Source organism: Lepisosteus platostomus, chromosome 11, assembly GCF_059453375.1.
Source record: "Lepisosteus platostomus isolate fLepPlt1 chromosome 11, fLepPlt1.hap1, whole genome shotgun sequence".
Lineage (NCBI taxonomy): Eukaryota > Metazoa > Chordata > Actinopteri > Semionotiformes > Lepisosteidae > Lepisosteus > Lepisosteus platostomus.
The window spans coordinates 17614957-17903314 of record NC_142621.1 but is presented as its reverse complement, the minus strand read 5'-3'; positions in this window follow the sequence as shown (position 1 = coordinate 17903314).

Here is a 288358-nt window from a genome sequence, read left to right as displayed (position 1 = left end):
TGTGGGCTCTTCAGAACCTTGCTGTTACATGGGGATTCAGTTGTCTGAAAAAACGCGTTTATTTCGGGCTGAAAAACACGTTTTGAAAAGTGTGTTGTTACTGCCCCATAACTTACATGGGGTTGACCAAACTTGCAGAAACATGTTTATTTCAGCTGAAAAACACGTTTTGACCCTTTCTGCACACTGGGGTTAAGAGGTGAGTGTGTGGGCTCTTCTGAGCCTTGCTGTTACATGGGGATTCAGTTGTCTGAAAAAACGCGTTTATTTCGGGCTGAAAAACACGTTTTGAAAAGTGTGTTGTTACTGCCCCATAACTTACATGGGGTTGACCAAACTTGCAGAAACATGTTTATTTCTGCTGAAAAACACGTTTTGACCCTTTCTGCACACTGGGGTTAAGATCTGAGTGTGTGGGCTCTTCTGAACCTTGCTGTTACATGGGGATTCAGTTGTCTGAAAAAACGCGTTTATTTCGGGCTGAAAAACACGTTTTGAAAAGTGTGTTGTTACTGCCCCATAACTTACATGGGGTTGACCAAACTTGCAGAAACATGTTTATTTCTGCTGAAAAACACGTTTTGACCCTTTCTGCACACTGGGGTTAACAGCTGAGTGTGTGGGCTCTTCTGAACCTTGCTGTTACATGGGGATTCAGTTGTCTGAAAAAACGCGTTTATTTCGGGCTGAAAAACACGTTTTGAAAAGTGTGTTGTTACTGCCCCATAACTTACATAGGGTTGACCAAACTTGCAGAAACATGTTTATTTCTGCTGAAAAACACGTTTTGACCCTTTCTGCACACTGGGGTTAAGAGCTGAGTGTGTGGGCTCTTCTGAACCTTGCTGTTACATGGGGATTCAGTTGTCTGAAAAAACGCGTTTATTTCGGGCTGAAAAACACGTTTTGAAAAGTGTGCTGTTACTGTCCCATAACTTACATGGGGTTGACCAAACTTGCAGAAACATGTTTATTTCTGCTGAAAAACACGTTTTGACCCTTTCTGCACACTGGGGTTAAGAGCTGAGTGTGTGGGCTCTTCTGAGCCTTGCTGTTACATGGGGATTCAGTTGTCTGAAAAAACGCGTTTATTTCGGGCTGAAAAACACGTTTTGAAAAGTGTGCTGTTACTGCCCCATAACTTACATGGGGTTGACCAAACTTGCAGAAACATGTTTATTTCTGCTGAAAAACACGTTTTGACCCTTTCTGCACACTGGGGTTAAGAGCTGAGTGTGTGGGCTCTTCTGAGCCTTGCTGTTACATAGGGATTCAGTTGTCTGAAAAAACGCGTTTATTTCGGGCTGAAAAACACGTTTTGAAAAGTGTGTTGTTACTGCCCCATAACTTACATGGGGTTGACCAAACTTGCAGAAACATGTTTATTTCTGCTGAAAAACACGTTTTGACCCTTTCTGCACACTGGGGTTAAGATCTGAGTGTGTGGGCTCTTCTGAACCTTGCTGTTACATGGGGATTCAGTTGTCTGAAAAAACGCGTTTATTTCGGGCTGAAAAACACGTTTTGAAAAGTGTGTTGTTACTGCCCCATAACTTACATGGGGTTGACCAAACTTGCAGAAACATGTTTATTTCTGCTGAAAAACACGTTTTGACCCTTTCTGCACACTGGGGTTAAGAGCTGAGTGTGTGGGCTCTTCTGAACCTTGCTGTTACATGGGGATTCAGTTGTCTGAAAAAACGCGTTTATTTCGGGCTGAAAAACACGTTTTGAAAAGTGTGTTGTTACTGCACCATAACTTACATGGGGTTGACCAAACTTGCAGAAACATGTTTATTTCTGCTGAAAAACACGTTTTGACCCTTTCTGCACACTGGGGTTAAGAGCTGAGTGTGTGGGCTCTTCTGAGCCTTGCTGTTACATGGGGATTCAGTTGTCTGAAAAAACGTGTTTATTTCGGGCTGAAAAACACGTTTTGAAAAGTGTGTTGTTACTGCCCCATAACTTACATGGGGTTGACCAAACTTGCAGAAACATGTTTATTTCTGCTGAAAAACACGTTTTGACCCTTTCTGCACACTGGGGTTAAGAGCTGAGTGTGTGGGCTCTTCTGAACCTTGCTGTTACATGGGGATTCAGTTGTCTGAAAAAACGCGTTTATTTCGGGCTGAAAAACACGTTTTGAAAAGTGTGTTGTTACTGCCCCATAACTTACATGGGGTTGACCAAACTTGCAGAAACATGTTTATTTCTGCTGAAAAACACGTTTTGACCCTTTCTGCACACTGGGGTTAAGATCTGAGTGTGTGGGCTCTTCTGAACCTTGCTGTTACATGGGGATTCAGTTGTCTGAAAAAACGCGTTTATTTCGGGCTGAAAAACACGTTTTGAAAAGTGTGTTGTTACTGCCCCATAACTTACATGGGGTTGACCAAACTTGCAGAAACATGTTTATTTCTGCTGAAAAACACGTTTTGACCCTTTCTGCACACTGGGGTTAAGAGCTGAGTGTGTGGGCTCTTCTGAGCCTTGCTGTTACATGGGGATTCAGTTGTCTGAAAAAACGTGTTTATTTCGGGCTGAAAAACACGTTTTGAAAAGTGTGTTGTTACTGCCCCATAACTTACATGGGGTTGACCAAACTTTCAGAAACATGTTTATTTCTGCTGAAAAACACGTTTTGACCCTTTCTGCACACTGGGGTTAAGAGCTGAGTGTGTGGGCTCTTCTGAGCCTTGCTGTTACATGGGGATTCAGTTGTCTGAAAAAACGCGTTTATTTCGGGCTGAAAAACACGTTTTGAAAAGCGTGTTGTTACTGCCCCATAACTTACATGGGGTTGACCAAACTTGCAGAAACATGTTTATTTCTGCTGAAAAACACGTTTTGACCCTTTCTGCACACTGGGGTTAAGATCTGAGTGTGTGGGCTCTTCTGAACCTTGCTGTTACATGGGGATTCAGTTGTCTGAAAAAACGCGTTTATTTCGGGCTGAAAAACACGTTTTGAAAAGTGTGTTGTTACTGCCCCATAACTTACATGGGGTTGACCAAACTTGCAGAAACATGTTTATTTCTGCTGAAAAACACGTTTTGACCCTTTCTGCACACTGGGGTTAAGAGCTGAGTGTGTGGGCTCTTCTGAACCTTGCTGTTACATGGGGATTCAGTTGTCTGAAAAAACGCGTTTATTTCGGGCTGAAAAACACGTTTTGAAAAGTGTGTTGTTACTGCCCCATAACTTACATGGGGTTGACCAAACTTGCAGAAACATGTTTATTTCTGCTGAAAAACACGTTTTGACCCTTTCTGCACACTGGGGTTAAGAGCTGAGTGTGTGGGCTCTTCTGAGCCTTGCTGTTACATGGGGATTCAGTTGTCTGAAAAAACGCGTTTATTTTGGGCTGAAAAACACGTTTTGAAAAGTGTGTTGTTACTGCCCCATAACTTACATGGGGTTGACCAAACTTGCAGAAACATGTTTATTTCTGCTGAAAAACACGTTTTGACCCTTTCTGCACACTGGGGTTAAGATCTGAGTGTGTGGGCTCTTCTGAACCTTGCTGTTACATGGGGATTCAGTTGTCTGAAAAAACGCGTTTATTTCGGGCTGAAAAACACGTTTTGAAAAGTGTGTTGTTACTGCCCCATAACTTACATGGGGTTGACCAAACTTGCAGAAACATGTTTATTTCTGCTGAAAAACACGTTTTGACCCTTTCTGCACACTGGGGTTAACAGCTGAGTGTGTGGGCTCTTCTGAACCTTGCTGTTACATGGGGATTCAGTTGTCTGAAAAAACGCGTTTATTTCGGGCTGAAAAACACGTTTTGAAAAGTGTGCTGTTACTGTCCCATAACTTACATGGGGTTGACCAAACTTGCAGAAACATGTTTATTTCTGCTGAAAAACACGTTTTGACCCTTTCTGCACACTGGGGTTAAGAGCTGAGTGTGTGGGCTCTTCTGAACCTTGCTGTTACATGGGGATTCAGTTGTCTGAAAAAACGCGTTTATTTCGGGCTGAAAAACACGTTTTGAAAAGTGTGTTGTTACTGCCCCATAACTTACATGGGGTTGACCAAACTTGCAGAAACATGTTTATTTCTGCTGAAAAACACGTTTTGACCCTTTCTGCACACTGGGGTTAAGAGCTGAGTGAGTGGGCTCTTCTGAGCCTTGCTGTTACATGGGGATTCAGTTGTCTGAAAAAACGCGTTTATTTCGGGCTGAAAAACACGTTTTGAAAAGTGTGCTGTTACTGCCCCATAACTTACATGGGGTTGACCAAACTTGCAGAAACATGTTTATTTCTGCTGAAAAACACGTTTTGACCCTTTCTGCACACTGGGGTTAAGAGCTGAGTGTGTGGGCTCTTCTGAGCCTTGCTGTTACATAGGGATTCAGTTGTCTGAAAAAACGCGTTTATTTCGGGCTGAAAAACACGTTTTGAAAAGTGTGTTGTTACTGCCCCATAACTTACATGGGGTTGACCAAACTTGCAGAAACATGTTTATTTCTGCTGAAAAACACGTTTTGACCCTTTCTGCACACTGGGGTTAAGATCTGAGTGTGTGGGCTCTTCTGAACCTTGCTGTTACATGGGGATTCAGTTGTCTGAAAAAACGCGTTTATTTCGGGCTGAAAAACACGTTTTGAAAAGTGTGTTGTTACTGCCCCATAACTTACATGGGGTTGACCAAACTTGCAGAAACATGTTTATTTCTGCTGAAAAACACGTTTTGACCCTTTCTGCACACTGGGGTTAACAGCTGAGTGTGTGGGCTCTTCTGAACCTTGCTGTTACATGGGGATTCAGTTGTCTGAAAAAACGCGTTTATTTCGGGCTGAAAAACACGTTTTGAAAAGTGTGTTGTTACTGCACCATAACTTACATGGGGTTGACCAAACTTGCAGAAACATGTTTATTTCTGCTGAAAAACACGTTTTGACCCTTTCTGCACACTGGGGTTAAGAGCTGAGTGTGTGGGCTCTTCTGAGCCTTGCTGTTACATGGGGATTCAGTTGTCTGAAAAAACGTGTTTATTTCGGGCTGAAAAACACGTTTTGAAAAGTGTGTTGTTACTGCCCCATAACTTACATGGGGTTGACCAAACTTGCAGAAACATGTTTATTTCTGCTGAAAAACACGTTTTGACCCTTTCTGCACACTGGGGTTAAGAGCTGAGTGTGTGGGCTCTTCTGAACCTTGCTGTTACATGGGGATTCAGTTGTCTGAAAAAACGCGTTTATTTCGGGCTGAAAAACACGTTTTGAAAAGTGTGTTGTTACTGCCCCATAACTTACATGGGGTTGACCAAACTTGCAGAAACATGTTTATTTCTGCTGAAAAACACGTTTTGACCCTTTCTGCACACTGGGGTTAAGAGCTGAGTGTGTGGGCTCTTCTGAGCCTTGCTGTTACATGGGGATTCAGTTGTCTGAAAAAACGCGTTTATTTCGGGCTGAAAAACACGTTTTGAAAAGTGTGTTGTTACTGCCCCATAACTTACATGGGGTTGACCAAACTTGCAGAAACATGTTTATTTCTGCTGAAAAACACGTTTTGACCCTTTCTGCACACTGGGGTTAAGAGCTGAGTGTGTGGGCTCTTCTGAACCTTGCTGTTACATGGGGATTCAGTTGTCTGAAAAAACGCGTTTATTTCGGGCTGAAAAACACGTTTTGAAAAGTGTGTTGTTACTGCCCCATAACTTACATGGGGTTGACCAAACTTGCAGAAACATGTTTATTTCTGCTGAAAAACACGTTTTGACCCTTTCTGCACACTGGGGTTAAGAGCTGAGTGTGTGGGCTCTTCTGAGCCTTGCTGTTACATGGGGATTCAGTTGTCTGAAAAAACGCGTTTATTTCGGGCTGAAAAACACGTTTTGAAAAGTGTGCTGTTACTGCCCCATAACTTACATGGGGTTGACCAAACTTGCAGAAACATGTTTATTTCTGCTGAAAAACACGTTTTGACCCTTTCTGCACACTGGGGTTAAGAGCTGAGTGTGTGGGCTCTTCTGAGCCTTGCTGTTACATAGGGATTCAGTTGTCTGAAAAAACGCGTTTATTTCGGGCTGAAAAACACGTTTTGAAAAGTGTGTTGTTACTGCCCCATAACTTACATGGGGTTGACCAAACTTGCAGAAACATGTTTATTTCTGCTGAAAAACACGTTTTGACCCTTTCTGCACACTGGGGTTAAGATCTGAGTGTGTGGGCTCTTCTGAACCTTGCTGTTACATGGGGATTCAGTTGTCTGAAAAAACGCGTTTATTTCGGGCTGAAAAACACGTTTTGAAAAGTGTGTTGTTACTGCCCCATAACTTACATGGGGTTGACCAAACTTGCAGAAACATGTTTATTTCTGCTGAAAAACACGTTTTGACCCTTTCTGCACACTGGGGTTAAGAGCTGAGTGTGTGGGCTCTTCTGAACCTTGCTGTTACATGGGGATTCAGTTGTCTGAAAAAACGCGTTTATTTCGGGCTGAAAAACACGTTTTGAAAAGTGTGTTGTTACTGCACCATAACTTACATGGGGTTGACCAAACTTGCAGAAACATGTTTATTTCTGCTGAAAAACACGTTTTGACCCTTTCTGCACACTGGGGTTAAGAGCTGAGTGTGTGGGCTCTTCTGAGCCTTGCTGTTACATGGGGATTCAGTTGTCTGAAAAAACGTGTTTATTTCGGGCTGAAAAACACGTTTTGAAAAGTGTGTTGTTACTGCCCCATAACTTACATGGGGTTGACCAAACTTGCAGAAACATGTTTATTTCTGCTGAAAAACACGTTTTGACCCTTTCTGCACACTGGGGTTAAGAGCTGAGTGTGTGGGCTCTTCTGAACCTTGCTGTTACATGGGGATTCAGTTGTCTGAAAAAACGCGTTTATTTCGGGCTGAAAAACACGTTTTGAAAAGTGTGTTGTTACTGCCCCATAACTTACATGGGGTTGACCAAACTTGCAGAAACATGTTTATTTCTGCTGAAAAACACGTTTTGACCCTTTCTGCACACTGGGGTTAAGAGCTGAGTGTGTGGGCTCTTCTGAGCCTTGCTGTTACATGGGGATTCAGTTGTCTGAAAAAACGCGTTTATTTTGGGCTGAAAAACACGTTTTGAAAAGTGTGTTGTTACTGCCCCATAACTTACATGGGGTTGACCAAACTTGCAGAAACATGTTTATTTCTGCTGAAAAACACGTTTTGACCCTTTCTGCACACTGGGGTTAAGAGCTGAGTGTGTGGGCTCTTCTGAGCCTTGCTGTTACATGGGGATTCAGTTGTCTGAAAAAACGTGTTTATTTCGGGCTGAAAAACACGTTTTGAAAAGTGTGTTGTTACTGCCCCATAACTTACATGGGGTTGACCAAACTTGCAGAAACATGTTTATTTCTGCTGAAAAACACGTTTTGACCCTTTCTGCACACTGGGGTTAAGAGCTGAGTGTGTGGGCTCTTCTGAACCTTGCTGTTACATGGGGATTCAGTTGTCTGAAAAAACGCGTTTATTTCGGGCTGAAAAACACGTTTTGAAAAGTGTGTTGTTACTGCCCCATAACTTACATGGGGTTGACCAAACTTGCAGAAACATGTTTATTTCTGCTGAAAAACACGTTTTGACCCTTTCTGCACACTGGGGTTAACAGCTGAGTGTGTGGGCTCTTCTGAACCTTGCTGTTACATGGGGATTCAGTTGTCTGAAAAAACGCGTTTATTTCGGGCTGAAAAACACGTTTTGAAAAGTGTGTTGTTACTGCCCCATAACTTACATAGGGTTGACCAAACTTGCAGAAACATGTTTATTTCTGCTGAAAAACACGTTTTGACCCTTTCTGCACACTGGGGTTAAGAGCTGAGTGTGTGGGCTCTTCTGAACCTTGCTGTTACATGGGGATTCAGTTGTCTGAAAAAACGCGTTTATTTCGGGCTGAAAAACACGTTTTGAAAAGTGTGCTGTTACTGTCCCATAACTTACATGGGGTTGACCAAACTTGCAGAAACATGTTTATTTCTGCTGAAAAACACGTTTTGACCCTTTCTGCACACTGGGGTTAAGAGCTGAGTGTGTGGGCTCTTCTGAACCTTGCTGTTACATGGGGATTCAGTTGTCTGAAAAAACGCGTTTATTTCGGGCTGAAAAACACGTTTTGAAAAGTGTGTTGTTACTGCCCCATAACTTACATGGGGTTGACCAAACTTGCAGAAACATGTTTATTTCTGCTGAAAAACACGTTTTGACCCTTTCTGCACACTGGGGTTAAGAGCTGAGTGAGTGGGCTCTTCTGAGCCTTGCTGTTACATGGGGATTCAGTTGTCTGAAAAAACGCGTTTATTTCGGGCTGAAAAACACGTTTTGAAAAGTGTGCTGTTACTGCCCCATAACTTACATGGGGTTGACCAAACTTGCAGAAACATGTTTATTTCTGCTGAAAAACACGTTTTGACCCTTTCTGCACACTGGGGTTAAGATCTGAGTGTGTGGGCTCTTCTGAACCTTGCTGTTACATGGGGATTCAGTTGTCTGAAAAAACGCGTTTATTTCGGGCTGAAAAACACGTTTTGAAAAGTGTGTTGTTACTGCCCCATAACTTACATGGGGTTGACCAAACTTGCAGAAACATGTTTATTTCTGCTGAAAAACACGTTTTGACCCTTTCTGCACACTGGGGTTAACAGCTGAGTGTGTGGGCTCTTCTGAACCTTGCTGTTACATGGGGATTCAGTTGTCTGAAAAAACGCGTTTATTTCGGGCTGAAAAACACGTTTTGAAAAGTGTGCTGTTACTGTCCCATAACTTACATGGGGTTGACCAAACTTGCAGAAACATGTTTATTTCTGCTGAAAAACACGTTTTGACCCTTTCTGCACACTGGGGTTAAGAGCTGAGTGTGTGGGCTCTTCTGAACCTTGCTGTTACATGGGGATTCAGTTGTCTGAAAAAACGCGTTTATTTCGGGCTGAAAAACACGTTTTGAAAAGTGTGTTGTTACTGCCCCATAACTTACATGGGGTTGACCAAACTTGCAGAAACATGTTTATTTCTGCTGAAAAACACGTTTTGACCCTTTCTGCACACTGGGGTTAAGAGCTGAGTGAGTGGGCTCTTCTGAGCCTTGCTGTTACATGGGGATTCAGTTGTCTGAAAAAACGCGTTTATTTCGGGCTGAAAAACACGTTTTGAAAAGTGTGCTGTTACTGCCCCATAACTTACATGGGGTTGACCAAACTTGCAGAAACATGTTTATTTCTGCTGAAAAACACGTTTTGACCCTTTCTGCACACTGGGGTTAAGATCTGAGTGTGTGGGCTCTTCTGAACCTTGCTGTTACATGGGGATTCAGTTGTCTGAAAAAACGCGTTTATTTCGGGCTGAAAAACACGTTTTGAAAAGTGTGTTGTTACTGCCCCATAACTTACATGGGGTTGACCAAACTTGCAGAAACATGTTTATTTCTGCTGAAAAACACGTTTTGACCCTTTCTGCACACTGGGGTTAACAGCTGAGTGTGTGGGCTCTTCTGAACCTTGCTGTTACATGGGGATTCAGTTGTCTGAAAAAACGCGTTTATTTCGGGCTGAAAAACACGTTTTGAAAAGTGTGTTGTTACTGCCCCATAACTTACATGGGGTTGACCAAACTTGCAGAAACATGTTTATTTCTGCTGAAAAACACGTTTTGACCCTTTCTGCACACTGGGGTTAACAGCTGAGTGTGTGGGCTCTTCTGAACCTTGCTGTTACATGGGGATTCAGTTGTCTGAAAAAACGCGTTTATTTCGGGCTGAAAAACACGTTTTGAAAAGTGTGCTGTTACTGTCCCATAACTTACATGGGGTTGACCAAACTTGCAGAAACATGTTTATTTCTGCTGAAAAACACGTTTTGACCCTTTCTGCACACTGGGGTTAAGAGCTGAGTGTGTGGGCTCTTCTGAACCTTGCTGTTACATGGGGATTCAGTTGTCTGAAAAAACGCGTTTATTTCGGGCTGAAAAACACGTTTTGAAAAGTGTGTTGTTACTGCCCCATAACTTACATGGGGTTGACCAAACTTGCAGAAACATGTTTATTTCTGCTGAAAAACACGTTTTGACCCTTTCTGCACACTGGGGTTAAGAGCTGAGTGAGTGGGCTCTTCTGAGCCTTGCTGTTACATGGGGATTCAGTTGTCTGAAAAAACGCGTTTATTTCGGGCTGAAAAACACGTTTTGAAAAGTGTGCTGTTACTGCCCCATAACTTACATGGGGTTGACCAAACTTGCAGAAACATGTTTATTTCTGCTGAAAAACACGTTTTGACCCTTTCTGCACACTGGGGTTAAGATCTGAGTGTGTGGGCTCTTCTGAACCTTGCTGTTACATGGGGATTCAGTTGTCTGAAAAAACGCGTTTATTTCGGGCTGAAAAACACGTTTTGAAAAGTGTGTTGTTACTGCCCCATAACTTACATGGGGTTGACCAAACTTGCAGAAACATGTTTATTTCTGCTGAAAAACACGTTTTGACCCTTTCTGCACACTGGGGTTAACAGCTGAGTGTGTGGGCTCTTCTGAACCTTGCTGTTACATGGGGATTCAGTTGTCTGAAAAAACGCGTTTATTTCGGGCTGAAAAACACGTTTTGAAAAGTGTGTTGTTACTGCCCCATAACTTACATGGGGTTGACCAAACTTGCAGAAACATGTTTATTTCTGCTGAAAAACACGTTTTGACCCTTTCTGCACACTGGGGTTAAGAGCTGAGTGTGTGGGCTCTTCTGAACCTTGCTGTTACATGGGGATTCAGTTGTCTGAAAAAACGCGTTTATTTCGGGCTGAAAAACACGTTTTGAAAAGTGTGTTGTTACTGCCCCATAACTTACATGGGGTTGACCAAACTTGCAGAAACATGTTTATTTCTGCTGAAAAACACGTTTTGACCCTTTCTGCACACTGGGGTTAAGAGCTGAGTGTGTGGGCTCTTCTGAGCCTTGCTGTTACATGGGGATTCAGTTGTCTGAAAAAACGCGTTTATTTCGGGCTGAAAAACACGTTTTGAAAAGTGTGCTGTTACTGCCCCATAACTTACATGGGGTTGACCAAACTTGCAGAAACATGTTTATTTCTGCTGAAAAACACGTTTTGACCCTTTCTGCACACTGGGGTTAAGAGCTGAGTGTGTGGGCTCTTCTGAGCCTTGCTGTTACATAGGGATTCAGTTGTCTGAAAAAACGCGTTTATTTCGGGCTGAAAAACACGTTTTGAAAAGTGTGTTGTTACTGCCCCATAACTTACATGGGGTTGACCAAACTTGCAGAAACATGTTTATTTCTGCTGAAAAACACGTTTTGACCCTTTCTGCACACTGGGGTTAAGATCTGAGTGTGTGGGCTCTTCTGAACCTTGCTGTTACATGGGGATTCAGTTGTCTGAAAAAACGCGTTTATTTCGGGCTGAAAAACACGTTTTGAAAAGTGTGTTGTTACTGCCCCATAACTTACATGGGGTTGACCAAACTTGCAGAAACATGTTTATTTCTGCTGAAAAACACGTTTTGACCCTTTCTGCACACTGGGGTTAAGAGCTGAGTGTGTGGGCTCTTCTGAGCCTTGCTGTTACATGGGGATTCAGTTGTCTGAAAAAACGCGTTTATTTTGGGCTGAAAAACACGTTTTGAAAAGTGTGTTGTTACTGCCCCATAACTTACATGGGGTTGACCAAACTTGCAGAAACATGTTTATTTCTGCTGAAAAACACGTTTTGACCCTTTCTGCACACTGGGGTTAAGAGCTGAGTGTGTGGGCTCTTCTGAGCCTTGCTGTTACATGGGGATTCAGTTGTCTGAAAAAACGTGTTTATTTCGGGCTGAAAAACACGTTTTGAAAAGTGTGTTGTTACTGCCCCATAACTTACATGGGGTTGACCAAACTTGCAGAAACATGTTTATTTCTGCTGAAAAACACGTTTTGACCCTTTCTGCACACTGGGGTTAAGAGCTGAGTGTGTGGGCTCTTCTGAACCTTGCTGTTACATGGGGATTCAGTTGTCTGAAAAAACGCGTTTATTTCGGGCTGAAAAACACGTTTTGAAAAGTGTGTTGTTACTGCCCCATAACTTACATGGGGTTGACCAAACTTGCAGAAACATGTTTATTTCTGCTGAAAAACACGTTTTGACCCTTTCTGCACACTGGGGTTAACAGCTGAGTGTGTGGGCTCTTCTGAACCTTGCTGTTACATGGGGATTCAGTTGTCTGAAAAAACGCGTTTATTTCGGGCTGAAAAACACGTTTTGAAAAGTGTGTTGTTACTGCCCCATAACTTACATAGGGTTGACCAAACTTGCAGAAACATGTTTATTTCTGCTGAAAAACACGTTTTGACCCTTTCTGCACACTGGGGTTAAGAGCTGAGTGTGTGGGCTCTTCTGAACCTTGCTGTTACATGGGGATTCAGTTGTCTGAAAAAACGCGTTTATTTCGGGCTGAAAAACACGTTTTGAAAAGTGTGCTGTTACTGTCCCATAACTTACATGGGGTTGACCAAACTTGCAGAAACATGTTTATTTCTGCTGAAAAACACGTTTTGACCCTTTCTGCACACTGGGGTTAAGAGCTGAGTGTGTGGGCTCTTCTGAACCTTGCTGTTACATGGGGATTCAGTTGTCTGAAAAAACGCGTTTATTTCGGGCTGAAAAACACGTTTTGAAAAGTGTGTTGTTACTGCCCCATAACTTACATGGGGTTGACCAAACTTGCAGAAACATGTTTATTTCTGCTGAAAAACACGTTTTGACCCTTTCTGCACACTGGGGTTAAGAGCTGAGTGAGTGGGCTCTTCTGAGCCTTGCTGTTACATGGGGATTCAGTTGTCTGAAAAAACGCGTTTATTTCGGGCTGAAAAACACGTTTTGAAAAGTGTGCTGTTACTGCCCCATAACTTACATGGGGTTGACCAAACTTGCAGAAACATGTTTATTTCTGCTGAAAAACACGTTTTGACCCTTTCTGCACACTGGGGTTAAGAGCTGAGTGTGTGGGCTCTTCTGAGCCTTGCTGTTACATAGGGATTCAGTTGTCTGAAAAAACGCGTTTATTTCGGGCTGAAAAACACGTTTTGAAAAGTGTGTTGTTACTGCCCCATAACTTACATGGGGTTGACCAAACTTGCAGAAACATGTTTATTTCTGCTGAAAAACACGTTTTGACCCTTTCTGCACACTGGGGTTAAGATCTGAGTGTGTGGGCTCTTCTGAACCTTGCTGTTACATGGGGATTCAGTTGTCTGAAAAAACGCGTTTATTTCGGGCTGAAAAACACGTTTTGAAAAGTGTGTTGTTACTGCCCCATAACTTACATGGGGTTGACCAAACTTGCAGAAACATGTTTATTTCTGCTGAAAAACACGTTTTGACCCTTTCTGCACACTGGGGTTAACAGCTGAGTGTGTGGGCTCTTCTGAACCTTGCTGTTACATGGGGATTCAGTTGTCTGAAAAAACGCGTTTATTTCGGGCTGAAAAACACGTTTTGAAAAGTGTGTTGTTACTGCCCCATAACTTACATGGGGTTGACCAAACTTGCAGAAACATGTTTATTTCTGCTGAAAAACACGTTTTGACCCTTTCTGCACACTGGGGTTAAGAGCTGAGTGTGTGGGCTCTTCTGAACCTTGCTGTTACATGGGGATTCAGTTGTCTGAAAAAACGCGTTTATTTCGGGCTGAAAAACACGTTTTGAAAAGTGTGTTGTTACTGCCCCATAACTTACATGGGGTTGACCAAACTTGCAGAAACATGTTTATTTCTGCTGAAAAACACGTTTTGACCCTTTCTGCACACTGGGGTTAAGAGCTGAGTGTGTGGGCTCTTCTGAACCTTGCTGTTACATGGGGATTCAGTTGTCTGAAAAAACGCGTTTATTTCGGGCTGAAAAACACGTTTTGAAAAGTGTGCTGTTACTGCCCCATAACTTACATGGGGTTGACCAAACTTGCAGAAACATGTTTATTTCTGCTGAAAAACACGTTTTGACCCTTTCTGCACACTGGGGTTAAGAGCTGAGTGTGTGGGCTCTTCTGAGCCTTGCTGTTACATAGGGATTCAGTTGTCTGAAAAAACGCGTTTATTTCGGGCTGAAAAACACGTTTTGAAAAGTGTGTTGTTACTGCCCCATAACTTACATGGGGTTGACCAAACTTGCAGAAACATGTTTATTTCTGCTGAAAAACACGTTTTGACCCTTTCTGCACACTGGGGTTAAGATCTGAGTGTGTGGGCTCTTCTGAACCTTGCTGTTACATGGGGATTCAGTTGTCTGAAAAAACGCGTTTATTTCGGGCTGAAAAACACGTTTTGAAAAGTGTGTTGTTACTGCCCCATAACTTACATGGGGTTGACCAAACTTGCAGAAACATGTTTATTTCTGCTGAAAAACACGTTTTGACCCTTTCTGCACACTGGGGTTAAGAGCTGAGTGTGTGGGCTCTTCTGAACCTTGCTGTTACATGGGGATTCAGTTGTCTGAAAAAACGCGTTTATTTCGGGCTGAAAAACACGTTTTGAAAAGTGTGTTGTTACTGCACCATAACTTACATGGGGTTGACCAAACTTGCAGAAACATGTTTATTTCTGCTGAAAAACACGTTTTGACCCTTTCTGCACACTGGGGTTAAGAGCTGAGTGTGTGGGCTCTTCTGAGCCTTGCTGTTACATGGGGATTCAGTTGTCTGAAAAAACGTGTTTATTTCGGGCTGAAAAACACGTTTTGAAAAGTGTGTTGTTACTGCCCCATAACTTACATGGGGTTGACCAAACTTGCAGAAACATGTTTATTTCTGCTGAAAAACACGTTTTGACCCTTTCTGCACACTGGGGTTAAGAGCTGAGTGTGTGGGCTCTTCTGAACCTTGCTGTTACATGGGGATTCAGTTGTCTGAAAAAACGCGTTTATTTCGGGCTGAAAAACACGTTTTGAAAAGTGTGTTGTTACTGCCCCATAACTTACATGGGGTTGACCAAACTTGCAGAAACATGTTTATTTCTGCTGAAAAACACGTTTTGACCCTTTCTGCACACTGGGGTTAAGAGCTGAGTGTGTGGGCTCTTCTGAGCCTTGCTGTTACATGGGGATTCAGTTGTCTGAAAAAACGCGTTTATTTTGGGCTGAAAAACACGTTTTGAAAAGTGTGTTGTTACTGCCCCATAACTTACATGGGGTTGACCAAACTTGCAGAAACATGTTTATTTCTGCTGAAAAACACGTTTTGACCCTTTCTGCACACTGGGGTTAAGATCTGAGTGTGTGGGCTCTTCTGAACCTTGCTGTTACATGGGGATTCAGTTGTCTGAAAAAACGCGTTTATTTCGGGCTGAAAAACACGTTTTGAAAAGTGTGTTGTTACTGCCCCATAACTTACATGGGGTTGACCAAACTTGCAGAAACATGTTTATTTCTGCTGAAAAACACGTTTTGACCCTTTCTGCACACTGGGGTTAACAGCTGAGTGTGTGGGCTCTTCTGAACCTTGCTGTTACATGGGGATTCAGTTGTCTGAAAAAACGCGTTTATTTCGGGCTGAAAAACACGTTTTGAAAAGTGTGTTGTTACTGCCCCATAACTTACATGGGGTTGACCAAACTTGCAGAAACATGTTTATTTCTGCTGAAAAACACGTTTTGACCCTTTCTGCACACTGGGGTTAAGAGCTGAGTGTGTGGGCTCTTCTGAACCTTGCTGTTACATGGGGATTCAGTTGTCTGAAAAAACGCGTTTATTTCGGGCTGAAAAACACGTTTTGAAAAGTGTGTTGTTACTGCCCCATAACTTACATGGGGTTGACCAAACTTGCAGAAACATGTTTATTTCTGCTGAAAAACACGTTTTGACCCTTTCTGCACACTGGGGTTAAGAGCTGAGTGTGTGGGCTCTTCTGAGCCTTGCTGTTACATGGGGATTCAGTTGTCTGAAAAAACGCGTTTATTTCGGGCTGAAAAACACGTTTTGAAAAGTGTGCTGTTACTGCCCCATAACTTACATGGGGTTGACCAAACTTGCAGAAACATGTTTATTTCTGCTGAAAAACACGTTTTGACCCTTTCTGCACACTGGGGTTAAGAGCTGAGTGTGTGGGCTCTTCTGAGCCTTGCTGTTACATAGGGATTCAGTTGTCTGAAAAAACGCGTTTATTTCGGGCTGAAAAACACGTTTTGAAAAGTGTGTTGTTACTGCCCCATAACTTACATGGGGTTGACCAAACTTGCAGAAACATGTTTATTTCTGCTGAAAAACACGTTTTGACCCTTTCTGCACACTGGGGTTAAGATCTGAGTGTGTGGGCTCTTCTGAACCTTGCTGTTACATGGGGATTCAGTTGTCTGAAAAAACGCGTTTATTTCGGGCTGAAAAACACGTTTTGAAAAGTGTGTTGTTACTGCCCCATAACTTACATGGGGTTGACCAAACTTGCAGAAACATGTTTATTTCTGCTGAAAAACACGTTTTGACCCTTTCTGCACACTGGGGTTAAGAGCTGAGTGTGTGGGCTCTTCTGAACCTTGCTGTTACATGGGGATTCAGTTGTCTGAAAAAACGCGTTTATTTCGGGCTGAAAAACACGTTTTGAAAAGTGTGTTGTTACTGCACCATAACTTACATGGGGTTGACCAAACTTGCAGAAACATGTTTATTTCTGCTGAAAAACACGTTTTGACCCTTTCTGCACACTGGGGTTAAGAGCTGAGTGTGTGGGCTCTTCTGAGCCTTGCTGTTACATGGGGATTCAGTTGTCTGAAAAAACGTGTTTATTTCGGGCTGAAAAACACGTTTTGAAAAGTGTGTTGTTACTGCCCCATAACTTACATGGGGTTGACCAAACTTGCAGAAACATGTTTATTTCTGCTGAAAAACACGTTTTGACCCTTTCTGCACACTGGGGTTAAGAGCTGAGTGTGTGGGCTCTTCTGAACCTTGCTGTTACATGGGGATTCAGTTGTCTGAAAAAACGCGTTTATTTCGGGCTGAAAAACACGTTTTGAAAAGTGTGTTGTTACTGCCCCATAACTTACATGGGGTTGACCAAACTTGCAGAAACATGTTTATTTCTGCTGAAAAACACGTTTTGACCCTTTCTGCACACTGGGGTTAAGAGCTGAGTGTGTGGGCTCTTCTGAGCCTTGCTGTTACATGGGGATTCAGTTGTCTGAAAAAACGCGTTTATTTTGGGCTGAAAAACACGTTTTGAAAAGTGTGTTGTTACTGCCCCATAACTTACATGGGGTTGACCAAACTTGCAGAAACATGTTTATTTCTGCTGAAAAACACGTTTTGACCCTTTCTGCACACTGGGGTTAAGATCTGAGTGTGTGGGCTCTTCTGAACCTTGCTGTTACATGGGGATTCAGTTGTCTGAAAAAACGCGTTTATTTCGGGCTGAAAAACACGTTTTGAAAAGTGTGTTGTTACTGCCCCATAACTTACATGGGGTTGACCAAACTTGCAGAAACATGTTTATTTCTGCTGAAAAACACGTTTTGACCCTTTCTGCACACTGGGGTTAAGAGCTGAGTGTGTGGGCTCTTCTGAGCCTTGCTGTTACATGGGGATTCAGTTGTCTGAAAAAACGCGTTTATTTCGGGCTGAAAAACACGTTTTGAAAAGTGTGTTGTTACTGCCCCATAACTTACATGGGGTTGACCAAACTTGCAGAAACATGTTTATTTCTGCTGAAAAACACGTTTTGACCCTTTCTGCACACTGGGGTTAAGAGCTGAGTGTGTGGGCTCTTCTGAACCTTGCTGTTACATGGGGATTCAGTTGTCTGAAAAAACGCGTTTATTTCGGGCTGAAAAACACGTTTTGAAAAGTGTGTTGTTACTGCCCCATAACTTACATGGGGTTGACCAAACTTGCAGAAACATGTTTATTTCTGCTGAAAAACACGTTTTGACCCTTTCTGCACACTGGGGTTAAGAGCTGAGTGTGTGGGCTCTTCTGAGCCTTGCTGTTACATGGGGATTCAGTTGTCTGAAAAAACGCGTTTATTTCGGGCTGAAAAACACGTTTTGAAAAGTGTGCTGTTACTGCCCCATAACTTACATGGGGTTGACCAAACTTGCAGAAACATGTTTATTTCTGCTGAAAAACACGTTTTGACCCTTTCTGCACACTGGGGTTAAGAGCTGAGTGTGTGGGCTCTTCTGAGCCTTGCTGTTACATAGCGATTCAGTTGTCTGAAAAAACGCGTTTATTTCGGGCTGAAAAACACGTTTTGAAAAGTGTGTTGTTACTGCCCCATAACTTACATGGGGTTGACCAAACTTGCAGAAACATGTTTATTTCTGCTGAAAAACACGTTTTGACCCTTTCTGCACACTGGGGTTAAGATCTGAGTGTGTGGGCTCTTCTGAACCTTGCTGTTACATGGGGATTCAGTTGTCTGAAAAAACGCGTTTATTTCGGGCTGAAAAACACGTTTTGAAAAGTGTGTTGTTACTGCCCCATAACTTACATGGGGTTGACCAAACTTGCAGAAACATGTTTATTTCTGCTGAAAAACTCGTTTTGACCCTTTCTGCACACTGGGGTTAAGAGCTGAGTGTGTGGGCTCTTCTGAACCTTGCTGTTACATGGGGATTCAGTTGTCTGAAAAAACGCGTTTATTTCGGGCTGAAAAACACGTTTTGAAAAGTGTGTTGTTACTGCACCATAACTTACATGGGGTTGACCAAACTTGCAGAAACATGTTTATTTCTGCTGAAAAACACGTTTTGACCCTTTCTGCACACTGGGGTTAAGAGCTGAGTGTGTGGGCTCTTCTGAGCCTTGCTGTTACATGGGGATTCAGTTGTCTGAAAAAACGTGTTTATTTCGGGCTGAAAAACACGTTTTGAAAAGTGTGTTGTTACTGCCCCATAACTTACATGGGGTTGACCAAACTTGCAGAAACATGTTTATTTCTGCTGAAAAACACGTTTTGACCCTTTCTGCACACTGGGGTTAAGAGCTGAGTGTGTGGGCTCTTCTGAACCTTGCTGTTACATGGGGATTCAGTTGTCTGAAAAAACGCGTTTATTTCGGGCTGAAAAACACGTTTTGAAAAGTGTGTTGTTACTGCCCCATAACTTACATGGGGTTGACCAAACTTGCAGAAACATGTTTATTTCTGCTGAAAAACACGTTTTGACCCTTTCTGCACACTGGGGTTAAGAGCTGAGTGTGTGGGCTCTTCTGAGCCTTGCTGTTACATGGGGATTCAGTTGTCTGAAAAAACGCGTTTATTTTGGGCTGAAAAACACGTTTTGAAAAGTGTGTTGTTACTGCCCCATAACTTACATGGGGTTGACCAAACTTGCAGAAACATGTTTATTTCTGCTGAAAAACACGTTTTGACCCTTTCTGCACACTGGGGTTAAGATCTGAGTGTGTGGGCTCTTCTGAACCTTGCTGTTACATGGGGATTCAGTTGTCTGAAAAAACGCGTTTATTTCGGGCTGAAAAACACGTTTTGAAAAGTGTGTTGTTACTGCCCCATAACTTACATGGGGTTGACCAAACTTGCAGAAACATGTTTATTTCTGCTGAAAAACACGTTTTGACCCTTTCTGCACACTGGGGTTAACAGCTGAGTGTGTGGGCTCTTCTGAACCTTGCTGTTACATGGGGATTCAGTTGTCTGAAAAAACGCGTTTATTTCGGGCTGAAAAACACGTTTTGAAAAGTGTGCTGTTACTGTCCCATAACTTACATGGGGTTGACCAAACTTGCAGAAACATGTTTATTTCTGCTGAAAAACACGTTTTGACCCTTTCTGCACACTGGGGTTAAGAGCTGAGTGTGTGGGCTCTTCTGAACCTTGCTGTTACATGGGGATTCAGTTGTCTGAAAAAACGCGTTTATTTCGGGCTGAAAAACACGTTTTGAAAAGTGTGTTGTTACTGCCCCATAACTTACATGGGGTTGACCAAACTTGCAGAAACATGTTTATTTCTGCTGAAAAACACGTTTTGACCCTTTCTGCACACTGGGGTTAAGAGCTGAGTGAGTGGGCTCTTCTGAGCCTTGCTGTTACATGGGGATTCAGTTGTCTGAAAAAACGCGTTTATTTCGGGCTGAAAAACACGTTTTGAAAAGTGTGCTGTTACTGCCCCATAACTTACATGGGGTTGACCAAACTTGCAGAAACATGTTTATTTCTGCTGAAAAACACGTTTTGACCCTTTCTGCACACTGGGGTTAAGAGCTGAGTGTGTGGGCTCTTCTGAGCCTTGCTGTTACATAGGGATTCAGTTGTCTGAAAAAACGCGTTTATTTCGGGCTGAAAAACACGTTTTGAAAAGTGTGTTGTTACTGCCCCATAACTTACATGGGGTTGACCAAACTTGCAGAAACATGTTTATTTCTGCTGAAAAACACGTTTTGACCCTTTCTGCACACTGGGGTTAAGATCTGAGTGTGTGGGCTCTTCTGAACCTTGCTGTTACATGGGGATTCAGTTGTCTGAAAAAACGCGTTTATTTCGGGCTGAAAAACACGTTTTGAAAAGTGTGTTGTTACTGCCCCATAACTTACATGGGGTTGACCAAACTTGCAGAAACATGTTTATTTCTGCTGAAAAACACGTTTTGACCCTTTCTGCACACTGGGGTTAACAGCTGAGTGTGTGGGCTCTTCTGAACCTTGCTGTTACATGGGGATTCAGTTGTCTGAAAAAACGCGTTTATTTCGGGCTGAAAAACACGTTTTGAAAAGTGTGTTGTTACTGCCCCATTACTTACATGGGGTTGACCAAACTTGCAGAAACATGTTTATTTCTGCTGAAAAACACGTTTTGACCCTTTCTGCACACTGGGGTTAAGAGCTGAGTGTGTGGGCTCTTCTGAACCTTGCTGTTACATGGGGATTCAGTTGTCTGAAAAAACGCGTTTATTTCGGGCTGAAAAACACGTTTTGAAAAGTGTGTTGTTACTGCCCCATAACTTACATGGGGTTGACCAAACTTGCAGAAACATGTTTATTTCTGCTGAAAAACACGTTTTGACCCTTTCTGCACACTGGGGTTAAGAGCTGAGTGTGTGGGCTCTTCTGAGCCTTGCTGTTACATGGGGATTCAGTTGTCTGAAAAAACGCGTTTATTTCGGGCTGAAAAACACGTTTTGAAAAGTGTGCTGTTACTGCCCCATAACTTACATGGGGTTGACCAAACTTGCAGAAACATGTTTATTTCTGCTGAAAAACACGTTTTGACCCTTTCTGCACACTGGGGTTAAGAGCTGAGTGTGTGGGCTCTTCTGAGCCTTGCTGTTACATAGGGATTCAGTTGTCTGAAAAAACGCGTTTATTTCGGGCTGAAAAACACGTTTTGAAAAGTGTGTTGTTACTGCCCCATAACTTACATGGGGTTGACCAAACTTGCAGAAACATGTTTATTTCTGCTGAAAAACACGTTTTGACCCTTTCTGCACACTGGGGTTAAGATCTGAGTGTGTGGGCTCTTCTGAACCTTGCTGTTACATGGGGATTCAGTTGTCTGAAAAAACGCGTTTATTTCGGGCTGAAAAACACGTTTTGAAAAGTGTGTTGTTACTGCCCCATAACTTACATGGGGTTGACCAAACTTGCAGAAACATGTTTATTTCTGCTGAAAAACACGTTTTGACCCTTTCTGCACACTGGGGTTAAGAGCTGAGTGTGTGGGCTCTTCTGAACCTTGCTGTTACATGGGGATTCAGTTGTCTGAAAAAACGCGTTTATTTCGGGCTGAAAAACACGTTTTGAAAAGTGTGTTGTTACTGCACCATAACTTACATGGGGTTGACCAAACTTGCAGAAACATGTTTATTTCTGCTGAAAAACACGTTTTGACCCTTTCTGCACACTGGGGTTAAGAGCTGAGTGTGTGGGCTCTTCTGAGCCTTGCTGTTACATGGGGATTCAGTTGTCTGAAAAAACGTGTTTATTTCGGGCTGAAAAACACGTTTTGAAAAGTGTGTTGTTACTGCCCCATAACTTACATGGGGTTGACCAAACTTGCAGAAACATGTTTATTTCTGCTGAAAAACACGTTTTGACCCTTTCTGCACACTGGGGTTAAGAGCTGAGTGTGTGGGCTCTTCTGAACCTTGCTGTTACATGGGGATTCAGTTGTCTGAAAAAACGCGTTTATTTCGGGCTGAAAAACACGTTTTGAAAAGTGTGTTGTTACTGCCCCATAACTTACATGGGGTTGACCAAACTTGCAGAAACATGTTTATTTCTGCTGAAAAACACGTTTTGACCCTTTCTGCACACTGGGGTTAAGAGCTGAGTGTGTGGGCTCTTCTGAGCCTTGCTGTTACATGGGGATTCAGTTGTCTGAAAAAACGCGTTTATTTTGGGCTGAAAAACACGTTTTGAAAAGTGTGTTGTTACTGCCCCATAACTTACATGGGGTTGACCAAACTTGCAGAAACATGTTTATTTCTGCTGAAAAACACGTTTTGACCCTTTCTGCACACTGGGGTTAAGATCTGAGTGTGTGGGCTCTTCTGAACCTTGCTGTTACATGGGGATTCAGTTGTCTGAAAAAACGCGTTTATTTCGGGCTGAAAAACACGTTTTGAAAAGTGTGTTGTTACTGCCCCATAACTTACATGGGGTTGACCAAACTTGCAGAAACATGTTTATTTCTGCTGAAAAACACGTTTTGACCCTTTCTGCACACTGGGGTTAAGAGCTGAGTGTGTGGGCTCTTCTGAGCCTTGCTGTTACATGGGGATTCAGTTGTCTGAAAAAACGCGTTTATTTCGGGCTGAAAAACACGTTTTGAAAAGTGTGTTGTTACTGCCCCATAACTTACATGGGGTTGACCAAACTTTCAGAAACATGTTTATTTCTGCTGAAAAACACGTTTTGACCCTTTCTGCACACTGGGGTTAAGAGGTGAGTGTGTGGGCTTTTCTGAGCCTTGCTGTTACATGGGGATTCAGTTGTCTGAAAAAACGCGTTTATTTCGGGCTGAAAAACACGTTTTGAAAAGTGTGTTGTTACTGCCCCATAACTTACATGGGGTTGACCAAACTTGCAGAAACATGTTTATTTCTGCTGAAAAACACGTTTTGACCCTTTCTGCACACTGGGGTTAAGAGCTGAGTGTGTGGGCTCTTCTGAGCCTTGCTGTTACATGGGGATTCAGTTGCCTGAAAAAACGCGTTTATTTCGGGCTGAAAAACACGTTTTGAAAAGTGTGTTGTTACTGCCCCATAACTTACATGGGGTTGAACCAACTTGCAGAAACATGTTTATTTCTGCTGAAAAACACGTTTTGACCCTTTCTGCACACTGGGGTTAAGATCTGAGTGTGTGGGCTCTTCTGAACCTTGCTGTTACATGGGGATTCAGTTGTCTGAAAAAACGCGTTTATTTCGGGCTGAAAAACACGTTTTGAAAAGTGTGTTGTTACTGCCCCATAACTTACATGGGGTTGACCAAACTTTCAGAAACATGTTTATTTCTGCTGAAAAACACGTTTTGACCCTTTCTGCACACTGGGGTTAAGAGCTGAGTGTGTGGGCTCTTCTGAGCCTTGCTGTTACATGGGGATTCAGTTGTCTGCAAAAACGCGTTTATTTCGGGCTGAAAAACACGTTTTGAAAAGTGTGTTGTTACTGCCCCATAACTTACATGGGGTTGACCAAACTTGCAGAAACATGTTTATTTCTGCTGAAAAACACGTTTTGACCCTTTCTGCACACTGGGGTTAAGAGCTGAGTGTGTGGGCTCTTCTGAACCTTGCTGTTACATGGGAATTCAGTTGTCTGAAAAAACGCGTTTATTTCGGGCTGAAAAACACGTTTTGAAAAGTGTGTTGTTACTGCCCCATAACTTACATGGGGTTGACCAAACTTGCAGAAACATGTTTATTTCTGCTGAAAAACACGTTTTGACCCTTTCTGCACACTGGGGTTAAGAGCTGAGTGTGTGGGCTCTTCTGAGCCTTGCTGTTACATGGGGATTCAGTTGTCTGAAAAAACGCGTTTATTTCGGGCTGAAAAACATGTTTTGAAAAGTGTGTTGTTACTGCCCCATAACTTACATAGGGTTGACCAAACTTGCAGAAACATGTTTATTTCTGCTGAAAAACACGTTTTGACCCTTTCTGCACACTGGGGTTAAGAGCTGAGTGTGTGGGCTCTTCAGAACCTTGCTGTTACATGGGGATTCAGTTGTCTGAAAAAACGCGTTTATTTCGGGCTGAAAAACACGTTTTGAAAAGTGTGTTGTTACTGCCCCATAACTTACATGGGGTTGACCAAACTTGCAGAAACATGTTTATTTCAGCTGAAAAACACGTTTTGACCCTTTCTGCACACTGGGGTTAAGAGCTGAGTGTGTGGGCTCTTCTGAGCCTTGCTGTTACATAGGGATTCAGTTGTCTGAAAAAACGCGTTTATTTCGGGCTGAAAAACACGTTTTGAAAAGTGTGCTGTTACTGCCCCATAACTTACATGGGGTTGACCAAACTTGCAGAAACATGTTTATTTCTGCTGAAAAACACGTTTTGACCCTTTCTGCACACTGGGGTTAAGAACTGAGTGTGTGGGCTCTTCTGAGCCTTGCTGTTACATAGGGATTCAGTTGTCTGAAAAAACGCGTTTATTTCGGGCTGAAAAACACGTTTTGAAAAGTGTGCTGTTACTGCCCCATAACTTACATGGGGTTGACCAAACTTGCAGAAACATGTTTAGTTCTGCTGAAAAACACGTTTTGACCCTTTCTGCACACTGGGGTTAAGATCTGAGTGTGTGGGCTCTTCTGAACCTTGCTGTTACATGGGGATTCAGTTGTCTGAAAAAACGCGTTTATTTCGGGCTGAAAAACACGTTTTGAAAAGTGTGTTGTTACTGCCCCATAACTTACATGGGGTTGACCAAACTTGCAGAAACATGTTTATTTCTGCTGAAAAACACGTTTTGACCCTTTCTGCACACTGGGGTTAAGAGCTGAGTGTGTGGGCTCTTCTGAACCTTGCTGTTACATGGGGATTCAGTTGTCTGAAAAAACGCATTTATTTCGGGCTGAAAAACACGTTTTGAAAAGTGTGTTGTTACTGCACCATAACTTACATGGGGTTGACCAAACTTGCAGAAACATGTTTATTTCTGCTGAAAAACACGTTTTGACCCTTTCTGCACACTGGGGTTAAGAGCTGAGTGTGTGGGCTCTTCTGAACCTTGCTGTTACATGGGGATTCAGTTGTCTGAAAAAACGCGTTTATTTCGGGCTGAAAAACACGTTTTGAAAAGTGTGTTGTTACTGCACCATAACTTACATGGGGTTGACCAAACTTGCAGAAACATGTTTATTTCTGCTGAAAAACACGTTTTGACCCTTTCTGCACACTGGGGTTAAGAGCTGAGTGTGTGGGCTCTTCTGAGCCTTGCTGTTACATGGGGATTCAGTTGTCTGAAAAAACGTGTTTATTTCGGGCTGAAAAACACGTTTTGAAAAGTGTGTTGTTACTGCCCCATAACTTACATGGGGTTGACCAAACTTGCAGAAACATGTTTATTTCTGCTGAAAAACACGTTTTGACCCTTTCTGCACACTGGGGTTAAGAGCTGAGTGTGTGGGCTCTTCTGAACCTTGCTGTTACATGGGGATTCAGTTGTCTGAAAAAACGCGTTTATTTCGGGCTGAAAAACACGTTTTGAAAAGTGTGTTGTTACTGCCCCATAACTTACATGGGGTTGACCAAACTTGCAGAAACATGTTTATTTCTGCTGAAAAACACGTTTTGACCCTTTCTGCACACTGGGGTTAAGATCTGAGTGTGTGGGCTCTTCTGAACCTTGCTGTTACATGGGGATTCAGTTGTCTGAAAAAACGCGTTTATTTCGGGCTGAAAAACACGTTTTGAAAAGTGTGTTGTTACTGCCCCATAACTTACATGGGGTTGACCAAACTTGCAGAAACATGTTTATTTCTGCTGAAAAACACGTTTTGACCCTTTCTGCACACTGGGGTTAACAGCTGAGTGTGTGGGCTCTTCTGAACCTTGCTGTTACATGGGGATTCAGTTGTCTGAAAAAACGCGTTTATTTCGGGCTGAAAAACACGTTTTGAAAAGTGTGCTGTTACTGTCCCATAACTTACATGGGGTTGACCAAACTTGCAGAAACATGTTTATTTCTGCTGAAAAACACGTTTTGACCCTTTCTGCACACTGGGGTTAAGAGCTGAGTGTGTGGGCTCTTCTGAACCTTGCTGTTACATGGGGATTCAGTTGTCTGAAAAAACGCGTTTATTTCGGGCTGAAAAACACGTTTTGAAAAGTGTGTTGTTACTGCCCCATAACTTACATGGGGTTGACCAAACTTGCAGAAACATGTTTATTTCTGCTGAAAAACACGTTTTGACCCTTTCTGCACACTGGGGTTAAGAGCTGAGTGAGTGGGCTCTTCTGAGCCTTGCTGTTACATGGGGATTCAGTTGTCTGAAAAAACGCGTTTATTTCGGGCTGAAAAACACGTTTTGAAAAGTGTGCTGTTACTGCCCCATAACTTACATGGGGTTGACCAAACTTGCAGAAACATGTTTATTTCTGCTGAAAAACACGTTTTGACCCTTTCTGCACACTGGGGTTAAGAGCTGAGTGTGTGGGCTCTTCTGAGCCTTGCTGTTACATAGGGATTCAGTTGTCTGAAAAAACGCGTTTATTTCGGGCTGAAAAACACGTTTTGAAAAGTGTGTTGTTACTGCCCCATAACTTACATGGGGTTGACCAAACTTGCAGAAACATGTTTATTTCTGCTGAAAAACACGTTTTGACCCTTTCTGCACACTGGGGTTAAGATCTGAGTGTGTGGGCTCTTCTGAACCTTGCTGTTACATGGGGATTCAGTTGTCTGAAAAAACGCGTTTATTTCGGGCTGAAAAACACGTTTTGAAAAGTGTGTTGTTACTGCCCCATAACTTACATGGGGTTGACCAAACTTGCAGAAACATGTTTATTTCTGCTGAAAAACACGTTTTGACCCTTTCTGCACACTGGGGTTAACAGCTGAGTGTGTGGGCTCTTCTGAACCTTGCTGTTACATGGGGATTCAGTTGTCTGAAAAAACGCGTTTATTTCGGGCTGAAAAACACGTTTTGAAAAGTGTGTTGTTACTGCCCCATAACTTACATGGGGTTGACCAAACTTGCAGAAACATGTTTATTTCTGCTGAAAAACACGTTTTGACCCTTTCTGCACACTGGGGTTAAGAGCTGAGTGTGTGGGCTCTTCTGAACCTTGCTGTTACATGGGGATTCAGTTGTCTGAAAAAACGCGTTTATTTCGGGCTGAAAAACACGTTTTGAAAAGTGTGTTGTTACTGCCCCATAACTTACATGGGGTTGACCAAACTTGCAGAAACATGTTTATTTCTGCTGAAAAACACGTTTTGACCCTTTCTGCACACTGGGGTTAAGAGCTGAGTGTGTGGGCTCTTCTGAGCCTTGCTGTTACATGGGGATTCAGTTGTCTGAAAAAACGCGTTTATTTCGGGCTGAAAAACACGTTTTGAAAAGTGTGCTGTTACTGCCCCATAACTTACATGGGGTTGACCAAACTTGCAGAAACATGTTTATTTCTGCTGAAAAACACGTTTTGACCCTTTCTGCACACTGGGGTTAAGAGCTGAGTGTGTGGGCTCTTCTGAGCCTTGCTGTTACATAGGGATTCAGTTGTCTGAAAAAACGCGTTTATTTCGGGCTGAAAAACACGTTTTGAAAAGTGTGTTGTTACTGCCCCATAACTTACATGGGGTTGATCAAACTTGCAGAAACATGTTTATTTCTGCTGAAAAACACGTTTTGACCCTTTCTGCACACTGGGGTTAAGATCTGAGTGTGTGGGCTCTTCTGAACCTTGCTGTTACATGGGGATTCAGTTGTCTGAAAAAACGCGTTTATTTCGGGCTGAAAAACACGTTTTGAAAAGTGTGTTGTTACTGCCCCATAACTTACATGGGGTTGACCAAACTTGCAGAAACATGTTTATTTCTGCTGAAAAACACGTTTTGACCCTTTCTGCACACTGGGGTTAAGAGCTGAGTGTGTGGGCTCTTCTGAACCTTGCTGTTACATGGGGATTCAGTTGTCTGAAAAAACGCGTTTATTTCGGGCTGAAAAACACGTTTTGAAAAGTGTGTTGTTACTGCACCATAACTTACATGGGGTTGACCAAACTTGCAGAAACATGTTTATTTCTGCTGAAAAACACGTTTTGACCCTTTCTGCACACTGGGGTTAAGAGCTGAGTGTGTGGGCTCTTCTGAGCCTTGCTGTTACATGGGGATTCAGTTGTCTGAAAAAACGTGTTTATTTCGGGCTGAAAAACACGTTTTGAAAAGTGTGTTGTTACTGCCCCATAACCTACATGGGGTTGACCAAACTTGCAGAAACATGTTTATTTCTGCTGAAAAACACGTTTTGACCCTTTCTGCACACTGGGGTTAAGAGCTGAGTGTGTGGGCTCTTCTGAACCTTGCTGTTACATGGGGATTCAGTTGTCTGAAAAAACGCGTTTATTTCGGGCTGAAAAACACGTTTTGAAAAGTGTGTTGTTACTGCCCCATAACTTACATGGGGTTGACCAAACTTGCAGAAACATGTTTATTTCTGCTGAAAAACACGTTTTGACCCTTTCTGCACACTGGGGTTAAGAGCTGAGTGTGTGGGCTCTTCTGAGCCTTGCTGTTACATGGGGATTCAGTTGTCTGAAAAAACGCGTTTATTTTGGGCTGAAAAACACGTTTTGAAAAGTGTGTTGTTACTGCCCCATAACTTACATGGGGTTGACCAAACTTGCAGAAACATGTTTATTTCTGCTGAAAAACACGTTTTGACCCTTTCTGCACACTGGGGTTAAGATCTGAGTGTGTGGGCTCTTCTGAACCTTGCTGTTACATGGGGATTCAGTTGTCTGAAAAAACGCGTTTATTTCGGGCTGAAAAACACGTTTTGAAAAGTGTGTTGTTACTGCCCCATAACTTACATGGGGTTGACCAAACTTGCAGAAACATGTTTATTTCTGCTGAAAAACACGTTTTGACCCTTTCTGCACACTGGGGTTAAGAGCTGAGTGTGTGGGCTCTTCTGAGCCTTGCTGTTACATGGGGATTCAGTTGTCTGAAAAAACGCGTTTATTTCGGGCTGAAAAACACGTTTTGAAAAGTGTGTTGTTACTGCCCCATAACTTACATGGGGTTGACCAAACTTTCAGAAACATGTTTATTTCTGCTGAAAAACACGTTTTGACCCTTTCTGCACACTGGGGTTAAGAGGTGAGTGTGTGGGCTTTTCTGAGCCTTGCTGTTACATGGGGATTCAGTTGTCTGAAAAAACGCGTTTATTTCGGGCTGAAAAACACGTTTTGAAAAGTGTGTTGTTACTGCCCCATAACTTACATGGGGTTGACCAAACTTGCAGAAACATGTTTATTTCTGCTGAAAAACACGTTTTGACCCTTTCTGCACACTGGGGTTAAGAGCTGAGTGTGTGGGCTCTTCTGAGCCTTGCTGTTACATGGGGATTCAGTTGCCTGAAAAAACGCGTTTATTTCGGGCTGAAAAACACGTTTTGAAAAGTGTGTTGTTACTGCCCCATAACTTACATGGGGTTGAACCAACTTGCAGAAACATGTTTATTTCTGCTGAAAAACACGTTTTGACCCTTTCTGCACACTGGGGTTAAGATCTGAGTGTGTGGGCTCTTCTGAACCTTGCTGTTACATGGGGATTCAGTTGTCTGAAAAAACGCGTTTATTTCGGGCTGAAAAACACGTTTTGAAAAGTGTGTTGTTACTGCCCCATAACTTACATGGGGTTGACCAAACTTTCAGAAACATGTTTATTTCTGCTGAAAAACACGTTTTGACCCTTTCTGCACACTGGGGTTAAGAGCTGAGTGTGTGGGCTCTTCTGAGCCTTGCTGTTACATGGGGATTCAGTTGTCTGCAAAAACGCGTTTATTTCGGGCTGAAAAACACGTTTTGAAAAGTGTGTTGTTACTGCCCCATAACTTACATGGGGTTGACCAAACTTGCAGAAACATGTTTATTTCTGCTGAAAAACACGTTTTGACCCTTTCTGCACACTGGGGTTAAGAGCTGAGTGTGTGGGCTCTTCTGAACCTTGCTGTTACATGGGAATTCAGTTGTCTGAAAAAACGCGTTTATTTCGGGCTGAAAAACACGTTTTGAAAAGTGTGTTGTTACTGCCCCATAACTTACATGGGGTTGACCAAACTTGCAGAAACATATTTATTTCTGCTGAAAAACACGTTTTGACCCTTTCTGCACACTGGGGTTAAGAGCTGAGTGTGTGGGCTCTTCTGAGCCTTGCTGTTACATGGGGATTCAGTTGTCTGAAAAAACGCGTTTATTTCGGGCTGAAAAACATGTTTTGAAAAGTGTGTTGTTACTGCCCCATAACTTACATAGGGTTGACCAAACTTGCAGAAACATGTTTATTTCTGCTGAAAAACACGTTTTGACCCTTTCTGCACACTGGGGTTAAGAGCTGAGTGTGTGGGCTCTTCAGAACCTTGCTGTTACATGGGGATTCAGTTGTCTGAAAAAACGCGTTTATTTCGGGCTGAAAAACACGTTTTGAAAAGTGTGTTGTTACTGCCCCATAACTTACATGGGGTTGACCAAACTTGCAGAAACATGTTTATTTCAGCTGAAAAACACGTTTTGACCCTTTCTGCACACTGGGGTTAAGAGCTGAGTGTGTGGGCTCTTCTGAGCCTTGCTGTTACATAGGGATTCAGTTGTCTGAAAAAACGCGTTTATTTCGGGCTGAAAAACACGTTTTGAAAAGTGTGCTGTTACTGCCCCATAACTTACATGGGGTTGACCAAACTTGCAGAAACATGTTTATTTCTGCTGAAAAACACGTTTTGACCCTTTCTGCACACTGGGGTTAAGAACTGAGTGTGTGGGCTCTTCTGAGCCTTGCTGTTACATAGGGATTCAGTTGTCTGAAAAAACGCGTTTATTTCGGGCTGAAAAACACGTTTTGAAAAGTGTGCTGTTACTGCCCCATAACTTACATGGGGTTGACCAAACTTGCAGAAACATGTTTAGTTCTGCTGAAAAACACGTTTTGACCCTTTCTGCACACTGGGGTTAAGATCTGAGTGTGTGGGCTCTTCTGAACCTTGCTGTTACATGGGGATTCAGTTGTCTGAAAAAACGCGTTTATTTCGGGCTGAAAAACACGTTTTGAAAAGTGTGTTGTTACTGCCCCATAACTTACATGGGGTTGACCAAACTTGCAGAAACATGTTTATTTCTGCTGAAAAACACGTTTTGACCCTTTCTGCACACTGGGGTTAAGAGCTGAGTGTGTGGGCTCTTCTGAACCTTGCTGTTACATGGGGATTCAGTTGTCTGAAAAAACGCGTTTATTTCGGGCTGAAAAACACGTTTTGAAAAGTGTGTTGTTACTGCACCATAACTTACATGGGGTTGACCAAACTTGCAGAAACATGTTTATTTCTGCTGAAAAACACGTTTTGACCCTTTCTGCACACTGGGGTTAAGAGCTGAGTGTGTGGGCTCTTCTGAGCCTTGCTGTTACATGGGGATTCAGTTGTCTGAAAAAACGTGTTTATTTCGGGCTGAAAAACACGTTTTGAAAAGTGTGTTGTTACTGCCCCATAACTTACATGGGGTTGACCAAACTTGCAGAAACATGTTTATTTCTGCTGAAAAACACGTTTTGACCCTTTCTGCACACTGGGGTTAAGAGCTGAGTGTGTGGGCTCTTCTGAACCTTGCTGTTACATGGGGATTCAGTTGTCTGAAAAAACGCGTTTATTTCGGGCTGAAAAACACGTTTTGAAAAGTGTGTTGTTACTGCCCCATAACTTACATGGGGTTGACCAAACTTGCAGAAACATGTTTATTTCTGCTGAAAAACACGTTTTGACCCTTTCTGCACACTGGGGTTAAGATCTGAGTGTGTGGGCTCTTCTGAACCTTGCTGTTACATGGGGATTCAGTTGTCTGAAAAAACGCGTTTATTTCGGGCTGAAAAACACGTTTTGAAAAGTGTGTTGTTACTGCCCCATAACTTACATGGGGTTGACCAAACTTGCAGAAACATGTTTATTTCTGCTGAAAAACACGTTTTGACCCTTTCTGCACACTGGGGTTAAGAGCTGAGTGTGTGGGCTCTTCTGAGCCTTGCTGTTACATGGGGATTCAGTTGTCTGAAAAAACGCGTTTATTTCGGGCTGAAAAACATGTTTTGAAAAGTGTGTTGTTACTGCCCCATAACTTACATAGGGTTGACCAAACTTGCAGAAACATGTTTATTTCTGCTGAAAAACACGTTTTGACCCTTTCTGCACACTGGGGTTAAGAGCTGAGTGTGTGGGCTCTTCAGAACCTTGCTGTTACATGGGGATTCAGTTGTCTGAAAAAACGCGTTTATTTCGGGCTGAAAAACACGTTTTGAAAAGTGTGTTGTTACTGCCCCATAACTTACATGGGGTTGACAAAACTTGCAGAAACATGTTTATTTCAGCTGAAAAACACGTTTTGACCCTTTCTGCACACTGGGGTTAAGAGCTGAGTGTGTGGGCTCTTCTGAGCCTTGCTGTTACATGGGGATTCAGTTGTCTGAAAAAACGCGTTTATTTCGGGCTGAAAAACACGTTTTGAAAAGTGTGTTGTTACTGCCCCATAACTTACATGGGGTTGACCAAACTTTCAGAAACATGTTTATTTCTGCTGAAAAACACGTTTTGACCCTTTCTGCACACTGGGGTTAAGAGGTGAGTGTGTGGGCTTTTCTGAGCCTTGCTGTTACATGGGGATTCAGTTGTCTGAAAAAACGCGTTTATTTCGGGCTGAAAAACACGTTTTGAAAAGTGTGTTGTTACTGCCCCATAACTTACATGGGGTTGACCAAACTTGCAGAAACATGTTTATTTCTGCTGAAAAACACGTTTTGACCCTTTCTGCACACTGGGGTTAAGAGCTGAGTGTGTGGGCTCTTCTGAGCCTTGCTGTTACATGGGGATTCAGTTGCCTGAAAAAACGCGTTTATTTCGGGCTGAAAAACACGTTTTGAAAAGTGTGTTGTTACTGCCCCATAACTTACATGGGGTTGAACCAACTTGCAGAAACATGTTTATTTCTGCTGAAAAACACGTTTTGACCCTTTCTGCACACTGGGGTTAAGATCTGAGTGTGTGGGCTCTTCTGAACCTTGCTGTTACATGGGGATTCAGTTGTCTGAAAAAACGCGTTTATTTCGGGCTGAAAAACACGTTTTGAAAAGTGTGTTGTTACTGCCCCATAACTTACATGGGGTTGACCAAACTTTCAGAAACATGTTTATTTCTGCTGAAAAACACGTTTTGACCCTTTCTGCACACTGGGGTTAAGAGCTGAGTGTGTGGGCTCTTCTGAGCCTTGCTGTTACATGGGGATTCAGTTGTCTGCAAAAACGCGTTTATTTCGGGCTGAAAAACACGTTTTGAAAAGTGTGTTGTTACTGCCCCATAACTTACATGGGGTTGACCAAACTTGCAGAAACATGTTTATTTCTGCTGAAAAACACGTTTTGACCCTTTCTGCACACTGGGGTTAAGAGCTGAGTGTGTGGGCTCTTCTGAACCTTGCTGTTACATGGGAATTCAGTTGTCTGAAAAAACGCGTTTATTTCGGGCTGAAAAACACGTTTTGAAAAGTGTGTTGTTACTGCCCCATAACTTACATGGGGTTGACCAAACTTGCAGAAACATATTTATTTCTGCTGAAAAACACGTTTTGACCCTTTCTGCACACTGGGGTTAAGAGCTGAGTGTGTGGGCTCTTCTGAGCCTTGCTGTTACATGGGGATTCAGTTGTCTGAAAAAACGCGTTTATTTCGGGCTGAAAAACATGTTTTGAAAAGTGTGTTGTTACTGCCCCATAACTTACATAGGGTTGACCAAACTTGCAGAAACATGTTTATTTCTGCTGAAAAACACGTTTTGACCCTTTCTGCACACTGGGGTTAAGAGCTGAGTGTGTGGGCTCTTCAGAACCTTGCTGTTACATGGGGATTCAGTTGTCTGAAAAAACGCGTTTATTTCGGGCTGAAAAACACGTTTTGAAAAGTGTGTTGTTACTGCCCCATAACTTACATGGGGTTGACCAAACTTGCAGAAACATGTTTATTTCAGCTGAAAAACACGTTTTGACCCTTTCTGCACACTGGGGTTAAGAGCTGAGTGTGTGGGCTCTTCTGAGCCTTGCTGTTACATAGGGATTCAGTTGTCTGAAAAAACGCGTTTATTTCGGGCTGAAAAACACGTTTTGAAAAGTGTGCTGTTACTGCCCCATAACTTACATGGGGTTGACCAAACTTGCAGAAACATGTTTATTTCTGCTGAAAAACACGTTTTGACCCTTTCTGCACACTGGGGTTAAGAACTGAGTGTGTGGGCTCTTCTGAGCCTTGCTGTTACATAGGGATTCAGTTGTCTGAAAAAACGCGTTTATTTCGGGCTGAAAAACACGTTTTGAAAAGTGTGCTGTTACTGCCCCATAACTTACATGGGGTTGACCAAACTTGCAGAAACATGTTTAGTTCTGCTGAAAAACACGTTTTGACCCTTTCTGCACACTGGGGTTAAGATCTGAGTGTGTGGGCTCTTCTGAACCTTGCTGTTACATGGGGATTCAGTTGTCTGAAAAAACGCGTTTATTTCGGGCTGAAAAACACGTTTTGAAAAGTGTGTTGTTACTGCCCCATAACTTACATGGGGTTGACCAAACTTGCAGAAACATGTTTATTTCTGCTGAAAAACACGTTTTGACCCTTTCTGCACACTGGGGTTAAGAGCTGAGTGTGTGGGCTCTTCTGAACCTTGCTGTTACATGGGGATTCAGTTGTCTGAAAAAACGCGTTTATTTCGGGCTGAAAAACACGTTTTGAAAAGTGTGTTGTTACTGCACCATAACTTACATGGGGTTGACCAAACTTGCAGAAACATGTTTATTTCTGCTGAAAAACACGTTTTGACCCTTTCTGCACACTGGGGTTAAGAGCTGAGTGTGTGGGCTCTTCTGAGCCTTGCTGTTACATGGGGATTCAGTTGTCTGAAAAAACGTGTTTATTTCGGGCTGAAAAACACGTTTTGAAAAGTGTGTTGTTACTGCCCCATAACTTACATGGGGTTGACCAAACTTGCAGAAACATGTTTATTTCTGCTGAAAAACACGTTTTGACCCTTTCTGCACACTGGGGTTAAGAGCTGAGTGTGTGGGCTCTTCTGAACCTTGCTGTTACATGGGGATTCAGTTGTCTGAAAAAACGCGTTTATTTCGGGCTGAAAAACACGTTTTGAAAAGTGTGTTGTTACTGCCCCATAACTTACATGGGGTTGACCAAACTTGCAGAAACATGTTTATTTCTGCTGAAAAACACGTTTTGACCCTTTCTGCACACTGGGGTTAAGATCTGAGTGTGTGGGCTCTTCTGAACCTTGCTGTTACATGGGGATTCAGTTGTCTGAAAAAACGCGTTTATTTCGGGCTGAAAAACACGTTTTGAAAAGTGTGTTGTTACTGCCCCATAACTTACATGGGGTTGACCAAACTTGCAGAAACATGTTTATTTCTGCTGAAAAACACGTTTTGACCCTTTCTGCACACTGGGGTTAAGAGCTGAGTGTGTGGGCTCTTCTGAGCCTTGCTGTTACATGGGGATTCAGTTGTCTGAAAAAACGCGTTTATTTCGGGCTGAAAAACATGTTTTGAAAAGTGTGTTGTTACTGCCCCATAACTTACATAGGGTTGACCAAACTTGCAGAAACATGTTTATTTCTGCTGAAAAACACGTTTTGACCCTTTCTGCACACTGGGGTTAAGAGCTGAGTGTGTGGGCTCTTCAGAACCTTGCTGTTACATGGGGATTCAGTTGTCTGAAAAAACGCGTTTATTTCGGGCTGAAAAACACGTTTTGAAAAGTGTGTTGTTACTGCCCCATAACTTACATGGGGTTGACAAAACTTGCAGAAACATGTTTATTTCAGCTGAAAAACACGTTTTGACCCTTTCTGCACACTGGGGTTAAGAGCTGAGTGTGTGGGCTCTTCTGAGCCTTGCTGTTACATAGGGATTCAGTTGTCTGAAAAAACGCGTTTATTTCGGGCTGAAAAACACGTTTTGAAAAGTGTGCTGTTACTGCCCCATAACTTACATGGGGTTGACCAAACTTGCAGAAACATGTTTATTTCTGCTGAAAAACACGTTTTGACCCTTTCAGCACACTGGGGTTAAGAACTGAGTGTGTGGGCTCTTCTGAGCCTTGCTGTTACATAGGGATTCAGTTGTCTGAAAAAACGCGTTTATTTCGGGCTGAAAAACACGTTTTGAAAAGTGTGCTGTTACTGCCCCATAACTTACATGGGGTTGACCAAACTTGCAGAAACATGTTTAGTTCTGCTGAAAAACACGTTTTGACCCTTTCTGCACACTGGGGTTAAGATCTGAGTGTGTGGGCTCTTCTGAACCTTGCTGTTACATGGGGATTCAGTTGTCTGAAAAAACGCGTTTATTTCGGGCTGAAAAACACGTTTTGAAAAGTGTGTTGTTACTGCCCCATAACTTACATGGGGTTGACCAAACTTGCAGAAACATGTTTATTTCTGCTGAAAAACACGTTTTGACCCTTTCTGCACACTGGGGTTAAGAGCTGAGTGTGTGGGCTCTTCTGAACCTTGCTGTTACATGGGGATTCAGTTGTCTGAAAAAACGCGTTTATTTCGGGCTGAAAAACACGTTTTGAAAAGTGTGTTGTTACTGCACCATAACTTACATGGGGTTGACCAAACTTGCAGAAACATGTTTATTTCTGCTGAAAAACACGTTTTGACCCTTTCTGCACACTGGGGTTAAGAGCTGAGTGTGTGGGCTCTTCTGAGCCTTGCTGTTACATGGGGATTCAGTTGTCTGAAAAAACGTGTTTATTTCGGGCTGAAAAACACGTTTTGAAAAGTGTGTTGTTACTGCCCCATAACTTACATGGGGTTGACCAAACTTGCAGAAACATGTTTATTTCTGCTGAAAAACACGTTTTGACCCTTTCTGCACACTGGGGTTAAGAGCTGAGTGTGTGGGCTCTTCTGAACCTTGCTGTTACATGGGGATTCAGTTGTCTGAAAAAACGCGTTTATTTCGGGCTGAAAAACACGTTTTGAAAAGTGTGTTGTTACTGCCCCATAACTTACATGGGGTTGACCAAACTTGCAGAAACATGTTTATTTCTGCTGAAAAACACGTTTTGACCCTTTCTGCACACTGGGGTTAAGATCTGAGTGTGTGGGCTCTTCTGAACCTTGCTGTTACATGGGGATTCAGTTGTCTGAAAAAACGCGTTTATTTCGGGCTGAAAAACACGTTTTGAAAAGTGTGTTGTTACTGCCCCATAACTTACATGGGGTTGACCAAACTTGCAGAAACATGTTTATTTCTGCTGAAAAACACGTTTTGACCCTTTCTGCACACTGGGGTTAAGAGCTGAGTGTGTGGGCTCTTCTGAGCCTTGCTGTTACATGGGGATTCAGTTGTCTGAAAAAACGTGTTTATTTCGGGCTGAAAAACACGTTTTGAAAAGTGTGTTGTTACTGCCCCATAACTTACATGGGGTTGACCAAACTTTCAGAAACATGTTTATTTCTGCTGAAAAACACGTTTTGACCCTTTCTGCACACTGGGGTTAAGAGCTGAGTGTGTGGGCTCTTCTGAGCCTTGCTGTTACATGGGGATTCAGTTGTCTGAAAAAACGCGTTTATTTCGGGCTGAAAAACACGTTTTGAAAAGTGTGTTGTTACTGCCCCATAACTTACATGGGGTTGACCAAACTTGCAGAAACATGTTTATTTCAGCTGAAAAACACGTTTTGACCCTTTCTGCACACTGGGGTTAAGAGGTGAGTGTGTGGGCTCTTCTGAGCCGTGCTGTTACATGGGGATTCAGTTGTCTGAAAAAACGCGTTTATTTCGGGCTGAAAAACACGTTTTGAAAAGCGTGTTGTTACTGCCCCATAACTTACATGGGGTTGACCAAACTTGCAGAAACATGTTTATTTCTGCTGAAAAACACGTTTTGACCCTTTCTGCACACTGGGGTTAAGATCTGAGTGTGTGGGCTCTTCTGAACCTTGCTGTTACATGGGGATTCAGTTGTCTGAAAAAACGCGTTTATTTCGGGCTGAAAAACACGTTTTGAAAAGTGTGTTGTTACTGCCCCATAACTTACATGGGGTTGACCAAACTTGCAGAAACATGTTTATTTCTGCTGAAAAACACGTTTTGACCCTTTCTGCACACTGGGGTTAACAGCTGAGTGTGTGGGCTCTTCTGAACCTTGCTGTTACATGGGGATTCAGTTGTCTGAAAAAACGCGTTTATTTCGGGCTGAAAAACACGTTTTGAAAAGTGTGTTGTTACTGCCCCATAACTTACATAGGGTTGACCAAACTTGCAGAAACATGTTTATTTCTGCTGAAAAACACGTTTTGACCCTTTCTGCACACTGGGGTTAAGAGCTGAGTGTGTGGGCTCTTCTGAACCTTGCTGTTACATGGGGATTCAGTTGTCTGAAAAAACGCGTTTATTTCGGGCTGAAAAACACGTTTTGAAAAGTGTGCTGTTACTGTCCCATAACTTACATGGGGTTGACCAAACTTGCAGAAACATGTTTATTTCTGCTGAAAAACACGTTTTGACCCTTTCTGCACACTGGGGTTAAGAGCTGAGTGTGTGGGCTCTTCTGAACCTTGCTGTTACATGGGGATTCAGTTGTCTGAAAAAACGCGTTTATTTCGGGCTGAAAAACACGTTTTGAAAAGTGTGTTGTTACTGCCCCATAACTTACATGGGGTTGACCAAACTTGCAGAAACATGTTTATTTCTGCTGAAAAACACGTTTTGACCCTTTCTGCACACTGGGGTTAAGAGCTGAGTGAGTGGGCTCTTCTGAGCCTTGCTGTTACATGGGGATTCAGTTGTCTGAAAAAACGCGTTTATTTCGGGCTGAAAAACACGTTTTGAAAAGTGTGCTGTTACTGCCCCATAACTTACATGGGGTTGACCAAACTTGCAGAAACATGTTTATTTCTGCTGAAAAACACGTTTTGACCCTTTCTGCACACTGGGGTTAAGAGCTGAGTGTGTGGGCTCTTCTGAGCCTTGCTGTTACATAGGGATTCAGTTGTCTGAAAAAACGCGTTTATTTCGGGCTGAAAAACACGTTTTGAAAAGTGTGTTGTTACTGCCCCATAACTTACATGGGGTTGACCAAACTTGCAGAAACATGTTTATTTCTGCTGAAAAACACGTTTTGACCCTTTCTGCACACTGGGGTTAAGATCTGAGTGTGTGGGCTCTTCTGAACCTTGCTGTTACATGGGGATTCAGTTGTCTGAAAAAACGCGTTTATTTCGGGCTGAAAAACACGTTTTGAAAAGTGTGTTGTTACTGCCCCATAACTTACATGGGGTTGACCAAACTTGCAGAAACATGTTTATTTCTGCTGAAAAACACGTTTTGACCCTTTCTGCACACTGGGGTTAACAGCTGAGTGTGTGGGCTCTTCTGAACCTTGCTGTTACATGGGGATTCAGTTGTCTGAAAAAACGCGTTTATTTCGGGCTGAAAAACACGTTTTGAAAAGTGTGTTGTTACTGCCCCATAACTTACATGGGGTTGACCAAACTTGCAGAAACATGTTTATTTCTGCTGAAAAACACGTTTTGACCCTTTCTGCACACTGGGGTTAAGAGCTGAGTGTGTGGGCTCTTCTGAGCCTTGCTGTTACATGGGGATTCAGTTGTCTGAAAAAACGCGTTTATTTCGGGCTGAAAAACACGTTTTGAAAAGTGTGTTGTTACTGCCCCATAACTTACATGGGGTTGACCAAACTTTCAGAAACATGTTTATTTCTGCTGAAAAACACGTTTTGACCCTTTCTGCACACTGGGGTTAAGAGGTGAGTGTGTGGGCTTTTCTGAGCCTTGCTGTTACATGGGGATTCAGTTGTCTGAAAAAACGCGTTTATTTCGGGCTGAAAAACACGTTTTGAAAAGTGTGTTGTTACTGCCCCATAACTTACATGGGGTTGACCAAACTTGCAGAAACATGTTTATTTCTGCTGAAAAACACGTTTTGACCCTTTCTGCACACTGGGGTTAAGATCTGAGTGTGTGGGCTCTTCTGAACCTTGCTGTTACATGGGGATTCAGTTGTCTGAAAAAACGCGTTTATTTCGGGCTGAAAAACACGTTTTGAAAAGTGTGTTGTTACTGCCCCATAACTTACATGGGGTTGACCAAACTTGCAGAAACATGTTTATTTCTGCTGAAAAACACGTTTTGACCCTTTCTGCACACTGGGGTTAAGAGCTGAGTGTGTGGGCTCTTCTGAACCTTGCTGTTACATGGGGATTCAGTTGTCTGAAAAAACGCGTTTATTTCGGGCTGAAAAACACGTTTTGAAAAGTGTGTTGTTACTGCACCATAACTTACATGGGGTTGACCAAACTTGCAGAAACATGTTTATTTCTGCTGAAAAACACGTTTTGACCCTTTCTGCACACTGGGGTTAAGAGCTGAGTGTGTGGGCTCTTCTGAGCCTTGCTGTTACATGGGGATTCAGTTGTCTGAAAAAACGTGTTTATTTCGGGCTGAAAAACACGTTTTGAAAAGTGTGTTGTTACTGCCCCATAACTTACATGGGGTTGACCAAACTTGCAGAAACATGTTTATTTCTGCTGAAAAACACGTTTTGACCCTTTCTGCACACTGGGGTTAAGAGCTGAGTGTGTGGGCTCTTCTGAACCTTGCTGTTACATGGGGATTCAGTTGTCTGAAAAAACGCGTTTATTTCGGGCTGAAAAACACGTTTTGAAAAGTGTGTTGTTACTGCCCCATAACTTACATGGGGTTGACCAAACTTGCAGAAACATGTTTATTTCTGCTGAAAAACACGTTTTGACCCTTTCTGCACACTGGGGTTAAGAGCTGAGTGTGTGGGCTCTTCTGAGCCTTGCTGTTACATGGGGATTCAGTTGTCTGAAAAAACGCGTTTATTTTGGGCTGAAAAACACGTTTTGAAAAGTGTGTTGTTACTGCCCCATAACTTACATGGGGTTGACCAAACTTGCAGAAACATGTTTATTTCTGCTGAAAAACACGTTTTGACCCTTTCTGCACACTGGGGTTAAGATCTGAGTGTGTGGGCTCTTCTGAACCTTGCTGTTACATGGGGATTCAGTTGTCTGAAAAAACGCGTTTATTTCGGGCTGAAAAACACGTTTTGAAAAGTGTGTTGTTACTGCCCCATAACTTACATGGGGTTGACCAAACTTGCAGAAACATGTTTATTTCTGCTGAAAAACACGTTTTGACCCTTTCTGCACACTGGGGTTAAGAGCTGAGTGTGTGGGCTCTTCTGAGCCTTGCTGTTACATGGGGATTCAGTTGTCTGAAAAAACGCGTTTATTTCGGGCTGAAAAACACGTTTTGAAAAGTGTGTTGTTACTGCCCCATAACTTACATGGGGTTGACCAAACTTTCAGAAACATGTTTATTTCTGCTGAAAAACACGTTTTGACCCTTTCTGCACACTGGGGTTAAGAGGTGAGTGTGTGGGCTTTTCTGAGCCTTGCTGTTACATGGGGATTCAGTTGTCTGAAAAAACGCGTTTATTTCGGGCTGAAAAACACGTTTTGAAAAGTGTGTTGTTACTGCCCCATAACTTACATGGGGTTGACCAAACTTGCAGAAACATGTTTATTTCTGCTGAAAAACACGTTTTGACCCTTTCTGCACACTGGGGTTAAGAGCTGAGTGTGTGGGCTCTTCTGAGCCTTGCTGTTACATGGGGATTCAGTTGCCTGAAAAAACGCGTTTATTTCGGGCTGAAAAACACGTTTTGAAAAGTGTGTTGTTACTGCCCCATAACTTACATGGGGTTGAACCAACTTGCAGAAACATGTTTATTTCTGCTGAAAAACACGTTTTGACCCTTTCTGCACACTGGGGTTAAGATCTGAGTGTGTGGGCTCTTCTGAACCTTGCTGTTACATGGGGATTCAGTTGTCTGAAAAAACGCGTTTATTTCGGGCTGAAAAACACGTTTTGAAAAGTGTGTTGTTACTGCCCCATAACTTACATGGGGTTGACCAAACTTTCAGAAACATGTTTATTTCTGCTGAAAAACACGTTTTGACCCTTTCTGCACACTGGGGTTAAGAGCTGAGTGTGTGGGCTCTTCTGAGCCTTGCTGTTACATGGGGATTCAGTTGTCTGCAAAAACGCGTTTATTTCGGGCTGAAAAACACGTTTTGAAAAGTGTGTTGTTACTGCCCCATAACTTACATGGGGTTGACCAAACTTGCAGAAACATGTTTATTTCTGCTGAAAAACACGTTTTGACCCTTTCTGCACACTGGGGTTAAGAGCTGAGTGTGTGGGCTCTTCTGAACCTTGCTGTTACATGGGAATTCAGTTGTCTGAAAAAACGCGTTTATTTCGGGCTGAAAAACACGTTTTGAAAAGTGTGTTGTTACTGCCCCATAACTTACATGGGGTTGACCAAACTTGCAGAAACATGTTTATTTCTGCTGAAAAACACGTTTTGACCCTTTCTGCACACTGGGGTTAAGAGCTGAGTGTGTGGGCTCTTCTGAGCCTTGCTGTTACATGGGGATTCAGTTGTCTGAAAAAACGCGTTTATTTCGGGCTGAAAAACATGTTTTGAAAAGTGTGTTGTTACTGCCCCATAACTTACATAGGGTTGACCAAACTTGCAGAAACATGTTTATTTCTGCTGAAAAACACGTTTTGACCCTTTCTGCACACTGGGGTTAAGAGCTGAGTGTGTGGGCTCTTCAGAACCTTGCTGTTACATGGGGATTCAGTTGTCTGAAAAAACGCGTTTATTTCGGGCTGAAAAACACGTTTTGAAAAGTGTGTTGTTACTGCCCCATAACTTACATGGGGTTGACCAAACTTGCAGAAACATGTTTATTTCAGCTGAAAAACACGTTTTGACCCTTTCTGCACACTGGGGTTAAGAGCTGAGTGTGTGGGCTCTTCTGAGCCTTGCTGTTACATAGGGATTCAGTTGTCTGAAAAAACGCGTTTATTTCGGGCTGAAAAACACGTTTTGAAAAGTGTGCTGTTACTGCCCCATAACTTACATGGGGTTGACCAAACTTGCAGAAACATGTTTATTTCTGCTGAAAAACACGTTTTGACCCTTTCTGCACACTGGGGTTAAGAACTGAGTGTGTGGGCTCTTCTGAGCCTTGCTGTTACATAGGGATTCAGTTGTCTGAAAAAACGCGTTTATTTCGGGCTGAAAAACACGTTTTGAAAAGTGTGCTGTTACTGCCCCATAACTTACATGGGGTTGACCAAACTTGCAGAAACATGTTTAGTTCTGCTGAAAAACACGTTTTGACCCTTTCTGCACACTGGGGTTAAGATCTGAGTGTGTGGGCTCTTCTGAACCTTGCTGTTACATGGGGATTCAGTTGTCTGAAAAAACGCGTTTATTTCGGGCTGAAAAACACGTTTTGAAAAGTGTGTTGTTACTGCCCCATAACTTACATGGGGTTGACCAAACTTGCAGAAACATGTTTATTTCTGCTGAAAAACACGTTTTGACCCTTTCTGCACACTGGGGTTAAGAGCTGAGTGTGTGGGCTCTTCTGAACCTTGCTGTTACATGGGGATTCAGTTGTCTGAAAAAACGCGTTTATTTCGGGCTGAAAAACACGTTTTGAAAAGTGTGTTGTTACTGCACCATAACTTACATGGGGTTGACCAAACTTGCAGAAACATGTTTATTTCTGCTGAAAAACACGTTTTGACCCTTTCTGCACACTGGGGTTAAGAGCTGAGTGTGTGGGCTCTTCTGAGCCTTGCTGTTACATGGGGATTCAGTTGTCTGAAAAAACGTGTTTATTTCGGGCTGAAAAACACGTTTTGAAAAGTGTGTTGTTACTGCCCCATAACTTACATGGGGTTGACCAAACTTGCAGAAACATGTTTATTTCTGCTGAAAAACACGTTTTGACCCTTTCTGCACACTGGGGTTAAGAGCTGAGTGTGTGGGCTCTTCTGAACCTTGCTGTTACATGGGGATTCAGTTGTCTGAAAAAACGCGTTTATTTCGGGCTGAAAAACACGTTTTGAAAAGTGTGTTGTTACTGCCCCATAACTTACATGGGGTTGACCAAACTTGCAGAAACATGTTTATTTCTGCTGAAAAACACGTTTTGACCCTTTCTGCACACTGGGGTTAAGATCTGAGTGTGTGGGCTCTTCTGAACCTTGCTGTTACATGGGGATTCAGTTGTCTGAAAAAACGCGTTTATTTCGGGCTGAAAAACACGTTTTGAAAAGTGTGTTGTTACTGCCCCATAACTTACATGGGGTTGACCAAACTTGCAGAAACATGTTTATTTCTGCTGAAAAACACGTTTTGACCCTTTCTGCACACTGGGGTTAAGAGCTGAGTGTGTGGGCTCTTCTGAGCCTTGCTGTTACATGGGGATTCAGTTGTCTGAAAAAACGCGTTTATTTCGGGCTGAAAAACATGTTTTGAAAAGTGTGTTGTTACTGCCCCATAACTTACATAGGGTTGACCAAACTTGCAGAAACATGTTTATTTCTGCTGAAAAACACGTTTTGACCCTTTCTGCACACTGGGGTTAAGAGCTGAGTGTGTGGGCTCTTCAGAACCTTGCTGTTACATGGGGATTCAGTTGTCTGAAAAAACGCGTTTATTTCGGGCTGAAAAACACGTTTTGAAAAGTGTGTTGTTACTGCCCCATAACTTACATGGGGTTGACCAAACTTGCAGAAACATGTTTATTTCAGCTGAAAAACACGTTTTGACCCTTTCTGCACACTGGGGTTAAGAGCTGAGTGTGTGGGCTCTTCTGAGCCTTGCTGTTACATAGGGATTCAGTTGTCTGAAAAAACGCGTTTATTTCGGGCTGAAAAACACGTTTTGAAAAGTGTGCTGTTACTGCCCCATAACTTACATGGGGTTGACCAAACTTGCAGAAACATGTTTATTTCTGCTGAAAAACACGTTTTGACCCTTTCTGCACACTGGGGTTAAGAACTGAGTGTGTGGGCTCTTCTGAGCCTTGCTGTTACATAGGGATTCAGTTGTCTGAAAAAACGCGTTTATTTCGGGCTGAAAAACACGTTTTGAAAAGTGTGCTGTTACTGCCCCATAACTTACATGGGGTTGACCAATCTTGCAGAAACATGTTTAGTTCTGCTGAAAAACACGTTTTGACCCTTTCTGCACACTGGGGTTAAGATCTGAGTGTGTGGGCTCTTCTGAACCTTGCTGTTACATGGGGATTCAGTTGTCTGAAAAAACGCGTTTATTTCGGGCTGAAAAACACGTTTTGAAAAGTGTGTTGTTACTGCCCCATAACTTACATGGGGTTGACCAAACTTGCAGAAACATGTTTATTTCTGCTGAAAAACACGTTTTGACCCTTTCTGCACACTGGGGTTAAGAGCTGAGTGTGTGGGCTCTTCTGAACCTTGCTGTTACATGGGGATTCAGTTGTCTGAAAAAACGCGTTTATTTCGGGCTGAAAAACACGTTTTGAAAAGTGTGTTGTTACTGCACCATAACTTACATGGGGTTGACCAAACTTGCAGAAACATGTTTATTTCTGCTGAAAAACACGTTTTGACCCTTTCTGCACACTGGGGTTAAGAGCTGAGTGTGTGGGCTCTTCTGAGCCTTGCTGTTACATGGGGATTCAGTTGTCTGAAAAAACGTGTTTATTTCGGGCTGAAAAACACGTTTTGAAAAGTGTGTTGTTACTGCCCCATAACTTACATGGGGTTGACCAAACTTGCAGAAACATGTTTATTTCTGCTGAAAAACACGTTTTGACCCTTTCTGCACACTGGGGTTAAGAGCTGAGTGTGTGGGCTCTTCTGAACCTTGCTGTTACATGGGGATTCAGTTGTCTGAAAAAACGCGTTTATTTCGGGCTGAAAAACACGTTTTGAAAAGTGTGTTGTTACTGCCCCATAACTTACATGGGGTTGACCAAACTTGCAGAAACATGTTTATTTCTGCTGAAAAACACGTTTTGACCCTTTCTGCACACTGGGGTTAAGATCTGAGTGTGTGGGCTCTTCTGAACCTTGCTGTTACATGGGGATTCAGTTGTCTGAAAAAACGCGTTTATTTCGGGCTGAAAAACACGTTTTGAAAAGTGTGTTGTTACTGCCCCATAACTTACATGGGGTTGACCAAACTTGCAGAAACATGTTTATTTCTGCTGAAAAACACGTTTTGACCCTTTCTGCACACTGGGGTTAAGAGCTGAGTGTGTGGGCTCTTCTGAGCCTTGCTGTTACATGGGGATTCAGTTGTCTGAAAAAACGCGTTTATTTCGGGCTGAAAAACACGTTTTGAAAAGTGTGTTGTTACTGCCCCATAACTTACATGGGGTTGACCAAACTTGCAGAAACATGTTTATTTCAGCTGAAAAACACGTTTTGACCCTTTCTGCACACTGGGGTTAAGAGGTGAGTGTGTGGGCTCTTCTGAGCCTTGCTGTTACATGGGGATTCAGTTGTCTGAAAAAACGCGTTTATTTCGGGCTGAAAAACACGTTTTGAAAAGCGTGTTGTTACTGCCCCATAACTTACATGGGGTTGACCAAACTTGCAGAAACATGTTTATTTCTGCTGAAAAACACGTTTTGACCCTTTCTGCACACTGGGGTTAAGAACTGAGTGTGTGGGCTCTTCTGAGCCTTGCTGTTACATAGGGATTCAGTTGTCTGAAAAAACGCGTTTATTTCGGGCTGAAAAACACGTTTTGAAAAGTGTGCTGTTACTGCCCCATAACTTACATGGGGTTGACCAAACTTGCAGAAACATGTTTAGTTCTGCTGAAAAACACGTTTTGACCCTTTCTGCACACTGGGGTTAAGATCTGAGTGTGTGGGCTCTTCTGAACCTTGCTGTTACATGGGGATTCAGTTGTCTGAAAAAACGCGTTTATTTCGGGCTGAAAAACACGTTTTGAAAAGTGTGTTGTTACTGCCCCATAACTTACATGGGGTTGACCAAACTTGCAGAAACATGTTTATTTCTGCTGAAAAACACGTTTTGACCCTTTCTGCACACTGGGGTTAAGAGCTGAGTGTGTGGGCTCTTCTGAACCTTGCTGTTACATGGGGATTCAGTTGTCTGAAAAAACGCGTTTATTTCGGGCTGAAAAACACGTTTTGAAAAGTGTGTTGTTACTGCACCATAACTTACATGGGGTTGACCAAACTTGCAGAAACATGTTTATTTCTGCTGAAAAACACGTTTTGACCCTTTCTGCACACTGGGGTTAAGAGCTGAGTGTGTGGGCTCTTCTGAGCCTTGCTGTTACATGGGGATTCAGTTGTCTGAAAAAACGTGTTTATTTCGGGCTGAAAAACACGTTTTGAAAAGTGTGTTGTTACTGCCCCATAACTTACATGGGGTTGACCAAACTTGCAGAAACATGTTTATTTCTGCTGAAAAACACGTTTTGACCCTTTCTGCACACTGGGGTTAAGAGCTGAGTGTGTGGGCTCTTCTGAACCTTGCTGTTACATGGGGATTCAGTTGTCTGAAAAAACGCGTTTATTTCGGGCTGAAAAACACGTTTTGAAAAGTGTGTTGTTACTGCCCCATAACTTACATGGGGTTGACCAAACTTGCAGAAACATGTTTATTTCTGCTGAAAAACACGTTTTGACCCTTTCTGCACACTGGGGTTAAGATCTGAGTGTGTGGGCTCTTCTGAACCTTGCTGTTACATGGGGATTCAGTTGTCTGAAAAAACGCGTTTATTTCGGGCTGAAAAACACGTTTTGAAAAGTGTGTTGTTACTGCCCCATAACTTACATGGGGTTGACCAAACTTGCAGAAACATGTTTATTTCTGCTGAAAAACACGTTTTGACCCTTTCTGCACACTGGGGTTAAGAGCTGAGTGTGTGGGCTCTTCTGAGCCTTGCTGTTACATGGGGATTCAGTTGTCTGAAAAAACGTGTTTATTTCGGGCTGAAAAACACGTTTTGAAAAGTGTGTTGTTACTGCCCCATAACTTACATGGGGTTGACCAAACTTTCAGAAACATGTTTATTTCTGCTGAAAAACACGTTTTGACCCTTTCTGCACACTGGGGTTAAGAGCTGAGTGTGTGGGCTCTTCTGAGCCTTGCTGTTACATGGGGATTCAGTTGTCTGAAAAAACGCGTTTATTTCGGGCTGAAAAACACGTTTTGAAAAGTGTGTTGTTACTGCCCCATAACTTACATGGGGTTGACCAAACTTGCAGAAACATGTTTATTTCAGCTGAAAAACACGTTTTGACCCTTTCTGCACACTGGGGTTAAGAGGTGAGTGTGTGGGCTCTTCTGAGCCTTGCTGTTACATGGGGATTCAGTTGTCTGAAAAAACGCGTTTATTTCGGGCTGAAAAACACGTTTTGAAAAGCGTGTTGTTACTGCCCCATAACTTACATGGGGTTGACCAAACTTGCAGAAACATGTTTATTTCTGCTGAAAAACACGTTTTGACCCTTTCTGCACACTGGGGTTAAGATCTGAGTGTGTGGGCTCTTCTGAACCTTGCTGTTACATGGGGATTCAGTTGTCTGAAAAAACGCGTTTATTTCGGGCTGAAAAACACGTTTTGAAAAGTGTGTTGTTACTGCCCCATAACTTACATGGGGTTGACCAAACTTGCAGAAACATGTTTATTTCTGCTGAAAAACACGTTTTGACCCTTTCTGCACACTGGGGTTAACAGCTGAGTGTGTGGGCTCTTCTGAACCTTGCTGTTACATGGGGATTCAGTTGTCTGAAAAAACGCGTTTATTTCGGGCTGAAAAACACGTTTTGAAAAGTGTGTTGTTACTGCCCCATAACTTACATAGGGTTGACCAAACTTGCAGAAACATGTTTATTTCTGCTGAAAAACACGTTTTGACCCTTTCTGCACACTGGGGTTATGAGCTGAGTGTGTGGGCTCTTCTGAACCTTGCTGTTACATGGGGATTCAGTTGTCTGAAAAAACGCGTTTATTTCGGGCTGAAAAACACGTTTTGAAAAGTGTGCTGTTACTGTCCCATAACTTACATGGGGTTGACCAAACTTGCAGAAACATGTTTATTTCTGCTGAAAAACACGTTTTGACCCTTTCTGCACACTGGGGTTAAGAGCTGAGTGTGTGGGCTCTTCTGAACCTTGCTGTTACATGGGGATTCAGTTGTCTGAAAAAACGCGTTTATTTCGGGCTGAAAAACACGTTTTGAAAAGTGTGTTGTTACTGCCCCATAACTTACATGGGGTTGACCAAACTTGCAGAAACATGTTTATTTCTGCTGAAAAACACGTTTTGACCCTTTCTGCACACTGGGGTTAAGAGCTGAGTGAGTGGGCTCTTCTGAGCCTTGCTGTTACATGGGGATTCAGTTGTCTGAAAAAACGCGTTTATTTCGGGCTGAAAAACACGTTTTGAAAAGTGTGCTGTTACTGCCCCATAACTTACATGGGGTTGACCAAACTTGCAGAAACATGTTTATTTCTGCTGAAAAACACGTTTTGACCCTTTCTGCACACTGGGGTTAAGAGCTGAGTGTGTGGGCTCTTCTGAGCCTTGCTGTTACATAGGGATTCAGTTGTCTGAAAAAACGCGTTTATTTCGGGCTGAAAAACACGTTTTGAAAAGTGTGTTGTTACTGCCCCATAACTTACATGGGGTTGACCAAACTTGCAGAAACATGTTTATTTCTGCTGAAAAACACGTTTTGACCCTTTCTGCACACTGGGGTTAAGAACTGAGTGTGTGGGCTCTTCTGAGCCTTGCTGTTACATAGGGATTCAGTTGTCTGAAAAAACGCGTTTATTTCGGGCTGAAAAACACGTTTTGAAAAGTGTGCTGTTACTGCCCCATAACTTACATGGGGTTGACCAAACTTGCAGAAACATGTTTAGTTCTGCTGAAAAACACGTTTTGACCCTTTCTGCACACTGGGGTTAAGATCTGAGTGTGTGGGCTCTTCTGAACCTTGCTGTTACATGGGGATTCAGTTGTCTGAAAAAACGCGTTTATTTCGGGCTGAAAAACACGTTTTGAAAAGTGTGTTGTTACTGCCCCATAACTTACATGGGGTTGACCAATCTTGCAGAAACATGTTTATTTCTGCTGAAAAACACGTTTTGACCCTTTCTGCACACTGGGGTTAAGAGCTGAGTGTGTGGGCTCTTCTGAGCCTTGCTGTTACATGGGGATTCAGTTGTCTGAAAAAACGTGTTTATTTCGGGCTGAAAAACACGTTTTGAAAAGTGTGTTGTTACTGCCCCATAACTTACATGGGGTTGACCAAACTTTCAGAAACATGTTTATTTCTGCTGAAAAACACGTTTTGACCCTTTCTGCACACTGGGGTTAAGAGCTGAGTGTGTGGGCTCTTCAGAACCTTGCTGTTACATGGGGATTCAGTTGTCTGAAAAAACGCGTTTATTTCGGGCTGAAAAACACGTTTTGAAAAGTGTGTTGTTACTGCCCCATAACTTACATGGGGTTGACCAAACTTGCAGAAACATGTTTATTTCAGCTGAAAAACACGTTTTGACCCTTTCTGCACACTGGGGTTAAGAGCTGAGTGTGTGGGCTCTTCTGAGCCTTGCTGTTACATGGGGATTCAGTTGTCTGAAAAAACGTGTTTATTTCGGGCTGAAAAACACGTTTTGAAAAGTGTGTTGTTACTGCCCCATAACTTACATGGGGTTGACCAAACTTTCAGAAACATGTTTATTTCTGCTGAAAAACACGTTTTGACCCTTTCTGCACACTGGGGTTAAGAGCTGAGTGTGTGGGCTCTTCTGAGCCTTGCTGTTACATGGGGATTCAGTTGTCTGAAAAAACGCGTTTATTTCGGGCTGAAAAACACGTTTTGAAAAGTGTGTTGTTACTGCCCCATAACTTACATGGGGTTGACCAAACTTGCAGAAACATGTTTATTTCTGCTGAAAAACACGTTTTGACCCTTTCTGCACACTGGGGTTAAGAGCTGAGTGTGTGGGCTCTTCTGAACCTTGCTGTTACATGGGGATTCAGTTGTCTGAAAAAACGTGTTTATTTCGGGCTGAAAAACACGTTTTGAAAAGTGTGTTGTTACTGCCCCATAACTTACATGGGGTTGACCAAACTTGCAGAAACATGTTTATTTCTGCTGAAAAACACGTTTTGACCCTTTCTGCACACTGGGGTTAAGAGCTGAGTGTGTGGGCTCTTCTGAACCTTGCTGTTACATGGGGATTCAGTTGTCTGAAAAAACGCGTTTATTTCGGGCTGAAAAACACGTTTTGAAAAGTGTGTTGTTACTGCCCCATAACTTACATGGGGTTGACCAAACTTGCAGAAACATGTTTATTTCTGCTGAAAAACACGTTTTGACCCTTTCTGCACACTGGGGTTAAGAGCTGAGTGTGTGGGCTCTTCAGAACCTTGCTGTTACATGGGGATTCAGTTGTCTGAAAAAACGCGTTTATTTCGGGCTGAAAAACACGTTTTGAAAAGTGTGTTGTTACTGCCCCATAACTTACATGGGGTTGACCAAACTTGCAGAAACATGTTTATTTCAGCTGAAAAACACGTTTTGACCCTTTCTGCACACTGGGGTTAAGAGCTGAGTGTGTGGGCTCTTCTGAGCCTTGCTGTTACATGGGGATTCAGTTGTCTGAAAAAACGTGTTTATTTCGGGCTGAAAAACACGTTTTGAAAAGTGTGTTGTTACTGCCCCATAACTTACATGGGGTTGACCAAACTTTCAGAAACATGTTTATTTCTGCTGAAAAACACGTTTTGACCCTTTCTGCACACTGGGGTTAAGAGCTGAGTGTGTGGGCTCTTCTGAGCCTTGCTGTTACATAGGGATTCAGTTGTCTGAAAAAACGCGTTTATTTCGGGCTGAAAAACACGTTTTGAAAAGTGTGTTGTTACTGCCCCATAACTTACATGGGGTTGACCAAACTTGCAGAAACATGTTTATTTCTGCTGAAAAACACGTTTTGACCCTTTCTGCACACTGGGGTTAAGAGCTGAGTGTGTGGGCTCTTCTGATCCTTGCTGTTACATGGGGATTCAGTTGTCTGAAAAAACGCGTTTATTTCGGGCTGAAAAACACGTTTTGAAAAGTGTGTTGTTACTGCCCCATAACTTACATGGGGTTGACCAAACTTGCAGAAACATGTTTATTTCTGCTGAAAAACACGTTTTGACCCTTTCTGCACACTGGGGTTAAGATCTGAGTGTGTGGGCTCTTCTGAACCTTGCTGTTACATGGGGATTCAGTTGTCTGAAAAAACGCGTTTATTTCGGGCTGAAAAACACGTTTTGAAAAGTGTGTTGTTACTGCCCCATAACTTACATGGGGTTGACCAAACTTGCAGAAACATGTTTATTTCTGCTGAAAAACACGTTTTGACCCTTTCTGCACACTGGGGTTAAGAGCTGAGTGTGTGGGCTCTTCTGAGCCTTGCTGTTACATGGGGATTCAGTTGTCTGAAAAAACGTGTTTATTTCGGGCTGAAAAACACGTTTTGAAAAGTGTGTTGTTACTGCCCCATAACTTACATGGGGTTGACCAAACTTGCAGAAACATGTTTATTTCAGCTGAAAAACACGTTTTGACCCTTTCTGCACACTGGGGTTAAGAGGTGAGTGTGTGGGCTCTTCTGAGCCTTGCTGTTACATGGGGATTCAGTTGTCTGAAAAACGCGTTTATTTCGGGCTGAAAAACACGTTTTGAAAAGCGTGTTGTTACTGCCCCATAACTTACATGGGGTTGACCAAACTTGCAGAAACATGTTTATTTCTGCTGAAAAACACGTTTTGACCCTTTCTGCACACTGGGGTTAAGATCTGAGTGTGTGGGCTCTTCTGAACCTTGCTGTTACATGGGGATTCAGTTGTCTGAAAAAACGCGTTTATTTCGGGCTGAAAAACACGTTTTGAAAAGTGTGTTGTTACTGCCCCATAACTTACATGGGGTTGACCAAACTTGCAGAAACATGTTTATTTCTGCTGAAAAACACGTTTTGACCCTTTCTGCACACTGGGGTTAACAGCTGAGTGTGTGGGCTCTTCTGAACCTTGCTGTTACATGGGGATTCAGTTGTCTGAAAAAACGCGTTTATTTCGGGCTGAAAAACACGTTTTGAAAAGTGTGTTGTTACTGCCCCATAACTTACATAGGGTTGACCAAACTTGCAGAAACATGTTTATTTCTGCTGAAAAACACGTTTTGACCCTTTCTGCACACTGGGGTTAAGAGCTGAGTGTGTGGGCTCTTCTGAACCTTGCTGTTACATGGGGATTCAGTTGTCTGAAAAAACGCGTTTATTTCGGGCTGAAAAACACGTTTTGAAAAGTGTGCTGTTACTGTCCCATAACTTACATGGGGTTGACCAAACTTGCAGAAACATGTTTATTTCTGCTGAAAAACACGTTTTGACCCTTTCTGCACACTGGGGTTAAGAGCTGAGTGTGTGGGCTCTTCTGAACCTTGCTGTTACATGGGGATTCAGTTGTCTGAAAAAACGCGTTTATTTCGGGCTGAAAAACACGTTTTGAAAAGTGTGTTGTTACTGCCCCATAACTTACATGGGGTTGACCAAACTTGCAGAAACATGTTTATTTCTGCTGAAAAACACGTTTTGACCCTTTCTGCACACTGGGGTTAAGAGCTGAGTGTGTGGGCTCTTCTGAGCCTTGCTGTTACATGGGGATTCAGTTGTCTGAAAAAACGCGTTTATTTCGGGCTGAAAAACACGTTTTGAAAAGTGTGCTGTTACTGCCCCATAACTTACATGGGGTTGACCAAACTTGCAGAAACATGTTTATTTCTGCTGAAAAACACGTTTTGACCCTTTCTGCACACTGGGGTTAAGAGCTGAGTGTGTGGGCTCTTCTGAGCCTTGCTGTTACATAGGGATTCAGTTGTCTGAAAAAACGCGTTTATTTCGGGCTGAAAAACACGTTTTGAAAAGTGTGTTGTTACTGCCCCATAACTTACATGGGGTTGACCAAACTTGCAGAAACATGTTTATTTCTGCTGAAAAACACGTTTTGACCCTTTCTGCACACTGGGGTTAAGATCTGAGTGTGTGGGCTCTTCTGAACCTTGCTGTTACATGGGGATTCAGTTGTCTGAAAAAACGCGTTTATTTCGGGCTGAAAAACACGTTTTGAAAAGTGTGTTGTTACTGCCCCATAACTTACATGGGGTTGACCAAACTTGCAGAAACATGTTTATTTCTGCTGAAAAACACGTTTTGACCCTTTCTGCACACTGGGGTTAAGAGCTGAGTGTGTGGGCTCTTCTGAACCTTGCTGTTACATGGGGATTCAGTTGTCTGAAAAAACGCGTTTATTTCGGGCTGAAAAACACGTTTTGAAAAGTGTGTTGTTACTGCACCATAACTTACATGGGGTTGACCAAACTTGCAGAAACATGTTTATTTCTGCTGAAAAACACGTTTTGACCCTTTCTGCACACTGGGGTTAAGAGCTGAGTGTGTGGGCTCTTCTGAGCCTTGCTGTTACATGGGGATTCAGTTGTCTGAAAAAACGTGTTTATTTCGGGCTGAAAAACACGTTTTGAAAAGTGTGTTGTTACTGCCCCATAACTTACATGGGGTTGACCAAACTTGCAGAAACATGTTTATTTCTGCTGAAAAACACGTTTTGACCCTTTCTGCACACTGGGGTTAAGAGCTGAGTGTGTGGGCTCTTCTGAACCTTGCTGTTACATGGGGATTCAGTTGTCTGAAAAAACGCGTTTATTTCGGGCTGAAAAACACGTTTTGAAAAGTGTGTTGTTACTGCCCCATAACTTACATGGGGTTGACCAAACTTGCAGAAACATGTTTATTTCTGCTGAAAAACACGTTTTGACCCTTTCTGCACACTGGGGTTAAGAGCTGAGTGTGTGGGCTCTTCTGAGCCTTGCTGTTACATGGGGATTCAGTTGTCTGAAAAAACGCGTTTATTTTGGGCTGAAAAACACGTTTTGAAAAGTGTGTTGTTACTGCCCCATAACTTACATGGGGTTGACCAAACTTGCAGAAACATGTTTATTTCTGCTGAAAAACACGTTTTGACCCTTTCTGCACACTGGGGTTAAGATCTGAGTGTGTGGGCTCTTCTGAACCTTGCTGTTACATGGGGATTCAGTTGTCTGAAAAAACGCGTTTATTTCGGGCTGAAAAACACGTTTTGAAAAGTGTGTTGTTACTGCCCCATAACTTACATGGGGTTGACCAAACTTGCAGAAACATGTTTATTTCTGCTGAAAAACACGTTTTGACCCTTTCTGCACACTGGGGTTAAGAGCTGAGTGTGTGGGCTCTTCTGAGCCTTGCTGTTACATGGGGATTCAGTTGTCTGAAAAAACGCGTTTATTTCGGGCTGAAAAACACGTTTTGAAAAGTGTGCTGTTACTGCCCCATAACTTACATGGGGTTGACCAAACTTGCAGAAACATGTTTATTTCTGCTGAAAAACACGTTTTGACCCTTTCTGCACACTGGGGTTAAGAGCTGAGTGTGTGGGCTCTTCTGAACCTTGCTGTTACATGGGGATTCAGTTGTCTGAAAAAACGCGTTTATTTCGGGCTGAAAAACACGTTTTGAAAAGTGTGTTGTTACTGCCCCATAACTTACATGGGGTTGACCAAACTTGCAGAAACATGTTTATTTCTGCTGAAAAACACGTTTTGACCCTTTCTGCACACTGGGGTTAAGAGCTGAGTGTGTGGGCTCTTCTGAGCCTTGCTGTTACATGGGGATTCAGTTGTCTGAAAAAACGCGTTTATTTTGGGCTGAAAAACACGTTTTGAAAAGTGTGTTGTTACTGCCCCATAACTTACATGGGGTTGACCAAACTTGCAGAAACATGTTTATTTCTGCTGAAAAACACGTTTTGACCCTTTCTGCACACTGGGGTTAAGATCTGAGTGTGTGGGCTCTTCTGAACCTTGCTGTTACATGGGGATTCAGTTGTCTGAAAAAACGCGTTTATTTCGGGCTGAAAAACACGTTTTGAAAAGTGTGTTGTTACTGCCCCATAACTTACATGGGGTTGACCAAACTTGCAGAAACATGTTTATTTCTGCTGAAAAACACGTTTTGACCCTTTCTGCACACTGGGGTTAAGAGCTGAGTGTGTGGGCTCTTCTGAGCCTTGCTGTTACATGGGGATTCAGTTGTCTGAAAAAACGCGTTTATTTCGGGCTGAAAAACACGTTTTGAAAAGTGTGTTGTTACTGCCCCATAACTTACATGGGGTTGACCAAACTTTCAGAAACATGTTTATTTCTGCTGAAAAACACGTTTTGACCCTTTCTGCACACTGGGGTTAAGAGGTGAGTGTGTGGGCTTTTCTGAGCCTTGCTGTTACATGGGGATTCAGTTGTCTGAAAAAACGCGTTTATTTCGGGCTGAAAAACACGTTTTGAAAAGTGTGTTGTTACTGCCCCATAACTTACATGGGGTTGACCAAACTTGCAGAAACATGTTTATTTCTGCTGAAAAACACGTTTTGACCCTTTCTGCACACTGGGGTTAAGAGCTGAGTGTGTGGGCTCTTCTGAGCCTTGCTGTTACATGGGGATTCAGTTGCCTGAAAAAACGCGTTTATTTCGGGCTGAAAAACACGTTTTGAAAAGTGTGTTGTTACTGCCCCATAACTTACATGGGGTTGAACCAACTTGCAGAAACGTTTATTTCTGCTGAAAAACACGTTTTGACCCTTTCTGCACACTGGGGTTAAGAGCTGAGTGTGTGGGCTTTTCTGAGCCTTGCTGTTACATGGGGATTCAGTTGTCTGAAAAAATGCGTTTATTTCGGGCTGAAAAACACGTTTTGAAAAGTGTGTTGTCACTGCCCCATAACTTACATGGGGTTGACCAAACTTTCAGAAACATGTTTATTTCTGCTGAAAAACACGTTTTGACCCTTTCTGCACACTGGGGTTAAGAGCTGAGTGTGTGGGCTCTTCTGAGCCTTGCTGTTACATGGGGATTCAGTTGTCTGCAAAAACGCGTTTATTTCGGGCTGAAAAACACGTTTTGAAAAGTGTGTTGTTACTGCCCCATAACTTACATGGGGTTGACCAAACTTGCAGAAACATGTTTATTTCTGCTGAAAAACACGTTTTGACCCTTTCTGCACACTGGGGTTAAGATCTGAGTGTGTGGGCTCTTCTGAACCTTGCTGTTACATGGGGATTCAGTTGTCTGAAAAAACGCGTTTATTTCGGGCTGAAAAACACGTTTTGAAAAGTGTGTTGTTACTGCCCCATAACTTACATGGGGTTGACCAAACTTGCAGAAACATGTTTATTTCTGCTGAAAAACACGTTTTGACCCTTTCTGCACACTGGGTTTAAGAGCTGAGTGTGTGGGCTCTTCTGAGCCTTGCTGTTACATGGGGATTCAGTTGTCTGAAAAAACGTGTTTATTTCGGGCTGAAAAACACGTTTTGAAAAGTGTGTTGTTACTGCCCCATAACTTACATGGGGTTGACCAAACTTGCAGAAACATGTTTATTTCAGCTGAAAAACACGTTTTGACCCTTTCTGCACACTGGGGTTAAGAGGTGAGTGTGTGGGCTCTTCTGAGCCTTGCTGTTACATGGGGATTCAGTTGTCTGAAAAACGCGTTTATTTCGGGCTGAAAAACACGTTTTGAAAAGCGTGTTGTTACTGCCCCATAACTTACATGGGGTTGACCAAACTTGCAGAAACATGTTTATTTCTGCTGAAAAACACGTTTTGACCCTTTCTGCACACTGGGGTTAAGATCTGAGTGTGTGGGCTCTTCTGAACCTTGCTGTTACATGGGGATTCAGTTGTCTGAAAAAACGCGTTTATTTCGGGCTGAAAAACACGTTTTGAAAAGTGTGTTGTTACTGCCCCATAACTTACATGGGGTTGACCAAACTTGCAGAAACATGTTTATTTCTGCTGAAAAACACGTTTTGACCCTTTCTGCACACTGGGGTTAACAGCTGAGTGTGTGGGCTCTTCTGAACCTTGCTGTTACATGGGGATTCAGTTGTCTGAAAAAACGCGTTTATTTCGGGCTGAAAAACACGTTTTGAAAAGTGTGTTGTTACTGCCCCATAACTTACATAGGGTTGACCAAACTTGCAGAAACATGTTTATTTCTGCTGAAAAACACGTTTTGACCCTTTCTGCACACTGGGGTTAAGAGCTGAGTGTGTGGGCTCTTCTGAACCTTGCTGTTACATGGGGATTCAGTTGTCTGAAAAAACGCGTTTATTTCGGGCTGAAAAACACGTTTTGAAAAGTGTGCTGTTACTGTCCCATAACTTACATGGGGTTGACCAAACTTGCAGAAACATGTTTATTTCTGCTGAAAAACACGTTTTGACCCTTTCTGCACACTGGGGTTAAGAGCTGAGTGTGTGGGCTCTTCTGAACCTTGCTGTTACATGGGGATTCAGTTGTCTGAAAAAACGCGTTTATTTCGGGCTGAAAAACACGTTTTGAAAAGTGTGTTGTTACTGCCCCATAACTTACATGGGGTTGACCAAACTTGCAGAAACATGTTTATTTCTGCTGAAAAACACGTTTTGACCCTTTCTGCACACTGGGGTTAAGAGCTGAGTGTGTGGGCTCTTATGAGCCTTGCTGTTACATGGGGATTCAGTTGTCTGAAAAAACGCGTTTATTTCGGGCTGAAAAACACGTTTTGAAAAGTGTGCTGTTACTGCCCCATAACTTACATGGGGTTGACCAAACTTGCAGAAACATGTTTATTTCTGCTGAAAAACACGTTTTGACCCTTTCTGCACACTGGGGTTAAGAGCTGAGTGTGTGGGCTCTTCTGAGCCTTGCTGTTACATAGGGATTCAGTTGTCTGAAAAAACGCGTTTATTTCGGGCTGAAAAACACGTTTTGAAAAGTGTGTTGTTACTGCCCCATAACTTACATGGGGTTGACCAAACTTGCAGAAACATGTTTATTTCTGCTGAAAAACACGTTTTGACCCTTTCTGCACACTGGGGTTAAGATCTGAGTGTGTGGGCTCTTCTGAACCTTGCTGTTACATGGGGATTCAGTTGTCTGAAAAAACGCGTTTATTTCGGGCTGAAAAACACGTTTTGAAAAGTGTGTTGTTACTGCCCCATAACTTACATGGGGTTGACCAAACTTGCAGAAACATGTTTATTTCTGCTGAAAAACACGTTTTGACCCTTTCTGCACACTGGGGTTAAGAGCTGAGTGTGTGGGCTCTTCTGAGCCTTGCTGTTACATGGGGATTCAGTTGTCTGAAAAAACGCGTTTATTTCGGGCTGAAAAACACGTTTTGAAAAGTGTGCTGTTACTGCCCCATAACTTACATGGGGTTGACCAAACTTGCAGAAACATGTTTATTTCTGCTGAAAAACACGTTTTGACCCTTTCTGCACACTGGGGTTAAGAGCTGAGTGTGTGGGCTCTTCTGAACCTTGCTGTTACATGGGGATTCAGTTGTCTGAAAAAACGCGTTTATTTCGGGCTGAAAAACACGTTTTGAAAAGTGTGTTGTTACTGCCCCATAACTTACATGGGGTTGACCAAACTTGCAGAAACATGTTTATTTCAGCTGAAAAACACGTTTTGACCCTTTCTGCACACTGGGGTTAAGAGGTGAGTGTGTGGGCTCTTCTGAGCCTTGCTGTTACATGGGGATTCAGTTGTCTGAAAAACGCGTTTATTTCGGGCTGAAAAACACGTTTTGAAAAGCGTGTTGTTACTGCCCCATAACTTACATGGGGTTGACCAAACTTGCAGAAACATGTTTATTTCTGCTGAAAAACACGTTTTGACCCTTTCTGCACACTGGGGTTAAGATCTGAGTGTGTGGGCTCTTCTGAACCTTGCTGTTACATGGGGATTCAGTTGTCTGAAAAAACGCGTTTATTTCGGGCTGAAAAACACGTTTTGAAAAGTGTGTTGTTACTGCCCCATAACTTACATGGGGTTGACCAAACTTGCAGAAACATGTTTATTTCTGCTGAAAAACACGTTTTGACCCTTTCTGCACACTGGGGTTAACAGCTGAGTGTGTGGGCTCTTCTGAACCTTGCTGTTACATGGGGATTCAGTTGTCTGAAAAAACGCGTTTATTTCGGGCTGAAAAACACGTTTTGAAAAGTGTGTTGTTACTGCCCCATAACTTACATAGGGTTGACCAAACTTGCAGAAACATGTTTATTTCTGCTGAAAAACACGTTTTGACCCTTTCTGCACACTGGGGTTAAGAGCTGAGTGTGTGGGCTCTTCTGAACCTTGCTGTTACATGGGGATTCAGTTGTCTGAAAAAACGCGTTTATTTCGGGCTGAAAAACACGTTTTGAAAAGTGTGCTGTTACTGTCCCATAACTTACATGGGGTTGACCAAACTTGCAGAAACATGTTTATTTCTGCTGAAAAACACGTTTTGACCCTTTCTGCACACTGGGGTTAAGAGCTGAGTGTGTGGGCTCTTCTGAACCTTGCTGTTACATGGGGATTCAGTTGTCTGAAAAAACGCGTTTATTTCGGGCTGAAAAACACGTTTTGAAAAGTGTGTTGTTACTGCCCCATAACTTACATGGGGTTGACCAAACTTGCAGAAACATGTTTATTTCTGCTGAAAAACACGTTTTGACCCTTTCTGCACACTGGGGTTAAGAGCTGAGTGTGTGGGCTCTTATGAGCCTTGCTGTTACATGGGGATTCAGTTGTCTGAAAAAACGCGTTTATTTCGGGCTGAAAAACACGTTTTGAAAAGTGTGCTGTTACTGCCCCATAACTTACATGGGGTTGACCAAACTTGCAGAAACATGTTTATTTCTGCTGAAAAACACGTTTTGACCCTTTCTGCACACTGGGGTTAAGAGCTGAGTGTGTGGGCTCTTCTGAGCCTTGCTGTTACATAGGGATTCAGTTGTCTGAAAAAACGCGTTTATTTCGGGCTGAAAAACACGTTTTGAAAAGTGTGTTGTTACTGCCCCATAACTTACATGGGGTTGACCAAACTTGCAGAAACATGTTTATTTCTGCTGAAAAACACGTTTTGACCCTTTCTGCACACTGGGGTTAAGATCTGAGTGTGTGGGCTCTTCTGAACCTTGCTGTTACATGGGGATTCAGTTGTCTGAAAAAACGCGTTTATTTCGGGCTGAAAAACACGTTTTGAAAAGTGTGTTGTTACTGCCCCATAACTTACATGGGGTTGACCAAACTTGCAGAAACATGTTTATTTCTGCTGAAAAACACGTTTTGACCCTTTCTGCACACTGGGGTTAAGAGCTGAGTGTGTGGGCTCTTCTGAGCCTTGCTGTTACATGGGGATTCAGTTGTCTGAAAAAACGCGTTTATTTCGGGCTGAAAAACACGTTTTGAAAAGTGTGCTGTTACTGCCCCATAACTTACATGGGGTTGACCAAACTTGCAGAAACATGTTTATTTCTGCTGAAAAACACGTTTTGACCCTTTCTGCACACTGGGGTTAAGAGCTGAGTGTGTGGGCTCTTCTGAACCTTGCTGTTACATGGGGATTCAGTTGTCTGAAAAAACGCGTTTATTTCGGGCTGAAAAACACGTTTTGAAAAGTGTGTTGTTACTGCCCCATAACTTACATGGGGTTGACCAAACTTGCAGAAACATGTTTATTTCTGCTGAAAAACACGTTTTGACCCTTTCTGCACACTGGGGTTAAGAGCTGAGTGTGTGGGCTCTTCTGAGCCTTGCTGTTACATGGGGATTCAGTTGTCTGAAAAAACGCGTTTATTTTGGGCTGAAAAACACGTTTTGAAAAGTGTGTTGTTACTGCCCCATAACTTACATGGGGTTGACCAAACTTGCAGAAACATGTTTATTTCTGCTGAAAAACACGTTTTGACCCTTTCTGCACACTGGGGTTAAGATCTGAGTGTGTGGGCTCTTCTGAACCTTGCTGTTACATGGGGATTCAGTTGTCTGAAAAAACGCGTTTATTTCGGGCTGAAAAACACGTTTTGAAAAGTGTGTTGTTACTGCCCCATAACTTACATGGGGTTGACCAAACTTGCAGAAACATGTTTATTTCTGCTGAAAAACACGTTTTGACCCTTTCTGCACACTGGGGTTAAGAGCTGAGTGTGTGGGCTCTTCTGAGCCTTGCTGTTACATGGGGATTCAGTTGTCTGAAAAAACACGTTTATTTCGGGCTGAAAAACACGTTTTGAAAAGTGTGTTGTTACTGCCCCATAACTTACATGGGGTTGACCAAACTTTCAGAAACATGTTTATTTCTGCTGAAAAACACGTTTTGACCCTTTCTGCACACTGGGGTTAAGAGGTGAGTGTGTGGGCTTTTCTGAGCCTTGCTGTTACATGGGGATTCAGTTGTCTGAAAAAACGCGTTTATTTCGGGCTGAAAAACACGTTTTGAAAAGTGTGTTGTTACTGCCCCATAACTTACATGGGGTTGACCAAACTTGCAGAAACATGTTTATTTCTGCTGAAAAACACGTTTTGACCCTTTCTGCACACTGGGGTTAAGAGCTGAGTGTGTGGGCTCTTCTGAGCCTTGCTGTTACATGGGGATTCAGTTGCCTGAAAAAACGCGTTTATTTCGGGCTGAAAAACACGTTTTGAAAAGTGTGTTGTTACTGCCCCATAACTTACATGGGGTTGAACCAACTTGCAGAAACGTTTATTTCTGCTGAAAAACACGTTTTGACCCTTTCTGCACACTGGGGTTAAGAGCTGAGTGTGTGGGCTTTTCTGAGCCTTGCTGTTACATGGGGATTCAGTTGTCTGAAAAAACGCGTTTATTTCGGGCTGAAAAACACGTTTTGAAAAGTGTGTTGTCACTGCCCCATAACTTACATGGGGTTGACCAAACTTTCAGAAACATGTTTATTTCTGCTGAAAAACACGTTTTGACCCTTTCTGCACACTGGGGTTAAGAGCTGAGTGTGTGGGCTCTTCTGAGCCTTGCTGTTACATGGGGATTCAGTTGTCTGCAAAAACGCGTTTATTTCGGGCTGAAAAACACGTTTTGAAAAGTGTGTTGTTACTGCCCCATAACTTACATGGGGTTGACCAAACTTGCAGAAACATGTTTATTTCTGCTGAAAAACACGTTTTGACCCTTTCTGCACACTGGGGTTAAGAGCTGAGTGTGTGGGCTCTTCTGAACCTTGCTGTTACATGGGAATTCAGTTGTCTGAAAAAACGCGTTTATTTCGGGCTGAAAAACACGTTTTGAAAAGTGTGTTGTTACTGCCCCATAACTTACATGGGGTTGACCAAACTTGCAGAAACATGTTTATTTCTGCTGAAAAACACGTTTTGACCCTTTCTGCACACTGGGGTTAAGAGCTGAGTGTGTGGGCTCTTCTGAGCCTTGCTGTTACATGGGGATTCAGATGTCTGAAAAAACGCGTTTATTTCGGGCTGAAAAACATGTTTTGAAAAGTGTGTTGTTACTGCCCCATAACTTACATAGGGTTGACCAAACTTGCAGAAACATGTTTATTTCTGCTGAAAAACACGTTTTGACCCTTTCTGCACACTGGGGTTAAGAGCTGAGTGTGTGGGCTCTTCAGAACCTTGCTGTTACATGGGGATTCAGTTGTCTGAAAAAACGCGTTTATTTCGGGCTGAAAAACACGTTTTGAAAAGTGTGCTGTTACTGCCCCATAACTTACATGGGGTTGACCAAACTTGCAGAAACATGTTTATTTCTGCTGAAAAACACGTTTTGACCCTTTCTGCACACTGGGGTTAAGAACTGAGTGTGTGGGCTCTTCTGAGCCTTGCTGTTACATAGGGATTCAGTTGTCTGAAAAAACGCGTTTATTTCGGGCTGAAAAACACGTTTTGAAAAGTGTGCTGTTACTGCCCCATAACTTACATGGGGTTGACCAAACTTGCAGAAACATGTTTAGTTCTGCTGAAAAACACGTTTTGACCCTTTCTGCACACTGGGGTTAAGATCTGAGTGTGTGGGCTCTTCTGAACCTTGCTGTTACATGGGGATTCAGTTGTCTGAAAAAACGCGTTTATTTCGGGCTGAAAAACACGTTTTGAAAAGTGTGTTGTTACTGCCCCATAACTTACATGGGGTTGACCAAACTTGCAGAAACATGTTTATTTCTGCTGAAAAACACGTTTTGACCCTTTCTGCACACTGGGGTTAAGAGCTGAGTGTGTGGGCTCTTCTGAGCCTTGCTGTTACATGGGGATTCAGTTGTCTGAAAAAACGTGTTTATTTCGGGCTGAAAAACACGTTTTGAAAAGTGTGTTGTTACTGCCCCATAACTTACATGGGGTTGACCAAACTTGCAGAAACATGTTTATTTCAGCTGAAAAACACGTTTTGACCCTTTCTGCACACTGGGGTTAAGAGGTGAGTGTGTGGGCTCTTCTGAGCCTTGCTGTTACATGGGGATTCAGTTGTCTGAAAAACGCGTTTATTTCGGGCTGAAAAACACGTTTTGAAAAGCGTGTTGTTACTGCCCCATAACTTACATGGGGTTGACCAAACTTGCAGAAACATGTTTATTTCTGCTGAAAAACACGTTTTGACCCTTTCTGCACACTGGGGTTAAGATCTGAGTGTGTGGGCTCTTCTGAACCTTGCTGTTACATGGGGATTCAGTTGTCTGAAAAAACGCGTTTATTTCGGGCTGAAAAACACGTTTTGAAAAGTGTGTTGTTACTGCCCCATAACTTACATGGGGTTGACCAAACTTGCAGAAACATGTTTATTTCTGCTGAAAAACACGTTTTGACCCTTTCTGCACACTGGGGTTAACAGCTGAGTGTGTGGGCTCTTCTGAACCTTGCTGTTACATGGGGATTCAGTTGTCTGAAAAAACGCGTTTATTTCGGGCTGAAAAACACGTTTTGAAAAGTGTGTTGTTACTGCCCCATAACTTACATAGGGTTGACCAAACTTGCAGAAACATGTTTATTTCTGCTGAAAAACACGTTTTGACCCTTTCTGCACACTGGGGTTAAGAGCTGAGTGTGTGGGCTCTTCTGAGCCTTGCTGTTACATGGGGATTCAGTTGTCTGAAAAAACGCGTTTATTTCGGGCTGAAAAACACGTTTTGAAAAGTGTGCTGTTACTGCCCCATAACTTACATGGGGTTGACCAAACTTGCAGAAACATGTTTATTTCTGCTGAAAAACACGTTTTGACCCTTTCTGCACACTGGGGTTAAGAGCTGAGTGTGTGGGCTCTTCTGAGCCTTGCTGTTACATAGGGATTCAGTTGTCTGAAAAAACGCGTTTATTTCGGGCTGAAAAACACGTTTTGAAAAGTGTGTTGTTACTGCCCCATAACTTACATGGGGTTGACCAAACTTGCAGAAACATGTTTATTTCTGCTGAAAAACACGTTTTGACCCTTTCTGCACACTGGGGTTAAGATCTGAGTGTGTGGGCTCTTCTGAACCTTGCTGTTACATGGGGATTCAGTTGTCTGAAAAAACGCGTTTATTTCGGGCTGAAAAACACGTTTTGAAAAGTGTGTTGTTACTGCCCCATAACTTACATGGGGTTGACCAAACTTGCAGAAACATGTTTATTTCTGCTGAAAAACACGTTTTGACCCTTTCTGCACACTGGGGTTAAGAGCTGAGTGTGTGGGCTCTTCTGAGCCTTGCTGTTACATGGGGATTCAGTTGTCTGAAAAAACGTGTTTATTTTGGGCTGAAAAACACGTTTTGAAAAGTGTGTTGTTACTGCCCCATAACTTACATGGGGTTGACCAAACTTGCAGAAACATGTTTATTTCTGCTGAAAAACACGTTTTGACCCTTTCTGCACACTGGGGTTAAGAGCTGAGTGTGTGGGCTCTTCTGAACCTTGCTGTTACATGGGGATTCAGTTGTCTGAAAAAACGCGTTTATTTCGGGCTGAAAAACACGTTTTGAAAAGTGTGTTGTTACTGCCCCATAACTTACATGGGGTTGACCAAACTTGCAGAAACATGTTTATTTCTGCTGAAAAACACGTTTTGACCCTTTCTGCACACTGGGGTTAAGAGCTGAGTGTGTGGGCTCTTCTGAGCCTTGCTGTTACATGGGGATTCAGTTGTCTGAAAAAACGCGTTTATTTTGGGCTGAAAAACACGTTTTGAAAAGTGTGTTGTTACTGCCCCATAACTTACATGGGGTTGACCAAACTTGCAGAAACATGTTTATTTCTGCTGAAAAACACGTTTTGACCCTTTCTGCACACTGGGGTTAAGATCTGAGTGTGTGGGCTCATCTGAACCTTGCTGTTACATGGGGATTCAGTTGTCTGAAAAAACGCGTTTATTTCGGGCTGAAAAACACGTTTTGAAAAGTGTGTTGTTACTGCCCCATAACTTACATGGGGTTGACCAAACTTGCAGAAACATGTTTATTTCTGCTGAAAAACACGTTTTGACCCTTTCTGCACACTGGGGTTAAGAGCTGAGTGTGTGGGCTCTTCTGAGCCTTGCTGTTACATGGGGATTCAGTTGTCTGAAAAAACGCGTTTATTTCGGGCTGAAAAACACGTTTTGAAAAGTGTGCTGTTACTGCCCCATAACTTACATGGGGTTGACCAAACTTGCAGAAACATGTTTATTTCTGCTGAAAAACACGTTTTGACCCTTTCTGCACACTGGGGTTAAGAGCTGAGTGTGTGGGCTCTTCTGAACCTTGCTGTTACATGGGGATTCAGTTGTCTGAAAAAACGCGTTTATTTCGGGCTGAAAAACACGTTTTGAAAAGTGTGTTGTTACTGCCCCATAACTTACATGGGGTTGACCAAACTTGCAGAAACATGTTTATTTCTGCTGAAAAACACGTTTTGACCCTTTCTGCACACTGGGGTTAAGAGCTGAGTGTGTGGGCTCTTCTGAGCCTTGCTGTTACATGGGGATTCAGTTGTCTGAAAAAACGCGTTTATTTTGGGCTGAAAAACACGTTTTGAAAAGTGTGTTGTTACTGCCCCATAACTTACATGGGGTTGACCAAACTTGCAGAAACATGTTTATTTCTGCTGAAAAACACGTTTTGACCCTTTCTGCACACTGGGGTTAAGATCTGAGTGTGTGGGCTCTTCTGAACCTTGCTGTTACATGGGGATTCAGTTGTCTGAAAAAACGCGTTTATTTCGGGCTGAAAAACACGTTTTGAAAAGTGTGTTGTTACTGCCCCATAACTTACATGGGGTTGACCAAACTTGCAGAAACATGTTTATTTCTGCTGAAAAACACGTTTTGACCCTTTCTGCACACTGGGGTTAAGAGCTGAGTGTGTGGGCTCTTCTGAGCCTTGCTGTTACATGGGGATTCAGTTGTCTGAAAAAACGCGTTTATTTCGGGCTGAAAAACACGTTTTGAAAAGTGTGTTGTTACTGCCCCATAACTTACATGGGGTTGACCAAACTTTCAGAAACATGTTTATTTCTGCTGAAAAACACGTTTTGACCCTTTCTGCACACTGGGGTTAAGAGGTGAGTGTGTGGGCTTTTCTGAGCCTTGCTGTTACATGGGGATTCAGTTGTCTGAAAAAACGCGTTTATTTCGGGCTGAAAAACACGTTTTGAAAAGTGTGTTGTTACTGCCCCATAACTTACATGGGGTTGACCAAACTTGCAGAAACATGTTTATTTCTGCTGAAAAACACGTTTTGACCCTTTCTGCACACTGGGGTTAAGAGCTGAGTGTGTGGGCTCTTCTGAGCCTTGCTGTTACATGGGGATTCAGTTGCCTGAAAAAACGCGTTTATTTCGGGCTGAAAAACACGTTTTGAAAAGTGTGTTGTTACTGCCCCATAACTTACATGGGGTTGAACCAACTTGCAGAAACGTTTATTTCTGCTGAAAAACACGTTTTGACCCTTTCTGCACACTGGGGTTAAGAGCTGAGTGTGTGGGCTTTTCTGAGCCTTGCTGTTACATGGGGATTCAGTTGTCTGAAAAAACGCGTTTATTTCGGGCTGAAAAACACGTTTTGAAAAGTGTGTTGTCACTGCCCCATAACTTACATGGGGTTGACCAAACTTTCAGAAACATGTTTATTTCTGCTGAAAAACACGTTTTGACCCTTTCTGCACACTGGGGTTAAGAGCTGAGTGTGTGGGCTCTTCTGAGCCTTGCTGTTACATGGGGATTCAGTTGTCTGCAAAAACGCGTTTATTTCGGGCTGAAAAACACGTTTTGAAAAGTGTGTTGTTACTGCCCCATAACTTACATGGGGTTGACCAAACTTGCAGAAACATGTTTATTTCTGCTGAAAAACACGTTTTGACCCTTTCTGCACACTGGGGTTAAGAGCTGAGTGTGTGGGCTCTTCTGAACCTTGCTGTTACATGGGAATTCAGTTGTCTGAAAAAACGCGTTTATTTCGGGCTGAAAAACACGTTTTGAAAAGTGTGTTGTTACTGCCCCATAACTTACATGGGGTTGACCAAACTTGCAGAAACATGTTTATTTCTGCTGAAAAACACGTTTTGACCCTTTCTGCACACTGGGGTTAAGAGCTGAGTGTGTGGGCTCTTCTGAGCCTTGCTGTTACATGGGGATTCAGTTGTCTGAAAAAACGCGTTTATTTCGGGCTGAAAAACATGTTTTGAAAAGTGTGTTGTTACTGCCCCATAACTTACATAGGGTTGACCAAACTTGCAGAAACATGTTTATTTCTGCTGAAAAACACGTTTTGACCCTTTCTGCACACTGGGGTTAAGAGCTGAGTGTGTGGGCTCTTCAGAACCTTGCTGTTACATGGGGATTCAGTTGTCTGAAAAAACGCGTTTATTTCGGGCTGAAAAACACGTTTTGAAAAGTGTGTTGTTACTGCCCCATAACTTACATGGGGTTGACCAAACTTGCAGAAACATGTTTATTTCAGCTGAAAAACACGTTTTGACCCTTTCTGCACACTGGGGTTAAGAGCTGAGTGTGTGGGCTCTTCTGAGCCTTGCTGTTACATAGGGATTCAGTTGTCTGAAAAAACGCGTTTATTTCGGGCTGAAAAACACGTTTTGAAAAGTGTGCTGTTACTGCCCCATAACTTACATGGGGTTGACCAAACTTGCAGAAACATGTTTATTTCTGCTGAAAAACACGTTTTGACCCTTTCTGCACACTGGGGTTAAGAGCTGAGTGTGTGGGCTCTTCTGAGCCTTGCTGTTACATAGGGATTCAGTTGTCTGAAAAAACGCGTTTATTTCGGGCTGAAAAACACGTTTTGAAAAGTGTGCTGTTACTGCCCCATAACTTACATGGGGTTGACCAAACTTGCAGAAACATGTTTAGTTCTGCTGAAAAACACGTTTTGACCCTTTCTGCACACTGGGGTTAAGATCTGAGTGTGTGGGCTCTTCTGAACCTTGCTGTTACATGGGGATTCAGTTGTCTGAAAAAACGCGTTTATTTCGGGCTGAAAAACACGTTTTGAAAAGTGTGTTGTTACTGCCCCATAACTTACATGGGGTTGACCAATCTTGCAGAAATATGTTTATTTCTGCTGAAAAACACGTTTTGACCCTTTCTGCACACTGGGGTTAAGAGCTGAGTGTGTGGGCTCTTCTGAGCCTTGCTGTTACATGGGGATTCAGTTGTCTGAAAAAACGTGTTTATTTCGGGCTGAAAAACACGTTTTGAAAAGTGTGTTGTTACTGCCCCATAACTTACATGGGGTTGACCAAACTTTCAGAAACATGTTTATTTCTGCTGAAAAACACGTTTTGACCCTTTCTGCACACTGGGGTTAAGAGCTGAGTGTGTGGGCTCTTCAGAACCTTGCTGTTACATGGGGATTCAGTTGTCTGAAAAAACGCGTTTATTTCGGGCTGAAAAACACGTTTTGAAAAGTGTGTTGTTACTGCCCCATAACTTACATGGGGTTGACCAAACTTGCAGAAACATGTTTATTTCAGCTGAAAAACACGTTTTGACCCTTTCTGCACACTGGGGTTAAGAGCTGAGTGTGTGGGCTCTTCTGAGCCTTGCTGTTACATGGGGATTCAGTTGTCTGAAAAAACGTGTTTATTTCGGGCTGAAAAACACGTTTTGAAAAGTGTGTTGTTACTGCCCCATAACTTACATGGGGTTGACCAAACTTTCAGAAACATGTTTATTTCTGCTGAAAAACACGTTTTGACCCTTTCTGCACACTGGGGTTAAGAGCTGAGTGTGTGGGCTCTTCTGAGCCTTGCTGTTACATGGGGATTAAGTTGTCTGAAAAAACGCGTTTATTTCGGGCTGAAAAACACGTTTTGAAAAGTGTGTTGTTACTGCCCCATAACTTACATGGGGTTGACCAAACTTGCAGAAACATGTTTATTTCTGCTGAAAAACACGTTTTGACCCTTTCTGCACACTGGGGTTAAGAGCTGAGTGTGTGGGCTCTTCTGAACCTTGCTGTTACATGGGGATTCAGTTGTCTGAAAAAACGTGTTTATTTCGGGCTGAAAAACACGTTTTGAAAAGTGTGTTGTTACTGCCCCATAACTTACATGGGGTTGACCAAACTTGCAGAAACATGTTTATTTCTGCTGAAAAACACGTTTTGACCCTTTCTGCACACTGGGGTTAAGAGCTGAGTGTGTGGGCTCTTCTGAACCTTGCTGTTACATGAAGATTCAGTTGTCTGAAAAAACGCGTTTATTTCGGGCTGAAAAACACGTTTTGAAAAGTGTGTTGTTACTGCCCCATAACTTACGTGGGGTTGACCAAACTTGCAGAAACATGTTTATTTCTGCTGAAAAACACGTTTTGACCCTTTCTGCACACTGGGGTTAAGAGCTGAGTGTGTGGGCTCTTCAGAACCTTGCTGTTACATGGGGATTCAGTTGTCTGAAAAAACGCGTTTATTTCGGGCTGAAAAACACGTTTTGAAAAGTGTGTTGTTACTGCCCCATAACTTACATGGGGTTGACCAAACTTGCAGAAACATGTTTATTTCAGCTGAAAAACACGTTTTGACCCTTTCTGCACACTGGGGTTAAGAGCTGAGTGTGTGGGCTCTTCTGAGCCTTGCTGTTACATGGGGATTCAGTTGTCTGAAAAAACGTGTTTATTTCGGGCTGAAAAACACGTTTTGAAAAGTGTGTTGTTACTGCCCCATAACTTACATGGGGTTGACCAAACTTTCAGAAACATGTTTATTTCTGCTGAAAAACACGTTTTGACCCTTTCTGCACACTGGGGTTAAGAGCTGAGTGTGTGGGCTCTTCTGAACCTTGCTGTTACATGGGGATTCAGTTGTCTGAAAAAACGCGTTTATTTCGGGCTGAAAAACACGTTTTGAAAAGTGTGTTGTTACTGCACCATAACTTACATGGGGTTGACCAAACTTGCAGAAACATGTTTATTTCTGCTGAAAAACACGTTTTGACCCTTTCTGCACACTGGGGTTAAGAGCTGAGTGTGTGGGCTCTTCTGAGCCTTGCTGTTACATGGGGATTCAGTTGTCTGAAAAAACGTGTTTATTTCGGGCTGAAAAACACGTTTTGAAAAGTGTGTTGTTACTGCCCCATAACTTACATGGGGTTGACCAAACTTGCAGAAACATGTTTATTTCTGCTGAAAAACACGTTTTGACCCTTTCTGCACACTGGGGTTAAGAGCTGAGTGTGTGGGCTCTTCTGAACCTTGCTGTTACATGGGGATTCAGTTGTCTGAAAAAACGCGTTTATTTCGGGCTGAAAAACACGTTTTGAAAAGTGTGTTGTTACAGCCCCATAACTTACATGGGGTTGACCAAACTTGCAGAAACATGTTTATTTCTGCTGAAAAACACGTTTTGACCCTTTCTGCACACTGGGGTTAAGAGCTGAGTGTGTGGGCTCTTCTGAGCCTTGCTGTTACATGGGGATTCAGTTGTCTGAAAAAACGCGTTTATTTTGGGCTGAAAAACACGTTTTGAAAAGTGTGTTGTTACTGCCCCATAACTTACATGGGGTTGACCAAACTTGCAGAAACATGTTTATTTCTGCTGAAAAACACGTTTTGACCCTTTCTGCACACTGGGGTTAAGATCTGAGTGTGTGGGCTCTTCTGAACCTTGCTGTTACATGGGGATTCAGTTGTCTGAAAAAACGCGTTTATTTCGGGCTGAAAAACACGTTTTGAAAAGTGTGTTGTTACTGCCCCATAACTTACATGGGGTTGACCAAACTTGCAGAAACATGTTTATTTCTGCTGAAAAACACGTTTTGACCCTTTCTGCACACTGGGGTTAAGAGCTGAGTGTGTGGGCTCTTCTGAGCCTTGCTGTTACATGGGGATTCAGTTGTCTGAAAAAACGCGTTTATTTCAGGCTGAAAAACACGTTTTGAAAAGTGTGCTGTTACTGCTCCATAACTTACATGGGGTTGACCAAACTTGCAGAAACGTTTATTTCTGCTGAAAAACACGTTTTGACCCTTTCTGCACACTGGGGTTAAGAGCTGAGTGTGTGGGCTCTTCTGAACCTTGCTGTTACATGGGGATTCAGTTGTCTGAAAAAACGCGTTTATTTCGGGCTGAAAAACACGTTTTGAAAAGTGTGTTGTTACTGCCCCATAACTTACATGGGGTTGACCAAACTTGCAGAAACATGTTTATTTCTGCTGAAAAACACGTTTTGACCCTTTCTGCACACTGGGGTTAAGAGCTGAGTGTGTGGGCTCTTCTGAGCCTTGCTGTTACATGGGGATTCAGTTGTCTGAAAAAACGCGTTTATTTTGGGCTGAAAAACACGTTTTGAAAAGTGTGTTGTTACTGCCCCATAACTTACATGGGGTTGACCAAACTTGCAGAAACATGTTTATTTCTGCTGAAAAACACGTTTTGACCCTTTCTGCACACTGGGGTTAAGATCTGAGTGTGTGGGCTCTTCTGAACCTTGCTGTTACATGGGGATTCAGTTGTCTGAAAAAACGCGTTTATTTCGGGCTGAAAAACACGTTTTGAAAAGTGTGTTGTTACTGCCCCATAACTTACATGGGGTTGACCAAACTTGCAGAAACATGTTTATTTCTGCTGAAAAACACGTTTTGACCCTTTCTGCACACTGGGGTTAAGAGCTGAGTGTGTGGGCTCTTCTGAGCCTTGCTGTTACATGGGGATTCAGTTGTCTGAAAAAACGCGTTTATTTCGGGCTGAAAAACACGTTTTGAAAAGTGTGTTGTTACTGCCCCATAACTTACATGGGGTTGACCAAACTTTCAGAAACATGTTTATTTCTGCTGAAAAACACGTTTTGACCCTTTCTGCACACTGGGGTTAAGAGGTGAGTGTGTGGGCTTTTCTGAGCCTTGCTGTTACATGGGGATTCAGTTGTCTGAAAAAACGCGTTTATTTCGGGCTGAAAAACACGTTTTGAAAAGTGTGTTGTTACTGCCCCATAACTTACATGGGGTTGACCAAACTTGCAGAAACATGTTTATTTCTGCTGAAAAACACGTTTTGACCCTTTCTGCACACTGGGGTTAAGAGCTGAGTGTGTGGGCTCTTCTGAGCCTTGCTGTTACATGGGTATTCAGTTGCCTGAAAAAACGCGTTTATTTCGGGCTGAAAAACACGTTTTGAAAAGTGTGTTGTTACTGCCCCATAACTTACATGGGGTTGAACCAACTTGCAGAAACGTTTATTTCTGCTGAAAAACACGTTTTGACCCTTTCTGCACACTGGGGTTAAGAGCTGAGTGTGTGGGCTTTTCTGAGCCTTGCTGTTACATGGGGATTCAGTTGTCTGAAAAAACGCGTTTATTTCGGGCTGAAAAACACGTTTTGAAAAGTGTGTTGTCACTGCCCCATAACTTACATGGGGTTGACCAAACTTTCAGAAACATGTTTATTTCTGCTGAAAAACACGTTTTGACCCTTTCTGCACACTGGGGTTAAGAGCTGAGTGTGTGGGCTCTTCTGAGCCTTGCTGTTACATGGGGATTCAGTTGTCTGCAAAAACGCGTTTATTTCGGGCTGAAAAACACGTTTTGAAAAGTGTGTTGTTACTGCCCCATAACTTACATGGGGTTGACCAAACTTGCAGAAACATGTTTAGTTCTGCTGAAAAACACGTTTTGACCCTTTCTGCACACTGGGGTTAAGAGCTGAGTGTGTGGGCTCTTCTGAACCTTGCTGTTACATGGGAATTCAGTTGTCTGAAAAAACGCGTTTATTTCGGGCTGAAAAACACGTTTTGAAAAGTGTGTTGTTACTGCCCCATAACTTACATGGGGTTGACCAAACTTGCAGAAACATGTTTATTTCTGCTGAAAAACACGTTTTGACCCTTTCTGCACACTGGGGTTAAGAGCTGAGTGTGTGGGCTCTTCTGAGCCTTGCTGTTACATGGGGATTCAGTTGTCTGAAAAAACGCGTTTATTTCGGGCTGAAAAACATGTTTTGAAAAGTGTGTTGTTACTGCCCCATAACTTACATAGGGTTGACCAAACTTGCAGAAACATGTTTATTTCTGCTGAAAAACACGTTTTGACCCTTTCTGCACACTGGGGTTAAGAGCTGAGTGTGTGGGCTCTTCAGAACCTTGCTGTTACATGGGGATTCAGTTGTCTGAAAAAACGCGTTTATTTCGGGCTGAAAAACACGTTTTGAAAAGTGTGTTGTTACTGCCCCATAACTTACATGGGGTTGACCAAACTTGCAGAAACATGTTTATTTCAGCTGAAAAACACGTTTTGACCCTTTCTGCACACTGGGGTTAAGAGCTGAGTGTGTGGGCTCTTCTGAGCCTTGCTGTTACATAGGGATTCAGTTGTCTGAAAAAACGCGTTTATTTCGGGCTGAAAAACACGTTTTGAAAAGTGTGCTGTTACTGCCCCATAACTTACATGGGGTTGACCAAACTTGCAGAAACATGTTTAGTTCTGCTGAAAAACACGTTTTGACCCTTTCTGCACACTGGGGTTAAGATCTGAGTGTGTGGGCTCTTCTGAACCTTGCTGTTACATGGGGATTCAGTTGTCTGAAAAAACGCGTTTATTTCGGGCTGAAAAACACGTTTTGAAAAGTGTGTTGTTACTGCCCCATAACTTACATGGGGTTGACCAATCTTGCAGAAATATGTTTATTTCTGCTGAAAAACACGTTTTGACCCTTTCTGCACACTGGGGTTAAGAGCTGAGTGTGTGGGCTCTTCTGAGCCTTGCTGTTACATGGGGATTCAGTTGTCTGAAAAAACGTGTTTATTTCGGGCTGAAAAACACGTTTTGAAAAGTGTGTTGTTACTGCCCCATAACTTACATGGGGTTGACCAAACTTTCAGAAACATGTTTATTTCTGCTGAAAAACACGTTTTGACCCTTTCTGCACACTGGGGTTAAGAGCTGAGTGTGTGGGCTCTTCAGAACCTTGCTGTTACATGGGGATTCAGTTGTCTGAAAAAACGCGTTTATTTCGGGCTGAAAAACACGTTTTGAAAAGTGTGTTGTTACTGCCCCATAACTTACATGGGGTTGACCAAACTTGCAGAAACATGTTTATTTCAGCTGAAAAACACGTTTTGACCCTTTCTGCACACTGGGGTTAAGAGCTGAGTGTGTGGGCTCTTCTGAGCCTTGCTGTTACATGGGGATTCAGTTGTCTGAAAAAACGTGTTTATTTCGGGCTGAAAAACACGTTTTGAAAAGTGTGTTGTTACTGCCCCATAACTTACATGGGGTTGACCAAACTTTCAGAAACATGTTTATTTCTGCTGAAAAACACGTTTTGACCCTTTCTGCACACTGGGGTTAAGAGCTGAGTGTGTGGGCTCTTCTGAGCCTTGCTGTTACATGGGGATTAAGTTGTCTGAAAAAACGCGTTTATTTCGGGCTGAAAAACACGTTTTGAAAAGTGTGTTGTTACTGCCCCATAACTTACATGGGGTTGACCAAACTTGCAGAAACATGTTTATTTCTGCTGAAAAACACGTTTTGACCCTTTCTGCACACTGGGGTTAAGAGCTGAGTGTGTGGGCTCTTCTGAACCTTGCTGTTACATGGGGATTCAGTTGTCTGAAAAAACGTGTTTATTTCGGGCTGAAAAACACGTTTTGAAAAGTGTGTTGTTACTGCCCCATAACTTACATGGGGTTGACCAAACTTGCAGAAACATGTTTATTTCTGCTGAAAAACACGTTTTGACCCTTTCTGCACACTGGGGTTAAGAGCTGAGTGTGTGGGCTCTTCTGAACCTTGCTGTTACATGGGGATTCAGTTGTCTGAAAAAACGCGTTTATTTCGGGCTGAAAAACACGTTTTGAAAAGTGTGTTGTTACTGCCCCATAACTTACATGGGGTTGACCAAACTTGCAGAAACATGTTTATTTCTGCTGAAAAACACGTTTTGACCCTTTCTGCACACTGGGGTTAAGAGCTGAGTGTGTGGGCTCTTCAGAACCTTGCTGTTACATGGGGATTCAGTTGTCTGAAAAAACGCGTTTATTTCGGGCTGAAAAACACGTTTTGAAAAGTGTGTTGTTACTGCCCCATAACTTACATGGGGTTGACCAAACTTGCAGAAACATGTTTATTTCAGCTGAAAAACACGTTTTGACCCTTTCTGCACACTGGGGTTAAGAGCTGAGTGTGTGGGCTCTTCTGAGCCTTGCTGTTACATGGGGATTCAGTTGTCTGAAAAAACGTGTTTATTTCGGGCTGAAAAACACGTTTTGAAAAGTGTGTTGTTACTGCCCCATAACTTACATGGGGTTGACCAAACTTTCAGAAACATGTTTATTTCTGCTGAAAAACACGTTTTGACCCTTTCTGCACACTGGGGTTAAGAGCTGAGTGTGTGGGCTCTTCAGAACCTTGCTGTTACATGGGGATTCAGTTGTCTGAAAAAACGCGTTTATTTCGGGCTGAAAAACACGTTTTGAAAAGTGTGTTGTTACTGCCCCATAACTTACATGGGGTTGACCAAACTTGCAGAAACATGTTTATTTCAGCTGAAAAACACGTTTTGACACTTTCTGCACACTGGGGTTAAGAGCTGAGTGTGTGGGCTCTTCTGAGCCTTGCTGTTACATGGGGATTCAGTTGTCTGAAAAAACGTGTTTATTTCGGGCTGAAAAACACGTTTTGAAAAGTGTGTTGTTACTGCCCCATAACTTACATGGGGTTGACCAAACTTGCAGAAACATGTTTATTTCTGCTGAAAAACACGTTTTGACCCTTTCTGCACACTGGGGTTAAGATCTGAGTGTGTGGGCTCTTCTGAACCTTGCTGTTACATGGGGATTCAGTTGTCTGAAAAAACGCGTTTATTTCGGGCTGAAAAACACGTTTTGAAAAGTGTGTTGTTACTGCCCCATAACTTACATGGGGTTGACCAAACTTGCAGAAACATGTTTATTTCTGCTGAAAAACACGTTTTGACCCTTTCTGCACACTGGGGTTAACAGCTGAGTGTGTGGGCTCTTCTGAACCTTGCTGTTACATGGGGATTCAGTTGTCTGAAAAAACGCGTTTATTTCGGGCTGAAAAACACGTTTTGAAAAGTGTGTTGTTACTGCCCCATAACTTACATAGGGTTGACCAAACTTGCAGAAACATGTTTATTTCTGCTGAAAAACACGTTTTGACCCTTTCTGCACACTGGGGTTAAGAGCTGAGTGTGTGGGCTCTTCTGAACCTTGCTGTTACATGTGGATTCAGTTGTCTGAAAAAACGCGTTTATTTCGGGCTGAAAAACACGTTTTGAAAAGTGTGTTGTTACTGCCCCATAACTTACATGGGGTTGACCAAACTTGCAGAAACATGTTTATTTCTGCTGAAAAACACGTTTTGACCCTTTCTGCACACTGGGGTTAAGAGCTGAGTGTGTGGGCTCTTCTGAGCCTTGCTGTTACATGGGGATTCAGTTGTCTGAAAAAACGCGTTTATTTCGGGCTGAAAAACACGTTTTGAAAAGTGTGCTGTTACTGCCCCATAACTTACATGGGGTTGACCAAACTTGCAGAAACATGTTTATTTCTGCTGAAAAACACGTTTTGACCCTTTCTGCACACTGGGGTTAAGAGCTGAGTGTGTGGGCTCTTCTGAGCCTTGCTGTTACATAGGGATTCAGTTGTCTGAAAAAACGCGTTTATTTCGGGCTGAAAAACACGTTTTGAAAAGTGTGTTGTTACTGCCCCATAACTTACATGGGGTTGACCAAACTTGCAGAAACATGTTTATTTCTGCTGAAAAACACGTTTTGACCCTTTCTGCACACTGGGGTTAAGATCTGAGTGTGTGGGCTCTTCTGAACCTTGCTGTTACATGGGGATTCAGTTGTCTGAAAAAACGCGTTTATTTCGGGCTGAAAAACACGTTTTGAAAAGTGTGTTGTTACTGCCCCATAAGTTACATGGGGTTGACCAAACTTGCAGAAACATGTTTATTTCTGCTGAAAAACACGTTTTGACCCTTTCTGCACACTGGGGTTAAGAGCTGAGTGTGTGGGCTCTTCTGAACCTTGCTGTTACATGGGGATTCAGTTGTCTGAAAAAACGTGTTTATTTCGGGCTGAAAAACACGTTTTGAAAAGTGTGTTGTTACTGCCCCATAACTTACATGGGGTTGACCAAACTTGCAGAAACATGTTTATTTCTGCTGAAAAACACGTTTTGACCCTTTCTGCACACTGGGGTTAAGAGCTGAGTGTGTGGGCTCTTCTGAACCTTGCTGTTACATGGGGATTCAGTTGTCTGAAAAAACGCGTTTATTTCGGGCTGAAAAACACGTTTTGAAAAGTGTGTTGTTACTGCCCCATAACTTACATGGGGTTGACCAAACTTGCAGAAACATGTTTATTTCTGCTGAAAAACACGTTTTGACCCTTTCTGCACACTGGGGTTAAGATCTGAGTGTGTGGGCTCTTCTGAACCTTGCTGTTACATGGGGATTCAGTTGTCTGAAAAAACGCGTTTATTTCGGGCTGAAAAACACGTTTTGAAAAGTGTGTTGTTACTGCCCCATAACTTACATGGGGTTGACCAAACTTGCAGAAACATGTTTATTTCTGCTGAAAAACACGTTTTGACCCTTTCTGCACACTGGGGTTAAGAGCTGAGTGTGTGGGCTCTTCTGAGCCTTGCTGTTACATGGGGATTCAGTTGTCTGAAAAAACGTGTTTATTTCGGGCTGAAAAACACGTTTTGAAAAGTGTGTTGTTACTGCCCCATAACTTACATGGGGTTGACCAAACTTTCAGAAACATGTTTATTTCTGCTGAAAAACACGTTTTGACCCTTTCTGCACACTGGGGTTAAGAGCTGAGTGTGTGGGCTCTTCTGAGCCTTGCTGTTACATGGGGATTCAGTTGTCTGAAAAAACGCGTTTATTTCGGGCTGAAAAACACGTTTTGAAAAGTGTGTTGTTACTGCCCCATAACTTACATGGGGTTGACCAAACTTGCAGAAACATGTTTATTTCAGCTGAAAAACACGTTTTGACCCTTTCTGCACACTGGGGTTAAGAGGTGAGTGTGTGGGCTCTTCTGAGCCTTGCTGTTACATGGGGATTCAGTTGTCTGAAAAAACGCGTTTATTTCGGGCTGAAAAACACGTTTTGAAAAGTGTGTTGTTACTGCCCCATAACTTACATGGGGTTGACCAAACTTGCAGAAACATGTTTATTTCAGCTGAAAAACACGTTTTGACCCTTTCTGCACACTGGGGTTAAGAGGTGAGTGTGTGGGCTCTTCTGAGCCTTGCTGTTACATGGGGATTCAGTTGTCTGAAAAAACGCGTTTATTTCGGGCTGAAAAACACGTTTTGAAAAGTGTGCTGTTACTGCCCCATAACTTACATGGGGTTGACCAAACTTGCAGAAACATGTTTATTTCTGCTGAAAAACACGTTTTGACCCTTTCTGCACACTGGGGTTAAGAGCTGAGTGTGTGGGCTCTTCTGAGCCTTGCTGTTACATAGGGATTCAGTTGTCTGAAAAAACGCGTTTATTTCGGGCTGAAAAACACGTTTTGAAAAGTGTGCTGTTACTGCCCCATAACTTACATGGGGTTGACCAAACTTGCAGAAACATGTTTATTTCTGCTGAAAAACACGTTTTGACCCTTTCTGCACACTGGGGTTAAGATCTGAGTGTGTGGGCTCTTCTGAACCTTGCTGTTACATGGGGATTCAGTTGTCTGAAAAAACTCGTTTATTTCGGGCTGAAAAACACGTTTTGAAAAGTGTGTTGTTACTGCCCCATAACTTACATGGGGTTGACCAAACTTGCAGAAACATGTTTATTTCTGCTGAAAAACACGTTTTGACCCTTTCTGCACACTGGGGTTAAGAGCTGAGTGTGTGGGCTCTTCTGAGCCTTGCTGTTACATGGGGATTCAGTTGTCTGAAAAAACGTGTTTATTTCGGGCTGAAAAACACGTTTTGAAAAGTGTGTTGTTACTGCCCCATAACTTACATGGGGTTGACCAAACTTTCAGAAACATGTTTATTTCTGCTGAAAAACACGTTTTGACCCTTTCTGCACACTGGGGTTAAGAGCTGAGTGTGTGGGCTCTTCAGAACCTTGCTGTTACATGGGGATTCAGTTGTCTGAAAAAACGCGTTTATTTCGGGCTGAAAAACACGTTTTGAAAAGTGTGTTGTTACTGCCCCATAACTTACATGGGGTTGACCAAACTTGCAGAAACATGTTTATTTCAGCTGAAAAACACGTTTTGACCCTTTCTGCACACTGGGGTTAAGAGCTGAGTGTGTGGGCTCTTCTGAGCCTTGCTGTTACATGGGGATTCAGTTGTCTGAAAAAACGTGTTTATTTCGGGCTGAGAAACACGTTTTGAAAAGTGTGTTGTTACTGCCCCATAACTTACATGGGGTTGACCAAACTTTCAGAAACATGTTTATTTCTGCTGAAAAACACGTTTTGACCCTTTCTGCACACTGGGGTTAAGAGCTGAGTGTGTGGGCTCTTCTGAGCCTTGCTGTTACATGGGGATTCAGTTGTCTGAAAAAACGCGTTTATTTCGGGCTGAAAAACACGTTTTGAAAAGTGTGTTGTTACTGCCCCATAACTTACATGGGGTTGACCAAACTTGCAGAAACATGTTTATTTCAGCTGAAAAACACTTTGACCCTTTCTGCACACTGGGGTTAAGAGGTGAGTGTGTGGGCTCTTCTGAGCCTTGCTGTTACCTGGGGATTCAGTTGTCTGAAAAAACGCGTTTATTTCGGGCTGAAAAACACGTTTTGAAAAGTGTGTTGTTACTGCCCCATAACTTACATGGGGTTGACCAAACTTGCAGAAACATGTTTATTTCTGCTGAAAAACACGTTTTGACCCTTTCTGCACACTGGGGTTAAGATCTGAGTGTGTGGGCTCTTCTGAACCTTGCTGTTACATGGGGATTCAGTTGTCTGAAAAAACGCGTTTATTTCGGGCTGAAAAACACGTTTTGAAAAGTGTGTTGTTACTGCCCCATAACTTACATGGGGTTGACCAAACTTGCAGAAACATGTTTATTTCTGCTGAAAAACACGTTTTGACCCTTTCTGCACACTAGGGTTAACAGCTGAGTGTGTGGGCTCTTCTGAACCTTGCTGTTACATGGGGATTCAGTTGTCTGAAAAAACGCGTTTATTTCGGGCTGAAAAACACGTTTTGAAAAGTGTGTTGTTACTGCCCCATAACTTACATAGGGTTGACCAAACTTGCAGAAACATGTTTATTTCTGCTGAAAAACACGTTTTGACCCTTTCTGCACACTGGGGTTAAGAGCTGAGTGTGTGGGCTCTTCTGAACCTTGCTGTTACATGGGGATTCAGTTGTCTGAAAAAACGCGTTTATTTCGGGCTGAAAAACACGTTTTGAAAAGTGTGCTGTTACTGTCCCATAACTTACATGGGGTTGACCAAACTTGCAGAAACATGTTTATTTCTGCTGAAAAACACGTTTTGACCCTTTCTGCACACTGGGGTTAAGAGCTGAGTGTGTGGGCTCTTCTGAACCTTGCTGTTACATGGGGATTCAGTTGTCTGAAAAAACGCGTTTATTTCGGGCTGAAAAACACGTTTTGAAAAGTGTGTTGTTACTGCCCCATAACTTACATGGGGTTGACCAAACTTGCAGAAACATGTTTATTTCTGCTGAAAAACACGTTTTGACCCTTTCTGCACACTGGGGTTAAGAGCTGAGTGTGTGGGCTCTTCTGAGCCTTGCTGTTACATGGGGATTCAGTTGTCTGAAAAAACGCGTTTATTTCGGGCTGAAAAACACGTTTTGAAAAGTGTGTTGTTACTGCCCCATAACTTACATGGGGTTGACCAAACTTGCAGAAACATGTTTATTTCAGCTGAAAAACACGTTTTGACCCTTTCTGCACACTGGGGTTAAGAGGTGAGTGTGTGGGCTCTTCTGAGCCTTGCTGTTACATGGGGATTCAGTTGTCTGAAAAAACGCGTTTATTTCGGGCTGAAAAACACGTTTTGAAAAGTGTGTTGTTACTGCCCCATAACTTACATGGGGTTGACCAAACTTGCAGAAACATGTTTATTTCTGCTGAAAAACACGTTTTGACCCTTTCTGCACACTGGGGTTAAGATCTGAGTGTGTGGGCTCTTCTGAACCTTGCTGTTACATGGGGATTCAGTTGTCTGAAAAAACGCGTTTATTTCGGGCTGAAAAACACGTTTTGAAAAGTGTGTTGTTACTGCCCCATAACTTACATGGGGTTGACCAAACTTGCAGAAACATGTTTATTTCTGCTGAAAAACACGTTTTGACCCTTTCTGCACACTGGGGTTAACAGCTGAGTGTGTGGGCTCTTCTGAACCTTGCTGTTACATGGGGATTCAGTTGTCTGAAAAAACGCGTTTATTTCGGGCTGAAAAACACGTTTTGAAAAGTGTGTTGTTACTGCCCCATAACTTACATAGGGTTGACCAAACTTGCAGAAACATGTTTATTTCTGCTGAAAAACACGTTTTGACCCTTTCTGCACACTGGGGTTAAGAGCTGAGTGTGTGGGCTCTTCTGAACCTTGCTGTTACATGGGGATTCAGTTGTCTGAAAAACGCGTTTATTTCGGGCTGAAAAACACGTTTTGAAAAGTGTGCTGTTACTGTCCCATAACTTACATGGGGTTGACCAAACTTGCAGAAACATGTTTATTTCTGCTGAAAAACACGTTTTGACCCTTTCTGCACACTGGGGTTAAGAGCTGAGTGTGTGGGCTCTTCTGAGCCTTGCTGTTACATGGGGATTCAGTTGTCTGAAAAAACGCGTTTATTTCGGGCTGAAAAACACGTTTTGAAAAGTGTGCTGTTACTGCCCCATAACTTACATGGGGTTGACCAAACTTGCAGAAACATGTTTATTTCTGCTGAAAAACACGTTTTGACCCTTTCTGCACACTGGGGTTAAGAGCTGAGTGTGTGGGCTCTTCTGAGCCTTGCTGTTACATAGGGATTCAGTTGTCTGAAAAAACGCGTTTATTTCGGGCTGAAAAACACGTTTTGAAAAGTGTGCTGTTACTGCCCCATAACTTACATGGGGTTGACCAAACTTGCAGAAACATGTTTATTTCTGCTGAAAAACACGTTTTGACCCTTTCTGCACACTGGGGTTAAGAGCTGAGTGTGTGGGCTCTTCTGAACCTTGCTGTTACATGGGGATTCAGTTGTCTGAAAAAACGCGTTTATTTCGGGCTGAAAAACACGTTTTGAAAAGTGTGTTGTTACTGCCCCATAACTTACATAGGGTTGACCAAACTTGCAGAAACATGTTTATTTCTGCTGAAAAACACGTTTTGACCCTTTCTGCACACTGGGGTTAAGAGCTGAGTGTGTGGGCTCTTCTGAACCTTGCTGTTACATGGGGATTCAGTTGTCTGAAAAAACGCGTTTATTTCGGGCTGAAAAACACGTTTTGAAAAGTGTGTTGTTACTGCCCCATAACTTACATGGGGTTGACCAAACTTGCACAAACATGTTTATTTCTGCTGAAAAACACGTTTTGACCCTTTCAGAAAACTGGGGTTAAGAGCTGAGTGTGTGGGCTCTTCTGAGCCTTGCTGTTACATGGGGATTCAGTTGTCTGAAAAAACGCGTTTATGTCGGGCTGAAAAACACGTTTTGAAAAGTGTGTTGTTACTGCCCCATAACTTACATGGGGTTGACCAAACTTGCAGAAACATGTTTATTTCTGCTGAAAAACACGTTTTGACCCTTTCTGCACACTGGGGTTAAGATCTGAGTGTGTGGGCTCTTCTGAACCTTGCTGTTACATGGGGATTCAGTTGTTTGAAAAAACGCGTTTATTTCGGGCTGAAAAACACGTTTTGAAAAGTGTGTTGTTACTGCCCCATAACTTACATGGGGTTGACCAAACTTGCAGAAACATGTTTATTTCTGCTGAAAAACACGTTTTGACCCTTTCTGCACACTGGGGTTAAGAGCTGAGTGTGTGGGCTCTTCTGAGCCTTGCTGTTACATGGGGATTCAGTTGTCTGAAAAAACGTGTTTATTTCGGGCTGAAAAACACGTTTTGAAAAGTGTGTTGTTACTGCCCCATAACTTACATGGGGTTGACCAAACTTTCAGAAACATGTTTATTTCTGCTGAAAAACACGTTTTGACCCTTTCTGCACACTGGGGTTAAGAGCTGAGTGTGTGGGCTCTTCAGAACCTTGCTGTTACATGGGGATTCAGTTGTCTGAAAAAACGCGTTTATTTCGGGCTGAAAAACACGTTTTGAAAAGTGTGTTGTTACTGCCCCATAACTTACATGGGGTTGACCAAACTTGCAGAAACATGTTTATTTCTGCTGAAAAACACGTTTTGACCCTTTCTGCACACTGGGGTTAACAGCTGAGTGTGTGGGCTCTTCTGAACCTTGCTGTTACATGGGGATTCAGTTGTCTGAAAAAACACGTTTATTTCGGGCTGAAAAACACGTTTTGAAAAGTGTGTTGTTACTGCCCCATAACTTACATAGGGTTGACCAAACTTGCAGAAACATGTTTATTTCTGCTGAAAAACACGTTTTGACCCTTTCTGCACACTGGGGTTAAGAGCTGAGTGTGTGGGCTCTTCTGAACCTTGCTGTTACATGGGGATTCAGTTGTCTGAAAAAACGCGTTTATTTCGGGCTGAAAAACACGTTTTGAAAAGTGTGCTGTTACTGTCCCATAACTTACATGGGGTTGACCAAACTTGCAGAAACATGTTTATTTCTGCTGAAAAACACGTTTTGACCCTTTCTGCACACTGGGGTTAAGAGCTGAGTGTGTGGGCTCTTCTGAACCTTGCTGTTACATGGGGATTCAGTTGTCTGAAAAAACGCGTTTATTTCGGGCTGAAAAACACGTTTTGAAAAGTGTGTTGTTACTGCCCCATAACTTACATGGGGTTGACCAAACTTGCAGAAACATGTTTATTTCTGCTGAAAAACACGTTTTGACCCTTTCTGCACACTGGGGTTAAGAGCTGAGTGTGTGGGCTCTTCTGAGCCTTGCTGTTACATGGGGATTCAGTTGTCTGAAAAAACGCGTTTATTTCGGGCTGAAAAACACGTTTTGAAAAGTGTGCTGTTACTGCCCCATAACTTACATGGGGTTGACCAAACTTGCAGAAACATGTTTATTTCTGCTGAAAAACACGTTTTGACCCTTTCTGCACACTGGGGTTAAGAGCTGAGTGTGTGGGCTCTTCTGAGCCTTGCTGTTACATAGGGATTCAGTTGTCTGAAAAAACGCGTTTATTTCGGGCTGAAAAACACGTTTTGAAAAGTGTGTTGTTACTGCCCCATAACTTACATGGGGTTGACCAAACTTGCAGAAACATGTTTATTTCTGCTGAAAAACACGTTTTGACCCTTTCTGCACACTGGGGTTAAGATCTGAGTGTGTGGGCTCTTCTGAACCTTGCTGTTACATGGGGATTCAGTTGTCTGAAAAAACGCGTTTATTTCGGGCTGAAAAACACGTTTTGAAAAGTGTGTTGTTACTGCCCCATAACTTACATAGGGTTGACCAAACTTGCAGAAACATGTTTATTTCTGCTGAAAAACACGTTTTGACCCTTTCTGCACACTGGGGTTAAGAGCTGAGTGTGTGGGCTCTTCTGAACCTTGCTGTTACATGGGGATTCAGTTGTCTGAAAAAACGCGTTTATTTCGGGCTGAAAAACACGTTTTGAAAAGTGTGCTGTTACTGTCCCATAACTTACATGGGGTTGACCAAACTTGCAGAAACATGTTTATTTCTGCTGAAAAACACGTTTTGACCCTTTCTGCACACTGGGGTTAAGAGCTGAGTGTGTGGGCTCTTCTGAACCTTGCTGTTACATGGGGATTCAGTTGTCTGAAAAAACGCGTTTATTTCGGGCTGAAAAACACGTTTTGAAAAGTGTGTTGTTACTGCCCCATAACTTACATGGGGTTGACCAAACTTGCAGAAACATGTTTATTTCTGCTGAAAAACACGTTTTGACCCTTTCTGCACACTGGGGTTAAGAGCTGAGTGTGTGGGCTCTTCTGAGCCTTGCTGTTACATGGGGATTCAGTTGTCTGAAAAAACGCGTTTATTTCGGGCTGAAAAACATGTTTTGAAAAGTGTGCTGTTACTGCCCCATAACTTACATGGGGTTGACCAAACTTGCAGAAACATGTTTATTTCTGCTGAAAAACACGTTTTGACGCTTTCTGCACACTGGGGTTAAGAGCTGAGTGTGTGGGCTCTTCTGAGCCTTGCTGTTACATAGGGATTCAGTTGTCTGAAAAAACGCTTTTATTTCGGGCTGAAAAACACGTTTTGAAAAGTGTGTTGTTACTGCCCCATAACTTACATGGGGTTGACCAAACTTGCAGAAACGTTTATTTCTGCTGAAAAACACGTTTTGACCCTTTCTGCACACTGGGGTTAAGATCTGAGTGTGTGGGCTCTTCTGAACCTTGCTGTTACATGGGGATTCAGTTGTCTGAAAAAACGCGTTTATTTCGGGCTGAAAAACACGTTTTGAAAAGTGTGTTGTTACTGCCCCATAACTTACATGGGGTTGACCAAACTTGCAGAAACATGTTTATTTCTGCTGAAAAACACGTTTTGACCCTTTCTGCACACTGGGGTTAAGAGCTGAGTGTGTGGGCTCTTCTGAACCTTGCTGTTACATGGGGATTCAGTTGTCTGAAAAAACGCGTTTATTTCGGGCTGAAAAACACGTTTTGAAAAGTGTGTTGTTACTGCCCCATAACTTACATAGGGTTGACCAAACTTGCAGAAACATGTTTATTTCTGCTGAAAAACACGTTTTGACCCTTTCTGCACACTGGGGTTAAGAGCTGAGTGTGTGGGCTCTTCTGAGCCTTGCTGTTACATAGGGATTCAGTTGTCTGAAAAAACGCGTTTATTTCGGGCTGAAAAACACGTTTTGAAAAGTGTGCTGTTACTGCCCCATAACTTACATGGGGTTGACCAAACTTGCAGAAACATGTTTATTTCTGCTGAAAAACACGTTTTGACCCTTTCTGCACACTGGGGTTAAGAGCTGAGTGTGTGGGCTCTTCTGAGCCTTGCTGTTACATAGGGATTCAGTTGTCTGAAAAAACGCGTTTATTTCGGGCTGAAAAACACGTTTTGAAAAGTGTGCTGTTACTGCCCCATAACTTACATGGGGTTGACCAAACTTGCAGAAACATGTTTATTTCTGCTGAAAAACACGTTTTGACCCTTTCTGCACACTGGGGTTAAGATCTGAGTGTGTGGGCTCTTCTGAACCTTGCTGTTACATGGGGATTCAGTTGTCTGAAAAAACTCGTTTATTTCGGGCTGAAAAACACGTTTTGAAAAGTGTGTTGTTACTGCCCCATAACTTACATGGGGTTGACCAAACTTGCAGAAACATGTTTATTTCTGCTGAAAAACACGTTTTGACCCTTTCTGCACACTGGGGTTAAGAGCTGAGTGTGTGGGCTCTTCTGAGCCTTGCTGTTACATGGGGATTCAGTTGTCTGAAAAAACGTGTTTATTTCGGGCTGAAAAACACGTTTTGAAAAGTGTGTTGTTACTGCCCCATAACTTACATGGGGTTGACCAAACTTTCAGAAACATGTTTATTTCTGCTGAAAAACACGTTTTGACCCTTTCTGCACACTGGGGTTAAGAGCTGAGTGTGTGGGCTCTTCAGAACCTTGCTGTTACATGGGGATTCAGTTGTCTGAAAAAACGCGTTTATTTCGGGCTGAAAAACACGTTTTGAAAAGTGTGTTGTTACTGCCCCATAACTTACATGGGGTTGACCAAACTTGCAGAAACATGTTTATTTCAGCTGAAAAACACGTTTTGACCCTTTCTGCACACTGGGGTTAAGAGCTGAGTGTGTGGGCTCTTCTGAGCCTTGCTGTTACATGGGGATTCAGTTGTCTGAAAAAACGTGTTTATTTCGGGCTGAAAAACACGTTTTGAAAAGTGTGTTGTTACTGCCCCATAACTTACATGGGGTTGACCAAACTTTCAGAAACATGTTTATTTCTGCTGAAAAACACGTTTTGACCCTTTCTGCACACTGGGGTTAAGAGCTGAGTGTGTGGGCTCTTCTGAGCCTTGCTGTTACATGGGGATTCAGTTGTCTGAAAAAACGCGTTTATTTCGGGCTGAAAAACACGTTTTGAAAAGTGTGTTGTTACTGCCCCATAACTTACATGGGGTTGACCAAACTTGCAGAAACATGTTTATTTCAGCTGAAAAACACGTTTTGACCCTTTCTGCACACTGGGGTTAAGAGGTGAGTGTGTGGGCTCTTCTGAGCCTTGCTGTTACATGGGGATTCAGTTGTCTGAAAAAACGTGTTTATTTCGGGCTGAAAAACACGTTTTGAAAAGTGTGTTGTTACTGCCCCATAACTTACATGGGGTTGACCAAACTTGCAGAAACATGTTTATTTCTGCTGAAAAACACGTTTTGACCCTTTCTGCACACTGGGGTTAAGATCTGAGTGTGTGGGCTCTTCTGAACCTTGCTGTTACATGGGGATTCAGTTGTCTGAAAAAACGCGTTTATTTCGGGCTGAAAAACACGTTTTGAAAAGTGTGTTGTTACTGCCCCATAACTTACATAGGGTTGACCAAACTTGCAGAAACATGTTTATTTCTGCTGAAAAACACGTTTTGACCCTTTCTGCACACTGGGGTTAAGAGCTGAGTGTGTGGGCTCTTCTGAACCTTGCTGTTACATGGGGATTCAGTTGTCTGAAAAAACGCGTTTATTTCGGGCTGAAAAACACGTTTTGAAAAGTGTGCTGTTACTGTCCCATAACTTACATGGGGTTGACCAAACTTGCAGAAACATGTTTATTTCTGCTGAAAAACACGTTTTGACCCTTTCTGCACACTGGGGTTAAGAGCTGAGTGTGTGGGCTCTTCTGAACCTTGCTGTTACATGGGGATTCAGTTGTCTGAAAAAACGCGTTTATTTCGGGCTGAAAAACACGTTTTGAAAAGTGTGTTGTTACTGCCCCATAACTTACATGGGGTTGACCAAACTTGCAGAAACATGTTTATTTCTGCTGAAAAACACGTTTTGACCCTTTCTGCACACTGGGGTTAAGAGCTGAGTGTGTGGGCTCTTCTGAACCTTGCTGTTACATGGGGATTCAGTTGTCTGAAAAAACGCGTTTATTTCGGGCTGAAAAACACGTTTTGAAAAGTGTGTTGTTACTGCCCCATAACTTACATGGGGTTGACCAAACTTGCAGAAACATGTTTATTTCTGCTGAAAAACACGTTTTGACCCTTTCTGCACACTGGGGTTAAGATCTGAGTGTGTGGGCTCTTCTGAACCTTGCTGTTACATGGGGATTCAGTTGTCTGAAAAAACGCGTTTATTTCGGGCTGAAAAACACGTTTTGAAAAGTGTGTTGTTACTGCCCCATAACTTACATGGGGTTGACCAAACTTGCAGAAACATGTTTATTTCTGCTGAAAAACACGTTTTGACCCTTTCTGCACACTGGGGTTAAGAGCTGAGTGTGTGGGCTCTTCTGAACCTTGCTGTTACATGGGGATTCAGTTGTCTGAAAAAACGCGTTTATTTCGGGCTGAAAAACACGTTTTGAAAAGTGTGTTGTTACTGCCCCATAACTTACATAGGGTTGACCAAACTTGCAGAAACATGTTTATTTCTGCTGAAAAACACGTTTTGACCCTTTCTGCACACTGGGGTTAAGAGCTGAGTGTGTGGGCTCTTCTGAGCCTTGCTGTTACATAGGGATTCAGTTGTCTGAAAAAACGCGTTTATTTCGGGCTGAAAAACACGTTTTGAAAAGTGTGCTGTTACTGCCCCATAACTTACATGGGGTTGACCAAACTTGCAGAAACATGTTTATTTCTGCTGAAAAACACGTTTTGACCCTTTCTGCACACTGGGGTTAAGAGCTGAGTGTGTGGGCTCTTCTGAGCCTTGCTGTTACATAGGGATTCAGTTGTCTGAAAAAACGCGTTTATTTCGGGCTGAAAAACACGTTTTGAAAAGTGTGCTGTTACTGCCCAATAACTTACATGGGGTTGACCAAACTTGCAGAAACATGTTTATTTCTGCTGAAAAACACGTTTTGACCCTTTCTGCACACTGGGGTTAAGATCTGAGTGTGTGGGCTCTTCTGAACCTTGCTGTTACATGGGGATTCAGTTGTCTGAAAAAACTCGTTTATTTCGGGCTGAAAAACACGTTTTGAAAAGTGTGTTGTTACTGCCCCATAACTTACATGGGGTTGACCAAACTTGCAGAAACATGTTTATTTCTGCTGAAAAACACGTTTTGTCCCTTTCTGCACACTGGGGTTAAGAGCTGAGTGTGTGGGCTCTTCTGAGCCTTGCTGTTACATGGGGATTCAGTTGTCTGAAAAAACGTGTTTATTTCGGGCTGAAAAACACGTTTTGAAAAGTGTGTTGTTACTGCCCCATAACTTACATGGGGTTGACCAAACTTTCAGAAACATGTTTATTTCTGCTGAAAAACACGTTTTGACCCTTTCTGCACACTGGGGTTAAGAGCTGAGTGTGTGGGCTCTTCAGAACCTTGCTGTTACATGGGGATTCAGTTGTCTGAAAAAACGCGTTTATTTCGGGCTGAAAAACACGTTTTGAAAAGTGTGTTGTTACTGCCCCATAACTTACATGGGGTTGACCAAACTTGCAGAAACATGTTTATTTCAGCTGAAAAACACGTTTTGACCCTTTCTGCACACTGGGGTTAAGAGCTGAGTGTGTGGGCTCTTCTGAGCCTTGCTGTTACATGGGGATTCAGTTGTCTGAAAAAACGTGTTTATTTCGGGCTGAAAAACACGTTTTGAAAAGTGTGTTGTTACTGCCCCATAACTTACATGGGGTTGACCAAACTTTCAGAAACATGTTTATTTCTGCTGAAAAACACGTTTTGACCCTTTCTGCACACTGGGGTTAAGAGCTGAGTGTGTGGGCTCTTCTGAGCCTTGCTGTTACATGGGGATTCAGTTGTCTGAAAAAACGCGTTTATTTCGGGCTGAAAAACACGTTTTGAAAAGTGTGTTGTTACTGCCCCATAACTTACATGGGGTTGACCAAACTTGCAGAAACATGTTTATTTCAGCTGAAAAACACGTTTTGACCCTTTCTGCACACTGGGGTTAAGAGGTGAGTGTGTGGGCTCTTCTGAGCCTTGCTGTTACATGGGGATTCAGTTGTCTGAAAAAACGCGTTTATTTCGGGCTGAAAAACACGTTTTGAAAAGTGTGTTGTTACTGCCCCATAACTTACATGGGGTTGACCAAACTTGCAGAAACATGTTTATTTCTGCTGAAAAACACGTTTTGACCCTTTCTGCACACTGGGGTTAAGATCTGAGTGTGTGGGCTCTTCTGAACCTTGCTGTTACATGGGGATTCAGTTGTCTGAAAAAACGCGTTTATTTCGGGCTGAAAAACACGTTTTGAAAAGTGTGTTGTTACTGCCCCATAACTTACATAGGGTTGACCAAACTTGCAGAAACATGTTTATTTCTGCTGAAAAACACGTTTTGACCCTTTCTGCACACTGGGGTTAAGAGCTGAGTGTGTGGGCTCTTCTGAACCTTGCTGTTACATGGGGATTCAGTTGTCTGAAAAAACGCGTTTATTTCGGGCTGAAAAACACGTTTTGAAAAGTGTGCTGTTACTGTCCCATAACTTACATGGGGTTGACCAAACTTGCAGAAACATGTTTATTTCTGCTGAAAAACACGTTTTGACCCTTTCTGCACACTGGGGTTAAGAGCTGAGTGTGTGGGCTCTTCTGAACCTTGCTGTTACATGGGGATTCAGTTGTCTGAAAAAACGCGTTTATTTCGGGCTGAAAAACACGTTTTGAAAAGTGTGTTGTTACTGCCCCATAACTTACATGGGGTTGACCAAACTTGCAGAAACATGTTTATTTCTGCTGAAAAACACGTTTTGACCCTTTCTGCACACTGGGGTTAAGAGCTGAGTGTGTGGGCTCTTCTGAGCCTTGCTGTTACATGGGGATTCAGTTGTCTGAAAAAACGCGTTTATTTCGGGCTGAAAAACACGTTTTGAAAAGTGTGCTGTTACTGCCCCATAACTTACATGGGGTTGACCAAACTTGCAGAAACATGTTTATTTCTGCTGAAAAACACGTTTTGACCCTTTCTGCACACTGGGGTTAAGAGCTGAGTGTGTGGGCTCTTCTGAGCCTTGCTGTTACATAGGGATTCAGTTGTCTGAAAAAACGCGTTTATTTCGGGCTGAAAAACACGTTTTGAAAAGTGTGTTGTTAATGCCCCATAACTTACATGGGGTTGACCAAACTTGCAGAAACATGTTTATTTCTGCTGAAAAACACGTTTTGACCCTTTCTGCACACTGGGGTTAAGAGCTGAGTGTGTGGGCTCTTCTGAGCCTTGCTGTTACATGGGGATTCAGTTGTCTGAAAAAACGCGTTTATTTCGGGCTGAAAAACACGTTTTGAAAAGTGTGCTGTTACTGCCCCATAACTTACATGGGGTTGACCAAACTTGCAGAAACATGTTTATTTCTGCTGAAAAACACGTTTTGACCCTTTCTGCACACTGGGGTTAAGAGCTGAGTGTGTGGGCTCTTCTGAGCCTTGCTGTTACATAGGGATTCAGTTGTCTGAAAAAACGCGTTTATTTCGGGCTGAAAAACACGTTTTGAAAAGTGTGTTGTTAATGCCCCATAACTTACATGGGGTTGACCAAACTTGCAGAAACATGTTTATTTCTGCTGAAAAACACGTTTTGACCCTTTCTGCACACTGGGGTTAAGAGCTGAGTGTGTGGGCTCTTCTGAACCTTGCTGTTACATGGGGATTCAGTTGTCTGAAAAAACGCGTTTATTTCGGGCTGAAAAACACGTTTTGAAAAGTGTGTTGTTACTGCCCCATAACTTACATAGGGTTGACCAAACTTGCAGAAACATGTTTATTTCTGCTGAAAAACACGTTTTGACCCTTTCTGCACACTGGGGTTAAGAGCTGAGTGTGTGGGCTCTTCTGAGCCTTGCTGTTACATAGGGATTCAGTTGTCTGAAAAAACGCGTTTATTTCGGGCTGAAAAACACGTTTTGAAAAGTGTGCTGTTACTGCCCCATAACTTACATGGGGTTGACCAAACTTGCAGAAACATGTTTATTTCTGCTGAAAAACACGTTTTGACCCTTTCTGCACACTGGGGTTAAGAGCTGAGTGTGTGGGCTCTTCTGAGCCTTGCTGTTACATAGGGATTCAGTTGTCTGAAAAAACGCGTTTATTTCGGGCTGAAAAACACGTTTTGAAAAGTGTGCTGTTACTGCCCCATAACTTACATGGGGTTGACCAAACTTGCAGAAACATGTTTATTTCTGCTGAAAAACACGTTTTGACCCTTTCTGCACACTGGGGTTAAGATCTGAGTGTGTGGGCTCTTCTGAACCTTGCTGTTACATGGGGATTCAGTTGTCTGAAAAAACGCGTTTATTTCGGGCTGAAAAACACGTTTTGAAAAGTGTGTTGTTACTGCCCCATAACTTACATGGGGTTGACCAAACTTGCAGAAACATGTTTATTTCTGCTGAAAAACACGTTTTGACCCTTTCTGCACACTGGGGTTAAGAGCTGAGTGTGTGGGCTCTTCTGAGCCTTGCTGTTACATGGGGATTCAGTTGTCTGAAAAAACGTGTTTATTTCGGGCTGAAAAACACGTTTTGAAAAGTGTGTTGTTACTGCCCCATAACTTACATGGGGTTGACCAAACTTGCAGAAACATGTTTATTTCTGCTGAAAAACACGTTTTGACCCTTTCTGCACACTGGGGTTAAGAGCTGAGTGTGTGGGCTCTTCTGAACCTTGCTGTTACATGGGGATTCAGTTGTCTGAAAAAACGCGTTTATTTCGGGCTGAAAAACACGTTTTGAAAAGTGTGCTGTTACTGCCCCATAACTTACATGGGGTTGACCAAACTTGCAGAAACATGTTTATTTCTGCTGAAAAACACGTTTTGACCCTTTCTGCACACTGGGGTTAAGAGCTGAGTGTGTGGGCTCTTCTGAGCCTTGCTGTTACATAGGGATTCAGTTGTCTGAAAAAACGCGTTTATTTCGGGCTGAAAAACACGTTTTGAAAAGTGTGCTGTTACTGCCCCATAACTTACATGGGGTTGACCAAACTTGCAGAAACATGTTTATTTCTGCTGAAAAACACGTTTTGACCCTTTCTGCACACTGGGGTTAAGATCTGAGTGTGTGGGCTCTTCTGAACCTTGCTGTTACATGGGGATTCAGTTGTCTGAAAAAACTCGTTTATTTCGGGCTGAAAAACACGTTTTGAAAAGTGTGTTGTTACTGCCCCATAACTTACATGGGGTTGACCAAACTTGCAGAAACATGTTTATTTCTGCTGAAAAACACGTTTTGTCCCTTTCTGCACACTGGGGTTAAGAGCTGAGTGTGTGGGCTCTTCTGAGCCTTGCTGTTACATGGGGATTCAGTTGTCTGAAAAAACGTGTTTATTTCGGGCTGAAAAACACGTTTTGAAAAGTGTGTTGTTACTGCCCCATAACTTACATGGGGTTGACCAAACTTTCAGAAACATGTTTATTTCTGCTGAAAAACACGTTTTGACCCTTTCTGCACACTGGGGTTAAGAGCTGAGTGTGTGGGCTCTTCAGAACCTTGCTGTTACATGGGGATTCAGTTGTCTGAAAAAACGCGTTTATTTCGGGCTGAAAAACACGTTTTGAAAAGTGTGTTGTTACTGCCCCATAACTTACATGGGGTTGACCAAACTTGCAGAAACATGTTTATTTCAGCTGAAAAACACGTTTTGACCCTTTCTGCACACTGGGGTTAAGAGCTGAGTGTGTGGGCTCTTCTGAGCCTTGCTGTTACATGGGGATTCAGTTGTCTGAAAAAACGTGTTTATTTCGGGCTGAAAAACACGTTTTGAAAAGTGTGTTGTTACTGCCCCATAACTTACATGGGGTTGACCAAACTTTCAGAAACATGTTTATTTCTGCTGAAAAACACGTTTTGACCCTTTCTGCACACTGGGGTTAAGAGCTGAGTGTGTGGGCTCTTCTGAGCCTTGCTGTTACATGGGGATTCAGTTGTCTGAAAAAACGCGTTTATTTCGGGCTGAAAAACACGTTTTGAAAAGTGTGTTGTTACTGCCCCATAACTTACATGGGGTTGACCAAACTTGCAGAAACATGTTTATTTCAGCTGAAAAACACGTTTTGACCCTTTCTGCACACTGGGGTTAAGAGGTGAGTGTGTGGGCTCTTCTGAGCCTTGCTGTTACATGGGGATTCAGTTGTCTGAAAAAACGCGTTTATTTCGGGCTGAAAAACACGTTTTGAAAAGTGTGTTGTTACTGCCCCATAACTTACATGGGGTTGACCAAACTTGCAGAAACATGTTTATTTCTGCTGAAAAACACGTTTTGACCCTTTCTGCACACTGGGGTTAAGATCTGAGTGTGTGGGCTCTTCTGAACCTTGCTGTTACATGGGGATTCAGTTGTCTGAAAAAACGCGTTTATTTCGGGCTGAAAAACACGTTTTGAAAAGTGTGTTGTTACTGCCCCATAACTTACATAGGGTTGACCAAACTTGCAGAAACATGTTTATTTCTGCTGAAAAACACGTTTTGACCCTTTCTGCACACTGGGGTTAAGAGCTGAGTGTGTGGGCTCTTCTGAACCTTGCTGTTACATGGGGATTCAGTTGTCTGAAAAAACGCGTTTATTTCGGGCTGAAAAACACGTTTTGAAAAGTGTGCTGTTACTGTCCCATAACTTACATGGGGTTGACCAAACTTGCAGAAACATGTTTATTTCTGCTGAAAAACACGTTTTGACCCTTTCTGCACACTGGGGTTAAGAGCTGAGTGTGTGGGCTCTTCTGAACCTTGCTGTTACATGGGGATTCAGTTGTCTGAAAAAACGCGTTTATTTCGGGCTGAAAAACACGTTTTGAAAAGTGTGTTGTTACTGCCCCATAACTTACATGGGGTTGACCAAACTTGCAGAAACATGTTTATTTCTGCTGAAAAACACGTTTTGACCCTTTCTGCACACTGGGGTTAAGAGCTGAGTGTGTGGGCTCTTCTGAGCCTTGCTGTTACATGGGGATTCAGTTGTCTGAAAAAACGCGTTTATTTCGGGCTGAAAAACACGTTTTGAAAAGTGTGCTGTTACTGCCCCATAACTTACATGGGGTTGACCAAACTTGCAGAAACATGTTTATTTCTGCTGAAAAACACGTTTTGACCCTTTCTGCACACTGGGGTTAAGAGCTGAGTGTGTGGGCTCTTCTGAGCCTTGCTGTTACATAGGGATTCAGTTGTCTGAAAAAACGCGTTTATTTCGGGCTGAAAAACACGTTTTGAAAAGTGTGTTGTTAATGCCCCATAACTTACATGGGGTTGACCAAACTTGCAGAAACATGTTTATTTCTGCTGAAAAACACGTTTTGACCCTTTCTGCACACTGGGGTTAAGAGCTGAGTGTGTGGGCTCTTCTGAGCCTTGCTGTTACATGGGGATTCAGTTGTCTGAAAAAACGCGTTTATTTCGGGCTGAAAAACACGTTTTGAAAAGTGTGCTGTTACTGCCCCATAACTTACATGGGGTTGACCAAACTTGCAGAAACATGTTTATTTCTGCTGAAAAACACGTTTTGACCCTTTCTGCACACTGGGGTTAAGAGCTGAGTGTGTGGGCTCTTCTGAGCCTTGCTGTTACATAGGGATTCAGTTGTCTGAAAAAACGCGTTTATTTCGGGCTGAAAAACACGTTTTGAAAAGTGTGTTGTTAATGCCCCATAACTTACATGGGGTTGACCAAACTTGCAGAAACATGTTTATTTCTGCTGAAAAACACGTTTTGACCCTTTCTGCACACTGGGGTTAAGAGCTGAGTGTGTGGGCTCTTCTGAACCTTGCTGTTACATGGGGATTCAGTTGTCTGAAAAAACGCGTTTATTTCGGGCTGAAAAACACGTTTTGAAAAGTGTGTTGTTACTGCCCCATAACTTACATAGGGTTGACCAAACTTGCAGAAACATGTTTATTTCTGCTGAAAAACACGTTTTGACCCTTTCTGCACACTGGGGTTAAGAGCTGAGTGTGTGGGCTCTTCTGAGCCTTGCTGTTACATAGGGATTCAGTTGTCTGAAAAAACGCGTTTATTTCGGGCTGAAAAACACGTTTTGAAAAGTGTGCTGTTACTGCCCCATAACTTACATGGGGTTGACCAAACTTGCAGAAACATGTTTATTTCTGCTGAAAAACACGTTTTGACCCTTTCTGCACACTGGGGTTAAGAGCTGAGTGTGTGGGCTCTTCTGAGCCTTGCTGTTACATAGGGATTCAGTTGTCTGAAAAAACGCGTTTATTTCGGGCTGAAAAACACGTTTTGAAAAGTGTGCTGTTACTGCCCCATAACTTACATGGGGTTGACCAAACTTGCAGAAACATGTTTATTTCTGCTGAAAAACACGTTTTGACCCTTTCTGCACACTGGGGTTAAGATCTGAGTGTGTGGGCTCTTCTGAACCTTGCTGTTACATGGGGATTCAGTTGTCTGAAAAAACGCGTTTATTTCGGGCTGAAAAACACGTTTTGAAAAGTGTGTTGTTACTGCCCCATAACTTACATGGGGTTGACCAAACTTGCAGAAACATGTTTATTTCTGCTGAAAAACACGTTTTGACCCTTTCTGCACACTGGGGTTAAGAGCTGAGTGTGTGGGCTCTTCTGAACCTTGCTGTTACATGGGGATTCAGTTGTCTGAAAAAACGCGTTTATTTCGGGCTGAAAAACACGTTTTGAAAAGTGTGTTGTTACTGCCCCATAACTTACATAGGGTTGACCAAACTTGCAGAAACATGTTTATTTCTGCTGAAAAACACGTTTTGACCCTTTCTGCACACTGGGGTTAAGAGCTGAGTGTGTGGGCTCTTCTGAGCCTTGCTGTTACATAGGGATTCAGTTGTCTGAAAAAACGCGTTTATTTCGGGCTGAAAAACACGTTTTGAAAAGTGTGCTGTTACTGCCCCATAACTTAAATGGGGTTGACCAAACTTGCAGAAACATGTTTATTTCTGCTGAAAAACACGTTTTGACCCTTTCTGCACACTGGGGTTAAGAGGTGAGTGTGTGGGCTCTTCTGAGCCTTGCTGTTACATGGGGATTCAGTTGTCTGAAAAAACGCGTTTATTTCGGGCTGAAAAACACGTTTTGAAAAGTGTGTTGTTACTGCCCCATAACTTACATGGGGTTGACCAAACTTGCAGAAACATGTTTATTTCTGCTGAAAAACACGTTTTGACCCTTTCTGCACACTGGGGTTAAGAGCTGAGTGTGTGGGCTCTTCTGAACCTTGCTGTTACATGGGGATTCAGTTGTCTGAAAAAACGCGTTTATTTCGGGCTGAAAAACACGTTTTGAAAAGTGTGTTGTTACTGCCCCATAACTTACATGGGGTTGACCAAACTTGCAGAAACATGTTTATTTCTGCTGAAAAACACGTTTTGACCCTTTCTGCACACTGGGGTTAAGAGCTGAGTGTGTGGGCTCTTCTGAGCCTTGCTGTTACATGGGGATTCAGTTGTCTGAAAAAACGCGTTTATTTCGGGCTGAAAAACACGTTTTGAAAAGTGTGCTGTTACTGCCCCATAACTTACATGGGGTTGACCAAACTTGCAGAAACATGTTTATTTCTGCTGAAAAACACGTTTTGACCCTTTCTGCACACTGGGGTTAAGAGCTGAGTGTGTGGGCTTTTCTGAGCCTTGCTGTTACATAGGGATTCAGTTGTCTGAAAAAACGCTTTTATTTCGGGCTGAAAAACACGTTTTGAAAAGTGTGTTGTTACTGCCCCATAACTTACATGGGGTTGACCAAACTTTCAGAAACATGTTTATTTCTGCTGAAAAACACGTTTTGACCCTTTCTGCACACTGGGGTTAAGATCTGAGTGTGTGGGCTCTTCTGAACCTTGCTGTTACATGGGGATTCAGTTGTCTGAAAAAACGCGTTTATTTCGGGCTGAAAAACACGTTTTGAAAAGTGTGTTGTTACTGCCCCATAACTTACATAGGGTTGACCAAACTTGCAGAAACATGTTTATTTCTGCTGAAAAACACGTTTTGACCCTTTCTGCACACTGGGGTTAAGAGCTGAGTGTGTGGGCTCTTCTGAGCCTTGCTGTTACATAGGGATTCAGTTGTCTGAAAAAACGCGTTTATTTCGGGCTGAAAAACACGTTTTGAAAAGTGTGCTGTTACTGCCCCATAACTTACATGGGGTTGACCAAACTTGCAGAAACATGTTTATTTCTGCTGAAAAACACGTTTTGACCCTTTCTGCACACTGGGGTTAAGAGCTGAGTGTGTGGGCTCTTCTGAGCCTTGCTGTTACATAGGGATTCAGTTGTCTGAAAAAACGCGTTTATTTCGGGCTGAAAAACACGTTTTGAAAAGTGTGCTGTTACTGCCCCATAACTTACATGGGGTTGACCAAACTTGCAGAAACATGTTTATTTCTGCTGAAAAACACGTTTTGACCCTTTCTGCACACTGGGGTTAAGATCTGAGTGTGTGGGCTCTTCTGAACCTTGCTGTTACATGGGGATTCAGTTGTCTGAAAAAACTCGTTTATTTCGGGCTGAAAAACACGTTTTGAAAAGTGTGTTGTTACTGCCCCATAACTTACATGGGGTTGACCAAACTTGCAGAAACATGTTTATTTCTGCTGAAAAACACGTTTTGACCCTTTCTGCACACTGGGGTTAAGAGCTGAGTGTGTGGGCTCTTCTGAGCCTTGCTGTTACATGGGGATTCAGTTGTCTGAAAAAACGTGTTTATTTCGGGCTGAAAAACACGTTTTGAAAAGTGTGTTGTTACTGCCCCATAACTTACATGGGGTTGACCAAACTTTCAGAAACATGTTTATTTCTGCTGAAAAACACGTTTTGACCCTTTCTGCACACTGGGGTTAAGAGCTGAGTGTGTGGGCTCTTCAGAACCTTGCTGTTACATGGGGATTCAGTTGTCTGAAAAAACGCGTTTATTTCGGGCTGAAAAACACGTTTGGAAAAGTGTGTTGTTACTGCCCCATAACTTACATGGGGTTGACCAAACTTGCAGAAACATGTTTATTTCAGCTGAAAAACACGTTTTGACCCTTTCTGCACACTGGGGTTAAGAGCTGAGTGTGTGGGCTCTTCTGAGCCTTGCTGTTACATGGGGATTCAGTTGTCTGAAAAAACGTGTTTATTTCGGGCTGAAAAACACGTTTTGAAAAGTGTGTTGTTACTGCCCCATAACTTACATGGGGTTGACCAAACTTTCAGAAACATGTTTATTTCTGCTGAAAAACACGTTTTGACCCTTTCTGCACACTGGGGTTAAGAGCTGAGTGTGTGGGCTCTTCTGAGCCTTGCTGTTACATGGGGATTCAGTTGTCTGAAAAAACGCGTTTATTTCGGGCTGAAAAACACGTTTTGAAAACTGTGTTGTTACTGCCCCATAACTTACATGGGGTTGACCAAACTTGCAGAAACATGTTTATTTCAGCTGAAAAACACGTTTTGACCCTTTCTGCACACTGGGGTTAAGAGGTGAGTGTGTGGGCTCTTCTGAGCCTTGCTGTTACATGGGGATTCAGTTGTCTGAAAAAACGCGTTTATTTCGGGCTGAAAAACACGTTTTGAAAAGTGTGTTGTTACTGCCCCATAACTTACATGGGGTTGACCAAACTTGCAGAAACATGTTTATTTCTGCTGAAAAACACGTTTTGACCCTTTCTGCACACTGGGGTTAAGATCTGAGTGTGTGGGCTCTTCTGAACCTTGCTGTTACATGGGGATTCAGTTGTCTGAAAAAACGCGTTTATTTCGGGCTGAAAAACACGTTTTGAAAAGTGTGCTGTTACTGTCCCATAACTTACATGGGGTTGACCAAACTTGCAGAAACATGTTTATTTCTGCTGAAAAACACGTTTTGACCCTTTCTGCACACTGGGGTTAAGAGCTGAGTGTGTGGGCTCTTCTGAACCTTGCTGTTACATGGGGATTCAGTTGTCTGAAAAAACGCGTTTATTTCGGGCTGAAAAACACGTTTTGAAAAGTGTGTTGTTACTGCCCCATAACTTACATGGGGTTGACCAAACTTGCAGAAACATGTTTATTTCTGCTGAAAAACACGTTTTGACCCTTTCTGCACACTGGGGTTAAGAGCTGAGTGTGTGGGCTCTTCTGAGCCTTGCTGTTACATGGGGATTCAGTTGTCTGAAAAAACGCGTTTATTTCGGGCTGAAAAACACGTTTTGAAAAGTGTGCTGTTACTGCCCCATAACTTACATGGGGTTGACCAAACTTGCAGAAACATGTTTATTTCTGCTGAAAAACACGTTTTGACCCTTTCTGCACACTGGGGTTAAGAGCTGAGTGTGTGGGCTCTTCTGAGCCTTGCTGTTACATAGGGATTCAGTTGTCTGAAAAAACGCGTTTATTTCGGGCTGAAAAACACGTTTTGAAAAGTGTGTTGTTAATGCCCCATAACTTACATGGGGTTGACCAAACTTGCAGAAACATGTTTATTTCTGCTGAAAAACACGTTTTGACCCTTTCTGCACACTGGGGTTAAGAGCTGAGTGTGTGGGCTCTTCTGAGCCTTGCTGTTACATGGGGATTCAGTTGTCTGAAAAAACGCGTTTATTTCGGGCTGAAAAACACGTTTTGAAAAGTGTGCTGTTACTGCCCCATAACTTACATGGGGTTGACCAAACTTGCAGAAACATGTTTATTTCTGCTGAAAAACACGTTTTGACCCTTTCTGCACACTGGGGTTAAGAGCTGAGTGTGTGGGCTCTTCTGAGCCTTGCTGTTACATAGGGATTCAGTTGTCTGAAAAAACGCGTTTATTTCGGGCTGAAAAACACGTTTTGAAAAGTGTGTTGTTAATGCCCCATAACTTACATGGGGTTGACCAAACTTGCAGAAACATGTTTATTTCTGCTGAAAAACACGTTTTGACCCTTTCTGCACACTGGGGTTAAGAGCTGAGTGTGTGGGCTCTTCTGAACCTTGCTGTTACATGGGGATTCAGTTGTCTGAAAAAACGCGTTTATTTCGGGCTGAAAAACACGTTTTGAAAAGTGTGTTGTTACTGCCCCATAACTTACATGGGGTTGACCAAACTTGCAGAAACATGTTTATTTCTGCTGAAAAACACGTTTTGACCCTTTCTGCACACTGGGGTTAAGAGCTGAGTGTGTGGGCTCTTCTGAACCTTGCTGTTACATGGGGATTCAGTTGTCTGAAAAAACGCGTTTATTTCGGGCTGAAAAACACGTTTTGAAAAGTGTGTTGTTACTGCCCCATAACTTACATAGGGTTGACCAAACTTGCAGAAACATGTTTATTTCTGCTGAAAAACACGTTTTGACCCTTTCTGCACACTGGGGTTAAGAGCTGAGTGTGTGGGCTCTTCTGAGCCTTGCTGTTACATAGGGATTCAGTTGTCTGAAAAAACGCGTTTATTTCGGGCTGAAAAACACGTTTTGAAAAGTGTGCTGTTACTGCCACATAACTTACATGGGGTTGACCAAATTTGCAGAAACATGTTTATTTCTGCTGAAAAACACGTTTTGACCCTTTCTGCACACTGGGGTTAAGAGCTGAGTGTGTGGGCTCTTCTGAGCCTTGCTGTTACATAGGGATTCAGTTGTCTGAAAAAACGCGTTTATTTCGGGCTGAAAAACACGTTTTGAAAAGTGTGCTGTTACTGCCCCATAACTTACATGGGGTTGACCAAACTTGCAGAAACATGTTTATTTCTGCTGAAAAACACGTTTTGACCCTTTCTGCACACTGGGGTTAAGAGCTGAGTGTGTGGGCTCTTCTGAACCTTGCTGTTACATGGGGATTCAGTTGTCTGAAAAAACGCGTTTATTTCGGGCTGAAAAACACGTTTTGAAAAGTGTGTTGTTACTGCCCCATAACTTACATGGGGTTGACCAAACTTGCAGAAACATGTTTATTTCTGCTGAAAAACACGTTTTGACCCTTTCTGCACACTGGGGTTAAGAGCTGAGTGTGTGGGCTCTTCTGAGCCTTGCTGTTACATGGGGATTCAGTTGTCTGAAAAAACGCGTTTATTTCGGGCTGAAAAACACGTTTTGAAAAGTGTGCTGTTACTGCCCCATAACTTACATGGGGTTGACCAAACTTGCAGAAACATGTTTATTTCTGCTGAAAAACACGTTTTGACCCTTTCTGCACACTGGGGTTAAGAGCTGAGTGTGTGGGCTCTTCTGAGCCTTGCTGTTACATAGGGATTCAGTTGTCTGAAAAAACGCGTTTATTTCGGGCTGAAAAACACGTTTTGAAAAGTGTGTTGTTAATGCCCCATAACTTACATGGGGTTGACCAAACTTGCAGAAACATGTTTATTTCTGCTGAAAAACACGTTTTGACCCTTTCTGCACACTGGGGTTAAGAGCTGAGTGTGTGGGCTCTTCTGAGCCTTGCTGTTACATGGGGATTCAGTTGTCTGAAAAAACGCGTTTATTTCGGGCTGAAAAACACGTTTTGAAAAGTGTGCTGTTACTGCCCCATAACTTACATGGGGTTGACCAAACTTGCAGAAACATGTTTATTTCTGCTGAAAAACACGTTTTGACCCTTTCTGCACACTGGGGTTAAGAGCTGAGTGTGTGGGCTCTTCTGAGCCTTGCTGTTACATAGGGATTCAGTTGTCTGAAAAAACGCGTTTATTTCGGGCTGAAAAACACGTTTTGAAAAGTGTGTTGTTAATGCCCCATAACTTACATGGGGTTGACCAAACTTGCAGAAACATGTTTATTTCTGCTGAAAAACACGTTTTGACCCTTTCTGCACACTGGGGTTAAGAGCTGAGTGTGTGGGCTCTTCTGAACCTTGCTGTTACATGGGGATTCAGTTGTCTGAAAAAACGCGTTTATTTCGGGCTGAAAAACACGTTTTGAAAAGTGTGTTGTTACTGCCCCATAACTTACATAGGGTTGACCAAACTTGCAGAAACATGTTTATTTCTGCTGAAAAACACGTTTTGACCCTTTCTGCACACTGGGGTTAAGAGCTGAGTGTGTGGGCTCTTCTGAGCCTTGCTGTTACATAGGGATTCAGTTGTCTGAAAAAACGCGTTTATTTCGGGCTGAAAAACACGTTTTGAAAAGTGTGCTGTTACTGCCCCATAACTTACATGGGGTTGACCAAACTTGCAGAAACATGTTTATTTCTGCTGAAAAACACGTTTTGACCCTTTCTGCACACTGGGGTTAAGAGCTGAGTGTGTGGGCTCTTCTGAGCCTTGCTGTTACATAGGGATTCAGTTGTCTGAAAAAACGCGTTTATTTCGGGCTGAAAAACACGTTTTGAAAAGTGTGCTGTTACTGCCCCATAACTTACATGGGGTTGACCAAACTTGCAGAAACATGTTTATTTCTGCTGAAAAACACGTTTTGACCCTTTCTGCACACTGGGGTTAAGATCTGAGTGTGTGGGCTCTTCTGAACCTTGCTGTTACATGGGGATTCAGTTGTCTGAAAAAACGCGTTTATTTCGGGCTGAAAAACACGTTTTGAAAAGTGTGTTGTTACTGCCCCATAACTTACATGGGGTTGACCAAACTTGCAGAAACATGTTTATTTCTGCTGAAAAACACGTTTTGACCCTTTCTGCACACTGGGGTTAAGAGCTGAGTGTGTGGGCTCTTCTGAACCTTGCTGTTACATGGGGATTCAGTTGTCTGAAAAAACGCGTTTATTTCGGGCTGAAAAACACGTTTTGAAAAGTGTGTTGTTACTGCCCCATAACTTACATAGGGTTGACCAAACTTGCAGAAACATGTTTATTTCTGCTGAAAAACACGTTTTGACCCTTTCTGCACACTGGGGTTAAGAGCTGAGTGTGTGGGCTCTTCTGAGCCTTGCTGTTACATAGGGATTCAGTTGTCTGAAAAAACGCGTTTATTTCGGGCTGAAAAACACGTTTTGAAAAGTGTGCTGTTACTGCCCCATAACTTAAATGGGGTTGACCAAACTTGCAGAAACATGTTTATTTCTGCTGAAAAACACGTTTTGACCCTTTCTGCACACTGGGGTTAAGAGGTGAGTGTGTGGGCTCTTCTGAGCCTTGCTGTTACATGGGGATTCAGTTGTCTGAAAAAACGCGTTTATTTCGGGCTGAAAAACACGTTTTGAAAAGTGTGTTGTTACTGCCCCATAACTTACATGGGGTTGACCAAACTTGCAGAAACATGTTTATTTCTGCTGAAAAACACGTTTTGACCCTTTCTGCACACTGGGGTTAAGAGCTGAGTGTGTGGGCTCTTCTGAACCTTGCTGTTACATGGGGATTCAGTTGTCTGAAAAAACGCGTTTATTTCGGGCTGAAAAACACGTTTTGAAAAGTGTGTTGTTACTGCCCCATAACTTACATGGGGTTGACCAAACTTGCAGAAACATGTTTATTTCTGCTGAAAAACACGTTTTGACCCTTTCTGCACACTGGGGTTAAGAGCTGAGTGTGTGGGCTCTTCTGAGCCTTGCTGTTACATGGGGATTCAGTTGTCTGAAAAAACGCGTTTATTTCGGGCTGAAAAACACGTTTTGAAAAGTGTGCTGTTACTGCCCCATAACTTACATGGGGTTGACCAAACTTGCAGAAACATGTTTATTTCTGCTGAAAAACACGTTTTGACCCTTTCTGCACACTGGGGTTAAGAGCTGAGTGTGTGGGCTTTTCTGAGCCTTGCTGTTACATAGGGATTCAGTTGTCTGAAAAAACGCTTTTATTTCGGGCTGAAAAACACGTTTTGAAAAGTGTGTTGTTACTGCCCCATAACTTACATGGGGTTGACCAAACTTGCAGAAACATGTTTATTTCTGCTGAAAAACACGTTTTGACCCTTTCTGCACACTGGGGTTAAGATCTGAGTGTGTGGGCTCTTCTGAACCTTGCTGTTACATGGGGATTCAGTTGTCTGAAAAAACGCGTTTATTTCGGGCTGAAAAACACGTTTTGAAAAGTGTGTTGTTACTGCCCCATAACTTACATGGGGTTGACCAAACTTGCAGAAACATGTTTATTTCTGCTGAAAAACACGTTTTGACCCTTTCTGCACACTGGGGTTAAGAGCTGAGTGTGTGGGCTCTTCTGAACCTTGCTGTTACATGGGGATTCAGTTGTCTGAAAAAACGCGTTTATTTCGGGCTGAAAAACACGTTTTGAAAAGTGTGTTGTTACTGCCCCATAACTTACATAGGGTTGACCAAACTTGCAGAAACATGTTTATTTCTGCTGAAAAACACGTTTTGACCCTTTCTGCACACTGGGGTTAAGAGCTGAGTGTGTGGGCTCTTCTGAGCCTTGCTGTTACATAGGGATTCAGTTGTCTGAAAAAACGCGTTTATTTCGGGCTGAAAAACACGTTTTGAAAAGTGTGCTGTTACTGCCCCATAACTTACATGGGGTTGACCAAACTTTCAGAAACATGTTTATTTCTGCTGAAAAACACGTTTTGACCCTTTCTGCACACTGGGGTTAAGAGCTGAGTGTGTGGGCTCTTCAGAACCTTGCTGTTACATGGGGATTCAGTTGTCTGAAAAAACGCGTTTATTTCGGGCTGAAAAACACGTTTGGAAAAGTGTGTTGTTACTGCCCCATAACTTATATGGGGTTGACCAAACTTGCAGAAACATGTTTATTTCAGCTGAAAAACACGTTTTGACCCTTTCTGCACACTGGGGTTAAGAGCTGAGTGTGTGGGCTCTTCTGAGCCTTGCTGTTACATGGGGATTCAGTTGTCTGAAAAAACGTGTTTATTTCGGGCTGAAAAACACGTTTTGAAAAGTGTGTTGTTACTGCCCCATAACTTACATGGGGTTGACCAAACTTTCAGAAACATGTTTATTTCTGCTGAAAAACACGTTTTGACCCTTTCTGCACACTGGGGTTAAGAGCTGAGTGTGTGGGCTCTTCTGAGCCTTGCTGTTACATGGGGATTCAGTTGTCTGAAAAAACGCGTTTATTTCGGGCTGAAAAACACGTTTTGAAAACTGTGTTGTTACTGCCCCATAACTTACATGGGGTTGACCAAACTTGCAGAAACATGTTTATTTCAGCTGAAAAACACGTTTTGACCCTTTCTGCACACTGGGGTTAAGAGGTGAGTGTGTGGGCTCTTCTGAGCCTTGCTGTTACATGGGGATTCAGTTGTCTGAAAAAACGCGTTTATTTCGGGCTGAAAAACACGTTTTGAAAAGTGTGTTGTTACTGCCCCATAACTTACATGGGGTTGACCAAACTTGCAGAAACATGTTTATTTCTGCTGAAAAACACGTTTTGACCCTTTCTGCACACTGGGGTTAAGATCTGAGTGTGTGGGCTCTTCTGAACCTTGCTGTTACATGGGGATTCAGTTGTCTGAAAAAACGCGTTTATTTCGGGCTGAAAAACACGTTTTGAAAAGTGTGCTGTTACTGTCCCATAACTTACATGGGGTTGACCAAACTTGCAGAAACATGTTTATTTCTGCTGAAAAACACGTTTTGACCCTTTCTGCACACTGGGGTTAAGAGCTGAGTGTGTGGGCTCTTCTGAACCTTGCTGTTACATGGGGATTCAGTTGTCTGAAAAAACGCGTTTATTTCGGGCTGAAAAACACGTTTTGAAAAGTGTGTTGTTACTGCCCCATAACTTACATGGGGTTGACCAAACTTGCAGAAACATGTTTATTTCTGCTGAAAAACACGTTTTGACCCTTTCTGCACACTGGGGTTAAGAGCTGAGTGTGTGGGCTCTTCTGAGCCTTGCTGTTACATGGGGATTCAGTTGTCTGAAAAAACGCGTTTATTTCGGGCTGAAAAACACGTTTTGAAAAGTGTGCTGTTACTGCCCCATAACTTACATGGGGTTGACCAAACTTGCAGAAACATGTTTATTTCTGCTGAAAAACACGTTTTGACCCTTTCTGCACACTGGGGTTAAGAGCTGAGTGTGTGGGCTCTTCTGAGCCTTGCTGTTACATAGGGATTCAGTTGTCTGAAAAAACGCGTTTATTTCGGGCTGAAAAACACGTTTTGAAAAGTGTGTTGTTAATGCCCCATAACTTACATGGGGTTGACCAAACTTGCAGAAACATGTTTATTTCTGCTGAAAAACACGTTTTGACCCTTTCTGCACACTGGGGTTAAGAGCTGAGTGTGTGGGCTCTTCTGAGCCTTGCTGTTACATGGGGATTCAGTTGTCTGAAAAAACGCGTTTATTTCGGGCTGAAAAACACGTTTTGAAAAGTGTGCTGTTACTGCCCCATAACTTACATGGGGTTGACCAAACTTGCAGAAACATGTTTATTTCTGCTGAAAAACACGTTTTGACCCTTTCTGCACACTGGGGTTAAGAGCTGAGTGTGTGGGCTCTTCTGAGCCTTGCTGTTACATAGGGATTCAGTTGTCTGAAAAAACGCGTTTATTTCGGGCTGAAAAACACGTTTTGAAAAGTGTGTTGTTAATGCCCCATAACTTACATGGGGTTGACCAAACTTGCAGAAACATGTTTATTTCTGCTGAAAAACACGTTTTGACCCTTTCTGCACACTGGGGTTAAGAGCTGAGTGTGTGGGCTCTTCTGAACCTTGCTGTTACATGGGGATTCAGTTGTCTGAAAAAACGCGTTTATTTCGGGCTGAAAAACACGTTTTGAAAAGTGTGTTGTTACTGCCCCATAACTTACATGGGGTTGACCAAACTTGCAGAAACATGTTTATTTCTGCTGAAAAACACGTTTTGACCCTTTCTGCACACTGGGGTTAAGAGCTGAGTGTGTGGGCTCTTCTGAACCTTGCTGTTACATGGGGATTCAGTTGTCTGAAAAAACGCGTTTATTTCGAGCTGAAAAACACGTTTTGAAAAGTGTGTTGTTACTGCCCCATAACTTACATAGGGTTGACCAAACTTGCAGAAACATGTTTATTTCTGCTGAAAAACACGTTTTGACCCTTTCTGCACACTGGGGTTAAGAGCTGAGTGTGTGGGCTCTTCTGAGCCTTGCTGTTACATAGGGATTCAGTTGTCTGAAAAAACGCGTTTATTTCGGGCTGAAAAACACGTTTTGAAAAGTGTGCTGTTACTGCCACATAACTTACATGGGGTTGACCAAATTTGCAGAAACATGTTTATTTCTGCTGAAAAACACGTTTTGACCCTTTCTGCACACTGGGGTTAAGAGCTGAGTGTGTGGGCTCTTCTGAGCCTTGCTGTTACATAGGGATTCAGTTGTCTGAAAAAACGCGTTTATTTCGGGCTGAAAAACACGTTTTGAAAAGTGTGCTGTTACTGCCCCATAACTTACATGGGGTTGACCAAACTTGCAGAAACATGTTTATTTCTGCTGAAAAACACGTTTTGACCCTTTCTGCACACTGGGGTTAAGATCTGAGTGTGTGGGCTCTTCTGAAACTTGCTGTTACATGGGGATTCAGTTGTCTGAAAAAACTCGTTTATTTCGGGCTGAAAAACACGTTTTGAAAAGTGTGTTGTTACTGCCCCATAACTTACATGGGGTTGACCAAACTTGCAGAAACATGTTTATTTCTGCTGAAAAACACGTTTTGACCCTTTCTGCACACTGGGGTTAAGAGCTGAGTGTGTGGGCTCTTCTGAGCCTTGCTGTTACATGGGGATTCAGTTGTCTGAAAAAACGTGTTTATTTCGGGCTGAAAAACACGTTTTGAAAAGTGTGTTGTTACTGCCCCATAACTTACATGGGGTTGACCAAACTTTCAGAAACATGTTTATTTCTGCTGAAAAACACGTTTTGACCCTTTCTGCACACTGGGGTTAAGAGCTGAGTGTGTGGGCTCTTCAGAACCTTGCTGTTACATGGGGATTCAGTTGTCTGAAAAAACGCGTTTATTTCGGGCTGAAAAACACGTTTTGAAAAGTGTGTTGTTACTGCCCCATAACTTACATGGGGTTGACCAAATTTGCAGAAACATGTTTATTTCAGCTGAAAAACACGTTTTGACCCTTTCTGCACACTGGGGTTAAGAGCTGAGTGTGTGGGCTCTTCTGAGCCTTGCTGTTACATGGGGATTCAGTTGTCTGAAAAAACGTGTTTATTTCGGGCTGAAAAACACGTTTTGAAAAGTGTGTTGTTACTGCCCCATAACTTACATGGGGTTGACCAAACTTTCAGAAACATGTTTATTTCTGCTGAAAAACACGTTTTGACCCTTTCTGCACACTGGGGTTAAGAGCTGAGTGTGTGGGCTCTTCTGAGCCTTGCTGTTACATGGGGATTCAGTTGTCTGAAAAAACGCGTTTATTTCGGGCTGAAAAACACGTTTTGAAAAGTGTGTTGTTACTGCCCCATAACTTACATGGGGTTGACCAAACTTGCAGAAACATGTTTATTTCAGCTGAAAAACACGTTTTGACCCTTTCTGCACACTGGGGTTAAGAGGTGAGTGTGTGGGCTCTTCTGAGCCTTGCTGTTACATGGGGATTCAGTTGTCTGAAAAAACGCGTTTATTTCGGGCTGAAAAACACGTTTTGAAAAGTGTGTTGTTACTGCCCCATAACTTACATGGGGTTGACCAAACTTGCAGAAACATGTTTATTTCTGCTGAAAAACACGTTTTGACCCTTTCTGCACACTGGGGTTAAGATCTGAGTGTGTGGGCTCTTCTGAACCTTGCTGTTACATGGGGATTCAGTTGTCTGAAAAAACGCGTTTATTTCGGGCTGAAAAACACGTTTTGAAAAGTGTGCTGTTACTGTCCCATAACTTACATGGGGTTGACCAAACTTGCAGAAACATGTTTATTTCTGCTGAAAAACACGTTTTGACCCTTTCTGCACACTGGGGTTAAGAGCTGAGTGTGTGGGCTCTTCTGAACCTTGCTGTTACATGGGGATTCAGTTGTCTGAAAAAACGCGTTTATTTTGGGCTGAAAAACACGTTTTGAAAAGTGTGTTGTTACTGCCCCATAACTTACATGGGGTTGACCAAACTTGCAGAAACATGTTTATTTCTGCTGAAAAACACGTTTTGACCCTTTCTGCACACTGGGGTTAAGAGCTGAGTGTGTGGGCTCTTCTGAGCCTTGCTGTTACATGGGGATTCAGTTGTCTGAAAAAACGCGTTTATTTCGGGCTGAAAAACACGTTTTGAAAAGTGTGCTGTTACTGCCCCATAACTTACATGGGGTTGACCAAACTTGCAGAAACATGTTTATTTCTGCTGAAAAACACGTTTTGACCCTTTCTGCACACTGGGGTTAAGAGCTGAGTGTGTGGGCTCTTCTGAGCCTTGCTGTTACATAGGGATTCAGTTGTCTGAAAAAACGCGTTTATTTCGGGCTGAAAAACACGTTTTGAAAAGTGTGTTGTTAATGCCCCATAACTTACATGGGGTTGACCAAACTTGCAGAAACATGTTTATTTCTGCTGAAAAACACGTTTTGACCCTTTCTGCACACTGGGGTTAAGAGCTGAGTGTGTGGGCTCTTCTGAGCCTTGCTGTTACATGGGGATTCAGTTGTCTGAAAAAACGCGTTTATTTCGGGCTGAAAAACACGTTTTGAAAAGTGTGCTGTTACTGCCCCATAACTTACATGGGGTTGACCAAACTTGCAGAAACATGTTTATTTCTGCTGAAAAACACGTTTTGACCCTTTCTGCACACTGGGGTTAAGAGCTGAGTGTGTGGGCTCTTCTGAGCCTTGCTGTTACATAGGGATTCAGTTGTCTGAAAAAACGCGTTTATTTCGGGCTGAAAAACACGTTTTGAAAAGTGTGTTGTTAATGCCCCATAACTTACATGGGGTTGACCAAACTTGCAGAAACATGTTTATTTCTGCTGAAAAACACGTTTTGACCCTTTCTGCACACTGGGGTTAAGAGCTGAGTGTGTGGGCTCTTCTGAACCTTGCTGTTACATGGGGATTCAGTTGTCTGAAAAAACGCGTTTATTTCGGGCTGAAAAACACGTTTTGAAAAGTGTGTTGTTACTGCCCCATAACTTACATAGGGTTGACCAAACTTGCAGAAACATGTTTATTTCTGCTGAAAAACACGTTTTGACCCTTTCTGCACACTGGGGTTAAGAGCTGAGTGTGTGGGCTCTTCTGAGCCTTGCTGTTACATAGGGATTCAGTTGTCTGAAAAAACGCGTTTATTTCGGGCTGAAAAACACGTTTTGAAAAGTGTGCTGTTACTGCCCCATAACTTACATGGGGTTGACCAAACTTGCAGAAACATGTTTATTTCTGCTGAAAAACACGTTTTGACCCTTTCTGCACACTGGGGTTAAGAGCTGAGTGTGTGGGCTCTTCTGAGCCTTGCTGTTACATAGGGATTCAGTTGTCTGAAAAAACGCGTTTATTTCGGGCTGAAAAACACGTTTTGAAAAGTGTGCTGTTACTGCACCATAACTTACATGGGGTTGACCAAACTTGCAGAAACATGTTTATTTCTGCTGAAAAACACGTTTTGACCCTTTCTGCACACTGGGGTTAAGATCTGAGTGTGTGGGCTCTTCTGAACCTTGCTGTTACATGGGGATTCAGTTGTCTGAAAAAACGCGTTTATTTCGGGCTGAAAAACACGTTTTGAAAAGTGTGTTGTTACTGCCCCATAACTTACATGGGGTTGACCAAACTTGCAGAAACATGTTTATTTCTGCTGAAAAACACGTTTTGACCCTTTCTGCACACTGGGGTTAAGAGCTGAGTGTGTGGGCTCTTCTGAGCCTTGCTGTTACATGGGGATTCAGTTGTCTGAAAAAACGTGTTTATTTCGGGCTGAAAAACACGTTTTGAAAAGTGTGTTGTTACTGCCCCATAACTTACATGGGGTTGACCAAACTTGCAGAAACATGTTTATTTCTGCTGAAAAACACGTTTTGACCCTTTCTGCACACTGGGGTTAAGAGCTGAGTGTGTGGGCTCTTCTGAACCTTGCTGTTACATGGGGATTCAGTTGTCTGAAAAAACGCGTTTATTTCGGGCTGAAAAACACGTTTTGAAAAGTGTGTTGTTACTGCCCCATAACTTACATGGGGTTGACCAAACTTGCAGAAACATGTTTATTTCTGCTGAAAAACACGTTTGGACCCTTTCTGCACACTGGGGTTAAGAGCTGAGTGTGTGGGCTCTTCTGAGCCTTGCTGTTACATGGGGATTCAGTTGTCTGAAAAAACGCGTTTATTTCGGGCTGAAAAACACGTTTTGAAAAGTGTGTTGTTACTGCCCCATAACTTACATGGGGTTGACCAAACTTGCAGAAACATGTTTATTTCTGCTGAAAAACACGTTTTGACCCTTTCTGCACACTGGGGTTAAGATCTGAGTGTGTGGGCTCTTCTGAACCTTGCTGTTACATGGGGATTCAGTTGTCTGAAAAAACGCGTTTATTTCGGGCTGAAAAACACGTTTTGAAAAGTGTGTTGTTACTGCCCCATAACTTACATGGGGTTGACCAAACTTGCAGAAACATGTTTATTTCTGCTGAAAAACACGTTTTGACCCTTTCTGCACACTGGGGTTAAGAGCTGAGTGTGTGGGCTCTTCTGAGCCTTGCTGTTACATGGGGATTCAGTTGTCTGAAAAAACGTGTTTATTTCGGGCTGAAAAACACGTTTTGAAAAGTGTGTTGTTACTGCCCCATAACTTACATGGGGTTGACCAAACTTTCAGAAACATGTTTATTTCTGCTGAAAAACACGTTTTGACCCTTTCTGCACACTGGGGTTAAGAGCTGAGTGTGTGGGCTCTTCTGAACCTTGCTGTTACATGGGGATTCAGTTGTCTGAAAAAACGCGTTTATTTCGGGCTGAAAAACACGTTTTGAAAAGTGTGTTGTTACTGCCCCATAACTTACATGGGGTTGACCAAACTTGCAGAAACATGTTTATTTCAGCTGAAAAACACGTTTTGACCCTTTCTGCACACTGGGGTTAAGAGGTGAGTGTGTGGGCTCTTCTGAGCCTTGCTGTTACATGGGGATTCAGTTGTCTGAAAAAACGCGTTTATTTCGGGCTGAAAAACACGTTTTGAAAAGTGTGTTGTTACTGCCCCATAACTTACATGGGGTTGACCAAACTTGCAGAAACATGTTTATTTCTGCTGAAAAACACGTTTTGACCCTTTCTGCACACTGGGGTTAAGATCTGAGTGTGTGGGCTCTTCTGAACCTTGCTGTTACATGGGGATTCAGTTGTCTGAAAAAACGCGTTTATTTCGGGCTGAAAAACACGTTTTGAAAAGTGTGTTGTTACTGCCCCATAACTTACATGGGGTTGACCAAACTTGCAGAAACATGTTTATTTCTGCTGAAAAACACGTTTTGACCCTTTCTGCACACTGGGGTTAAGAGCTGAGTGTGTGGGCTCTTCTGAGCCTTGCTGTTACATAGGGATTCAGTTGTCTGAAAAAACGCGTTTATTTCGGGCTGAAAAACACGTTTTGAAAAGTGTGTTGTTACTGCCCCATAACTTACATGGGGTTGACCAAACTTGCAGAAACATGTTTATTTCTGCTGAAAAACACGTTTTGGCCCTTTCTGCACACTGGGGTTAAGATCTGAGTGTGTGGGCTCTTCTGAACCTTGCTGTTACATGGGGATTCAGTTGTCTGAAAAAACGCGTTTATTTCGGGCTGAAAAACACGTTTTGAAAAGTGTGTTGTTACTGCCCCATAACTTACATGGGGTTGACCAAACTTGCAGAAACATGTTTATTTCTGCTGAAAAACACGTTTTGACCCTTTCTGCACACTGGGGTTAAGAGCTGAGTGTGTGGGCTCTTCTGAACCTTGCTGTTACATGGGGATTCAGTTGTCTGAAAAAACGCGTTTATTTCGGGCTGAAAAACACGTTTTGAAAAGTGTGTTGTTACTGCCCCATAACTTACATAGGGTTGACCAAACTTGCAGAAACATGTTTATTTCTGCTGAAAAACACGTTTTGACCCTTTCTGCACACTGGGGTTAAGAGCTGAGTGTGTGGGCTCTTCTGAGCCTTGCTGTTACATAGGGATTCAGTTGTCTGAAAAAACGCGTTTATTTCGGGCTGAAAAACACGTTTTGAAAAGTGTGCTGTTACTGCCCCATAACTTACATGGGGTTGACCAAACTTGCAGAAACATGTTTATTTCTGCTGAAAAACACGTTTTGACCCTTTCTGCACACTGGGGTTAAGAGCTGAGTGTGTGGGCTCTTCTGAGCCTTGCTGTTACATAGGGATTCAGTTGTCTGAAAAAACGCGTTTATTTCGGGCTGAAAAACACGTTTTGAAAAGTGTGCTGTTACTGCCCCATAACTTACATGGGGTTGACCAAACTTGCAGAAACATGTTTATTTCTGCTGAAAAACACGTTTTGACCCTTTCTGCACACTGGGGTTAAGATCTGAGTGTGTGGGCTCTTCTGAACCTTGCTGTTACATGGGGATTCAGTTGTCTGAAAAAACGCGTTTATTTCGGGCTGAAAAACACGTTTTGAAAAGTGTGTTGTTACTGCCCCATAACTTACATGGGGTTGACCAAACTTGCAGAAACATGTTTATTTCTGCTGAAAAACACGTTTTGACCCTTTCTGCACACTGGGGTTAAGAGCTGAGTGTGTGGGCTCTTCTGAGCCTTGCTGTTACATGGGGATTCAGTTGTCTGAAAAAACGCGTTTATTTCGGGCTGAAAAACACGTTTTGAAAAGTGTGTTGTTACTGCCCCATAACTTACATGGGGTTGACCAAACTTGCAGAAACATGTTTATTTCTGCTGAAAAACACGTTTTGACCCTTTCTGCACACTGGGGTTAAGATCTGAGTGTGTGGGCTCTTCTGAACCTTGCTGTTACATGGGGATTCAGTTGTCTGAAAAAACGCGTTTATTTCGGGCTTAAAAACACGTTTTGAAAAGTGTGTTGTTACTGCCCCATAACTTACATGGGGTTGACCAAACTTGCAGAAACATGTTTATTTCTGCTGAAAAACACGTTTTGACCCTTTCTGCACACTGGGGTTAAGAGCTGAGTGTGTGGGCTCTTCTGAACCTTGCTGTTACATGGGGATTCAGTTGTCTGAAAAAACGCGTTTATTTCGGGCTGAAAAACACGTTTTGAAAAGTGTGTTGTTACTGCCCCATAACTTACATAGGGTTGACCAAACTTGCAGAAACATGTTTATTTCTGCTGAAAAACACGTTTTGACCCTTTCTGCACACTGGGGTTAAGAGCTGAGTGTGTGGGCTCTTCTGAGCCTTGCTGTTACATAGGGATTCAGTTGTCTGAAAAAACGCGTTTATTTCGGGCTGAAAAACACGTTTTGAAAAGTGTGCTGTTACTGCCCCATAACTTAAATGGGGTTGACCAAACTTGCAGAAACATGTTTATTTCTGCTGAAAAACACGTTTTGACCCTTTCTGCACACTGGGGTTAAGAGGTGAGTGTGTGGGCTCTTCTGAGCCTTGCTGTTACATGGGGATTCAGTTGTCTGAAAAAACGCGTTTATTTCGGGCTGAAAAACACGTTTTGAAAAGTGTGTTGTTACTGCCCCATAACTTACATGGGGTTGACCAAACTTGCAGAAACATGTTTATTTCTGCTGAAAAACACGTTTTGACCCTTTCTGCACACTGGGGTTAAGATCTGAGTGTGTGGGCTCTTCTGAACCTTGCTGTTACATGGGGATTCAGTTGTCTGAAAAAACGCGTTTATTTCGGGCTGAAAAACACGTTTTGAAAAGTGTGTTGTTACTGCCCCATAACTTACATAGGGTTGACCAAACTTGCAGAAACATGTTTATTTCTGCTGAAAAACACGTTTTGACCCTTTCTGCACACTGGGGTTAAGAGCTGAGTGTGTGGGCTCTTCTGAGCCTTGCTGTTACATAGGGATTCAGTTGTCTGAAAAAACGCGTTTATTTCGGGCTGAAAAACACGTTTTGAAAAGTGTGCTGTTACTGCCCCATAACTTACATGGGGTTGACCAAACTTGCAGAAACATGTTTATTTCTGCTGAAAAACACGTTTTGACCCTTTCTGCACACTGGGGTTAAGATCTGAGTGTGTGGGCTCTTCTGAACCTTGCTGTTACATGGGGATTCAGTTGTCTGAAAAAACGCGTTTATTTCGGGCTGAAAAACACGTTTTGAAAAGTGTGTTGTTACTGCCCCATAACTTACATGGGGTTGACCAAACTTGCAGAAACATGTTTATTTCTGCTGAAAAACACGTTTTGACCCTTTCTGCACACTGGGGTTAAGAGCTGAGTGTGTGGGCTCTTCTGAGCCTTGCTGTTACATAGGGATTCAGTTGTCTGAAAAAACGCGTTTATTTCGGGCTGAAAAACACGTTTTGAAAAGTGTGTTGTTACTGCCCCATAACTTACATGGGGTTGACCAAACTTGCAGAAACATGTTTATTTCTGCTGAAAAACACGTTTTGGCCCTTTCTGCACACTGGGGTTAAGATCTGAGTGTGTGGGCTCTTCTGAACCTTGCTGTTACATGGGGATTCAGTTGTCTGAAAAAACGCGTTTATTTCGGGCTGAAAAACACGTTTTGAAAAGTGTGTTGTTACTGCCCCATAACTTACATGGGGTTGACCAAACTTGCAGAAACATGTTTATTTCTGCTGAAAAACACGTTTTGACCCTTTCTGCACACTGGGGTTAAGAGCTGAGTGTGTGGGCTCTTCTGAACCTTGCTGTTACATGGGGATTCAGTTGTCTGAAAAAACGCGTTTATTTCGGGCTGAAAAACACGTTTTGAAAAGTGTGTTGTTACTGCCCCATAACTTACATAGGGTTGACCAAACTTGCAGAAACATGTTTATTTCTGCTGAAAAACACGTTTTGACCCTTTCTGCACACTGGGGTTAAGAGCTGAGTGTGTGGGCTCTTCTGAGCCTTGCTGTTACATAGGGATTCAGTTGTCTGAAAAAACGCGTTTATTTCGGGCTGAAAAACACGTTTTGAAAAGTGTGCTGTTACTGCCCCATAACTTACATGGGGTTGACCAAACTTGCAGAAACATGTTTATTTCTGCTGAAAAACACGTTTTGACCCTTTCTGCACACTGGGGTTAAGATCTGAGTGTGTGGGCTCTTCTGAACCTTGCTGTTACATGGGGATTCAGTTGTCTGAAAAAACGCGTTTATTTCGGGCTGAAAAACACGTTTTGAAAAGTGTGTTGTTACTGCCCCATAACTTACATGGGGTTGACCAAACTTGCAGAAACATGTTTATTTCTGCTGAAAAACACGTTTTGACCCTTTCTGCACACTGGGGTTAAGAGCTGAGTGTGTGGGCTCTTCTGAGCCTTGCTGTTACATGGGGATTCAGTTGTCTGAAAAAACGCGTTTATTTCGGGCTGAAAAACACGTTTTGAAAAGTGTGTTGTTACTGCCCCATAACTTACATGGGGTTGACCAAACTTGCAGAAACATGTTTATTTCTGCTGAAAAACACGTTTTGACCCTTTCTGCACACTGGGGTTAAGATCTGAGTGTGTGGGCTCTTCTGAACCTTGCTGTTACATGGGGATTCAGTTGTCTGAAAAAACGCGTTTATTTCGGGCTGAAAAACACGTTTTGAAAAGTGTGTTGTTACTGCCCCATAACTTACATGGGGTTGACCAAACTTGCAGAAACATGTTTATTTCTGCTGAAAAACACGTTTTGACCCTTTCTGCACACTGGGGTTAAGAGCTGAGTGTGTGGGCTCTTCTGAACCTTGCTGTTACATGGGGATTCAGTTGTCTGAAAAAACGCGTTTATTTCGGGCTGAAAAACACGTTTTGAAAAGTGTGTTGTTACTGCCCCATAACTTACATAGGGTTGACCAAACTTGCAGAAACATGTTTATTTCTGCTGAAAAACACGTTTTGACCCTTTCTGCACACTGGGGTTAAGAGCTGAGTGTGTGGGCTCTTCTGAGCCTTGCTGTTACATAGGGATTCAGTTGTCTGAAAAAACGCGTTTATTTCGGGCTGAAAAACACGTTTTGAAAAGTGTGCTGTTACTGCCCCATAACTTAAATGGGGTTGACCAAACTTGCAGAAACATGTTTATTTCTGCTGAAAAACACGTTTTGACCCTTTCTGCACACTGGGGTTAAGAGGTGAGTGTGTGGGCTCTTCTGAGCCTTGCTGTTACATGGGGATTCAGTTGTCTGAAAAAACGCGTTTATTTCGGGCTGAAAAACACGTTTTGAAAAGTGTGTTGTTACTGCCCCATAACTTACATGGGGTTGACCAAACTTGCAGAAACATGTTTATTTCTGCTGAAAAACACGTTTTGACCCTTTCTGCACACTGGGGTTAAGAGCTGAGTGTGTGGGCTCTTCTGAACCTTGCTGTTACATGGGGATTCAGTTGTCTGAAAAAACGCGTTTATTTCGGGCTGAAAAACACGTTTTGAAAAGTGTGTTGTTACTGCCCCATAACTTACATAGGGTTGACCAAACTTGCAGAAACATGTTTATTTCTGCTGAAAAACACGTTTTGACCCTTTCTGCACACTGGGGTTAAGAGCTGAGTGTGTGGGCTCTTCTGAGCCTTGCTGTTACATAGGGATTCAGTTGTCTGAAAAAACGCGTTTATTTCGGGCTGAAAAACACGTTTTGAAAAGTGTGCTGTTACTGCCCCATAACTTAAATGGGGTTGACCAAACTTGCAGAAACATGTTTATTTCTGCTGAAAAACACGTTTTGACCCTTTCTGCACACTGGGGTTAAGAGCTGAGTGTGTGGGCTCTTCTGAGCCTTGCTGTTACATGGGGATTCAGTTGTCTGAAAAAACGCGTTTATTTCGGGCTGAAAAACACGTTTTGAAAAGTGTGTTGTTACTGCCCCGTAACTTACATGGGGTTGACCAAACTTGCAGAAACATGTTTATTTCTGCTGAAAAACACGTTTTGACCCTTTCTGCACACTGGGGTTAAGAGCTGAGTGTGTGGGCTCTTCTGAACCTTGCTGTTACATGGGGATTCAGTTGTCTGAAAAAACGCGTTTATTTCGGGCTGAAAAACACGTTTTGAAAAGTGTGTTGTTACTGCCCCATAACTTACATGGGGTTGACCAAACTTGCAGAAACATGTTTATTTCTGCTGAAAAACACGTTTTGACCCTTTCTGCACACTGGGGTTAAGAGCTGAGTGTGTGGGCTCTTCTGAGCCTTGCTGTTACATGGGGATTCAGTTGTCTGAAAAAACGCGTTTATTTCGGGCTGAAAAACACGTTTTGAAAAGTGTGTTGTTACTGCCCCATAACTTACATAGGGTTGACCAAACTTGCAGAAACATGTTTATTTCTGCTGAAAAACACGTTTTGACCCTTTCTGCACACTGGGGTTAAGAGCTGAGTGTGTGGGCTCTTCTGAGCCTTGCTGTTACATAGGGATTCAGTTGTCTGAAAAAACGCGTTTATTTCGGGCTGAAAAACACGTTTTGAAAAGTGTGCTGTTACTGCCCCATAACTTACATGGGGTTGACCAAACTTGCAGAAACATGTTTATTTCTGCTGAAAAACACGTTTTGACCCTTTCTGCACACTGGGGTTAAGAGCTGAGTGTGTGGGCTCTTCTGAGCCTTGCTGTTACATAGGGATTCAGTTGTCTGAAAAAACGCGTTTATTTCGGGCTGAAAAACACGTTTTGAAAAGTGTGCTGTTACTGCCCCATAACTTACATGGGGTTGACCAAACTTGCAGAAACATGTTTATTTCTGCTGAAAAACACGTTTTGACCCTTTCTGCACACTGGGGTTAAGATCTGAGTGTGTGGGCTCTTCTGAACCTTGCTGTTACATGGGGATTCAGTTGTCTGAAAAAACTCGTTTATTTCGGGCTGAAAAACACGTTTTGAAAAGTGTGTTGTTACTGCCCCATAACTTACATGGGGTTGACCAAACTTGCAGAAACATGTTTATTTCTGCTGAAAAACACGTTTTGACCCTTTCTGCACACTGGGGTTAAGAGCTGAGTGTGTGGGCTCTTCTGAGCCTTGCTGTTACATGGGGATTCAGTTGTCTGAAAAAACGTGTTTATTTCGGGCTGAAAAACACGTTTTGAAAAGTGTGTTGTTACTGCCCCATAACTTACATGGGGTTGACCAAACTTTCAGAAACATGTTTATTTCTGCTGAAAAACACGTTTTGACCCTTTCTGCACACTGGGGTTAAGAGCTGAGTGTGTGGGCTCTTCAGAACCTTGCTGTTACATGGGGATTCAGTTGTCTGAAAAAACGCGTTTATTTCGGGCTGAAAAACACGTTTTGAAAAGTGTGTTGTTACTGCCCCATAACTTACATGGGGTTGACCAAACTTGCAGAAACATGTTTATTTCAGCTGAAAAACACGTTTTGACCCTTTCTGCACACTGGGGTTAAGAGCTGAGTGTGTGGGCTCTTCTGAGCCTTGCTGTTACATGGGGATTCAGTTGTCTGAAAAAACGTGTTTATTTCGGGCTGAAAAACACGTTTTGAAAAGTGTGTTGTTACTGCCCCATAACTTACATGGGGTTGACCAAACTTTCAGAAACATGTTTATTTCTGCTGAAAAACACGTTTTGACCCTTTCTGCACACTGGGGTTAAGAGCTGAGTGTGTGGGCTCTTCTGAGCCTTGCTGTTACATGGGGATTCAGTTGTCTGAAAAAACGCGTTTATTTCGGGCTGAAAAACACGTTTTGAAAAGTGTGTTGTTACTGCCCCATAACTTACATGGGGTTGACCAAACTTGCAGAAACATGTTTATTTCAGCTGAAAAACACGTTTTGACCCTTTCTGCACACTGGGGTTAAGAGGTGAGTGTGTGGGCTCTTCTGAGCCTTGCTGTTACATGGGGATTCAGTTGTCTGAAAAAACGCGTTTATTTCGGGCTGAAAAACACGTTTTGAAAAGTGTGTTGTTACTGCCCCATAACTTACATGGGGTTGACCAAACTTGCAGAAACATGTTTATTTCTGCTGAAAAACACGTTTTGACCCTTTCTGCACACTGGGGTTAAGATCTGAGTGTGTGGGCTCTTCTGAACCTTGCTGTTACATGGGGATTCAGTTGTCTGAAAAAACGCGTTTATTTCGGGCTGAAAAACACGTTTTGAAAAGTGTGCTGTTACTGTCCCATAACTTACATGGGGTTGACCAAACTTGCAGAAACATGTTTATTTCTGCTGAAAAACACGTTTTGACCCTTTCTGCACACTGGGGTTAAGAGCTGAGTGTGTGGGCTCTTCTGAACCTTGCTGTTACATGGGGATTCAGTTGTCTGAAAAAACGCGTTTATTTCGGGCTGAAAAACACGTTTTGAAAAGTGTGTTGTTACTGCCCCATAACTTACATGGGGTTGACCAAACTTGCAGAAACATGTTTATTTCTGCTGAAAAACACGTTTTGACCCTTTCTGCACACTGGGGTTAAGAGCTGAGTGTGTGGGCTCTTCTGAGCCTTGCTGTTACATGGGGATTCTGTTGTCTGAAAAAACGCGTTTATTTCGGGCTGAAAAACACGTTTTGAAAAGTGTGCTGTTACTGCCCCATAACTTACATGGGGTTGACCAAACTTGCAGAAACATGTTTATTTCTGCTGAAAAACACGTTTTGACCCTTTCTGCACACTGGGGTTAAGAGCTGAGTGTGTGGGCTCTTCTGAGCCTTGCTGTTACATAGGGATTCAGTTGTCTGAAAAAACGCGTTTATTTCGGGCTGAAAAACACGTTTTGAAAAGTGTGTTGTTAATGCCCCATAACTTACATGGGGTTGACCAAACTTGCAGAAACATGTTTATTTCTGCTGAAAAACACGTTTTGACCCTTTCTGCACACTGGGGTTAAGAGCTGAGTGTGTGGGCTCTTCTGAGCCTTGCTGTTACATGGGGATTCAGTTGTCTGAAAAAACGCGTTTATTTCGGGCTGAAAAACACGTTTTGAAAAGTGTGCTGTTACTGCCCCATAACTTACATGGGGTTGACCAAACTTGCAGAAACATGTTTATTTCTGCTGAAAAACACGTTTTGACCCTTTCTGCACACTGGGGTTAAGAGCTGAGTGTGTGGGCTCTTCTGAGCCTTGCTGTTACATAGGGATTCAGTTGTCTGAAAAAACGCGTTTATTTCGGGCTGAAAAACACGTTTTGAAAAGTGTGCTGTTACTGTCCCATAACTTACATGGGGTTGACCAAACTTGCAGAAACATGTTTATTTCTGCTGAAAAACACGTTTTGACCCTTTCTGCACACTGGGGTTAAGAGCTGAGTGTGTGGGCTCTTCTGAACCTTGCTGTTACATGGGGATTCAGTTGTCTGAAAAAACGCGTTTATTTCGGGCTGAAAAACACGTTTTGAAAAGTGTGTTGTTACTGCCCCATAACTTACATGGGGTTGACCAAACTTGCAGAAACATGTTTATTTCTGCTGAAAAACACGTTTTGACCCTTTCTGCACACTGGGGTTAAGAGCTGAGTGTGTGGGCTCTTCTGAGCCTTGCTGTTACATGGGGATTCTGTTGTCTGAAAAAACGCGTTTATTTCGGGCTGAAAAACACGTTTTGAAAAGTGTGCTGTTACTGCCCCATAACTTACATGGGGTTGACCAAACTTGCAGAAACATGTTTATTTCTGCTGAAAAACACGTTTTGACCCTTTCTGCACACTGGGGTTAAGAGCTGAGTGTGTGGGCTCTTCTGAGCCTTGCTGTTACATAGGGATTCAGTTGTCTGAAAAAACGCGTTTATTTCGGGCTGAAAAACACGTTTTGAAAAGTGTGTTGTTAATGCCCCATAACTTACATGGGGTTGACCAAACTTGCAGAAACATGTTTATTTCTGCTGAAAAACACGTTTTGACCCTTTCTGCACACTGGGGTTAAGAGCTGAGTGTGTGGGCTCTTCTGAGCCTTGCTGTTACATGGGGATTCAGTTGTCTGAAAAAACGCGTTTATTTCGGGCTGAAAAACACGTTTTGAAAAGTGTGCTGTTACTGCCCCATAACTTACATGGGGTTGACCAAACTTGCAGAAACATGTTTATTTCTGCTGAAAAACACGTTTTGACCCTTTCTGCACACTGGGGTTAAGAGCTGAGTGTGTGGGCTCTTCTGAGCCTTGCTGTTACATAGGGATTCAGTTGTCTGAAAAAACGCGTTTATTTCGGGCTGAAAAACACGTTTTGAAAAGTGTGTTGTTAATGCCCCATAACTTACATGGGGTTGACCAAACTTGCAGAAACATGTTTATTTCTGCTGAAAAACACGTTTTGACCCTTTCTGCACACTGGGGTTAAGAGCTGAGTGTGTGGGCTCTTCTGAACCTTGCTGTTACATGGGGATTCAGTTGTCTGAAAAAACGCGTTTATTTCGGGCTGAAAAACACGTTTTGAAAAGTGTGTTGTTACTGCCCCATAACTTACATGGGGTTGACCAAACTTGCAGAAACATGTTTATTTCTGCTGAAAAACACGTTTTGACCCTTTCTGCACACTGGGGTTAAGAGCTGAGTGTGTGGGCTCTTCTGAACCTTGCTGTTACATGGGGATTCAGTTGTCTGAAAAAACGCGTTTATTTCGGGCTGAAAAACACGTTTTGAAAAGTGTGTTGTTACTGCCCCATAACTTACATAGGGTTGACCAAACTTGCAGAAACATGTTTATTTCTGCTGAAAAACACGTTTTGACCCTTTCTGCACACTGGGGTTAAGAGCTGAGTGTGTGGGCTCTTCTGAGCCTTGCTGTTACATAGGGATTCAGTTGTCTGAAAAAACGCGTTTATTTCGGGCTGAAAAACACGTTTTGAAAAGTGTGCTGTTACTGCCCCATAACTTACATGGGGTTGACCAAACTTGCAGAAACATGTTTATTTCTGCTGAAAAACACGTTTTGACCCTTTCTGCACACTGGGGTTAAGAGCTGAGTGTGTGGGCTCTTCTGAGCCTTGCTGTTACATAGGGATTCAGTTGTCTGAAAAAACGCGTTTATTTCGGGCTGAAAAACACGTTTTGAAAAGTGTGCTGTTACTGCCCCATAACTTACATGGGGTTGACCAAACTTGCAGAAACATGTTTATTTCTGCTGAAAAACACGTTTTGACCCTTTCTGCACACTGGGGTTAAGATCTGAGTGTGTGGGCTCTTCTGAACCTTGCTGTTACATGGGGATTCAGTTGTCTGAAAAAACTCGTTTATTTCGGGCTGAAAAACACGTTTTGAAAAGTGTGTTGTTACTGCCCCATAACTTACATGGGGTTGACCAAACTTGCAGAAACATGTTTATTTCTGCTGAAAAACACGTTTTGACCCTTTCTGCACACTGGGGTTAAGAGCTGAGTGTGTGGGCTCTTCTGAGCCTTGCTGTTACATGGGGATTCAGTTGTCTGAAAAAACGTGTTTATTTCGGGCTGAAAAACACGTTTTGAAAAGTGTGTTGTTACTGCCCCATAACTTACATGGGGTTGACCAAACTTTCAGAAACATGTTTATTTCTGCTGAAAAACACGTTTTGACCCTTTCTGCACACTGGGGTTAAGAGCTGAGTGTGTGGGCTCTTCAGAACCTTGCTGTTACATGGGGATTCAGTTGTCTGAAAAAACGCGTTTATTTCGGGCTGAAAAACACGTTTTGAAAAGTGTGTTGTTACTGCCCCATAACTTACATGGGGTTGACCAAACTTGCAGAAACATGTTTATTTCAGCTGAAAAACACGTTTTGACCCTTTCTGCACACTGGGGTTAAGAGCTGAGTGTGTGGGCTCTTCTGAGCCTTGCTGTTACATGGGGATTCAGTTGTCTGAAAAAACGTGTTTATTTCGGGCTGAAAAACACGTTTTGAAAAGTGTGTTGTTACTGCCCCATAACTTACATGGGGTTGACCAAACTTTCAGAAACATGTTTATTTCTGCTGAAAAACACGTTTTGACCCTTTCTGCACACTGGGGTTAAGAGCTGAATGTGTGGGCTCTTCTGAGCCTTGCTGTTACATGGGGATTCAGTTGTCTGAAAAAACGCGTTTATTTCGGGCTGAAAAACACGTTTTGAAAAGTGTGTTGTTACTGCCCCATAACTTACATGGGGTTGACCAAACTTGCAGAAACATGTTTATTTCAGCTGAAAAACACGTTTTGACCCTTTCTGCACACTGGGGTTAAGAGGTGAGTGTGTGGGCTCTTCTGAGCCTTGCTGTTACATGGGGATTCAGTTGTCTGAAAAAACGCGTTTATTTCGGGCTGAAAAACACGTTTTGAAAAGTGTGTTGTTACTGCCCCATAACTTACATGGGGTTGACCAAACTTGCAGAAACATGTTTATTTCTGCTGAAAAACACGTTTTGACCCTTTCTGCACACTGGGGTTAAGATCTGAGTGTGTGGGCTCTTCTGAACCTTGCTGTTACATGGGGATTCAGTTGTCTGAAAAAACGCGTTTATTTCGGGCTGAAAAACACGTTTTGAAAAGTGTGCTGTTACTGTCCCATAACTTACATGGGGTTGACCAAACTTGCAGAAACATGTTTATTTCTGCTGAAAAACACGTTTTGACCCTTTCTGCACACTGGGGTTAAGAGCTGAGTGTGTGGGCTCTTCTGAACCTTGCTGTTACATGGGGATTCAGTTGTCTGAAAAAACGCGTTTATTTCGGGCTGAAAAACACGTTTTGAAAAGTGTGTTGTTACTGCCCCATAACTTACATGGGGTTGACCAAACTTGCAGAAACATGTTTATTTCTGCTGAAAAACACGTTTTGACCCTTTCTGCACACTGGGGTTAAGAGCTGAGTGTGTGGGCTCTTCTGAGCCTTGCTGTTACATGGGGATTCAGTTGTCTGAAAAAACGCGTTTATTTCGGGCTGAAAAACACGTTTTGAAAAGTGTGCTGTTACTGCCCCATAACTTACATGGGGTTGACCAAACTTGCAGAAACATGTTTATTTCTGCTGAAAAACACGTTTTGACCCTTTCTGCACACTGGGGTTAAGAGCTGAGTGTGTGGGCTCTTCTGAGCCTTGCTGTTACATAGGGATTCAGTTGTCTGAAAAAACGCGTTTATTTCGGGCTGAAAAACACGTTTTGAAAAGTGTGTTGTTAATGCCCCATAACTTACATGGGGTTGACCAAACTTGCAGAAACATGTTTATTTCTGCTGAAAAACACGTTTTGACCCTTTCTGCACACTGGGGTTAAGAGCTGAGTGTGTGGGCTCTTCTGAGCCTTGCTGTTACATGGGGATTCAGTTGTCTGAAAAAACGCGTTTATTTCGGGCTGAAAAACACGTTTTGAAAAGTGTGCTGTTACTGCCCCATAACTTACATGGGGTTGACCAAACTTGCAGAAACATGTTTATTTCTGCTGAAAAACACGTTTTGACCCTTTCTGCACACTGGGGTTAAGAGCTGAGTGTGTGGGCTCTTCTGAGCCTTGCTGTTACATAGGGATTCAGTTGTCTGAAAAAACGCGTTTATTTCGGGCTGAAAAACACGTTTTGAAAAGTGTGTTGTTAATGCCCCATAACTTACATGGGGTTGACCAAACTTGCAGAAACATGTTTATTTCTGCTGAAAAACACGTTTTGACCCTTTCTGCACACTGGGGTTAAGAGCTGAGTGTGTGGGCTCTTCTGAACCTTGCTGTTACATGGGGATTCAGTTGTCTGAAAAAACGCGTTTATTTCGGGCTGAAAAACACGTTTTGAAAAGTGTGTTGTTACTGCCCCATAACTTACATAGGGTTGACCAAACTTGCAGAAACATGTTTATTTCTGCTGAAAAACACGTTTTGACCCTTTCTGCACACTGGGGTTAAGAGCTGAGTGTGTGGGCTCTTCTGAGCCTTGCTGTTACATAGGGATTCAGTTGTCTGAAAAAACGCGTTTATTTCGTGCTGAAAAACACGTTTTGAAAAGTGTGCTGTTACTGCCCCATAACTTACATGGGGTTGACCAAACTTGCAGAAACATGTTTATTTCTGCTGAAAAACACGTTTTGACCCTTTCTGCACACTGGGGTTAAGAGCTGAGTGTGTGGGCTCTTCTGAGCCTTGCTGTTACATAGGGATTCAGTTGTCTGAAAAAACGCGTTTATTTCGGGCTGAAAAACACGTTTTGAAAAGTGTGCTGTTACTGCCCCATAACTTACATGGGGTTGACCAAACTTGCAGAAACATGTTTATTTCTGCTGAAAAACACGTTTTGACCCTTTCTGCACACTGGGGTTAAGATCTGAGTGTGTGGGCTCTTCTGAACCTTGCTGTTACATGGGGATTCAGTTGTCTGAAAAAACGCGTTTATTTCGGGCTGAAAAACACGTTTTGAAAAGTGTGTTGTTACTGCCCCATAACTTACATGGGGTTGACCAAACTTGCAGAAACATGTTTATTTCTGCTGAAAAACACGTTTTGACCCTTTCTGCACACTGGGGTTAAGAGCTGAGTGTGTGGGCTCTTCTGAGCCTTGCTGTTACATGGGGATTCAGTTGTCTGAAAAAACGTGTTTATTTCGGGCTGAAAAACACGTTTTGAAAAGTGTGTTGTTACTGCCCCATAACTTACATGGGGTTGACCAAACTTGCAGAAACATGTTTATTTCTGCTGAAAAACACGTTTTGACCCTTTCTGCACACTGGGGTTAAGAGCTGAGTGTGTGGGCTCTTCTGAACCTTGCTGTTACATGGGGATTCAGTTGTCTGAAAAAACGCGTTTATTTCGGGCTGAAAAACACGTTTTGAAAAGTGTGTTGTTACTGCCCCATAACTTACATGGGGTTGACCAAACTTGCAGAAACATGTTTATTTCTGCTGAAAAACACGTTTGGACCCTTTCTGCACACTGGGGTTAAGAGCTGAGTGTGTGGGCTCTTCTGAGCCTTGCTGTTACATGGGGATTCAGTTGTCTGAAAAAACGCGTTTATTTCGGGCTGAAAAACACGTTTTGAAAAGTGTGTTGTTACTGCCCCATAACTTACATGGGGTTGACCAAACTTGCAGAAACATGTTTATTTCTGCTGAAAAACACGTTTTGACCCTTTCTGCACACTGGGGTTAAGATCTGAGTGTGTGGGCTCTTCTGAACCTTGCTGTTACATGGGGATTCAGTTGTCTGAAAAAACGCGTTTATTTCGGGCTGAAAAACACGTTTTGAAAAGTGTGTTGTTACTGCCCCATAACTTACATGGGGTTGACCAAACTTGCAGAAACATGTTTATTTCTGCTGAAAAACACGTTTTGACCCTTTCTGCACACTGGGGTTAAGAGCTGAGTGTGTGGGCTCTTCTGAACCTTGCTGTTACATGGGGATTCAGTTGTCTGAAAAAACGCGTTTATTTCGGGCTGAAAAACACGTTTTGAAAAGTGTGTTGTTACTGCCCCATAACTTACATGGGGTTGACCAAACTTGCAGAAACATGTTTATTTCAGCTGAAAAACACGTTTTGACCCTTTCTGCACACTGGGGTTAAGAGGTGAGTGTGTGGGCTCTTCTGAGCCTTGCTGTTACATGGGGATTCAGTTGTCTGAAAAAACGCGTTTATTTCGGGCTGAAAAACACGTTTTGAAAAGTGTGCTGTTACTGCCCCATAACTTAAATGGGGTTGACCAAACTTGCAGAAACATGTTTATTTCTGCTGAAAAACACGTTTTGACCCTTTCTGCACACTGGGGTTAAGAGGTGAGTGTGTGGGCTCTTCTGAGCCTTGCTGTTACATGGGGATTCAGTTGTCTGAAAAAACGCGTTTATTTCGGGCTGAAAAACACGTTTTGAAAAGTGTGCTGTTACTGTCCCATAACTTACATGGGGTTGACCAAACTTGCAGAAACATGTTTATTTCTGCTGAAAAACACGTTTTGACCCTTTCTGCACACTGGGGTTAAGAGCTGAGTGTGTGGGCTCTTCTGAACCTTGCTGTTACATGGGGATTCAGTTGTCTGAAAAAACGCGTTTATTTCGGGCTGAAAAACACGTTTTGAAAAGTGTGTTGTTACTGCCCCATAACTTACATGGGGTTGACCAAACTTGCAGAAACATGTTTATTTCTGCTGAAAAACACGTTTTGACCCTTTCTGCACACTGGGGTTAAGAGCTGAGTGTGTGGGCTCTTCTGAGCCTTGCTGTTACATGGGGATTCAGTTGTCTGAAAAAACGCGTTTATTTCGGGCTGAAAAACACGTTTTGAAAAGTGTGCTGTTACTGCCCCATAACTTACATGGGGTTGACCAAACTTGCAGAAACATGTTTATTTCTGCTGAAAAACACGTTTTGACCCTTTCTGCACACTGGGGTTAAGAGCTGAGTGTGTGGGCTCTTCTGAGCCTTGCTGTTACATAGGGATTCAGTTGTCTGAAAAAACGCGTTTATTTCGGGCTGAAAAACACGTTTTGAAAAGTGTGTTGTTAATGCCCCATAACTTACATGGGGTTGACCAAACTTGCAGAAACATGTTTATTTCTGCTGAAAAACACGTTTTGACCCTTTCTGCACACTGGGGTTAAGAGCTGAGTGTGTGGGCTCTTCTGAGCCTTGCTGTTACATAGGGATTCAGTTGTCTGAAAAAACGCGTTTATTTCGGGCTGAAAAACACGTTTTGAAAAGTGTGTTGTTAATGCCCCATAACTTACATGGGGTTGACCAAACTTGCAGAAACATGTTTATTTCTGCTGAAAAACACGTTTTGACCCTTTCTGCACACTGGGGTTAAGAGCTGAGTGTGTGGGCTCTTCTGAACCTTGCTGTTACATGGGGATTCAGTTGTCTGAAAAAACGCGTTTATTTCGGGCTGAAAAACACGTTTTGAAAAGTGTGTTGTTACTGCCCCATAACTTACATAGGGTTGACCAAACTTGCAGAAACATGTTTATTTCTGCTGAAAAACACGTTTTGACCCTTTCTGCACACTGGGGTTAAGAGCTGAGTGTGTGGGCTCTTCTGAGCCTTGCTGTTACATAGGGATTCAGTTGTCTGAAAAAACGCGTTTATTTCGGGCTGAAAAACACGTTTTGAAAAGTGTGCTGTTACTGCCCCATAACTTACATGGGGTTGACCAAACTTGCAGAAACATGTTTATTTCTGCTGAAAAACACGTTTTGACCCTTTCTGCACACTGGGGTTAAGAGCTGAGTGTGTGGGCTCTTCTGAGCCTTGCTGTTACATAGGGATTCAGTTGTCTGAAAAAACGCGTTTATTTCGGGCTGAAAAACACGTTTTGAAAAGTGTGCTGTTACTGCCCCATAACTTACATGGGGTTGACCAAACTTGCAGAAACATGTTTATTTCTGCTGAAAAACACGTTTTGACCCTTTCTGCACACTGGGGTTAAGATCTGAGTGTGTGGGCTCTTCTGAACCTTGCTGTTACATGGGGATTCAGTTGTCTGAAAAAACGCGTTTATTTCGGGCTGAAAAACACGTTTTGAAAAGTGTGTTGTTACTGCCCCATAACTTACATGGGGTTGACCAAACTTGCAGAAACATGTTTATTTCTGCTGAAAAACACGTTTTGACCCTTTCTGCACACTGGGGTTAAGAGCTGAGTGTGTGGGCTCTTCTGAGCCTTGCTGTTACATGGGGATTCAGTTGTCTGAAAAAACGTGTTTATTTCGGGCTGAAAAACACGTTTTGAAAAGTGTGTTGTTACTGCCCCATAACTTACATGGGGTTGACCAAACTTTCAGAAACATGTTTATTTCTGCTGAAAAACACGTTTTGACCCTTTCTGCACACTGGGGTTAAGAGCTGAGTGTGTGGGCTCTTCTGAACCTTGCTGTTACATGGGGATTCAGTTGTCTGAAAAAACGCGTTTATTTCGGGCTGAAAAACACGTTTTGAAAAGTGTGTTGTTACTGCCCCATAACTTACATGGGGTTGACCAAACTTGCAGAAACATGTTTATTTCTGCTGAAAAACACGTTTGGACCCTTTCTGCACACTGGGGTTAAGAGCTGAGTGTGTGGGCTCTTCTGAGCCTTGCTGTTACATGGGGATTCAGTTGTCTGAAAAAACGCGTTTATTTCGGGCTGAAAAACACGTTTTGAAAAGTGTGTTGTTACTGCCCCATAACTTACATGGGGTTGACCAAACTTGCAGAAACATGTTTATTTCTGCTGAAAAACACGTTTTGACCCTTTCTGCACACTGGGGTTAAGATCTGAGTGTGTGGGCTCTTCTGAACCTTGCTGTTACATGGGGATTCAGTTGTCTGAAAAAACGCGTTTATTTCGGGCTGAAAAACACGTTTTGAAAAGTGTGTTGTTACTGCCCCATAACTTACATGGGGTTGACCAAACTTGCAGAAACATGTTTATTTCTGCTGAAAAACACGTTTTGACCCTTTCTGCACACTGGGGTTAAGAGCTGAGTGTGTGGGCTCTTCTGAACCTTGCTGTTACATGGGGATTCAGTTGTCTGAAAAAACGCGTTTATTTCGGGCTGAAAAACACGTTTTGAAAAGTGTGTTGTTACTGCCCCATAACTTACATGGGGTTGACCAAACTTGCAGAAACATGTTTATTTCAGCTGAAAAACACGTTTTGACCCTTTCTGCACACTGGGGTTAAGAGGTGAGTGTGTGGGCTCTTCTGAGCCTTGCTGTTACATGGGGATTCAGTTGTCTGAAAAAACGCGTTTATTTCGGGCTGAAAAACACGTTTTGAAAAGTGTGCTGTTACTGCCCCATAACTTAAATGGGGTTGACCAAACTTGCAGAAACATGTTTATTTCTGCTGAAAAACACGTTTTGACCCTTTCTGCACACTGGGGTTAAGAGGTGAGTGTGTGGGCTCTTCTGAGCCTTGCTGTTACATGGGGATTCAGTTGTCTGAAAAAACGCGTTTATTTCGGGCTGAAAAACACGTTTTGAAAAGTGTGTTGTTACTGCCCCATAACTTACATGGGGTTGACCAAACTTGCAGAAACATGTTTATTTCTGCTGAAAAACACGTTTTGACCCTTTCTGCACACTGGGGTTAAGAGCTGAGTGTGTGGGCTCTTCTGAACCTTGCTGTTACATGGGGATTCAGTTGTCTGAAAAAACGCGTTTATTTCGGGCTGAAAAACACGTTTTGAAAAGTGTGCTGTTACTGTCCCATAACTTACATGGGGTTGACCAAACTTGCAGAAACATGTTTATTTCTGCTGAAAAACACGTTTTGACCCTTTCTGCACACTGGGGTTAAGAGCTGAGTGTGTGGGCTCTTCTGAACCTTGCTGTTACATGGGGATTCAGTTGTCTGAAAAAACGCGTTTATTTCGGGCTGAAAAACACGTTTTGAAAAGTGTGTTGTTACTGCCCCATAACTTACATGGGGTTGACCAAACTTGCAGAAACATGTTTATTTCTGCTGAAAAACACGTTTTGACCCTTTCTGCACACTGGGGTTAAGAGCTGAGTGTGTGGGCTCTTCTGAGCCTTGCTGTTACATGGGGATTCAGTTGTCTGAAAAAACGCGTTTATTTCGGGCTGAAAAACACGTTTTGAAAAGTGTGATGTTACTGCCCCATAACTTACATGGGGTTGACCAAACTTGCAGAAACATGTTTATTTCTGCTGAAAAACACGTTTTGACCCTTTCTGCACACTGGGGTTAAGAGCTGAGTGTGTGGGCTCTTCTGAGCCTTGCTGTTACATAGGGATTCAGTTGTCTGAAAAAACGCGTTTATTTCGGGCTGAAAAACACGTTTTGAAAAGTGTGTTGTTACTGCCCCATAACTTACATGGGGTTGACCAAACTTGCAGAAACATGTTTATTTCTGCTGAAAAACACGTTTTGGCCCTTTCTGCACACTGGGGTTAAGATCTGAGTGTGTGGGCTCTTCTGAACCTTGCTGTTACATGGGGATTCAGTTGTCTGAAAAAACGCGTTTATTTCGGGCTGAAAAACACGTTTTGAAAAGTGTGTTGTTACTGCCCCATAACTTACATGGGGTTGACCAAACTTGCAGAAACATGTTTATTTCTGCTGAAAAACACGTTTTGACCCTTTCTGCACACTGGGGTTAAGAGCTGAGTGTGTGGGCTCTTCTGAACCTTGCTGTTACATGGGGATTCAGTTGTCTGAAAAAACGCGTTTATTTCGGGCTGAAAAACACGTTTTGAAAAGTGTGTTGTTACTGCCCCATAACTTACATAGGGTTGACCAAACTTGCAGAAACATGTTTATTTCTGCTGAAAAACACGTTTTGACCCTTTCTGCACACTGGGGTTAAGAGCTGAGTGTGTGGGCTCTTCTGAGCCTTGCTGTTACATAGGGATTCAGTTGTCTGAAAAAACGCGTTTATTTCGGGCTGAAAAACACGTTTTGAAAAGTGTGCTGTTACTGCCCCATAACTTACATGGGGTTGACCAAACTTGCAGAAACATGTTTATTTCTGCTGAAAAACACGTTTTGACCCTTTCTGCACACTGGGGTTAAGAGCTGAGTGTGTGGGCTCTTCTGAGCCTTGCTGTTACATAGGGATTCAGTTGTCTGAAAAAACGCGTTTATTTCGGGCTGAAAAACACGTTTTGAAAAGTGTGCTGTTACTGCCCCATAACTTACATGGGGTTGACCAAACTTGCAGAAACATGTTTATTTCTGCTGAAAAACACGTTTTGACCCTTTCTGCACACTGGGGTTAAGATCTGAGTGTGTGGGCTCTTCTGAACCTTGCTGTTACATGGGGATTCAGTTGTCTGAAAAAACGCGTTTATTTCGGGCTGAAAAACACGTTTTGAAAAGTGTGTTGTTACTGCCCCATAACTTACATGGGGTTGACCAAACTTGCAGAAACATGTTTATTTCTGCTGAAAAACACGTTTTGACCCTTTCTGCACACTGGGGTTAAGAGCTGAGTGTGTGGGCTCTTCTGAGCCTTGCTGTTACATGGGGATTCAGTTGTCTGAAAAAACGCGTTTATTTCGGGCTGAAAAACACGTTTTGAAAAGTGTGTTGTTACTGCCCCATAACTTACATGGGGTTGACCAAACTTGCAGAAACATGTTTATTTCTGCTGAAAAACACGTTTTGACCCTTTCTGCACACTGGGGTTAAGATCTGAGTGTGTGGGCTCTTCTGAACCTTGCTGTTACATGGGGATTCAGTTGTCTGAAAAAACGCGTTTATTTCGGGCTGAAAAACACGTTTTGAAAAGTGTGTTGTTACTGCCCCATAACTTACATGGGGTTGACCAAACTTGCAGAAACATGTTTATTTCTGCTGAAAAACACGTTTTGACCCTTTCTGCACACTGGGGTTAAGAGCTGAGTGTGTGGGCTCTTCTGAACCTTGCTGTTACATGGGGATTCAGTTGTCTGAAAAAACGCGTTTATTTCGGGCTGAAAAACACGTTTTGAAAAGTGTGTTGTTACTGCCCCATAACTTACATAGGGTTGACCAAACTTGCAGAAACATGTTTATTTCTGCTGAAAAACACGTTTTGACCCTTTCTGCACACTGGGGTTAAGAGCTGAGTGTGTGGGCTCTTCTGAGCCTTGCTGTTACATAGGGATTCAGTTGTCTGAAAAAACGCGTTTATTTCGGGCTGAAAAACACGTTTTGAAAAGTGTGCTGTTACTGCCCCATAACTTAAATGGGGTTGACCAAACTTGCAGAAACATGTTTATTTCTGCTGAAAAACACGTTTTGACCCTTTCTGCACACTGGGGTTAAGAGGTGAGTGTGTGGGCTCTTCTGAGCCTTGCTGTTACATGGGGATTCAGTTGTCTGAAAAAACGCGTTTATTTCGGGCTGAAAAACACGTTTTGAAAAGTGTGTTGTTACTGCCCCATAACTTACATGGGGTTGACCAAACTTGCAGAAACATGTTTATTTCTGCTGAAAAACACGTTTTGACCCTTTCTGCACACTGGGGTTAAGAGCTGAGTGTGTGGGCTCTTCTGAACCTTGCTGTTACATGGGGATTCAGTTGTCTGAAAAAACGCGTTTATTTCGGGCTGAAAAACACGTTTTGAAAAGTGTGTTGTTACTGCCCCATAACTTACATGGGGTTGACCAAACTTGCAGAAACATGTTTATTTCTGCTGAAAAACACGTTTTGACCCTTTCTGCACACTGGGGTTAAGAGCTGAGTGTGTGGGCTCTTCTGAGCCTTGCTGTTACATGGGGATTCAGTTGTCTGAAAAAACGCGTTTATTTCGGGCTGAAAAACACGTTTTGAAAAGTGTGCTGTTACTGCCCCATAACTTACATGGGGTTGACAAAACTTGCAGAAACATGTTTATTTCTGCTGAAAAACACGTTTTGACCCTTTCTGCACACTGGGGTTAAGAGCTGAGTGTGTGGGCTCTTCTGAGCCTTGCTGTTACATAGGGATTCAGTTGTCTGAAAAAACGCTTTTATTTCGGGCTGAAAAACACGTTTTGAAAAGTGTGTTGTTACTGCCCCATAACTTACATGGGGTTGACCAAACTTGCAGAAACATGTTTATTTCTGCTGAAAAACACGTTTTGACCCTTTCTGCACACTGGGGTTAAGATCTGAGTGTGTGGGCTCTTCTGAACCTTGCTGTTACATGGGGATTCAGTTGTCTGAAAAAACGCGTTTATTTCGGGCTGAAAAACACGTTTTGAAAAGTGTGTTGTTACTGCCCCATAACTTACATGGGGTTGACCAAACTTGCAGAAACATGTTTATTTCTGCTGAAAAACACGTTTTGACCCTTTCTGCACACTGGGGTTAAGAGCTGAGTGTGTGGGCTCTTCTGAACCTTGCTGTTACATGGGGATTCAGTTGTCTGAAAAAACGCGTTTATTTCGGGCTGAAAAACACGTTTTGAAAAGTGTGTTGTTACTGCCCCATAACTTACATAGGGTTGACCAAACTTGCAGAAACATGTTTATTTCTGCTGAAAAACACGTTTTGACCCTTTCTGCACACTGGGGTTAAGAGCTGAGTGTGTGGGCTCTTCTGAGCCTTGCTGTTACATAGGGATTCAGTTGTCTGAAAAAACGCGTTTATTTCGGGCTGAAAAACACGTTTTGAAAAGTGTGCTGTTACTGCCCCATAACTTACATGGGGTTGACCAAACTTGCAGAAACATGTTTATTTCTGCTGAAAAACACGTTTTGACCCTTTCTGCACACTGGGGTTAAGAGCTGAGTGTGTGGGCTCTTCTGAGCCTTGCTGTTACATAGGGATTCAGTTGTCTGAAAAAACGCGTTTATTTCGGGCTGAAAAACACGTTTTGAAAAGTGTGCTGTTACTGCCCCATAACTTACATGGGGTTGACCAAACTTGCAGAAACATGTTTATTTCTGCTGAAAAACACGTTTTGACCCTTTCTGCACACTGGGGTTAAGATCTGAGTGTGTGGGCTCTTCTGAACCTTGCTGTTACATGGGGATTCAGTTGTCTGAAAAAACTCGTTTATTTCGGGCTGAAAAACACGTTTTGAAAAGTGTGTTGTTACTGCCCCATAACTTACATGGGGTTGACCAAACTTGCAGAAACATGTTTATTTCTGCTGAAAAACACGTTTTGACCCTTTCTGCACACTGGGGTTAAGAGCTGAGTGTGTGGGCTCTTCTGAGCCTTGCTGTTACATGGGGATTCAGTTGTCTGAAAAAACGTGTTTATTTCGGGCTGAAAAACACGTTTTGAAAAGTGTGTTGTTACTGCCCCATAACTTACATGGGGTTGACCAAACTTTCAGAAACATGTTTATTTCTGCTGAAAAACACGTTTTGACCCTTTCTGCACACTGGGGTTAAGAGCTGAGTGTGTGGGCTCTTCTGAGCCTTGCTGTTACATGGGGATTCAGTTGTCTGAAAAAACGCGTTTATTTCGGGCTGAAAAACACGTTTTGAAAAGTGTGTTGTTACTGCCCCATAACTTACATGGGGTTGACCAAACTTGCAGAAACATGTTTATTTCAGCTGAAAAACACGTTTTGACCCTTTCTGCACACTGGGGTTAAGAGGTGAGTGTGTGGGCTCTTCTGAGCCTTGCTGTTACATGGGGATTCAGTTGTCTGAAAAAACGCGTTTATTTCGGGCTGAAAAACACGTTTTGAAAAGTGTGTTGTTACTGCCCCATAACTTACATGGGGTTGACCAAACTTGCAGAAACATGTTTATTTCTGCTGAAAAACACGTTTTGACCCTTTCTGCACACTGGGGTTAAGATCTGAGTGTGTGGGCTCTTCTGAACCTTGCTGTTACATGGGGATTCAGTTGTCTGAAAAAACGCGTTTATTTCGGGCTGAAAAACACGTTTTGAAAAGTGTGTTGTTACTGCCCCATAACTTACATAGGGTTGACCAAACTTGCAGAAACATGTTTATTTCTGCTGAAAAACACGTTTTGACCCTTTCTGCACACTGGGGTTAAGAGCTGAGTGTGTGGGCTCTTCTGAACCTTGCTGTTACATGGGGATTCAGTTGTCTGAAAAAACGCGTTTATTTCGGGCTGAAAAACACGTTTTGAAAAGTGTGCTGTTACTGTCCCATAACTTACATGGGGTTGACCAAACTTGCAGAAACATGTTTATTTCTGCTGAAAAACACGTTTTGACCCTTTCTGCACACTGGGGTTAAGAGCTGAGTGTGTGGGCTCTTCTGAACCTTGCTGTTACATGGGGATTCAGTTGTCTGAAAAAACGCGTTTATTTCGGGCTGAAAAACACGTTTTGAAAAGTGTGTTGTTACTGCCCCATAACTTACATGGGGTTGACCAAACTTGCAGAAACATGTTTATTTCTGCTGAAAAACACGTTTTGACCCTTTCTGCACACTGGGGTTAAGAGCTGAGTGTGTGGGCTCTTCTGAGCCTTGCTGTTACATGGGGATTCAGTTGTCTGAAAAAACGCGTTTATTTCGGGCTGAAAAACACGTTTTGAAAAGTGTGCTGTTACTGCCCCATAACTTACATGGGGTTGACCAAACTTGCAGAAACATGTTTATTTCTGCTGAAAAACACGTTTTGACCCTTTCTGCACACTGGGGTTAAGAGCTGAGTGTGTGGGCTCTTCTGAGCCTTGCTGTTACATAGGGATTCAGTTGTCTGAAAAAACGCGTTTATTTCGGGCTGAAAAACACGTTTTTAAAAGTGTGTTGTTAATGCCCCATAACTTACATGGGGTTGACCAAACTTGCAGAAACATGTTTATTTCTGCTGAAAAACACGTTTTGACCCTTTCTGCACACTGGGGTTAAGAGCTGAGTGTGTGGGCTCTTCTGAGCCTTGCTGTTACATAGGGATTCAGTTGTCTGAAAAAACGCGTTTATTTCGGGCTGAAAAACACGTTTTGAAAAGTGTGTTGTTAATGCCCCATAACTTACATGGGGTTGACCAAACTTGCAGAAACATGTTTATTTCTGCTGAAAAACACGTTTTGACCCTTTCTGCACACTGGGGTTAAGAGCTGAGTGTGTGGGCTCTTCTGAACCTTGCTGTTACATGGGGATTCAGTTGTCTGAAAAAACGCGTTTATTTCGGGCTGAAAAACACGTTTTGAAAAGTGTGTTGTTACTGCCCCATAACTTACATAGGGTTGACCAAACTTGCAGAAACATGTTTATTTCTGCTGAAAAACACGTTTTGACCCTTTCTGCACACTGGGGTTAAGAGCTGAGTGTGTGGGCTCTTCTGAGCCTTGCTGTTACATAGGGATTCAGTTGTCTGAAAAAACGCGTTTATTTCGGGCTGAAAAACACGTTTTGAAAAGTGTGCTGTTACTGCCCCATAACTTACATGGGGTTGACCAAACTTGCAGAAACATGTTTATTTCTGCTGAAAAACACGTTTTGACCCTTTCTGCACACTGGGGTTAAGAGCTGAGTGTGTGGGCTCTTCTGAGCCTTGCTGTTACATAGGGATTCAGTTGTCTGAAAAAACGCGTTTATTTCGGGCTGAAAAACACGTTTTGAAAAGTGTGCTGTTACTGCCCCATAACTTACATGGGGTTGACCAAACTTGCAGAAACATGTTTATTTCTGCTGAAAAACACGTTTTGACCCTTTCTGCACACTGGGGTTAAGATCTGAGTGTGTGGGCTCTTCTGAACCTTGCTGTTACATGGGGATTCAGTTGTCTGAAAAAACGCGTTTATTTCGGGCTGAAAAACACGTTTTGAAAAGTGTGTTGTTACTGCCCCATAACTTACATGGGGTTGACCAAACTTGCAGAAACATGTTTATTTCTGCTGAAAAACACGTTTTGACCCTTTCTGCACACTGGGGTTAAGAGCTGAGTGTGTGGGCTCTTCTGAGCCTTGCTGTTACATGGGGATTCAGTTGTCTGAAAAAACGTGTTTATTTCGGGCTGAAAAACACGTTTTGAAAAGTGTGTTGTTACTGCCCCATAACTTACATGGGGTTGACCAAACTTGCAGAAACATGTTTATTTCTGCTGAAAAACACGTTTTGACCCTTTCTGCACACTGGGGTTAAGAGCTGAGTGTGTGGGCTCTTCTGAACCTTGCTGTTACATGGGGATTCAGTTGTCTGAAAAAACGCGTTTATTTCGGGCTGAAAAACACGTTTTGAAAAGTGTGTTGTTACTGCCCCATAACTTACATGGGGTTGACCAAACTTGCAGAAACATGTTTATTTCTGCTGAAAAACACGTTTGGACCCTTTCTGCACACTGGGGTTAAGAGCTGAGTGTGTGGGCTCTTCTGAGCCTTGCTGTTACATGGGGATTCAGTTGTCTGAAAAAACTCGTTTATTTCGGGCTGAAAAACACGTTTTGAAAAGTGTGTTGTTACTGCCCCATAACTTACATGGGGTTGACCAAACTTGCAGAAACATGTTTATTTCTGCTGAAAAACACGTTTTGACCCTTTCTGCACACTGGGGTTAAGATCTGAGTGTGTGGGCTCTTCTGAACCTTGCTGTTACATGGGGATTCAGTTGTCTGAAAAAACGCGTTTATTTCGGGCTGAAAAACACGTTTTGAAAAGTGTGTTGTTACTGCCCCATAACTTACATGGGGTTGACCAAACTTGCAGAAACATGTTTATTTCTGCTGAAAAACACGTTTTGACCCTTTCTGCACACTGGGGTTAAGAGCTGAGTGTGTGGGCTCTTCTGAGCCTTGCTGTTACATGGGGATTCAGTTGTCTGAAAAAACGTGTTTATTTCGGGCTGAAAAACACGTTTTGAAAAGTGTGTTGTTACTGCCCCATAACTTACATGGGGTTGACCAAACTTTCAGAAACATGTTTATTTCTGCTGAAAAACACGTTTTGACCCTTTCTGCACACTGGGGTTAAGAGCTGAGTGTGTGGGCTCTTCTGAACCTTGCTGTTACATGGGGATTCAGTTGTCTGAAAAAACGCGTTTATTTCGGGCTGAAAAACACGTTTTGAAAAGTGTGTTGTTACTGCCCCATAACTTACATGGGGTTGACCAAACTTGCAGAAACATGTTTATTTCAGCTGAAAAACACGTTTTGACCCTTTCTGCACACTGGGGTTAAGAGGTGAGTGTGTGGGCTCTTCTGAGCCTTGCTGTTACATGGGGATTCAGTTGTCTGAAAAAACTCGTTTATTTCGGGCTGAAAAACACGTTTTGAAAAGTGTGTTGTTACTGCCCCATAACTTACATGGGGTTGACCAAACTTGCAGAAACATGTTTATTTCTGCTGAAAAACACGTTTTGACCCTTTCTGCACACTGGGGTTAAGATCTGAGTGTGTGGGCTCTTCTGAACCTTGCTGTTACATGGGGATTCAGTTGTCTGAAAAAACGCGTTTATTTCGGGCTGAAAAACACGTTTTGAAAAGTGTGTTGTTACTGCCCCATAACTTACATGGGGTTGACCAAACTTGCAGAAACATGTTTATTTCTGCTGAAAAACACGTTTTGACCCTTTCTGCACACTGGGGTTAAGATCTGAGTGTGTGGGCTCTTCTGAACCTTGCTGTTACATGGGGATTCAGTTGTCTGAAAAAACGCGTTTATTTCGGGCTGAAAAACACGTTTTGAAAAGTGTGTTGTTACTGCCCCATAACTTACATGGGGTTGACCAAACTTGCAGAAACATGTTTATTTCTGCTGAAAAACACGTTTTGACCCTTTCTGCACACTGGGGTTAAGAGCTGAGTGTGTGGGCTCTTCTGAACCTTGCTGTTACATGGGGATTCAGTTGTCTGAAAAAACGCGTTTATTTCGGGCTGAAAAACACGTTTTGAAAAGTGTGTTGTTACTGCCCCATAACTTACATAGGGTTGACCAAACTTGCAGAAACATGTTTATTTCTGCTGAAAAACACGTTTTGACCCTTTCTGCACACTGGGGTTAAGAGCTGAGTGTGTGGGCTCTTCTGAGCCTTGCTGTTACATAGGGATTCAGTTGTCTGAAAAAACGCGTTTATTTCGGGCTGAAAAACACGTTTTGAAAAGTGTGCTGTTACTGTCCCATAACTTACATGGGGTTGACCAAACTTGCAGAAACATGTTTATTTCTGCTGAAAAACACGTTTTGGCCCTTTCTGCACACTGGGGTTAAGATCTGAGTATGTGGGCTCTTCTGAACCTTGCTGTTACATGGGGATTCAGTTGTCTGAAAAAACGCGTTTATTTCGGGCTGAAAAACACGTTTTGAAAAGTGTGTTGTTACTGCCCCATAACTTACATGGGGTTGACCAAACTTGCAGAAACATGTTTATTTCTGCTGAAAAACACGTTTTGACCCTTTCTGCACACTGGGGTTAAGAGCTGAGTGTGTGGGCTCTTCTGAACCTTGCTGTTACATGGGGATTCAGTTGTCTGAAAAAACGCGTTTATTTCGGGCTGAAAAACACGTTTTGAAAAGTGTGTTGTTACTGCCCCATAACTTACATAGGGTTGACCAAACTTGCAGAAACATGTTTATTTCTGCTGAAAAACACGTTTTGACCCTTTCTGCACACTGGGGTTAAGAGCTGAGTGTGTGGGCTCTTCTGAGCCTTGCTGTTACATAGGGATTCAGTTGTCTGAAAAAACGCGTTTATTTCGGGCTGAAAAACACGTTTTGAAAAGTGTGCTGTTACTGCCCCATAACTTACATGGGGTTGACCAAACTTGCAGAAACATGTTTATTTCTGCTGAAAAACACGTTTTGACCCTTTCTGCACACTGGGGTTAAGAGCTGAGTGTGTGGGCTCTTCTGAGCCTTGCTGTTACATAGGGATTCAGTTGTCTGAAAAAACGCGTTTATTTCGGGCTGAAAAACACGTTTTTAAAAGTGTGTTGTTAATGCCCCATAACTTACATGGGGTTGACCAAACTTGCAGAAACATGTTTATTTCTGCTGAAAAACACGTTTTGACCCTTTCTGCACACTGGGGTTAAGAGCTGAGTGTGTGGGCTCTTCTGAGCATTGCTGTTACATAGGGATTCAGTTGTCTGAAAAAACGCGTTTATTTCGGGCTGAAAAACACGTTTTGAAAAGTGTGTTGTTAATGCCCCATAACTTACATGGGGTTGACCAAACTTGCAGAAACATGTTTATTTCTGCTGAAAAACACGTTTTGACCCTTTCTGCACACTGGGGTTAAGAGCTGAGTGTGTGGGCTCTTCTGAACCTTGCTGTTACATGGGGATTCAGTTGTCTGAAAAAACGCGTTTATTTCGGGCTGAAAAACACGTTTTGAAAAGTGTGTTGTTACTGCCCCATAACTTACATAGGGTTGACCAAACTTGCAGAAACATGTTTATTTCTGCTGAAAAACACGTTTTGACCCTTTCTGCACACTGGGGTTAAGAGCTGAGTGTGTGGGCTCTTCTGAGCCTTGCTGTTACATAGGGATTCAGTTGTCTGAAAAAACGCGTTTATTTCGGGCTGAAAAACACGTTTTGAAAAGTGTGCTGTTACTGCCCCATAACTTACATGGGGTTGACCAAACTTGCAGAAACATGTTTATTTCTGCTGAAAAACACGTTTTGACCCTTTCTGCACACTGGGGTTAAGAGCTGAGTGTGTGGGCTCTTCTGAGCCTTGCTGTTACATAGGGATTCAGTTGTCTGAAAAAACGCGTTTATTTCGGGCTGAAAAACACGTTTTGAAAAGTGTGCTGTTACTGCCCCATAACTTACATGGGGTTGACCAAACTTGCAGAAACATGTTTATTTCTGCTGAAAAACACGTTTTGACCCTTTCTGCACACTGGGGTTAAGATCTGAGTGTGTGGGCTCTTCTGAACCTTGCTGTTACATGGGGATTCAGTTGTCTGAAAAAACGCGTTTATTTCGGGCTGAAAAACACGTTTTGAAAAGTGTGTTGTTACTGCCCCATAACTTACATGGGGTTGACCAAACTTGCAGAAACATGTTTATTTCTGCTGAAAAACACGTTTTGACCCTTTCTGCACACTGGGGTTAAGAGCTGAGTGTGTGGGCTCTTCTGAGCCTTGCTGTTACATGGGGATTCAGTTGTCTGAAAAAACGTGTTTATTTCGGGCTGAAAAACACGTTTTGAAAAGTGTGTTGTTACTGCCCCATAACTTACATGGGGTTGACCAAACTTGCAGAAACATGTTTATTTCTGCTGAAAAACACGTTTTGACCCTTTCTGCACACTGGGGTTAAGAGCTGAGTGTGTGGGCTCTTCTGAACCTTGCTGTTACATGGGGATTCAGTTGTCTGAAAAAACGCGTTTATTTCGGGCTGAAAAACACGTTTTGAAAAGTGTGTTGTTACTGCCCCATAACTTACATGGGGTTGACCAAACTTGCAGAAACATGTTTATTTCTGCTGAAAAACACGTTTGGACCCTTTCTGCACACTGGGGTTAAGAGCTGAGTGTGTGGGCTCTTCTGAGCCTTGCTGTTACATGGGGATTCAGTTGTCTGAAAAAACGCGTTTATTTCGGGCTGAAAAACACGTTTTGAAAAGTGTGTTGTTACTGCCCCATAACTTACATGGGGTTGACCAAACTTGCAGAAACATGTTTATTTCTGCTGAAAAACACGTTTTGACCCTTTCTGCACACTGGGGTTAAGAGCTGAGTGTGTGGGCTCTTCTGAGCCTTGCTGTTACATGGGGATTCAGTTGTCTGAAAAAACGTGTTTATTTCGGGCTGAAAAACACGTTTTGAAAAGTGTGTTGTTACTGCCCCATAACTTACATGGGGTTGACCAAACTTGCAGAAACATGTTTATTTCTGCTGAAAAACACGTTTTGACCCTTTCTGCACACTGGGGTTAAGAGCTGAGTGTGTGGGCTCTTCTGAACCTTGCTGTTACATGGGGATTCAGTTGTCTGAAAAAACGCGTTTATTTCGGGCTGAAAAACACGTTTTGAAAAGTGTGTTGTTACTGCCCCATAACTTACATGGGGTTGACCAAACTTGCAGAAACATGTTTATTTCTGCTGAAAAACACGTTTGGACCCTTTCTGCACACTGGGGTTAAGAGCTGAGTGTGTGGGCTCTTCTGAGCCTTGCTGTTACATGGGGATTCAGTTGTCTGAAAAAACGCGTTTATTTCGGGCTGAAAAACACGTTTTGAAAAGTGTGTTGTTACTGCCCCATAACTTACATGGGGTTGACCAAACTTGCAGAAACATGTTTATTTCTGCTGAAAAACACGTTTTGACCCTTTCTGCACACTGGGGTTAAGATCTGAGTGTGTGGGCTCTTCTGAACCTTGCTGTTACATGGGGATTCAGTTGTCTGAAAAAACGCGTTTATTTCGGGCTGAAAAACACGTTTTGAAAAGTGTGTTGTTACTGCCCCATAACTTACATGGGGTTGACCAAACTTGCAGAAACATGTTTATTTCTGCTGAAAAACACGTTTTGACCCTTTCTGCACACTGGGGTTAAGAGCTGAGTGTGTGGGCTCTTCTGAGCCTTGCTGTTACATGGGGATTCAGTTGTCTGAAAAAACGTGTTTATTTCGGGCTGAAAAACACGTTTTGAAAAGTGTGTTGTTACTGCCCCATAACTTACATGGGGTTGACCAAACTTTCAGAAACATGTTTATTTCTGCTGAAAAACACGTTTTGACCCTTTCTGCACACTGGGGTTAAGAGCTGAGTGTGTGGGCTCTTCTGAACCTTGCTGTTACATGGGGATTCAGTTGTCTGAAAAAACGCGTTTATTTCGGGCTGAAAAACACGTTTTGAAAAGTGTGTTGTTACTGCCCCATAACTTACATGGGGTTGACCAAACTTGCAGAAACATGTTTATTTCAGCTGAAAAACACGTTTTGACCCTTTCTGCACACTGGGGTTAAGAGGTGAGTGTGTGGGCTCTTCTGAGCCTTGCTGTTACATGGGGATTCAGTTGTCTGAAAAAACTCGTTTATTTCGGGCTGAAAAACACGTTTTGAATAGTGTGTTGTTACTGCCCCATAACTTACATGGGGTTGACCAAACTTGCAGAAACATGTTTATTTCTGCTGAAAAACACGTTTTGACCCTTTCTGCACACTGGGGTTAAGAGCTGAGTGTGTGGGCTCTTCTGAACCTTGCTGTTACATGGGGATTCAGTTGTCTGAAAAAACGCGTTTATTTCGGGCTGAAAAACACGTTTTGAAAAGTGTGTTGTTACTGCCCCATAACTTACATGGGGTTGACCAAACTTGCAGAAACATGTTTATTTCTGCTGAAAAACACGTTTTGACCCTTTCTGCACACTGGGGTTAAGATCTGAGTGTGTGGGCTCTTCTGAACCTTGCTGTTACATGGGGATTCAGTTGTCTGAAAAAACGCGTTTATTTCGGGCTGAAAAACACGTTTTGAAAAGTGTGTTGTTACTGCCCCATAACTTACATGGGGTTGACCAAACTTGCAGAAACATGTTTATTTCTGCTGAAAAACACGTTTTGACCCTTTCTGCACACTGGGGTTAAGAGCTGAGTGTGTGGGCTCTTCTGAACCTTGCTGTTACATGGGGATTCAGTTGTCTGAAAAAACGCGTTTATTTCGGGCTGAAAAACACGTTTTGAAAAGTGTGTTGTTACTGCCCCATAACTTACATAGGGTTGACCAAACTTGCAGAAACATGTTTATTTCTGCTGAAAAACACGTTTTGACCCTTTCTGCACACTGGGGTTAAGAGCTGAGTGTGTGGGCTCTTCTGAGCCTTGCTGTTACATAGGGATTCAGTTGTCTGAAAAAACGCGTTTATTTCGGGCTGAAAAACACGTTTTGAAAAGTGTGCTGTTACTGTCCCATAACTTACATGGGGTTGACCAAACTTGCAGAAACATGTTTATTTCTGCTGAAAAACACGTTTTGGCCCTTTCTGCACACTGGGGTTAAGATCTGAGTGTGTGGGCTCTTCTGAACCTTGCTGTTACATGGGGATTCAGTTGTCTGAAAAAACGCGTTTATTTCGGGCTGAAAAACACGTTTTGAAAAGTGTGTTGTTACTGCCCCATAACTTACATGGGGTTGACCAAACTTGCAGAAACATGTTTATTTCTGCTGAAAAACACGTTTTGACCCTTTCTGCACACTGGGGTTAAGAGCTGAGTGTGTGGGCTCTTCTGAACCTTGCTGTTACATGGGGATTCAGTTGTCTGAAAAAACGCGTTTATTTCGGGCTGAAAAACACGTTTTGAAAAGTGTGTTGTTACTGCCCCATAACTTACATAGGGTTGACCAAACTTGCAGAAACATGTTTATTTCTGCTGAAAAACACGTTTTGACCCTTTCTGCACACTGGGGTTAAGAGCTGAGTGTGTGGTCTCTTCTGAGCCTTGCTGTTACATAGGGATTCAGTTGTCTGAAAAAACGCGTTTATTTCGGGCTGAAAAACACGTTTTGAAAAGTGTGCTGTTACTGCCCCATAACTTACATGGGGTTGACCAAACTTGCAGAAACATGTTTATTTCTGCTGAAAAACACGTTTTGACCCTTTCTGCACACTGGGGTTAAGAGCTGAGTGTGTGGGCTCTTCTGAGCCTTGCTGTTACATAGGGATTCAGTTGTCTGAAAAAACGCGTTTATTTCGGGCTGAAAAACACGTTTTGAAAAGTGTGCTGTTACTGCCCCATAACTTACATGGGGTTGACCAAACTTGCAGAAACATGTTTATTTCTGCTGAAAAACACGTTTTGACCCTTTCTGCACACTGGGGTTAAGATCTGAGTGTGTGGGCTCTTCTGAACCTTGCTGTTACATGGGGATTCAGTTGTCTGAAAAAACGCGTTTATTTCGGGCTGAAAAACACGTTTTGAAAAGTGTGTTGTTACTGCCCCATAACTTACATGGGGTTGACCAAACTTGCAGAAACATGTTTATTTCAGCTGAAAAACACGTTTTGACCCTTTCTGCACACTGGGGTTAAGAGGTGAGTGTGTGGGCTCTTCTGAGCCTTGCTGTTACATGGGGATTCAGTTGTCTGAAAAAACGCGTTTATTTCGGGCTGAAAAACACGTTTTGAAAAGTGTGTTGTTACTGCCCCATAACTTACATGGGGTTGACCAAACTTGCAGAAACATGTTTATTTCTGCTGAAAAACACGTTTTGACCCTTTCTGCACACTGGGGTTAAGAGGTGAGTGTGTGGGCTCTTCTGAGCCTTGCTGTTACATGGGGATTCAGTTGTCTGAAAAAACGCGTTTATTTCGGGCTGAAAAACACGTTTTGAAAAGTGTGTTGTTACTGCCCCATAACTTACATGGGGTTGACCAAACTTGCAGAAACATGTTTATTTCTGCTGAAAAACACGTTTTGACCCTTTCTGCACACTGGGGTTAAGATCTGAGTGTGTGGGCTCTTCTGAACCTTGCTGTTACATGGGGATTCAGTTGTCTGAAAAAACGCGTTTATTTCGGGCTGAAAAACACGTTTTGAAAAGTGTGTTGTTACTGCCCCATAACTTACATAGGGTTGACCAAACTTGCAGAAACATGTTTATTTCTGCTGAAAAACACGTTTTGACCCTTTCTGCACACTGGGGTTAAGAGCTGAGTGTGTGGGCTCTTCTGAACCTTGCTGTTACATGGGGATTCAGTTGTCTGAAAAAACGCGTTTATTTCGGGCTGAAAAACACGTTTTGAAAAGTGTGCTGTTACTGTCCCATAACTTACATGGGGTTGACCAAACTTGCAGAAACATGTTTATTTCTGCTGAAAAACACGTTTTGACCCTTTCTGCACACTGGGGTTAAGAGCTGAGTGTGTGGGCTCTTCTGAACCTTGCTGTTACATGGGGATTCAGTTGTCTGAAAAAACGCGTTTATTTCGGGCTGAAAAACACGTTTTGAAAAGTGTGTTGTTACTGCCCCATAACTTACATGGGGTTGACCAAACTTGCAGAAACATGTTTATTTCTGCTGAAAAACACGTTTTGACCCTTTCTGCACACTGGGGTTAAGAGCTGAGTGTGTGGGCTCTTCTGAGCCTTGCTGTTACATGGGGATTCAGTTGTCTGAAAAAACGCGTTTATTTCGGGCTGAAAAACACGTTTTGAAAAGTGTGCTGTTACTGCCCCATAACTTACATGGGGTTGACCAAACTTGCAGAAACATGTTTATTTCTGCTGAAAAACACGTTTTGACCCTTTCTGCACACTGGGGTTAAGAGCTGAGTGTGTGGGCTCTTCTGAGCCTTGCTGTTACATAGGGATTCAGTTGTCTGAAAAAACGCGTTTATTTCGGGCTGAAAAACACGTTTTTAAAAGTGTGTTGTTAATGCCCCATAACTTACATGGGGTTGACCAAACTTGCAGAAACATGTTTATTTCTGCTGAAAAACACGTTTTGACCCTTTCTGCACACTGGGGTTAAGAGCTGAGTGTGTGGGCTCTTCTGAGCCTTGCTGTTACATAGGGATTCAGTTGTCTGAAAAAACGCGTTTATTTCGGGCTGAAAAACACGTTTTGAAAAGTGTGTTGTTAATGCCCCATAACTTACATGGGGTTGACCAAACTTGCAGAAACATGTTTATTTCTGCTGAAAAACACGTTTTGACCCTTTCTGCACACTGGGGTTAAGAGCTGAGTGTGTGGGCTCTTCTGAACCTTGCTGTTACATGGGGATTCAGTTGTCTGAAAAAACGCGTTTATTTCGGGCTGAAAAACACGTTTTGAAAAGTGTGTTGTTACTGCCCCATAACTTACATAGGGTTGACCAAACTTGCAGAAACATGTTTATTTCTGCTGAAAAACACGTTTTGACCCTTTCTGCACACTGGGGTTAAGAGCTGAGTGTGTGGGCTCTTCTGAGCCTTGCTGTTACATAGGGATTCAGTTGTCTGAAAAAACGCGTTTATTTCGGGCTGAAAAACACGTTTTGAAAAGTGTGCTGTTACTGCCCCATAACTTACATGGGGTTGACCAAACTTGCAGAAACATGTTTATTTCTGCTGAAAAACACGTTTTGACCCTTTCTGCACACTGGGGTTAAGAGCTGAGTGTGTGGGCTCTTCTGAGCCTTGCTGTTACATAGGGATTCAGTTGTCTGAAAAAACGCGTTTATTTCGGGCTGAAAAACACGTTTTGAAAAGTGTGCTGTTACTGCCCCATAACTTACATGGGGTTGACCAAACTTGCAGAAACATGTTTATTTCTGCTGAAAAACACGTTTTGACCCTTTCTGCACACTGGGGTTAAGATCTGAGTGTGTGGGCTCTTCTGAACCTTGCTGTTACATGGGGATTCAGTTGTCTGAAAAAACGCGTTTATTTCGGGCTGAAAAACACGTTTTGAAAAGTGTGTTGTTACTGCCCCATAACTTACATGGGGTTGACCAAACTTGCAGAAACATGTTTATTTCTGCTGAAAAACACGTTTTGACCCTTTCTGCACACTGGGGTTAAGAGCTGAGTGTGTGGGCTCTTCTGAGCCTTGCTGTTACATGGGGATTCAGTTGTCTGAAAAAACGTGTTTATTTCGGGCTGAAAAACACGTTTTGAAAAGTGTGTTGTTACTGCCCCATAACTTACATGGGGTTGACCAAACTTGCAGAAACATGTTTATTTCTGCTGAAAAACACGTTTTGACCCTTTCTGCACACTGGGGTTAAGAGCTGAGTGTGTGGGCTCTTCTGAACCTTGCTGTTACATGGGGATTCAGTTGTCTGAAAAAACGCGTTTATTTCGGGCTGAAAAACACGTTTTGAAAAGTGTGTTGTTACTGCCCCATAACTTACATGGGGTTGACCAAACTTGCAGAAACATGTTTATTTCTGCTGAAAAACACGTTTGGACCCTTTCTGCACACTGGGGTTAAGAGCTGAGTGTGTGGGCTCTTCTGAGCCTTGCTGTTACATGGGGATTCAGTTGTCTGAAAAAACGCGTTTATTTCGGGCTGAAAAACACGTTTTGAAAAGTGTGTTGTTACTGCCCCATAACTTACATGGGGTTGACCAAACTTGCAGAAACATGTTTATTTCTGCTGAAAAACACGTTTTGACCCTTTCTGCACACTGGGGTTAAGATCTGAGTGTGTGGGCTCTTCTGAACCTTGCTGTTACATGGGGATTCAGTTGTCTGAAAAAACGCGTTTATTTCGGGCTGAAAAACACGTTTTGAAAAGTGTGTTGTTACTGCCCCATAACTTACATGGGGTTGACCAAACTTGCAGAAACATGTTTATTTCTGCTGAAAAACACGTTTTGACCCTTTCTGCACACTGGGGTTAAGAGCTGAGTGTGTGGGCTCTTCTGAGCCTTGCTGTTACATGGGGATTCAGTTGTCTGAAAAAACGTGTTTATTTCGGGCTGAAAAACACGTTTTGAAAAGTGTGTTGTTACTGCCCCATAACTTACATGGGGTTGACCAAACTTTCAGAAACATGTTTATTTCTGCTGAAAAACACGTTTTGACCCTTTCTGCACACTGGGGTTAAGAGCTGAGTGTGTGGGCTCTTCTGAACCTTGCTGTTACATGGGGATTCAGTTGTCTGAAAAAACGCGTTTATTTCGGGCTGAAAAACACGTTTTGAAAAGTGTGTTGTTACTGCCCCATAACTTACATGGGGTTGACCAAACTTGCAGAAACATGTTTATTTCAGCTGAAAAACACGTTTTGACCCTTTCTGCACACTGGGGTTAAGAGGTGAGTGTGTGGGCTCTTCTGAGCCTTGCTGTTACATGGGGATTCAGTTGTCTGAAAAAACTCGTTTATTTCGGGCTGAAAAACACGTTTTGAAAAGTGTGTTGTTACTGCCCCATAACTTACATGGGGTTGACCAAACTTGCAGAAACATGTTTATTTCTGCTGAAAAACACGTTTTGACCCTTTCTGCACACTGGGGTTAAGATCTGAGTGTGTGGGCTCTTCTGAACCTTGCTGTTACATGGGGATTCAGTTGTCTGAAAAAACGCGTTTATTTCGGGCTGAAAAACACGTTTTGAAAAGTGTGTTGTTACTGCCCCATAACTTACATGGGGTTGACCAAACTTGCAGAAACATGTTTATTTCTGCTGAAAAACACGTTTTGACCCTTTCTGCACACTGGGGTTAAGATCTGAGTGTGTGGGCTCTTCTGAACCTTGCTGTTACATAGGGATTCAGTTGTCTGAAAAAACGCGTTTATTTCGGGCTGAAAAACACGTTTTGAAAAGTGTGCTGTTACTGCCCCATAACTTACATGGGGTTGACCAAACTTGCAGAAACATGTTTATTTCTGCTGAAAAACACGTTTTGACCCTTTCTGCACACTGGGGTTAAGAGCTGAGTGTGTGGGCTCTTCTGAGCCTTGCTGTTACATAGGGATTCAGTTGTCTGAAAAAACGCGTTTATTTCGGGCTGAAAAACACGTTTTTAAAAGTGTGTTGTTAATGCCCCATAACTTACATGGGGTTGACCAAACTTGCAGAAACATGTTTATTTCTGCTGAAAAACACGTTTTGACCCTTTCTGCACACTGGGGTTAAGAGCTGAGTGTGTGGGCTCTTCTGAGCATTGCTGTTACATAGGGATTCAGTTGTCTGAAAAAACGCGTTTATTTCGGGCTGAAAAACACGTTTTGAAAAGTGTGTTGTTAATGCCCCATAACTTACATGGGGTTGACCAAACTTGCAGAAACATGTTTATTTCTGCTGAAAAACACGTTTTGACCCTTTCTGCACACTGGGGTTAAGAGCTGAGTGTGTGGGCTCTTCTGAACCTTGCTGTTACATGGGGATTCAGTTGTCTGAAAAAACGCGTTTATTTCGGGCTGAAAAACACGTTTTGAAAAGTGTGCTGTTACTGTCCCATAACTTACATGGGGTTGACCAAACTTGCAGAAACATGTTTATTTCTGCTGAAAAACACGTTTTGGCCCTTTCTGCACACTGGGGTTAAGATCTGAGTGTGTGGGCTCTTCTGAACCTTGCTGTTACATGGGGATTCAGTTGTCTGAAAAAACGCGTTTATTTCGGGCTGAAAAACACGTTTTGAAAAGTGTGTTGTTACTGCCCCATAACTTACATGGGGTTGACCAAACTTGCAGAAACATGTTTATTTCTGCTGAAAAACACGTTTTGGCCCTTTCTGCACACTGGGGTTAAGATCTGAGTGTGTGGGCTCTTCTGAACCTTGCTGTTACATGGGGATTCAGTTGTCTGAAAAAACGCGTTTATTTCGGGCTGAAAAACACGTTTTGAAAAGTGTGTTGTTACTGCCCCATAACTTACATGGGGTTGACCAAACTTGCAGAAACATGTTTATTTCTGCTGAAAAACACGTTTTGACCCTTTCTGCACACTGGGGTTAAGATCTGAGTGTGTGGGCTCTTCTGAACCTTGCTGTTACATGGGGATTCAGTTGTCTGAAAAAACGCGTTTATTTCGGGCTGAAAAACACGTTTTGAAAAGTGTGTTGTTACTGCCCCATAACTTACATGGGGTTGACCAAACTTGCAGAAACATGTTTATTTCTGCTGAAAAACACGTTTTGACCCTTTCTGCACACTGGGGTTAAGAGCTGAGTGTGTGGGCTCTTCTGAACCTTGCTGTTACATGGGGATTCAGTTGTCTGAAAAAACGCGTTTATTTCGGGCTGAAAAACACGTTTTGAAAAGTGTGTTGTTACTGCCCCATAACTTACATAGGGTTGACCAAACTTGCAGAAACATGTTTATTTCTGCTGAAAAACACGTTTTGACCCTTTCTGCACACTGGGGTTAAGAGCTGAGTGTGTGGGCTCTTCTGAGCCTTGCTGTTACATGGGGATTCAGTTGTCTGAAAAAACGTGTTTATTTCGGGCTGAAAAACACGTTTTGAAAAGTGTGTTGTTACTGCCCCATAACTTACATGGGGTTGACCAAACTTTCAGAAACATGTTTATTTCTGCTGAAAAACACGTTTTGACCCTTTCTGCACACTGGGGTTAAGAGCTGAGTGTGTGGGCTCTTCTGAACCTTGCTGTTACATGGGGATTCAGTTGTCTGAAAAAACGCGTTTATTTCGGGCTGAAAAACACGTTTTGAAAAGTGTGTTGTTACTGCCCCATAACTTACATGGGGTTGACCAAACTTGCAGAAACATGTTTATTTCAGCTGAAAAACACGTTTTGACCCTTTCTGCACACTGGGGTTAAGAGGTGAGTGTGTGGGCTCTTCTGAGCCTTGCTGTTACATGGGGATTCAGTTGTCTGAAAAAACTCGTTTATTTCGGGCTGAAAAACACGTTTTGAAAAGTGTGTTGTTACTGCCCCATAACTTACATGGGGTTGACCAAACTTGCAGAAACATGTTTATTTCTGCTGAAAAACACGTTTTGACCCTTTCTGCACACTGGGGTTAAGATCTGAGTGTGTGGGCTCTTCTGAACCTTGCTGTTACATGGGGATTCAGTTGTCTGAAAAAACGCGTTTATTTCGGGCTGAAAAACACGTTTTGAAAAGTGTGTTGTTACTGCCCCATAACTTACATGGGGTTGACCAAACTTGCAGAAACATGTTTATTTCTGCTGAAAAACACGTTTTGACCCTTTCTGCACACTGGGGTTAAGATCTGAGTGTGTGGGCTCTTCTGAACCTTGCTGTTACATGGGGATTCAGTTGTCTGAAAAAACGCGTTTATTTCGGGCTGAAAAACACGTTTTGAAAAGTGTGTTGTTACTGCCCCATAACTTACATGGGGTTGACCAAACTTGCAGAAACATGTTTATTTCTGCTGAAAAACACGTTTTGACCCTTTCTGCACACTGGGGTTAAGAGCTGAGTGTGTGGGCTCTTCTGAACCTTGCTGTTACATGGGGATTCAGTTGTCTGAAAAAACGCGTTTATTTCGGGCTGAAAAACACGTTTTGAAAAGTGTGTTGTTACTGCCCCATAACTTACATAGGGTTGACCAAACTTGCAGAAACATGTTTATTTCTGCTGAAAAACACGTTTTGACCCTTTCTGCACACTGGGGTTAAGAGCTGAGTGTGTGGGCTCTTCTGAGCCTTGCTGTTACATAGGGATTCAGTTGTCTGAAAAAACGCGTTTATTTCGGGCTGAAAAACACGTTTTGAAAAGTGTGCTGTTACTGTCCCATAACTTACATGGGGTTGACCAAACTTGCAGAAACATGTTTATTTCTGCTGAAAAACACGTTTTGGCCCTTTCTGCACACTGGGGTTAAGATCTGAGTGTGTGGGCTCTTCTGAACCTTGCTGTTACATGGGGATTCAGTTGTCTGAAAAAACGCGTTTATTTCGGGCTGAAAAACACGTTTTGAAAAGTGTGTTGTTACTGCCCCATAACTTACATGGGGTTGACCAAACTTGCAGAAACATGTTTATTTCTGCTGAAAAACACGTTTTGACCCTTTCTGCACACTGGGGTTAAGAGCTGAGTGTGTGGGCTCTTCTGAACCTTGCTGTTACATGGGGATTCAGTTGTCTGAAAAAACGCGTTTATTTCGGGCTGAAAAACACGTTTTGAAAAGTGTGTTGTTACTGCCCCATAACTTACATAGGGTTGACCAAACTTGCAGAAACATGTTTATTTCTGCTGAAAAACACGTTTTGACCCTTTCTGCACACTGGGGTTAAGAGCTGAGTGTGTGGGCTCTTCTGAGCCTTGCTGTTACATAGGGATTCAGTTGTCTGAAAAAACGCGTTTATTTCGGGCTGAAAAACACGTTTTGAAAAGTGTGCTGTTACTGCCCCATAACTTACATGGGGTTGACCAAACTTGCAGAAACATGTTTATTTCTGCTGAAAAACACGTTTTGACCCTTTCTGCACACTGGGGTTAAGAGCTGAGTGTGTGGGCTCTTCTGAGCCTTGCTGTTACATAGGGATTCAGTTGTCTGAAAAAACGCGTTTATTTCGGGCTGAAAAACACGTTTTTAAAAGTGTGTTGTTAATGCCCCATAACTTACATGGGGTTGACCAAACTTGCAGAAACATGTTTATTTCTGCTGAAAAACACGTTTTGACCCTTTCTGCACACTGGGGTTAAGAGCTGAGTGTGTGGGCTCTTCTGAGCATTGCTGTTACATAGGGATTCAGTTGTCTGAAAAAACGCGTTTATTTCGGGCTGAAAAACACGTTTTGAAAAGTGTGTTGTTAATGCCCCATAACTTACATGGGGTTGACCAAACTTGCAGAAACATGTTTATTTCTGCTGAAAAACACGTTTTGACCCTTTCTGCACACTGGGGTTAAGAGCTGAGTGTGTGGGCTCTTCTGAACCTTGCTGTTACATGGGGATTCAGTTGTCTGAAAAAACGCGTTTATTTCGGGCTGAAAAACACGTTTTGAAAAGTGTGCTGTTACTGTCCCATAACTTACATGGGGTTGACCAAACTTGCAGAAACATGTTTATTTCTGCTGAAAAACACGTTTTGGCCCTTTCTGCACACTGGGGTTAAGATCTGAGTGTGTGGGCTCTTCTGAACCTTGCTGTTACATGGGGATTCAGTTGTCTGAAAAAACGCGTTTATTTCGGGCTGAAAAACACGTTTTGAAAAGTGTGTTGTTACTGCCCCATAACTTACATGGGGTTGACCAAACTTGCAGAAACATGTTTATTTCTGCTGAAAAACACGTTTTGGCCCTTTCTGCACACTGGGGTTAAGATCTGAGTGTGTGGGCTCTTCTGAACCTTGCTGTTACATGGGGATTCAGTTGTCTGAAAAAACGCGTTTATTTCGGGCTGAAAAACACGTTTTGAAAAGTGTGTTGTTACTGCCCCATAACTTACATGGGGTTGACCAAACTTGCAGAAACATGTTTATTTCTGCTGAAAAACACGTTTTGACCCTTTCTGCACACTGGGGTTAAGATCTGAGTGTGTGGGCTCTTCTGAACCTTGCTGTTACATGGGGATTCAGTTGTCTGAAAAAACGCGTTTATTTCGGGCTGAAAAACACGTTTTGAAAAGTGTGTTGTTACTGCCCCATAACTTACATGGGGTTGACCAAACTTGCAGAAACATGTTTATTTCTGCTGAAAAACACGTTTTGACCCTTTCTGCACACTGGGGTTAAGAGCTGAGTGTGTGGGCTCTTCTGAACCTTGCTGTTACATGGGGATTCAGTTGTCTGAAAAAACGCGTTTATTTCGGGCTGAAAAACACGTTTTGAAAAGTGTGTTGTTACTGCCCCATAACTTACATAGGGTTGACCAAACTTGCAGAAACATGTTTATTTCTGCTGAAAAACACGTTTTGACCCTTTCTGCACACTGGGGTTAAGAGCTGAGTGTGTGGGCTCTTCTGAGCCTTGCTGTTACATAGGGATTCAGTTGTCTGAAAAAACGCGTTTATTTCGGGCTGAAAAACACGTTTTGAAAAGTGTGCTGTTACTGTCCCATAACTTACATGGGGTTGACCAAACTTGCAGAAACATGTTTATTTCTGCTGAAAAACACGTTTTGGCCCTTTCTGCACACTGGGGTTAAGATCTGAGTGTGTGGGCTCTTCTGAACCTTGCTGTTACATGGGGATTCAGTTGTCTGAAAAAACGCGTTTATTTCGGGCTGAAAAACACGTTTTGAAAAGTGTGTTGTTACTGCCCCATAACTTACATGGGGTTGACCAAACTTGCAGAAACATGTTTATTTCTGCTGAAAAACACGTTTTGACCCTTTCTGCACACTGGGGTTAAGAGCTGAGTGTGTGGGCTCTTCTGAACCTTGCTGTTACATGGGGATTCAGTTGTCTGAAAAAACGCGTTTATTTCGGGCTGAAAAACACGTTTTGAAAAGTGTGTTGTTACTGCCCCATAACTTACATAGGGTTGACCAAACTTGCAGAAACATGTTTATTTCTGCTGAAAAACACGTTTTGACCCTTTCTGCACACTGGGGTTAAGAGCTGAGTGTGTGGGCTCTTCTGAGCCTTGCTGTTACATAGGGATTCAGTTGTCTGAAAAAACGCGTTTATTTCGGGCTGAAAAACACGTTTTGAAAAGTGTGCTGTTACTGCCCCATAACTTACATGGGGTTGACCAAACTTGCAGAAACATGTTTATTTCTGCTGAAAAACACGTTTTGACCCTTTCTGCACACTGGGGTTAAGAGCTGAGTGTGTGGGCTCTTCTGAGCCTTGCTGTTACATAGGGATTCAGTTGTCTGAAAAAACGCGTTTATTTCGGGCTGAAAAACACGTTTTTAAAAGTGTGTTGTTAATGCCCCATAACTTACATGGGGTTGACCAAACTTGCAGAAACATGTTTATTTCTGCTGAAAAACACGTTTTGACCCTTTCTGCACACTGGGGTTAAGAGCTGAGTGTGTGGGCTCTTCTGAGCATTGCTGTTACATAGGGATTCAGTTGTCTGAAAAAACGCGTTTATTTCGGGCTGAAAAACACGTTTTGAAAAGTGTGTTGTTAATGCCCCATAACTTACATGGGGTTGACCAAACTTGCAGAAACATGTTTATTTCTGCTGAAAAACACGTTTTGACCCTTTCTGCACACTGGGGTTAAGAGCTGAGTGTGTGGGCTCTTCTGAACCTTGCTGTTACATGGGGATTCAGTTGTCTGAAAAAACGCGTTTATTTCGGGCTGAAAAACACGTTTTGAAAAGTGTGTTGTTACTGCCCCATAACTTACATAGGGTTGACCAAACTTGCAGAAACATGTTTATTTCTGCTGAAAAACACGTTTTGACCCTTTCTGCACACTGGGGTTAAGAGCTGAGTGTGTGGGCTCTTCTGAGCCTTGCTGTTACATAGGGATTCAGTTGTCTGAAAAAACGCGTTTATTTCGGGCTGAAAAACACGTTTTGAAAAGTGTGCTGTTACTGCCCCATAACTTACATGGGGTTGACCAAACTTGCAGAAACATGTTTATTTCTGCTGAAAAACACGTTTTGACCCTTTCTGCACACTGGGGTTAAGAGCTGAGTGTGTGGGCTCTTCTGAGCCTTGCTGTTACATAGGGATTCAGTTGTCTGAAAAAACGCGTTTATTTCGGGCTGAAAAACACGTTTTGAAAAGTGTGCTGTTACTGCCCCATAACTTACATGGGGTTGACCAAACTTGCAGAAACATGTTTATTTCTGCTGAAAAACACGTTTTGACCCTTTCTGCACACTGGGGTTAAGATCTGAGTGTGTGGGCTCTTCTGAACCTTGCTGTTACATGGGGATTCAGTTGTCTGAAAAAACGCGTTTATTTCGGGCTGAAAAACACGTTTTGAAAAGTGTGTTGTTACTGCCCCATAACTTACATGGGGTTGACCAAACTTGCAGAAACATGTTTATTTCTGCTGAAAAACACGTTTTGACCCTTTCTGCACACTGGGGTTAAGAGCTGAGTGTGTGGGCTCTTCTGAGCCTTGCTGTTACATGGGGATTCAGTTGTCTGAAAAAACGTGTTTATTTCGGGCTGAAAAACACGTTTTGAAAAGTGTGTTGTTACTGCCCCATAACTTACATGGGGTTGACCAAACTTGCAGAAACATGTTTATTTCTGCTGAAAAACACGTTTTGACCCTTTCTGCACACTGGGGTTAAGAGCTGAGTGTGTGGGCTCTTCTGAACCTTGCTGTTACATGGGGATTCAGTTGTCTGAAAAAACGCGTTTATTTCGGGCTGAAAAACACGTTTTGAAAAGTGTGTTGTTACTGCCCCATAACTTACATGGGGTTGACCAAACTTGCAGAAACATGTTTATTTCTGCTGAAAAACACGTTTGGACCCTTTCTGCACACTGGGGTTAAGAGCTGAGTGTGTGGGCTCTTCTGAGCCTTGCTGTTACATGGGGATTCAGTTGTCTGAAAAAACGCGTTTATTTCGGGCTGAAAAACACGTTTTGAAAAGTGTGTTGTTACTGCCCCATAACTTACATGGGGTTGACCAAACTTGCAGAAACATGTTTATTTCTGCTGAAAAACACGTTTTGACCCTTTCTGCACACTGGGGTTAAGAGCTGAGTGTGTGGGCTCTTCTGAGCCTTGCTGTTACATGGGGATTCAGTTGTCTGAAAAAACGTGTTTATTTCGGGCTGAAAAACACGTTTTGAAAAGTGTGTTGTTACTGCCCCATAACTTACATGGGGTTGACCAAACTTGCAGAAACATGTTTATTTCTGCTGAAAAACACGTTTTGACCCTTTCTGCACACTGGGGTTAAGAGCTGAGTGTGTGGGCTCTTCTGAACCTTGCTGTTACATGGGGATTCAGTTGTCTGAAAAAACGCGTTTATTTCGGGCTGAAAAACACGTTTTGAAAAGTGTGTTGTTACTGCCCCATAACTTACATGGGGTTGACCAAACTTGCAGAAACATGTTTATTTCTGCTGAAAAACACGTTTGGACCCTTTCTGCACACTGGGGTTAAGAGCTGAGTGTGTGGGCTCTTCTGAGCCTTGCTGTTACATGGGGATTCAGTTGTCTGAAAAAACGCGTTTATTTCGGGCTGAAAAACACGTTTTGAAAAGTGTGTTGTTACTGCCCCATAACTTACATGGGGTTGACCAAACTTGCAGAAACATGTTTATTTCTGCTGAAAAACACGTTTTGACCCTTTCTGCACACTGGGGTTAAGATCTGAGTGTGTGGGCTCTTCTGAACCTTGCTGTTACATGGGGATTCAGTTGTCTGAAAAAACGCGTTTATTTCGGGCTGAAAAACACGTTTTGAAAAGTGTGTTGTTACTGCCCCATAACTTACATGGGGTTGACCAAACTTGCAGAAACATGTTTATTTCTGCTGAAAAACACGTTTTGACCCTTTCTGCACACTGGGGTTAAGAGCTGAGTGTGTGGGCTCTTCTGAGCCTTGCTGTTACATGGGGATTCAGTTGTCTGAAAAAACGTGTTTATTTCGGGCTGAAAAACACGTTTTGAAAAGTGTGTTGTTACTGCCCCATAACTTACATGGGGTTGACCAAACTTTCAGAAACATGTTTATTTCTGCTGAAAAACACGTTTTGACCCTTTCTGCACACTGGGGTTAAGAGCTGAGTGTGTGGGCTCTTCTGAACCTTGCTGTTACATGGGGATTCAGTTGTCTGAAAAAACGCGTTTATTTCGGGCTGAAAAACACGTTTTGAAAAGTGTGTTGTTACTGCCCCATAACTTACATGGGGTTGACCAAACTTGCAGAAACATGTTTATTTCAGCTGAAAAACACGTTTTGACCCTTTCTGCACACTGGGGTTAAGAGGTGAGTGTGTGGGCTCTTCTGAGCCTTGCTGTTACATGGGGATTCAGTTGTCTGAAAAAACTCGTTTATTTCGGGCTGAAAAACACGTTTTGAAAAGTGTGTTGTTACTGCCCCATAACTTACATGGGGTTGACCAAACTTGCAGAAACATGTTTATTTCTGCTGAAAAACACGTTTTGACCCTTTCTGCACACTGGGGTTAAGATCTGAGTGTGTGGGCTCTTCTGAACCTTGCTGTTACATGGGGATTCAGTTGTCTGAAAAAACGCGTTTATTTCGGGCTGAAAAACACGTTTTGAAAAGTGTGTTGTTACTGCCCCATAACTTACATGGGGTTGACCAAACTTGCAGAAACATGTTTATTTCTGCTGAAAAACACGTTTTGACCCTTTCTGCACACTGGGGTTAAGATCTGAGTGTGTGGGCTCTTCTGAACCTTGCTGTTACATGGGGATTCAGTTGTCTGAAAAAACGCGTTTATTTCGGGCTGAAAAACACGTTTTGAAAAGTGTGTTGTTACTGCCCCATAACTTACATGGGGTTGACCAAACTTGCAGAAACATGTTTATTTCTGCTGAAAAACACGTTTTGACCCTTTCTGCACACTGGGGTTAAGAGCTGAGTGTGTGGGCTCTTCTGAACCTTGCTGTTACATGGGGATTCAGTTGTCTGAAAAAACGCGTTTATTTCGGGCTGAAAAACACGTTTTGAAAAGTGTGTTGTTACTGCCCCATAACTTACATAGGGTTGACCAAACTTGCAGAAACATGTTTATTTCTGCTGAAAAACACGTTTTGACCCTTTCTGCACACTGGGGTTAAGAGCTGAGTGTGTGGGCTCTTCTGAGCCTTGCTGTTACATAGGGATTCAGTTGTCTGAAAAAACGCGTTTATTTCGGGCTGAAAAACACGTTTTGAAAAGTGTGCTGTTACTGTCCCATAAGTTACATGGGGTTGACCAAACTTGCAGAAACATGTTTATTTCTGCTGAAAAACACGTTTTGGCCCTTTCTGCACACTGGGGTTAAGATCTGAGTGTGTGGGCTCTTCTGAACCTTGCTGTTACATGGGGATTCAGTTGTCTGAAAAAACGCGTTTATTTCGGGCTGAAAAACACGTTTTGAAAAGTGTGTTGTTACTGCCCCATAACTTACATGGGGTTGACCAAACTTGCAGAAACATGTTTATTTCTGCTGAAAAACACGTTTTGACCCTTTCTGCACACTGGGGTTAAGAGCTGAGTGTGTGGGCTCTTCTGAACCTTGCTGTTACATGGGGATTCAGTTGTCTGAAAAAACGCGTTTATTTCGGGCTGAAAAACACGTTTTGAAAAGTGTGTTGTTACTGCCCCATAACTTACATAGGGTTGACCAAACTTGCAGAAACATGTTTATTTCTGCTGAAAAACACGTTTTGACCCTTTCTGCACACTGGGGTTAAGAGCTGAGTGTGTGGGCTCTTCTGAGCCTTGCTGTTACATAGGGATTCAGTTGTCTGAAAAAACGCGTTTATTTCGGGCTGAAAAACACGTTTTGAAAAGTGTGCTGTTACTGCCCCATAACTTACATGGGGTTGACCAAACTTGCAGAAACATGTTTATTTCTGCTGAAAAACACGTTTTGACCCTTTCTGCACACTGGGGTTAAGAGCTGAGTGTGTGGGCTCTTCTGAGCCTTGCTGTTACATAGGGATTCAGTTGTCTGAAAAAACGCGTTTATTTCGGGCTGAAAAACACGTTTTGAAAAGTGTGCTGTTACTGCCCCATAACTTACATGGGGTTGACCAAACTTGCAGAAACATGTTTATTTCTGCTGAAAAACACGTTTTGACCCTTTCTGCACACTGGGGTTAAGATCTGAGTGTGTGGGCTCTTCTGAACCTTGCTGTTACATGGGGATTCAGTTGTCTGAAAAAACGCGTTTATTTCGGGCTGAAAAACACGTTTTGAAAAGTGTGTTGTTACTGCCCCATAACTTACATGGGGTTGACCAAACTTGCAGAAACATGTTTATTTCTGCTGAAAAACACGTTTTGACCCTTTCTGCACACTGGGGTTAAGAGCTGAGTGTGTGGGCTCTTCTGAGCCTTGCTGTTACATGGGGATTCAGTTGTCTGAAAAAACGCGTTTATTTCGGGCTGAAAAACACGTTTTGAAAAGTGTGTTGTTACTGCCCCATAACTTACATGGGGTTGACCAAACTTGCAGAAACATGTTTATTTCTGCTGAAAAACACGTTTTGACCCTTTCTGCACACTGGGGTTAAGAGCTGAGTGTGTGGGCTCTTCTGAACCTTGCTGTTACATGGGGATTCAGTTGTCTGAAAAAACGCGTTTATTTCGGGCTGAAAAACACGTTTTGAAAAGTGTGTTGTTACTGCCCCATAACTTACATAGGGTTGACCAAACTTGCAGAAACATGTTTATTTCTGCTGAAAAACACGTTTTGACCCTTTCTGCACACTGGGGTTAAGAGCTGAGTGTGTGGGCTCTTCTGAGCCTTGCTGTTACATAGGGATTCAGTTGTCTGAAAAAACGCGTTTATTTCGGGCTGAAAAACACGTTTTGAAAAGTGTGCTGTTACTGCCCCATAACTTACATGGGGTTGACCAAACTTGCAGAAACATGTTTATTTCTGCTGAAAAACACGTTTTGACCCTTTCTGCACACTGGGGTTAAGAGCTGAGTGTGTGGGCTCTTCTGAGCCTTGCTGTTACATAGGGATTCAGTTGTCTGAAAAAACGCGTTTATTTCGGGCTGAAAAACACGTTTTGAAAAGTGTGCTGTTACTGCCCCATAACTTACATGGGGTTGACCAAACTTGCAGAAACATGTTTATTTCTGCTGAAAAACACGTTTTGACCCTTTCTGCACACTGGGGTTAAGATCTGAGTGTGTGGGCTCTTCTGAACCTTGCTGTTACATGGGGATTCAGTTGTCTGAAAAAACGCGTTTATTTCGGGCTGAAAAACACGTTTTGAAAAGTGTGTTGTTACTGCCCCATAACTTACATGGGGTTGACCAAACTTGCAGAAACATGTTTATTTCTGCTGAAAAACACGTTTTGACCCTTTCTGCACACTGGGGTTAAGAGCTGAGTGTGTGGGCTCTTCTGAGCCTTGCTGTTACATGGGGATTCAGTTGTCTGAAAAAACGTGTTTATTTCGGGCTGAAAAACACGTTTTGAAAAGTGTGTTGTTACTGCCCCATAACTTACATGGGGTTGACCAAACTTGCAGAAACATGTTTATTTCTGCTGAAAAACACGTTTTGACCCTTTCTGCACACTGGGGTTAAGAGCTGAGTGTGTGGGCTCTTCTGAACCTTGCTGTTACATGGGGATTCAGTTGTCTGAAAAAACGCGTTTATTTCGGGCTGAAAAACACGTTTTGAAAAGTGTGTTGTTACTGCCCCATAACTTACATGGGGTTGACCAAACTTGCAGAAACATGTTTATTTCTGCTGAAAAACACGTTTGGACCCTTTCTGCACACTGGGGTTAAGAGCTGAGTGTGTGGGCTCTTCTGAGCCTTGCTGTTACATGGGGATTCAGTTGTCTGAAAAAACGCGTTTATTTCGGGCTGAAAAACACGTTTTGAAAAGTGTGTTGTTACTGCCCCATAACTTACATGGGGTTGACCAAACTTGCAGAAACATGTTTATTTCTGCTGAAAAACACGTTTTGACCCTTTCTGCACACTGGGGTTAAGAGCTGAGTGTGTGGGCTCTTCTGAGCCTTGCTGTTACATGGGGATTCAGTTGTCTGAAAAAACGTGTTTATTTCGGGCTGAAAAACACGTTTTGAAAAGTGTGTTGTTACTGCCCCATAACTTACATGGGGTTGACCAAACTTGCAGAAACATGTTTATTTCTGCTGAAAAACACGTTTTGACCCTTTCTGCACACTGGGGTTAAGAGCTGAGTGTGTGGGCTCTTCTGAACCTTGCTGTTACATGGGGATTCAGTTGTCTGAAAAAACGCGTTTATTTCGGGCTGAAAAACACGTTTTGAAAAGTGTGTTGTTACTGCCCCATAACTTACATGGGGTTGACCAAACTTGCAGAAACATGTTTATTTCTGCTGAAAAACACGTTTGGACCCTTTCTGCACACTGGGGTTAAGAGCTGAGTGTGTGGGCTCTTCTGAGCCTTGCTGTTACATGGGGATTCAGTTGTCTGAAAAAACGCGTTTATTTCGGGCTGAAAAACACGTTTTGAAAAGTGTGTTGTTACTGCCCCATAACTTACATGGGGTTGACCAAACTTGCAGAAACATGTTTATTTCTGCTGAAAAACACGTTTTGACCCTTTCTGCACACTGGGGTTAAGATCTGAGTGTGTGGGCTCTTCTGAACCTTGCTGTTACATGGGGATTCAGTTGTCTGAAAAAACGCGTTTATTTCGGGCTGAAAAACACGTTTTGAAAAGTGTGTTGTTACTGCCCCATAACTTACATGGGGTTGACCAAACTTGCAGAAACATGTTTATTTCTGCTGAAAAACACGTTTTGACCCTTTCTGCACACTGGGGTTAAGAGCTGAGTGTGTGGGCTCTTCTGAGCCTTGCTGTTACATGGGGATTCAGTTGTCTGAAAAAACGTGTTTATTTCGGGCTGAAAAACACGTTTTGAAAAGTGTGTTGTTACTGCCCCATAACTTACATGGGGTTGACCAAACTTTCAGAAACATGTTTATTTCTGCTGAAAAACACGTTTTGACCCTTTCTGCACACTGGGGTTAAGAGCTGAGTGTGTGGGCTCTTCTGAACCTTGCTGTTACATGGGGATTCAGTTGTCTGAAAAAACGCGTTTATTTCGGGCTGAAAAACACGTTTTGAAAAGTGTGTTGTTACTGCCCCATAACTTACATGGGGTTGACCAAACTTGCAGAAACATGTTTATTTCAGCTGAAAAACACGTTTTGACCCTTTCTGCACACTGGGGTTAAGAGGTGAGTGTGTGGGCTCTTCTGAGCCTTGCTGTTACATGGGGATTCAGTTGTCTGAAAAAACTCGTTTATTTCGGGCTGAAAAACACGTTTTGAAAAGTGTGTTGTTACTGCCCCATAACTTACATGGGGTTGACCAAACTTGCAGAAACATGTTTATTTCTGCTGAAAAACACGTTTTGACCCTTTCTGCACACTGGGGTTAAGATCTGAGTGTGTGGGCTCTTCTGAACCTTGCTGTTACATGGGGATTCAGTTGTCTGAAAAAACGCGTTTATTTCGGGCTGAAAAACACGTTTTGAAAAGTGTGTTGTTACTGCCCCATAACTTACATGGGGTTGACCAAACTTGCAGAAACATGTTTATTTCTGCTGAAAAACACGTTTTGACCCTTTCTGCACACTGGGGTTAAGATCTGAGTGTGTGGGCTCTTCTGAACCTTGCTGTTACATGGGGATTCAGTTGTCTGAAAAAACGCGTTTATTTCGGGCTGAAAAACACGTTTTGAAAAGTGTGTTGTTACTGCCCCATAACTTACATGGGGTTGACCAAACTTGCAGAAACATGTTTATTTCTGCTGAAAAACACGTTTTGACCCTTTCTGCACACTGGGGTTAAGAGCTGAGTGTGTGGGCTCTTCTGAACCTTGCTGTTACATGGGGATTCAGTTGTCTGAAAAAACGCGTTTATTTCGGGCTGAAAAACACGTTTTGAAAAGTGTGTTGTTACTGCCCCATAACTTACATAGGGTTGACCAAACTTGCAGAAACATGTTTATTTCTGCTGAAAAACACGTTTTGACCCTTTCTGCACACTGGGGTTAAGAGCTGAGTGTGTGGGCTCTTCTGAGCCTTGCTGTTACATAGGGATTCAGTTGTCTGAAAAAACGCGTTTATTTCGGGCTGAAAAACACGTTTTGAAAAGTGTGCTGTTACTGTCCCATAAGTTACATGGGGTTGACCAAACTTGCAGAAACATGTTTATTTCTGCTGAAAAACACGTTTTGGCCCTTTCTGCACACTGGGGTTAAGATCTGAGTGTGTGGGCTCTTCTGAACCTTGCTGTTACATGGGGATTCAGTTGTCTGAAAAAACGCGTTTATTTCGGGCTGAAAAACACGTTTTGAAAAGTGTGTTGTTACTGCCCCATAACTTACATGGGGTTGACCAAACTTGCAGAAACATGTTTATTTCTGCTGAAAAACACGTTTTGACCCTTTCTGCACACTGGGGTTAAGAGCTGAGTGTGTGGGCTCTTCTGAACCTTGCTGTTACATGGGGATTCAGTTGTCTGAAAAAACGCGTTTATTTCGGGCTGAAAAACACGTTTTGAAAAGTGTGTTGTTACTGCCCCATAACTTACATAGGGTTGACCAAACTTGCAGAAACATGTTTATTTCTGCTGAAAAACACGTTTTGACCCTTTCTGCACACTGGGGTTAAGAGCTGAGTGTGTGGGCTCTTCTGAGCCTTGCTGTTACATAGGGATTCAGTTGTCTGAAAAAACGCGTTTATTTCGGGCTGAAAAACACGTTTTGAAAAGTGTGCTGTTACTGCCCCATAACTTACATGGGGTTGACCAAACTTGCAGAAACATGTTTATTTCTGCTGAAAAACACGTTTTGACCCTTTCTGCACACTGGGGTTAAGAGCTGAGTGTGTGGGCTCTTCTGAGCCTTGCTGTTACATAGGGATTCAGTTGTCTGAAAAAACGCGTTTATTTCGGGCTGAAAAACACGTTTTGAAAAGTGTGCTGTTACTGCCCCATAACTTACATGGGGTTGACCAAACTTGCAGAAACATGTTTATTTCTGCTGAAAAACACGTTTTGACCCTTTCTGCACACTGGGGTTAAGATCTGAGTGTGTGGGCTCTTCTGAACCTTGCTGTTACATGGGGATTCAGTTGTCTGAAAAAACGCGTTTATTTCGGGCTGAAAAACACGTTTTGAAAAGTGTGTTGTTACTGCCCCATAACTTACATGGGGTTGACCAAACTTGCAGAAACATGTTTATTTCTGCTGAAAAACACGTTTTGACCCTTTCTGCACACTGGGGTTAAGAGCTGAGTGTGTGGGCTCTTCTGAGCCTTGCTGTTACATGGGGATTCAGTTGTCTGAAAAAACGCGTTTATTTCGGGCTGAAAAACACGTTTTGAAAAGTGTGTTGTTACTGCCCCATAACTTACATGGGGTTGACCAAACTTGCAGAAACATGTTTATTTCTGCTGAAAAACACGTTTTGACCCTTTCTGCACACTGGGGTTAAGATCTGAGTGTGTGGGCTCTTCTGAACCTTGCTGTTACATGGGGATTCAGTTGTCTGAAAAAACGCGTTTATTTCGGGCTGAAAAACACGTTTTTAAAAGTGTGCTGTTACTGTCCCATAACTTACATGGGGTTGACCAAACTTGCAGAAACATGTTTATTTCTGCTGAAAAACACGTTTTGACCCTTTCTGCACACTGGGGTTAAGAGCTGAGTGTGTGGGCTCTTCTGAACCTTGCTGTTACATGGGGATTCAGTTGTCTGAAAAAACGCGTTTATTTCGGGCTGAAAAACACGTTTTGAAAAGTGTGTTGTTACTGCCCCATAACTTACATGGGGTTGACCAAACTTGCAGAAACATGTTTATTTCTGCTGAAAAACACGTTTTGACCCTTTCTGCACACTGGGGTTAAGAGCTGAGTGTGTGGGCTCTTCTGAGCCTTGCTGTTACATGGGGATTCAGTTGTCTGAAAAAACGCGTTTATTTCGGGCTGAAAAACACGTTTTGAAAAGTGTGATGTTACTGCCCCATAACTTACATGGGGTTGACCAAACTTGCAGAAACATGTTTATTTCTGCTGAAAAACACGTTTTGACCCTTTCTGCACACTGGGGTTAAGAGCTGAGTGTGTGGGCTCTTCTGAGCCTTGCTGTTACATAGGGATTCAGTTGTCTGAAAAAACGCGTTTATTTCGGGCTGAAAAACACGTTTTGAAAAGTGTGTTGTTACTGCCCCATAACTTACATGGGGTTGACCAAACTTGCAGAAACATGTTTATTTCTGCTGAAAAACACGTTTTGGCCCTTTCTGCACACTGGGGTTAAGATCTGAGTGTGTGGGCTCTTCTGAACCTTGCTGTTACATGGGGATTCAGTTGTCTGAAAAAACGCGTTTATTTCGGGCTGAAAAACACGTTTTGAAAAGTGTGTTGTTACTGCCCCATAACTTACATGGGGTTGACCAAACTTGCAGAAACATGTTTATTTCTGCTGAAAAACACGTTTTGACCCTTTCTGCACACTGGGGTTAAGAGCTGAGTGTGTGGGCTCTTCTGAACCTTGCTGTTACATGGGGATTCAGTTGTCTGAAAAAACGCGTTTATTTCGGGCTGAAAAACACGTTTTGAAAAGTGTGTTGTCACTGCCCCATAACTTACATGGGGTTGACCAAACTTTCAGAAACATGTTTATTTCTGCTGAAAAACACGTTTTGACCCTTTCTGCACACTGGGGTTAAGAGCTGAGTGTGTGGGCTCTTCTGAGCCTTGCTGTTACATGGGGATTCAGTTGTCTGCAAAAACGCGTTTATTTCGGGCTGAAAAACACGTTTTGAAAAGTGTGTTGTTACTGCCCCATAACTTACATGGGGTTGACCAAACTTGCAGAAACATGTTTATTTCTGCTGAAAAACACGTTTTGACCCTTTCTGCACACTGGGGTTAAGAGCTGAGTGTGTGGGCTCTTCTGAACCTTGCTGTTACATGGGAATTCAGTTGTCTGAAAAAACGCGTTTATTTCGGGCTGAAAAACACGTTTTGAAAAGTGTGTTGTTACTGCCCCATAACTTACATGGGGTTGACCAAACTTGCAGAAACATGTTTATTTCTGCTGAAAAACACGTTTTGACCCTTTCTGCACACTGGGGTTAAGAGCTGAGTGTGTGGGCTCTTCTGAGCCTTGCTGTTACATGGGGATTCAGTTGTCTGAAAAAACGCGTTTATTTCGGGCTGAAAAACATGTTTTGAAAAGTGTGTTGTTACTGCCCCATAACTTACATAGGGTTGACCAAACTTGCAGAAACATGTTTATTTCTGCTGAAAAACACGTTTTGACCCTTTCTGCACACTGGGGTTAAGAGCTGAGTGTGTGGGCTCTTCAGAACCTTGCTGTTACATGGGGATTCAGTTGTCTGAAAAAACGCGTTTATTTCGGGCTGAAAAACACGTTTTGAAAAGTGTGTTGTTACTGCCCCATAACTTACATGGGGTTGACCAAACTTGCAGAAACATGTTTATTTCAGCTGAAAAACACGTTTTGACCCTTTCTGCACACTGGGGTTAAGAGCTGAGTGTGTGGGCTCTTCTGAGCCTTGCTGTTACATAGGGATTCAGTTGTCTGAAAAAACGCGTTTATTTCGGGCTGAAAAACACGTTTTGAAAAGTGTGCTGTTACTGCCCCATAACTTACATGGGGTTGACCAAACTTGCAGAAACATGTTTATTTCTGCTGAAAAACACGTTTTGACCCTTTCTGCACACTGGGGTTAAGAACTGAGTGTGTGGGCTCTTCTGAGCCTTGCTGTTACATAGGGATTCAGTTGTCTGAAAAAACGCGTTTATTTCGGGCTGAAAAACACGTTTTGAAAAGTGTGCTGTTACTGCCCCATAACTTACATGGGGTTGACCAAACTTGCAGAAACATGTTTAGTTCTGCTGAAAAACACGTTTTGACCCTTTCTGCACACTGGGGTTAAGATCTGAGTGTGTGGGCTCTTCTGAACCTTGCTGTTACATGGGGATTCAGTTGTCTGAAAAAACGCGTTTATTTCGGGCTGAAAAACACGTTTTGAAAAGTGTGTTGTTACTGCCCCATAACTTACATGGGGTTGACCAATCTTGCAGAAATATGTTTATTTCTGCTGAAAAACACGTTTTGACCCTTTCTGCACACTGGGGTTAAGAGCTGAGTGTGTGGGCTCTTCTGAGCCTTGCTGTTACATGGGGATTCAGTTGTCTGAAAAAACGTGTTTATTTCGGGCTGAAAAACACGTTTTGAAAAGTGTGTTGTTACTGCCCCATAACTTACATGGGGTTGACCAAACTTTCAGAAACATGTTTATTTCTGCTGAAAAACACGTTTTGACCCTTTCTGCACACTGGGGTTAAGAGCTGAGTGTGTGGACTCTTCAGAACCTTGCTGTTACATGGGGATTCAGTTGTCTGAAAAAACGCGTTTATTTCGGGCTGAAAAACACGTTTTGAAAAGTGTGTTGTTACTGCCCCATAACTTACATGGGGTTGACCAAACTTGCAGAAACATGTTTATTTCAGCTGAAAAACACGTTTTGACCCTTTCTGCACACTGGGGTTAAGAGCTGAGTGTGTGGGCTCTTCTGAGCCTTGCTGTTACATGGGGATTCAGTTGTCTGAAAAAACGTGTTTATTTCGGGCTGAAAAACACGTTTTGAAAAGTGTGTTGTTACTGCCCCATAACTTACATGGGGTTGACCAAACTTTCAGAAACATGTTTATTTCTGCTGAAAAACACGTTTTGACCCTTTCTGCACACTGGGGTTAAGAGCTGAGTGTGTGGGCTCTTCTGAGCCTTGCTGTTACATGGGGATTAAGTTGTCTGAAAAAACGCGTTTATTTCGGGCTGAAAAACACGTTTTGAAAAGTGTGTTGTTACTGCCCCATAACTTACATGGGGTTGACCAAACTTGCAGAAACATGTTTATTTCTGCTGAAAAACACGTTTTGACCCTTTCTGCACACTGGGGTTAAGAGCTGAGTGTGTGGGCTCTTCTGAACCTTGCTGTTACATGGGGATTCAGTTGTCTGAAAAAACGTGTTTATTTCGGGCTGAAAAACACGTTTTGAAAAGTGTGTTGTTACTGCCCCATAACTTACATGGGGTTGACCAAACTTGCAGAAACATGTTTATTTCTGCTGAAAAACACGTTTTGACCCTTTCTGCACACTGGGGTTAAGAGCTGAGTGTGTGGGCTCTTCTGAACCTTGCTGTTACATGGGGATTCAGTTGTCTGAAAAAACGCGTTTATTTCGGGCTGAAAAACACGTTTTGAAAAGTGTGTTGTTACTGCCCCATAACTTACATGGGGTTGACCAAACTTGCAGAAACATGTTTATTTCTGCTGAAAAACACGTTTTGACCCTTTCTGCACACTGGGGTTAAGAGCTGAGTGTGTGGGCTCTTCAGAACCTTGCTGTTACATGGGGATTCAGTTGTCTGAAAAAACGCGTTTATTTCGGGCTGAAAAACACGTTTTGAAAAGTGTGTTGTTACTGCCCCATAACTTACATGGGGTTGACCAAACTTGCAGAAACATGTTTATTTCAGCTGAAAAACACGTTTTGACCCTTTCTGCACACTGGGGTTAAGAGCTGAGTGTGTGGGCTCTTCTGAGCCTTGCTGTTACATGGGGATTCAGTTGTCTGAAAAAACGTGTTTATTTCGGGCTGAAAAACACGTTTTGAAAAGTGTGTTGTTACTGCCCCATAACTTACATGGGGTTGACCAAACTTTCAGAAACATGTTTATTTCTGCTGAAAAACACGTTTTGACCCTTTCTGCACACTGGGGTTAAGAGCTGAGTGTGTGGGCTCTTCAGAACCTTGCTGTTACATGGGGATTCAGTTGTCTGAAAAAACGCGTTTATTTCGGGCTGAAAAACACGTTTTGAAAAGTGTGTTGTTACTGCCCCATAACTTACATGGGGTTGACCAAACTTGCAGAAACATGTTTATTTCAGCTGAAAAACACGTTTTGACCCTTTCTGCACACTGGGGTTAAGAGCTGAGTGTGTGGGCTCTTCTGAGCCTTGCTGTTACATGGGGATTCAGTTGTCTGAAAAAACGTGTTTATTTCGGGCTGAAAAACACGTTTTGAAAAGTGTGTTGTTACTGCCCCATAACTTACATGGGGTTGACCAAACTTTCAGAAACATGTTTATTTCTGCTGAAAAACACGTTTTGACCCTTTCTGCACACTGGGGTTAAGAGCTGAGTGTGTGGGCTCTTCTGAGCCTTGCTGTTACATGGGGATTCAGTTGTCTGAAAAAACGCGTTTATTTCGGGCTGAAAAACACGTTTTGAAAAGTGTGTTGTTACTGCCCCATAACTTACATGGGGTTGACCAAACTTGCAGAAACATGTCTATTTCAGCTGAAAAACACGTTTTGACCCTTTCTGCACACTGGGGTTAAGAGGTGAGTGTGTGGGCTCTTCTGAGCCTTGCTGTTACATGGGGATTCAGTTGTCTGAAAAAACGCGTTTATTTCGGGCTGAAAAACACGTTTTGAAAAGTGTGTTGTTACTGCCCCATAACTTACATGGGGTTGACCAAACTTGCAGAAACATGTTTATTTCTGCTGAAAAACACGTTTTGACCCTTTCTGCACACTGGGGTTAACAGCTGAGTGTGTGGGCTCTTCTGAACCTTGCTGTTACATGGGGATTCAGTTGTCTGAAAAAACGCGGTTATTTCGGGCTGAAAAACACGTTTTGAAAAGTGTGTTGTTACTGCCCCATAACTTACATAGGGTTGACCAAACTTGCAGAAACATGTTTATTTCTGCTGAAAAACACGTTTTGACCCTTTCTGCACACTGGGGTTAAGAGCTGAGTGTGTGGGCTCTTCTGAACCTTGCTGTTACATGGGGATTCAGTTGTCTGAAAAAACGCGTTTATTTCGGGCTGAAAAACACGTTTTGAAAAGTGTGTTGTTACTGCCCCATAAGTTACATGGGGTTGACCAAACTTGCAGAAACATGTTTATTTCTGCTGAAAAACACGTTTTGACCCTTTCTGCACACTGGGGTTAAGAGCTGAGTGTGTGGGCTCTTCTGAACCTTGCTGTTACATGGGGATTCAGTTGTCTGAAAAAACGCGTTTATTTCGGGCTGAAAAACACGTTTTGAAAAGTGTGTTGTTACTGCACCATAACTTACATGGGGTTGACCAAACTTGCAGAAACATGTTTATTTCTGCTGAAAAACACGTTTTGACCCTTTCTGCACACTGGGGTTAAGAGCTGAGTGTGTGGGCTCTTCTGAGCCTTGCTGTTACATGGGGATTCAGTTGTCTGAAAAAACGTGTTTATTTCGGGCTGAAAAACACGTTTTGAAAAGTGTGTTGTTACTGCCCCATAACTTACATGGGGTTGACCAAACTTGCAGAAACATGTTTATTTCTGCTGAAAAACACGTTTTGACCCTTTCTGCACACTGGGGTTAAGAGCTGAGTGTGTGGGCTCTTCTGAACCTTGCTGTTACATGGGGATTCAGTTGTCTGAAAAAACGCGTTTATTTCGGGCTGAAAAACACGTTTTGAAAAGTGTGTTGTTACTGCCCCATAACTTACATGGGGTTGACCAAACTTGCAGAAACATGTTTATTTCTGCTGAAAAACACGTTTTGACCCTTTCTGCACACTGGGGTTAAGATCTGAGTGTGTGGGCTCTTCTGAACCTTGCTGTTACATGGGGATTCAGTTGTCTGAAAAAACGCGTTTATTTCGGGCTGAAAAACACGTTTTGAAAAGTGTGTTGTTACTGCCCCATAACTTACATGGGGTTGACCAAACTTGCAGAAACATGTTTATTTCTGCTGAAAAACACGTTTTGACCCTTTCTGCACACTGGGGTTAAGAGCTGAGTGTGTGGGCTCTTCTGAGCCTTGCTGTTACATGGGGATTCAGTTGTCTGAAAAAACGTGTTTATTTCGGGCTGAAAAACACGTTTTGAAAAGTGTGTTGTTACTGCCCCATAACTTACATGGGGTTGACCAAACTTTCAGAAACATGTTTATTTCTGCTGAAAAACACGTTTTGACCCTTTCTGCACACTGGGGTTAAGAGCTGAGTGTGTGGGCTCTTCTGAGCCTTGCTGTTACATGGGGATTCAGTTGTCTGAAAAAACGCGTTTATTTCGGGCTGAAAAACACGTTTTGAAAAGTGTGTTGTTACTGCCCCATAACTTACATGGGGTTGACCAAACTTGCAGAAACATGTTTATTTCAGCTGAAAAACACGTTTTGACCCTTTCTGCACACTGGGGTTAAGAGGTGAGTGTGTGGGCTCTTCTGAGCCTTGCTGTTACATGGGGATTCAGTTGTCTGAAAAAACGCGTTTATTTCGGGCTGAAAAACACGTTTTGAAAAGTGTGTTGTTACTGCCCCATAACTTACATGGGGTTGACCAAACTTGCAGAAACATGTTTATTTCAGCTGAAAAACACGTTTTGACCCTTTCTGCACACTGGGGTTAAGAGGTGAGTGTGTGGGCTCTTCTGAGCCTTGCTGTTACATGGGGATTCAGTTGTCTGAAAAAACGCGTTTATTTCGGGCTGAAAAACACGTTTTGAAAAGTGTGCTGTTACTGCCCCATAACTTACATGGGGTTGACCAAACTTGCAGAAACATGTTTATTTCTGCTGAAAAACACGTTTTGACCCTTTCTGCACACTGGGGTTAAGAGCTGAGTGTGTGGGCTCTTCTGAGCCTTGCTGTTACATAGGGATTCAGTTGTCTGAAAAAACGCGTTTATTTCGGGCTGAAAAACACGTTTTGAAAAGTGTGCTGTTACTGCCCCATAACTTACATGGGGTTGACCAAACTTGCAGAAACATGTTTATTTCTGCTGAAAAACACGTTTTGACCCTTTCTGCACACTGGGGTTAAGATCTGAGTGTGTGGGCTCTTCTGAACCTTGCTGTTACATGGGGATTCAGTTGTCTGAAAAAACTCGTTTATTTCGGGCTGAAAAACACGTTTTGAAAAGTGTGTTGTTACTGCCCCATAACTTACATGGGGTTGACCAAACTTGCAGAAACATGTTTATTTCTGCTGAAAAACACGTTTTGACCCTTTCTGCACACTGGGGTTAAGAGCTGAGTGTGTGGGCTCTTCTGAGCCTTGCTGTTACATGGGGATTCAGTTGTCTGAAAAAACGTGTTTATTTCGGGCTGAAAAACACGTTTTGAAAAGTGTGTTGTTACTGCCCCATAACTTACATGGGGTTGACCAAACTTTCAGAAACATGTTTATTTCTGCTGAAAAACACGTTTTGACCCTTTCTGCACACTGGGGTTAAGAGCTGAGTGTGTGGGCTCTTCAGAACCTTGCTGTTACATGGGGATTCAGTTGTCTGAAAAAACGCGTTTATTTCGGGCTGAAAAACACGTTTTGAAAAGTGTGTTGTTACTGCCCCATAACTTACATGGGGTTGACCAAACTTGCAGAAACATGTTTATTTCAGCTGAAAAACACGTTTTGACCCTTTCTGCACACTGGGGTTAAGAGCTGAGTGTGTGGGCTCTTCTGAGCCTTGCTGTTACATGGGGATTCAGTTGTCTGAAAAAACGTGTTTATTTCGGGCTGAAAAACACGTTTTGAAAAGTGTGTTGTTACTGCCCCATAACTTACATGGGGTTGACCAAACTTTCAGAAACATGTTTATTTCTGCTGAAAAACACGTTTTGACCCTTTCTGCACACTGGGGTTAAGAGCTGAGTGTGTGGGCTCTTCTGAGCCTTGCTGTTACATGGGGATTCAGTTGTCTGAAAAAACGCGTTTATTTCGGGCTGAAAAACACGTTTTGAAAAGTGTGTTGTTACTGCCCCATAACTTACATGGGGTTGACCAAACTTGCAGAAACATGTTTATTTCAGCTGAAAAACACGTTTTGACCCTTTCTGCACACTGGGGTTAAGAGCTGAGTGTGTGGGCTCTTCTGAGCCTTGCTGTTACATGGGGATTCAGTTGTCTGAAAAAACGCGTTTATTTCGGGCTGAAAAACACGTTTTGAAAAGTGTGTTGTTACTGCCCCATAACTTACATGGGGTTGACCAAACTTGCAGAAACATGTTTATTTCTGCTGAAAAACACGTTTTGACCCTTTCTGCACACTGGGGTTAAGATCTGAGTGTGTGGGCTCTTCTGAACCTTGCTGTTACATGGGGATTCAGTTGTCTGAAAAAACGCGTTTATTTCGGGCTGAAAAACACGTTTTGAAAAGTGTGTTGTTACTGCCCCATAACTTACATGGGGTTGACCAAACTTGCAGAAACATGTTTATTTCTGCTGAAAAACACGTTTTGACCCTTTCTGCACACTGGGGTTAACAGCTGAGTGTGTGGGCTCTTCTGAACCTTGCTGTTACATGGGGATTCAGTTGTCTGAAAAAACGCGTTTATTTCGGGCTGAAAAACACGTTTTGAAAAGTGTGTTGTTACTGCCCCATAACTTACATAGGGTTGACCAAACTTGCAGAAACATGTTTATTTCTGCTGAAAAACACGTTTTGACCCTTTCTGCACACTGGGGTTAAGAGCTGAGTGTGTGGGCTCTTCTGAACCTTGCTGTTACATGGGGATTCAGTTGTCTGAAAAAACGCGTTTATTTCGGGCTGAAAAACACGTTTTGAAAAGTGTGCTGTTACTGTCCCATAACTTACATGGGGTTGACCAAACTTGCAGAAACATGTTTATTTCTGCTGAAAAACACGTTTTGACCCTTTCTGCACACTGGGGTTAAGAGCTGAGTGTGTGGGCTCTTCTGAACCTTGCTGTTACATGGGGATTCAGTTGTCTGAAAAAACGCGTTTATTTCGGGCTGAAAAACACGTTTTGAAAAGTGTGTTGTTACTGCCCCATAACTTACATGGGGTTGACCAAACTTGCAGAAACATGTTTATTTCTGCTGAAAAACACGTTTTGACCCTTTCTGCACACTGGGGTTAAGAGCTGAGTGTGTGGGCTCTTCTGAGCCTTGCTGTTACATGGGGATTCAGTTGTCTGAAAAAACGCGTTTATTTCGGGCTGAAAAACACGTTTTGAAAAGTGTGTTGTTACTGCCCCATAACTTACATGGGGTTGACCAAACTTGCAGAAACATGTTTATTTCAGCTGAAAAACACGTTTTGACCCTTTCTGCACACTGGGGTTAAGAGGTGAGTGTGTGGGCTCTTCTGAGCCTTGCTGTTACATGGGGATTCAGTTGTCTGAAAAAACGCGTTTATTTCGGGCTGAAAAACACGTTTTGAAAAGTGTGTTGTTACTGCCCCATAACTTACATGGGGTTGACCAAACTTGCAGAAACATGTTTATTTCTGCTGAAAAACACGTTTTGACCCTTTCTGCACACTGGGGTTAAGATCTGAGTGTGTGGGCTCTTCTGAACCTTGCTGTTACATGGGGATTCAGTTGTCTGAAAAAACGCGTTTATTTCGGGCTGAAAAACACGTTTTGAAAAGTGTGTTGTTACTGCCCCATAACTTACATGGGGTTGACCAAACTTGCAGAAACATGTTTATTTCTGCTGAAAAACACGTTTTGACCCTTTCTGCACACTGGGGTTAACAGCTGAGTGTGTGGGCTCTTCTGAACCTTGCTGTTACATGGGGATTCAGTTGTCTGAAAAAACGCGTTTATTTCGGGCTGAAAAACACGTTTTGAAAAGTGTGTTGTTACTGCCCCATAACTTACATGGGGTTGACCAAACTTGCAGAAACATGTTTATTTCTGCTGAAAAACACGTTTTGACCCTTTCTGCACACTGGGGTTAAGAGCTGAGTGTGTGGGCTCTTCTGAACCTTGCTGTTACATGGGGATTCAGTTGTCTGAAAAAACGCGTTTATTTCGGGCTGAAAAACACGTTTTGAAAAGTGTGTTGTTACTGCCCCATAACTTACATAGGGTTGACCAAACTTGCAGAAACATGTTTATTTCTGCTGAAAAACACGTTTTGACCCTTTCTGCACACTGGGGTTAAGAGCTGAGTGTGTGGGCTCTTCTGAGCCTTGCTGTTACATAGGGATTCAGTTGTCTGAAAAAACGCGTTTATTTCGGGCTGAAAAACACGTTTTGAAAAGTGTGCTGTTACTGCCCCATAACTTAAATGGGGTTGACCAAACTTGCAGAAACATGTTTATTTCTGCTGAAAAACACGTTTTGACCCTTTCTGCACACTGGGGTTAAGAGGTGAGTGTGTGGGCTCTTCTGAGCCTTGCTGTTACATGGGGATTCAGTTGTCTGAAAAAACGCGTTTATTTCGGGCTGAAAAACACGTTTTGAAAAGTGTGTTGTTACTGCCCCATAACTTACATGGGGTTGACCAAACTTGCAGAAACATGTTTATTTCTGCTGAAAAACACGTTTTGACCCTTTCTGCACACTGGGGTTAAGAGCTGAGTGTGTGGGCTCTTCTGAACCTTGCTGTTACATGGGGATTCAGTTGTCTGAAAAAACGCGTTTATTTCGGGCTGAAAAACACGTTTTGAAAAGTGTGCTGTTACTGTCCCATAACTTACATGGGGTTGACCAAACTTGCAGAAACATGTTTATTTCTGCTGAAAAACACGTTTTGACCCTTTCTGCACACTGGGGTTAAGAGCTGAGTGTGTGGGCTCTTCTGAACCTTGCTGTTACATGGGGATTCAGTTGTCTGAAAAAACGCGTTTATTTCGGGCTGAAAAACACGTTTTGAAAAGTGTGTTGTTACTGCCCCATAACTTACATGGGGTTGACCAAACTTGCAGAAACATGTTTATTTCTGCTGAAAAACACGTTTTGACCCTTTCTGCACACTGGGGTTAAGAGCTGAGTGTGTGGGCTCTTCTGAGCCTTGCTGTTACATGGGGATTCAGTTGTCTGAAAAAACGCGTTTATTTCGGGCTGAAAAACACGTTTTGAAAAGTGTGTTGTTACTGCCCCATAACTTACATGGGGTTGACCAAACTTGCAGAAACATGTTTATTTCTGCTGAAAAACACGTTTTGACCCTTTCTGCACACTGGGGTTAAGAGCTGAGTGTGTGGGCTCTTCTGAGCCTTGCTGTTACATGGGGATTCAGTTGTCTGAAAAAACGCGTTTATTTCGGGCTGAAAAACACGTTTTGAAAAGTGTGCTGTTACTGCCCCATAACTTACATGGGGTTGACCAAACTTGCAGAAACATGTTTATTTCTGCTGAAAAACACGTTTTGACCCTTTCTGCACACTGGGGTTAAGAGCTGAGTGTGTGGGCTCTTCTGAGCCTTGCTGTTACATAGGGATTCAGTTGTCTGAAAAAACGCGTTTATTTCGGGCTGAAAAACACGTTTTGAAAAGTGTGTTGTTACTGCCCCATAACTTACATGGGGTTGACCAAACTTTCAGAAACATGTTTATTTCTGCTGAAAAACACGTTTTGACCCTTTCTGCACACTGGGGTTAAGAGCTGAGTGTGTGGGCTCTTCTGAGCCTTGCTGTTACATGGGGATTCAGTTGTCTGAAAAAACGTGTTTATTTCGGGCTGAAAAACACGTTTTGAAAAGTGTGTTGTTACTGCCCCATAACTTACATGGGGTTGACCAAACTTGCAGAAACATGTTTATTTCTGCTGAAAAACACGTTTTGACCCTTTCTGCACACTGGGGTTAAGAGCTGAGTGTGTGGGCTCTTCTGAACCTTGCTGTTACATGGGGATTCAGTTGTCTGAAAAAACGCGTTTATTTCGGGCTGAAAAACACGTTTTGAAAAGTGTGTTGTTACTGCCCCATAACTTACATAGGGTTGACCAAACTTGCAGAAACATGTTTATTTCTGCTGAAAAACACGTTTTGACCCTTTCTGCACACTGGGGTTAAGAGCTGAGTGTGTGGGCTCTTCTGAGCCTTGCTGTTACATGGGGATTCAGTTGTCTGAAAAAACGCGTTTATTTCGGGCTGAAAAACACGTTTTGAAAAGTGTGTTGTTACTGCCCCATAACTTACATAGGGTTGACCAAACTTGCAGAAACATGTTTATTTCTGCTGAAAAACACGTTTTGACCCTTTCTGCACACTGGGGTTAAGAGCTGAGTGTGTGGGCTCTTCTGAGCCTTGCTGTTACATAGGGATTCAGTTGTCTGAAAAAACGCGTTTATTTCGGGCTGAAAAACACGTTTTGAAAAGTGTGCTGTTACTGCCCCATAACTTAAATGGGGTTGACCAAACTTGCAGAAACATGTTTATTTCTGCTGAAAAACACGTTTTGACCCTTTCTGCACACTGGGGTTAAGAGGTGAGTGTGTGGGCTCTTCTGAGCCTTGCTGTTACATGGGGATTCAGTTGTCTGAAAAAACGCGTTTATTTCGGGCTGAAAAACACGTTTTGAAAAGTGTGTTGTTACTGTCCCATAACTTACATGGGGTTGACCAAACTTGCAGAAACATGTTTATTTCTGCTGAAAAACACGTTTTGACCCTTTCTGCACACTGGGGTTAAGAGCTGAGTGTGTGGGCTCTTCTGAACCTTGCTGTTACATGGGGATTCAGTTGTCTGAAAAAACGCGTTTATTTCGGGCTGAAAAACACGTTTTGAAAAGTGTGTTGTTACTGCCCCATAACTTACATGGGGTTGACCAAACTTGCAGAAACATGTTTATTTCTGCTGAAAAACACGTTTTGACCCTTTCTGCACACTGGGGTTAAGAGCTGAGTGTGTGGGCTCTTCTGAGCCTTGCTGTTACATGGGGATTCAGTTGTCTGAAAAAACGTGTTTATTTCGGGCTGAAAAACACGTTTTGAAAAGTGTGTTGTTACTGCCCCATAACTTACATGGGGTTGACCAAACTTGCAGAAACATGTTTATTTCTGCTGAAAAACACGTTTTGACCCTTTCTGCACACTGGGGTTAAGAGCTGAGTGTGTGGGCTCTTCTGAGCCTTGCTGTTACATGGGGATTCAGTTGTCTGAAAAAACGCGTTTATTTCGGGCTGAAAAACACGTTTTGAAAAGTGTGCTGTTACTGCCCCATAACTTACATGGGGTTGACCAAACTTGCAGAAACATGTTTATTTCTGCTGAAAAACACGTTTTGACCCTTTCTGCACACTGGGGTTAAGAGCTGAGTGTGTGGGCTCTTCTGAGCCTTGCTGTTACATAGGGATTCAGTTGTCTGAAAAAACGCGTTTATTTCGGGCTGAAAAACACGTTTTGAAAAGTGTGTTGTTACTGCCCCATAACTTACATGGGGTTGACCAAACTTTCAGAAACATGTTTATTTCTGCTGAAAAACACGTTTTGACCCTTTCTGCACACTGGGGTTAAGAGCTGAGTGTGTGGGCTCTTCTGAGCCTTGCTGTTACATGGGGATTCAGTTGTCTGAAAAAACGTGTTTATTTCGGGCTGAAAAACACGTTTTGAAAAGTGTGTTGTTACTGCCCCATAACTTACATGGGGTTGACCAAACTTGCAGAAACATGTTTATTTCTGCTGAAAAACACGTTTTGACCCTTTCTGCACACTGGGGTTAAGAGCTGAGTGTGTGGGCTCTTCTGAACCTTGCTGTTACATGGGGATTCAGTTGTCTGAAAAAACGCGTTTATTTCGGGCTGAAAAACACGTTTTGAAAAGTGTGTTGTTACTGCCCCATAACTTACATAGGGTTGACCAAACTTGCAGAAACATGTTTATTTCTGCTGAAAAACACGTTTTGACCCTTTCTGCACACTGGGGTTAAGAGCTGAGTGTGTGGGCTCTTCTGAGCCTTGCTGTTACATAGGGATTCAGTTGTCTGAAAAAACGCGTTTATTTCGGGCTGAAAAACACGTTTTGAAAAGTGTGCTGTTACTGCCCCATAACTTACATGGGGTTGACCAAACTTGCAGAAACATGTTTATTTCTGCTGAAAAACACGTTTTGACCCTTTCTGCACACTGGGGTTAAGAGCTGAGTGTGTGGGCTCTTCTGAGCCTTGCTGTTACATAGGGATTCAGTTGTCTGAAAAAACGCGTTTATTTCGGGCTGAAAAACACGTTTTGAAAAGTGTGCTGTTACTGCCCCATAACTTACATGGGGTTGACCAAACTTGCAGAAACATGTTTATTTCTGCTGAAAAACACGTTTTGACCCTTTCTGCACACTGGGGTTAAGATCTGAGTGTGTGGGCTCTTCTGAACCTTGCTGTTACATGGGGATTCAGTTGTCTGAAAAAACGCGTTTATTTCGGGCTGAAAAACACGTTTTGAAAAGTGTGTTGTTACTGCCCCATAACTTACATGGGGTTGACCAAACTTGCAGAAACATGTTTATTTCTGCTGAAAAACACGTTTTGACCCTTTCTGCACACTGGGGTTAAGAGCTGAGTGTGTGGGCTCTTCTGAGCCTTGCTGTTACATGGGGATTCAGTTGTCTGAAAAAACGTGTTTATTTCGGGCTGAAAAACACGTTTTGAAAAGTGTGTTGTTACTGCCCCATAACTTACATGGGGTTGACCAAACTTGCAGAAACATGTTTATTTCTGCTGAAAAACACGTTTTGACCCTTTCTGCACACTGGGGTTAAGAGCTGAGTGTGTGGGCTCTTCTGAACCTTGCTGTTACATGGGGATTCAGTTGTCTGAAAAAACGCGTTTATTTCGGGCTGAAAAACACGTTTTGAAAAGTGTGTTGTTACTGCCCCATAACTTACATGGGGTTGACCAAACTTGCAGAAACATGTTTATTTCTGCTGAAAAACACGTTTGGACCCTTTCTGCACACTGGGGTTAAGAGCTGAGTGTGTGGGCTCTTCTGAGCCTTGCTGTTACATGGGGATTCAGTTGTCTGAAAAAACGCGTTTATTTCGGGCTGAAAAACACGTTTTGAAAAGTGTGTTGTTACTGCCCCATAACTTACATGGGGTTGACCAAACTTGCAGAAACATGTTTATTTCTGCTGAAAAACACGTTTTGACCCTTTCTGCACACTGGGGTTAAGATCTGAGTGTGTGGGCTCTTCTGAACCTTGCTGTTACATGGGGATTCAGTTGTCTGAAAAAACGCGTTTATTTCGGGCTGAAAAACACGTTTTGAAAAGTGTGTTGTTACTGCCCCATAACTTACATGGGGTTGACCAAACTTGCAGAAACATGTTTATTTCTGCTGAAAAACACGTTTTGACCCTTTCTGCACACTGGGGTTAAGAGCTGAGTGTGTGGGCTCTTCTGAGCCTTGCTGTTACATGGGGATTCAGTTGTCTGAAAAAACGTGTTTATTTCGGGCTGAAAAACACGTTTTGAAAAGTGTGTTGTTACTGCCCCATAACTTACATGGGGTTGACCAAACTTTCAGAAACATGTTTATTTCTGCTGAAAAACACGTTTTGACCCTTTCTGCACACTGGGGTTAAGAGCTGAGTGTGTGGGCTCTTCTGAACCTTGCTGTTACATGGGGATTCAGTTGTCTGAAAAAACGCGTTTATTTCGGGCTGAAAAACACGTTTTGAAAAGTGTGTTGTTACTGCCCCATAACTTACATGGGGTTGACCAAACTTGCAGAAACATGTTTATTTCAGCTGAAAAACACGTTTTGACCCTTTCTGCACACTGGGGTTAAGAGGTGAGTGTGTGGGCTCTTCTGAGCCTTGCTGTTACATGGGGATTCAGTTGTCTGAAAAAACGCGTTTATTTCGGGCTGAAAAACACGTTTTGAAAAGTGTGTTGTTACTGCCCCATAACTTACATGGGGTTGACCAAACTTGCAGAAACATGTTTATTTCTGCTGAAAAACACGTTTTGACCCTTTCTGCACACTGGGGTTAAGATCTGAGTGTGTGGGCTCTTCTGAACCTTGCTGTTACATGGGGATTCAGTTGTCTGAAAAAACGCGTTTATTTCGGGCTGAAAAACACGTTTTGAAAAGTGTGTTGTTACTGCCCCATAACTTACATGGGGTTGACCAAACTTGCAGAAACATGTTTATTTCTGCTGAAAAACACGTTTTGACCCTTTCTGCACACTGGGGTTAAGATCTGAGTGTGTGGGCTCTTCTGAACCTTGCTGTTACATGGGGATTCAGTTGTCTGAAAAAACGCGTTTATTTCGGGCTGAAAAACACGTTTTGAAAAGTGTGTTGTTACTGACCCATAACTTACATGGGGTTGACCAAACTTGCAGAAACATGTTTATTTCTGCTGAAAAACACGTTTTGACCCTTTCTGCACACTGGGGTTAAGAGCTGAGTGTGTGGGCTCTTCTGAACCTTGCTGTTACATGGGGATTCAGTTGTCTGAAAAAACGCGTTTATTTCGGGCTGAAAAACACGTTTTGAAAAGTGTGTTGTTACTGCCCCATAACTTACATAGGGTTGACCAAACTTGCAGAAACATGTTTATTTCTGCTGAAAAACACGTTTTGACCCTTTCTGCACACTGGGGTTAAGAGCTGAGTGTGTGGGCTCTTCTGAGCCTTGCTGTTACATAGGGATTCAGTTGTCTGAAAAAACGCGTTTATTTCGGGCTGAAAAACACGTTTTGAAAAGTGTGCTGTTACTGCCCCATAACTTAAATGGGGTTGACCAAACTTGCAGAAACATGTTTATTTCTGCTGAAAAACACGTTTTGACCCTTTCTGCACACTGGGGTTAAGAGGTGAGTGTGTGGGCTCTTCTGAGCCTTGCTGTTACATGGGGATTCAGTTGTCTGAAAAAACGCGTTTATTTCGGGCTGAAAAACACGTTTTGAAAAGTGTGTTGTTACTGCCCCATAACTTACATGGGGTTGACCAAACTTGCAGAAACATGTTTATTTCTGCTGAAAAACACGTTTTGACCCTTTCTGCACACTGGGGTTAAGAGCTGAGTGTGTGGGCTCTTCTGAACCTTGCTGTTACATGGGGATTCAGTTGTCTGAAAAAACGCGTTTATTTCGGGCTGAAAAACACGTTTTGAAAAGTGTGCTGTTACTGTCCCATAACTTACATGGGGTTGACCAAACTTGCAGAAACATGTTTATTTCTGCTGAAAAACACGTTTTGACCCTTTCTGCACACTGGGGTTAAGAGCTGAGTGTGTGGGCTCTTCTGAACCTTGCTGTTACATGGGGATTCAGTTGTCTGAAAAAACGCGTTTATTTCGGGCTGAAAAACACGTTTTGAAAAGTGTTTTGTTACTGCCCCATAACTTACATGGGGTTGACCAAACTTGCAGAAACATGTTTATTTCTGCTGAAAAACACGTTTTGACCCTTTCTGCACACTGGGGTTAAGAGCTGAGTGTGTGGGCTCTTCTGAGCCTTGCTGTTACATGGGGATTCAGTTGTCTGAAAAAACGCGTTTATTTCGGGCTGAAAAACACGTTTTGAAAAGTGTGATGTTACTGCCCCATAACTTACATGGGGTTGACCAAACTTGCAGAAACATGTTTATTTCTGCTGAAAAACACGTTTTGACCCTTTCTGCACACTGGGGTTAAGAGCTGAGTGTGTGGGCTCTTCTGAGCCTTGCTGTTACATGGGGATTCAGTTGTCTGAAAAAACGCGTTTATTTCGGGCTGAAAAACACGTTTTGAAAAGTGTGTTGTTACTGCCCCATAACTTACATGGGGTTGACCAAACTTGCAGAAACATGTTTATTTCAGCTGAAAAACACGTTTTGACCCTTTCTGCACACTGGGGTTAAGAGGTGAGTGTGTGGGCTCTTCTGAGCCTTGCTGTTACATGGGGATTCAGTTGTCTGAAAAAACGCGTTTATTTCGGGCTGAAAAACACGTTTTGAAAAGTGTGTTGTTACTGCCCCATAACTTACATGGGGTTGACCAAACTTGCAGAAACATGTTTATTTCTGCTGAAAAACACGTTTTGACCCTTTCTGCACACTGGGGTTAAGATCTGAGTGTGTGGGCTCTTCTGAACCTTGCTGTTACATGGGGATTCAGTTGTCTGAAAAAACGCGTTTATTTCGGGCTGAAAAACACGTTTTGAAAAGTGTGTTGTTACTGCCCCATAACTTACATAGGGTTGACCAAACTTGCAGAAACATGTTTATTTCTGCTGAAAAACACGTTTTGACCCTTTCTGCACACTGGGGTTAAGAGCTGAGTGTGTGGGCTCTTCTGAACCTTGCTGTTACATGGGGATTCAGTTGTCTGAAAAAACGCGTTTATTTCGGGCTGAAAAACACGTTTTGAAAAGTGTGCTGTTACTGTCCCATAACTTACATGGGGTTGACCAAACTTGCAGAAACATGTTTATTTCTGCTGAAAAACACGTTTTGACCCTTTCTGCACACTGGGGTTAAGAGCTGAGTGTGTGGGCTCTTCTGAACCTTGCTGTTACATGGGGATTCAGTTGTCTGAAAAAACGCATTTATTTCGGGCTGAAAAACACGTTTTGAAAAGTGTGTTGTTACTGCCCCATAACTTACATGGGGTTGACCAAACTTGCAGAAACATGTTTATTTCTGCTGAAAAACACGTTTTGACCCTTTCTGCACACTGGGGTTAAGAGCTGAGTGTGTGGGCTCTTCTGAGCCTTGCTGTTACATGGGGATTCAGTTGTCTGAAAAAACGCGTTTATTTCGGGCTGAAAAACACGTTTTGAAAAGTGTGCTGTTACTGCCCCATAACTTACATGGGGTTGACCAAACTTGCAGAAACATGTTTATTTCTGCTGAAAAACACGTTTTGACCCTTTCTGCACACTGGGGTTAAGAGCTGAGTGTGTGGGCTCTTCTGAGCCTTGCTGTTACATAGGGATTCAGTTGTCTGAAAAAACGCGTTTATTTCGGGCTGAAAAACACGTTTTGAAAAGTGTGTTGTTAATGCCCCATAACTTACATGGGGTTGACCAAACTTGCAGAAACATGTTTATTTCTGCTGAAAAACACGTTTTGACCCTTTCTGCACACTGGGGTTAAGAGCTGAGTGTGTGGGCTCTTCTGAGCCTTGCTGTTACATGGGGATTCAGTTGTCTGAAAAAACGCGTTTATTTCGGGCTGAAAAACACGTTTTGAAAAGTGTGCTGTTACTGCCCCATAACTTACATGGGGTTGACCAAACTTGCAGAAACATGTTTATTTCTGCTGAAAAACACGTTTTGACCCTTTCTGCACACTGGGGTTAAGAGCTGAGTGTGTGGGCTCTTCTGAGCCTTGCTGTTACATAGGGATTCAGTTGTCTGAAAAAACGCGTTTATTTCGGGCTGAAAAACACGTTTTGAAAAGTGTGTTGTTAATGCCCCATAACTTACATGGGGTTGACCAAACTTGCAGAAACATGTTTATTTCTGCTGAAAAACACGTTTTGACCCTTTCTGCACACTGGGGTTAAGAGCTGAGTGTGTGGGCTCTTCTGAACCTTGCTGTTACATGGGGATTCAGTTGTCTGAAAAAACGCGTTTATTTCGGGCTGAAAAACACGTTTTGAAAAGTGTGTTGTTACTGCCCCATAACTTACATAGGGTTGACCAAACTTGCAGAAACATGTTTATTTCTGCTAAAAAACACGTTTTGACCCTTTCTGCACACTGGGGTTAAGAGCTGAGTGTGTGGGCTCTTCTGAGCCTTGCTGTTACATAGGGATTCAGTTGTCTGAAAAAACGCGTTTATTTCGGGCTGAAAAACACGTTTTGAAAAGTGTGCTGTTACTGCCCCATAACTTACATGGGGTTGACCAAACTTGCAGAAACATGTTTATTTCTGCTGAAAAACACGTTTTGACCCTTTCTGCACACTGGGGTTAAGAGCTGAGTGTGTGGGCTCTTCTGAGCCTTGCTGTTACATAGGGATTCAGTTGTCTGAAAAAACGCGTTTATTTCGGGCTGAAAAACACGTTTTGAAAAGTGTGCTGTTACTGCCCCATAACTTACATGGGGTTGACCAAACTTGCAGAAACATGTTTATTTCTGCTGAAAAACACGTTTTGACCCTTTCTGCACACTGGGGTTAAGATCTGAGTGTGTGGGCTCTTCTGAACCTTGCTGTTACATGGGGATTCAGTTGTCTGAAAAAACGCGTTTATTTCGGGCTGAAAAACACGTTTTGAAAAGTGTGTTGTTACTGCCCCATAACTTACATGGGGTTGACCAAACTTGCAGAAACATGTTTATTTCTGCTGAAAAACACGTTTTGACCCTTTCTGCACACTGGGGTTAAGAGCTGAGTGTGTGGGCTCTTCTGAGCCTTGCTGTTACATGGGGATTCAGTTGTCTGAAAAAACGTGTTTATTTCGGGCTGAAAAACACGTTTTGAAAAGTGTGTTGTTACTGCCCCATAACTTACATGGGGTTGACCAAACTTGCAGAAACATGTTTATTTCTGCTGAAAAACACGTTTTGACCCTTTCTGCACACTGGGGTTAAGAGCTGAGTGTGTGGGCTCTTCTGAACCTTGCTGTTACATGGGGATTCAGTTGTCTGAAAAAACGCGTTTATTTCGGGCTGAAAAACACGTTTTGAAAAGTGTGTTGTTACTGCCCCATAACTTACATGGGGTTGACCAAACTTGCAGAAACATGTTTATTTCTGCTGAAAAACACGTTTGGACCCTTTCTGCACACTGGGGTTAAGAGCTGAGTGTGTGGGCTCTTCTGAGCCTTGCTGTTACATGGGGATTCAGTTGTCTGAAAAAACGCGTTTATTTCGGGCTGAAAAACACGTTTTGAAAAGTGTGTTGTTACTGCCCCATAACTTACATGGGGTTGACCAAACTTGCAGAAACATGTTTATTTCTGCTGAAAAACACGTTTTGACCCTTTCTGCACACTGGGGTTAAGATCTGAGTGTGTGGGCTCTTCTGAACCTTGCTGTTACATGGGGATTCAGTTGTCTGAAAAAACGCGTTTATTTCGGGCTGAAAAACACGTTTTGAAAAGTGTGTTGTTACTGCCCCATAACTTACATGGGGTTGACCAAACTTGCAGAAACATGTTTATTTCTGCTGAAAAACACGTTTTGACCCTTTCTGCACACTGGGGTTAAGAGCTGAGTGTGTGGGCTCTTCTGAGCCTTGCTGTTACATGGGGATTCAGTTGTCTGAAAAAACGTGTTTATTTCGGGCTGAAAAACACGTTTTGAAAAGTGTGTTGTTACTGCCCCATAACTTACATGGGGTTGACCAAACTTGCAGAAACATGTTTATTTCTGCTGAAAAACACGTTTTGACCCTTTCTGCACACTGGGGTTAAGAGCTGAGTGTGTGGGCTCTTCTGAACCTTGCTGTTACATGGGGATTCAGTTGTCTGAAAAAACGCGTTTATTTCGGGCTGAAAAACACGTTTTGAAAAGTGTGTTGTTACTGCCCCATAACTTACATGGGGTTGACCAAACTTGCAGAAACATGTTTATTTCTGCTGAAAAACACGTTTGGACCCTTTCTGCACACTGGGGTTAAGAGCTGAGTGTGTGGGCTCTTCTGAGCCTTGCTGTTACATGGGGATTCAGTTGTCTGAAAAAACGCGTTTATTTCGGGCTGAAAAACACGTTTTGAAAAGTGTGTTGTTACTGTCCCATAACTTACATGGGGTTGACCAAACTTGCAGAAACATGTTTATTTCTGCTGAAAAACACGTTTTGACCCTTTCTGCACACTGGGGTTAAGATCTGAGTGTGTGGGCTCTTCTGAACCTTGCTGTTACATGGGGATTCAGTTGTCTGAAAAAACGCGTTTATTTCGGGCTGAAAAACACGTTTTGAAAAGTGTGTTGTTACTGCCCCATAACTTACATGGGGTTGACCAAACTTGCAGAAACATGTTTATTTCTGCTGAAAAACACGTTTTGACCCTTTCTGCACACTGGGGTTAAGAGCTGAGTGTGTGGGCTCTTCTGAGCCTTGCTGTTACATGGGGATTCAGTTGTCTGAAAAAACGTGTTTATTTCGGGCTGAAAAACACGTTTTGAAAAGTGTGTTGTTACTGCCCCATAACTTACATGGGGTTGACCAAACTTTCAGAAACATGTTTATTTCTGCTGAAAAACACGTTTTGACCCTTTCTGCACACTGGGGTTAAGAGCTGAGTGTGTGGGCTCTTCTGAACCTTGCTGTTACATAGGGATTCAGTTGTCTGAAAAAACGCGTTTATTTCGGGCTGAAAAACACGTTTTGAAAAGTGTGTTGTTACTGCCCCATAACTTACATAGGGTTGACCAAACTTGCAGAAACATGTTTATTTCTGCTGAAAAACACGTTTTGACCCTTTCTGCACACTGGGGTTAAGAGCTGAGTGTGTGGGCTCTTCTGAGCCTTGCTGTTACATAGGGATTCAGTTGTCTGAAAAAACGCGTTTATTTCGGGCTGAAAAACACGTTTTGAAAAGTGTGCTGTTACTGCCCCATAACTTACATGGGGTTGACCAAACTTGCAGAAACATGTTTATTTCTGCTGAAAAACACGTTTTGACCCTTTCTGCACACTGGGGTTAAGAGCTGAGTGTGTGGGCTCTTCTGAGCCTTGCTGTTACATAGGGATTCAGTTGTCTGAAAAAACGCGTTTATTTCGGGCTGAAAAACATGTTTTGAAAAGTGTGCTGTTACTGCCCCATAACTTACATGGGGTTGACCAAACTTGCAGAAACATGTTTATTTCTGCTGAAAAACACGTTTTGACCCTTTCTGCACACTGGGGTTAAGATCTGAGTGTGTGGGCTCTTCTGAACCTTGCTGTTACATGGGGATTCAGTTGTCTGAAAAAACGCGTTTATTTCGGGCTGAAAAACACGTTTTGAAAAGTGTGTTGTTACTGCCCCATAACTTACATGGGGTTGACCAAACTTGCAGAAACATGTTTATTTCTGCTGAAAAACACGTTTTGACCCTTTCTGCACACTGGGGTTAAGAGCTGAGTGTGTGGGCTCTTCTGAGCCTTGCTGTTACATGGGGATTCAGTTGTCTGAAAAAACGTGTTTATTTCGGGCTGAAAAACACGTTTTGAAAAGTGTGTTGTTACTGCCCCATAACTTACATGGGGTTGACCAAACTTGCAGAAACATGTTTATTTCTGCTGAAAAACACGTTTTGACCCTTTCTGCACACTGGGGTTAAGAGCTGAGTGTGTGGGCTCTTCTGAACCTTGCTGTTACATGGGGATTCAGTTGTCTGAAAAAACGCGTTTATTTCGGGCTGAAAAACACGTTTTGAAAAGTGTGTTGTTACTGCCCCATAACTTACATGGGGTTGACCAAACTTGCAGAAACATGTTTATTTCTGCTGAAAAACACGTTTGGACCCTTTCTGCACACTGGGGTTAAGAGCTGAGTGTGTGGGCTCTTCTGAGCCTTGCTGTTACATGGGGATTCAGTTGTCTGAAAAAACGCGTTTATTTCGGGCTGAAAAACACGTTTTGAAAAGTGTGTTGTTACTGCCCCATAACTTACATGGGGTTGACCAAACTTGCAGAAACATGTTTATTTCTGCTGAAAAACACGTTTTGACCCTTTCTGCACACTGGGGTTAAGATCTGAGTGTGTGGGCTCTTCTGAACCTTGCTGTTACATGGGGATTCAGTTGTCTGAAAAAACGCGTTTATTTCGGGCTGAAAAACACGTTTTGAAAAGTGTGTTGTTACTGCCCCATAACTTACATGGGGTTGACCAAACTTGCAGAAACATGTTTATTTCTGCTGAAAAACACGTTTTGACCCTTTCTGCACACTGGGGTTAAGAGCTGAGTGTGTGGGCTCTTCTGAGCCTTGCTGTTACATGGGGATTCAGTTGTCTGAAAAAACGTGTTTATTTCGGGCTGAAAAACACGTTTTGAAAAGTGTGTTGTTACTGCCCCATAACTTACATGGGGTTGACCAAACTTTCAGAAACATGTTTATTTCTGCTGAAAAACACGTTTTGACCCTTTCTGCACACTGGGGTTAAGAGCTGAGTGTGTGGGCTCTTCTGAACCTTGCTGTTACATGGGGATTCAGTTGTCTGAAAAAACGCGTTTATTTCGGGCTGAAAAACACGTTTTGAAAAGTGTGTTGTTACTGCCCCATAACTTACATGGGGTTGACCAAACTTGCAGAAACATGTTTATTTCAGCTGAAAAACACGTTTTGACCCTTTCTGCACACTGGGGTTAAGAGGTGAGTGTGTGGGCTCTTCTGAGCCTTGCTGTTACATGGGGATTCAGTTGTCTGAAAAAACGCGTTTATTTCGGGCTGAAAAACACGTTTTGAAAAGTGTGTTGTTACTGCCCCATAACTTACATGGGGTTGACCAAACTTGCAGAAACATGTTTATTTCTGCTGAAAAACACGTTTTGACCCTTTCTGCACACTGGGGTTAAGATCTGAGTGTGTGGGCTCTTCTGAACCTTGCTGTTACATGGGGATTCAGTTGTCTGAAAAAACGCGTTTATTTCGGGCTGAAAAACACGTTTTGAAAAGTGTGTTGTTACTGCCCCATAACTTACATGGGGTTGACCAAACTTGCAGAAACATGTTTATTTCTGCTGAAAAACACGTTTTGACCCTTTCTGCACACTGGGGTTAAGATCTGAGTGTGTGGGCTCTTCTGAACCTTGCTGTTACATGGGGATTCAGTTGTCTGAAAAAACGCGTTTATTTCGGGCTGAAAAACACGTTTTGAAAAGTGTGTTGTTACTGCCCCATAACTTACATGGGGTTGACCAAACTTGCAGAAACATGTTTATTTCTGCTGAAAAACACGTTTTGACCCTTTCTGCACACTGGGGTTAAGAGCTGAGTGTGTGGGCTCTTCTGAACCTTGCTGTTACATGGGGATTCAGTTGTCTGAAAAAACGCGTTTATTTCGGGCTGAAAAACACGTTTTGAAAAGTGTGTTGTTACTGCCCCATAACTTACATAGGGTTGACCAAACTTGCAGAAACATGTTTATTTCTGCTGAAAAACACGTTTTGACCCTTTCTGCACACTGGGGTTAAGAGCTGAGTGTGTGGGCTCTTCTGAGCCTTGCTGTTACATAGGGATTCAGTTGTCTGAAAAAACGCGTTTATTTCGGGCTGAAAAACACGTTTTGAAAAGTGTGCTGTTACTGCCCCATAACTTAAATGGGGTTGACCAAACTTGCAGAAACATGTTTATTTCTGCTGAAAAACACGTTTTGACCCTTTCTGCACACTGGGGTTAAGAGGTGAGTGTGTGGGCTCTTCTGAGCCTTGCTGTTACATGGGGATTCAGTTGTCTGAAAAAACGCGTTTATTTCGGGCTGAAAAACACGTTTTGAAAAGTGTGTTGTTACTGCCCCATAACTTACATGGGGTTGACCAAACTTGCAGAAACATGTTTATTTCTGCTGAAAAACACGTTTTGACCCTTTCTGCACACTGGGGTTAAGAGCTGAGTGTGTGGGCTCTTCTGAACCTTGCTGTTACATGGGGATTCAGTTGTCTGAAAAAACGCGTTTATTTCGGGCTGAAAAACACGTTTTGAAAAGTGTGCTGTTACTGTCCCATAACTTACATGGGGTTGACCAAACTTGCAGAAACATGTTTATTTCTGCTGAAAAACACGTTTTGACCCTTTCTGCACACTGGGGTTAAGAGCTGAGTGTGTGGGCTCTTCTGAACCTTGCTGTTACATGGGGATTCAGTTGTCTGAAAAAACGCGTTTATTTCGGGCTGAAAAACACGTTTTGAAAAGTGTGTTGTTACTGCCCCATAACTTACATGGGGTTGACCAAACTTGCAGAAACATGTTTATTTCTGCTGAAAAACACGTTTTGACCCTTTCTGCACACTGGGGTTAAGAGCTGAGTGTGTGGGCTCTTCTGAGCCTTGCTGTTACATGGGGATTCAGTTGTCTGAAAAAACGCGTTTATTTCGGGCTGAAAAACACGTTTTGAAAAGTGTGATGTTACTGCCCCATAACTTACATGGGGTTGACCAAACTTGCAGAAACATGTTTATTTCTGCTGAAAAACACGTTTTGACCCTTTCTGCACACTGGGGTTAAGAGCTGAGTGTGTGGGCTCTTCTGAGCCTTGCTGTTACATAGGGATTCAGTTGTCTGAAAAAACGCGTTTATTTCGGGCTGAAAAACACGTTTTGAAAAGTGTGTTGTTACTGCCCCATAACTTACATGGGGTTGACCAAACTTGCAGAAACATGTTTATTTCTGCTGAAAAACACGTTTTGGCCCTTTCTGCACACTGGGGTTATGATCTGAGTGTGTGGGCTCTTCTGAACCTTGCTGTTACATGGGGATTCAGTTGTCTGAAAAAACGCGTTTATTTCGGGCTGAAAAACACGTTTTGAAAAGTGTGTTGTTACTGCCCCATAACTTACATGGGGTTGACCAAACTTGCAGAAACATGTTTATTTCTGCTGAAAAACACGTTTTGACCCTTTCTGCACACTGGGGTTAAGAGCTGAGTGTGTGGGCTCTTCTGAACCTTGCTGTTACATGGGGATTCAGTTGTCTGAAAAAACGCGTTTATTTCGGGCTGAAAAACACGTTTTGAAAAGTGTGTTGTTACTGCCCCATAACTTACATAGGGTTGACCAAACTTGCAGAAACATGTTTATTTCTGCTGAAAAACACGTTTTGACCCTTTCTGCACACTGGGGTTAAGAGCTGAGTGTGTGGGCTCTTCTGAGCCTTGCTGTTACATAGGGATTCAGTTGTCTGAAAAAACGCGTTTATTTCGGGCTGAAAAACACGTTTTGAAAAGTGTGCTGTTACTGCCCCATAACTTACATGGGGTTGACCAAACTTGCAGAAACATGTTTATTTCTGCTGAAAAACACGTTTTGACCCTTTCTGCACACTGGGGTTAAGATCTGAGTGTGTGGGCTCTTCTGAACCTTGCTGTTACATGGGGATTCAGTTGTCTGAAAAAACGCGTTTATTTCGGGCTGAAAAACACGTTTTGAAAAGTGTGTTGTTACTGCCCCATAACTTACATGGGGTTGACCAAACTTGCAGAAACATGTTTATTTCTGCTGAAAAACACGTTTTGACCCTTTCTGCACACTGGGGTTAAGAGCTGAGTGTGTGGGCTCTTCTGAGCCTTGCTGTTACATGGGGATTCAGTTGTCTGAAAAAACGCGTTTATTTCGGGCTGAAAAACACGTTTTGAAAAGTGTGTTGTTACTGCCCCATAACTTACATGGGGTTGACCAAACTTGCAGAAACATGTTTATTTCTGCTGAAAAACACGTTTTGACCCTTTCTGCACACTGGGGTTAAGATCTGAGTGTGTGGGCTCTTCTGAACCTTGCTGTTACATGGGGATTCAGTTGTCTGAAAAAACGCGTTTATTTCGGGCTGAAAAACACGTTTTGAAAAGTGTGTTGTTACTGCCCCATAACTTACATGGGGTTGACCAAACTTGCAGAAACATGTTTATTTCTGCTGAAAAACACGTTTTGACCCTTTCTGCACACTGGGGTTAAGAGCTGAGTGTGTGGGCTCTTCTGAACCTTGCTGTTACATGGGGATTCAGTTGTCTGAAAAAACGCGTTTATTTCGGGCTGAAAAACACGTTTTGAAAAGTGTGTTGTTACTGCCCCATAACTTACATAGGGTTGACCAAACTTGCAGAAACATGTTTATTTCTGCTGAAAAACACGTTTTGACCCTTTCTGCACACTGGGGTTAAGAGCTGAGTGTGTGGGCTCTTCTGAGCCTTGCTGTTACATAGGGATTCAGTTGTCTGAAAAAACGCGTTTATTTCGGGCTGAAAAACACGTTTTGAAAAGTGTGCTGTTACTGCCCCATAACTTAAATGGGGTTGACCAAACTTGCAGAAACATGTTTATTTCTGCTGAAAAACACGTTTTGACCCTTTCTGCACACTGGGGTTAAGAGGTGAGTGTGTGGGCTCTTCTGAGCCTTGCTGTTACATGGGGATTCAGTTGTCTGAAAAAACGCGTTTATTTCGGGCTGAAAAACACGTTTTGAAAAGTGTGTTGTTACTGCCCCATAACTTACATGGGGTTGACCAAACTTGCAGAAACATGTTTATTTCTGCTGAAAAACACGTTTTGACCCTTTCTGCACACTGGGGTTAAGAGCTGAGTGTGTGGGCTCTTCTGAACCTTGCTGTTACATGGGGATTCAGTTGTCTGAAAAAACGCGTTTATTTCGGGCTGAAAAACACGTTTTGAAAAGTGTGCTGTTACTGTCCCATAACTTACATGGGGTTGACCAAACTTGCAGAAACATGTTTATTTCTGCTGAAAAACACGTTTTGACCCTTTCTGCACACTGGGGTTAAGAGCTGAGTGTGTGGGCTCTTCTGAACCTTGCTGTTACATGGGGATTCAGTTGTCTGAAAAAACGCGTTTATTTCGGGCTGAAAAACACGTTTTGAAAAGTGTGTTGTTACTGCCCCATAACTTACATGGGGTTGACCAAACTTGCAGAAACATGTTTATTTCTGCTGAAAAACACGTTTTGACCCTTTCTGCACACTGGGGTTAAGAGCTGAGTGTGTGGGCTCTTCTGAGCCTTGCTGTTACATGGGGATTCAGTTGTCTGAAAAAACGCGTTTATTTCGGGCTGAAAAACACGTTTTGAAAAGTGTGTTGTTACTGCCCCATAACTTACATGGGGTTGACCAAACTTGCAGAAACATGTTTATTTCTGCTGAAAAACACGTTTTGACCCTTTCTGCACACTGGGGTTAAGAGCTGAGTGTGTGGGCTCTTCTGAGCCTTGCTGTTACATGGGGATTCAGTTGTCTGAAAAAACGCGTTTATTTCGGGCTGAAAAACACGTTTTGAAAAGTGTGCTGTTACTGCCCCATAACTTACATGGGGTTGACCAAACTTGCAGAAACATGTTTATTTCTGCTGAAAAACACGTTTTGACCCTTTCTGCACACTGGGGTTAAGAGCTGAGTGTGTGGGCTCTTCTGAGCCTTGCTGTTACATAGGGATTCAGTTGTCTGAAAAAACGCGTTTATTTCGGGCTGAAAAACACGTTTTGAAAAGTGTGTTGTTACTGCCCCATAACTTACATGGGGTTGACCAAACTTTCAGAAACATGTTTATTTCTGCTGAAAAACACGTTTTGACCCTTTCTGCACACTGGGGTTAAGAGCTGAGTGTGTGGGCTCTTCTGAGCCTTGCTGTTACATGGGGATTCAGTTGTCTGAAAAAACGTGTTTATTTCGGGCTGAAAAACACGTTTTGAAAAGTGTGTTGTTACTGCCCCATAACTTACATGGGGTTGACCAAACTTGCAGAAACATGTTTATTTCTGCTGAAAAACACGTTTTGACCCTTTCTGCACACTGGGGTTAAGAGCTGAGTGTGTGGGCTCTTCTGAACCTTGCTGTTACATGGGGATTCAGTTGTCTGAAAAAACGCGTTTATTTCGGGCTGAAAAACACGTTTTGAAAAGTGTGTTGTTACTGCCCCATAACTTACATGGGGTTGACCAAACTTGCAGAAACATGTTTATTTCTGCTGAAAAACACGTTTTGACCCTTTCTGCACACTGGGGTTAAGATCTGAGTGTGTGGGCTCTTCTGAACCTTGCTGTTACATGGGGATTCAGTTGTCTGAAAAAACGCGTTTATTTCGGGCTGAAAAACACGTTTTGAAAAGTGTGTTGTTACTGCCCCATAACTTACATGGGGTTGACCAAACTTGCAGAAACATGTTTATTTCTGCTGAAAAACACGTTTTGACCCTTTCTGCACACTGGGGTTAAGAGCTGAGTGTGTGGGCTCTTCTGAGCCTTGCTGTTACATGGGGATTCAGTTGTCTGAAAAAACGTGTTTATTTCGGGCTGAAAAACACGTTTTGAAAAGTGTGTTGTTACTGCCCCATAACTTACATGGGGTTGACCAAACTTTCAGAAACATGTTTATTTCTGCTGAAAAACACGTTTTGACCCTTTCTGCACACTGGGGTTAAGAGCTGAGTGTGTGGGCTCTTCTGAGCCTTGCTGTTACATGGGGATTCAGTTGTCTGAAAAAACGCGTTTATTTCGGGCTGAAAAACACGTTTTGAAAAGTGTGTTGTTACTGCCCCATAACTTACATGGGGTTGACCAAACTTGCAGAAACATGTTTATTTCAGCTGAAAAACACGTTTTGACCCTTTCTGCACACTGGGGTTAAGAGGTGAGTGTGTGGGCTCTTCTGAGCCTTGCTGTTACATGGGGATTCAGTTGTCTGAAAAAACGCGTTTATTTCGGGCTGAAAAACACGTTTTGAAAAGCGTGTTGTTACTGCCCCATAACTTACATGGGGTTGACCAAACTTGCAGAAACATGTTTATTTCTGCTGAAAAACACGTTTTGACCCTTTCTGCACACTGGGGTTAAGATCTGAGTGTGTGGGCTCTTCTGAACCTTGCTGTTACATGGGGATTCAGTTGTCTGAAAAAACGCGTTTATTTCGGGCTGAAAAACACGTTTTGAAAAGTGTGTTGTTACTGCCCCATAACTTACATGGGGTTGACCAAACTTGCAGAAACATGTTTATTTCTGCTGAAAAACACGTTTTGACCCTTTCTGCACACTGGGGTTAACAGCTGAGTGTGTGGGCTCTTCTGAACCTTGCTGTTACATGGGGATTCAGTTGTCTGAAAAAACGCGTTTATTTCGGGCTGAAAAACACGTTTTGAAAAGTGTGTTGTTACTGCCCCATAACTTACATAGTGTTGACCAAACTTGCAGAAACATGTTTATTTCTGCTGAAAAACACGTTTTGACCCTTTCTGCACACTGGGGTTAAGAGCTGAGTGTGTGGGCTCTTCTGAGCCTTGCTGTTACATGGGGATTCAGTTGTCTGAAAAAACGTGTTTATTTCGGGCTGAAAAACACGTTTTGAAAAGTGTGTTGTTACTGCCCCATAACTTACATGGGGTTGACCAAACTTTCAGAAACATGTTTATTTCTGCTGAAAAACACGTTTTGACCCTTTCTGCACACTGGGGTTAAGAGCTGAGTGTGTGGGCTCTTCTGAGCCTTGCTGTTACATGGGGATTCAGTTGTCTGAAAAAACGCGTTTATTTCGGGCTGAAAAACACGTTTTGAAAAGTGTGTTGTTACTGCCCCATAACTTACATGGGGTTGACCAAACTTGCAGAAACATGTTTATTTCAGCTGAAAAACACGTTTTGACCCTTTCTGCACACTGGGGTTAAGAGGTGAGTGTGTGGGCTCTTCTGAGCCTTGCTGTTACATGGGGATTCAGTTGTCTGAAAAAACGCGTTTATTTCGGGCTGAAAAACACGTTTTGAAAAGCGTGTTGTTACTGCCCCATAACTTACATGGGGTTGACCAAACTTGCAGAAACATGTTTATTTCTGCTGAAAAACACGTTTTGACCCTTTCTGCACACTGGGGTTAAGATCTGAGTGTGTGGGCTCTTCTGAACCTTGCTGTTACATGGGGATTCAGTTGTCTGAAAAAACGCGTTTATTTCGGGCTGAAAAACACGTTTTGAAAAGTGTGTTGTTACTGCCCCATAACTTACATGGGGTTGACCAAACTTGCAGAAACATGTTTATTTCTGCTGAAAAACACGTTTTGACCCTTTCTGCACACTGGGGTTAACAGCTGAGTGTGTGGGCTCTTCTGAACCTTGCTGTTACATGGGGATTCAGTTGTCTGAAAAAACGCGTTTATTTCGGGCTGAAAAACACGTTTTGAAAAGTGTGTTGTTACTGCCCCATAACTTACATAGGGTTGACCAAACTTGCAGAAACATGTTTATTTCTGCTGAAAAACACGTTTTGACCCTTTCTGCACACTGGGGTTAAGAGCTGAGTGTGTGGGCTCTTCTGAACCGTGCTGTTACATGGGGATTCAGTTGTCTGAAAAAACGCGTTTATTTCGGGCTGAAAAACACGTTTTGAAAAGTGTGCTGTTACTGTCCCATAACTTACATGGGGTTGACCAAACTTGCAGAAACATGTTTATTTCTGCTGAAAAACACGTTTTGACCCTTTCTGCACACTGGGGTTAAGAGCTGAGTGTGTGGGCTCTTCTGAACCTTGCTGTTACATGGGGATTCAGTTGTCTGAAAAAACGCGTTTATTTCGGGCTGAAAAACACGTTTTGAAAAGTGTGTTGTTACTGCCCCATAACTTACATGGGGTTGACCAAACTTGCAGAAACATGTTTATTTCTGCTGAAAAACACGTTTTGATCCTTTCTGCACACTGGGGTTAAGAGCTGAGTGTGTGGGCTCTTCTGAGCCTTGCTGTTACATGGGGATTCAGTTGTCTGAAAAAACGCGTTTATTTCGGGCTGAAAAACACGTTTTGAAAAGTGTGCTGTTACTGCCCCATAACTTACATGGGGTTGACCAAACTTGCAGAAACATGTTTATTTCTGCTGAAAAACACGTTTTGACCCTTTCTGCACACTGGGGTTAAGAGCTGAGTGTGTGGGCTCTTCTGAGCCTTGCTGTTACATAGGGATTCAGTTGTCTGAAAAAACGCGTTTATTTCGGGCTGAAAAACACGTTTTGAAAAGTGTGTTGTTACTGCCCCATAACTTACATGGGGTTGACCAAACTTGCAGAAACATGTTTATTTCTGCTGAAAAACACGTTTTGACCCTTTCTGCACACTGGGGTTAAGATCTGAGTGTGTGGGCTCTTCTGAACCTTGCTGTTACATGGGGATTCAGTTGTCTGAAAAAACGCGTTTATTTCGGGCTGAAAAACACGTTTTGAAAAGTGTGTTGTTACTGCCCCATAACTTACATGGGGTTGACCAAACTTGCAGAAACATGTTTATTTCTGCTGAAAAACACGTTTTGACCCTTTCTGCACACTGGGGTTAAGAGCTGAGTGTGTGGGCTCTTCTGAACCTTGCTGTTACATGGGGATTCAGTTGTCTGAAAAAACGCGTTTATTTCGGGCTGAAAAACACGTTTTGAAAAGTGTGTTGTTACTGCACCATAACTTACATGGGGTTGACCAAACTTGCAGAAACATGTTTATTTCTGCAGAAAAACACGTTTTGACCCTTTCTGCACACTGGGGTTAAGAGCTGAGTGTGTGGGCTCTTCTGAGCCTTGCTGTTACATGGGGATTCAGTTGTCTGAAAAAACGTGTTTATTTCGGGCTGAAAAACACGTTTTGAAAAGTGTGTTGTTACTGCCCCATAACTTACATGGGGTTGACCAAACTTGCAGAAACATGTTTATTTCTGCTGAAAAACACGTTCTGACCCTTTCTGCACACTGGGGTTAAGAGCTGAGTGTGTGGGCTCTTCTGAACCTTGCTGTTACATGGGGATTCAGTTGTCTGAAAAAACGCGTTTATTTCGGGCTGAAAAACACGTTTTGAAAAGTGTGTTGTTACTGCCCCATAACTTACATGGGGTTGACCAAACTTGCAGAAACATGTTTATTTCTGCTGAAAAACACGTTTTGACCCTTTCTGCACACTGGGGTTAAGAGCTGAGTGTGTGGGCTCTTCTGAGCCTTGCTGTTACATGGGGATTCAGTTGTCTGAAAAAACGCGTTTATTTTGGGCTGAAAAACACGTTTTGAAAAGTGTGTTGTTACTGCCCCATAACTTACATGGGGTTGACCAAACTTGCAGAAACATGTTTATTTCTGCTGAAAAACACGTTTTGACCCTTTCTGCACACTGGGGTTAAGATCTGAGTGTGTGGGCTCTTCTGAGCCTTGCTGTTACATGGGGATTCAGTTGTCTGAAAAAACGCATTTATTTCGGGCTGAAAAACACGTTTTGAAAAGTGTGTTGTTACTGCCCCATAACTTACATGGGGTTGACCAAACTTTCAGAAACATGTTTATTTCTGCTGAAAAACACGTTTTGACCCTTTCTGCACACTGGGGTTAAGAGGTGAGTGTGTGGGCTTTTCTGAGCCTTGCTGTTACATGGGGATTCAGTTGTCTGAAAAAACGCGTTTATTTCGGGCTGAAAAACACGTTTTGAAAAGTGTGTTGTTACTGCCCCATAACTTACATGGGGTTGACCAAACTTGCAGAAACATGTTTATTTCTGCTGAAAAACACGTTTTGACCCTTTCTGCACACTGGGGTTAAGAGCTGAGTGTGTGGGCTCTTCTGAGCCTTGCTGTTACATGGGGATTCAGTTGCCTGAAAAAACGCGTTTATTTCGGGCTGAAAAACACGTTTTGAAAAGTGTGTTGTTACTGCCCCATAACTTACATGGGGTTGAACCAACTTGCAGAAACATGTTTATTTCTGCTGAAAAACACGTTTTGACCCTTTCTGCACACTGGGGTTAAGATCTGAGTGTGTGGGCTCTTCTGAACCTTGCTGTTACATGGGGATTCAGTTGTCTGAAAAAACGCGTTTATTTCGGGCTGAAAAACACGTTTTGAAAAGTGTGTTGTTACTGCCCCATAACTTACATGGGGTTGACCAAACTTTCAGAAACATGTTTATTTCTGCTGAAAAACACGTTTTGACCCTTTCTGCACACTGGGGTTAAGAGCTGAGTGTGTGGGCTCTTCTGAGCCTTGCTGTTACATGGGGATTCAGTTGTCTGCAAAAACGCGTTTATTTCGGGCTGAAAAACACGTTTTGAAAAGTGTGTTGTTACTGCCCCATAACTTACATGGGGTTGACCAAACTTGCAGAAACATGTTTATTTCTGCTGAAAAACACGTTTTGACCCTTTCTGCACACTGGGGTTAAGAGCTGAGTGTGTGGGCTCTTCTGAACCTTGCTGTTACATGGGAATTCAGTTGTCTGAAAAAACGCGTTTATTTCGGGCTGAAAAACACGTTTTGAAAAGTGTGTTGTTACTGCCCCATAACTTACATGGGGTTGACCAAACTTGCAGAAACATGTTTATTTCTGCTGAAAAACACGTTTTGACCCTTTCTGCACACTGGGGTTAAGAGCTGAGTGTGTGGGCTCTTCTGAGCCTTGCTGTTACATGGGGATTCAGTTGTCTGAAAAAACGCGTTTATTTCGGGCTGAAAAACATGTTTTGAAAAGTGTGTTGTTACTGCCCCATAACTTACATAGGGTTGACCAAACTTGCAGAAACATGTTTATTTCTGCTGAAAAACACGTTTTGACCCTTTCTGCACACTGGGGTTAAGAGCTGAGTGTGTGGGCTCTTCAGAACCTTGCTGTTACATGGGGATTCAGTTGTCTGAAAAAACGCGTTTATTTCGGGCTGAAAAACACGTTTTGAAAAGTGTGTTGTTACTGCCCCATAACTTACATGGGGTTGACCAAACTTGCAGAAACATGTTTATTTCAGCTGAAAAACACGTTTTGACCCTTTCTGCACACTGGGGTTAAGAGCTGAGTGTGTGGGCTCTTCTGAGCCTTGCTGTTACATAGGGATTCAGTTGTCTGAAAAAACGCGTTTATTTCGGGCTGAAAAACACGTTTTGAAAAGTGTGCTGTTACTGCCCCATAACTTACATGGGGTTGACCAAACTTGCAGAAACATGTTTAGTTCTGCTGAAAAACACGTTTTGACCCTTTCTGCACACTGGGGTTAAGATCTGAGTGTGTGGGCTCTTCTGAACCTTGCTGTTACATGGGGATTCAGTTGTCTGAAAAAACGCGTTTATTTCGGGCTGAAAAACACGTTTTGAAAAGTGTGTTGTTACTGCCCCATAACTTACATGGGGTTGACCAATCTTGCAGAAACATGTTTATTTCTGCTGAAAAACACGTTTTGACCCTTTCTGCACACTGGGGTTAAGAGCTGAGTGTGTGGGCTCTTCTGAGCCTTGCTGTTACATGGGGATTCAGTTGTCTGAAAAAACGTGTTTATTTCGGGCTGAAAAACACGTTTTGAAAAGTGTGTTGTTACTGCCCCATAACTTACATGGGGTTGACCAAACTTTCAGAAACATGTTTATTTCTGCTGAAAAACACGTTTTGACCCTTTCTGCACACTGGGGTTAAGAGCTGAGTGTGTGGGCTCTTCAGAACCTTGCTGTTACATGGGGATTCAGTTGTCTGAAAAAACGCGTTTATTTCGGGCTGAAAAACACGTTTTGAAAAGTGTGTTGTTACTGCCCCATAACTTACATGGGGTTGACCAAACTTGCAGAAACATGTTTATTTCAGCTGAAAAACACGTTTTGACCCTTTCTGCACACTGGGGTTAAGAGCTGAGTGTGTGGGCTCTTCTGAGCCTTGCTGTTACATGGGGATTCAGTTGTCTGAAAAAACGTGTTTATTTCGGGCTGAAAAACACGTTTTGAAAAGTGTGTTGTTACTGCCCCATAACTTACATGGGGTTGACCAAACTTTCAGAAACATGTTTATTTCTGCTGAAAAACACGTTTTGACCCTTTCTGCACACTGGGGTTAAGAGCTGAGTGTGTGGGCTCTTCTGAGCCTTGCTGTTACATGGGGATTCAGTTGTCTGAAAAAACGCGTTTATTTCGGGCTGAAAAACACGTTTTGAAAAGTGTGTTGTTACTGCCCCATAACTTACATGGGGTTGACCAAACTTGCAGAAACATGTTTATTTCTGCTGAAAAACACGTTTTGACCCTTTCTGCACACTGGGGTTAAGAGCTGAGTGTGTGGGCTCTTCTGAACCTTGCTGTTACATGGGGATTCAGTTGTCTGAAAAAACGTGTTTATTTCGGGCTGAAAAACACGTTTTGAAAAGTGTGTTGTTACTGCCCCATAACTTACATGAGGTTGACCAAACTTGCAGAAACATGTTTATTTCTGCTGAAAAACACGTTTTGACCCTTTCTGCACACTGGGGTTAAGAGCTGAGTGTGTGGGCTCTTCTGAACCTTGCTGTTACATGGGGATTCAGTTGTCTGAAAAAACGCGTTTATTTCGGGCTGAAAAACACGTTTTGAAAAGTGTGTTGTTACTGCCCCATAACTTACATGGGGTTGACCAAACTTGCAGAAACATGTTTATTTCTGCTGAAAAACACGTTTTGACCCTTTCTGCACACTGGGGTTAAGAGCTGAGTGTGTGGGCTCTTCAGAACCTTGCTGTTACATGGGGATTCAGTTGTCTGAAAAAACGCGTTTATTTCGGGCTGAAAAACACGTTTTGAAAAGTGTGTTGTTACTGCCCCATAACTTACATGGGGTTGACCAAACTTGCAGAAACATGTTTATTTCAGCTGAAAAACACGTTTTGACCCTTTCTGCACACAGGGGTTAAGAGCTGAGTGTGTGGGCTCTTCTGAGCCTTGCTGTTACATGGGGATTCAGTTGTCTGAAAAAACGTGTTTATTTCGGGCTGAAAAACACGTTTTGAAAAGTGTGTTGTTACTGCCCCATAACTTACATGGGGTTGACCAAACTTTCAGAAACATGTTTATTTCTGCTGAAAAACACGTTTTGACCCTTTCTGCACACTGGGGTTAAGAGCTGAGTGTGTGGGCTCTTCTGAGCCTTGCTGTTACATAGGGATTCAGTTGTCTGAAAAAACGCGTTTATTTCGGGCTGAAAAACACGTTTTGAAAAGTGTGTTGTTACTGCCCCATAACTTACATGGGGTTGACCAAACTTGCAGAAACATGTTTATTTCTGCTGAAAAACACGTTTTGACCCTTTCTGCACACTGGGGTTAAGATCTGAGTGTGTGGGCTCTTCTGAACCTTGCTGTTACATGGGGATTCAGTTGTCTGAAAAAACGCGTTTATTTCGGGCTGAAAAACACGTTTTGAAAAGTGTGTTGTTACTGCCCCATAACTTACATGGGGTTGACCAAACTTGCAGAAACATGTTTATTTCTGCTGAAAAACACGTTTTGACCCTTTCTGCACACTGGGGTTAAGAGCTGAGTGTGTGGGCTCTTCTGAACCTTGCTGTTACATGGGGATTCAGTTGTCTGAAAAAACGCGTTTATTTCGGGCTGAAAAACACGTTTTGAAAAGTGTGTTGTTACTGCACCATAACTTACATGGGGTTGACCAAACTTGCAGAAACATGTTTATTTCTGCTGAAAAACACGTTTTGACCCTTTCTGCACACTGGGGTTAAGAGCTGAGTGTGTGGGCTCTTCTGAGCCTTGCTGTTACATGGGGATTCAGTTGTCTGAAAAAACGTGTTTATTTCGGGCTGAAAAACACGTTTTGAAAAGTGTGTTGTTACTGCCCCATAACTTACATGGGGTTGACCAAACTTGCAGAAACATGTTTATTTCTGCTGAAAAACACGTTTTGACCCTTTCTGCACACTGGGGTTAAGAGCTGAGTGTGTGGGCTCTTCTGAACCTTGCTGTTACATGGGGATTCAGTTGTCTGAAAAAACGCGTTTATTTCGGGCTGAAAAACACGTTTTGAAAAGTGTGTTGTTACTGCCCCATAACTTACATGGGGTTGACCAAACTTGCAGAAACATGTTTATTTCTGCTGAAAAACACGTTTTGACCCTTTCTGCACACTGGGGTTAAGATCTGAGTGTGTGGGCTCTTCTGAACCTTGCTGTTACATGGGGATTCAGTTGTCTGAAAAAACGCGTTTATTTCGGGCTGAAAAACACGTTTTGAAAAGTGTGTTGTTACTGCACCATAACTTACATGGGGTTGACCAAACTTGCAGAAACATGTTTATTTCTGCTTAAAAACACGTTTTGACCCTTTCTGCACACTGGGGTTAAGAGCTGAGTGTGTGGGCTCTTCTGAGCCTTGCTGTTACATGGGGATTCAGTTGTCTGAAAAAACGCGTTTATTTCGGGCTGAAAAACACGTTTTGAAAAGTGTGTTGTTACTGCCCCATAACTTACATGGGGTTGACCAAACTTTCAGAAACATGTTTATTTCTGCTGAAAAACACGTTTTGACCCTTTCTGCACACTGGGGTTAAGAGCTGAGTGTGTGGGCTCTTCTGAGCCTTGCTGTTACATGGGGATTCAGTTGTCTGAAAAAACGCGTTTATTTCGGGCTGAAAAACACGTTTTGAAAAGCGTGTTGTTACTGCCCCATAACTTACATGGGGTTGACCAAACTTGCAGAAACATGTTTATTTCAGCTGAAAAACACGTTTTGACCCTTTCTGCACACTGGGGTTAAGAGGTGAGTGTGTGGGCTCTTCTGAGCCTTGCTGTTACATGGGGATTCAGTTGTCTGAAAAAACGCGTTTATTTCGGGCTGAAAAACACGTTTTGAAAAGCGTGTTGTTACTGCCCCATAACTTACATGGGGTTGACCAAACTTGCAGAAACATGTTTATTTCTGCTGAAAAACACGTTTTGACCCTTTCTGCACACTGGGGTTAAGATCTGAGTGTGTGGGCTCTTCTGAACCTTGCTGTTACATGGGGATTCAGTTGTCTGAAAAAACGCGTTTATTTCGGGCTGAAAAACACGTTTTGAAAAGTGTGTTGTTACTGCCCCATAACTTACATGGGGTTGACCAAACTTGCAGAAACATGTTTATTTCTGCTGAAAAACACGTTTTGACCCTTTCTGCACACTGGGGTTAAGAGCTGAGTGTGTGGGCTCTTCTGAACCTTGCTGTTACATGGGGATTCAGTTGTCTGAAAAAACGCGTTTATTTCGGGCTGAAAAACACGTTTTGAAAAGTGTGTTGTTACTGCCCCATAACTTACATAGGGTTGACCAAACTTACAGAAACATGTTTATTTCTGCTGAAAAACACGTTTTGACCCTTTCTGCACACTGGGGTTAAGAGCTGAGTGTGTGGGCTCTTCTGAACCTTGCTGTTACATGGGGATTCAGTTGTCTGAAAAAACGCGTTTATTTCGGGCTGAAAAACACGTTTTGAAAAGTGTGCTGTTACTGTCCCATAACTTACATGGGGTTGACCAAACTTGCAGAAACATGTTTATTTCTGCTGAAAAACACGTTTTGACCCTTTCTGCACACTGGGGTTAAGAGCTGAGTGTGTGGGCTCTTCTGAACCTTGCTGTTACATGGGGATTCAGTTGTCTGAAAAAACGCGTTTATTTCGGGCTGAAAAACACGTTTTGAAAAGTGTGCTGTTACTGCCCCATAACTTACATGGGGTTGACCAAACTTGCAGAAACATGTTTATTTCTGCTGAAAAACACGTTTTGACCCTTTCTGCACACTGGGGTTAAGAGCTGAGTGTGTGGGCTCTTCTGAGCCTTGCTGTTACATGGGGATTCAGTTGTCTGAAAAAACGCGTTTATTTCGGGCTGAAAAACACGTTTTGAAAAGTGTGCTGTTACTGCCCCATAACTTACATGGGGTTGACCAAACTTGCAGAAACATGTTTATTTCTGCTGAAAAACACGTTTTGACGCTTTCTGCACACTGGGGTTAAGAGCTGAGTGTGTGGGCTCTTCTGAGCCTTGCTGTTACATAGGGATTCAGTTGTCTGAAAAAACGCGTTTATTTCGGGCTGAAAAACACGTTTTGAAAAGTGTGTTGTTACTGCCCCATAACTTACATGGGGTTGACCAAACTTGCAGAAACATGTTTATTTCTGCTGAAAAACACGTTTTGACCCTTTCTGCACACTGGGGTTAAGATCTGAGTGTGTGGGCTCTTCTGAACCTTGCTGTTACATGGGGATTCAGTTGTCTGAAAAAACGCGTTTATTTCGGGCTGAAAAACACGTTTTGAAAAGTGTGTTGTTACTGCCCCATAACTTACATGGGGTTGACCAAACTTGCAGAAACATGTTTATTTCTGCTGAAAAACACGTTTTGACCCTTTCTGCACACTGGGGTTAAGAGCTGAGTGTGTGGGCTCTTCTGAACCTTGCTGTTACATGGGAATTCAGTTGTCTGAAAAAACGCGTTTATTTCGGGCTGAAAAACACGTTTTGAAAAGTGTGTTGTTACTGCCCCATAACTTACATGGGGTTGACCAAACTTGCAGAAACATGTTTATTTCTGCTGAAAAACACGTTTTGACCCTTTCTGCACACTGGGGTTAAGAGCTGAGTGTGTGGGCTCTTCTGAACCTTGCTGTTACATGGGGATTCAGTTGTCTGAAAAAACGCGTTTATTTCGGGCTGAAAAACACGTTTTGAAAAGTGTGTTGTTACTGCCCCATAACTTACATGGGGTTGACCAAACTTGCAGAAACATGTTTATTTCTGCTGAAAAACACGTTTTGACCCTTTCTGCACACTGGGGTTAAGAGCTGAGTGTGTGGGCTCTTCTGAGCCTTGCTGTTACATGGGGATTCAGTTGTCTGAAAAAACGCGTTTATTTTGGGCTGAAAAACACGTTTTGAAAAGTGTGTTGTTACTGCCCCATAACTTACATGGGGTTGACCAAACTTGCAGAAACATGTTTATTTCTGCTGAAAAACACGTTTTGACCCTTTCTGCACACTGGGGTTAAGATCTGAGTGTGTGGGCTCTTCTGAACCTTGCTGTTACATGGGGATTCAGTTGTCTGAAAAAACGCGTTTATTTCGGGCTGAAAAACACGTTTTGAAAAGTGTGTTGTTACTGCCCCATAACTTACATGGGGTTGACCAAACTTGCAGAAACATGTTTATTTCTGCTGAAAAACACGTTTTGACCCTTTCTGCACACTGGGGTTAAGAGCTGAGTGTGTGGGCTCTTCTGAGCCTTGCTGTTACATGGGGATTCAGTTGTCTGAAAAAACGCGTTTATTTCGGGCTGAAAAACACGTTTTGAAAAGTGTGTTGTTACTGCCCCATAACTTACATGGGGTTGACCAAACTTTCAGAAACATGTTTATTTCTGCTGAAAAACACGTTTTGACCCTTTCTGCACACTGGGGTTAAGAGGTGAGTGTGTGGGCTTTTCTGAGCCTTGCTGTTACATGGGGATTCAGTTGTCTGAAAAAACGCGTTTATTTCGGGCTGAAAAACACGTTTTGAAAAGTGTGTTGTTACTGCCCCATAACTTACATGGGGTTGACCAAACTTGCAGAAACATGTTTATTTCTGCTGAAAAACACGTTTTGACCCTTTCTGCACACTGGGGTTAAGAGCTGAGTGTGTGGGCTCTTCTGAGCCTTGCTGTTACATAGGGATTCAGTTGTCTGAAAAAACGCGTTTATTTCGGGCTGAAAAACACGTTTTGAAAAGTGTGTTGTTACTGCCCCATAACTTACATGGGGTTGACCAAACTTGCAGAAACATGTTTATTTCTGCTGAAAAACACGTTTTGACCCTTTCTGCACACTGGGGTTAAGATCTGAGTGTGTGGGCTCTTCTGAACCTTGCTGTTACATGGGGATTCAGTTGTCTGAAAAAACGCGTTTATTTCGGGCTGAAAAACACGTTTTGAAAAGTGTGTTGTTACTGCCCCATAACTTACATGGGGTTGACCAAACTTGCAGAAACATGTTTATTTCTGCTGAAAAACACGTTTTGACCCTTTCTGCACACTGGGGTTAAGAGCTGAGTGTGTGGGCTCTTCTGAACCTTGCTGTTACATGGGGATTCAGTTGTCTGAAAAAACGCGTTTATTTCGGGCTGAAAAACACGTTTTGAAAAGTGTGTTGTTACTGCACCATAACTTACATGGGGTTGACCAAACTTGCAGAAACATGTTTATTTCTGCTGAAAAACACGTTTTGACCCTTTCTGCACACTGGGGTTAAGAGCTGAGTGTGTGGGCTCTTCTGAGCCTTGCTGTTACATGGGGATTCAGTTGTCTGAAAAAACGTGTTTATTTCGGGCTGAAAAACACGTTTTGAAAAGTGTGTTGTTACTGCCCCATAACTTACATGGGGTTGACCAAACTTGCAGAAACATGTTTATTTCTGCTGAAAAACACGTTTTGACCCTTTCTGCACACTGTGGTTAAGAGCTGAGTGTGTGGGCTCTTCTGAACCTTGCTGTTACATGGGGATTCAGTTGTCTGAAAAAACGCGTTTATTTCGGGCTGAAAAACACGTTTTGAAAAGTGTGTTGTTACTGCCCCATAACTTACATGGGGTTGACCAAACTTGCAGAAACATGTTTATTTCTGCTGAAAAACACGTTTTGACCCTTTCTGCACACTGGGGTTAAGATCTGAGTGTGTGGGCTCTTCTGAACCTTGCTGTTACATGGGGATTCAGTTGTCTGAAAAAACGCGTTTATTTCGGGCTGAAAAACACGTTTTGAAAAGTGTGTTGTTACTGCACCATAACTTACATGGGGTTGACCAAACTTGCAGAAACATGTTTATTTCTGCTTAAAAACACGTTTTGACCCTTTCTGCACACTGGGGTTAAGAGCTGAGTGTGTGGGCTCTTCTGAGCCTTGCTGTTACATGGGGATTCAGTTGTCTGAAAAAACGCGTTTATTTCGGGCTGAAAAACACGTTTTGAAAAGTGTGTTGTTACTGCCCCATAACTTACATGGGGTTGACCAAACTTTCAGAAACATGTTTATTTCTGCTGAAAAACACGTTTTGACCCTTTCTGCACACTGGGGTTAAGAGCTGAGTGTGTGGGCTCTTCTGAGCCTTGCTGTTACATGGGGATTCAGTTGTCTGAAAAAACGCGTTTATTTCGGGCTGAAAAACACGTTTTGAAAAGCGTGTTGTTACTGCCCCATAACTTACATGGGGTTGACCAAACTTGCAGAAACATGTTTATTTCAGCTGAAAAACACGTTTTGACCCTTTCTGCACACTGGGGTTAAGAGGTGAGTGTGTGGGCTCTTCTGAGCCTTGCTGTTACATGGGGATTCAGTTGTCTGAAAAAACGCGTTTATTTCGGGCTGAAAAACACGTTTTGAAAAGCGTGTTGTTACTGCCCCATAACTTACATGGGGTTGACCAAACTTGCAGAAACATGTTTATTTCTGCTGAAAAACACGTTTTGACCCTTTCTGCACACTGGGGTTAAGATCTGAGTGTGTGGGCTCTTCTGAACCTTGCTGTTACATGGGGATTCAGTTGTCTGAAAAAACGCGTTTATTTCGGGCTGAAAAACACGTTTTGAAAAGTGTGTTGTTACTGCCCCATAACTTACATGGGGTTGACCAAACTTGCAGAAACATGTTTATTTCTGCTGAAAAACACGTTTTGACCCTTTCTGCACACTGGGGTTAAGAGCTGAGTGTGTGGGCTCTTCTGAACCTTGCTGTTACATGGGGATTCAGTTGTCTGAAAAAACGCGTTTATTTCGGGCTGAAAAACACGTTTTGAAAAGTGTGTTGTTACTGCCCCATAACTTACATAGGGTTGACCAAACTTACAGAAACATGTTTATTTCTGCTGAAAAACACGTTTTGACCCTTTCTGCACACTGGGGTTAAGAGCTGAGTGTGTGGGCTCTTCTGAACCTTGCTGTTACATGGGGATTCAGTTGTCTGAAAAAACGCGTTTATTTCGGGCTGAAAAACACGTTTTGAAAAGTGTGCTGTTACTGTCCCATAACTTACATGGGGTTGACCAAACTTGCAGAAACATGTTTATTTCTGCTGAAAAACACGTTTTGACCCTTTCTGCACACTGGGGTTAAGAGCTGAGTGTGTGGGCTCTTCTGAACCTTGCTGTTACATGGGGATTCAGTTGTCTGAAAAAACGCGTTTATTTCGGGCTGAAAAACACGTTTTGAAAAGTGTGCTGTTACTGCCCCATAACTTACATGGGGTTGACCAAACTTGCAGAAACATGTTTATTTCTGCTGAAAAACACGTTTTGACCCTTTCTGCACACTGGGGTTAAGAGCTGAGTGTGTGGGCTCTTCTGAGCCTTGCTGTTACATGGGGATTCAGTTGTCTGAAAAAACGCGTTTATTTCGGGCTGAAAAACACGTTTTGAAAAGTGTGCTGTTACTGCCCCATAACTTACATGGGGTTGACCAAACTTGCAGAAACATGTTTATTTCTGCTGAAAAACACGTTTTGACCCTTTCTGCACACTGGGGTTAAGAGCTGAGTGTGTGGGCTCTTCTGAGCCTTGCTGTTACATAGGGATTCAGTTGTCTGAAAAAACGCGTTTATTTCGGGCTGAAAAACACGTTTTGAAAAGTGTGTTGTTACTGCCCCATAACTTACATGGGGTTGACCAAACTTGCAGAAACATGTTTATTTCTGCTGAAAAACACGTTTTGACCCTTTCTGCACACTGGGGTTAAGATCTGAGTGTGTGGGCTCTTCTGAACCTTGCTGTTACATGGGGATTCAGTTGTCTGAAAAAACGCGTTTATTTCGGGCTGAAAAACACGTTTTGAAAAGTGTGTTGTTACTGCCCCATAACTTACATGGGGTTGACCAAACTTGCAGAAACATGTTTATTTCTGCTGAAAAACACGTTTTGACCCTTTCTGCACACTGGGGTTAAGAGCTGAGTGTGTGGGCTCTTCTGAACCTTGCTGTTACATGGGAATTCAGTTGTCTGAAAAAACGCGTTTATTTCGGGCTGAAAAACACGTTTTGAAAAGTGTGTTGTTACTGCCCCATAACTTACATGGGGTTGACCAAACTTGCAGAAACATGTTTATTTCTGCTGAAAAACACGTTTTGACCCTTTCTGCACACTGGGGTTAAGAGCTGAGTGTGTGGGCTCTTCTGAACCTTGCTGTTACATGGGGATTCAGTTGTCTGAAAAAACGCGTTTATTTCGGGCTGAAAAACACGTTTTGAAAAGTGTGTTGTTACTGCCCCATAACTTACATGGGGTTGACCAAACTTGCAGAAACATGTTTATTTCTGCTGAAAAACACGTTTTGACCCTTTCTGCACACTGGGGTTAAGAGCTGAGTGTGTGGGCTCTTCTGAGCCTTGCTGTTACATGGGGATTCAGTTGTCTGAAAAAACGCGTTTATTTTGGGCTGAAAAACACGTTTTGAAAAGTGTGTTGTTACTGCCCCATAACTTACATGGGGTTGACCAAACTTGCAGAAACATGTTTATTTCTGCTGAAAAACACGTTTTGACCCTTTCTGCACACTGGGGTTAAGATCTGAGTGTGTGGGCTCTTCTGAACCTTGCTGTTACATGGGGATTCAGTTGTCTGAAAAAACGCGTTTATTTCGGGCTGAAAAACACGTTTTGAAAAGTGTGTTGTTACTGCCCCATAACTTACATGGGGTTGACCAAACTTGCAGAAACATGTTTATTTCTGCTGAAAAACACGTTTTGACCCTTTCTGCACACTGGGGTTAAGAGCTGAGTGTGTGGGCTCTTCTGAGCCTTGCTGTTACATGGGGATTCAGTTGTCTGAAAAAACGCGTTTATTTCGGGCTGAAAAACACGTTTTGAAAAGTGTGTTGTTACTGCCCCATAACTTACATGGGGTTGACCAAACTTTCAGAAACATGTTTATTTCTGCTGAAAAACACGTTTTGACCCTTTCTGCACACTGGGGTTAAGAGGTGAGTGTGTGGGCTTTTCTGAGCCTTGCTGTTACATGGGGATTCAGTTGTCTGAAAAAACGCGTTTATTTCGGGCTGAAAAACACGTTTTGAAAAGTGTGTTGTTACTGCCCCATAACTTACATGGGGTTGACCAAACTTGCAGAAACATGTTTATTTCTGCTGAAAAACACGTTTTGACCCTTTCTGCACACTGGGGTTAAGAGCTGAGTGTGTGGGCTCTTCTGAGCCTTGCTGTTACATGGGGATTCAGTTGCCTGAAAAAACGCGTTTATTTCGGGCTGAAAAACACGTTTTGAAAAGTGTGTTGTTACTGCCCCATAACTTACATGGGGTTGAACCAACTTGCAGAAACATGTTTATTTCTGCTGAAAAACACGTTTTGACCCTTTCTGCACACTGGGGTTAAGATCTGAGTGTGTGGGCTCTTCTGAACCTTGCTGTTACATGGGGATTCAGTTGTCTGAAAAAACGCGTTTATTTCGGGCTGAAAAACACGTTTTGAAAGGTGTGTTGTTACTGCCCCATAACTTACATGGGGTTGACCAAACTTTCAGAAACATGTTTATTTCTGCTGAAAAACACGTTTTGACCCTTTCTGCACACTGGGGTTAAGAGCTGAGTGTGTGGGCTCTTCTGAGCCTTGCTGTTACATGGGGATTCAGTTGTCTGCAAAAACGCGTTTATTTCGGGCTGAAAAACACGTTTTGAAAAGTGTGTTGTTACTGCCCCATAACTTACATGGGGTTGACCAAACTTGCAGAAACATGTTTATTTCTGCTGAAAAACACGTTTTGACCCTTTCTGCACACTGGGGTTAAGAGCTGAGTGTGTGGGCTCTTCTGAACCTTGCTGTTACATGGGAATTCAGTTGTCTGAAAAAACGCGTTTATTTCGGGCTGAAAAACACGTTTTGAAAAGTGTGTTGTTACTGCCCCATAACTTACATGGGGTTGACCAAACTTGCAGAAACATGTTTATTTCTGCTGAAAAACACGTTTTGACCCTTTCTGCACACTGGGGTTAAGAGCTGAGTGTGTGGGCTCTTCTGAGCCTTGCTGTTACATGGGGATTCAGTTGTCTGAAAAAACGCGTTTATTTCGGGCTGAAAAACATGTTTTGAAAAGTGTGTTGTTACTGCCCCATAACTTACATAGGGTTGACCAAACTTGCAGAAACATGTTTATTTCTGCTGAAAAACACGTTTTGACCCTTTCTGCACACTGGGGTTAAGAGCTGAGTGTGTGGGCTCTTCAGAACCTTGCTGTTACATGGGGATTCAGTTGTCTGAAAAAACGCGTTTATTTCGGGCTGAAAAACACGTTTTGAAAAGTGTGTTGTTACTGCCCCATAACTTACATGGGGTTGACCAAACTTGCAGAAACATGTTTATTTCAGCTGAAAAACACGTTTTGACCCTTTCTGCACACTGGGGTTAAGAGCTGAGTGTGTGGGCTCTTCTGAGCCTTGCTGTTACATAGGGATTCAGTTGTCTGAAAAAACGCGTTTATTTCGGGCTGAAAAACACGTTTTGAAAAGTGTGCTGTTACTGCCCCATAACTTACATGGGGTTGACCAAACTTGCAGAAACATGTTTAGTTCTGCTGAAAAACACGTTTTGACCCTTTCTGCACACTGGGGTTAAGATCTGAGTGTGTGGGCTCTTCTGAACCTTGCTGTTACATGGGGATTCAGTTGTCTGAAAAAACGCGTTTATTTCGGGCTGAAAAACACGTTTTGAAAAGTGTGTTGTTACTGCCCCATAACTTACATGGGGTTGACCAATCTTGCAGAAACATGTTTATTTCTGCTGAAAAACACGTTTTGACCCTTTCTGCACACTGGGGTTAAGAGCTGAGTGTGTGGGCTCTTCTGAGCCTTGCTGTTACATGGGGATTCAGTTGTCTGAAAAAACGTGTTTATTTCGGGCTGAAAAACACGTTTTGAAAAGTGTGTTGTTACTGCCCCATAACTTACATGGGGTTGACCAAACTTTCAGAAACATGTTTATTTCTGCTGAAAAACACGTTTTGACCCTTTCTGCACACTGGGGTTAAGAGCTGAGTGTGTGGGCTCTTCAGAACCTTGCTGTTACATGGGGATTCAGTTGTCTGAAAAAACGCGTTTATTTCGGGCTGAAAAACACGTTTTGAAAAGTGTGTTGTTACTGCCCCATAACTTACATGGGGTTGACCAAACTTGCAGAAACATGTTTATTTCAGCTGAAAAACACGTTTTGACCCTTTCTGCACACTGGGGTTAAGAGGTGAGTGTGTGGGCTCTTCTGAGCCTTGCTGTTACATGGGGATTCAGTTGTCTGAAAAAACGCGTTTATTTCGGGCTGAAAAACACGTTTTGAAAAGCGTGTTGTTACTGCCCCATAACTTACATGGGGTTGACCAAACTTGCAGAAACATGTTTATTTCTGCTGAAAAACACGTTTTGACCCTTTCTGCACACTGGGGTTAAGATCTGAGTGTGTGGGCTCTTCTGAACCTTGCTGTTACATGGGGATTCAGTTGTCTGAAAAAACGCGTTTATTTCGGGCTGAAAAACACGTTTTGAAAAGTGTGTTGTTACTGCCCCATAACTTACATGGGGTTGACCAAACTTGCAGAAACATGTTTATTTCTGCTGAAAAACACGTTTTGACCCTTTCTGCACACTGGGGTTAAGAGCTGAGTGTGTGGGCTCTTCTGAACCTTGCTGTTACATGGGGATTCAGTTGTCTGAAAAAACGCGTTTATTTCGGGCTGAAAAACACGTTTTGAAAAGTGTGTTGTTACTGCCCCATAACTTACATAGGGTTGACCAAACTTACAGAAACATGTTTATTTCTGCTGAAAAACACGTTTTGACCCTTTCTGCACACTGGGGTTAAGAGCTGAGTGTGTGGGCTCTTCTGAACCTTGCTGTTACATGGGGATTCAGTTGTCTGAAAAAACGCGTTTATTTCGGGCTGAAAAACACGTTTTGAAAAGTGTGCTGTTACTGTCCCATAACTTACATGGGGTTGACCAAACTTGCAGAAACATGTTTATTTCTGCTGAAAAACACGTTTTGACCCTTTCTGCACACTGGGGTTAAGAGCTGAGTGTGTGGGCTCTTCTGAACCTTGCTGTTACATGGGGATTCAGTTGTCTGAAAAAACGCGTTTATTTCGGGCTGAAAAACACGTTTTGAAAAGTGTGCTGTTACTGCCCCATAACTTACATGGGGTTGACCAAACTTGCAGAAACATGTTTATTTCTGCTGAAAAACACGTTTTGACCCTTTCTGCACACTGGGGTTAAGAGCTGAGTGTGTGGGCTCTTCTGAGCCTTGCTGTTACATGGGGATTCAGTTGTCTGAAAAAACGCGTTTATTTCGGGCTGAAAAACACGTTTTGAAAAGTGTGCTGTTACTGCCCCATAACTTACATGGGGTTGACCAAACTTGCAGAAACATGTTTATTTCTGCTGAAAAACACGTTTTGACCCTTTCTGCACACTGGGGTTAAGAGCTGAGTGTGTGGGCTCTTCTGAGCCTTGCTGTTACATAGGGATTCAGTTGTCTGAAAAAACGCGTTTATTTCGGGCTGAAAAACACGTTTTGAAAAGTGTGTTGTTACTGCCCCATAACTTACATGGGGTTGACCAAACTTGCAGAAACATGTTTATTTCTGCTGAAAAACACGTTTTGACCCTTTCTGCACACTGGGGTTAAGATCTGAGTGTGTGGGCTCTTCTGAACCTTGCTGTTACATGGGGATTCAGTTGTCTGAAAAAACGCGTTTATTTCGGGCTGAAAAACACGTTTTGAAAAGTGTGTTGTTACTGCCCCATAACTTACATGGGGTTGACCAAACTTGCAGAAACATGTTTATTTCTGCTGAAAAACACGTTTTGACCCTTTCTGCACACTGGGGTTAAGAGCTGAGTGTGTGGGCTCTTCTGAACCTTGCTGTTACATGGGAATTCAGTTGTCTGAAAAAACGCGTTTATTTCGGGCTGAAAAACACGTTTTGAAAAGTGTGTTGTTACTGCCCCATAACTTACATGGGGTTGACCAAACTTGCAGAAACATGTTTATTTCTGCTGAAAAACACGTTTTGACCCTTTCTGCACACTGGGGTTAAGAGCTGAGTGTGTGGGCTCTTCTGAACCTTGCTGTTACATGGGGATTCAGTTGTCTGAAAAAACGCGTTTATTTCGGGCTGAAAAACACGTTTTGAAAAGTGTGTTGTTACTGCCCCATAACTTACATGGGGTTGACCAAACTTGCAGAAACATGTTTATTTCTGCTGAAAAACACGTTTTGACCCTTTCTGCACACTGGGGTTAAGAGCTGAGTGTGTGGGCTCTTCTGAGCCTTGCTGTTACATGGGGATTCAGTTGTCTGAAAAAACGCGTTTATTTTGGGCTGAAAAACACGTTTTGAAAAGTGTGTTGTTACTGCCCCATAACTTACATGGGGTTGACCAAACTTGCAGAAACATGTTTATTTCTGCTGAAAAACACGTTTTGACCCTTTCTGCACACTGGGGTTAAGATCTGAGTGTGTGGGCTCTTCTGAACCTTGCTGTTACATGGGGATTCAGTTGTCTGAAAAAACGCGTTTATTTCGGGCTGAAAAACACGTTTTGAAAAGTGTGTTGTTACTGCCCCATAACTTACATGGGGTTGACCAAACTTGCAGAAACATGTTTATTTCTGCTGAAAAACACGTTTTGACCCTTTCTGCACACTGGGGTTAAGAGCTGAGTGTGTGGGCTCTTCTGAGCCTTGCTGTTACATGGGGATTCAGTTGTCTGAAAAAACGCGTTTATTTCGGGCTGAAAAACACGTTTTGAAAAGTGTGTTGTTACTGCCCCATAACTTACATGGGGTTGACCAAACTTTCAGAAACATGTTTATTTCTGCTGAAAAACACGTTTTGACCCTTTCTGCACACTGGGGTTAAGAGGTGAGTGTGTGGGCTTTTCTGAGCCTTGCTGTTACATGGGGATTCAGTTGTCTGAAAAAACGCGTTTATTTCGGGCTGAAAAACACGTTTTGAAAAGTGTGTTGTTACTGCCCCATAACTTACATGGGGTTGACCAAACTTGCAGAAACATGTTTATTTCTGCTGAAAAACACGTTTTGACCCTTTCTGCACACTGGGGTTAAGAGCTGAGTGTGTGGGCTCTTCTGAGCCTTGCTGTTACATGGGGATTCAGTTGCCTGAAAAAACGCGTTTATTTCGGGCTGAAAAACACGTTTTGAAAAGTGTGTTGTTACTGCCCCATAACTTACATGGGGTTGAACCAACTTGCAGAAACATGTTTATTTCTGCTGAAAAACACGTTTTGACCCTTTCTGCACACTGGGGTTAAGATCTGAGTGTGTGGGCTCTTCTGAACCTTGCTGTTACATGGGGATTCAGTTGTCTGAAAAAACGCGTTTATTTCGGGCTGAAAAACACGTTTTGAAAGGTGTGTTGTTACTGCCCCATAACTTACATGGGGTTGACCAAACTTTCAGAAACATGTTTATTTCTGCTGAAAAACACGTTTTGACCCTTTCTGCACACTGGGGTTAAGAGCTGAGTGTGTGGGCTCTTCTGAGCCTTGCTGTTACATGGGGATTCAGTTGTCTGCAAAAACGCGTTTATTTCGGGCTGAAAAACACGTTTTGAAAAGTGTGTTGTTACTGCCCCATAACTTACATGGGGTTGACCAAACTTGCAGAAACATGTTTATTTCTGCTGAAAAACACGTTTTGACCCTTTCTGCACACTGGGGTTAAGAGCTGAGTGTGTGGGCTCTTCTGAACCTTGCTGTTACATGGGAATTCAGTTGTCTGAAAAAACGCGTTTATTTCGGGCTGAAAAACACGTTTTGAAAAGTGTGTTGTTACTGCCCCATAACTTACATGGGGTTGACCAAACTTGCAGAAACATGTTTATTTCTGCTGAAAAACACGTTTTGACCCTTTCTGCACACTGGGGTTAAGAGCTGAGTGTGTGGGCTCTTCTGAGCCTTGCTGTTACATGGGGATTCAGTTGTCTGAAAAAACGCGTTTATTTCGGGCTGAAAAACATGTTTTGAAAAGTGTGTTGTTACTGCCCCATAACTTACATAGGGTTGACCAAACTTGCAGAAACATGTTTATTTCTGCTGAAAAACACGTTTTGACCCTTTCTGCACACTGGGGTTAAGAGCTGAGTGTGTGGGCTCTTCAGAACCTTGCTGTTACATGGGGATTCAGTTGTCTGAAAAAACGCGTTTATTTCGGGCTGAAAAACACGTTTTGAAAAGTGTGTTGTTACTGCCCCATAACTTACATGGGGTTGACCAAACTTGCAGAAACATGTTTATTTCAGCTGAAAAACACGTTTTGACCCTTTCTGCACACTGGGGTTAAGAGCTGAGTGTGTGGGCTCTTCTGAGCCTTGCTGTTACATAGGGATTCAGTTGTCTGAAAAAACGCGTTTATTTCGGGCTGAAAAACACGTTTTGAAAAGTGTGCTGTTACTGCCCCATAACTTACATGGGGTTGACCAAACTTGCAGAAACATGTTTAGTTCTGCTGAAAAACACGTTTTGACCCTTTCTGCACACTGGGGTTAAGATCTGAGTGTGTGGGCTCTTCTGAACCTTGCTGTTACATGGGGATTCAGTTGTCTGAAAAAACGCGTTTATTTCGGGCTGAAAAACACGTTTTGAAAAGTGTGTTGTTACTGCCCCATAACTTACATGGGGTTGACCAATCTTGCAGAAACATGTTTATTTCTGCTGAAAAACACGTTTTGACCCTTTCTGCACACTGGGGTTAAGAGCTGAGTGTGTGGGCTCTTCTGAGCCTTGCTGTTACATGGGGATTCAGTTGTCTGAAAAAACGTGTTTATTTCGGGCTGAAAAACACGTTTTGAAAAGTGTGTTGTTACTGCCCCATAACTTACATGGGGTTGACCAAACTTTCAGAAACATGTTTATTTCTGCTGAAAAACACGTTTTGACCCTTTCTGCACACTGGGGTTAAGAGCTGAGTGTGTGGGCTCTTCAGAACCTTGCTGTTACATGGGGATTCAGTTGTCTGAAAAAACGCGTTTATTTCGGGCTGAAAAACACGTTTTGAAAAGTGTGTTGTTACTGCCCCATAACTTACATGGGGTTGACCAAACTTGCAGAAACATGTTTATTTCAGCTGAAAAACACGTTTTGACCCTTTCTGCACACTGGGGTTAAGAGCTGAGTGTGTGGGCTCTTCTGAGCCTTGCTGTTACATGGGGATTCAGTTGTCTGAAAAAACGTGTTTATTTCGGGCTGAAAAACACGTTTTGAAAAGTGTGTTGTTACTGCCCCATAACTTACATGGGGTTGACCAAACTTTCAGAAACATGTTTATTTCTGCTGAAAAACACGTTTTGACCCTTTCTGCACACTGGGGTTAAGAGCTGAGTGTGTGGGCTCTTCTGAGCCTTGCTGTTACATGGGGATTCAGTTGTCTGAAAAAACGCGTTTATTTCGGGCTGAAAAACACGTTTTGAAAAGTGTGTTGTTACTGCCCCATAACTTACATGGGGTTGACCAAACTTGCAGAAACATGTTTATTTCTGCTGAAAAACACGTTTTGACCCTTTCTGCACACTGGGGTTAAGAGCTGAGTGTGTGGGCTCTTCTGAACCTTGCTGTTACATGGGGATTCAGTTGTCTGAAAAAACGTGTTTATTTCGGGCTGAAAAACACGTTTTGAAAAGTGTGTTGTTACTGCCCCATAACTTACATGAGGTTGACCAAACTTGCAGAAACATGTTTATTTCTGCTGAAAAACACGTTTTGACCCTTTCTGCACACTGGGGTTAAGAGCTGAGTGTGTGGGCTCTTCTGAACCTTGCTGTTACATGGGGATTCAGTTGTCTGAAAAAACGCGTTTATTTCGGGCTGAAAAACACGTTTTGAAAAGTGTGTTGTTACTGCCCCATAACTTACATGGGGTTGACCAAACTTGCAGAAACATGTTTATTTCTGCTGAAAAACACGTTTTGACCCTTTCTGCACACTGGGGTTAAGAGCTGAGTGTGTGGGCTCTTCAGAACCTTGCTGTTACATGGGGATTCAGTTGTCTGAAAAAACGCGTTTATTTCGGGCTGAAAAACACGTTTTGAAAAGTGTGTTGTTACTGCCCCATAACTTACATGGGGTTGACCAAACTTGCAGAAACATGTTTATTTCAGCTGAAAAACACGTTTTGACCCTTTCTGCACACAGGGGTTAAGAGCTGAGTGTGTGGGCTCTTCTGAGCCTTGCTGTTACATAGGGATTCAGTTGTCTGAAAAAACGCGTTTATTTCGGGCTGAAAAACACGTTTTGAAAAGTGTGTTGTTACTGCCCCATAACTTACATGGGGTTGACCAAACTTGCAGAAACATGTTTATTTCTGCTGAAAAACACGTTTTGACCCTTTCTGCACACTGGGGTTAAGAACTGAGTGTGTGGGCTCTTCTGAGCCTTGCTGTTACATGGGGATTCAGTTGTCTGAAAAAACGCGTTTATTTCGGGCTGAAAAACACGTTTTGAAAAGTGTGTTGTTACTGCCCCATAACTTACATGGGGTTGACCAAACTTTCAGAAACATGTTTATTTCTGCTGAAAAACACGTTTTGACCCTTTCTGCACACTGGGGTTAAGAGGTGAGTGTGTGGGCTTTTCTGAGCCTTGCTGTTACATGGGGATTCAGTTGTCTGAAAAAACGCGTTTATTTCGGGCTGAAAAACACGTTTTGAAAAGTGTGTTGTTACTGCCCCATAACTTACATGGGGTTGACCAAACTTGCAGAAACATGTTTATTTCTGCTGAAAAACACGTTTTGACCCTTTCTGCACACTGGGGTTAAGAGCTGAGTGTGTGGGCTCTTCTGAACCTTGCTGTTACATGGGGATTCAGTTGTCTGAAAAAACGCGTTTATTTCGGGCTGAAAAACACGTTTTGAAAAGTGTGTTGTTACTGCCCCATAACTTACATAGGGTTGACCAAACTTGCAGAAACATGTTTATTTCTGCTGAAAAACACGTTTTGACCCTTTCTGCACACTGGGGTTAAGAGCTGAGTGTGTGGGCTCTTCTGAACCTTGCTGTTACATGGGGATTCAGTTGTCTGAAAAAACGCGTTTATTTCGGGCTGAAAAACACGTTTTGAAAAGTGTGTTGTTACTGCCCCATAACTTACATGGGGTTGACCAAACTTGCACAAACATGTTTATTTCTGCTGAAAAACACGTTTTGACCCTTTCTGCACACTGGGGTTAAGAGCTGAGTGTGTGGGCTCTTCTGAGCCTTGCTGTTACATGGGGATTCAGTTGTCTGAAAAAACGCGTTTATTTCGGGCTGAAAAACACGTTTTGAAAAGTGTGTTGTTACTGCCCCATAACTTACATGGGGTTGACCAAACTTGCAGAAACATGTTTATTTCTGCTGAAAAACACGTTTTGACCCTTTCTGCACACTGGGGTTAAGATCTGAGTGTGTGGGCTCTTCTGAACCTTGCTGTTACATGGGGATTCAGTTGTCTGAAAAAACGCGTTTATTTCGGGCTGAAAAACACGTTTTGAAAAGTGTGTTGTTACTGCCCCATAACTTACATGGGGTTGACCAAACTTGCAGAAACATGTTTATTTCTGCTGAAAAACACGTTTTGACCCTTTCTGCACACTGGGGTTAAGAGCTGAGTGTGTGGGCTCTTCTGAGCCTTGCTGTTACATGGGGATTCAGTTGTCTGAAAAAACGTGTTTATTTCGGGCTGAAAAACACGTTTTGAAAAGTGTGTTGTTACTGCCCCATAACTTACATGGGGTTGACCAAACTTTCAGAAACATGTTTATTTCTGCTGAAAAACACGTTTTGACCCTTTCTGCACACTGGGGTTAAGAGCTGAGTGTGTGGGCTCTTCAGAACCTTGCTGTTACATGGGGATTCAGTTGTCTGAAAAAACGCGTTTATTTCGGGCTGAAAAACACGTTTTGAAAAGTGTGTTGTTACTGCCCCATAACTTACATGGGGTTGACCAAACTTGCAGAAACATGTTTATTTCTGCTGAAAAACACGTTTTGACCCTTTCTGCACACTGGGGTTAACAGCTGAGTGTGTGGGCTCTTCTGAACCTTGCTGTTACATGGGGATTCAGTTGTCTGAAAAAACGCGTTTATTTCGGGCTGAAAAACACGTTTTGAAAAGTGTGTTGTTACTGCCCCATAACTTACATAGGGTTGACCAAACTTGCAGAAACATGTTTATTTCTGCTGAAAAACACGTTTTGACCCTTTCTGCACACTGGGGTTAAGAGCTGAGTGTGTGGGCTCTTCTGAACCTTGCTGTTACATGGGGATTCAGTTGTCTGAAAAAACGCGTTTATTTCGGGCTGAAAAACACGTTTTGAAAAGTGTGCTGTTACTGTCCCATAACTTACATGGGGTTGACCAAACTTGCAGAAACATGTTTATTTCTGCTGAAAAACACGTTTTGACCCTTTCTGCACACTGGGGTTAAGAGCTGAGTGTGTGGGCTCTTCTGAACCTTGCTGTTACATGGGGATTCAGTTGTCTGAAAAAACGCGTTTATTTCGGGCTGAAAAACACGTTTTGAAAAGTGTGTTGTTACTGCCCCATAACTTACATGGGGTTGACCAAACTTGCAGAAACATGTTTATTTCTGCTGAAAAACACGTTTTGACCCTTTCTGCACACTGGGGTTAAGAGCTGAGTGTGTGGGCTCTTCTGAGCCTTGCTGTTACATGGGGATTCAGTTGTCTGAAAAAACGCGTTTATTTCGGGCTGAAAAACACGTTTTGAAAAGTGTGCTGTTACTGCCCCATAACTTACATGGGGTTGACCAAACTTGCAGAAACATGTTTATTTCTGCTGAAAAACACGTTTTGACCCTTTCTGCACACTGGGGTTAAGAGCTGAGTGTGTGGGCTCTTCTGAGCCTTGCTGTTACATAGGGATTCAGTTGTCTGAAAAAACGCGTTTATTTCGGGCTGAAAAACAGGTTTTGAAAAGTGTGTTGTTACTGCCCCATAACTTACATGGGGTTGACCAAACTTGCAGAAACATGTTTATTTCTGCTGAAAAACACGTTTTGACCCTTTCTGCACACTGGGGTTAAGATCTGAGTGTGTGGGCTCTTCTGAACCTTGCTGTTACATGGGGATTCAGTTGTCTGAAAAAACGCGTTTATTTCGGGCTGAAAAACACGTTTTGAAAAGTGTGTTGTTACTGCCCCATAACTTACATAGGGTTGACCAAACTTGCAGAAACATGTTTATTTCTGCTGAAAAACACGTTTTGACCCTTTCTGCACACTGGGGTTAAGAGCTGAGTGTGTGGGCTCTTCTGAACCTTGCTGTTACATGGGGATTCAGTTGTCTGAAAAAACGCGTTTATTTCGGGCTGAAAAACACGTTTTGAAAAGTGTGCTGTTACTGTCCCATAACTTACATGGGGTTGACCAAACTTGCAGAAACATGTTTATTTCTGCTGAAAAACACGTTTTGACCCTTTCTGCACACTGGGGTTAAGAGCTGAGTGTGTGGGCTCTTCTGAACCTTGCTGTTACATGGGGATTCAGTTGTCTGAAAAAACGCGTTTATTTCGGGCTGAAAAACACGTTTTGAAAAGTGTGTTGTTACTGCCCCATAACTTACATGGGGTTGACCAAACTTGCAGAAACATGTTTATTTCTGCTGAAAAACACGTTTTGACCCTTTCTGCACACTGGGGTTAAGAGCTGAGTGTGTGGGCTCTTCTGAGCCTTGCTGTTACATGGGGATTCAGTTGTCTGAAAAAACGCGTTTATTTCGGGCTGAAAAACACGTTTTGAAAAGTGTGCTGTTACTGCCCCATAACTTACATGGGGTTGACCAAACTTGCAGAAACATGTTTATTTCTGCTGAAAAACACGTTTTGACCCTTTCTGCACACTGGGGTTAAGAGCTGAGTGTGTGGGCTCTTCTGAGCCTTGCTGTTACATAGGGATTCAGTTGTCTGAAAAAACGCTTTTATTTCGGGCTGAAAAACACGTTTTGAAAAGTGTGTTGTTACTGCCCCATAACTTACATGGGGTTGACCAAACTTGCAGAAACATGTTTATTTCTGCTGAAAAACACGTTTTGACCCTTTCTGCACACTGGGGTTAAGATCTGAGTGTGTGGGCTCTTCTGAACCTTGCTGTTACATGGGGATTCAGTTGTCTGAAAAAACGCGTTTATTTCGGGCTGAAAAACACGTTTTGAAAAGTGTGTTGTTACTGCCCCATAACTTACATGGGGTTGACCAAACTTGCAGAAACATGTTTATTTCTGCTGAAAAACACGTTTTGACCCTTTCTGCACACTGGGGTTAAGAGCTGAGTGTGTGGGCTCTTCTGAACCTTGCTGTTACATGGGGATTCAGTTGTCTGAAAAAACGCGTTTATTTCGGGCTGAAAAACACGTTTTGAAAAGTGTGTTGTTACTGCCCCATAACTTACATAGGGTTGACCAAACTTGCAGAAACATGTTTATTTCTGCTGAAAAACACGTTTTGACCCTTTCTGCACACTGGGGTTAAGAGCTGAGTGTGTGGGCTCTTCTGAGCCTTGCTGTTACATAGGGATTCAGTTGTCTGAAAAAACGCGTTTATTTCGGGCTGAAAAACACGTTTTGAAAAGTGTGCTGTTACTGCCCCATAACTTACATGGGGTTGACCAAACTTGCAGAAACATGTTTATTTCTGCTGAAAAACACGTTTTGACCCTTTCTGCACACTGGGGTTAAGATCTGAGTGTGTGGGCTCTTCTGAACCTTGCTGTTACATGGGGATTCAGTTGTCTGAAAAAACTCGTTTATTTCGGGCTGAAAAACACGTTTTGAAAAGTGTGTTGTTACTGCCCCATAACTTACATGGGGTTGACCAAACTTGCAGAAACATGTTTATTTCTGCTGAAAAACACGTTTTGACCCTTTCTGCACACTGGGGTTAAGAGCTGAGTGTGTGGGCTCTTCTGAGCCTTGCTGTTACATGGGGATTCAGTTGTCTGAAAAAACGTGTTTATTTCGGGCTGAAAAACACGTTTTGAAAAGTGTGTTGTTACTGCCCCATAACTTACATGGGGTTGACCAAACTTTCAGAAACATGTTTATTTCTGCTGAAAAACACGTTTTGACCCTTTCTGCACACTGGGGTTAAGAGCTGAGTGTGTGGGCTCTTCAGAACCTTGCTGTTACATGGGGATTCAGTTGTCTGAAAAAACGCGTTTATTTCGGGCTGAAAAACACGTTTTGAAAAGTGTGTTGTTACTGCCCCATAACTTACATGGGGTTGACCAAACTTGCAGAAACATGTTTATTTCAGCTGAAAAACACGTTTTGACCCTTTCTGCACACTGGGGTTAAGAGCTGAGTGTGTGGGCTCTTCTGAGCCTTGCTGTTACATGGGGATTCAGTTGTCTGAAAAAACGTGTTTATTTCGGGCTGAAAAACACGTTTTGAAAAGTGTGTTGTTACTGCCCCTTAACTTACATGGGGTTGACCAAACTTTCAGAAACATGTTTATTTCTGCTGAAAAACACGTTTTGACCCTTTCTGCACACTGGGGTTAAGAGCTGAGTGTGTGGGCTCTTCTGAGCCTTGCTGTTACATGGGGATTCAGTTGTCTGAAAAAACGCGTTTATTTCGGGCTGAAAAACACGTTTTGAAAAGTGTGTTGTTACTGCCCCATAACTTACATGGGGTTGACCAAACTTTCAGAAACATGTTTATTTCTGCTGAAAAACACGTTTTGACCCTTTCTGCACACTGGGGTTAAGAGCTGAGTGTGTGGGCTCTTCTGAGCCTTGCTGTTACATGGGGATTCAGTTGTCTGCAAAAACGCGTTTATTTCGGGCTGAAAAACACGTTTTGAAAAGTGTGTTGTTACTGCCCCATAACTTACATGGGGTTGACCAAACTTGCAGAAACATGTTTATTTCTGCTGAAAAACACGTTTTGACCCTTTCTGCACACTGGGGTTAAGAGCTGAGTGTGTGGGCTCTTCTGAACCTTGCTGTTACATGGGAATTCAGTTGTCTGAAAAAACGCGTTTATTTCGGGCTGAAAAACACGTTTTGAAAAGTGTGTTGTTACTGCCCCATAACTTACATGGGGTTGACCAAACTTGCAGAAACATGTTTATTTCTGCTGAAAAACACGTTTTGACCCTTTCTGCACACTGGGGTTAAGAGCTGAGTGTGTGGGCTCTTCTGAGCCTTGCTGTTACATGGGGATTCAGTTGTCTGAAAAAACGCGTTTATTTCGGGCTGAAAAACATGTTTTGAAAAGTGTGTTGTTACTGCCCCATAACTTACATAGGGTTGACCAAACTTGCAGAAACATGTTTATTTCTGCTGAAAAACACGTTTTGACCCTTTCTGCACACTGGGGTTAAGAGCTGAGTGTGTGGGCTCTTCAGAACCTTGCTGTTACATGGGGATTCAGTTGTCTGAAAAAACGCGTTTATTTCGGGCTGAAAAACACGTTTTGAAAAGTGTGTTGTTACTGCCCCATAACTTACATGAGGTTGACCAAACTTGCAGAAACATGTTTATTTCAGCTGAAAAACACGTTTTGACCCTTTCTGCACACTGGGGTTAAGAGCTGAGTGTGTGGGCTCTTCTGAGCCTTGCTGTTACATAGGGATTCAGTTGTCTGAAAAAACGCGTTTATTTCGGGCTGAAAAACACGTTTTGAAAAGTGTGCTGTTACTGCCCCATAACTTACATGGGGTTGACCAAACTTGCAGAAACATGTTTAGTTCTGCTGAAAAACACGTTTTGACCCTTTCTGCACACTGGGGTTAAGATCTGAGTGTGTGGGCTCTTCTGAACCTTGCTGTTACATGGGGATTCAGTTGTCTGAAAAAACGCGTTTATTTCGGGCTGAAAAACACGTTTTGAAAAGTGTGTTGTTACTGCCCCATAACTTACATGGGGTTGACCAATCTTGCAGAAACATGTTTATTTCTGCTGAAAAACACGTTTTGACCCTTTCTGCACACTGGGGTTAAGAGCTGAGTGTGTGGGCTCTTCTGAGCCTTGCTGTTACATGGGGATTCAGTTGTCTGAAAAAACGTGTTTATTTCGGGCTGAAAAACACGTTTTGAAAAGTGTGTTGTTACTGCCCCATAACTTACATGGGGTTGACCAAACTTTCAGAAACATGTTTATTTCTGCTGAAAAACACGTTTTGACCCTTTCTGCACACTGGGGTTAAGAGCTGAGTGTGTGGGCTCTTCAGAACCTTGCTGTTACATGGGGATTCAGTTGTCTGAAAAAACGCGTTTATTTCGGGCTGAAAAACACGTTTTGAAAAGTGTGTTGTTACTGCCCCATAACTTACATGGGGTTGACCAAACTTGCAGAAACGTTTATTTCAGCTGAAAAACACGTTTTGACCCTTTCTGCACACTGGGGTTAAGAGCTGAGTGTGTGGGCTCTTCTGAGCCTTGCTGTTACATGGGGATTCAGTTGTCTGAAAAAACGTGTTTATTTCGGGCTGAAAAACACGTTTTGAAAAGTGTGTTGTTACTGCCCCATAACTTACATGGGGTTGACCAAACTTTCAGAAACATGTTTATTTCTGCTGAAAAACACGTTTTGACCCTTTCTGCACACTGGGGTTAAGAGCTGAGTGTGTGGGCTCTTCTGAGCCTTGCTGTTACATGGGGATTCAGTTGTCTGAAAAAACGCGTTTATTTCGGGCTGAAAAACACGTTTTGAAAAGTGTGTTGTTACTGCCCCATAACTTACATGGGGTTGACCAAACTTGCAGAAACATGTTTATTTCTGCTGAAAAACACGTTTTGACCCTTTCTGCACACTGGGGTTAAGAGCTGAGTGTGTGGGCTCTTCTGAACCTTGCTGTTACATGGGGATTCAGTTGTCTGAAAAAACGTGTTTATTTCGGGCTGAAAAACACGTTTTGAAAAGTGTGTTGTTACTGCCCCATAACTTACATGAGGTTGACCAAACTTGCAGAAACATGTTTATTTCTGCTGAAAAACACGTTTTGACCCTTTCTGCACACTGGGGTTAAGAGCTGAGTGTGTGGGCTCTTCTGAACCTTGCTGTTACATGGGGATTCAGTTGTCTGAAAAAACGCGTTTATTTCGGGCTGAAAAACACGTTTTGAAAAGTGTGTTGTTACTGCCCCATAACTTACATGGGGTTGACCAAACTTGCAGAAACATGTTTATTTCTGCTGAAAAACACGTTTTGACCCTTTCTGCACACTGGGGTTAAGAGCTGAGTGTGTGGGCTCTTCAGAACCTTGCTGTTACATGGGGATTCAGTTGTCTGAAAAAACGCGTTTATTTCGGGCTGAAAAACACGTTTTGAAAAGTGTGTTGTTACTGCCCCATAACTTACATGGGGTTGACCAAACTTGCAGAAACATGTTTATTTCAGCTGAAAAACACGTTTTGACCCTTTCTGCACACAGGGGTTAAGAGCTGAGTGTGTGGGCTCTTCTGAGCCTTGCTGTTACATGGGGATTCAGTTGTCTGAAAAAACGTGTTTATTTCGGGCTGAAAAACACGTTTTGAAAAGTGTGTTGTTACTGCCCCATAACTTACATGGGGTTGACCAAACTTTCAGAAACATGTTTATTTCTGCTGAAAAACACGTTTTGACCCTTTCTGCACACTGGGGTTAAGAGCTGAGTGTGTGGGCTCTTCTGAGCCTTGCTGTTACATAGGGATTCAGTTGTCTGAAAAAACGCGTTTATTTCGGGCTGAAAAACACGTTTTGAAAAGTGTGTTGTTACTGCCCCATAACTTACATGGGGTTGACCAAACTTGCAGAAACATGTTTATTTCTGCTGAAAAACACGTTTTGACCCTTTCTGCACACTGGGGTTAAGATCTGAGTGTGTGGGCTCTTCTGAACCTTGCTGTTACATGGGGATTCAGTTGTCTGAAAAAACGCGTTTATTTCGGGCTGAAAAACACGTTTTGAAAAGTGTGTTGTTATTGCCCCATAACTTACATGGGGTTGACCAAACTTGCAGAAACATGTTTATTTCTGCTGAAAAACACGTTTTGACCCTTTCTGCACACTGGGGTTAAGAGCTGAGTGTGTGGGCTCTTCTGAACCTTGCTGTTACATGGGGATTCAGTTGTCTGAAAAAACGCGTTTATTTCGGGCTGAAAAACACGTTTTGAAAAGTGTGTTGTTACTGCACCATAACTTACATGGGGTTGACCAAACTTGCAGAAACATGTTTATTTCTGCTGAAAAACACGTTTTGACCCTTTCTGCACACTGGGGTTAAGAGCTGAGTGTGTGGGCTCTTCTGAACCTTGCTGTTACATGGGGATTCAGTTGTCTGAAAAAACGTGTTTATTTCGGGCTGAAAAACACGTTTTGAAAAGTGTGTTGTTACTGCCCCATAACTTACATGGGGTTGACCAAACTTGCAGAAACATGTTTATTTCTGCTGAAAAACACGTTTTGACCCTTTCTGCACACTGGGGTTAAGAGCTGAGTGTGTGGGCTCTTCTGAACCTTGCTGTTACATGGGGATTCAGTTGTCTGAAAAAACGCGTTTATTTCGGGCTGAAAAACACGTTTTGAAAAGTGTGTTGTTACTGCCCCATAACTTACATGGGGTTGACCAAACTTGCAGAAACATGTTTATTTCTGCTGAAAAACACGTTTTGACCCTTTCTGCACACTGGGGTTAAGATCTGAGTGTGTGGGCTCTTCTGAACCTTGCTGTTACATGGGGATTCAGTTGTCTGAAAAAACGCGTTTATTTCGGGCTGAAAAACACGTTTTGAAAAGTGTGTTGTTACTGCACCATAACTTACATGGGGTTGACCAAACTTGCAGAAACATGTTTATTTCTGCTGAAAAACACGTTTTGACCCTTTCTGCACACTGGGGTTAAGAGCTGAGTGTGTGGGCTCTTCTGAGCCTTGCTGTTACATGGGGATTCAGTTGTCTGAAAAAACGTGTTTATTTCGGGCTGAAAAACACGTTTTGAAAAGTGTGTTGTTACTGCCCCATAACTTACATGGGGTTGACCAAACTTTCAGAAACATGTTTATTTCTGCTGAAAAACACGTTTTGACCCTTTCTGCACACTGGGGTTAAGAGCTGAGTGTGTGGGCTCTTCTGAGCCTTGCTGTTACATGGGGATTCAGTTGTCTGAAAAAACGTGTTTATTTCGGGCTGAAAAACACGTTTTGAAAAGTGTGTTGTTACTGCCCCATAACTTACATGGGGTTGACCAAACTTGCAGAAACATGTTTATTTCAGCTGAAAAACACGTTTTGACCCTTTCTGCACACTGGGGTTAAGAGGTGAGTGTGTGGGCTCTTCTGAGCCTTGCTGTTACATGGGGATTCAGTTGTCTGAAAAAACGCGTTTATTTCGGGCTGAAAAACACGTTTTGAAAAGTGTGTTGTTACTGCCCCATAACTTACATGGGGTTGACCAAACTTGCAGAAACATGTTTATTTCTGCTGAAAAACACGTTTTGACCCTTTCTGCACACTGGGGTTAACAGCTGAGTGTGTGGGCTCTTCTGAACCTTGCTGTTACATGGGGATTCAGTTGTCTGAAAAAACGCGTTTATTTCGGGCTGAAAAACACGTTTTGAAAAGTGTGTTGTTACTGCCCCATAACTTACATAGGGTTGACCAAACTTGCAGAAACATGTTTATTTCTGCTGAAAAACACGTTTTGACCCTTTCTGCACACTGGGGTTAAGAGCTGAGTGTGTGGGCTCTTCTGAACCTTGCTGTTACATGGGGATTCAGTTGTCTGAAAAAACGCGTTTATTTCGGGCTGAAAAACACGTTTTGAAAAGTGTGCTGTTACTGTCCCATAACTTACATGGGGTTGACCAAACTTGCAGAAACATGTTTATTTCTGCTGAAAAACACGTTTTGACCCTTTCTGCACACTGGGGTTAAGAGCTGAGTGTGTGGGCTCTTCTGAACCTTGCTGTTACATGGGGATTCAGTTGTCTGAAAAAACGCGTTTATTTCGGGCTGAAAAACACGTTTTGAAAAGTGTGTTGTTACTGCCCCATAACTTACATGGGGTTGACCAAACTTGCAGAAACATGTTTATTTCTGCTGAAAAACACGTTTTGACCCTTTCTGCACACTGGGGTTAAGAGCTGAGTGTGTGGGCTCTTCTGAGCCTTGCTGTTACATGGGGATTCAGTTGTCTGAAAAAACGCGTTTATTTCGGGCTGAAAAACACGTTTTGAAAAGTGTGCTGTTACTGCCCCATAACTTACATGGGGTTGACCAAACTTGCAGAAACATGTTTATTTCTGCTGAAAAACACGTTTTGACCCTTTCTGCACACTGGGGTTAAGAGCTGAGTGTGTGGGCTCTTCTGAGCCTTGCTGTTACATAGGGATTCAGTTGTCTGAAAAAACGCGTTTATTTCGGGCTGAAAAACACGTTTTGAAAAGTGTGTTGTTACTGCCCCATAACTTACATGGGGTTGACCAAACTTGCAGAAACATGTTTATTTCTGCTGAAAAACACGTTTTGACCCTTTCTGCACACTGGGGTTAAGATCTGAGTGTGTGGGCTCTTCTGAACCTTGCTGTTACATGGGGATTCAGTTGTCTGAAAAAACGCGTTTATTTCGGGCTGAAAAACACGTTTTGAAAAGTGTGTTGTTACTGCCCCATAACTTACATGGGGTTGACCAAACTTGCAGAAACATGTTTATTTCTGCTGAAAAACACGTTTTGACCCTTTCTGCACACTGGGGTTAAGAGCTGAGTGTGTGGGCTCTTCTGAACCTTGCTGTTACATGGGGATTCAGTTGTCTGAAAAAACGCGTTTATTTCGGGCTGAAAAACACGTTTTGAAAAGTGTGTTGTTACTGCACCATAACTTACATGGGGTTGACCAAACTTGCAGAAACATGTTTATTTCTGCTGAAAAACACGTTTTGACCCTTTCTGCACACTGGGGTTAAGAGCTGAGTGTGTGGGCTCTTCTGAGCCTTGCTGTTACATGGGGATTCAGTTGTCTGAAAAAACGTGTTTATTTCGGGCTGAAAAACACGTTTTGAAAAGTGTGTTGTTACTGCCCCATAACTTACATGGGGTTGACCAAACTTGCAGAAACATGTTTATTTCTGCTGAAAAACACGTTTTGACCCTTTCTGCACACTGGGGTTAAGAGCTGAGTGTGTGGGCTCTTCTGAACCTTGCTGTTACATGGGGATTCAGTTGTCTGAAAAAACGCGTTTATTTCGGGCTGAAAAACACGTTTTGAAAAGTGTGTTGTTACTGCCCCATAACTTACATGGGGTTGACCAAACTTGCAGAAACATGTTTATTTCTGCTGAAAAACACGTTTTGACCCTTTCTGCACACTGGGGTTAAGAGCTGAGTGTGTGGGCTCTTCTGAGCCTTGCTGTTACATGGGGATTCAGTTGTCTGAAAAAACGCGTTTATTTTGGGCTGAAAAACACGTTTTGAAAAGTGTGTTGTTACTGCCCCATAACTTACATGGGGTTGACCAAACTTGCAGAAACATGTTTATTTCTGCTGAAAAACACGTTTTGACCCTTTCTGCACACTGGGGTTAAGATCTGAGTGTGTGGGCTCTTCTGAACCTTGCTGTTACATGGGGATTCAGTTGTCTGAAAAAACGCGTTTATTTCGGGCTGAAAAACACGTTTTGAAAAGTGTGTTGTTACTGCCCCATAACTTACATGGGGTTGACCAAACTTGCAGAAACATGTTTATTTCTGCTGAAAAACACGTTTTGACCCTTTCTGCACACTGGGGTTAAGAGCTGAGTGTGTGGGCTCTTCTGAGCCTTGCTGTTACATGGGGATTCAGTTGTCTGAAAAAACGCGTTTATTTCGGGCTGAAAAACACGTTTTGAAAAGTGTGTTGTTACTGCCCCATAACTTACATGGGGTTGACCAAACTTTCAGAAACATGTTTATTTCTGCTGAAAAACACGTTTTGACCCTTTCTGCACACTGGGGTTAAGAGGTGAGTGTGTGGGCTTTTCTGAGCCTTGCTGTTACATGGGGATTCAGTTGTCTGAAAAAACGCGTTTATTTCGGGCTGAAAAACACGTTTTGAAAAGTGTGTTGTTACTGCCCCATAACTTACATGGGGTTGACCAAACTTGCAGAAACATGTTTATTTCTGCTGAAAAACACGTTTTGACCCTTTCTGCACACTGGGGTTAAGAGCTGAGTGTGTGGGCTCTTCTGAGCCTTGCTGTTACATGGGGATTCAGTTGCCTGAAAAAACGCGTTTATTTCGGGCTGAAAAACACGTTTTGAAAAGTGTGTTGTTACTGCCCCATAACTTACATGGGGTTGAACCAACTTGCAGAAACATGTTTATTTCTGCTGAAAAACACGTTTTGACCCTTTCTGCACACTGGGGTTAAGATCTGAGTGTGTGGGCTCTTCTGAACCTTGCTGTTACATGGGGATTCAGTTGTCTGAAAAAACGCGTTTATTTCGGGCTGAAAAACACGTTTTGAAAAGTGTGTTGTTACTGCCCCATAACTTACATGGGGTTGACCAAACTTTCAGAAACATGTTTATTTCTGCTGAAAAACACGTTTTGACCCTTTCTGCACACTGGGGTTAAGAGCTGAGTGTGTGGGCTCTTCTGAGCCTTGCTGTTACATGGGGATTCAGTTGTCTGCAAAAACGCGTTTATTTCGGGCTGAAAAACACGTTTTGAAAAGTGTGTTGTTACTGCCCCATAACTTACATGGGGTTGACCAAACTTGCAGAAACATGTTTATTTCTGCTGAAAAACACGTTTTGACCCTTTCTGCACACTGGGGTTAAGAGCTGAGTGTGTGGGCTCTTCTGAACCTTGCTGTTACATGGGAATTCAGTTGTCTGAAAAAACGCGTTTATTTCGGGCTGAAAAACACGTTTTGAAAAGTGTGTTGTTACTGCCCCATAACTTACATGGGGTTGACCAAACTTGCAGAAACATGTTTATTTCTGCTGAAAAACACGTTTTGACCCTTTCTGCACACTGGGGTTAAGAGCTGAGTGTGTGGGCTCTTCTGAGCCTTGCTGTTACATGGGGATTCAGTTGTCTGAAAAAACGCGTTTATTTCGGGCTGAAAAACATGTTTTGAAAAGTGTGTTGTTACTGCCCCATAACTTACATAGGGTTGACCAAACTTGCAGAAACATGTTTATTTCTGCTGAAAAACACGTTTTGACCCTTTCTGCACACTGGGGTTAAGAGCTGAGTGTGTGGGCTCTTCAGAACCTTGCTGTTACATGGGGATTCAGTTGTCTGAAAAAACGCGTTTATTTCGGGCTGAAAAACACGTTTTGAAAAGTGTGTTGTTACTGCCCCATAACTTACATGGGGTTGACCAAACTTGCAGAAACATGTTTATTTCAGCTGAAAAACACGTTTTGACCCTTTCTGCACACTGGGGTTAAGAGCTGAGTGTGTGGGCTCTTCTGAGCCTTGCTGTTACATAGGGATTCAGTTGTCTGAAAAAACGCGTTTATTTCGGGCTGAAAAACACGTTTTGAAAAGTGTGCTGTTACTGCCCCATAACTTACATGGGGTTGACCAAACTTGCAGAAACATGTTTATTTCTGCTGAAAAACACGTTTTGACCCTTTCTGCACACTGGGGTTAAGAACTGAGTGTGTGGGCTCTTCTGAGCCTTGCTGTTACATGGGGATTCAGTTGTCTGAAAAAACGCGTTTATTTCGGGCTGAAAAACACGTTTTGAAAAGTGTGTTGTTACTGCCCCATAACTTACATGGGGTTGACCAAACTTTCAGAAACATGTTTATTTCTGCTGAAAAACACGTTTTGACCCTTTCTGCACACTGGGGTTAAGAGGTGAGTGTGTGGGCTTTTCTGAGCCTTGCTGTTACATGGGGATTCAGTTGTCTGAAAAAACGCGTTTATTTCGGGCTGAAAAACACGTTTTGAAAAGTGTGTTGTTACTGCCCCATAACTTACATGGGGTTGACCAAACTTGCAGAAACATGTTTATTTCTGCTGAAAAACACGTTTTGACCCTTTCTGCACACTGGGGTTAAGAGCTGAGTGTGTGGGCTCTTCTGAACCTTGCTGTTACATGGGGATTCAGTTGTCTGAAAAAACGCGTTTATTTCGGGCTGAAAAACACGTTTTGAAAAGTGTGTTGTTACTGCCCCATAACTTACATAGGGTTGACCAAACTTGCAGAAACATGTTTATTTCTGCTGAAAAACACGTTTTGACCCTTTCTGCACACTGGGGTTAAGAGCTGAGTGTGTGGGCTCTTCTGAACCTTGCTGTTACATGGGGATTCAGTTGTCTGAAAAAACGCGTTTATTTCGGGCTGAAAAACACGTTTTGAAAAGTGTGTTGTTACTGCCCCATAACTTACATGGGGTTGACCAAACTTGCACAAACATGTTTATTTCTGCTGAAAAACACATTTTGACCCTTTCTGCACACTGGGGTTAAGAGCTGAGTGTGTGGGCTCTTCTGAGCCTTGCTGTTACATGGGGATTCAGTTGTCTGAAAAAACGCGTTTATTTCGGGCTGAAAAACACGTTTTGAAAAGTGTGTTGTTACTGCCCCATAACTTACATGGGGTTGACCAAACTTGCAGAAACATGTTTATTTCTGCTGAAAAACACGTTTTGACCCTTTCTGCACACTGGGGTTAAGATCTGAGTGTGTGGGCTCTTCTGAACCTTGCTGTTACATGGGGATTCAGTTGTCTGAAAAAACGCGTTTATTTCGGGCTGAAAAACACGTTTTGAAAAGTGTGTTGTTACTGCCCCATAACTTACATGGGGTTGACCAAACTTGCAGAAACATGTTTATTTCTGCTGAAAAACACGTTTTGACCCTTTCTGCACACTGGGGTTAAGAGCTGAGTGTGTGGGCTCTTCTGAGCCTTGCTGTTACATGGGGATTCAGTTGTCTGAAAAAACGTGTTTATTTCGGGCTGAAAAACACGTTTTGAAAAGTGTGTTGTTACTGCCCCATAACTTACATGGGGTTGACCAAACTTTCAGAAACATGTTTATTTCTGCTGAAAAACACGTTTTGACCCTTTCTGCACACTGGGGTTAAGAGCTGAGTGTGTGGGCTCTTCAGAACCTTGCTGTTACATGGGGATTCAGTTGTCTGAAAAAACGCGTTTATTTCGGGCTGAAAAACACGTTTTGAAAAGTGTGTTGTTACTGCCCCATAACTTACATGGGGTTGACCAAACTTGCAGAAACATGTTTATTTCTGCTGAAAAACACGTTTTGACCCTTTCTGCACACTGGGGTTAACAGCTGAGTGTGTGGGCTCTTCTGAACCTTGCTGTTACATGGGGATTCAGTTGTCTGAAAAAACGCGTTTATTTCGGGCTGAAAAACACGTTTTGAAAAGTGTGTTGTTACTGCCCCATAACTTACATAGGGTTGACCAAACTTGCAGAAACATGTTTATTTCTGCTGAAAAACACGTTTTGACCCTTTCTGCACACTGGGGTTAAGAACTGAGTGTGTGGGCTCTTCTGAGCCTTGCTGTTACATGGGGATTCAGTTGTCTGAAAAAACGCGTTTATTTCGGGCTGAAAAACACGTTTTGAAAAGTGTGCTGTTACTGCCCCATAACTTACATGGGGTTGACCAAACTTGCAGAAACATGTTTATTTCTGCTGAAAAACACGTTTTGACCCTTTCTGCACACTGGGGTTAAGAACTGAGTGTGTGGGCTCTTCTGAGCCTTGCTGTTACATGGGGATTCAGTTGTCTGAAAAAACGCGTTTATTTCGGGCTGAAAAACACGTTTTGAAAAGTGTGTTGTTACTGCCCCATAACTTACATGGGGTTGACCAAACTTTCAGAAACATGTTTATTTCTGCTGAAAAACACGTTTTGACCCTTTCTGCACACTGGGGTTAAGAGGTGAGTGTGTGGGCTTTTCTGAGCCTTGCTGTTACATGGGGATTCAGTTGTCTGAAAAAACGCGTTTATTTCGGGCTGAAAAACACGTTTTGAAAAGTGGGTTGTTACTGCCCCAAAACTTACATGGGGTTGACCAAACTTGCAGAAACATGTTTATTTCTGCTGAAAAACACGTTTTGACCCTTTCTGCACACTGGGGTTAAGAGCTGAGTGTGTGGGCTCTTCTGAACCTTGCTGTTACATGGGGATTCAGTTGTCTGAAAAAACGCGTTTATTTCGGGCTGAAAAACACGTTTTGAAAAGTGTGTTGTTACTGCCCCATAACTTACATAGGGTTGACCAAACTTGCAGAAACATGTTTATTTCTGCTGAAAAACACGTTTTGACCCTTTCTGCACACTGGGGTTAAGAGCTGAGTGTGTGGGCTCTTCTGAACCTTGCTGTTACATGGGGATTCAGTTGTCTGAAAAAACGCGTTTATTTCGGGCTGAAAAACACGTTTTGAAAAGTGTGTTGTTACTGCCCCATAACTTACATGGGGTTGACCAAACTTGCACAAACATGTTTATTTCTGCTGAAAAACACGTTTTGACCCTTTCTGCACACTGGGGTTAAGAGCTGAGTGTGTGGGCTCTTCTGAGCCTTGCTGTTACATGGGGATTCAGTTGTCTGAAAAAACGCGTTTATTTCGGGCTGAAAAACACGTTTTGAAAAGTGTGTTGTTACTGCCCCATAACTTACATGGGGTTGACCAAACTTGCAGAAACATGTTTATTTCTGCTGAAAAACACGTTTTGACCCTTTCTGCACACTGGGGTTAAGATCTGAGTGTGTGGGCTCTTCTGAACCTTGCTGTTACATGGGGATTCAGTTGTCTGAAAAAACGCGTTTATTTCGGGCTGAAAAACACGTTTTGAAAAGTGTGTTGTTACTGCCCCATAACTTACATGGGGTTGACCAAACTTGCAGAAACATGTTTATTTCTGCTGAAAAACACGTTTTGACCCTTTCTGCACACTGGGGTTAAGAGCTGAGTGTGTGGGCTCTTCTGAGCCTTGCTGTTACATGGGGATTCAGTTGTCTGAAAAAACGTGTTTATTTCGGGCTGAAAAACACGTTTTGAAAAGTGTGTTGTTACTGCCCCATAACTTACATGGGGTTGACCAAACTTTCAGAAACATGTTTATTTCTGCTGAAAAACACGTTTTGACCCTTTCTGCACACTGGGGTTAAGAGCTGAGTGTGTGGGCTCTTCAGAACCTTGCTGTTACATGGGGATTCAGTTGTCTGAAAAAACGCGTTTATTTCGGGCTGAAAAACACGTTTTGAAAAGTGTGTTGTTACTGCCCCATAACTTACATGGGGTTGACCAAACTTGCAGAAACATGTTTATTTCTGCTGAAAAACACGTTTTGACCCTTTCTGCACACTGGGGTTAACAGCTGAGTGTGTGGGCTCTTCTGAACCTTGCTGTTACATGGGGATTCAGTTGTCTGAAAAAACGCGTTTATTTCGGGCTGAAAAACACGTTTTGAAAAGTGTGTTGTTACTGCCCCATAACTTACATAGGGTTGACCAAACTTGCAGAAACATGTTTATTTCTGCTGAAAAACACGTTTTGACCCTTTCTGCACACTGGGGTTAAGAGCTGAGTGTGTGGGCTCTTCTGAACCTTGCTGTTACATGGGGATTCAGTTGTCTGAAAAAACGCGTTTATTTCGGGCTGAAAAACACGTTTTGAAAAGTGTGTTGTTACTGCCCCATAACTTACATGGGGTTGACCAAACTTGCAGAAACATGTTTATTTCTGCTGAAAAACACGTTTTGACCCTTTCTGCACACTGGGGTTAAGAGCTGAGTGTGTGGGCTCTTCTGAGCCTTGCTGTTACATGGGGATTCAGTTGTCTGAAAAAACGCGTTTATTTCGGGCTGAAAAACACGTTTTGAAAAGTGTGCTGTTACTGCCCCATAACTTACATGGGGTTGACCAAACTTGCAGAAACATGTTTATTTCTGCTGAAAAACACGTTTTGACCCTTTCTGCACACTGGGGTTAAGAGCTGAGTGTGTGGGCTCTTCTGAGCCTTGCTGTTACATAGGGATTCAGTTGTCTGAAAAAACGCGTTTATTTCGGGCTGAAAAACAGGTTTTGAAAAGTGTGTTGTTACTGCCCCATAACTTACATGGGGTTGACCAAACTTGCAGAAACATGTTTATTTCTGCTGAAAAACACGTTTTGACCCTTTCTGCACACTGGGGTTAAGATCTGAGTGTGTGGGCTCTTCTGAACCTTGCTGTTACATGGGGATTCAGTTGTCTGAAAAAACGCGTTTATTTCGGGCTGAAAAACACGTTTTGAAAAGTGTGTTGTTACTGCCCCATAACTTACATAGGGTTGACCAAACTTGCAGAAACATGTTTATTTCTGCTGAAAAACACGTTTTGACCCTTTCTGCACACTGGGGTTAAGAGCTGAGTGTGTGGGCTCTTCTGAACCTTGCTGTTACATGGGGATTCAGTTGTCTGAAAAAACGCGTTTATTTCGGGCTGAAAAACACGTTTTGAAAAGTGTGCTGTTACTGTCCCATAACTTACATGGGTTTGACCAAACTTGCAGAAACATGTTTATTTCTGCTGAAAAACACGTTTTGACCCTTTCTGCACACTGGGGTTAAGAGCTGAGTGTGTGGGCTCTTCTGAACCTTGCTGTTACATGGGGATTCAGTTGTCTGAAAAAACGCGTTTATTTCGGGCTGAAAAACACGTTTTGAAAAGTGTGTTGTTACTGCCCCATAACTTACATGGGGTTGACCAAACTTGCAGAAACATGTTTATTTCTGCTGAAAAACACGTTTTGACCCTTTCTGCACACTGGGGTTAAGAGCTGAGTGTGTGGGCTCTTCTGAGCCTTGCTGTTACATGGGGATTCAGTTGTCTGAAAAAACGCGTTTATTTCGGGCTGAAAAACACGTTTTGAAAAGTGTGCTGTTACTGCCCCATAACTTACATGGGGTTGACCAAACTTGCAGAAACATGTTTATTTCTGCTGAAAAACACGTTTTGACCCTTTCTGCACACTGGGGTTAAGAGCTGAGTGTGTGGGCTCTTCTGAGCCTTGCTGTTACATAGGGATTCAGTTGTCTGAAAAAACGCTTTTATTTCGGGCTGAAAAACACGTTTTGAAAAGTGTGTTGTTACTGCCCCATAACTTACATGGGGTTGACCAAACTTGCAGAAACATGTTTATTTCTGCTGAAAAACACGTTTTGACCCTTTCTGCACACTGGGGTTAAGATCTGAGTGTGTGGGCTCTTCTGAACCTTGCTGTTACATGGGGATTCAGTTGTCTGAAAAAACGCGTTTATTTCGGGCTGAAAAACACGTTTTGAAAAGTGTGTTGTTACTGCCCCATAACTTACATGGGGTTGACCAAACTTGCAGAAACATGTTTATTTCTGCTGAAAAACACGTTTTGACCCTTTCTGCACACTGGGGTTAAGAGCTGAGTGTGTGGGCTCTTCTGAACCTTGCTGTTACATGGGGATTCAGTTGTCTGAAAAAACGCGTTTATTTCGGGCTGAAAAACACGTTTTGAAAAGTGTGTTGTTACTGCCCCATAACTTACATAGGGTTGACCAAACTTGCAGAAACATGTTTATTTCTGCTGAAAAACACGTTTTGACCCTTTCTGCACACTGGGGTTAAGAGCTGAGTGTGTGGGCTCTTCTGAGCCTTGCTGTTACATAGGGATTCAGTTGTCTGAAAAAACGCGTTCATTTCGGGCTGAAAAACACGTTTTGAAAAGTGTGCTGTTACTGCCCCATAACTTACATGGGGTTGACCAAACTTGCAGAAACATGTTTATTTCTGCTGAAAAACACGTTTTGACCCTTTCTGCACACTGGGGTTAAGAGCTGAGTGTGTGGGCTCTTCTGAGCCTTGCTGTTACATAGGGATTCAGTTGTCTGAAAAAACGCGTTTATTTCGGGCTGAAAAACACGTTTTGAAAAGTGTGCTGTTACTGCCCCATAACTTACATGGGGTTGACCAAACTTGCAGAAACATGTTTATTTCTGCTGAAAAACACGTTTTGACCCTTTCTGCACACTGGGGTTAAGATCTGAGTGTGTGGGCTCTTCTGAACCTTGCTGTTACATGGGGATTCAGTTGTCTGAAAAAACTCGTTTATTTCGGGCTGAAAAACACGTTTTGAAAAGTGTGTTGTTACTGCCCCATAACTTACATGGGGTTGACCAAACTTGCAGAAACATGTTTATTTCTGCTGAAAAACACGTTTTGACCCTTTCTGCACACTGGGGTTAAGAGCTGAGTGTGTGGGCTCTTCTGAGCCTTGCTGTTACATGGGGATTCAGTTGTCTGAAAAAACGTGTTTATTTCGGGCTGAAAAACACGTTTTGAAAAGTGTGTTGTTACTGCCCCATAACTTACATGGGGTTGACCAAACTTTCAGAAACATGTTTATTTCTGCTGAAAAACACGTTTTGACCCTTTCTGCACACTGGGGTTAAGAGCTGAGTGTGTGGGCTCTTCAGAACCTTGCTGTTACATGGGGATTCAGTTGTCTGAAAAAACGCGTTTATTTCGGGCTGAAAAACACGTTTTGAAAAGTGTGTTGTTACTGCCCCATAACTTACATAGGGTTGACCAAACTTGCAGAAACATGTTTATTTCTGCTGAAAAACACGTTTTGACCCTTTCTGCACACTGGGGTTAAGAGCTGAGTGTGTGGGCTCTTCTGAACCTTGCTGTTACATGGGGATTCAGTTGTCTGAAAAAACGCGTTTATTTCGGGCTGAAAAACACGTTTTGAAAAGTGTGTTGTTACTGCCCCATAACTTACATGGGGTTGACCAAACTTGCACAAACATGTTTATTTCTGCTGAAAAACACGTTTTGACCCTTTCTGCACACTGGGGTTAAGAGCTGAGTGTGTGGGCTCTTCTGAGCCTTGCTGTTACATGGGGATTCAGTTGTCTGAAAAAACGCGTTTATTTCGGGCTGAAAAACACGTTTTGAAAAGTGTGTTGTTACTGCCCCATAACTTACATGGGGTTGACCAAACTTGCAGAAACATGTTTATTTCTGCTGAAAAACACGTTTTGACCCTTTCTGCACACTGGGGTTAAGATCTGAGTGTGTGGGCTCTTCTGAACCTTGCTGTTACATGGGGATTCAGTTGTCTGAAAAAACGCGTTTATTTCGGGCTGAAAAACACGTTTTGAAAAGTGTGTTGTTACTGCCCCATAACTTACATGGGGTTGACCAAACTTGCAGAAACATGTTTATTTCTGCTGAAAAACACGTTTTGACCCTTTCTGCACACTGGGGTTAAGAGCTGAGTGTGTGGGCTCTTCTGAGCCTTGCTGTTACATGGGGATTCAGTTGTCTGAAAAAACGTGTTTATTTCGGGCTGAAAAACACGTTTTGAAAAGTGTGTTGTTACTGCCCCATAACTTACATGGGGTTGACCAAACTTTCAGAAACATGTTTATTTCTGCTGAAAAACACGTTTTGACCCTTTCTGCACACTGGGGTTAAGAGCTGAGTGTGTGGGCTCTTCAGAACCTTGCTGTTACATGGGGATTCAGTTGTCTGAAAAAACGCGTTTATTTCGGGCTCAAAAACACGTTTTGAAAAGTGTGTTGTTACTGCCCCATAACTTACATGGGGTTGACCAAACTTGCAGAAACATGTTTATTTCTGCTGAAAAACACGTTTTGACCCTTTCTGCACACTGGGGTTAACAGCTGAGTGTGTGGGCTCTTCTGAACCTTGCTGTTACATGGGGATTCAGTTGTCTGAAAAAACGCGTTTATTTCGGGCTGAAAAACACGTTTTGAAAAGTGTGTTGTTACTGCCCCATAACTTACATAGGGTTGACCAAACTTGCAGAAACATGTTTATTTCTGCTGAAAAACACGTTTTGACCCTTTCTGCACACTGGGGTTAAGAGCTGAGTGTGTGGGCTCTTCTGAACCTTGCTGTTACATGGGGATTCAGTTGTCTGAAAAAACGCGTTTATTTCGGGCTGAAAAACACGTTTTGAAAAGTGTGTTGTTACTGCCCCATAACTTACATGGGGTTGACCAAACTTGCAGAAACATGTTTATTTCTGCTGAAAAACACGTTTTGACCCTTTCTGCACACTGGGGTTAAGAGCTGAGTGTGTGGGCTCTTCTGAGCCTTGCTGTTACATGGGGATTCAGTTGTCTGAAAAAACGCGTTTATTTCGGGCTGAAAAACACGTTTTGAAAAGTGTGCTGTTACTGCCCCATAACTTACATGGGGTTGACCAAACTTGCAGAAACATGTTTATTTCTGCTGAAAAACACGTTTTGACCCTTTCTGCACACTGGGGTTAAGAGCTGAGTGTGTGGGCTCTTCTGAGCCTTGCTGTTACATAGGGATTCAGTTGTCTGAAAAAACGCGTTTATTTCGGGCTGAAAAACAGGTTTTGAAAAGTGTGTTGTTACTGCCCCATAACTTACATGGGGTTGACCAAACTTGCAGAAACATGTTTATTTCTGCTGAAAAACACGTTTTGACCCTTTCTGCACACTGGGGTTAAGATCTGAGTGTGTGGGCTCTTCTGAACCTTGCTGTTACATGGGGATTCAGTTGTCTGAAAAAACGCGTTTATTTCGGGCTGAAAAACACGTTTTGAAAAGTGTGTTGTTACTGCCCCATAACTTACATAGGGTTGACCAAACTTGCAGAAACATGTTTATTTCTGCTGAAAAACACGTTTTGACCCTTTCTGCACACTGGGGTTAAGAGCTGAGTGTGTGGGCTCTTCTGAACCTTGCTGTTACATGGGGATTCAGTTGTCTGAAAAAACGCGTTTATTTCGGGCTGAAAAACACGTTTTGAAAAGTGTGCTGTTACTGTCCCATAACTTACATGGGTTTGACCAAACTTGCAGAAACATGTTTATTTCTGCTGAAAAACACGTTTTGACCCTTTCTGCACACTGGGGTTAAGAGCTGAGTGTGTGGGCTCTTCTGAACCTTGCTGTTACATGGGGATTCAGTTGTCTGAAAAAACGCGTTTATTTCGGGCTGAAAAACACGTTTTGAAAAGTGTGTTGTTACTGCCCCATAACTTACATGGGGTTGACCAAACTTGCAGAAACATGTTTATTTCTGCTGAAAAACACGTTTTGACCCTTTCTGCACACTGGGGTTAAGAGCTGAGTGTGTGGGCTCTTCTGAGCCTTGCTGTTACATGGGGATTCAGTTGTCTGAAAAAACGCGTTTATTTCGGGCTGAAAAACACGTTTTGAAAAGTGTGCTGTTACTGCCCCATAACTTACATGGGGTTGACCAAACTTGCAGAAACATGTTTATTTCTGCTGAAAAACACGTTTTGACCCTTTCTGCACACTGGGGTTAAGAGCTGAGTGTGTGGGCTCTTCTGAGCCTTGCTGTTACATAGGGATTCAGTTGTCTGAAAAAACGCTTTTATTTCGGGCTGAAAAACACGTTTTGAAAAGTGTGTTGTTACTGCCCCATAACTTACATGGGGTTGACCAAACTTGCAGAAACATGTTTATTTCTGCTGAAAAACACGTTTTGACCCTTTCTGCACACTGGGGTTAAGATCTGAGTGTGTGGGCTCTTCTGAACCTTGCTGTTACATGGGGATTCAGTTGTCTGAAAAAACGCGTTTATTTCGGGCTGAAAAACACGTTTTGAAAAGTGTGTTGTTACTGCCCCATAACTTACATGGGGTTGACCAAACTTGCAGAAACATGTTTATTTCTGCTGAAAAACACGTTTTGACCCTTTCTGCACACTGGGGTTAAGAGCTGAGTGTGTGGGCTCTTCTGAACCTTGCTGTTACATGGGGATTCAGTTGTCTGAAAAAACGCGTTTATTTCGGGCTGAAAAACACGTTTTGAAAAGTGTGTTGTTACTGCCCCATAACTTACATAGGGTTGACCAAACTTGCAGAAACATGTTTATTTCTGCTGAAAAACACGTTTTGACCCTTTCTGCACACTGGGGTTAAGAGCTGAGTGTGTGGGCTCTTCTGAGCCTTGCTGTTACATAGGGATTCAGTTGTCTGAAAAAACGCGTTCATTTCGGGCTGAAAAACACGTTTTGAAAAGTGTGCTGTTACTGCCCCATAACTTACATGGGGTTGACCAAACTTGCAGAAACATGTTTATTTCTGCTGAAAAACACGTTTTGACCCTTTCTGCACACTGGGGTTAAGAGCTGAGTGTGTGGGCTCTTCTGAGCCTTGCTGTTACATAGGGATTCAGTTGTCTGAAAAAACGCGTTTATTTCGGGCTGAAAAACACGTTTTGAAAAGTGTGCTGTTACTGCCCCATAACTTACATGGGGTTGACCAAACTTGCAGAAACATGTTTATTTCTGCTGAAAAACACGTTTTGACCCTTTCTGCACACTGGGGTTAAGATCTGAGTGTGTGGGCTCTTCTGAACCTTGCTGTTACATGGGGATTCAGTTGTCTGAAAAAACTCGTTTATTTCGGGCTGAAAAACACGTTTTGAAAAGTGTGTTGTTACTGCCCCATAACTTACATGGGGTTGACCAAACTTGCAGAAACATGTTTATTTCTGCTGAAAAACACGTTTTGACCCTTTCTGCACACTGGGGTTAAGAGCTGAGTGTGTGGGCTCTTCTGAGCCTTGCTGTTACATGGGGATTCAGTTGTCTGAAAAAACGTGTTTATTTCGGGCTGAAAAACACGTTTTGAAAAGTGTGTTGTTACTGCCCCATAACTTACATGGGGTTGACCAAACTTTCAGAAACATGTTTATTTCTGCTGAAAAACACGTTTTGACCCTTTCTGCACACTGGGGTTAAGAGCTGAGTGTGTGGGCTCTTCAGAACCTTGCTGTTACATGGGGATTCAGTTGTCTGAAAAAACGCGTTTATTTCGGGCTGAAAAACACGTTTTGAAAAGTGTGTTGTTACTGCCCCATAACTTACATGGGGTTGACCAAACTTGCAGAAACATGTTTATTTCAGCTGAAAAACACGTTTTGACCCTTTCTGCACACTGGGGTTAAGAGCTGAGTGTGTGGGCTCTTCTGAGCCTTGCTGTTACATGGGGATTCAGTTGTCTGAAAAAACGTGTTTATTTCGGGCTGAAAAACACGTTTTGAAAAGTGTGTTGTTACTGCCCCATAACTTACATGGGGTTGACCAAACTTTCAGAAACATGTTTATTTCTGCTGAAAAACACGTTTTGACCCTTTCTGCACACTGGGGTTAAGAGCTGAGTGTGTGGGCTCTTCTGAGCCTTGCTGTTACATGGGGATTCAGTTGTCTGAAAAAACGCGTTTATTTCGGGCTGAAAAACACGTTTTGAAAAGTGTGTTGTTACTGCCCCATAACTTACATGGGGTTGACCAAACTTGCAGAAACATGTTTATTTCAGCTGAAAAACACGTTTTGACCCTTTCTGCACACTGGGGTTAAGAGGTGAGTGTGTGGGCTCTTCTGAGCCTTGCTGTTACATGGGGATTCAGTTGTCTGAAAAAACGCGTTTATTTCGGGCTGAAAAACACGTTTTGAAAAGTGTGTTGTTACTGCCCCATAACTTACATGGGGTTGACCAAACTTGCAGAAACATGTTTATTTCTGCTGAAAAACACGTTTTGACCCTTTCTGCACACTGGGGTTAAGATCTGAGTGTGTGGGCTCTTCTGAACCTTGCTGTTACATGGGGATTCAGTTGTCTGAAAAAACGCGTTTATTTCGGGCTGAAAAACACGTTTTGAAAAGTGTGTTGTTACTGCCCCATAACTTACATAGGGTTGACCAAACTTGCAGAAACATGTTTATTTCTGCTGAAAAACACGTTTTGACCCTTTCTGCACACTGGGGTTAAGAGCTGAGTGTGTGGGCTCTTCTGAACCTTGCTGTTACATGGGGATTCAGTTGTCTGAAAAAACGCGTTTATTTCGGGCTGAAAAACACGTTTTGAAAAGTGTGCTGTTACTGTCCCATAACTTACATGGGGTTGACCAAACTTGCAGAAACATGTTTATTTCTGCTGAAAAACACGTTTTGACCCTTTCTGCACACTGGGGTTAAGAGCTGAGTGTGTGGGCTCTTCTGAACCTTGCTGTTACATGGGGATTCAGTTGTCTGAAAAAACGCGTTTATTTCGGGCTGAAAAACACGTTTTGAAAAGTGTGTTGTTACTGCCCCATAACTTACATGGGGTTGACCAAACTTGCAGAAACATGTTTATTTCTGCTGAAAAACACGTTTTGACCCTTTCTGCACACTGGGGTTAAGAGCTGAGTGTGTGGGCTCTTCTGAGCCTTGCTGTTACATGGGGATTCAGTTGTCTGAAAAAACGCGTTTATTTCGGGCTGAAAAACACGTTTTGAAAAGTGTGCTGTTACTGCCCCATAACTTACATGGGGTTGACCAAACTTGCAGAAACATGTTTATTTCTGCTGAAAAACACGTTTTGACCCTTTCTGCACACTGGGGTTAAGAGCTGAGTGTGTGGGCTCTTCTGAGCCTTGCTGTTACATAGGGATTCAGTTGTCTGAAAAAACGCGTTTATTTCGGGCTGAAAAACACGTTTTGAAAAGTGTGTTGTTAATGCCCCATAACTTACATGGGGTTGACCAAACTTGCAGAAACATGTTTATTTCTGCTGAAAAACACGTTTTGACCCTTTCTGCACACTGGGGTTAAGAGCTGAGTGTGTGGGCTCTTCTGAGCCTTGCTGTTACATGGGGATTCAGTTGTCTGAAAAAACGCGTTTATTTCGGGCTGAAAAACACGTTTTGAAAAGTGTGCTGTTACTGCCCCATAACTTACATGGGGTTGACCAAACTTGCAGAAACATGTTTATTTCTGCTGAAAAACACGTTTTGACCCTTTCTGCACACTGGGGTTAAGAGCTGAGTGTGTGGGCTCTTCTGAGCCTTGCTGTTACATAGGGATTCAGTTGTCTGAAAAAACGCGTTTATTTCGGGCTGAAAAACACGTTTTGAAAAGTGTGTTGTTAATGCCCCATAACTTACATGGGGTTGACCAAACTTGCAGAAACATGTTTATTTCTGCTGAAAAACACGTTTTGACCCTTTCTGCACACTGGGGTTAAGAGCTGAGTGTGTGGGCTCTTCTGAACCTTGCTGTTACATGGGGATTCAGTTGTCTGAAAAAACGCGTTTATTTCGGGCTGAAAAACACGTTTTGAAAAGTGTGTTGTTACTGCCCCATAACTTACATAGGGTTGACCAAACTTGCAGAAACATGTTTATTTCTGCTGAAAAACACGTTTTGACCCTTTCTGCACACTGGGGTTAAGAGCTGAGTGTGTGGGCTCTTCTGAGCCTTGCTGTTACATAGGGATTCAGTTGTCTGAAAAAACGCGTTTATTTCGGGCTGAAAAACACGTTTTGAAAAGTGTGCTGTTACTGCCCCATAACTTACATGGGGTTGACCAAACTTGCAGAAACATGTTTATTTCTGCTGAAAAACACGTTTTGACCCTTTCTGCACACTGGGGTTAAGAGCTGAGTGTGTGGGCTCTTCTGAGCCTTGCTGTTACATAGGGATTCAGTTGTCTGAAAAAACGCGTTTATTTCGGGCTGAAAAACACGTTTTGAAAAGTGTGCTGTTACTGCCCCATAACTTACATGGGGTTGACCAAACTTGCAGAAACATGTTTATTTCTGCTGAAAAACACGTTTTGACCCTTTCTGCACACTGGGGTTAAGATCTGAGTGTGTGGGCTCTTCTGAACCTTGCTGTTACATGGGGATTCAGTTGTCTGAAAAAACGCGTTTATTTCGGGCTGAAAAACACGTTTTGAAAAGTGTGTTGTTACTGCCCCATAACTTACATGGGGTTGACCAAACTTGCAGAAACATGTTTATTTCTGCTGAAAAACACGTTTTGACCCTTTCTGCACACTGGGGTTAAGAGCTGAGTGTGTGGGCTCTTCTGAGCCTTGCTGTTACATGGGGATTCAGTTGTCTGAAAAAACGCGTTTATTTCGGGCTGAAAAACACGTTTTGAAAAGTGTGTTGTTACTGCCCCATAACTTACATGGGGTTGACCAAACTTGCAGAAACATGTTTATTTCTGCTGAAAAACACGTTTTGACCCTTTCTGCACACTGGGGTTAAGAGCTGAGTGTGTGGGCTCTTCTGAGCCTTGCTGTTACATGGGGATTCAGTTGTCTGAAAAAACGTGTTTATTTCGGGCTGAAAAACACGTTTTGAAAAGTGTGTTGTTACTGCCCCATAACTTACATGGGGTTGACCAAACTTTCAGAAACATGTTTATTTCTGCTGAAAAACACGTTTTGACCCTTTCTGCACACTGGGGTTAAGAGCTGAGTGTGTGGGCTCTTCTGAACCTTGCTGTTACATGGGGATTCAGTTGTCTGAAAAAACGCGTTTATTTCGGGCTGAAAAACACGTTTTGAAAAGTGTGTTGTTACTGCCCCATAACTTACATAGGGTTGACCAAACTTGCAGAAACATGTTTATTTCTGCTGAAAAACACGTTTTGACCCTTTCTGCACACTGGGGTTAAGAGCTGAGTGTGTGGGCTCTTCTGAGCCTTGCTGTTACATAGGGATTCAGTTGTCTGAAAAAACGCGTTTATTTCGGGCTGAAAAACACGTTTTGAAAAGTGTGCTGTTACTGCCCCATAACTTACATGGGGTTGACCAAACTTGCAGAAACATGTTTATTTCTGCTGAAAAACACGTTTTGACCCTTTCTGCACACTGGGGTTAAGAGCTGAGTGTGTGGGCTCTTCTGAGCCTTGCTGTTACATAGGGATTCAGTTGTCTGAAAAAACGCGTTTATTTCGGGCTGAAAAACACGTTTTGAAAAGTGTGCTGTTACTGCCCCATAACTTACATGGGGTTGACCAAACTTGCAGAAACATGTTTATTTCTGCTGAAAAACACGTTTTGACCCTTTCTGCACACTGGGGTTAAGATCTGAGTGTGTGGGCTCTTCTGAACCTTGCTGTTACATGGGGATTCAGTTGTCTGAAAAAACGCGTTTATTTCGGGCTGAAAAACACGTTTTGAAAAGTGTGTTGTTACTGCCCCATAACTTACATGGGGTTGACCAAACTTGCAGAAACATGTTTATTTCTGCTGAAAAACACGTTTTGACCCTTTCTGCACACTGGGGTTAAGAGCTGAGTGTGTGGGCTCTTCTGAGCCTTGCTGTTACATGGGGATTCAGTTGTCTGAAAAAACGTGTTTATTTCGGGCTGAAAAACACGTTTTGAAAAGTGTGTTGTTACTGCCCCATAACTTACATGGGGTTGACCAAACTTGCAGAAACATGTTTATTTCTGCTGAAAAACACGTTTTGACCCTTTCTGCACACTGGGGTTAAGAGCTGAGTGTGTGGGCTCTTCTGAACCTTGCTGTTACATGGGGATTCAGTTGTCTGAAAAAACGCGTTTATTTCGGGCTGAAAAACACGTTTTGAAAAGTGTGTTGTTACTGCCCCATAACTTACATGGGGTTGACCAAACTTGCAGAAACATGTTTATTTCTGCTGAAAAACACGTTTGGACCCTTTCTGCACACTGGGGTTAAGAGCTGAGTGTGTGGGCTCTTCTGAGCCTTGCTGTTACATGGGGATTCAGTTGTCTGAAAAAACGCGTTTATTTCGGGCTGAAAAACACGTTTTGAAAAGTGTGTTGTTACTGCCCCATAACTTACATGGGGTTGACCAAACTTGCAGAAACATGTTTATTTCTGCTGAAAAACACGTTTTGACCCTTTCTGCACACTGGGGTTAAGATCTGAGTGTGTGGGCTCTTCTGAACCTTGCTGTTACATGGGGATTCAGTTGTCTGAAAAAACGCGTTTATTTCGGGCTGAAAAACACGTTTTGAAAAGTGTGTTGTTACTGCCCCATAACTTACATGGGGTTGACCAAACTTGCAGAAACATGTTTATTTCTGCTGAAAAACACGTTTTGACCCTTTCTGCACACTGGGGTTAAGAGCTGAGTGTGTGGGCTCTTCTGAGCCTTGCTGTTACATGGGGATTCAGTTGTCTGAAAAAACGTGTTTATTTCGGGCTGAAAAACACGTTTTGAAAAGTGTGTTGTTACTGCCCCATAACTTACATGGGGTTGACCAAACTTTCAGAAACATGTTTATTTCTGCTGAAAAACACGTTTTGACCCTTTCTGCACACTGGGGTTAAGAGCTGAGTGTGTGGGCTCTTCTGAACCTTGCTGTTACATGGGGATTCAGTTGTCTGAAAAAACGCGTTTATTTCGGGCTGAAAAACACGTTTTGAAAAGTGTGTTGTTACTGCCCCATAACTTACATGGGGTTGACCAAACTTGCAGAAACATGTTTATTTCAGCTGAAAAACACGTTTTGACCCTTTCTGCACACTGGGGTTAAGAGGTGAGTGTGTGGGCTCTTCTGAGCCTTGCTGTTACATGGGGATTCAGTTGTCTGAAAAAACGCGTTTATTTCGGGCTGAAAAACACGTTTTGAAAAGTGTGTTGTTACTGCCCCATAACTTACATGGGGTTGACCAAACTTGCAGAAACATGTTTATTTCTGCTGAAAAACACGTTTTGACCCTTTCTGCACACTGGGGTTAAGATCTGAGTGTGTGGGCTCTTCTGAACCTTGCTGTTACATGGGGATTCAGTTGTCTGAAAAAACGCGTTTATTTCGGGCTGAAAAACACGTTTTGAAAAGTGTGTTGTTACTGCCCCATAACTTACATGGGGTTGACCAAACTTGCAGAAACATGTTTATTTCTGCTGAAAAACACGTTTTGACCCTTTCTGCACACTGGGGTTAAGAGCTGAGTGTGTGGGCTCTTCAGAACCTTGCTGTTACATGGGGATTCAGTTGTCTGAAAAAACGCGTTTATTTCGGGCTGAAAAACACGTTTTGAAAAGTGTGTTGTTACTGCCCCATAACTTACATGGGGTTGACCAAACTTGCAGAAACATGTTTATTTCAGCTGAAAAACACGTTTTGACCCTTTCTGCACACTGGGGTTAAGAGCTGAGTGTGTGGGCTCTTCTGAGCCTTGCTGTTACATGGGGATTCAGTTGTCTGAAAAAACGTGTTTATTTCGGGCTGAAAAACACGTTTTGAAAAGTGTGTTGTTACTGCCCCATAACTTACATGGGGTTGACCAAACTTTCAGAAACATGTTTATTTCTGCTGAAAAACACGTTTTGACCCTTTCTGCACACTGGGGTTAAGAGCTGAGTGTGTGGGCTCTTCTGAGCCTTGCTGTTACATGGGGATTCAGTTGTCTGAAAAAACGCGTTTATTTCGGGCTGAAAAACACGTTTTGAAAAGTGTGTTGTTACTGCCCCATAACTTACATGGGGTTGACCAAACTTGCAGAAACATGTTTATTTCAGCTGAAAAACACGTTTTGACCCTTTCTGCACACTGGGGTTAAGAGGTGAGTGTGTGGGCTCTTCTGAGCCTTGCTGTTACATGGGGATTCAGTTGTCTGAAAAAACGCGTTTATTTCGGGCTGAAAAACACGTTTTGAAAAGTGTGTTGTTACTGCCCCATAACTTACATGGGGTTGACCAAACTTGCAGAAACATGTTTATTTCTGCTGAAAAACACGTTTTGACCCTTTCTGCACACTGGGGTTAAGATCTGAGTGTGTGGGCTCTTCTGAACCTTGCTGTTACATGGGGATTCAGTTGTCTGAAAAAACGCGTTTATTTCGGGCTGAAAAACACGTTTTGAAAAGTGTGTTGTTACTGCCCCATAACTTACATAGGGTTGACCAAACTTGCAGAAACATGTTTATTTCTGCTGAAAAACACGTTTTGACCCTTTCTGCACACTGGGGTTAAGAGCTGAGTGTGTGGGCTCTTCTGAACCTTGCTGTTACATGGGGATTCAGTTGTCTGAAAAAACGCGTTTATTTCGGGCTGAAAAACACGTTTTGAAAAGTGTGCTGTTACTGTCCCATAACTTACATGGGGTTGACCAAACTTGCAGAAACATGTTTATTTCTGCTGAAAAACACGTTTTGACCCTTTCTGCACACTGGGGTTAAGAGCTGAGTGTGTGGGCTCTTCTGAGCCTTGCTGTTACATAGGGATTCAGTTGTCTGAAAAAACGCGTTTATTTCGGGCTGAAAAACACGTTTTGAAAAGTGTGCTGTTACTGCCCCATAACTTACATGGGGTTGACCAAACTTGCAGAAACATGTTTATTTCTGCTGAAAAACACGTTTTGACCCTTTCTGCACACTGGGGTTAAGATCTGAGTGTGTGGGCTCTTCTGAACCTTGCTGTTACATGGGGATTCAGTTGTCTGAAAAAACTCGTTTATTTCGGGCTGAAAAACACGTTTTGAAAAGTGTGTTGTTACTGCCCCATAACTTACATGGGGTTGACCAAACTTGCAGAAACATGTTTATTTCTGCTGAAAAACACGTTTTGACCCTTTCTGCACACTGGGGTTAAGAGCTGAGTGTGTGGGCTCTTCTGAGCCTTGCTGTTACATGGGGATTCAGTTGTCTGAAAAAACGTGTTTATTTCGGGCTGAAAAACACGTTTTGAAAAGTGTGTTGTTACTGCCCCATAACTTACATGGGGTTGACCAAACTTGCAGAAACATGTTTATTTCTGCTGAAAAACACGTTTTGACCCTTTCTGCACACTGGGGTTAAGAGCTGAGTGTGTGGGCTCTTCAGAACCTTGCTGTTACATGGGGATTCAGTTGTCTGAAAAAACGCGTTTATTTCGGGCTGAAAAACACGTTTTGAAAAGTGTGTTGTTACTGCCCCATAACTTACATGGGGTTGACCAAACTTGCAGAAACATGTTTATTTCAGCTGAAAAACACGTTTTGACCCTTTCTGCACACTGGGGTTAAGAGCTGAGTGTGTGGGCTCTTCTGAGCCTTGCTGTTACATGGGGATTCAGTTGTCTGAAAAAACGTGTTTATTTCGGGCTGAAAAACACGTTTTGAAAAGTGTGTTGTTACTGCCCCATAACTTACATGGGGTTGACCAAACTTTCAGAAACATGTTTATTTCTGCTGAAAAACACGTTTTGACCCTTTCTGCACACTGGGGTTAAGAGCTGAGTGTGTGGGCTCTTCTGAGCCTTGCTGTTACATGGGGATTCAGTTGTCTGAAAAAACGCGTTTATTTCGGGCTGAAAAACACGTTTTGAAAAGTGTGTTGTTACTGCCCCATAACTTACATGGGGTTGACCAAACTTGCAGAAACATGTTTATTTCAGCTGAAAAACACGTTTTGACCCTTTCTGCACACTGGGGTTAAGAGGTGAGTGTGTGGGCTCTTCTGAGCCTTGCTGTTACATGGGGATTCAGTTGTCTGAAAAAACGCGTTTATTTCGGGCTGAAAAACACGTTTTGAAAAGTGTGTTGTTACTGCCCCATAACTTACATGGGGTTGACCAAACTTGCAGAAACATGTTTATTTCTGCTGAAAAACACGTTTTGACCCTTTCTGCACACTGGGGTTAAGATCTGAGTGTGTGGGCTCTTCTGAACCTTGCTGTTACATGGGGATTCAGTTGTCTGAAAAAACGCGTTTATTTCGGGCTGAAAAACACGTTTTGAAAAGTGTGTTGTTACTGCCCCATAACTTACATAGGGTTGACCAAACTTGCAGAAACATGTTTATTTCTGCTGAAAAACACGTTTTGACCCTTTCTGCACACTGGGGTTAAGAGCTGAGTGTGTGGGCTCTTCTGAACCTTGCTGTTACATGGGGATTCAGTTGTCTGAAAAAACGCGTTTATTTCGGGCTGAAAAACACGTTTTGAAAAGTGTGCTGTTACTGTCCCATAACTTACATGGGGTTGACCAAACTTGCAGAAACATGTTTATTTCTGCTGAAAAACACGTTTTGACCCTTTCTGCACACTGGGGTTAAGAGCTGAGTGTGTGGGCTCTTCTGAACCTTGCTGTTACATGGGGATTCAGTTGTCTGAAAAAACGCGTTTATTTCGGGCTGAAAAACACGTTTTGAAAAGTGTGTTGTTACTGCCCCATAACTTACATGGGGTTGACCAAACTTGCAGAAACATGTTTATTTCTGCTGAAAAACACGTTTTGACCCTTTCTGCACACTGGGGTTAAGAGCTGAGTGTGTGGGCTCTTCTGAGCCTTGCTGTTACATGGGGATTCAGTTGTCTGAAAAAACGCGTTTATTTCGGGCTGAAAAACACGTTTTGAAAAGTGTGCTGTTACTGCCCCATAACTTACATGGGGTTGACCAAACTTGCAGAAACATGTTTATTTCTGCTGAAAAACACGTTTTGACCCTTTCTGCACACTGGGGTTAAGAGCTGAGTGTGTGGGCTCTTCTGAGCCTTGCTGTTACATAGGGATTCAGTTGTCTGAAAAAACGCGTTTATTTCGGGCTGAAAAACACGTTTTGAAAAGTGTGTTGTTAATGCCCCATAACTTACATGGGGTTGACCAAACTTGCAGAAACATGTTTATTTCTGCTGAAAAACACGTTTTGACCCTTTCTGCACACTGGGGTTAAGAGCTGAGTGTGTGGGCTCTTCTGAGCCTTGCTGTTACATGGGGATTCAGTTGTCTGAAAAAACGCGTTTATTTCGGGCTGAAAAACACGTTTTGAAAAGTGTGCTGTTACTGCCCCATAACTTACATGGGGTTGACCAAACTTGCAGAAACATGTTTATTTCTGCTGAAAAACACGTTTTGACCCTTTCTGCACACTGGGGTTAAGAGCTGAGTGTGTGGGCTCTTCTGAGCCTTGCTGTTACATAGGGATTCAGTTGTCTGAAAAAACGCGTTTATTTCGGGCTGAAAAACACGTTTTGAAAAGTGTGTTGTTAATGCCCCATAACTTACATGGGGTTGACCAAACTTGCAGAAACATGTTTATTTCAGCTGAAAAACACGTTTTGACCCTTTCTGCACACTGGGGTTAAGAGCTGAGTGTGTGGGCTCTTCTGAGCCTTGCTGTTACATGGGGATTCAGTTGTCTGAAAAAACGTGTTTATTTCGGGCTGAAAAACACGTTTTGAAAAGTGTGTTGTTACTGCCCCATAACTTACATGGGGTTGACCAAACTTTCAGAAACATGTTTATTTCTGCTGAAAAACACGTTTTGACCCTTTCTGCACACTGGGGTTAAGAGCTGAGTGTGTGGGCTCTTCTGAGCCTTGCTGTTACATGGGGATTCAGTTGTCTGAAAAAACGCGTTTATTTCGGGCTGAAAAACACGTTTTGAAAAGTGTGTTGTTACTGCCCCATAACTTACATGGGGTTGACCAAACTTGCAGAAACATGTTTATTTCAGCTGAAAAACACGTTTTGACCCTTTCTGCACACTGGGGTTAAGAGGTGAGTGTGTGGGCTCTTCTGAGCCTTGCTGTTACATGGGGATTCAGTTGTCTGAAAAAACGCGTTTATTTCGGGCTGAAAAACACGTTTTGAAAAGTGTGTTGTTACTGCCCCATAACTTACATGGGGTTGACCAAACTTGCAGAAACATGTTTATTTCTGCTGAAAAACACGTTTTGACCCTTTCTGCACACTGGGGTTAAGATCTGAGTGTGTGGGCTCTTCTGAACCTTGCTGTTACATGGGGATTCAGTTGTCTGAAAAAACGCGTTTATTTCGGGCTGAAAAACACGTTTTGAAAAGTGTGTTGTTACTGCCCCATAACTTACATAGGGTTGACCAAACTTGCAGAAACATGTTTATTTCTGCTGAAAAACACGTTTTGACCCTTTCTGCACACTGGGGTTAAGAGCTGAGTGTGTGGGCTCTTCTGAACCTTGCTGTTACATGGGGATTCAGTTGTCTGAAAAAACGCGTTTATTTCGGGCTGAAAAACACGTTTTGAAAAGTGTGCTGTTACTGTCCCATAACTTACATGGGGTTGACCAAACTTGCAGAAACATGTTTATTTCTGCTGAAAAACACGTTTTGACCCTTTCTGCACACTGGGGTTAAGAGCTGAGTGTGTGGGCTCTTCTGAGCCTTGCTGTTACATAGGGATTCAGTTGTCTGAAAAAACGCGTTTATTTCGGGCTGAAAAACACGTTTTGAAAAGTGTGCTGTTACTGCCCCATAACTTACATGGGGTTGACCAAACTTGCAGAAACATGTTTATTTCTGCTGAAAAACACGTTTTGACCCTTTCTGCACACTGGGGTTAAGATCTGAGTGTGTGGGCTCTTCTGAACCTTGCTGTTACATGGGGATTCAGTTGTCTGAAAAAACTCGTTTATTTCGGGCTGAAAAACACGTTTTGAAAAGTGTGTTGTTACTGCCCCATAACTTACATGGGGTTGACCAAACTTGCAGAAACATGTTTATTTCTGCTGAAAAACACGTTTTGACCCTTTCTGCACACTGGGGTTAAGAGCTGAGTGTGTGGGCTCTTCTGAGCCTTGCTGTTACATGGGGATTCAGTTGTCTGAAAAAACGTGTTTATTTCGGGCTGAAAAACACGTTTTGAAAAGTGTGTTGTTACTGCCCCATAACTTACATGGGGTTGACCAAACTTTCAGAAACATGTTTATTTCTGCTGAAAAACACGTTTTGACCCTTTCTGCACACTGGGGTTAAGAGCTGAGTGTGTGGGCTCTTCAGAACCTTGCTGTTACATGGGGATTCAGTTGTCTGAAAAAACGCGTTTATTTCGGGCTGAAAAACACGTTTTGAAAAGTGTGTTGTTACTGCCCCATAACTTACATGGGGTTGACCAAACTTGCAGAAACATGTTTATTTCAGCTGAAAAACACGTTTTGACCCTTTCTGCACACTGGGGTTAAGAGCTGAGTGTGTGGGCTCTTCTGAGCCTTGCTGTTACATGGGGATTCAGTTGTCTGAAAAAACGTGTTTATTTCGGGCTGAAAAACACGTTTTGAAAAGTGTGTTGTTACTGCCCCATAACTTACATGGGGTTGACCAAACTTTCAGAAACATGTTTATTTCTGCTGAAAAACACGTTTTGACCCTTTCTGCACACTGGGGTTAAGAGCTGAGTGTGTGGGCTCTTCTGAGCCTTGCTGTTACATGGGGATTCAGTTGTCTGAAAAAACGCGTTTATTTCGGGCTGAAAAACACGTTTTGAAAAGTGTGTTGTTACTGCCCCATAACTTACATGGGGTTGACCAAACTTGCAGAAACATGTTTATTTCAGCTGAAAAACACGTTTTGACCCTTTCTGCACACTGGGGTTAAGAGGTGAGTGTGTGGGCTCTTCTGAGCCTTGCTGTTACATGGGGATTCAGTTGTCTGAAAAAACGCGTTTATTTCGGGCTGAAAAACACGTTTTGAAAAGTGTGTTGTTACTGCCCCATAACTTACATGGGGTTGACCAAACTTGCAGAAACATGTTTATTTCTGCTGAAAAACACGTTTTGACCCTTTCTGCACACTGGGGTTAAGATCTGAGTGTGTGGGCTCTTCTGAACCTTGCTGTTACATGGGGATTCAGTTGTCTGAAAAAACGCGTTTATTTCGGGCTGAAAAACACGTTTTGAAAAGTGTGTTGTTACTGCCCCATAACTTACATAGGGTTGACCAAACTTGCAGAAACATGTTTATTTCTGCTGAAAAACACGTTTTGACCCTTTCTGCACACTGGGGTTAAGAGCTGAGTGTGTGGGCTCTCCTGAACCTTGCTGTTACATGGGGATTCAGTTGTCTGAAAAAACGCGTTTATTTCGGGCTGAAAAACACGTTTTGAAAAGTGTGCTGTTACTGTCCCATAACTTACATGGGGTTGACCAAACTTGCAGAAACATGTTTATTTCTGCTGAAAAACACGTTTTGACCCTTTCTGCACACTGGGGTTAAGAGCTGAGTGTGTGGGCTCTTCTGAACCTTGCTGTTACATGGGGATTCAGTTGTCTGAAAAAACGCGTTTATTTCGGGCTGAAAAACACGTTTTGAAAAGTGTGTTGTTACTGCCCCATAACTTACATGGGGTTGACCAAACTTGCAGAAACATGTTTATTTCTGCTGAAAAACACGTTTTGACCCTTTCTGCACACTGGGGTTAAGAGCTGAGTGTGTGGGCTCTTCTGAGCCTTGCTGTTACATGGGGATTCAGTTGTCTGAAAAAACGCGTTTATTTCGGGCTGAAAAACACGTTTTGAAAAGTGTGCTGTTACTGCCCCATAACTTACATGGGGTTGACCAAACTTGCAGAAACATGTTTATTTCTGCTGAAAAACACGTTTTGACCCTTTCTGCACACTGGGGTTAAGAGCTGAGTGTGTGGGCTCTTCTGAGCCTTGCTGTTACATGGGGATTCAGTTGTCTGAAAAAACGCGTTTATTTCGGGCTGAAAAACACGTTTTGAAAAGTGTGCTGTTACTGCCCCATAACTTACATGGGGTTGACCAAACTTGCAGAAACATGTTTATTTCTGCTGAAAAACACGTTTTGACCCTTTCTGCACACTGGGGTTAAGAGCTGAGTGTGTGGGCTCTTCTGAGCCTTGCTGTTACATAGGGATTCAGTTGTCTGAAAAAACGCGTTTATTTCGGGCTGAAAAACACGTTTTGAAAAGTGTGTTGTTAATGCCCCATAACTTACATGGGGTTGACCAAACTTGCAGAAACATGTTTATTTCTGCTGAAAAACACGTTTTGACCCTTTCTGCACACTGGGGTTAAGAGCTGAGTGTGTGGGCTCTTCTGAGCCTTGCTGTTACATGGGGATTCAGTTGTCTGAAAAAACGCGTTTATTTCGGGCTGAAAAACACGTTTTGAAAAGTGTGCTGTTACTGCCCCATAACTTACATGGGGTAGACCAAACTTGCAGAAACATGTTTATTTCTGCTGAAAAACACGTTTTGACCCTTTCTGCACACTGGGGTTAAGAGCTGAGTGTGTGGGCTCTTCTGAGCCTTGCTGTTACATAGGGATTCAGTTGTCTGAAAAAACGCGTTTATTTCGGGCTGAAAAACACGTTTTGAAAAGTGTGTTGTTAATGCCCCATAACTTACATGGGGTTGACCAAACTTGCAGAAACATGTTTATTTCTGCTGAAAAACACGTTTTGACCCTTTCTGCACACTGGGGTTAAGAGCTGAGTGTGTGGGCTCTTCTGAACCTTGCTGTTACATGGGGATTCAGTTGTCTGAAAAAACGCGTTTATTTCGGGCTGAAAAACACGTTTTGAAAAGTGTGTTGTTACTGCCCCATAACTTACATAGGGTTGACCAAACTTGCAGAAACATGTTTATTTCTGCTGAAAAACACGTTTTGACCCTTTCTGCACACTGGGGTTAAGAGCTGAGTGTGTGGGCTCTTCTGAGCCTTGCTGTTACATAGGGATTCAGTTGTCTGAAAAAACGCGTTTATTTCGGGCTGAAAAACACGTTTTGAAAAGTGTGCTGTTACTGCCCCATAACTTACATGGGGTTGACCAAACTTGCAGAAACATGTTTATTTCTGCTGAAAAACACGTTTTGACCCTTTCTGCACACTGGGGTTAAGAGCTGAGTGTGTGGGCTCTTCTGAGCCTTGCTGTTACATAGGGATTCAGTTGTCTGAAAAAACGCGTTTATTTCGGGCTGAAAAACACGTTTTGAAAAGTGTGCTGTTACTGCCCCATAACTTACATGGGGTTGACCAAACTTGCAGAAACATGTTTATTTCTGCTGAAAAACACGTTTTGACCCTTTCTGCACACTGGGGTTAAGATCTGAGTGTGTGGGCTCTTCTGAACCTTGCTGTTACATGGGGATTCAGTTGTCTGAAAAAACGCGTTTATTTCGGGCTGAAAAACACGTTTTGAAAAGTGTGTTGTTACTGCCCCATAACTTACATGGGGTTGACCAAACTTGCAGAAACATGTTTATTTCTGCTGAAAAACACGTTTTGACCCTTTCTGCACACTGGGGTTAAGAGCTGAGTGTGTGGGCTCTTCTGAGCCTTGCTGTTACATGGGGATTCAGTTGTCTGAAAAAACGTGTTTATTTCGGGCTGAAAAACACGTTTTGAAAAGTGTGTTGTTACTGCCCCATAACTTACATGGGGTTGACCAAACTTGCAGAAACATGTTTATTTCTGCTGAAAAACACGTTTTGACCCTTTCTGCACACTGGGGTTAAGAGCTGAGTGTGTGGGCTCTTCTGAACCTTGCTGTTACATGGGGATTCAGTTGTCTGAAAAAACGCGTTTATTTCGGGCTGAAAAACACGTTTTGAAAAGTGTGTTGTTACTGCCCCATAACTTACATGGGGTTGACCAAACTTGCAGAAACATGTTTATTTCTGCTGAAAAACACGTTTGGACCCTTTCTGCACACTGGGGTTAAGAGCTGAGTGTGTGGGCTCTTCTGAGCCTTGCTGTTACATGGGGATTCAGTTGTCTGAAAAAACGCGTTTATTTCGGGCTGAAAAACACGTTTTGAAAAGTGTGTTGTTACTGCCCCATAACTTACATGGGGTTGACCAAACTTGCAGAAACATGTTTATTTCTGCTGAAAAACACGTTTTGACCCTTTCTGCACACTGGGGTTAAGATCTGAGTGTGTGGGCTCTTCTGAACCTTGCTGTTACATGGGGATTCAGTTGTCTGAAAAAACGCGTTTATTTCGGGCTGAAAAACACGTTTTGAAAAGTGTGTTGTTACTGCCCCATAACTTACATGGGGTTGACCAAACTTGCAGAAACATGTTTATTTCTGCTGAAAAACACGTTTTGACCCTTTCTGCACACTGGGGTTAAGAGCTGAGTGTGTGGGCTCTTCTGAGCCTTGCTGTTACATGGGGATTCAGTTGTCTGAAAAAACGTGTTTATTTCGGGCTGAAAAACACGTTTTGAAAAGTGTGTTGTTACTGCCCCATAACTTACATGGGGTTGACCAAACTTTCAGAAACATGTTTATTTCTGCTGAAAAACACGTTTTGACCCTTTCTGCACACTGGGGTTAAGAGCTGAGTGTGTGGGCTCTTCTGAACCTTGCTGTTACATGGGGATTCAGTTGTCTGAAAAAACGCGTTTATTTCGGGCTGAAAAACACGTTTTGAAAAGTGTGTTGTTACTGCCCCATAACTTACATAGGGTTGACCAAACTTGCAGAAACATGTTTATTTCTGCTGAAAAACACGTTTTGACCCTTTCTGCACACTGGGGTTAAGAGCTGAGTGTGTGGGCTCTTCTGAGCCTTGCTGATACATAGGGATTCAGTTGTCTGAAAAAACGCGTTTATTTCGGGCTGAAAAACACGTTTTGAAAAGTGTGCTGTTACTGCCCCATAACTTACATGGGGTTGACCAAACTTGCAGAAACATGTTTATTTCTGCTGAAAAACACGTTTTGACCCTTTCTGCACACTGGGGTTAAGAGCTGAGTGTGTGGGCTCTTCTGAGCCTTGCTGTTACATAGGGATTCAGTTGTCTGAAAAAACGCGTTTATTTCGGGCTGAAAAACACGTTTTGAAAAGTGTGCTGTTACTGCCCCATAACTTACATGGGGTTGACCAAACTTTCAGAAACATGTTTATTTCTGCTGAAAAACACGTTTTGACCCTTTCTGCACACTGGGGTTAAGATCTGAGTGTGTGGGCTCTTCTGAACCTTGCTGTTACATGGGGATTCAGTTGTCTGAAAAAACGCGTTTATTTCGGGCTGAAAAACACGTTTTGAAAAGTGTGTTGTTACTGCCCCATAACTTACATGGGGTTGACCAAACTTGCAGAAACATGTTTATTTCTGCTGAAAAACACGTTTTGACCCTTTCTGCACACTGGGGTTAAGAGCTGAGTGTGTGGGCTCTTCTGAGCCTTGCTGTTACATGGGGATTCAGTTGTCTGAAAAAACGTGTTTATTTCGGGCTGAAAAACACGTTTTGAAAAGTGTGTTGTTACTGCCCCATAACTTACATGGGGTTGACCAAACTTGCAGAAACATGTTTATTTCTGCTGAAAAACACGTTTTGACCCTTTCTGCACACTGGGGTTAAGAGCTGAGTGTGTGGGCTCTTCTGAACCTTGCTGTTACATGGGGATTCAGTTGTCTGAAAAAACGCGTTTATTTCGGGCTGAAAAACACGTTTTGAAAAGTGTGTTGTTACTGCCCCATAACTTGCATGGGGTTGACCAAACTTGCAGAAACATGTTTATTTCTGCTGAAAAACACGTTTGGACCCTTTCTGCACACTGGGGTTAAGAGCTGAGTGTGTGGGCTCTTCTGAGCCTTGCTGTTACATGGGGATTCAGTTGTCTGAAAAAACGCGTTTATTTCGGGCTGAAAAACACGTTTTGAAAAGTGTGTTGTTACTGCCCCATAACTTACATGGGGTTGACCAAACTTGCAGAAACATGTTTATTTCTGCTGAAAAACACGTTTTGACCCTTTCTGCACACTGGGGTTAAGATCTGAGTGTGTGGGCTCTTCTGAACCTTGCTGTTACATGGGGATTCAGTTGTCTGAAAAAACGCGTTTATTTCGGGCTGAAAAACACGTTTTGAAAAGTGTGTTGTTACTGCCCCATAACTTACATGGGGTTGACCAAACTTGCAGAAACATGTTTATTTCTGCTGAAAAACACGTTTTGACCCTTTCTGCACACTGGGGTTAAGAGCTGAGTGTGTGGGCTCTTCTGAGCCTTGCTGTTACATGGGGATTCAGTTGTCTGAAAAAACGTGTTTATTTCGGGCTGAAAAACACGTTTTGAAAAGTGTGTTGTTACTGCCCCATAACTTACATGGGGTTGACCAAACTTTCAGAAACATGTTTATTTCTGCTGAAAAACACGTTTTGACCCTTTCTGCACACTGGGGTTAAGAGCTGAGTGTGTGGGCTCTTCTGAACCTTGCTGTTACATGGGGATTCAGTTGTCTGAAAAAACGCGTTTATTTCGGGCTGAAAAACACGTTTTGAAAAGTGTGTTGTTACTGCCCCATAACTTACATGGGGTTGACCAAACTTGCAGAAACATGTTTATTTCAGCTGAAAAACACGTTTTGACCCTTTCTGCACACTGGGGTTAAGAGGTGAGTGTGTGGGCTCTTCTGAGCCTTGCTGTTACATGGGGATTCAGTTGTCTGAAAAAACGCGTTTATTTCGGGCTGAAAAACACGTTTTGAAAAGTGTGTTGTTACTGCCCCATAACTTACATGGGGTTGACCAAACTTGCAGAAACATGTTTATTTCTGCTGAAAAACACGTTTTGACCCTTTCTGCACACTGGGGTTAAGATCTGAGTGTGTGGGCTCTTCTGAACCTTGCTGTTACATGGGGATTCAGTTGTCTGAAAAAACGCGTTTATTTCGGGCTGAAAAACACGTTTTGAAAAGTGTGTTGTTACTGCCCCATAACTTACATGGGGTTGACCAAACTTGCAGAAACATGTTTATTTCTGCTGAAAAACACGTTTTGACCCTTTCTGCACACTGGGGTTAAGATCTGAGTGTGTGGGCTCTTCTGAACCTTGCTGTTACATGGGGATTCAGTTGTCTGAAAAAACGCGTTTATTTCGGGCTGAAAAACACGTTTTGAAAAGTGTGTTGTTACTGCCCCATAACTTACATGGGGTTGACCAAACTTGCAGAAACATGTTTATTTCTGCTGAAAAACACGTTTTGACCCTTTCTGCACACTGGGGTTAAGAGCTGAGTGTGTGGGCTCTTCTGAACCTTGCTGTTACATGGGGATTCAGTTGTCTGAAAAAACGCGTTTATTTCGGGCTGAAAAACACGTTTTGAAAAGTGTGTTGTTACTGCCCCATAACTTACATAGGGTTGACCAAACTTGCAGAAACATGTTTATTTCTGCTGAAAAACACGTTTTGACCCTTTCTGCACACTGGGGTTAAGAGCTGAGTGTGTGGGCTCTTCTGAGCCTTGCTGTTACATAGGGATTCAGTTGTCTGAAAAAACGCGTTTATTTCGGGCTGAAAAACACGTTTTGAAAAGTGTGCTGTTACTGCCCCATAACTTAAATGGGGTTGACCAAACTTGCAGAAACATGTTTATTTCTGCTGAAAAACACGTTTTGACCCTTTCTGCACACTGGGGTTAAGAGGTGAGTGTGTGGGCTCTTCTGAGCCTTGCTGTTACATGGGGATTCAGTTGTCTGAAAAAACGCGTTTATTTCGGGCTGAAAAACACGTTTTGAAAAGTGTGTTGTTACTGCCCCATAACTTACATGGGGTTGACCAAACTTGCAGAAACATGTTTATTTCTGCTGAAAAACACGTTTTGACCCTTTCTGCACACTGGGGTTAAGAGCTGAGTGTGTGGGCTCTTCTGAACCTTGCTGTTACATGGGGATTCAGTTGTCTGAAAAAACGCGTTTATTTCGGGCTGAAAAACACGTTTTGAAAAGTGTGCTGTTACTGTCCCATAACTTACATGGGGTTGACCAAACTTGCAGAAACATGTTTATTTCTGCTGAAAAACACGTTTTGACCCTTTCTGCACACTGGGGTTAAGAGCTGAGTGTGTGGGCTCTTCTGAACCTTGCTGTTACATGGGGATTCAGTTGTCTGAAAAAACGCGTTTATTTCGGGCTGAAAAACACGTTTTGAAAAGTGTGTTGTTACTGCCCCATAACTTACATGGGGTTGACCAAACTTGCAGAAACATGTTTATTTCTGCTGAAAAACACGTTTTGACCCTTTCTGCACACTGGGGTTAAGAGCTGAGTGTGTGGGCTCTTCTGAGCCTTGCTGTTACATGGGGATTCAGTTGTCTGAAAAAACGCGTTTATTTCGGGCTGAAAAACACGTTTTGAAAAGTGTGTTGTTACTGCCCCATAACTTACATGGGGTTGACCAAACTTGCAGAAACATGTTTATTTCAGCTGAAAAACACGTTTTGACCCTTTCTGCACACTGGGGTTAAGAGGTGAGTGTGTGGGCTCTTCTGAGCCTTGCTGTTACATGGGGATTCAGTTGTCTGAAAAAACGCGTTTATTTCGGGCTGAAAAACACGTTTTGAAAAGTGTGTTGTTACTGCCCCATAACTTACATGGGGTTGACCAAACTTGCAGAAACATGTTTATTTCTGCTGAAAAACACGTTTTGACCCTTTCTGCACACTGGGGTTAAGATCTGAGTGTGTGGGCTCTTCTGAACCTTGCTGTTACATGGGGATTCAGTTGTCTGAAAAAACGCGTTTATTTCGGGCTGAAAAACACGTTTTGAAAAGTGTGTTGTTACTGCCCCATAACTTACATAGGGTTGACCAAACTTGCAGAAACATGTTTATTTCTGCTGAAAAACACGTTTTGACCCTTTCTGCACACTGGGGTTAAGAGCTGAGTGTGTGGGCTCTTCTGAACCTTGCTGTTACATGGGGATTCAGTTGTCTGAAAAAACGCGTTTATTTCGGGCTGAAAAACACGTTTTGAAAAGTGTGCTGTTACTGTCCCATAACTTACATGGGGTTGACCAAACTTGCAGAAACATGTTTATTTCTGCTGAAAAACACGTTTTGACCCTTTCTGCACACTGGGGTTAAGAGCTGAGTGTGTGGGCTCTTCTGAACCTTGCTGTTACATGGGGATTCAGTTGTCTGAAAAAACGCGTTTATTTCGGGCTGAAAAACACGTTTTGAAAAGTGTGTTGTTACTGCCCCATAACTTACATGGGGTTGACCAAACTTGCAGAAACATGTTTATTTCTGCTGAAAAACACGTTTTGACCCTTTCTGCACACTGGGGTTAAGAGCTGAGTGTGTGGGCTCTTCTGAGCCTTGCTGTTACATGGGGATTCAGTTGTCTGAAAAAACGCGTTTATTTCGGGCTGAAAAACACGTTTTGAAAAGTGTGCTGTTACTGCCCCATAACTTAAATGGGGTTGACCAAACTTGCAGAAACATGTTTATTTCTGCTGAAAAACACGTTTTGACCCTTTCTGCACACTGGGGTTAAGAGGTGAGTGTGTGGGCTCTTCTGAGCCTTGCTGTTACATGGGGATTCAGTTGTCTGAAAAAACGCGTTTATTTCGGGCTGAAAAACACGTTTTGAAAAGTGTGTTGTTACTGCCCCATAACTTACATGGGGTTGACCAAACTTGCAGAAACATGTTTATTTCTGCTGAAAAACACGTTTTGACCCTTTCTGCACACTGGGGTTAAGAGCTGAGTGTGTGGGCTCTTCTGAACCTTGCTGTTACATGGGGATTCAGTTGTCTGAAAAAACGCGTTTATTTCGGGCTGAAAAACACGTTTTGAAAAGTGTGCTGTTACTGTCCCATAACTTACATGGGGTTGACCAAACTTGCAGAAACATGTTTATTTCTGCTGAAAAACACGTTTTGACCCTTTCTGCACACTGGGGTTAAGAGCTGAGTGTGTGGGCTCTTCTGAACCTTGCTGTTACATGGGGATTCAGTTGTCTGAAAAAACGCGTTTATTTCGGGCTGAAAAACACGTTTTGAAAAGTGTGTTGTTACTGCCCCATAACTTACATGGGGTTGACCAAACTTGCAGAAACATGTTTATTTCTGCTGAAAAACACGTTTTGACCCTTTCTGCACACTGGGGTTAAGAGCTGAGTGTGTGGGCTCTTCTGAGCCTTGCTGTTACATGGGGATTCAGTTGTCTGAAAAAACGCGTTTATTTCGGGCTGAAAAACACGTTTTGAAAAGTGTGTTGTTACTGCCCCATAACTTACATGGGGTTGACCAAACTTGCAGAAACATGTTTATTTCAGCTGAAAAACACGTTTTGACCCTTTCTGCACACTGGGGTTAAGAGGTGAGTGTGTGGGCTCTTCTGAGCCTTGCTGTTACATGGGGATTCAGTTGTCTGAAAAAACGCGTTTATTTCGGGCTGAAAAACACGTTTTGAAAAGTGTGTTGTTACTGCCCCATAACTTACATGGGGTTGACCAAACTTGCAGAAACATGTTTATTTCTGCTGAAAAACACGTTTTGACCCTTTCTGCACACTGGGGTTAAGATCTGAGTGTGTGGGCTCTTCTGAACCTTGCTGTTACATGGGGATTCAGTTGTCTGAAAAAACGCGTTTATTTCGGGCTGAAAAACACGTTTTGAAAAGTGTGTTGTTACTGCCCCATAACTTACATAGGGTTGACCAAACTTGCAGAAACATGTTTATTTCTGCTGAAAAACACGTTTTGACCCTTTCTGCACACTGGGGTTAAGAGCTGAGTGTGTGGGCTCTTCTGAACCTTGCTGTTACATGGGGATTCAGTTGTCTGAAAAAACGCGTTTATTTCGGGCTGAAAAACACGTTTTGAAAAGTGTGCTGTTACTGTCCCATAACTTACATGGGGTTGACCAAACTTGCAGAAACATGTTTATTTCTGCTGAAAAACACGTTTTGACCCTTTCTGCACACTGGGGTTAAGAGCTGAGTGTGTGGGCTCTTCTGAACCTTGCTGTTACATGGGGATTCAGTTGTCTGAAAAAACGCGTTTATTTCGGGCTGAAAAACACGTTTTGAAAAGTGTGTTGTTACTGCCCCATAACTTACATGGGGTTGACCAAACTTGCAGAAACATGTTTATTTCTGCTGAAAAACACGTTTTGACCCTTTCTGCACACTGGGGTTAAGAGCTGAGTGTGTGGGCTCTTCTGAGCCTTGCTGTTACATGGGGATTCAGTTGTCTGAAAAAACGCGTTTATTTCGGGCTGAAAAACACGTTTTGAAAAGTGTGCTGTTACTGCCCCATAACTTACATGGGGTTGACCAAACTTGCAGAAACATGTTTATTTCTGCTGAAAAACACGTTTTGACCCTTTCTGCACACTGGGGTTAAGAGCTGAGTGTGTGGGCTCTTCTGAGCCTTGCTGTTACATAGGGATTCAGTTGTCTGAAAAAACGCGTTTATTTCGGGCTGAAAAACACGTTTTGAAAAGTGTGTTGTTAATGCCCCATAACTTACATGGGGTTGACCAAACTTGCAGAAACATGTTTATTTCTGCTGAAAAACACGTTTTGACCCTTTCTGCACACTGGGGTTAAGAGCTGAGTGTGTGGGCTCTTCTGAGCCTTGCTGTTACATGGGGATTCAGTTGTCTGAAAAAACGCGTTTATTTCGGGCTGAAAAACACGTTTTGAAAAGTGTGCTGTTACTGCCCCATAACTTACATGGGGTTGACCAAACTTGCAGAAACATGTTTATTTCTGCTGAAAAACACGTTTTGACCCTTTCTGCACACTGGGGTTAAGAGCTGAGTGTGTGGGCTCTTCTGAGCCTTGCTGTTACATAGGGATTCAGTTGTCTGAAAAAACGCGTTTATTTCGGGCTGAAAAACACGTTTTGAAAAGTGTGTTGTTAATGCCCCATAACTTACATGGGGTTGACCAAACTTGCAGAAACATGTTTATTTCTGCTGAAAAACACGTTTTGACCCTTTCTGCACACTGGGGTTAAGAGCTGAGTGTGTGGGCTCTTCTGAACCTTGCTGTTACATGGGGATTCAGTTGTCTGAAAAAACGCGTTTATTTCGGGCTGAAAAACACGTTTTGAAAAGTGTGTTGTTACTGCCCCATAAATTACATAGGGTTGACCAAACTTGCAGAAACATGTTTATTTCTGCTGAAAAACACGTTTTGACCCTTTCTGCACACTGGGGTTAAGAGCTGAGTGTGTGGGCTCTTCTGAGCCTTGCTGTTACATAGGGATTCAGTTGTCTGAAAAAACGCGTTTATTTCGGGCTGAAAAACACGTTTTGAAAAGTGTGCTGTTACTGCCCCATAACTTACATGGGGTTGACCAAACTTGCAGAAACATGTTTATTTCTGCTGAAAAACACGTTTTGACCCTTTCTGCACACTGGGGTTAAGAGCTGAGTGTGTGGGCTCTTCTGAGCCTTGCTGTTACATAGGGATTCAGTTGTCTGAAAAAACGCGTTTATTTCGGGCTGAAAAACACGTTTTGAAAAGTGTGCTGTTACTGTCCCATAACTTACATGGGGTTGACCAAACTTGCAGAAACATGTTTATTTCTGCTGAAAAACACGTTTTGACCCTTTCTGCACACTGGGGTTAAGATCTGAGTGTGTGGGCTCTTCTGAACCTTGCTGTTACATGGGGATTCAGTTGTCTGAAAAAACGCGTTTATTTCGGGCTGAAAAACACGTTTTGAAAAGTGTGTTGTTACTGCCCCATAACTTACATGGGGTTGACCAAACTTGCAGAAACATGTTTATTTCTGCTGAAAAACACGTTTTGACCCTTTCTGCACACTGGGGTTAAGAGCTGAGTGTGTGGGCTCTTCTGAGCCTTGCTGTTACATGGGGATTCAGTTGTCTGAAAAAACGTGTTTATTTCGGGCTGAAAAACACGTTTTGAAAAGTGTGTTGTTACTGCCCCATAACTTACATGGGGTTGACCAAACTTGCAGAAACATGTTTATTTCTGCTGAAAAACACGTTTTGACCCTTTCTGCACACTGGGGTTAAGAGCTGAGTGTGTGGGCTCTTCTGAACCTTGCTGTTACATGGGGATTCAGTTGTCTGAAAAAACGCGTTTATTTCGGGCTGAAAAACACGTTTTGAAAAGTGTGTTGTTACTGCCCCATAACTTACATGGGGTTGACCAAACTTGCAGAAACATGTTTATTTCTGCTGAAAAACACGTTTGGACCCTTTCTGCACACTGGGGTTAAGAGCTGAGTGTGTGGGCTCTTCTGAGCCTTGCTGTTACATGGGGATTCAGTTGTCTGAAAAAACGCGTTTATTTCGGGCTGAAAAACACGTTTTGAAAAGTGTGTTGTTACTGCCCCATAACTTACATGGGGTTGACCAAACTTGCAGAAACATGTTTATTTCTGCTGAAAAACACGTTTTGACCCTTTCTGCACACTGGGGTTAAGATCTGAGTGTGTGGGCTCTTCTGAACCTTGCTGTTACATGGGGATTCAGTTGTCTGAAAAAACGCGTTTATTTCGGGCTGAAAAACACGTTTTGAAAAGTGTGTTGTTACTGCCCCATAACTTACATGGGGTTGACCAAACTTGCAGAAACATGTTTATTTCTGCTGAAAAACACGTTTTGACCCTTTCTGCACACTGGGGTTAAGAGCTGAGTGTGTGGGCTCTTCTGAGCCTTGCTGTTACATGGGGATTCAGTTGTCTGAAAAAACGTGTTTATTTCGGGCTGAAAAACACGTTTTGAAAAGTGTGTTGTTACTGCCCCATAACTTACATGGGGTTGACCAAACTTTCAGAAACATGTTTATTTCTGCTGAAAAACACGTTTTGACCCTTTCTGCACACTGGGGTTAAGAGCTGAGTGTGTGGGCTCTTCTGAACCTTGCTGTTACATGGGGATTCAGTTGTCTGAAAAAACGCGTTTATTTCGGGCTGAAAAACACGTTTTGAAAAGTGTGTTGTTACTGCCCCATAACTTACATAGGGTTGACCAAACTTGCAGAAACATGTTTATTTCTGCTGAAAAACACGTTTTGACCCTTTCTGCACACTGGGGTTAAGAGCTGAGTGTGTGGGCTCTTCTGAGCCTTGCTGTTACATAGGGATTCAGTTGTCTGAAAAAACGCGTTTATTTCGGGCTGAAAAACACGTTTTGAAAAGTGTGCTGTTACTGCCCCATAACTTACATGGGGTTGACCAAACTTGCAGAAACATGTTTATTTCTGCTGAAAAACACGTTTTGACCCTTTCTGCACACTGGGGTTAAGAGCTGAGTGTGTGGGCTCTTCTGAGCCTTGCTGTTACATAGGGATTCAGTTGTCTGAAAAAACGCGTTTATTTCGGGCTGAAAAACACGTTTTGAAAAGTGTGCTGTTACTGCCCCATAACTTACATGGGGTTGACCAAACTTGCAGAAACATGTTTATTTCTGCTGAAAAACACGTTTTGACCCTTTCTGCACACTGGGGTTAAGATCTGAGTGTGTGGGCTCTTCTGAACCTTGCTGTTACATGGGGATTCAGTTGTCTGAAAAAACGCGTTTATTTCGGGCTGAAAAACACGTTTTGAAAAGTGTGTTGTTACTGCCCCATAACTTACATGGGGTTGACCAAACTTGCAGAAACATGTTTATTTCTGCTGAAAAACACGTTTTGACCCTTTCTGCACACTGGGGTTAAGAGCTGAGTGTGTGGGCTCTTCTGAGCCTTGCTGTTACATGGGGATTCAGTTGTCTGAAAAAACGTGTTTATTTCGGGCTGAAAAACACGTTTTGAAAAGTGTGTTGTTACTGCCCCATAACTTACATGGGGTTGACCAAACTTGCAGAAACATGTTTATTTCTGCTGAAAAACACGTTTTGACCCTTTCTGCACACTGGGGTTAAGAGCTGAGTGTGTGGGCTCTTCTGAACCTTGCTGTTACATGGGGATTCAGTTGTCTGAAAAAACGCGTTTATTTCGGGCTGAAAAACACGTTTTGAAAAGTGTGTTGTTACTGCCCCATAACTTACATGGGGTTGACCAAACTTGCAGAAACATGTTTATTTCTGCTGAAAAACACGTTTGGACCCTTTCTGCACACTGGGGTTAAGAGCTGAGTGTGTGGGCTCTTCTGAGCCTTGCTGTTACATGGGGATTCAGTTGTCTGAAAAAACGCGTTTATTTCGGGCTGAAAAACACGTTTTGAAAAGTGTGTTGTTACTGCCCCATAACTTACATGGGGTTGACCAAACTTGCAGAAACATGTTTATTTCTGCTGAAAAACACGTTTTGACCCTTTCTGCACACTGGGGTTAAGATCTGAGTGTGTGGGCTCTTCTGAACCTTGCTGTTACATGGGGATTCAGTTGTCTGAAAAAACGCGTTTATTTCGGGCTGAAAAACACGTTTTGAAAAGTGTGTTGTTACTGCCCCATAACTTACATGGGGTTGACCAAACTTGCAGAAACATGTTTATTTCTGCTGAAAAACACGTTTTGACCCTTTCTGCACACTGGGGTTAAGAGCTGAGTGTGTGGGCTCTTCTGAGCCTTGCTGTTACATGGGGATTCAGTTGTCTGAAAAAACGTGTTTATTTCGGGCTGAAAAACACGTTTTGAAAAGTGTGTTGTTACTGCCCCATAACTTACATGGGGTTGACCAAACTTTCAGAAACATGTTTATTTCTGCTGAAAAACACGTTTTGACCCTTTCTGCACACTGGGGTTAAGAGCTGAGTGTGTGGGCTCTTCTGAACCTTGCTGTTACATGGGGATTCAGTTGTCTGAAAAAACGCGTTTATTTCGGGCTGAAAAACACGTTTTGAAAAGTGTGTTGTTACTGCCCCATAACTTACATGGGGTTGACCAAACTTGCAGAAACATGTTTATTTCAGCTGAAAAACACGTTTTGACCCTTTCTGCACACTGGGGTTAAGAGGTGAGTGTGTGGGCTCTTCTGAGCCTTGCTGTTACATGGGGATTCAGTTGTCTGAAAAAACGCGTTTATTTCGGGCTGAAAAACACGTTTTGAAAAGTGTGTTGTTACTGCCCCATAACTTACATGGGGTTGACCAAACTTGCAGAAACATGTTTATTTCTGCTGAAAAACACGTTTTGACCCTTTCTGCACACTGGGGTTAAGATCTGAGTGTGTGGGCTCTTCTGAACCTTGCTGTTACATGGGGATTCAGTTGTCTGAAAAAACGCGTTTATTTCGGGCTGAAAAACACGTTTTGAAAAGTGTGTTGTTACTGCCCCATAACTTACATGGGGTTGACCAAACTTGCAGAAACATGTTTATTTCTGCTGAAAAACACGTTTTGACCCTTTCTGCACACTGGGGTTAAGATCTGAGTGTGTGGGCTCTTCTGAACCTTGCTGTTACATGGGGATTCAGTTGTCTGAAAAAACGCGTTTATTTCGGGCTGAAAAACACGTTTTGAAAAGTGTGTTGTTACTGCCCCATAACTTACATGGGGTTGACCAAACTTGCAGAAACATGTTTATTTCTGCTGAAAAACACGTTTTGACCCTTTCTGCACACTGGGGTTAAGAGCTGAGTGTGTGGGCTCTTCTGAACCTTGCTGTTACATGGGGATTCAGTTGTCTGAAAAAACGCGTTTATTTCGGGCTGAAAAACACGTTTTGAAAAGTGTGTTGTTACTGCCCCATAACTTACATAGGGTTGACCAAACTTGCAGAAACATGTTTATTTCTGCTGAAAAACACGTTTTGACCCTTTCTGCACACTGGGGTTAAGAGCTGAGTGTGTGGGCTCTTCTGAGCCTTGCTGTTACATAGGGATTCAGTTGTCTGAAAAAACGCGTTTATTTCGGGCTGAAAAACACGTTTTGAAAAGTGTGCTGTTACTGCCCCATAACTTAAATGGGGTTGACCAAACTTGCAGAAACATGTTTATTTCTGCTGAAAAACACGTTTTGACCCTTTCTGCACACTGGGGTTAAGAGGTGAGTGTGTGGGCTCTTCTGAGCCTTGCTGTTACATGGGGATTCAGTTGTCTGAAAAAACGCGTTTATTTCGGGCTGAAAAACACGTTTTGAAAAGTGTGTTGTTACTGCCCCATAACTTACATGGGGTTGACCAAACTTGCAGAAACATGTTTATTTCTGCTGAAAAACACGTTTTGACCCTTTCTGCACACTGGGGTTAAGAGCTGAGTGTGTGGGCTCTTCTGAACCTTGCTGTTACATGGGGATTCAGTTGTCTGAAAAAACGCGTTTATTTCGGGCTGAAAAACACGTTTTGAAAAGTGTGCTGTTACTGTCCCATAACTTACATGGGGTTGACCAAACTTGCAGAAACATGTTTATTTCTGCTGAAAAACACGTTTTGACCCTTTCTGCACACTGGGGTTAAGAGCTGAGTGTGTGGGCTCTTCTGAACCTTGCTGTTACATGGGGATTCAGTTGTCTGAAAAAACGCGTTTATTTCGGGCTGAAAAACACGTTTTGAAAAGTGTGTTGTTACTGCCCCATAACTTACATGGGGTTGACCAAACTTGCAGAAACATGTTTATTTCTGCTGAAAAACACGTTTTGACCCTTTCTGCACACTGGGGTTAAGAGCTGAGTGTGTGGGCTCTTCTGAGCCTTGCTGTTACATGGGGATTCAGTTGTCTGAAAAAACGCGTTTATTTCGGGCTGAAAAACACGTTTTGAAAAGTGTGATGTTACTGCCCCATAACTTACATGGGGTTGACCAAACTTGCAGAAACATGTTTATTTCTGCTGAAAAACACGTTTTGACCCTTTCTGCACACTGGGGTTAAGAGCTGAGTGTGTGGGCTCTTCTGAGCCTTGCTGTTACATAGGGATTCAGTTGTCTGAAAAAACGCGTTTATTTCGGGCTGAAAAACACGTTTTGAAAAGTGTGTTGTTACTGCCCCATAACTTACATGGGGTTGACCAAACTTGCAGAAACATGTTTATTTCTGCTGAAAAACACGTTTTGGCCCTTTCTGCACACTGGGGTTAAGATCTGAGTGTGTGGGCTCTTCTGAACCTTGCTGTTACATGGGGATTCAGTTGTCTGAAAAAACGCGTTTATTTCGGGCTGAAAAACACGTTTTGAAAAGTGTGTTGTTACTGCCCCATAACTTACATGGGGTTGACCAAACTTGCAGAAACATGTTTATTTCTGCTGAAAAACACGTTTTGACCCTTTCTGCACACTGGGGTTAAGAGCTGAGTGTGTGGGCTCTTCTGAACCTTGCTGTTACATGGGGATTCAGTTGTCTGAAAAAACGCGTTTATTTCGGGCTGAAAAACACGTTTTGAAAAGTGTGTTGTTACTGCCCCATAACTTACATAGGGTTGACCAAACTTGCAGAAACATGTTTATTTCTGCTGAAAAACACGTTTTGACCCTTTCTGCACACTGGGGTTAAGAGCTGAGTGTGTGGGCTCTTCTGAGCCTTGCTGTTACATAGGGATTCAGTTGTCTGAAAAAACGCGTTTATTTCGGGCTGAAAAACACGTTTTGAAAAGTGTGCTGTTACTGCCCCATAACTTACATGGGGTTGACCAAACTTGCAGAAACATGTTTATTTCTGCTGAAAAACACGTTTTGACCCTTTCTGCACACTGGGGTTAAGAGCTGAGTGTGTGGGCTCTTCTGAGCCTTGCTGTTACATAGGGATTCAGTTGTCTGAAAAAACGCGTTTATTTCGGGCTGAAAAACACGTTTTGAAAAGTGTGCTGTTACTGCCCCATAACTTACATGGGGTTGACCAAACTTGCAGAAACATGTTTATTTCTGCTGAAAAACACGTTTTGACCCTTTCTGCACACTGGGGTTAAGATCTGAGTGTGTGGGCTCTTCTGAACCTTGCTGTTACATGGGGATTCAGTTGTCTGAAAAAACGCGTTTATTTCGGGCTGAAAAACACGTTTTGAAAAGTGTGTTGCTACTGCCCCATAACTTACATGGGGTTGACCAAACTTGCAGAAACATGTTTATTTCTGCTGAAAAACACGTTTTGACCCTTTCTGCACACTGGGGTTAAGAGCTGAGTGTGTGGGCTCTTCTGAGCCTTGCTGTTACATGGGGATTCAGTTGTCTGAAAAAACGCGTTTATTTCGGGCTGAAAAACACGTTTTGAAAAGTGTGTTGTTACTGCCCCATAACTTACATGGGGTTGACCAAACTTTCAGAAACATGTTTATTTCTGCTGAAAAACACGTTTTGACCCTTTCTGCACACTGGGGTTAAGAGCTGAGTGTGTGGGCTCTTCTGAACCTTGCTGTTACATGGGGATTCAGTTGTCTGAAAAAACGCGTTTATTTCGGGCTGAAAAACACGTTTTGAAAAGTGTGTTGTTACTGCCCCATAACTTACATGGGGTTGACCAAACTTGCAGAAACATGTTTATTTCAGCTGAAAAACACGTTTTGACCCTTTCTGCACACTGGGGTTAAGAGGTGAGTGTGTGGGCTCTTCTGAGCCTTGCTGTTACATGGGGATTCAGTTGTCTGAAAAAACGCGTTTATTTCGGGCTGAAAAACACGTTTTGAAAAGTGTGTTGTTACTGCCCCATAACTTACATGGGGTTGACCAAACTTGCAGAAACATGTTTATTTCTGCTGAAAAACACGTTTTGACCCTTTCTGCACACTGGGGTTAAGATCTGAGTGTGTGGGCTCTTCTGAACCTTGCTGTTACATGGGGATTCAGTTGTCTGAAAAAACGCGTTTATTTCGGGCTGAAAAACACGTTTTGAAAAGTGTGTTGTTACTGCCCCATAACTTACATGGGGTTGACCAAACTTGCAGAAACATGTTTATTTCTGCTGAAAAACACGTTTTGACCCTTTCTGCACACTGGGGTTAAGATCTGAGTGTGTGGGCTCTTCTGAACCTTGCTGTTACATGGGGATTCAGTTGTCTGAAAAAACGCGTTTATTTCGGGCTGAAAAACACGTTTTGAAAAGTGTGTTGTTACTGCCCCATAACTTACATGGGGTTGACCAAACTTGCAGAAACATGTTTATTTCTGCTGAAAAACACGTTTTGACCCTTTCTGCACACTGGGGTTAAGAGCTGAGTGTGTGGGCTCTTCTGAACCTTGCTGTTACATGGGGATTCAGTTGTCTGAAAAAACGCGTTTATTTCGGGCTGAAAAACACGTTTTGAAAAGTGTGTTGTTACTGCCCCATAACTTACATAGGGTTGACCAAACTTGCAGAAACATGTTTATTTCTGCTGAAAAACACGTTTTGACCCTTTCTGCACACTGGGGTTAAGAGCTGAGTGTGTGGGCTCTTCTGAGCCTTGCTGTTACATAGGGATTCAGTTGTCTGAAAAAACGCGTTTATTTCGGGCTGAAAAACACGTTTTGAAAAGTGTGCTGTTACTGCCCCATAACTTAAATGGGGTTGACCAAACTTGCAGAAACATGTTTATTTCTGCTGAAAAACACGTTTTGACCCTTTCTGCACACTGGGGTTAAGAGGTGAGTGTGTGGGCTCTTCTGAGCCTTGCTGTTACATGGGGATTCAGTTGTCTGAAAAAACGCGTTTATTTCGGGCTGAAAAACACGTTTTGAAAAGTGTGTTGTTACTGCCCCATAACTTACATGGGGTTGACCAAACTTGCAGAAACATGTTTATTTCTGCTGAAAAACACGTTTTGACCCTTTCTGCACACTGGGGTTAAGAGCTGAGTGTGTGGGCTCTTCTGAACCTTGCTGTTACATGGGGATTCAGTTGTCTGAAAAAACGCGTTTATTTCGGGCTGAAAAACACGTTTTGAAAAGTGTGCTGTTACTGTCCCATAACTTACATGGGGTTGACCAAACTTGCAGAAACATGTTTATTTCTGCTGAAAAACACGTTTTGACCCTTTCTGCACACTGGGGTTAAGAGCTGAGTGTGTGGGCTCTTCTGAACCTTGCTGTTACATGGGGATTCAGTTGTCTGAAAAAACGCGTTTATTTCGGGCTGAAAAACACGTTTTGAAAAGTGTGTTGTTACTGCCCCATAACTTACATGGGGTTGACCAAACTTGCAGAAACATGTTTATTTCTGCTGAAAAACACGTTTTGACCCTTTCTGCACACTGGGGTTAAGAGCTGAGTGTGTGGGCTCTTCTGAGCCTTGCTGTTACATGGGGATTCAGTTGTCTGAAAAAACGCGTTTATTTCGGGCTGAAAAACACGTTTTGAAAAGTGTGATGTTACTGCCCCATAACTTACATGGGGTTGACCAAACTTGCAGAAACATGTTTATTTCTGCTGAAAAACACGTTTTGACCCTTTCTGCACACTGGGGTTAAGAGCTGAGTGTGTGGGCTCTTCTGAGCCTTGCTGTTACATAGGGATTCAGTTGTCTGAAAAAACGCGTTTATTTCGGGCTGAAAAACACGTTTTGAAAAGTGTGCTGTTACTGCCCCATAACTTAAATGGGGTTGACCAAACTTGCAGAAACATGTTTATTTCTGCTGAAAAACACGTTTTGACCCTTTCTGCACACTGGGGTTAAGAGGTGAGTGTGTGGGCTCTTCTGAGCCTTGCTGTTACATGGGGATTCAGTTGTCTGAAAAAACGCGTTTATTTCGGGCTGAAAAACACGTTTTGAAAAGTGTGTTGTTACTGCCCCATAACTTACATGGGGTTGACCAAACTTGCAGAAACATGTTTATTTCTGCTGAAAAACACGTTTTGACCCTTTCTGCACACTGGGGTTAAGAGCTGAGTGTGTGGGCTCTTCTGAACCTTGCTGTTACATGGGGATTCAGTTGTCTGAAAAAACGCGTTTATTTCGGGCTGAAAAACACGTTTTGAAAAGTGTGCTGTTACTGTCCCATAACTTACATGGGGTTGACCAAACTTGCAGAAACATGTTTATTTCTGCTGAAAAACACGTTTTGACCCTTTCTGCACACTGGGGTTAAGAGCTGAGTGTGTGGGCTCTTCTGAACCTTGCTGTTACATGGGGATTCAGTTGTCTGAAAAAACGCGTTTATTTCGGGCTGAAAAACACGTTTTGAAAAGTGTGTTGTTACTGCCCCATAACTTACATGGGGTTGACCAAACTTGCAGAAACATGTTTATTTCTGCTGAAAAACACGTTTTGACCCTTTCTGCACACTGGGGTTAAGAGCTGAGTGTGTGGGCTCTTCTGAGCCTTGCTGTTACATGGGGATTCAGTTGTCTGAAAAAACGCGTTTATTTCGGGCTGAAAAACACGTTTTGAAAAGTGTGATGTTACTGCCCCATAACTTACATGGGGTTGACCAAACTTGCAGAAACATGTTTATTTCTGCTGAAAAACACGTTTTGACCCTTTCTGCACACTGGGGTTAAGAGCTGAGTGTGTGGGCTCTTCTGAGCCTTGCTGTTACATAGGGATTCAGTTGTCTGAAAAAACGCGTTTATTTCGGGCTGAAAAACACGTTTTGAAAAGTGTGTTGTTACTGCCCCATAACTTACATGGGGTTGACCAAACTTGCAGAAACATGTTTATTTCTGCTGAAAAACACGTTTTGACCCTTTCTGCACACTGGGGTTAAGAGGTGAGTGTGTGGGCTCTTCTGAGCCTTGCTGTTACATGGGGATTCAGTTGTCTGAAAAAACGCGTTTATTTCGGGCTGAAAAACACGTTTTGAAAAGTGTGTTGTTACTGCCCCATAACTTACATGGGGTTGACCAAACTTGCAGAAACATGTTTATTTCTGCTGAAAAACACGTTTTGACCCTTTCTGCACACTGGGGTTAAGAGCTGAGTGTGTGGGCTCTTCTGAACCTTGCTGTTACATGGGGATTCAGTTGTCTGAAAAAACGCGTTTATTTCGGGCTGAAAAACACGTTTTGAAAAGTGTGCTGTTACTGTCCCATAACTTACATGGGGTTGACCAAACTTGCAGAAACATGTTTATTTCTGCTGAAAAACACGTTTTGACCCTTTCTGCACACTGGGGTTAAGAGCTGAGTGTGTGGGCTCTTCTGAACCTTGCTGTTACATGGGGATTCAGTTGTCTGAAAAAACGCGTTTATTTCGGGCTGAAAAACACGTTTTGAAAAGTGTGTTGTTACTGCCCCATAACTTACATGGGGTTGACCAAACTTGCAGAAACATGTTTATTTCTGCTGAAAAACACGTTTTGACCCTTTCTGCACACTGGGGTTAAGAGCTGAGTGTGTGGGCTCTTCTGAGCCTTGCTGTTACATGGGGATTCAGTTGTCTGAAAAAACGCGTTTATTTCGGGCTGAAAAACACGTTTTGAAAAGTGTGATGTTACTGCCCCATAACTTACATGGGGTTGACCAAACTTGCAGAAACATGTTTATTTCTGCTGAAAAACACGTTTTGACCCTTTCTGCACACTGGGGTTAAGAGCTGAGTGTGTGGGCTCTTCTGAGCCTTGCTGTTACATAGGGATTCAGTTGTCTGAAAAAACGCGTTTATTTCGGGCTGAAAAACACGTTTTGAAAAGTGTGTTGTTACTGCCCCATAACTTACATGGGGTTGACCAAACTTGCAGAAACATGTTTATTTCTGCTGAAAAACACGTTTTGGCCCTTTCTGCACACTGGGGTTAAGATCTGAGTGTGTGGGCTCTTCTGAACCTTGCTGTTACATGGGGATTCAGTTGTCTGAAAAAACGCGTTTATTTCGGGCTGAAAAACACGTTTTGAAAAGTGTGTTGTTACTGCCCCATAACTTACATGGGGTTGACCAAACTTGCAGAAACATGTTTATTTCTGCTGAAAAACACGTTTTGACCCTTTCTGCACACTGGGGTTAAGAGCTGAGTGTGTGGGCTCTTCTGAACCTTGCTGTTACATGGGGATTCAGTTGTCTGAAAAAACGCGTTTATTTCGGGCTGAAAAACACGTTTTGAAAAGTGTGTTGTTACTGCCCCATAACTTACATAGGGTTGACCAAACTTGCAGAAACATGTTTATTTCTGCTGAAAAACACGTTTTGACCCTTTCTGCACACTGGGGTTAAGAGCTGAGTGTGTGGGCTCTTCTGAGCCTTGCTGTTACATGGGGATTCAGTTGTCTGAAAAAACGCGTTTATTTCGGGCTGAAAAACACGTTTTGAAAAGTGTGTTGTTACTGCCCCATAACTTACATGGGGTTGACCAAACTTGCAGAAACATGTTTATTTCTGCTGAAAAACACGTTTTGACCCTTTCTGCACACTGGGGTTAAGAGCTGAGTGTGTGGGCTCTTCTGAGCCTTGCTGTTACATGGGGATTCAGTTGTCTGAAAAAACGCGTTTATTTCGGGCTGAAAAACACGTTTTGAAAAGTGTGTTGTTACTGCCCCATAACTTACATGGGGTTGACCAAACTTTCAGAAACATGTTTATTTCTGCTGAAAAACACGTTTTGACCCTTTCTGCACACTGGGGTTAAGAGCTGAGTGTGTGGGCTCTTCTGAACCTTGCTGTTACATGGGGATTCAGTTGTCTGAAAAAACGCGTTTATTTCGGGCTGAAAAACACGTTTTGAAAAGTGTGTTGTTACTGCCCCATAACTTACATGGGGTTGACCAAACTTGCAGAAACATGTTTATTTCAGCTGAAAAACACGTTTTGACCCTTTCTGCACACTGGGGTTAAGAGGTGAGTGTGTGGGCTCTTCTGAGCCTTGCTGTTACATGGGGATTCAGTTGTCTGAAAAAACGCGTTTATTTCGGGCTGAAAAACACGTTTTGAAAAGTGTGTTGTTACTGCCCCATAACTTACATGGGGTTGACCAAACTTGCAGAAACATGTTTATTTCTGCTGAAAAACACGTTTTGACCCTTTCTGCACACTGGGGTTAAGATCTGAGTGTGTGGGCTCTTCTGAACCTTGCTGTTACATGGGGATTCAGTTGTCTGAAAAAACGCGTTTATTTCGGGCTGAAAAACACGTTTTGAAAAGTGTGTTGTTACTGCCCCATAACTTACATGGGGTTGACCAAACTTGCAGAAACATGTTTATTTCTGCTGAAAAACACGTTTTGACCCTTTCTGCACACTGGGGTTAAGATCTGAGTGTGTGGGCTCTTCTGAACCTTGCTGTTACATGGGGATTCAGTTGTCTGAAAAAACGCGTTTATTTCGGGCTGAAAAACACGTTTTGAAAAGTGTGTTGTTACTGCCCCATAACTTACATGGGGTTGACCAAACTTGCAGAAACATGTTTATTTCTGCTGAAAAACACGTTTTGACCCTTTCTGCACACTGGGGTTAAGAGCTGAGTGTGTGGGCTCTTCTGAACCTTGCTGTTACATGGGGATTCAGTTGTCTGAAAAAACGCGTTTATTTCGGGCTGAAAAACACGTTTTGAAAAGTGTGTTGTTACTGCCCCATAACTTACATAGGGTTGACCAAACTTGCAGAAACATGTTTATTTCTGCTGAAAAACACGTTTTGACCCTTTCTGCACACTGGGGTTAAGAGCTGAGTGTGTGGGCTCTTCTGAGCCTTGCTGTTACATAGGGATTCAGTTGTCTGAAAAAACGCGTTTATTTCGGGCTGAAAAACACGTTTTGAAAAGTGTGCTGTTACTGCCCCATAACTTAAATGGGGTTGACCAAACTTGCAGAAACATGTTTATTTCTGCTGAAAAACACGTTTTGACCCTTTCTGCACACTGGGGTTAAGAGGTGAGTGTGTGGGCTCTTCTGAGCCTTGCTGTTACATGGGGATTCAGTTGTCTGAAAAAACGCGTTTATTTCGGGCTGAAAAACACGTTTTGAAAAGTGTGTTGTTACTGCCCCATAACTTACATGGGGTTGACCAAACTTGCAGAAACATGTTTATTTCTGCTGAAAAACACGTTTTGACCCTTTCTGCACACTGGGGTTAAGAGCTGAGTGTGTGGGCTCTTCTGAACCTTGCTGTTACATGGGGATTCAGTTGTCTGAAAAAACGCGTTTATTTCGGGCTGAAAAACACGTTTTGAAAAGTGTGCTGTTACTGTCCCATAACTTACATGGGGTTGACCAAACTTGCAGAAACATGTTTATTTCTGCTGAAAAACACGTTTTGACCCTTTCTGCACACTGGGGTTAAGAGCTGAGTGTGTGGGCTCTTCTGAACCTTGCTGTTACATGGGGATTCAGTTGTCTGAAAAAACGCGTTTATTTCGGGCTGAAAAACACGTTTTGAAAAGTGTGTTGTTACTGCCCCATAACTTACATGGGGTTGACCAAACTTGCAGAAACATGTTTATTTCTGCTGAAAAACACGTTTTGACCCTTTCTGCACACTGGGGTTAAGAGCTGAGTGTGTGGGCTCTTCTGAGCCTTGCTGTTACATGGGGATTCAGTTGTCTGAAAAAACGCGTTTATTTCGGGCTGAAAAACACGTTTTGAAAAGTGTGATGTTACTGCCCCATAACTTACATGGGGTTGACCAAACTTGCAGAAACATGTTTATTTCTGCTGAAAAACACGTTTTGACCCTTTCTGCACACTGGGGTTAAGAGCTGAGTGTGTGGGCTCTTCTGAGCCTTGCTGTTACATAGGGATTCAGTTGTCTGAAAAAACGCGTTTATTTCGGGCTGAAAAACACGTTTTGAAAAGTGTGTTGTTACTGCCCCATAACTTACATGGGGTTGACCAAACTTGCAGAAACATGTTTATTTCTGCTGAAAAACACGTTTTGGCCCTTTCTGCACACTGGGGTTAAGATCTGAGTGTGTGGGCTCTTCTGAACCTTGCTGTTACATGGGGATTCAGTTGTCTGAAAAAACGCGTTTATTTCGGGCTGAAAAACACGTTTTGAAAAGTGTGTTGTTACTGCCCCATAACTTACATGGGGTTGACCAAACTTGCAGAAACATGTTTATTTCTGCTGAAAAACACGTTTTGACCCTTTCTGCACACTGGGGTTAAGAGCTGAGTGTGTGGGCTCTTCTGAACCTTGCTGTTACATGGGGATTCAGTTGTCTGAAAAAACGCGTTTATTTCGGGCTGAAAAACACGTTTTGAAAAGTGTGTTGTTACTGCCCCATAACTTACATAGGGTTGACCAAACTTGCAGAAACATGTTTATTTCTGCTGAAAAACACGTTTTGACCCTTTCTGCACACTGGGGTTAAGAGCTGAGTGTGTGGGCTCTTCTGAGCCTTGCTGTTACATAGGGATTCAGTTGTCTGAAAAAACGCGTTTATTTCGGGCTGAAAAACACGTTTTGAAAAGTGTGCTGTTACTGCCCCATAACTTACATGGGGTTGACCAAACTTGCAGAAACATGTTTATTTCTGCTGAAAAACACGTTTTGACCCTTTCTGCACACTGGGGTTAAGAGCTGAGTGTGTGGGCTCTTCTGAGCCTTGCTGTTACATAGGGATTCAGTTGTCTGAAAAAACGCGTTTATTTCGGGCTGAAAAACACGTTTTGAAAAGTGTGCTGTTACTGCCCCATAACTTACATGGGGTTGACCAAACTTGCAGAAACATGTTTATTTCTGCTGAAAAACACGTTTTGACCCTTTCTGCAC